Here is a 288358-nt window from a genome sequence, read left to right as displayed (position 1 = left end):
AAATGCAGCTTATTGTGTTGCAGAAGACATGCTGCCAATGAGCACAGTGGAAAATAAGGGGTTCAAGAGGATGCTAAAAGTTATGGAACCAGATACCGATATCGATTGATATAAAAAAAAAAAAAAACTTTTTCCCATATCCAGCCCTATTTTGTGTGTAATTAAAGTGCAACAAAAAGGAGACTAAGGAGACTAGAAAAATCTCAAATCTCATGACTGGTAATGATGGATAACTGATAATAACTTGCAGTATTTTTATTTATTTTTTTATTATTATTTTATTTTATTTTTCCACCAATAAGGCGATAACTTTGCAACGATATTGTCAGGGAGGATGGATGTGAGGCGTAGAAGGACACGGATGCGGACATCAGAAGTAAAAGCAAAACTTGATTTATTTTCAAAAAAAGGTTTCGACAAAAAGCCGGATACCAAAAACTAAATTGTCAAAAACAAAACATGACTATGGCTATGGCTTAGAATAAACAAGAAAGGTACTAAACTTTGGCGTGACGAGTGAGGATCTGGCAAAGAACATTAACAAACCGGGAGACTAAATACTATGGAGGGTGATTGGTGAGTGAGTGCAGCTGAGGGGAAAACACAGGTGAGGGAAGTGAAGCTGATGGCAGGGCAGGAGAAAGACTGAGGAAAAAGGTGGCATAGCATGGCAAAACTAAAAACAAGACCTGAACCTAAAACTTAACTAGACTAAGACATGAGAAAACTAAAACATGGCAAAACTAAGAACTTAAACAGAAACTAAAAACGTGGCAAAAAACCCACAAACATGACAGATATTGCCAAAATATCAATGTCTCGAATGCTTTTGGCCACAGAATGTGTAACGAAGCCCAGATATCATGGCAGCCCTTCTTGGAAACCTTTTGAAAAAGTTGAACCCCAACAAAGGACTCCAAGAAGAGAGATCTCAGTGTTTGATGTCTGTACTCAGAAGATGACAATTCTGGCTTCACCTCTTAAAACCTACTGTTTTGAGGAGGTGATATTTGTGAAATGCTGACAGTAGCACAGCGGTGTAGGGTGAGCAGCGTGTAGCAAACATGCAGCAACATAAAGTTGCTTTGGAGGGTATGGATTGTATCTTCCCGTAGAGATGAATTGAGAACACTGGCAAGAATGAACCCTCGCCATAAATTATCAAGGCTCAAAGATCCAGAGCAGATTAACCGCTTTAAAGGCCAAAGCAAAGACATATGAACCAGAAGGCAGGTATACAGGTGCACATTTCCCAAGATAAATGAACACACATACCTTATACGATCACGGGTAAAACTAAGCACGCCCTGGGATTCAATAGCTTTTAGGACAACAGCAATAACATGAAGTCACAATTTTCTGGATGATGGCCTCACATCTGACCCTAGAACACTTTGGTATCCAGAGGAGTTCATGGTGGACTCGGTGGCTGCAAGGTGCCCAGGTCCTGTGGCTGCAGAACCAGCCCAGATCATCAGCCCTCCACCACCGTGCTTGACAGCTGGTGTGAGGTGTTTGTGCTGATATGCTGTGTTTGGTTTCCTCCAAACGTGCTGCTGTGCATTATGAGCAAACTTCTCCACTTTGCTCTGGACATTGTTCCAGAAGCCTTGTGGTTAGTTCCCATGCAGCGTAGGAAACCTAAGCCTCCAGATTCTTTAAGGCCTCATAAAACAAAAGAGGGTTTCCCCTCTTCTCCACGTTGCTGGGCCCACACCTTGGCTGAACTAGTCGGTCTGGGATCAGAGGTGGGCCTGCTGAACGGGGACTCTGACGCCCGAGGCTCGGCACCACACCACTAATTAATAACAGATACCAAACTGGTGGTTTCACAGACACAGAAAGTGATGACAAAAAACAAAAAAAGAATGCAGTGAAACCAGACCACTGGTTGGTATAAACAACTGCAGACTCACAGCTGGATAGAATCAGCCTGACGAGTGGTCAGCTGCCCACACACTCCCCGGCTGTGAAACCAAGCAGTCGCACGTCGTCTGTTTTTTTTAACACATCAATGAGCAGGAACTTTGTAGCACATCTTAAATTTACACTTACACAACTATAACATCTTACTCACAGTCCGGTCGAAGCTCAAAAACGACTCCTCCTTGGAATCCCCTTGCAGGTCCTCCAGGTCATTTGAGGACAACAATATATTCTGTGTGGAAAAACAGGCGACAATTTCTAAATATATATATATATATATATATATATATATATAAAAAAAAACATTTAAAGACAATTCAAGGCTAAAATTATGCACAACCACTCACTAAAGTTACCAGACTGAATCAAAACCACAGGAGTCAGAACAGTTTCATTCTGAATTCGCTGACTAATCCTTTCTAATGCTTATATTACAGTATATAACAGGTTCTGCTGCCAGTGCATTAACTGCAGGAGTCTCAGGCTGTGTTCGAAACCGCATACTTCTCCTACTACTCCTACTAACTTTTTGAGTTAGTATGCGAGTTTGAGTAAGCGAGAAGTTCCCGGATGCATACTAGATTCTCTGAAATGTTGGGTATGCATCATGAGGTTACTACTCATACTCAAACTACCCAAGATGCAACGTAACGTGACGTCGCCGATCGTCATTTCCCGTCAAAACGTCAGTTTCAAGCTAGCTACAATGAGGGTAGGTTCACTTCCTGTTTTCAAAACAAAAGCACCGATTGTATCGTAATGGCTTTCCCTATGATAAAAGGCAACGGGTATTTTATTTTGTGAAAATAACCGGAAGTGCGTTGCTCACTGCGGCTAGCTTTAGTAGCGCCGAATTCGTGGGAACAAAATTGTAAATAGCCGGTATTTTGTCAGGTTTTCAACACGTTGGGGATCTAAACGACTACTTTCTCGCCTGAAAATGTTTCAAATGTTGCTAAAGTTTACAGAGTTTAGAGCTTAAGCGAAATCGGCTCGGGCAGGAGCGAAATGCATTGTGGGTAAACGCTCTGCATACTGTCTGATCGATGAGTATGCAGTTTGTAGTAGTATGTAGTTTCGAACACAGTCTCAGAGTCTCAGAGGGTGAAACATCTGGCTTCACCTTAAACCCCTCAGTCACATGTCACAGACCTGCGACTGCCCAGTTAACATAACTCATACTGTTTTTGGGTTTTCCACTCATTGTTCCTAACCTCCAGGGCATTGTTGGTGCGAGGGGAGCGAGGAGGCTTAGGGGCAGACTCGCTGCAGCGGGGTGGGTGGTGGCTACACTGCTGCTGGGCGCCATCCGGGTCATCTAACAGGAAGACCAGCTGTCGAAGATGACCCTGCAGAGACATTAAACAGACTGAGTGCTAAAGAATGTGGGGGGAATACACAACATCACTAAAAACTGAGAACATAGCCTTAGTGTCCTGTTTGTAAATGCACCTCAGATTACTTTATCTACTTCAAATTAAGTTTTAGGATATAAAAAAGATGCTTATTCTTAATCTTAAATCAAGTCAAATTTATTTGTGTAGCACATTTCATGTACAAAACAATTCAAAGTGCTTTACATAAAGTAAAAGCATTGCAGCAGGGAGTGGAAGAAGCATTAAAAATACATAAAATAATAAAAAGAATATAAAAAGAAACAAATAAAATAATCTAAATTAATTTAAAACTTTGAATAAGTGGCGTTGGTGGGTCACTGCAGTTCTCAGGGTCCCTTTACGTCACTTTACATCATCAGTACTTCTGACATTAGGCCAAAAAAGACAGAAAACATGAGCAAATCTCCGTCCTCAGGCTGTTTATAAAGGTGTGATGGCGTCTGTGTGTTTGCACGCCGACGCTAGTTTCTTTGTTAAACAGCAATCATACAATGATTAACAATGCATTAACCTTGAATCAACTATACTCATAACAATGAAACTCTTTATGTAAATTTCTCAGGCAGATCCAGGCGTGCAGGCCCACTGTTGGGAAAGTGAAAATGTTAGGAGGCCGTTTGATCTCAGCTCTTTGAAATCAGAACTCCAGACAAAGGGGCAGACATGCTGTATGCAACTTTTAGGGAACCCCATCTGATAACTGTTACTCTTTTTATTTGATGTTGAGGCATGCTGCTATATATAGAAATATGTTTCAGAGACACGTCATGCCCTTCAAACCGTGAGTACCTCTTCCAGAAAGATTCCACGATAAAATAAAAAGAGACAGGGAACAAACTCGCCTGCTGGATACACATATTTTCTGTGACTTATGTTGATTTCATTGGTGTCCGAGCAGCTGATTTATTCTTACAATGTATCCATATGTTAATGTTATTAATTGAAAAAAAATTGTTATAAATACGTGATGAAATGGAAGGCTCAGCCCACCACATTTGCATTGAAAACCTTTTTTTTTTTTTGTGAAATTTGCACAGATTACAACATAAATGAATAATAATTGGAATAAAGTATAAGAAGTCCGGCAACCAATTGCTATTAGAAATGTATCCACTTAACAGAACTGATGTTAAAGCATTTTTCTAACAGAATTACTGCAGATATACGTTGTTCCACGCCTAAATTAATAATTTAGCTTGTTAATGCTGATCATTGTTTGACAACTGCACGGCTATTCAGGATAAAATCTTACACAATAGATGTCTTAATCTAAATAAGCTGGATGACGGGAGGCAGAATGATCTCATCCCGATGACAAAATGTTGGCCTGAATTATTCAAACCACATTTAAACAGAGCCCATTTCGTGCTATTGTTCTTAAAATCTATCAGGATGGGTTTCTTCTGTGCAGGTTGTCAGTAAGTGTTACCCATAAGAGCAGAGTAGGGTTAAATATGGTTTAACTGTGCCTTATTCAAATGATTATCCAGAGCTGTGTCTGTCAGCGCCTCGGAGTGTGGAAGTGATTTGTCCTCAGAGTTCAGTAAAAACCTGTCACCACGGGGAGACTTGGACATGGAGAATCCATTTTATTTGATGTTCTGAACAAATCCAGATGCTGCCTCCACGACATGCCTCCTCACCACTGCTACGGTGCTTGTTGTGGTTCGGAGAAGATGTGCACAAAGCAAAGCTGTAGAGCCTTAGGGGTCAACAAAGTCCTCCTGAACTGGAAGAGTTTCTGCTTTTAGCCGAAAAGTGGTCAGATTTGATTTCACGCAACCAAAGAAGTTTTGATATTATTTCATTATCCACAAGATACACGGAGCGGACAATAAAAAATAAAATAAAAACATGAAGATAATGAAAACTGTCCTACACACACGCACAAAAACCATGGATATCCTGCGACTTTAACACCAGTGCACTGGTGGAAGTAATCAAAGCTGCAGTTACAGGAGGTTATGGGGATTTCTTTCATATTGAATGAAAACAAACACGGTTTCTCAGCATCACAGGCGACAGATTGACGTGTCTGCGATAAAAAGGAAATGGCGTGGGACAGGGCCGCGTGGCTGGAACAACTTCTTCTGTGTGTGTGAGTGTGTGTGTGTGTGCAGGGATGAGCAGGCCTGCGTGACTTTTCAGACTAAACAAAAATGAAACTGGACTTAACACACATGGCTTATTACACTGGAGCCGCTGTTTTATGCATCATCGGCTCTTGCGTAACCATCTGTGAAAGAGAGAAATGAGTGGGCAGCGTGTGACAGGGTGTGGAGCTGATAATTATAGAGGAGGGTGTCGGGGTGTGGTGGCTTTTTGTGCGTTTGTCTTTATTTTATGATCAGTGGGAAAAAATATGGGAGAAAAAAAAAAAAAAAGTTTCAGAGCCACTTACTTCAAACGGAGTCTCGAAGGTCTCGATGATGCCTCCAACCATGAGGAGCCCGTCGGTGCTGATCCCCATTCCATGGTTCACCCAGTCCACACTTTCCAGCAGAGAGCAGTCCACATACAGCGCCAGGCGCTTTGACGACACACTGACGGCCACCCGATGCCACTTTCCATCACTCAGACCGTTGACTGGAAACCTAACACAACAGCCAGCATGCGTCTTAGTTTTGCGTCTTACGTCACAAGAGTTGTGCAGCTGCAGTGTTAATACACTCAAGACATCCAATCACCGAGACCACAAGTGGTGCATGATACCAATAGCTATATTCTGTTTAAGAATCTAACTCATTGCTTGAGTTTCCCCAATGAATTTCTTAAAATCATGCAAGTACTGTAAGTGGGTAAATCTGAGTCCAAACCCACAGAATGAATCATTCACATTTTTTTCAGGGACAGTGATCACACCAGCACCAAAGCACCGTGCAAACCTTGCGGTGTGTGACATGTCTCTGCAGCGCATCTCAGATGTAAATTGGCAGGCAGCAATTACGTTGGTACACTCTTCCTCAATATGTATCCGACATTGGTTGCTACAATTTAAGGTTCTACACAGGTTACATTTATCTGCAAGTAGACTAGCCAAACTCTACCCAGGTTTAGACCCAACTTGCATCAGATGCAGGCAGGACCCAGCTAGCCTCAGTCACATGTTTTGGCTTTGCCCGAAAGTGTCTCTATTTTGGACGTGTATATTCGATACATTTTCATATATGTTTAATAAAGACATCAGTCCCAACCCATTGACTGCATTGTTTGGGGTTGTCCCTCAGGAGACGCCAATATCTAGGCACCAGGCTGAGGCTATAGCATTCTCTACTCTTTTGGCTCGACGTCTAATACTCCTTAGTTGGAAGAAGGCTACGCTCCCCTCTCACAGGCGTTGGGTGGAGGAGGTGATGTCCCATCTCAAACTTGAACAACTTAAATATACTGCCAGGAGCACTACCCATAGATATCATAAAGTCTGGCAACCATTCCTATCATAATTTGAGGATGAACTCCCTTCCCCTAATATAGTGTAGCCTAAGTTATTTGACTAATAATATCTCTGCAACATAGGGGTGCAGTGTTTCAGATTAGACCACACATGCAGATCACGCGTGTACTTAGTGACTTTTAACAGTGAGCAGAGAGGTTTGCAGTGTTTCTGGCTTTTCAATGCGTAGACAGATTCAGATTGAATACGGCACCATTTAAAAGCCTAAGTTTGAGTGTCTTAAATCAGCATAGGTCCACACACAGAGCTCTACAACATCACAAATGAGTCCTGACATGTTAGTTGTCAGAAAATCCATTAAAAAATAATAAAAAATAATTAATATAAATGTTGTTGTTGTTTTGTTTATTTTGTTAAACGGTGTCATACACCAAAAAGGCGCCCAGCCCACATGGGCTTACAAGACACACCATAAGTAATAAAAAGCAATAGTCCAAAGAACATCTCCATAATTGCTAATCCAACATATACAGTCCTCAGTAGACAACAACCCCACTCAAACATAAAGCGCGCCCCTGCGCTGTTGGTAAGCTTCCAACACATATTGGGCTAAATAAAACACTTTTTCGCTAAACAAATATGTTAGTCTGCACTCATCGGACATAGAAAACAAATCATGACATTCCAAGGTCAATTTAAGGAAGAGCTTAAGTCTAAATACATGGTAAAAAGGACAGTAAAACACAAAATGCATCTCATTTTCCACCTCATTTAAGTCACACAGGTGACACTTTCTGTTCTCCTCTGGGATTGCATGAAAACGTCCAGTTTCAACCGCCAGAGGCAAGATGCCACTTCTCAATTGGGCCCAAACAGACCTCTGTGCTCTGGTAAGGTTCAGGGTGACATAATGCTCTGGTTGGTAGACATAACAATAAACAATACATTCTCAGTTTAGGTTTGTACAGAATTTCTTCTGCCCAATTTTGTTTATAATTTTCAAATAATGTTATCTTAATTTGTTTAACACTACAGGATCATTTATTTCTATATATGTATTGGATAAATAATAATAACATAAATAATAAATAATAAATCTATTGTTGTTACTGATGACACAGGTCTAATGACCAAGCAGAAGAAATTCCTGCTACTGTAGGATTCAGCAGCCTTTTACCTCCTGTTTGTTGCCCACAGTGTGCAATCAAGTCGTTTTCGTGACAACTCTGCATCCCCACTGGCCTGTAAAGGGTTTATCTCAAGACTTATAGTCTGAAGTCTTAAGTTTAAGCTGGGCAAACAACCAAATGTAAAAAGAAGACGCTGCCAATAAATAATAAAATGATTCCTGTGCAAGCAATGCAAGTACAGTATATATATCCGTCTATCTTTCGGCCCATTTCTGTGTGGTGTTTATCAGTGAAGCATTGTGCAAGCATTGTGGTTCCTGAAGAGGAGAAAACCTGCCAAAAGACGCCTAATAAATCATCTCACCAAACAGAGAGCCAAATGGTGTCATCTTCAAACAATAATAAGTCTGCAAGCCCTTTGTCTGTCTCACAGACACATTTGCATACAATTCAGAGGAGGAACAGGAACGGGCACGAATGCTGTTGTGATACCTGAGATGGACGCTGTGAACATTTCAACACCTGGATTTTTTGGAAATGCGTAATGCATCAAAAGTCAGAAGCAGACACTTGTTTTGAGCTGCTTCGCTGTCTCATTTTTGGAAACATCACTATTTAATCCAAACAAAATACACGTTTAATCTGCTGTAGCTTTACCCAGTAGATGAATTAGTTACTTTAGAGGTTTCGTCCCAATTTTTACAAGTTTTATTTTAAAATAATCGATTTTTAGATGTTTGTACAACAGTGCACAGGCAAAAATAATCACATCCCTAATCATATTAGCTTCTAATGTTTCCAGGTGGTCCAAATTTGCAAAAATGAGTATGAGGGAGAGGATCTGCATCGTCTTTGCTAACCGATACATGCCGATACACTCTAGAGGCAGAAAGGTAAAGGGGAAAACGCTCATGAAGTAGACTCACTCGTAGTGTCGCTGCTGTGTTCCGATGAAGATGACAGCATGGGCGCTGATCCGCAGCTGAAGCATGAGGTGGTTGTCAGCGCTGAGCATGGTGAACACACTGTATTCTTCTCTCTGAGGACTCCGGAGCTGCACCAGTAAACTGAACTCGTCTGCAAACCTGTACACAAACACAGCATTAAGACATCCTGTATGGCCTGGAACTCACAACAGAAACTATACCCCGAGCTTCTCTTGATTAAGCTGTAAAAGAGCAAAGGTCTGAGGTACAGTTAGGGTTACGGGTACCTGTCGGGGAAGAGCTGTTGCAGAGGGAGTGCCAGGGTGGAGTACTGTCCCACCTGCAGGACTGGACACCTGCCATCATCCACAGTCATTGAGGCATTGCTGCTGTCTGACAGCTGGTGGGAAAGCTCCAGCAGAATATTCACCGCCTCTGTGGGGAAATATTTAGGGAAAAAAGGACCAAAACTACTTAATCTCAGAGCAAACCCCAATCAGCTCCATTTTGCAACCAATTCTGTAGCTTTAACTATATTGTTTAGCCCGTACTCTACTAAAGTGTAGAAAAAAATGACTACTGCTGTTAAATTTTACTACCGAGGCAAATCTGATGACTGCCATACAACTTCTGGAGAAAATACAGGTGCTATTATTCTGATTTCTTGGCAGTTTCTGGGTTGAGGACACTGAAGTCATTAATATTAGCAAAAAACTGGATAAAGACTACAAATGCGCGGAGCCTCTTCCAAGTCTTTTCTTCTTTTTTTTTTATGTAAATTGTGCTCACTGCCTTCATATTTCATAGCCAGTGCTCCAAATGCTCACCATGTGAACATACAAGCCAAACAGCTACAAGGATTAATCAGAACACTGGTATGCACCTAAGCATTTACATGACATGTTCTTGCTTAATGAAAGCCGAATGAGGAAAGTTGGATGTGGAAGAACTTCATCTTCCCAGAGCACTGCACTTAACACTCCTCCAACACTGCTGTCCACATGTAATGAACAATATACACTGAGCAAAAGTCTTCATCCACTTCCAAGTATCCAGACTTTATTGTAATCATTTAAAGCGGTCTTGAGCAACAGTTCTCCAGCTTTCTGACGGTCTGTCAAAGTTTTTCTTCTGACCATTTTCAGAGGAATACGTTTGCTAAGCCACTTAATGCCGACCTTTGAATGAACCAAGCATAAAAAAGTAAACCACTCAGGTAATTAACTCATGTCGCATAGTAGCATAGCAAATAGCATAAAAACTAACAAAGTGAATGGTATCTGTAGGCACTTGCTACTTGCGAAACCACATCATTTGTTTTAATTTCTTTACTTGGATTTAAACCCAAAGATAACAAAGTTTGACAGCAAGGTGGTTCTCAAAGAGTTATCAGCTGGAAACTTGGCATATCAGCATGCCGTGCACTTTTCCTGGAAAAATACAGTAGAAAGAAATGACAGCTGCTTAAGACCCAGGTACAGTTGGGTATATGACGGCGTTTTATTAAGGATTAGGGGACCGAGGCGGCGACCATCTGCAATAACCAAACCGTATCACTCAGACCGCTGGCTCTTAAAAAAACAAAAACTCAAAATGCTGTGATGCCATCACTAAAAAGCCGAGAACCTCTTGCATCACATGTTGCCCACAGGTGTGTTCCTTCATTACCCAGACCATGAATAACTCCTTTCTGAGGATTATGAATGCAGCTCTTTATCATATCTGGAGAAAGTGGGCCACCATTTAAAATAGTATTGCTGTAAGGCAAGGCAAGTTTATTTGTACAGCACAATTCAACTACAAGGCGATTGAAAGTGCTTTACAGATACATTAAAACAGTAGAAATAAAAAGCATGATTTAAATTTTAAACAAAAAAGAAAGAAAGAAGAACAATAGATAAAATCAGGAGTTAAAATGTGATTAATTTTTGAAACTCAAGCTTCAGATTTGGAGCTTTATTCAAACGCAGCTGAAAATAGGTGTGTCTTCAACCTGGACTTAAACACACTGAGTGTTTCAGCTGATCTGAGGCTTTCTGGGAGTTTGTTCCAGACATGTGGAGCATAGAAGCTGAATGCAGCTTCTCCATGTCCGGTTCTGACTCTGGGAACTGATAGAAGACCGGATCCAGATGACCTGAGGGGTCTGGAAGGTTCATACTGGGTCAGGAGGTCACTGATGTATTCTGGTCCTGGACCATTCAGAGCTTTATAGAGCAGCATCAGAACTTTAAAGTCTATCCTCTGATGGACAGGCAGCCAGTGTAAAGATGTATGCTGATCTTACATCAGCCCCAGAACTGACAGACCACTCTAAACCAAAATGCCAATGACGTTATGTAAGAGGTGGATTTAAAGACTAATTATGTTACCACACAGGACTAACTACCGTTGACAGAGTGATCTACATGTGCATCAGGGTGCTTAAAGATTACAATGGCAACACTTACATATAACCCTCTGAGATTTACGCTCAACAGCATGAACATGTTTCAGACTGCCTTTGGGCCTGCTCCAAAGATGTAGGATTAAACCTGACTCCTGTCAAGCATTTTTATAAAAGAATCCGTGTCTGGCAGCCCCTTTAGAGACTCATTTGCTCGGCACACTCGTCCCGACAACAGAGCCAGGAATAAAAATCACTGCTCTGCTGAGTGCTGTGTGGTCACACTCTGCTGCCAGGAGGAATTCCACCAGCGGGAACATAGCTGAAGTTTGCATTAAAAGGTCCAACATATCAACCCCCGAGGAATACCCAAAGGTACACCGAACAGAAACTATGGTTGGCCATACATTTTTAACTACTAATGTTACTCATAAAAGTTACGAAACACTCATCAGCAATGCCGTTGGATTTATCTAGCCAACATCCTATGTGCCAAAAACAAATGGAAGTCAATACTTTGCCACATCTTTTCATTCACAAAACGTTTTTTGGGGGGGATTTCTTTTACTTAAAATATTAAAGAAAGAATTTGTCTTTTCAACAATAGCAACCGTTAAATTTCACGGTCACTGTCCTGTTTGTTTTTAATTGATTCACAGTAGAATTGTAACATAAAATGCTTGACTGGATGATATGGATATTAAGCAAAGCAATGATTTTGCACAGCTGTATCAAAACACACAATGAGATCATCTTATCCTTTAAACAGATGTGCTGATCAAAACCTTCTTTTCCCTAATTTTCTGCAAACAGAAAATGATTCTTGGCTTTCCATTTCTTCCTTTTATCTGTACATGAAAGCAAAATGCAAGCAACAAGTCCTTCAATCAAAACGACCAAATAGATCATTTGTTCATATCCCTCAGTACAAGAGGTGGCAGGACAATATGACTTATGAGTGTTTCTACATTGAAGCAAACATCATTCTCAAATGTTTCCCTTAACAAACCACAAAGTCCTGTGAGGATGGAAGGAGGGGGGCTGATGGCGCATCAGTGCTTTTAACCATGGGACACGGGTTCAACACCCAGACACAACAGTTGTTCACGTCTAGGTTACGTTCAGTCATTGGCACAACCCTTTACCACATTTGTCACTTCCTGGTAGGGTTTGGGAAATAACATCACTTAATAAAGATAAAAAAAACATGGTTAGGACTAAAATACATTCTTTTTATAACACCAACCTCACCTTACTGGATGCCATTTTTGCTGGCTGCCTTACTGACACGCCAACATGACAACATCACTTACTTAGGGTAACAAATCAAAACTACTTAGGTCAGGTTGAAATACCTTCTTTCTACAATATCACCTTAAAGGTAGGGTAGGAGATCCTGGATTTTGAGTCCAGCGAAGCTGCATTTTGAAAATACACAGGTAAAAAGTCCCAACCCTTTTCTTCACTTTTCCCCCGAAGGCACGCCTCTAGAGTACATGAACGCGCACGAGCACGAAGGTGCACGAGCGCTGTTCTGACAGCAAGCATCGATCGTTGCCGTATTTAGTTACCCAGGCTCCGCCCTCGCAGTGACGCAACACCTCGGCTCTGCACTTACTCAGGCAAACTGCTCATTCAGGTGGATTCGAGTTCCCGAAAAAATGGGAACTCCACCCACTTTGTCGGGAAGCAATCAACTTTGAGCAGCGCCAACGGCCCAGGGTAGAGGCGTGTTCAAGGTAGTGACGTGGTTGAACTGCCACTCAACCCATGGATTGTACACGAAAGCGCTTCATTCAATATCAACATGGAGCAGCATCAAGCTTTTGACACTGCTGTAGATGCTGTAATGAAAGTGTTCGACGGGAGATTCAAGTTAAAAATCGAGCAAAGAACAGCCCTTGAATCATTTCTTGACAGGAAAGACGTTTTCGCCTGGCTTGCTCCCTACTGGCTTTGGTAAGAGTTTAATCTACCAGTTAGCCCCGCTGGTAGCTAAATCATACGTCAGAGGAAAGAGTGGTGTGATTGGCTTAAGCTTAGGCACAGCCTTTTCTGGCCACAACCAGTAGCAACCCGAGGGAGGCGGGTTGACCAGGCCATTTCGAATCGTATTCGTTATGGTCTTGGTCAGACCAGAATCTCGAAGAGATTTGAAAGTCTATGTTAATCAGGCTAGTATTTAGTATTTAGTTTATGCTAACTATACGTTTAATAATGCTAGGTGCTAGCCAAGCTGGCTCTAGTTTAGCTTCCTGCCAAGCTTCTGGACGCGTAATTCGTTCACGGAGCAGGGTACGTGCACAGGGGGAAGGGGGGGGAGGGAGGAGCAGATTGCAGGTTGATAGACGGGATCAGTATCCAATCATTGTGAACGGTCCGTTCAGTATGATTGAAAACTGTTTTTCCTAGATTGTACGTTCTAGAGGCCACTAAAACTTTTCATATTTGTGTCAAAACCTTTAATTAATTGGTTGCAATGGGGGTGTGAAGAGTATTTCAAGCAATATGTAAAAAAATGTTCCAGAAAAAGATCCCCTACCCTGCCTTTAATGGACGCCATTTTTACACTTTGCATGCTTTTGCTCTAATGACCACTTGAGGTGAGATGTTCTTTGAACACAATTGGCGATTGTTACTGCCTTCTTTTTGCGAGCAAGACAGTCTCTGAATAAAATGGCAGCATGTGATACGTTTACTCTGTCGCTGAAACATTTGCACTGCAGTATGTATTACATGGTTTAAATAAAAAAGGTTGGAGCAGCTAGTAGCTTTGGCACAAGGGAATCAATGACTTATATATGAGCACTGCAATTTCTTAATTGATGCAGTAAAAAGTGTAATTGCGCATGTTGAAAGATGACCCCAAAGGCTAAAATGTAGCTCTGAACATTTAAAGAGATTCATATTTTTTGTGAACTCCCCACTTAAGATACCACCAATATGATGCCAAGACCATGATATATATACTACAGTAACATTCTGCCATTAAATATGTTTCAAATGTAATGTTCCGTATATTTAGCAAGAAAATCTCTTTTTCATAAATCTTTTTAGCCTCACAATGACTTCAGCTTCAAAGAATTTACAAATGGCATTGATCCCCCGAACAACATCAGTCAAAAAAGCTCAAATCATATTGTCGAGTATGAGGGATTGCTGACGCTTCAATATTTGAATGTGCAGCAATTCGTTGCCAGGGGAAGAGGAAAAAGTTCTCAAACACTTGCTGATCTATTACTCTGCTTGTGGTAATTAAGCCCCACTTGTGTGGGATCTCATGAGAGAAGCCTGTGCCCTTAAGGAAAAGCCAGTAACATACTCATGTGCTTTTATCCCATCAAAACTGTAATCAAAGGATCAAGCCATTATGATAGAGGGAGGGTGAGGTGGGAGGGAGCCGCGCTGCCAATCACGCCTACGCTGGAAAAAGAAAACAGATGTTGGAACCCTGCAAATGTGTGAACGATAAGGACATTAAGAGCTGGCTAATTCTTTGGGAATCTTTGTCATTTGACCTATAAATATCTGTGATCAGCTTATATACAAAAAGTTTTCAAATTTTCTTGAAAATGTCAATGTAATTATAAAATTTGTCCTGAGCTTGTTTTGTTTTAGGTAAGGGTGCTGTAGATACCAAAATGTGTTTTTTTGTTATTTTGGTGCATTGTATCTCTACTTAACTTAATGTTGAGTGCAGATAAACAGTGAATTTCAGGATTACACCAACCTTTGCCACTCTTACGGGTTTGGGATCGTCACAATTTTGCATCTAAATACATTATCAGTGTTGTAGCCTTCATGCATCAAGCAGGGACAGTGCTAACCTCTCACTGGACATATTCCTCCCTAACACCTCATTAGAGACCCAGTATTGGACCTCCAATGCAAGAGGCCTTCCAGGGGAAGTTGTGAACTGAGGCAGTTGTGTCATGGAACTATAACGAACAACTAGAGTTTGTTGGGTGGTCGAACAACACCCCTTTTATGAAGCCAAGCTCCTCACCATGTGTCCATTTAGAGCAACTTTTAACAGCTTTCCACCAAAAAGTCGAGTCAAAAGTGAGACCAATCTGTTTGTCAGATAATCGGCAGAAATTTGATCATGAAACAGTAAAATGATCTCAACCACAGAAGTTAATCAACATCCGAGTGGCTTAAAAAAGAAACCTATAAAGGAATTTGCATTGGTCCAGTCAAAGTCCAGACCTCCACCTGACTGAAATGTTGTGGTGGGACCTTAAAGGAGAAGTATGTAGATGAATACCTCAATAAACTGAAGCAGCAACCAATATTCCTTCACAAAAAGGTGATAATTAAACTCAAATAATTGCTTCTATAGATGGTTCTACAAACTGTGGACTCGTGGGGTGTCATTTCATCACACACTGCCTCTACATTTTGGGTTAGTTTTTGTTAAAGAAATAATGAGAAAGTGTAACACGCCATGTTGTTCATCCATATATTCGTCTGATTTTAAGACCTCGTAAGGACCAGGTGTTTATTTTTATCATCATGTCCTGATAATACCTTAGATATAAAAGAGGGTGTACTTTCTTTTTCACGTGACTATAAAAATACAAGCAAACAGTAATGTTCCCCAGTTCAAGTCAGCACTTTAAGGAAGACTTTATCAGAAGGCGATAGTCATACTGCCACATGTTGCATGCGCAAACAGAGATTCGAACGCCACAAACACAGACAACAGCTGTGTCTGATCATCTTTAAAAGCCTCCTGCCGCTGTAAAGCATTTTGTCTTTCTGGCTGCACGCCATGTGCCGATCCTGTCCATAAATCTCCAAAGTTGCCTTCTGAGGAGGGAAAGTGAGAATTTGCGTGATTCTGTAAACGAGGGCCTTCATGACGAGCCACCATTGTCAAACAAAAGAATACAAAAGCCTCAAGAGACACATGCAGAACAATAGCAGAAACACCCCCTTGTTCTGTATTTACTCTACTTTAATAGCTATAACAATTATATGCAATATACACTTTAATTAACTTAAACTTGTTAGATTTATATGTTGAAGTAACTGCTGACTGGATGTCTGACAATGAACAAAAGCCTGTTTTGGATAACAATGAGTATTAATAACAGCTCTCACTGATGATAGTCCATAAAAGTTAATGACTTTGTCATTCCAAAGATAAACTCTGTAAATCAGAGATTGTTTTGTTTTTACATGACACAGAAATCATTCTCATGGATTCTGCAACACTTAGATGCTCATAGTTAGAGTTTAAGTTGGCATCTTTCAGGCTCAGAGCAGGTCCGTCTTTCAAAGGAATCAACAGGTTGGCGCTTGCTTCACTGGATTAAAAAGGAAAAGGCTGAGCCAAGTTTGTTCCTCAGCTTTATGACGTTTGTACAGGATTTAATCTAGATCAAAATCAAATCAAAATTTATTTGTATAGCACATTTCATGTACAAAACAATTCAAAGTGCTTTACATAAAATAAAAGCGTTGCAGCAGGGAGTGGAAGAAGCATTAAAAATGCATAAAAGAATATAAAGAGAAACAAATAAAATAATTTAAATGAATTTAAAAACAAGCAACAGTCCAGATAAGTTCAAAGATATCGTGCAGATTTCATGCATAGACACATGAGAAAATAACTGTTTTTAACCTGGATTTAAAAATGTCTCCATTTGGTGAAAGTTTAATCTCCACTGGCAGTTTGTTCCACTTGTTTGCAGCATAACAGCTAAATGCTGCTTCTCCATGTTTAGTCTGGACTCTGGACTGGACCAGCTGACCTGAGTCCTTGGATCTAAAAGCTCTGCTAGGTTTATATTCTACACTTACAATGTATGAGGCATGTTACCTGCTGTCACATAACTCGCAATCTACAAATAAGCAAATATATTTTGAGTATAACTAACAGACCATCTTCTACGTAGAATACTAATTTGAACAAAATCTGCATCCGCAACCCCAAAAACAACAATCAAAGTGTAATTTGTCTGACGGTGTCTCTGAATTTCTGTTTGTTTTTGGATGAAATGCCCTTTAAAAAGCTTTTCTATACACACTGTCCACTGCATAGCTGCTGCTTATATACAACATTTCACCATAAATCATCCACACTTCATACCAACTCAATCTGTCTCCAGAAAAGAATACAACCTTACAATGGTGGCACATACATATATATGATTGATTAAAAAAAAACAAAAAAAACACACAAATTGCTTATGGAACGTTGAACAGATGGAGCCATTTAAAATCAGTGACATCCTACGTATGGAGGGGAAAAAAATCTTTGAACATGTTCCTTGTTTGGCAGAGTGAAAAACCTCTAACATTTCCATATTTCTTCCCCAGAGAGATGACACCTCAGCGTGAACATGAACACGGAGCAAGTTTTCTGAGGAAGCGTCGTTAAAACTGTGGAGCAAAATGAAGCCAAAATGATAAATTCCAAGGCGTGGCCACGCCTCTTTTATTCACTTTAATTGGTACTGAAACCCTGGTCTATTATGGGCCAACAACAGATGTCTGATATGAGTCCAGACTAAAGCCCATCTAGAACTCCTCTGTTTTTGTGACTCTGTATAGTTGCAGCATTTATCGAGCTTGGCTGGTGCCCAGCTCTGAGTCCCATCGCATCACATGAAAATAAGCAAAACTGACAAATAACATAGTTTTAGTTTTCAATCTCTATTGCATATGGAACATCTGCCCTGACACTATTTGATCATTTTCCAAATATTTCTATTCAAGATAAATAAATAACATGGAATATACATATATTGATGGTTTCTGCTTAATATTTTTTTTTCTTATTTGACAGAACTGTTCAGTGTTTTACATATAAAACTAATGTCTATATCAAACCTTTTTCTTAATCAATTATCTTGTTATGATATAAAATCACAATATAAGAATAATAACATTAATTATGTTAGATAAAAGCCTGTTTAAGCATTTCTAAGAATAATATTTTATTCAAACATTTGTGAACTCACATAATTCTATTTGGCATAAAAAACCTCAAAGAGTGAACAACAATTGAGAACATTTTAATGCCATATAAAACCATGGCTTAGAATTGGGGGGGAATTTGACTTGGTGAGGAGGCTATTCTTGACACACAATACTGAAGTGAGAGCACTGTGAACGTTATGTTATGAGGACTACATAGGTTTCTAAATACAGTGGCCATAAGAGGACAACATTTAAAAAGTTTATGTTCTTGCATTTGCAGCATTTGATAAAAAGGCCAGTCCGTCTCTGAAAAAGGCTGCGCAACAGCGCCAAACCCTGAGAGTGGCCAAAAAGGGAATTACATACGTACTCGCCATAGAGAATGAACGGGGAGAAATAAGATTGACGGTGTTGAAGGGTGCTGGAGGGTGCTGGAGGGATGAAATACATTATGGACATAATTTGCAGGGCTATAAAAAAATGACGTGGCAGGCCGAATCCAATCTAAATATACTTTTTTAATATCTGTTTTAGTGTTTCTTTTGTTGTTGTTCTCAGCTGTTGGCGATTTAATTGTTTTCTGTTCAATTATCCATCAACCTGGCATGTGGGGGAGCTGAGTGGCCAAATAGTGCACCGTTTTTAGTGCACTGTAACGCTAAGGGACACTGAAAAAACATAGATATGGAGACTGTGCAGCGCTGAGCCACTGTCTTTCACTTAATTTGTCAACAACGAGGAGCTATTAACAAAGAACAATTGTTTTTGTGAGGATTGAGGGGAGACCAACTGCGAAAAGTATCAGATCAGCATTAATCAGCATAAATGACAATGTTGTAAAAATTTGTCCTGGATGTTTATGATCTCATCTTTGCCATCAAGGGAACAATATGTCAGAGTTGTGTCTGCCAGTTTCTTCTCCTCCTTTAAGGTTAAACATTCCTAAATGTAGCTTTCATCATACTGTAATAAGTCCTATTCTTTTTTTATCCCAGGACCCAATGATTAATAGTGACGGCTTACAGTGGGAATAATCACAGAGATATGATACGACACCCCCCTTAAATCTAAATCCAACCCTCTACACCCGCCGCTGCCTTGTGGTCTGGCCGACTTCCAGCCGCTGTAATCAGGGGAAGTGGAGCCGGCTGCTACACAGTCTTGTGCTGGGATCACATTACTCTAATAGGCTGGGATGGACCAACAGATAGGTCAGTGACTGTGCTGGTACAATTACTGGCCTCTGCATTGGTAGAAAGCGCAGCCCGAATGGCCGGAAGATTAAAGACCTCCACCTGTTTTGATGGGGGGGATTATGGTACCAGATAAGCAGGAAATTAGAGACAGAAAGCGGGAGCGAACACAGGAAATGTAAGAGACTCTGTGTCTCTAAACATCCCAATCAGTCAGTCATTAACAAGGCTTTGAGTGATGAGCAAACCTCACTGCCCCACTGAACTTCAACTGGGCTCCAGATAGTCCTCATAGATGCAAAGTCCTAAAGTGTAGTCCATCTACAATCGCTGCTGACTTTATAAGACAATCTGTCGGAGAATAACAGATTGAATGCTGGGATATCATTTCAAAGGTTGTCCCTCACAGAGGATTTACTGAGCTCATGTATGTGAGGGCTGGCTTGTTAAGTGAGCCTGCAGCCCAAAGGAGAAGTGCACTGAATGGCTATAACAGCCATGCTGTTAGCACACAGGGCAGATATGGGCTCGTGTCTTTAACAACTGCTGGAAAAGCAGGAAATGTGTGCACTCTAGAGGAGGGAATTACAGTGCCTCCAGGGGTATGTTTAGGAGTAATGATGTTAAAATGGTACAGCTTGTGGACCCAGAGGAAGCTGCCCGCAGACTCAAACCGGAGCTGTACCTCCATAATACCGTCCTTTTTAAATCAGAATTTCTGGAAAACAATAAAAATCTGTTGAGGCCTTCTTTGACGCTGTTGTAATCCAAATTAAAATATAATCTGATTATATTCCAACATAAATAAACATTGAAACACCTTTGCACCTCACTGGATGGACACTGTGTGTAGAACTGTTTTCCAGAACTATTAATGATGTAGTGCTGGCTTCCTCTTACCGAGTTGCTGGTGTAATCTCTTCAAAGAGGGCTTTAAGGACGCCAGTCTTGAGTGAAGGAAAATAACCATAATAACCAGCCCATGTGACATGAGGGGGATCCCAGCCCATCTTCTGATGGCATGCATCTTTTAACCATAACTTTGTGTTTATAACGCAGAAGCCTCACCATTCTAAAATGAGAGAGAAAGTCTTAAAATGTAGCGCAGGGTGAATCCCAAAGTCCGTGGATCAGTTCTAAATCTGGAAAATCATCAGCAGTATCTAAGGTACAATCAAAGTGGAGTTAAATCAGGTGAGCACACAAACCGAAATCCCTCCCTTGACCATACCACTTAGCCCTATCCCCCGGTTTTGCAGCGATAAAGTGCCTCTTTTCCTTTGGGGATCAAGGAGAAGCAGCCATCAAGCCCAATATCTGGGGCATTAAGGGCCAATCGGATTGCTCGATGACCATTCCTTTGATCCCCAAAAGAAAAGGGGAACCTTATCCCTATCAAACAGAGGGGTAGGGCCAGAGGGAGGATCAGGGCCATAATCCCAACACACAAGTAAGGTGGAACTCTGCAGCCTTGAGGAGCTCCTAGATTTCCTCTGATCAGAGGAGAAAGTGTATCATTTATCTTTACGAGCTGGAATCTATTTGTAAGAAATGAGCTACAGATTTAACCGAATCTTGCTCATTTCCCTCCAAAGTAAATTGGGTCGACTGTAGAACACGGTGGTGAAAATACGGAGAAGGAAGTCCGACACATGTTTCAGCTTTGTCGAGGTGATTGCAAATTAAATGCACGAGTGTGACCAATGCAGCTTCAAGTTAAAGGAGTCTCAGAGACGCGCCATCGCATCAAATTGACCCCAATGAACCCAAAAAAATACTTTTAGATTTTGCAGATTAAGTTATAAAAAAGATCACTAAAGATTTCAATTTTTAAAGAATACAATGAATCCATTACACAGTAATAAGGCAGGATTGACACCGCTTTGAACATCCTCTCATCTTACATCTGTAATAAATTGGCGTGTGTGTGTGATCAATCTTTTTTTCATTGCTAAAAGTTCCAGTCCAGAAGTTCCTAATCCCCCCCAAAAACTCGCCTTAAAATAGCCTTTTACTGAGACAGTCATGGGGTTCTAGGAAAATACTCCTAAAATGTGACCATGTGCACATCTGTCCAGCAGCAGCTGACACTACCTACCCTGTTAACTTGGTCTTCGGCCAATCCTTTGACATGAAGAGCAATTCTAAAGAAGAGGAGGCTAAACTAACAAGGATGCATGCAAGTGGAAGTATGGCTACTATGGCAATGCAACACTTTCTAGCCAGAGCCACAACTCTCAGCAAGTAGTTTGGCCAGCTTAGGCGCCATGGCAGAGCAGATACAGCTGCAAAAAGCTACAGCTACAAGCTGCCATGGAGGCTAATGTCTGCTTGATTACATGACCAGCCTGCGAGCATTGCATTTTTATTTCCGAATATATTTGTTGTCCACCTGTAACCTGTAACAATATGCTCCTGTTATGGGAAGGTAACAAGTGAAATAAAATAAAATAAAAAAAATCAGCTGGAAAACATTTGGAAAGTTAATGTGTAGCAGAGGGAAGTGTGGTAGAAATCTCCAGAGACTGCCATGAATGGATTAGAGTACTGTTTTAGTAGTCTGGCAACAACTAACCTGACAAGTAAACACACCGCTTTGCCAGGTTGCACAAGTGAACTCCATCAGCAGACCAAAATGGACATGAACTCACAGCCACGAGTTCAATAACTGGGGAGCAGGAAATCTCCTTTTCAGAGACATGTCCACGATTGTAACATCTGCTGCTAACAAGCACTGTAACCCCCTCCTCCTTCACTCTGGCTGCAGTTTATGTCGGCCCATAATGGCTTTTAAGCCGAGTAGAGAGGTTTTAAGAGTCATTCCTGTAGCCATATTCCTGTAAAAAAAAAAAATATTGCCTTCCTGATATCCCCATCAGAGTTCCAAGCTCGTCCATTCTATCTGCCAGTGATCTTAGACTTTCCCTGACTATCCAGGGAATAAATGGCATAAATCTATTCCCCCGTTTCTCAGTTGTGTTCCCGCTCTGCATCCCGGACATCTCCCTTTAAACTCATCTGAATCTGGGGTCAAGAGCTACTGCAATAGTCTGCAAATAGTGTGGTGCCATCTACAACATTTTGATTTATCACATTGCAAACACAGTAGCTATAAAATCCTGTTCCTCGGATGTTCTACATGGAACATACAAGCTAACCTTTCTGAGACCGTAGGTGGAGCTCTGCAGATTCAAAGAAGACGCTCTCAGCCATGTCATCGATGGCTTATTTTGCTTGTGCATCGTTGTGTGTGCTGCACAAACTCTGAAGCTGTCAGCACACTAAAGTGCTCCTGAACACAGACAACTGTGGTAATGGAAAACAAGTCCAGTCAACACTTTTCCCGGTCTACATGAAGACCCTCGTGTTGTAAATGTCATCAGAGGACACTAAAGGAAGCGGATGGAGTGAAGAACAAGCTGTTGGAAAGAAAAGCACCAATGATACGGTTCCGGTGCTGCGGATCTCTGGGAGATTTTCTGCATATGGAAACAATGCAGATGTGGATGTGATCAATGGCAAACATTCATCTCAGTTTACATGTTTGACTTCAGATAGATGCCATCAGACTCATGCTGATCGTATCATACACTGCAGTAATTACCCCGATATTTTTTTACCTTTCCAGAATGCCCTGCCTGGTCCTGAACTTGAGATATCAAATGGTCAAATGAAATAACTCCAGAGGCCGAACATTAGCTTCCCGTGTTAAGTGATTGACACTGAAGCAGAGGCCAAGAGAAAGATAATCTGACTGTGGGGAATCTTGCCCATTAATCAGAGATTTGTTCCACTGTTTGACACTTGGCCCCCCTAAGCATCATGACCCCCAGGTCAATGTTAGTGTGACTAAAAGGACATCCGAGGAGAATCACAGATTCAATGTCAGGACCTTGAATGGCATGGAAGGTTGATGTCTATCTAAGATGGATGTTGTCGTCTCAGGTTAAAAGACTTTGAGAAATAATTAGTGTGCTGCGTAAATCAAGGAGGGGTCAAAGTTCAGCCTTTAATGTTAGTTACTTAAGGTTAAAGCACAAAGCCATAGGGGTAGAAAACGGAGTGGGTCCACGGATGAAACTGACCCCTGCAGCTTTACGTAAATTATGTATACCAACTACTCTATCTGCATGTTGAAATATTAGGGGGAGTCAGTCAGATGCATGTTTTCACAGATGTCGGGATGAGAGGTTTCATTTCTGCAGGAACCAAATCCAGCTCCAGGGACAGGTAACATCCGCCGACCGCACCTATGAGGGTGCAGCGCGGATGAAAGAGGTGAAAGGGTCTTAGCAAACAAACATCTGGAGAAACGGACTTTACAGACAGCCAGACTCTTAAGCTGGACTCTGACCAGGCACATAAACAACACCTGCAGTAACCGACTAGCCTGTGTCCTACAAGTAACACAGGAGGCTTTTTCGCCATGTAAAGCCTTGTTTTTACTTCAATTAAAAGCCTCAGCATCGTAACCACGGAAATGCAGGCACAGGATGCGATTACGTACCCATTAATACTATCATTACACCATTGTTTCTTCCTTGCCATGTTCTGACCTACTTTTCCGCAATTCCAAGAACCACACAGCCAGATGAGGAATGTGTCGGCTTAACCTGTGAACACATGCGGTGGGGGGGAGCTTTGTGGTACATGTGCCTTACATACCAGCAAGAAAAATAAAGCCGCAGAGGGCAAGGAGGGCAGCATGGCCTGTAAATTAGCACTTTATGTGAGATGAGGAAAGCAGAGAAGGGGCTTTGGGTGGCTGAGGGAGTTGGTGAGTCAGGTAATGAGCCTCCAGGAACAGCAGTGGATAGATGCATCTCAACTGGAGTGAAACGGAGTGCGAGTTGGATCGTGGACAAAGCAGCAGATCCCACAACCAAAAGATTATCAAGGGAAAACAAAAAATGGCTGACTATAAAAAAAAAAAAACAGGCAACTATTTCCAAAGAAAACAGAAAAATACTCGTGCCAACGCTCTCTCAACAGACTAAAATCTATTTTTATGTTTGTTGTCTTATTTTCATGAATGCTGTTGCTGCCTGTGGATCATGTGTCCATGAACCACGGTGGGAAAACAGTGTTTCCAATGCAGTTACTGCTGTATCTGCTCTGTGTTTCATGTTGTGGTGTAAACATGTTACCATGTGCAGAGAGAGATTTGGAGGATTCCTTTCATAATGAAACACTCATGTTTTTGGACTGATATGTAGGATCCAAGTATGTAAGTGGCAGCAGCTGAGACTTAAGTTAACCTGAGATTAAATAAACTTCTTTAGTCTTTAACTCAAAACAAGAGCAATCACCTGTTCCTGTATCTGAAGAATGAAAAGAATGATTGGTTAGAAAATAACCAATCGATTATCCAGCCCAACCCCAACAGAAAATGACATAATGGATCGATTGATTAGGGGGCCGGCTTGGTCATTCTCAAGGGAACTCCTCATCCTGCTAAACCACAAAATGGATTTTATACAGATCAGAGATTCTATCCTGCGGTTGTTCGTTCATTTTCCTTTCTCATGTGTCTATGCATGAAATCTGCACGGTATCTTTTAATTTATCTTTACTGTTGCTTATTTTTAAATTCATTTAAATTATTTTATTTGTTTCTCTTTATATTCTTTTATGTTTTTTTAATGCTTCTTACACTCCCTGCTGCAATGCTTTTATTTTATGTGAAGCAATTTTTTTTGTACATGAAATGTGCTATACAAATAAATTTGATTTGATTTAATTTGATTTACCGACCTTATCCTTATCAGGATCATCAGGGGGCTGGAGCCCATCTCAGCAGCTATTCTGGGCACCCCCTGAATAGGTTGCCAGTTTGTTATAAGACCTACACAGAGACAAACAGCCGTGCACACTTAGTATGCACAGCTTTGCAAACACAAGTCTGTATGTTGTAGCATGTTGTTGGGCTACTATTGTTTCTGCTGTTGTTGGTCCTTTAGCTTTGCTTTACGCAGAAGAAACAGAAGTCAAAGTGGACAAAGATCTGCTTTGTGGTGGAGTGAAACGTAAGAAAGATCGTCCAGTGCAGCTGTTCTAAATCTGGAAAAGCTTACTCCGGTTTCTTTATTCTTTAAATCGGTTATGATCATCCCTCTTCCAGTTCAAACCAACTTTCAACCAATCAGCATTTGACCTACATGTTGGTTATCTCTTGTTAGCCTTTTAGAAGACTGTGCACAAACCTGTCTGCTTGGTTGAATACCCATAATCCTCAACATCAATTTGTGCTGCAATTCATTGGACATGAATATTTCTAGAGTTACTAGCAGTTCACATTCTGTTGTTTAGGCGTGAGGATGTGTCATTGCGGATTACTAAATTCACAATAAGGTAATAAGTTGCACATTTCATCTTTGTTGCACAACTCTGTTCTGTTTTCTGTTCCCCGCTCCAAGCCCCTACAAGGCTATACTATTAGTAATCTTTCTGACTTGCATTGATTTGTAGCTCTTTTACTTCCAAATAATCTCAGCAGAATGTGTTTGGTTTAAAAGTTGATGAAACATTAACAGCTGTGAGATAAAAGCCGGCACCGGGCTCCTCCTGACCTCCAGCCCTCATCGTCCTATCATGCCTCGTCTTGTTGAGGTCATCACTGCCCTGAAGGCCATGGTGGACGAGGTAAGAAAACACCATAGTTACATTGACAAAGTCATTAAAGAGCTTGTAAAAACCTCTTGTAAAAAGGTCTTTAAGAGATTTGTTCAGTTCTGACAAATGGTCCTGCACTGTATGAATCCTGACCTGAAGGGTCAAGTGCAGATGAACCGGCAGCTCTGAAGCTCTCCAGTAAACCAGTAAAGAGGAGACAGAGAAAATCCACACCCGGACACTTTGTTGACTTTAGAAAATGTAGTTCTCTTGCAGATTATGTCCTCAAACTGCCTTGAACTCATGATTAATGACAACCACCCTCAGACAGCCAGAGCAGGATGCATCCGAGTGGAAGAAGCAGAGTTATCAGTGGTTTTCTCATTATGTCTTTCAGCAACACAGACCTCAGATGATTCTATCACTTCCACCTGAACAGAAGAGATGAGAACACGGCTGGTCACAAGAATGAGGTTATTCTCCTCCATCTTACGAGTGGCAGATTCCAAGAAAACAAGATAAAACACAAAGACAGGGACACATGATGTTTAAATGAATAAAGAAATCAAAAATAAAGAAAAACTGACTGCATGCCTGCAAGAAAATGCCAAAAAATCTTGGAAATTAAGTCCACTGATATCTTTTAGCAGGACTGTAATTCAGAGGATTTGTTTGTTGAAGCCTCTTTTTTTGATGGGTAATGGTGGATTCAATCACTGCATTACACATGCTGTTAAAATGCCAGCGTTTCTCATATAGAGTCACATTCAGATTTCAAACCCCAGGGTATGATTTAATGGCACAATTTCAGAACTCCAGCAATGCTTGTAGTGTATAAAGGCCAGCTTCACTGTTTAACCAACATGTGTTGGCTCTGAAAAAGCCAAAATAAAAACAATACTGCCAGCGTCCAAAGAAAAACATCACAAGAAATGACACCAAGACATACAGTGGACTCATAAGCTTCAGCTACACTGAAAAGATGTTAGCAGAGTCAAACATCTGGATACAGTATGTTCTGGAATGAAAATGGCGACAATGACTCCTAAAGATCCAAAAGCCACAAAGAGCAAAGGTAACTGACAGATACCTAAAAACACATTGATGCACAAAAGTGTGAGTTATGAAATCCTATCATAGAGTCTTGCTTCAGAGAGTTGGGATCTTCTGAATTTGTCTTTTGATCACCAGTTTTAATTAAAGGTACATTTCGCAGCCTTCCCACCCTTCTGCTGCAGAGTAAAAGCAACATATGATGCCCCTCAGTCCAACTTCTTGTCTCGTCAGAGATTGGAGTTCCCTGTGGATCTGCTGAGAAATACAGACTACTAAAGAGTACTTTGATTTAAGTTTATGTGGGACCAATGGACAGCTTTTAACCCAGTGTCCTTATGTTATCAAACCAAAAACTAGTGCTCGATGAGGTACAACAAAGATGCTAAGGCAAGATGGAGCCAGGATTGATAACGGGGGATGCATCATCATTCCCACCATCTGAGAATGGGTACCAAGCCCCATTAACAAGCACTGATAACCTTAACACAAGGGCGGCTGACCTGAGTGGGACATTTGCCAAGTCTAAGAGACAAAGTACCTTCTGAAAGTCAGCTGGACAAGGTATAAGCTCCCTTTTTGGGAAACCTTACCCGAATTAATCACTAGGAAATCTGAGCTTGACTACAAGAAAGCCGAATGACTCAATGCCGTCCGCATGGAAACTGGAATGACTGGAACTCTACATCATCAGCAGGAAGCCAAGAGCCTTGAGGCTAATTTAATGGCAAGAGGACAAGTTACTGTCAAGTGCAACAACCAACAAGGAGATCCTCTGTCCCCGCTTAGGCCTGATCCCCCTCAGCCAGATCCTCCCAAAGTGTTGGTACAGATACCGATTTCACAAGCAGACAAATCACCAACCGCTTCCTCTGCGAGTGTAACATCAAGCTGACATCGAAGCGCTGATCCACCTCACTCGGCTGTACAGCAAGTATATCGAGATGTCATTAAAATTTCAAATAAATGTGGCCAAAGCAAGATCCCAACTGAAAGGTTTGCACGACCTGGAGATGGTGCCAGTGGTAATCAGAGCTCTCAGGGCCGCGACCCTAAAAGGCAAAGGCAAGTTTATCTGTACAGCACAATTCAACAACAAGGTGATTCAAAGTGCTTTACAGAGACATTAAAACAGTAGAAATAAAAAGCATGATTTAAATTTTAAACAAAAAAGAAAGAAATAAGAACAATAGATAAAATCAGTAGTTAAAATGTGATTAAGTTTTGAAACTCAAGCTTCAGATCTGGAGCTTTATCCAAACGCAGCTGAAAATAGGTGTGTCTTCAGCCTGGACTTAAACACACTGAGTGTTTCAGCTGATCTGAGGCTTTCTGGGAGTTTGTTCCAGACATGCGGAGCATAGAAGCTGAATGCAGCTTCTCCATGTCTGGTTCTGACTCTGGGAACTGATAAAAGACCGGATCCAGATGACCTGAGGGGTCTGGAAGGTTCATACTGGGTCAGGAGGTCACCGATGTATTCTGGTCCTGGACCATTCAGAGCTTTATAGAGCAGCATCAGAACTTTAAAGTCTATCCTCTGATGGACAGGCAGCCAAAAACAGGGGAAGTGGCTTGAACAGATCCCAGGAACAACCTAAGGGATCCCTGTCCTATTAGAGCTCAGTCCTAGGAACAGCTCGGCTGCTCTACCGGGTAAAAGCTTTAAGTTATGTGGCCTTTGGTCAGAGAAAAAGGCGGCACTGCCCACAAGGGAAAGAATGATGAGTTTAAAAGGTGATTTTATGGATATTCTGCTTATTGTGCCTTTTAAATTAGATTCTTCTTTTTTTTTTGCCATCATGTATTAAATCTTTTCAGAAGTTTCACCATTTCAGTATTGTTGTTATTACAGCTGTCATCAGGGCTCCTCCATTCACTTAGCCTATTTATAGTCATCTGTTTATTATTATAGTCATTTATTACATTCATGACAGTCATCCACATACTTTCCCAGTCTTTGAGTCTGTACATGTGAGGGGAGGACAACATACATGTAAGATGTCAGAAGTGTGACAGGAAAGCAGCAGCTTGAGCATTTACCTTTAACATGTCAGTCTGCACATGCTCAGTAGGGTGTCTCATAGGAATCACTGCAGGCTCAGCGGGCAAACACACAGTCGCCTTGCACTGTTCTGCACGTCCCAACTGTGGTTTAATTGTCTAATTGTCTTTTTTAAAAAGACAATTAAAAGTTTTCTAGAAAGCAAACGAAATGACCTCTCAAGGTGAAAACCAGAAATTTCAGAAATCTGTTTTTATGAGCAATTATTTTTTCTTGGCAACAACCAGGCCAGCATTTGCTCTTGTTTTCTGCCTTTGCTGACAGTAAATCCCATTCAGCTGTTTTTCTTCTTTGACGAGGTCGATTCAATGCACAGATGCCTTTTTTCTTTGCGTCGCAGAGTAAATTGAAAGAGTCATTTTAAGCTGTCGTTTGATGACACGATTACAGAACTGATTAAATGTTATGCTCTATTTAACATTACGGTTAAAGGATAAGACCGTTTTTTTTTACATTGGGCCCTTGATTTCACATTATAACATGATGTTCTACTCACCCCTGCTTGTTGTTGGTAATTTGGAGCTGTTCCGAAGATATTCGAGAGGCGTCTGGCTGCTCTCTTGAGATATTCGGCCATGAAACGGTTTCCTATGGGCAAGCTTATACAGGCACAAACTATGCTGTTTATAATTTATTAATTACTGTACACTAGCACTGATAACGTGGAGGTGCGTCGCTTACTTAAAAAAATCCGGGTTACTAATTTTGAATTTTAGCCGAATGAATAAATAGGCAGCAGGTCTGTGGGCTGTCTGTGGCAGTAGCACCACGAGGACGTCAGTAACACCCACTTTACGACAAAAAAATCAAAATTACAGTAACCCGGATTTTTTTAAGTAAGCGACGCACCTCCACGTTATCAGTGCTAGTGTACAGTAATTAATAAATTATAAACAGCATAGTTTGTGCCTGTATAACGTTGCCCATAGGAAACCGTTTCATGGCCGAATATCTCAAGAGAGCAGCCAGACGCCTCTCGAATATCTTCGGAACAGCTCCAAATGTTCAACAACAAGCAGGGGTGAGTAGAACATCATGTTATAATGTGAAATCAAGGGCCCGCTGTCAAAAAACCGGTCTTATCCTTTAAATAACTAGGAATAACTACGGTTTAATTAATATGAACTAGAACACATATCCAATCTTCTTTGTTTATTTTGTATGTTGTCATTGGATAACTATATTTTGTATGTTTTTAATATGTCTTCATATTCATAAATTTACTAAATGCAGCATCGCAGCAGGACACAACTCTTTATTTTGTTCTTTATTGCTGAACTAGTAGAAAAAACAAGACCAGTTAACAGGAAGTGTTACAGCCCCACCTTCATCAACGGGGGGGCTTGAATTGAATTGAACTGAAGACATGATGCAGTATCTTGGTTTTCTCAGCTCGAAAGCTTTTCCTTTGAAAGTGGATTCATATGATTTGGACTATAAATTATTTTGGAGTGTTTCTAATTAGATCTGTATGGAACTTTTCCCTTCAAAAATACTTTGACATGACCTGTCATCAGTTTGCGCTACACAATTAGCAATTCAATGGGACTAAATACATCTCTTGCTGTAGCTGTAGTTTTGCTCATCGTTTTGAAAGGCTTGATTATCTTATTTCTTACGTAAAGCCAAAACAGTCAAACATGTGGCCAACAAGCCTGCACCGTGGCAAACGCAGACTGATAAATTGGAAAAAGGGATTACTAATGTCTTTGTTTTGGAGGAGCTGTTTTGATTAAAGTGGCACCATGTGTTGCTGGCTATCATAAAGAGAGAAAGGCAGACTGCGGTCCCCCACATGGAAATCCTTCGGGGCTGATAAACCCCGAGCAGCCTGGACTAAAATGTGAGCAGAAAAGGTGAGAAACTGGACTTCAAAACAAGCCAGTCACAATAGATTAAACAAAAGCTCAACAAGTTGAACAGGTCCTGACACACAGCAGCTGATAGGAGTGGTTCCCCGACAGAAAATTCAACCAAACGGATTTTAAGGCCTTCATTCTGGCAGTACCATGCAGAGCGCTCCAGATCAGCTCGGGTCCTTTAACAGTCCAGTTTATTCCAACCGCTAACGATATGCATCTCCACATGTTCAGACATTTATGAACACGCCAAGAGCTTTTCATTTCGACTCAACCCGACCTCCCATTCATTTAATCCAGCAGGTTTACGACTTCATTACCAGCTCAGGAAATGACAGCCGTGGCCTAGTGGTTAGGGAGGTGGACTTAAGATCAGAGGGTTGCAAGTTCAAATCCCGCCATTACTTCTCCCTACACCTCTATCCATGGCTGAAGTGCCCTTGAGCAAGGCACCTAACCCCACTGTTACTACTACTACATTACTGTAATGTAATGTAATGTAAAAATTCCAGCCATATACACAGTGCAATGAAATAACGTTTCTCAAGAAGTTTTCAGTGCAAACAAAGAACAGCTGGGACAACAAAGACAATATTAAAAATGCTACAAGTAACTGCATGTGTGGTGCAAAAAAAATGCTTGTAAAAGTGTAAAGTGACTGTATTATTATTTACATGAGGTGCAGTAGTGCATCAGACAAGTACAAAAAGTACAAAAAAAGTACAAAAAGTGGCTCAGTATACAACAGAGGTGATCAGATCAGTCCCTGAGCGTTGAGGAGTCGTATGGCCTGGGGGAAGAAGCTGCTTTGTAGTCTGGTGGTGACAGACCGTATGCTGCGGTACCTTCTGCCAGATCGGAGGGGTGAGAAAAGTCTATGTGAGGGGTGGGTGGGGTCTTTAAGAATCCTGGTTGCCTTGCGGATGCAGCGTGTGGTGTAGATGTCTGAGACAGGAGGGGAGATCTTTTCAGCCGTCCTCACCACACGCTGAAGGTTTTTGCGGCCCAGTTGGGTGCAGTTACCGAACCAGGCGGTGATGCAGCTACCCAGGATAAACAATGGATGGAAGCCAAATATACTGGCACATTTCTGTCTGGTTTCGTAAAGCCATGATAGCTAACAAAAACAAACAAAGAAATAACATTCAAATAAAAAAAAAAAACCTTTTTGGAACTCTTAAAAAAAAAAAAAAAAAAAAAAAAAAAAAAAAAAAAGAATCGGGAGAAATATTGCTCAGAAAATGACATTTAAAAAAAAAAAAACTTCATGAATGGTGTGTTCATCACTACTGGGGAGCCAGAAGGACATGTTTATTTTACCATGCAGCACACCTTGCTGATGTGACTCACAGAGAGTTCACTGTGCGTCTGTGACGGGGAGTCAATGTGCGAGCCAAGACATCACAACGACTGGCTATGAAATGCTGCGTGTGGCAGCGACAGAAACTCAGTGTGTGTGAGTGAGCCCGAGTCTCGCTGGTATGAGACAACATTACATCACCTGGCATCTATTCAGTGGAACACAAGCGTATTAACACAGTTACACATGTCACAGCTGCAGCAGTTAAAATTGGCCTCCTGGCTCCATCTTGACTTTCTTTAATGGTTTCTTTAATGATGAATTGCAATAATGTGATAGTTTAACGCGTCCCACGGGGCAAATGGTTGCCAAATAAAGTCCAGTCCTGTCATTAGACGCCAGTCTGCACCAGATTAAGGTATGTTACTGAGCCCTGTGCACAAAACCATTTATCTGACGGAGCAAGACAGTGGAACATGACAAATCAACCAATCACGAGGCCAGAAACAACAATGGGAACATAATCTTCAAAACTAAGGTACTGATAGAAAAACATACATGATGGTGCAGCCATTTTAATCTCACATTTCTAATACCTATAACCAGAGGTGGGTAATAACGAGTTACATTTACTTGAGTTAGTTTTTGAAAAGATTATACTTCTAGGAGTAGTTTTAAATCTCTATACTTTTTACTTTTACTTGAGTAGATGTGTGCAGCAGAAACTGTCCTCTTACTCCGCTACATTAGGCTACAATGAGCTGGTTACTTTTCTTCTTACCTCTTTGGTATTCTACGCCTCATTATTTTTATCCCCCCGCGTACGCCTCATTTTAATGTTTTATTCTGACAGAGAGAGAGACTTCCACCAAAGGCTCTACCACCTGACTGTGTTCCACCAATCAGACGCAGCCGTGCAGTCTGGTCACGTGACCGTACTCAATCTCAGCGGCGGGACGGGTTAGCTTTAGCATTAGCAGTCGTAGCAAACAAACAAAGAAACAGATGAAAAATGTCAGAACCAACGGTGGGAAATGAAGACGCAGACGAGGCCTCATACTGAAAGCATGTTTACCTTACAAAGAGTGAGAAACAGCAGCTACATTATGTGTCTTCTGTGTCAACCAAAACAAACGCACATTTCAGCAGAAACTCAACATCTAACTTGAGGAAACATGTAGCGGTAAGTTTCCTAAACTCGGTTTTCCCCCATGGATAGGTGAATGTTTGTTTTTTAGGTTACATATGGGTTACATATGTTTTAAATATTTCCTAAGTCTATTAGCCTATTTTTTATCGAAGTTATTGAATTTACCTGGATTATTTTAATTTAAGCTATCTTTTAATTAATTAATTAATTTTAATTTATTTTATCAATTGGATGAACTCTAATTTGCCTAAAGATGATTATTTAGTATTTTTGTCTGTCTGATTGAATGCTTGTGTTAACAAATAAATCAGACGTTACTCAACACTTACTCCAACAACTTTTTTACTCAAGTAATTATTTGGATGACTACTTTTTACTTTTACTTGAGTCATATTATTCTGAAGTAACAGTACTTTTACTTGAGTACAATTTTTGGCTACTCTCCCACCTCTGCCTATAACAGCTAAGTAAAAGAAAATATAAGGCGTGACCAATCCCTATTCAGCAAAGTTAGTTAATTGAGTTTTAATTCTCTTATATAAGGATCTTCAGCCATTAATGTTTCCATTAAGTGTTTGTCTTGTGCTGAGCAGGTATTGCGGCACATTACGAGAGCTCTAATAGTGAAACAAAGTATTACAGTTTCAGGTAGGACTGTGTTTTCTCCATCAGTCAGCCCACAGAGATGAGGTGTAGAGACTGGCAGAGTGGTGTGACAACCTGTACCCATAGAAATCCAAGGAAATGCTTGTGGCTTTCTATGCATTTTACATCCATTGAGCCTCACACAGCACGTGGTCAGGATTGCTTCTTCCAATATTGTAAGCAGAGGCTCGAGCTGCCTGACTTTGTCTTTCCAGGTGCTGTAGATTCAAAGCAGAAGTCCTCAGCCACAGCGCTGATAAATGATTCTTAGACATATTAGGGGTGTGGTTGTTGCGTCACACCAAGAGGGTTCCTCGTTCAAATCACAGCATGGGCCTTTCTGTGTGAAGTTTCTCCCTGAATTGAACAAAGTGGGTATGGAAGATGAATAAATGAGCAACTTGAAAGGTTACAGGGTCGGAAACCTGGTTTTTAGCAGATTTCACATGTCGCCTCCTCCATGTTAGAAGCTCTCCTCCTCATTCGTTTGGTGGAAAACCACAGCCAAGCCATGCAGCCTTGACATTAATGTGAGAAGATGCTTAACAAAAGCAGATGGTTAAATGCAAAAAGTTAAACACCATACGTTTAACAGTCTCTTCCATTAAAGTAAAGTAGACGGAGCCGTAAACGGTTAAAACGGTGGAAAGAAGGCGAAGATTGTGATCAAATATGGCGTTCATGTTTGATTTACGCAGCTCTTTTTATGCAGGTGGATGTAAACAACTTGTCATTTTCTCAGTCAGCACACATCGTTGCAATCAGGCCCTGATCAGGTGTAATAAACGTGAAACATCATGCAGCATGCCAGCTGCAGAATTAGATCGAATTATACAAACAAACTCCCTGACTTACATCTGATACCCTGTTGCTCCAGCACTGTAAACACATGCACCATCTCCTGATGAAGCAATCTGACTCACAATCAGTGCTCACATCAGTGGTAAGTCACACGTAAAAGAAATTTGACAAAACTGAATGTGTTTGGGATACTGTGACGGCTGGCTTTGGCACCTTGTCTTCAAAGCTTAGTTCAACCGTCAGAAATCTGGGAGTGACCTTTGAACAATGTCGTCAGGACTAGTTTTTTCCAGTTGCGTCTCCTGGCCAAAGTTAAAATGTTTTTAAGTGGTCATGACCTTGAGAAAGCCATCCATGCCCTAATAAGATGAAGGTCAGACTATTGCAATGCTCTTTATGTGGGCGTCTCCCAGTCTTCTCTCAGCCGCCTTCAGCTGGTGCAGAACGCTGCTGCCCGTCTTTTAACCAACACCAACAGACGTGTGCACATCACTCCTGTTCTTAACTCCCTCCATTGGCTTCCTGTCCTTTATAGAATTGATTTAAAACTTTTAATGTTGGTTTTTAAAGCTCTTAACGGCCTCGCCCCATCGTATCTATTTGAGCTTTTAACAGTTCGCCATCCTGGTAGAGCTCTGAGGTCAACAGATCAGTTTTTGCTGGAACCTACTTATTTAGGATTGCTTTTAATGACGACACTTTTATCTTATTTTATCTTATTTTGTTATATTTTATTACTTTGACTGTTCTTTTATTGTTTTTACTTATTCTTTTTTTTATTTATTACCTGCTGTAAAGCACTTTGGTTACACCGTAAGGATTGTCTGTAAAGGGCTGTATAAATAAAGTACATTTACGTTTGCACGTTGCCTCGACTGTCTTCTGTTGTTGCGTTAACCATCTTTGTACTCAGCTTAACTTGTTACAGAGCACGACAGTGTTACAGAAAACAAAGTGCTTTGCGGTCTCACACAAAAAGCACTAAGTAGCTTATGGACATTCAACAAGTACATGTCAGAATGTAAACCGACACGCACCACAAATAAAACCACATTGCCGCCGGCAGGCTCAGCACATCCAACCTGCCGCACCACACGACCATTAGCTCATTTGATCAGCGCCACATGGCAGGTGGTTCCCATTTACAGGAGAAAGGTACAAGCTCTGTGCAAAGAATGGACACAATCATGTTTTACCACTTAAGTCGAAATGGAACCACAAACAGAACATGGAGACCATAAAAATGCCCTTTCTGCATTAGTCTGTCTTTGTGTCCTTCGGGCTTTGCTGTGTCTGTGATGAGACGCACACTGAGAAATGACGCTACAAAGTCATCACTGAGGTAATGCTGTAAATGCTGAAAAAGAATAAAAAGCCCTTTCTTTTATTCATCCCTAACACCAAACATCTGAGGAACGTTGTCTGGACATTTTCAGCCCTCCTTTTTTCTTGCCATCTGGTTCCAGTTGCCTCCAGAGGACATAACATACAAGCAGAGAGGTTCTGGTCCAACATGTGGTCTCCACCTCTCCCTCTCCATCCGCAGAAAGCGAACCACAAACTCCGCACCCAGAACCAGACGGATGAGCCAGCCTCTGCACGCTGTGGGGAATCTCACCACGCACGCCACCGAGCACGTGAGCCTCAGTCTGGTTTAAGGCCGGCTAATGGGCTGCAGCTCACCGAGGGCCAAGATCACGTTTAATTGGGTGCAGATGCCTGGTCATAGATCTGGCATTATATTGGCAATGACATCATGAGCTCTACCTGCTGGAAGCAGCATAGGTATCTCGCTAACATGGATGGTGTCGTTTTGTAGCTCTTGATGTGGTTCGACTTCAGAGCTTCATGATCTAACATAAATGTCGCAGAGCGTAGCAACATGAACCCGAATGACAATGATCCGCCCACAGAGGGGTTTACAGAAGAATAAAGCAGAACAATGGAGCCTTATGTTACAGGTTTTTGCTCCATATTCCACACCCTCCTCTGGCTGACCTGAACCGACTGACAGAGTCTGAAGGGTTTATCATCTTGGGAGCATGAAAGTGCAAATCCAATGTGGTGTAATCTACTGACAAGATAACACGCATCCTCTGAAGAGCATAAGCGTTGAACAGTGAATAGAAAGGGTTAAATGTTCTGTGAATAAACAGAAACAAAAAGTCCTGAATCACAATTCAATGAGAATTAAATTGGTAGGAGGAGTTCGATCTTATGCAAGACGTGGAATCGATCAAAAATGGCACCAAAATGCACTTTCCATCCAAAATGGCCGCCTTCCTGTGGACGTGGGACCATGGCGGCAAAAGACTTTTTTGTGCGTCTGTGCATGATGAATGAGTGTACCGAATTTCGTCGTCCCACGCGAAACTAACCCCAATGAATGGACCAATTTTAAGCATCGTAGGGGGCGCTACAGAGTCAATGAGCGACTCCCAAAAATATACAGTTTAGATTCTTTCATGTCGTCGACTGGCAGGTGGTGCTTGCAAAATTTCATGAGTTTTCAAGCACCTTTTGCAAATAATAAGAAAGAATAATAATATAGATGAACTCATACAGATACAATAGGGTCCTTGCAGTTTCACTGCTCGGTCCCTAAATATTAACTAAAAGAACAAAAACAAAAAAGGCAACTGCATTATAACTGCAAAGTTTCTGTTTGGCCATCAGTATAGTAATTACAGCTTTGGGTCATCCATGATGAGAGAAAACTAAAAAAAAATGTCCAAAGACCTCCCATCGGTCAGACAGCCGTTGGTGGCTGTGAGGCAGCTGAGTGAGTGCGGGGGTGCGGGGGGTTCGGGGACCTGATGAGTGAGGCTGAGATGTGTGGAGACACTCAGGACCACCTCTTCTAGCATCACAAAACTTTTCCCAACAGCTGTTCTTTATCGCTCCAGCGGTACCTTTCTCACAGGGTCAGAGGTTACACAAAGCTATTCCAGACACATGGGAGTGTCTCGGCTGGATATGCTGATTGGAAGGATAGATAGAGGGATATATGCATGGATGGATTGGAAATGACAGCTATGCCTAAATTCAGGCAGCTATAAAGTTATTGGTATGCGACTGTGCCTAAAATCCTTTTCTTTCTTTTTTTAAATAGTTTTCACTTTACAGTGAACTGTATGAAACTGCATCCAAACAGACACATCTGTCCATATTAAAAACGTGAAAAACTTTATAGACCTTTGGGGCTCCTTATAAGTTCGTTTTTTTTTTGTTGTTTTTTTTTTAACCTGGACCTTATTTCTGGCATAAAATACCTTCATCTACTCACCGGCTGTGTTCGAAACTGCCTACTTCTCCTACTACTCCTACTACTCATACTGACTTTTTTCCCGAATACTAAAATCGCCGAAATGTTGGGTATGCATCATGAGGTTACTACTCATACTCAAACTACCCAAGATTCAACGTAACGTGAAGTCGCCGATCGTCATTTCCTGTCAAAACGGCAGTTTCAAGCTAGCTACAACGAGGGTAGGTTCACTTCCTGTTTCCTGTTTTCAAAACAAAAGCACCAATTGTATGGTAATGCCTTTCCCTATGATAAAAGGCAACGGGTATTTTATTTTTGTGAAAATAACCGGAAGTGTGTTGCTCACTGCGGCTAGCTTTAGTAGCGCCGAATTCGTGGGAACAAAATTGTAAACAGCCGGTATTTTGGCAGATTTTCAACACGTAGGGGATCTAAACAACTACTTTCTCACCTGAAAATGTTTCAAATGTTGCTAAAGTTTACAGAGTTTAGAGCTTAAGAGAAATCAGCTTCAGGCCGGCTGATTTCGGCTCGAGCAGGAGCGAAATGCATTGTGGGTAAAGGCTCTGCATACTGTCTGATCGATGAGTATGCAGTATGGAAGTATGTAGTATGCGGTTTCGAACACAGCCACCGATAACAGTTTGGTGAAAGTCGGCGTCCTTCGGAAGATGTTTAGATCACTGGAGATCGGCGTGACAATACAGCCTCTAAATAAGGCATTATCTGTCTTTATTTCACCAATACTTTGAGACGAATGAATGAATGAACGCGTACTATTGCACTGTTAGCTCAGAGCTGCCGTGTTGTTGTTATTGGGGCCACTAGACACCCGCGTCTAGTGGGATGTCTTCATCGAAGTGCCGCTGCAGCACAGCTCATTTACTCCGGTGAGGACGTCCATCGTACTCAAAGTCGTCGTCCACGTCGTCAAAATCTGATAAATATTCTGCCATGTTGCACAAAACTAGCAGCAGCAAACTCCGTGAGAAGTTCGCCGGCCGTCACAGAGCACGGAGCGAATGAGCTGTGCTGCAGCGGCGCACTTTGATGATGTCATCCCAGTAGATTCGTGTGTAGAAAGCTTCCTATAAGGCCCCCTAAATATCTTCCGAAGTACGCCGACTTTCACCAAACTGTTATCGGTGAGTCGATGAACGTATTTTATGCCAGAAATAAGGTCCAGGTTTGAAAAAGATAAATAAATAAATAAATAAATAAACTTCTCCTTCAAGATAATAGGCCTGGTACAAATCAGAAAAACCAACTTGCATGAAAAGTGCATGTGAAGTGCTGTCCAAGATACAATGAATAAAAAAAAAAAAAAAGACAATCCAATGACAATTTGCTCATGAGATCATGTTTTTTAAGTTGTTCCCGAGTTAAAAACCAGTGAAAAACATTGGCCACTTGAGGTGGTCCATCCTCTGAATGAATAAGCTCAGAGAGCGTTTTGAGCACAAGTGCAACAGGTCAATCATCTGTGGAACATGAACATGCAGTATTACTTTTTGTTTTAATAATGATGCTAAAGTGTTGATACCATCACAAAAACATCCAGATTCTCACTCCACTGTTCAGCATTACGTTGATTTCCATCCACCTCAAATTAGGTTCAAATTTGGGAAACATTTGCATGGATTCTGACTTTTAACGACACATTTTCTCTCAAATAAATGAATTATGCGAGCTACCTTGATAGTGATACGCATGTAAATCAAATAAAACAAGAGGGGATGATCTTTTTTTACTTAAAAATTCATCAAATGTGAGTAAAAATGCTTCATGCACAAGGTTTCAAATATAAAGCTAAGCAACACACAGCAGTGAAAGCTTTTTGGTTTGATCCTCCTGTTCCCTCTTTCATCTGCTCTCCGTCCTTAAAACACAAATGCATGACAATGCATTATTATCATAATATTGGAAGGTGGAGCTCCTTCGGTCATATGGAGTCACTTTTTTTAACCGTTTAATCCTGCAAAGATAAAGAGATAAAACACGCATCTAATCATTCTGCTGCATAAACCAATTAGGATGTTGTGGGTATCTGTAGGCCGCTCGCAGAGGAGCTGACATGTCACCTCCAAAAATCTCAACAATGCAGTCTGTAGCTTTCCTCATCAAAGACTCTGACCGGCCGATCCGATCTGGCCCTTCCTGCGAGGAGGTGAGTGTGAAACAGAACACCAGAACTGATCCAAGTCGATCTCTATCGTGTCCACCGCTGTGACAAGTTCAAAAGAAAACAACCGAGTTAAGCAAACATTTTTGCTCGTGTGTCCGTTTTGGGTCATTCGCATTTCATGCAGCTTCGCCAGATTAAGGATCGTGACACGCAAAGTAATTCTAGCTGAGGGTGCAGGGTTCAGGTGTGGGTCAGCTGTCATTTATAACGTAGTGTCAGAGCTTTCTGAGTGAGCTCAAAACGCCACAATGCTTTTCACAGTCCAATGTTGGACTGGGATAAACATATTCAAGTGCTGCACTGGAAAAAAATCAAAGTCTTACCAAGTATATTTGTCTCATTTCTATAGTCAAAATATCTCATTACACTTAATTAAGACACAACTGCCTAACAAGCACCATTTCAGCCAGATATAGGGACTTGTTTGAAGACAATACATCTGGAATATCTTGTTAAATGAAAAAGTCTTGAAAACAAATTGTTTTGAGTCACATATCATATGAAACAAGCTTTTTTTTTACATTTGAAGAGGTTTTTAAGCTCATTTCAAGATCACTTTTAACTCAAAAGTCCCAAATATTACATTTTATTTCAAGAAATCTGGACAAGCCGATTTTCACTAGTTCCATTGGCAGATTTTTTGCTTATTTCAAGCAAAAGCGTCTTTTATTTGTGGTTGGCATTTTTTCCAGTGTGATTATATTGATAAAATACACCAATTTCCAAATGAGCGGAGTTGCATCTGATGCAGGGCGAGATTTAACGAGGAAACCTGCTAATAATTGAGAATCTAAACAAAGCTTACAAACATAAATGGCTTATTCTGCGCTCTGACTGCCTCTCAGCCATCACTGATGATCGCCATGTCATATTCTGGCACTTGGCAGATTTCCATTTGATCTCCACGGGTCTTTGATGGACTAAACTGCTCCAAAACTCCAAGTAATCCAACGATATGTCCACTGCTGTCACTGTGTCAACAGCACCAGTGAAATAAAGAAGATTCAGACAATACCAGCATCAACAAGTCAGCAGGTTGGGTTCTAAAAAATTACGTTTTAATTAAATAAGTCTGCTTGGCACAATAAAAGCATTCCATGTGATTTACTAACCGTGGCTGACTTTTCTTTCTTCGGATTCCACATGTGTTTCATGCAAACCAGCGAGTCCAAACAGCTCTTTCGGGTCATGTAAAAGACATGAAATGTACCAAGAGAACTCTGTTTTTCTAAGCTTATGGATGCAAAGGCATTAAAGCTTTTCACAGTGTGAACAGCATATTAATAGGAAGAAAAAAAAAATCAGCTTCGGGGGGTGAAGGGTTTTAAATGTATGAGAGGACTTTGAGAATGCAGAAGAAATATCTGCAGGCTTTTTAATTGGAATAACAAATGTGCTCTGAAAGCACTTGATAATTAGTGTTTTCTTCTTTCGAGAAGCCGTGGGAGTAATTTGCTAAACACTATTAAACGTAATTGCCCTGCAGTGAAGCCTTATTGTTTTATTGTGGTCTGAGTTTAGTCTTCACAACCAGCCAAACAAAGTCATTCCATTTCAGTGTTTTCGGTTCGGCTGAACGCCGAAAAGTGATGAGAGGAAGAAAGAGCATCAGAGGTGGAGTGGATGAAGCTGTTGGGTGTTGGAGGAGCAGCTGATGAGAAGTGGACCCAAGCTGCTGGGAGCAAATGACTAATGTGGACCAGCTGATAAATAAGAACTAAACCTAAACACCAAACTGTTGTTGCCGGTTTTAACATTTGTTTAAAAGTGATGCAGCCTTGCATGAGCAGGTGTGGCATGAATGTGAAACCATATGTGAGGTGGATCTGAGTCATAGTTTAGGTCGATATGTATATAATGTGTATAATTGTGTATATATATATATATATATATATATATATACACACATATCGACCTAAACTATGACTCAGAACCACCTCACGTGTAAGGTTTCACACATATATATATGTATATGTATATATAAACATAATCGATATATTATATATATATATATATATATATATATAGATCGATATGTTTACAGGAAGTTTATATTAAACCCATGTCTCCTGTCAGGTTTATGAAAAAGAAAAAAAATCTTTAAGTCACTTCTAACCCTTCAGTGATGTGGAATTTATTCATTTCAACAACAAATTGCACAAATTTGATTACACTCGGAAGTAAATACCTAATCCTAACAAAGTGTTTCCCAACAGGACGCACTGAATAAAGGCTCCACTCTCTTACCTGTTTGCAGCATCCCGGAGCCGGACTCTCCTCCGAAATCCACTTCAGGTGAGGCGGCGCCGGAAGTTAGTGGCCAGAGGAGGCAAACAGTCCATTTCACCAGCCAGGACATCGCTTCTGTTTAGCCGCCTTTACAATACAAAGTCAAACGGACGCAAACTTTAAATGTGCTTTCAAAGTGACATCTGGTCCATTTGAACAACAATCAAAGTGATTAACATCCCTGATCGCCTCTTCTCTGCTGGTGTGTGCACGGCTGACCCAAAGAGGTAACTCTGTCTAACCTCTGCTCCTCCACCAGCTCCTCAGCCGGCTGCAGCTTCTCTCCTCCTGCAGCTGCATCACATCACCCAGGCGCTGCCACTTCCAGCACAAGCCCCGCCCCTTCAATTCTAATGCGGGCCAATCAACGCGCAGAAGGGCCTCCACCCATTCCGCTTTTTAATCCTGTCCTCATCCCATTCACAGATTGTGGAATAAGAAGGAGGTGTTAATGTTACCCCATCATGATTCAGCTGCTGGGTGAGGATGCTCATGGGCTCAGAATACAGAGAGAAAGTAGATCTAAAGCTGATGGATGGATGTTACAGCAAGGTTAAAAAAAAACAAGCAAATCAAATCAAATTTATTTATATAGCACATTTCATGTACAAAACAGTTCAAAGTGCTTTACATAAAATAAAAGCATTGCAGCAGGGAGTGGAAGAAGCATTAAAATATATAAAGGAATATAAAGAGAAACAAATAAAATGATTTAAATGAATTTAAAAACAAGAAACAGTCCAGATAAGTTCAAAGATATCGTGCAGATTTCATGCATAGACGCATGAGAAAATAAATGTCTTTAACCTGGATTTAAAAATGTCTCCATTTGGTGAAAGTTTAATCTCCACTGGCAGTTTGTTCCACTTGTTTGCAGCATAACAGCTAAATGCTGCTTCTCCATGTTTAGTCTGGACTCTGGACTGGACCAGCTGCCCTGAGTCCTTGGATCTAAGAGCTCTGCTGGGAGAGTTTTCTAGCAGACAAACAAGATCAAAGGAGCAGAAAAAGTGAGTACAAGACTCAGGTAGCGAAAAAAAACACTGAATAAAGCAGCATACAAAGTTTTGACAGAACACACAAAGACAGTGAATTGTGGAGTCCTGGAACTGTGTTGCTGCTGAGGTCTGAGCAGTTAGGTGGACGTAGGTGTGCAGAGAGGTGGAGATCAGGTGCCTGGTGAAACTGGGCCAGTGGGAGCAGCCTGGTCTCAAATGACAGAGGAGTTAGAGAGTGAACAGAACAAAAAAAAAGTAGGGCTGGGCGAGTTAACTCGTTAATTATTTAACACCGATAAATATTTTATCGCGCATTAACGCAGTTGTTTTTTATTATTTTTAATTTTTTTATTTTATTTTGTAAAAGTGTGTTGCTCACAGGCTTTTATTTTGTAAAAGTCTGCTGCTGTCTGCTGCGGAACCGGAAAAGAAAGTAATCGGCGGATCCACCAAACATGGAGAAGGGTACGGAACTTTTACTCGGCCATTTTCATTTTAAAGTTCTTCCAGACGGCGGAGTCGACAGAACCAAAGTCATCTGTAAACACTGCCAAGTTGAATTGTCTTCTCAGCGTAGTAGTTCCAGTCTAAAATATCACTTAAAGGCAAAACACACAACTGATAGCAGCAAGTCATTCAAGGAAACAGACAGTGGAGCGAGGCTTCTACATAAAAACTACAGAAAGATGCTGATGTTAAAAGTGTGTTTGCACAACAAATGTTATGGCACTTTCATTCATATGGCAGCACATTTAAAATAAAGCTAAATGCTAAATGCTATACGCTACTTTTGGATTCATTTTTGGATTTTGCGTAAAAATGCGATTAATCGTGATTAATCAGGGAAATCATGTGATTAATTAGATTAAACATTTTAATTGTTGCCCAGCCCTAAAAAAAAAGGTGAGAAGAATGAATGATAAAAAAATACTATGACACATACTGCGGCTTTATGTCCAACATCTGGCCACAAAGCAACTTTTTCTTTGAATCAAATCCGAGCTCGTGACAAACCCCCAAACTTCTGCTGCATGAATGTGCTGCTAAACACCAGACAGTGTGACTGGCGCATGTCTTGTACACAATAAATCATTTTTTACGTGTTCAGTTGGGCCTCTTGCTTATTAAATTCCCAGGCTGTCTCAAAATGTGGGTAAACTGGGTGTAAGGTGGGATATAGTTGGTTAAACTTCCCTCCTGACTCGTTGCTCTCTGTCCACCTCTCTCTGCTGGACCTTCAGCTGGCCTGCGTCCTCTCTGTCTCCCCTTGCTGTTGGTGCCTATTTCCAGATGTCTTGGATGTAGATCTTGGTTCTCTTCCATCTCCTTCCTTCTTGGTGTGTAAACACTTTTTTTCCGAGTTTCTTTTTTCACTCGTGTTGCAGTCAGCACTCTTTCTAGGTTTCGTGGTGAATATGAGGTCATGTGACTCAGCTTGAGGTTACAAGAATAACTTTTTTTTGTTTTTCCTGGACATCTACCGCATGTGTGTCACAAAAAGAAGAGGGAATCCCCACACAGCTCACCATAAGTCTTAAATTGTCTGTTTTCTTATACTCTACTCCATAAAACCCGGTTTCCACGGAAAAGAATACTTTCTGATCTGAAATGAAGATATTGCTTTTTTACCTTTACGCTTTGTATAAACAACTATAGTGCGTTTCTTATAAAATCCAAGAAGTGCTACGGAGAAAATGAAATTTTAATGATGTAATGAACACATTTTGAACTCTTAAAAAAATAATCAGAAGAAGAAAACACGCCGAGTTGAAGGTCTCTTTCTCACAAATTAGGTAAGCCACTCTGGTCAGAGGTAAATGCAAATGAATCTGCCCAGGCATCATAAAATGTTCTATTTTCTTCAGATATTTTTATTTTCTTACTTTTCTCCATACTTTTCCAACCTGGCGTTGAAAGTCTCGATTAATGCACACCGTTTTGGCGGGAATATCCCGGCTTTCAGTGAGTGTGATGCATGTTTTGAGTGACGAAAAATAATGAAAATAATAAAATGTAATTTTATCTTAATATTTCAAGATCACAATAATCTTCCAGTTTAGAACTACAATAAAAAAAACGAACTAACACAAATAAAATACACTTCAATTGGAAACTTAATTTATTTTCCCAAGCCACGCGGAGCCGCAGCATAAGAGCAGCATGCGGCTCCGGAGCCGCGGGTTGCCGACCCCTGATTTAGTTCAACAAGAAATTGCAAAAAGCTGACTGTGCAGCAACACTGCATGGGAAATATGGAGCAGCAGATTACATAGAAAGCTTTCAGCAGAGCAATCTTCAGTCATCTCCATGGTGCAGTGTGATAATCATACATCTTTATTCAATTACTTATATACAAAACCTGCAGGTAGTCAAAATGACTGTGGCAGAGACAGTCAAGTCACAGATCCTCTCTCTGTTTTCCCTCTTCGTGTTTAAATGATCAGAAAATGCAAGCAGGAAATTAATTGTACAATTTATGGATATAATAAAGCCAAATACCTTTTTTTTTCTTTTCTTATGCACATGCACTTTTTCTTTTCAGAACATGCAGACAGGTCGTGTCCAGAAGGGGTCAGCCATATACTGCGAGAGGAAAACTGGGCACCCTGTTCATGTTCATGTTCATTTTTAGGTTTAGTTTTTCAAATCTACTACGAAAATCAGTACAAAAACAAGAACATGATCAGAAGCTGCTCAAATGGATCATTATGGGACAAATGGAAAAGTAAAGATATAAGACCTTTTTTGCAAAAAGCATACGTGTCAATAAAGTTACCAGGAAAACAGAATTCTACAGAATAGAATTCTCTCTCTTTCACTCCCTACATATATATATATATATATATATATATATATATATATATATATATATATATATATATATATATATATATACACACACACACACACACATATATATATATATATATACATACGTGTGTGTGTGTGTGTGTGTATTTTTAAAAGACAAACCTATACCGGGAAACAATGATTTGTTCTCTGTCCAATTAAATCAAACTGAATTTTTCTTAATTTTCCCTTGAACTAATAAACAGGCAAACACGCAGGACCACAATCATTTCCTCCTACGTCAGTTTAAAGCTCGAAGTTTCATTCCGAAAGCTTTAAGCAAATAAGTCACCTCATGTGCAGCGATGTACCGTAAATTTTTTAAGCGAAAAAGGCTGACAATGATCCCCCTTTTTCTTATCCTAAATACAATGAAAAGACCAAAATTACCATCTATATGTCTGTATGATCAACTTCAAACTGCTGACCGACTCATCATCAAGATTTAAAGCTGTATATGCAAAGCTCCAAAGAGGCAGAGTCCTAAAGAGGCAAAGCTCCAAAGACGCAAAGTCATAAAGAAGCAAAGCTCCAAAGAGGCAAAGCTCCAAAGAAACAAAGTCCTAAAGAGGCAAAGCTCCAAAGACGCAGTCATAAAGAAGCAAAGCTCCAAAGAGGCAGTCCAAAGAGGCAAAGCTCCAAAGAGGCAAAGTCCTAAAGAGGCAAAGCTGCAAAGACCCAAAGAGGCAAAGCTCCAAAGAGGCAAAGCTCCAAAGACGCAGTCATAAAGAAGCAAAGCTCCAAAGAGGCAAAGCTCCAAAGAGGCAGTCCAAAGAGGCAAAGTCCTAAAGAGGCAAATCTCCAAAGAGGCAAAGTCCTAAAGAGGCAAAGCTGCAAAGACCCAAAGAGGCAAAGCTCCAAAGAGGCAAAGCTCCAAAGAGGCAAAGTCCTAAAGAGGCAAATCTCCAAAGAGGCAAAGTCCTAAAGAGGCAAAGCTGCAAAGACCCAAAGAGGCAAAGCTGCAAAGAGGCAAAGCTCCAAAGAAGCTGCAGCAAATCAGCGCAGGATCAAACTACAGCACCAACTGCTTTAGGAAATGAGTAAGAGCGATTTAAAATAATTAAAAATGGAAGCAACCATGATGAGTTTTTAAGGTTGTTATTTTTGGTGCCAGAGACAAACCGTGCAGGAACATGTTCCGTCACCAACACGAGCACACGCTGTTGTAGTTTACTCATTAAGGGAAGAGGATGCAGATGATTACTTCCAAACACTTATGGCACCAACAGACCCAGTAATCATCATCTTCGAGCTCAGTTAACTTTTCCCACAGATCATAATGGTCTCATTAGTAGGATTCACTCCATCTGACCAATGTGTTGGTGGTCCTTCTGAAAATAAGACACCAGTCCAAGTTTCTCAAGAAGAAGACCTGGAAGTATCTAAGTAGCAGCCATGATGAGAGCTATTTGTATTCTCTATATGCTCAGGAAAGGAGCTTCAATGCTTCCTTTATTGTCTCCTTTAATAAATCTTGATGATTGAAACTGATTCTTGAGAGTGAGCAGCCAATGATGACAGCTATATCCTTCACTGTTGTGCTTTTTTTTCATCTTTTCTTTTTTAATTACCCTAAACCTCGACGGTACAGTAATATATCATATCATATATCATCATACTGGTACACTGTGTGTAACAGCGTGATAAGATTGCAGATTATTCATTGAACAGCAGTAGTTTCAGAGCTGCTGACACAGAGACAAACCACCCCGAGGTCGACAAGTCTGAGGGGTATTATTTGTTCACCGGGCATTATGAAAAAACATGGTGTGATTATTAGCATCAGCTCCTGGTTCCAGGGCGCAATGCATGATGGTCTATTACAACTAACCTACCTTATGACAAGTTTGTAGTGCACTACATAGTGAATGAAAAGTTTCAGTTCATTTCAAACAGCACAACAAAATGGCTGACCCACTACAAAGTGTTCTATATGACAGAGATGGGAACAAGTCACACATGTGCAAGTCTCAAGTAAGTCCCAAGTAATTTCTTCTTGGGCAAGTCAAGTCAAGTCACCTTATTATTGCAATTTTACCTGCAGAATCTGATCGTAATAAAGTGAAAAGACAAGATATAAGTGACTACCAGTAAACATCATTGGCCAATGTGTCCAACCTGTCCACCCCGTATCATATCAAGCTAACGTTAGCTAACTACCGACTAGGCTAACAGGATAATATTAGCTAATGGAGCGTGCTACACCGAATACAACCACATAAAACCCAAAGATAACCCAAATATAACTGGATATAACCCAAAGATAACTGGATATAACCATAGCTCACTGAACGGAGGATGAGAGTGAGATGTACGACCAAAGGAAGATCAAAGACTAATATTTGACAAGCACTTACTGGTCAGAATGGATCTTCAAATAACGAACAAAGTTCGAAGTTATGCTAGATGCTTAACACTCTAGTCATTTAAGTCATTGTGTCTCAAGTCAAGTCAAGTGCCGAGTCTTTAACTTCCAAGTCCGAGTCGAGTCTCAAGTCTTTTATTTTTTGTCAAGTCACAAGTCATCAAAACAGCGACTCGAGTCCAAGTCACAGTGACTCGAGTCCCCATCTCTGTTATATGATGAACAAATAGCCAAGGCATCGCATCCTTTAGCTCATTCAGCTTCACAGCCGGTGTTTAGTCTCAGTCAGTCTCACGCACTTTTCTGATGCCTCAACAACAAAATAAATGAATATGCTTTAGAGGTTTTTATGCGTGTTCTGAGGATAAAAGCCACAGAAGGTACAGAATGTTCTGTTACAGAGTGTTCTGTAAGCCTTGTACTTTGAGAAGTCATGCTCAGCCCAGTGGGACGAGGCGATCTGCATGCTATGTTTTCCAGCCGGCGAACTGTCGGTAACAGAGAAATACGGCACAAATGTAGCCTTGAGCCTTTGATCTTTCAGTACCGGCTGGCTTCAGATGGCTCAGGGATTTAAGAAGTAACTCAAAACACAACAATAACTGGTTAGTACATCCTTTTCTGAGTGACATCATGCCTCAGACTCAACCACTTTATTAATCTGGAGCACTGGGAGGATTTAAAACCACTGCATTTTTTGTTTTTTTGTTTTTTTTTTAATAAAAAACACAACTTCACCCATATCAGAAGAACACATTTTTATATTTCGGGTGGTTCCGTCAGAGCAGGCACCATGCAGTCGACTGCATTTCATATTCACCATGTGTGCCTTAGTATATGCTGTCAGTGAGTAGTTCATCATAGGATACATTTAAAATTTACAACTCTTTGTACACCAGTGTAAAATTTGGTCACAGTCACAATAAAGCCTGCACCTGCAGAAACCAGAGGGTAAAGCTATGGGGCAGATGAAGTGTCGTCTTGTTGCATAGCCCTACTTTTTTTTAGTCAACAGTCATCCGCAATAACACAACTCTGCATTGGACCCGTGAGTTTACATACAGGCAACTTCACCGGCAGACCTCTGCACAATACTGCCCTCAGATCAAAGATACGAGAAGGAAGGAAACCCAGAAAACGCGGGCTTTTATGGCAAAGATTAAAGATATACTGCATGCTTGAGGAGGCAGGTGTTTCTGAATTTAGGATATTTCTTTTGTGATTATAATGAAAAAGAAAACCCACGGCACTTTTCCCCCCATTCAGGGACCATTTGCTATGGCTGATTGGCAGTATAGTTGAAAGAGAAAGGCAGGTACTTACCACACACTCTTTAGCCAAAGAACAAACACCACGTTTTGACAACCCTATCATGCACTAACGTTGCTTAATTTGGATTAATTGGACTAACTCGGACTTATCTACCACAAGAATTAGAACAAAAAAAAGCTTTTTTTTCTTTGTTTTTTTTTGTTCCGTCCATTTTTTCCCCCCAGCTGAGTAAGTTCTTCACCTTAAAGTCCATCCGACCCACAGTCAGGCTGCATCTGAACACATGGTGGCAAACGAGGCACTTAGTATTCAGCCACTTAATGGCTGTGTGCGCTCAAACAATTTACATCTTGTACAATTTACAGTAACGTGACGGTGAAAACTCGACTGCCGTGATCCACGAGTGATTTTTAATCTGATCAGTTTCTTTGCTCGGTAGGTGTAACGGCAGAATCTGAAGACCTGAAAGAATAAAAAACGTCTCCTTCCATCTGCTCTGCCAAAAACACGGTGAGAATAAAAAAAAAAAAAAGAGAGAAATAAATGCTTGGTAAAAACCTTTACTCACCATTATGACAAACAAACAAAATGAGACATACAATACTGAAACTGTTGCGAGCAGCCATGTTGATATCAGAAACGACACAGTTTAGAGCTTCACTCGGAGAATGAGGACATTTTGGCTTTTGTCTTCTGTTCCACTAAATTTAATAACCAAGGCAAGATAGTTAAGGGTCTTCACATGTGCTATAATTTCAGTGCAAGTAAAAGGGGGGTAGAAAAAGTTATATATATATATATTTATATCTTTTTTTTTTCCTGTAAAGAGTTTGTTATATTAAAAAGAGAGTAATACTACAAAGCTGGAATGATCTCTAATCCCCTTTCACAGCACGTTCAGCTCAACATTTTCCCCTCGGTATCAGTCGACCGGCTTCGTGCTGCACAAGCTCAATAGAGATGATCAACAGCACTTCAAAGCAGTCACATTCTAGCTATCAGCTGACTCTCTCTGAAGTTTTTTCTTTTTGCCACGTTAGCACCAGTCGTCTTCCTCGCGCTCCCTGAGACTTCCCGTCCCTCTGCTCCCGGGCCCAGATGCGGAGCTGACCCCGAGCGTGAAGTGGTACCCGTTGGGCACGCTCCCTGCCCGTCCCTGCAGGGCGGGTGCAGCCGCTCCCTGTGAGGCTGAGGCTGCGGAGGAGGCAGCAGTTCTGGGGGAGCGTCCACCTCCGTGGCTGCTGACAGCGTCCTGGAAGTCCTCCGTCTCTTCGAGGAGGGCCTGCTGGGTAGATTCCATCTGCTGCCGGTTTAAATTAGGGTCCGAACCTAAGCAGGTGACAGGTACCGGGGACTCATTGTTGCCCACGAGTGTGCGGTCGTGCTCTGAAAGGCCACGGCTGAAGCGAGTCTGGTGCCCCGTAGCAGCAGTGCTGGCACCGGACGTGAGCGCTGAGGAATTGATGGTTTTGTAGGCCACAGCGGGACGAGGTGTGAGGGGAGTCTGCGGGAGCTGCCTGCGACCACGGACCGGCGTGTTTGTGCCACAGGGGAGGCCGGGTTTAACCACACCGCTGCCCTGCTGGGAAAACAAACACAACCATGACTCCAAGTCTGTCTCCAAACAATGGTCACATTCAGTTATACGCTAAGACCTGCTGGTTGCTGTCGCAGGTGGTCACGCCATTCTGGCACAGTGTTTTATGGTTGCTACTGTTTCTCCAGGTGGCTTAGCCAATAAAAAGTGTCACATGATGCTTCTCTAACATTTCAAATACAATCTCACATGCTGAAGTTGAAACATTCGAGCCCGTTTTCATATCTAATCTCAGCTTTTTGCTGGCTTAAAACAACGTGAACATATTTCTGCACAACATATCTTCATACAGTGCATCCTGCACCAATGTGGTACTTTACAAATCTAACAAGTAATTTTGATGCACAACAATCTTGTAATGGGTAGTGCATGATATGGCCAACTGATGGACAAACTAATGCTAACTATCACATCCATTTAACAAAGATTTTAACTAGGGCTGGGCAACGATTAAAATTTTTAACCTAATTAATCACATGATTTCCCTGATTAATCACGATTAATCGCATTTGTTCGCAAAATCCAAAAATGAATTCAAAAGTAGTGTATAGCTTTCAGCATTTAGTTTTATTTTAAATGTGCTGCCATATGAATGAAAGTGCCATAACATTTGTTGTGCAAACACACTTTTAACATCAGCATCTTTCTGTAGTTTTTATGTAGAAGCCTCGCTCCACTGTCTGTTTCCTTGAATGACTTGCTGCTATCAGTTGTGTGTTTTGCCTTTAAGTGATATTTTAGACTGGAACTACTACGCTGAGAAGACAATTCAACTTGGCAGTGTTTACAGATGACTTTGGTTCTGTCGACTCCGGCGTCTGGAAGAACTTTAAAATGAAAATGGCCGAGTAAAAGTTCCGTACCCTTCTCCAGGTTTGGTGGATCCGCCGATTACTTTCTTTTCCGGTTCCACAGCAGACAGCAACAGACTTTTACAAAATAAAAGCCTGTGAGCAACAGACTTTTACAATAATAAAATAAATAAAAAAAATAAAAAATTAAAATTAAAAAAAAAACTGCAGTAATGCGCGATAAAATATTTATCGGCGTTAAATAATTAACGCGTTAACGCAATAATAACGAGTTAACTCGCCCAGCCCTAATTCTAACAGAACAGAAAACAGACCTCTATGTACAGGCACCAACTTCAAAGAGACTCGATAGCATAACAAGTTGCTCCTGACCTTTAGCTTCGTAGTAACATCCATGAACAGGTGGACAGAGAGCTCGAAACTGGCTGTTACTGACGGGGTTATTAGGAATAAAAAGGTCAATAATTCCCCCACTGATCAAGGTGTAAGATGAAAGTCAGCCCACAAACCCAAAGTCACTGCAACGTTTAGAGTCCATGCTGGAGAACATAGTGCAGTAAGATCTGGACTACGAGTCTTTAAGCTATCTGAAATCTATCTATCTATCTATAGTGAAAAACAATTACAACTGCAGGGTGATCCAGATGGTCATCACACATTCAGTGTGGCTTCCAACTCACCTGTTTGAAAGGGCCGGAGTCTGTAGCTTCTCCCGGAGATGTGGATCGGCTGGGGCCAGCCGATCGGGCCTGGCACTGCTCCCTGCTGCCGTAACGCTCGCAGGAGTAGTAGCGCTGCTTCTCTCCTGCAGAGGAGTGGTGCCTCCTCTCGTGGGGGCGACCGCGATCCCGCTCCCTCGCTCGTTCCCTCGACAGACCTTCGGCTGAGGGGTCTGTGAACGAACCTGTAAGACGGTACCAGCAGGTTAACTGAGAACGAGCAGGTAAAGAGAGCAGAATAAAGCCAAGCGGTCTCTTCTTACAAATGAATAAATAAAAAAAGAAGCCAAACGGCTGCTCACCAACAGTGCTGGATGGCTCCACTGATGCAGCGTTCTCCAGAGACTTCTGCCTCTTCTCTCTGTCTTTGTCCCTGCGTCGGTGGCAGCGGTGGTGGTGGTGATGGTGGTGGGTTCTGTCTCCCTGGATTTGTCCGGGCCCCATGGAGGAATGAGCGTGCCCAACGCGTTCCAGGTCATACTCTCTCAGCCCAATCTCCTGATGGTAGAGCTGCGGCGTCAGCGAGGACGCAGAGCGCTTTATAGGACTGAGGTCAACAATGGGCTACAAGGGGGAAGATGAACAGGAAAAAGTGTGACGAAAAAGGGAAGCAGACGGCTGCTGGTGATGCTTTCACCCAGATTACTTGTACTTGATCACAGCACACAAATAGCACAACCAGCACCGAGCAACCTTTAGTGTAAAGGCCGACGTTCAGCCCGTTCTTCTCCAGGCACAGATGTTAGAAAATTAGAAGAATGAACACTTACAGCTACAGAGGATCATTTAAAAGCAAATATTCCTTTAAAGCTTGCATTAAAAAAAAACGTTTTCTCCCACTGACAAAAACTTAGAAATACTTTTAGGCCAATGACACTCACCCCACCATATTCTTACCTTACTGAAGCCGCCTGGAACCAAACTCGTGAGATAGGAAACTGGAGCAGCAGCTAACTCACAGAGCCAACCCACCACTAACTGTGTTACAATTAGGAACAATAATGAACATTTGCCTGAATAAGCTAGCTGTGTAACACACCAACACAAAATGCTTCATACAAACAGGTACAAAAAAAGATTCATCTGATTATTGTGGGCTTATTATAAAGATAATGGCTGTGTTCGAAACCGCATACTTCTCCTACTACTCATACTAACTTTTTGAGATAGTATGCCAGTTTGAGTAAGCGAGAAGTTCCCGGATGCATACTAGATTCACCGAAATATTGGGTATGCATCATGAGGTTACTACTCATACTCACACTACCCAAGATGCAACGTAACGTGACGTCGCCGATCGTCATTTCCTGTCAAAACGGCAGTTTCAAGCTAGCTACAACGAGGGTAGGTTCACTTCCTGTTTTCAAAACAAAAGCACCAATTGTATCGTAATGGCTTTCCCTATGATAAAAGGCAACGGGTATTTTTTTTATTTTGAAAATAATCGGAAGTGCGTTGCTCACTGCGGCTAGCTTTAGTAGCGCCGAATTCGTGGGAACAAAATTGTAAATAGCCAGTATTTTGTCAGGTTTTCAACACGTTGGGGATCTAAACGACTACTTTCTCACCTGAAAATGTTTCAAATGTTGCTAAAGTTTACAGAGTTTAGAGCTTAAGCGAAATGAGCTTCAGGCCGACTGATTTCGGCTCGGGCAGGAGCGAAATGCATTGTGGGTAAACGCTTTGCATACTGATCGATGAGTATGCAGTATGCAGAATGGAAGTATGCAGTTTGCAAGTATGTAGTACGTAGTATGTAGTATGTAGTATGTAATATGTAGTATGTAATATGTAGTATGTAGTATGTAGTATGTAATATGTAGTATGTAGTATGTAGTATGTAATATGTAGTATGTAGTATGTAATATGTAGTATGTAGTATGTAATATGTAATATGTAGTATGTAATATGTAGTATGTAGTATGTAGTATGTAGTATGTAATATGTAGTATGTAATATGTAGTATGTAGTATGTAATATGTAGTATGTAGTATGTAATATGTAGTATGTAATATGTAGTATGTAGTATGTAGTATGCGGTTTCGAACACAACGAATGTGTTGATGGATTGCTTTGGTCCCTCACTGATACCTTCATTGGGTTAGGGTGGCTGCACTGTGCTTCTCGTTCCTACCTCACAGTCTGGCCTCTTGTTACAGTCAGAGACATCGATATCACAAGACACTTAGAAATAATCATTTAACCAATTCATTTTATTTAGTATGCAGTCTTAAAATCTTACCTTTGAAACAAGTGCTACAACATGCTGCTATGCTGCGATTCTCCCTATCTCCGCTCACATCACTGACATAAACATCGATGTGAGCAAAATAGTCTTTCCAGCTTTCCTTTCAAGACTGAAAGAGACTTGAAATAAGGAGCAATAATAAATCACTTAGGGAGAGAAACTTGTTTGCTTTGCATTTGCATTCGATGTGAGAAAAATAAGATTTTAAGACTGAGCATCGGAACAAATGACGATCAGGTCGGGCGGGTTTTTAGTCAGAAATTGAAAGAAGATATTGTTCTTAAAGCAGAAAAGCAGCAGTACTGTCGCTACATTGTTTCACGACCACACACACACTCACGAAACTACGTTACACTACAAAGTTACTACATAGCAACAGTCACATACACGCAATCACAATTTGACCAAAGTGTAGTACTGTACTGCTGGAACTACTGGCTAATGAATGTAGCAAACAGTGCTTCAAATACCCTGGATATACAGACTATTTTCCAGGGATGCGTGTGTTTAATGGATTATGCAAAATGTGTATGCTGCAAGTATTATGATCATTAGGATTTTCATGAGATGATCGGTGTGTACTGTGAGGGGGAGGAGGGGTCATTTTGTCCAAGATGGTGAGAAGGTGTGAACTCTGCACTGTGATGAGAAGAGCACATAGAGGCAAACACGGACATGAGAGAAAAGGAAGAAAAAAGGGGAGAGGACGAAAAGGAGGACAGAGAAGAAGAGATAAAAAAAGGTGGCACAACAGGTGGTACATACTGCCAGGTGGGTCCCAGGGGCGTGGCGAGGGTGGCTCCGCTATCAGACAGCACGCACAAGAGGAGGTGGGCAAAATGTTAGCAGTGAGCATCAAAATCAGGAGAAAGGGGGGACAGAAGTGGAGAGCAGAGACTTCAGAAGGGATAAGCTGACGATATTCTGTATATTCTGGCTGTCAAATAGGATTTTCAATGATTACAATGACTTTTGACAAACTGGACTGAATTCTATTCATTTAGTTTCATTGAGCTCTCTGGCACATTTTACAATTTAGTCTGTTTTTTTGTTTGTGCGACCAAACAATTTAAATAGTGCACAAAATCTGTATTAATCTGCCACTGAAAGACTGTTTAAAAGACACTACACCCTGTTTAAATTCTCAGGTTTAACATATCAGGCCTTAACAGAACATCTGGGGCCTCATCAGGCAAATACAACTTTAGATGAACAAAAAGCACAACCTTAATACATCAAAATCGAAGAAATTTAAGGAGAAATACTTCCTTTTTCACATAATTATAGATAATTGTGAATGAGAAATATTTACAAAGGTTTTTGGCTTTAGACTTTGATGTCATTTCTTTGTCAAAAAACTGCAGCCTGGATCCTTTAGAGAGATGGGTAGTAAGGGATCAAAATGCAACAGAAATATCAGGAAAGCACATGTTAAGAGTTGTGGGAGAGGGCAAGGTCACAAAGAGAGACAGACAAAAACAGGGAGACAACGCAACAGCAAAGCTAAACAGACAAGATCTGGCTGGTGGCGCAGTCTGGAAACACAGAAATGATGGAGAGGAAAACCGTCCTAACGAGACGTCTACAAACTGCAGACAGCAGCAGCTGCTTCAACTCACCGAAGCAAAATATCAAAGATGAAAAAGGGAAATTCATTACAATGAAATATCACAACAAGCATGCAAAACTCAGCTGTTCTTATTATCGGTGGAGGTGATGTATAATGAAGAAAATATTTGGATGAAACAAGAAGTTTGACAATAATTGTTTCAATGAGCTAAACCAAATAAATATGAGAGAAACATCTGTGTCCTGTTTTTACTTTATCACATAAAAAACTACAACTAGTGTGTCCTCATATCTGATGAATCATGTTTTAACATGTTAATATTTGGGTAACGGGAGATATTCACGCAAAGGAGTTCAACTTTTTTGGAAAATGTGCCGATTCTACTAGCTAAAGAGCCAGTAACCAATAACACCTTCCTATGGAAATAAAAATAGTATTTATAATAATAATAATAAAAAATAATAATAATAAAAATAATAATTAATAATAATAATAATAAAATAATAATAATACAAATAATAATAAATAATAAGGAAATAAGAAGTATTTTCGCTTTTTTGAATTAGAAATTAACTGAAAGGATTTACATTAATTAACATACACATAGGTTGAATGTAAATATACCCGAGTTAGCCAAAAGGCACCTTTTCAGTGTCTTTCACATTGGCAGGCTCAGTGGAAGGGCATAATAGGACATATATTCAGTGGAGAATGAGTTGTCAACACCACGGCAGAGCTCATCTACCTCAGAAGCAGCGCACCAGTGACACATTTCATAGTAACAACTCAAGATTTTGATCAAAATGTAGATCTGTCTCACACTAGTGACATATTATTAACGGTTTGATATAACAGATAATACGAGTTGTAACACTGTAAAGTATCACATCTTACATTTGTTATGACGAGGATGACACACTGAGTTGTAGGCGGAGCCTAATTCTATACAATCTGGTGCTCCAGTACAGATTTATCTATCAGGCTTTAGAAGCTTGCCCAAAGGCAGGAGCTCCGAACTTAGAGGGATATTATCTTTATTTTCTTTTTTAAGTTGGGATGGTTTGAAGTGGTTTACCTCCAGCAGACAGCGGTCAAAGTGGGGAGAAATCCTGAAAGGCAACAACTTCACAGCAGTTTGACTCACAGTCATGTTGTGGGTTTTTCCACAAAGTCAATTCTGCTTCAGAAACTGTGAAAACACATTTTCTTACTGTGTAATCATGTCCGTGCTGCACACAGACCTCGCTAAGTGGGCTCAGTCGCTGTAACCGGTTACTATCTGATGCAAATCAGATGCAATCCTTTAAAGAAAGGCTATCAGTGTGAAAAACAGAAGCGCTCCTTTAAAACAACTACCATGGAGGTAGAATGACAGCAGTAATTCACATTACTTTTCCACCTCTTAAACACTCTTAACTTAAATTTCCCTCTGGTGGGATCAACAAAGTGTTAAATTCTAAGCATTTTCAGTCCTTTACTAAATTTTGGATCCATTTTTGATCAGACAACGACGTCAGTGATGTAATACCACATGGGTGGCAGCAGAAGATTATGGTTTTATTTCTGACATCGTTAATAATTGGTTATGATCACAGTAAAGACAGCACAAAGTGGCCCACTAGTTTAAAAAATACTCGTATCATATAAATTAGAAAAAAAGAGGACGAATTTGTATTGTGGATGTCTTAATTTCCATGATTGTTCCCTCAATAAAACTGTTTAAAGAGAAAAAATAATCATATCCCTGCCTAACGAGCTTTTCAAATTTTGTATCCCGCCATAAAATACTAACTTCTATTGATCCAATGATTAGCTGTATGCTATCCTGCTAGCTCTGCTCGTCTCTATCCTAAATTTACTCTGCAGTAAAAGACATAAAATTGTCAGAGTGAAGAGGTCAGGGCAGATTGAAGTGATGTGGACTGACAGGGAGCCGCGCTGCCTCTGCTTGCTCATGGGTGGTTTCACTAACAGACTCTCATTCAGCTGCCCGTCAGCCTTTTTCAGCCCTGTCCAACGTCTCCTACCTCAGCCACTTGCTCTATTATTCCACCAGGGAACATTCAAGGTATATCCACAGTGTCTGCATCTTAAAAAAAAAAAGACTGATTCTATCACAAGGATGTAGCAAACAACAAAGAAAACGACCATGCATCCTTTCTTTGAGCGATGAAGCGAGAGGACGGGCACCATGAGCTGTGACGAGCTTACGTAGTACTCGGCGTTTAGTCGGGGCAGAGAGGCTGCTCTGCAGTGGCCCTCCAGGCTGGGATACCCCTCTGTGTCTGAAATGTTCTCCACCTGCTTAAGTTCAACCATTTCCTGGAAGAGAGAAGAAAATTCAACATGAAAGACATCATTGCATATAAAAATGCATTAATCATGTTGTAGCATAGAATTAAATATAGATGTTTCCGTACCTGTAGTCTTGTTGAATATTGCACATCCTCCGACTGACCTCTCTGCAGCTTCCTCCGGGCTTTTGGCCTCTGAGCTGCCTGAGAAACATCTCCAGACTGGGAATGTTTTATGGCACTTCTCTGGGTCAGTCTGTGTAGGAACCGAAAAAGCTTCAACTGTAATTTGGGATGTTGTTGGTGCAGCATCAGGAGCCGGTCTCTAATCTAAGCCAGAAAAATCAAGCTCATCCACATTTCTATTAAAGGGATAGTTCGCTTCTTTTGACATGAAGTTGTATGACATCCCATATTGGCAATATAATTTATTAAATTTGAGCCGGACTACCTTCGTCAACACCAAAACGAGGCTGGAACTCGGCTCACAGGACGCAGCAGGGGGTAAGTCAAATTTAATAAATGATATTGCTAATATGGGATGTCATACAGCTTCATGTCAAAAGAGGCAAACTATCCCTTTAAAGCAGAAAATCTGTGGTTTGTTGATGATATTGTGGAGGAAGGCATTGATCAGATGGAGCAGACCCCTGTATGGGTCCCCAGGCCCCAGGTAAGTCAGGCTAAACAGCCTTTAGGATCAGATGAATTAACGAATCTACTGTACGTAAATCAGATCTAAACCATGTTTATGTTATGCTGATGACAGTCAGCTGTGCTAGCTGTTCCCCCATCTGACTTTCATGAAAAAACTTCTTGAATGGAGTGGATATCATGGTTTTTTTTTTTAGGGGAAATTATGCTTGATGTCTATGAAGATCCCCATTGGCTAAAATAAACTGTTCCACCTTAATAACATGTTCATATGGTGTTTCTTATGCACAGATGGGTAGTAACGAGTTACATTTACTATGTTTTTGAAGAAATTATACTTCTAGGAGTAGTTTTAAATCTCTATACTTTTTACTTTAACTTGAGTAGATGTGTGCAGCAGAAACTGTCCTCTTACTCCGCTACATTAGGCTACAATGAGCTGGTTACTTTTCTTCTTACCTCTTTGGTATTCTACGCCTCATTATTTTTATCCCCCCCGCGTACGCCTCATTTTAATGTTTTATTCTGACAGAGAGAGAGACTTCCGCCAAAGGCTCTACCACCTGACTGTGTTCCACCAATCAGACGCAGCCGTGCAGTCTGGTCACGTGACCATACTCGATCTCAGCGGCGGGGCGGGTTAGCTTTAGCATTAGCAGTCGTAGCAAACAAACAAAGAAACAGATGAAAAATGTCAGAACCAACGGTGGGAAATGAAGACGCAGACGAGGCCTCATACTGAAAGCATGTTTACCTTACAAAGAGTGAGAAACAGCAGCTACATTATGTGTCTTCTGTGTCAACCAAAACAAACGCACATTTCAGCAGAAACTCAACATCTAACTTGAGGAAACATGTAGCGCTAAGTTTCCTAAACTCGTTTTTTCCCCCATGGATAGGTGAATGTTTGTTTTTTAGGTTACATATGGGTTACATATGTTTTAAACATTTCCAAAGTCTCTTTTATTTTTTATTGAAGTACTTGAATTTACCTGGATTATTTTAATTTTGTAATTAATTTTAATTTATTTTATTGATCGGATGAACTCTAATTGGCCTAAAGATGATTATTTAGTATTTTTGTCTGTCTGATTGAATGCTTGTGTTAACAAATAAATCAGATGTTACTCAACAGTTACTCAGTACTTTAGTAGTTTTTTCACCAAGCACTTTTTTACTTTTACTCAAGTAATTATTTGGATGACTACTTTTTACTTTTACTTGAGTTATATTATTCTGAAGTAACAGTACTTTTACTTGAGTACAATTTTTGGCTACTCTCCCACCTCTGTTCTTATGTATAGATTATTTGGAGGAACCAGAGCAAACCGATTCTGACTGCTTAGCTTAAGTCATAGTTCTTTATATAATGTATATGTGACTTACATTGTGTCCCTGCTGATGGGGCTGCCGGTGGTGGTGTTGGTGATGGGGGCGGGTGGGGTCTCTGGCTTTGTTTCTGGCTCAGGCTGGGGTGGGAGAGGTATCTTAGGGCTGGAGATCGGCGGCACCACCTCCTGAATGTGGGTGAAGGACAGCACGGGACGGAACAACGCCCCCAGTTTGCTCTGCAGGACAGAACAACAGCGTTCAGTAGAAAACTGCACAGTTTTGACTGCTTTTTTTTCATGGAAAAAGCCATAATCAAAGGTATCATATCACCTTTTTTGTTGATTATTCAAAAATCAAAAAAATTTCATGTCAAGAAACGTCTGTGGTAGTGTTGCGCGGGCCGATGATTTTTATGGCCCGCCCCAACCCGACCCATCACGCAGCCAACCCAGCCCGCCCGACCCGAAAGATTACACAATGATTTTTAACCCGACCCCACCCGACCCGCTTAAAAAAAAAATTAAATGAATAAGTATTTATTTATGTAGGCCTATTAAACACAAATGAACTGTCTGCGGCCGCGCAAGGGGGTGCGTAATGGCATAGGCTGCCAAAAGCTGCGCGCATTCACCCTTAATTTCCCTTGCATCAATACAGTTGCTACTCTAAAGTCTTGACCGCAGCACATCCATCTGACGATTATGGTTGTAATTCCACTTTTCGTTGCCACATCAGACACCCAAGCTCTGTGCATGTCATATGAATTTAGAGAGAGAGAGCTTCACGTGAGTAGGCTGCCTGTTTGCTTGCATTCTGCGGTCTTCAGCATTGGTGCTGTGCGCAGGGGGAGAGAGAGCAAGTACACAAGTGCAGACGCTGTCGATTGGCATTCTGCTGTCTCGGATGTGCGTAGGTGTGATTTTAACGGTGTAATTATGATAACTGTCTGTGATCTGACCCGACCCGACCGCAACCCGTGGATTCTAAGAAAATAATGGCCCGACCCCACCCGGCCCGCGGGCTAGCCCGAGGGTCCCGCCGGGCTCGGGCCGGCCCGCGCATCACTAGTCTGTGGCTACTTGCTGAATGTGGGAGAGATGCTTTCCCATTCCTTTTAAGCACTTTTTGAATAAAAGTAAAACATATTTAGTAAATAATAATAATGAGTTTGAGCTAAGTCCTGTGACACAACTTAAAGAAGGAACTGAGAAGTCCCTAAATACAATTCTGCTATTCCAATCAAAGCAGATATCCAACCTAAACACCGAGATAAAATGTGTTTCCTCTTTAAAGCACTACTTTTTGCTGTACCTGAGAAGCCCCTGAAGGGTTCTGCTGCTGGAGTTTCTTAGCACGATTCTGCTTGAGGTAGTCAAAGATCATATGAGCTGCATAGACTTTCCCCACAGTCAGCTCATTATCTGAAGGAGGAGAGAGCAGTGTGAGAGACAGTTCCCCCACGTGGGCAGCAGATGGTGCTACAGGAGCAACAAAGGACTCCTCGGAAAGGGAGAAATTAACCGTGTGGCTGGAACAACCGAAAAAAAGCAACATGTAAAGGACCACAATGCTAAAAGATATTAGATTAAATAACTATTGCACTGTTATTACAAAGCCACAAAGTTATTTCAATCATGAACAACAGAAATTCTGTCTCTCGTTTTTCTGTAAGAAAGCAGAAAGAACTTTAAACATGTGTTTGAAGACTGTGACTTGTATACAAGTGGCTCATTTTCCATGTATTTGTTATTCCTGAAAGGAAAGAAAATGAAGTTTACAACATTAAGTTTGAAAAAAACAACAGGTCAGAAGAACCTGTGGCTTACATTTATGTGGCGTCACCAGCAGGTTGATGGTCTTCTGCGACAGGTTGGGCCAAACTCGGTTTATCTCTCTCCTCAGGTCAGCGTCACACAGACTCTGTGCCAGAATGCCTGGGAACAGATCCACCAACATGCCACATCAAATCTGGAATTCACATTTACAGCAAAGCCGTAAGTGCGACCCCCAAGGAATTTCCCGGATTTTGCGGTTTTAGCCTCTCACCAGATGCCAGTTTGATCTCGAGGGCTGTGCGAATCAGGGCCATCAGCGTGGAGGTGAAATGAACAGTGTTGTCGTCCGCGATTGGCATGTTCATCTTCACCAATCGCTGAGAGAAACGGAAGCAAGAGAGGAGGGGCCGTGAACCCCACACACCAAGAGCGCGGACCAAAAAAAGAGGCCAGATTACAGACGATAAAAAAAACTAATTCAAGTGTTGCTCCGTCAGGTGAATAAATCTTTTATTTGACTTTGTGTTCTTCCAGTTGCATAAAAAATATTTCTCACAATCAGATATTATGTTAATTATTATTAAGAAATGGTCATGATGGCTGACATGACAGTTAAAACAGAGAAATGCAGAAAGTCCTCTCATTAGAGAGCATAATCAGAGAGTTATTGATGAATTTTCTGGGCTTAATGGTCAAGGCGGCTACTACTTCTCTCAGGGGGGTGTCTGTGCTTGTCATTCACCCCATTCCCTGCTGTGTTCGTGCCAACTGTCAGATAAAAGGAGAAAAAAAAAAACTAAATCTCACAGAAAAGATTGATCATTTACACAGTAAATTAAAATAAAAGCTTCTGTCATTCTCTCTGTGTTTTACTAAAAGTTATCTGGACTAAAGAGACGACAGGTGATGGCTGCTCGGCACACTTCTCCTAAAAGCTCAGATCTGATAAACTAATTATGCTCAACACCAGCTTGGTTCATGCTGAGTCTCCGGTGCGGTTGGAAACATCCATCATACTCAAAACAAAATAAGGCTCGAGGAGAAAAGAGAGGTCGTCGGTGTGAATGGAGCTCTGGAATCTGTAGAGAATCTGACAAGAAACTATCCATCAAACTCACTATACTTAAGCAGAAACAAAGCACTGGATTCATTTAAATTCCTCTACTGAAGCACGAATAGGTTCTCAGTTGAACTTGTGTATTCATTTTACACTAATGAGGGCAATGATTTGGTTAAAGGGTGTGTTCACACACAAATTAGTTCCTGTACGCTTTGCTGTTTTTCTAAAATATTGAACCAACAAATGTTATAAAAAGACGTATAGATGAGGTCATATCTTAACTGGTCAGCTTCTCTGTAAACTGTTGGTGATAGAACTCACTAGGTTTCAAAGCAACACTGCATCTCAAGATAAACGTGCTTGTTGAGCACCACAGTAGCAGGAGGAACTGTGCAGCAAACAAATGAAGAAAAGCTGCAGGGAGACAATGATTCCTGCACCTCTACCAAACAAAAAAGTGCAGGTTTGGATGCGTCTGGCCTGCGCGGTGTTTGCTGTTCAACTGAACCACACGACAGTTCATTTGAAGCTTTTTCAGATGACCAACACAGGAATCACACCAGTTTGTTTAAACTAACTTGTTGCGTTCACTCCTTCCACTCCAGAAGGAGGCTCTATGTTTTGCTTTGCCAGATTAGCATTAAGCTATTGAAATATGCTAGCAGTTTCTATGGGTTCTGTACCTTAGTGGCTAGTTAGCGCTATGCTAGCACTATGCTAGCACTTGTTTGTTGCACCAAACAGATTGAGGATGATGTGTTATGTTCTCTGATGTGTTCAAAGGGAAATTATATGTGGTTTATAATGCTATGTGAGTTAAAGCCAGCTGAACTTTGGCTGTGATATGCTCATATGTTTTACTGTGAAGCTTTAAAATGTATGGTTTAAAATTTGAGTTTATTCGAATGTTATTAAATATTGTTATTTGTTTACAGTTTAACCGGCTTGACCGTGTAATTCACCAAGCAATAAACAACAACAACAACAACAACAAAGACTAGCTTATGTTATTCGTAACATAATTAAACCTGTCAAGTGTGGACACACCTCACTTCATGTCCAGGTAAGAGAAAATGATAATCAAAACTAAAAAATGATTCCAACGTACATTTAAGGATGTGAACACAATAAATGTTAAATTAGGAAAAAAATCTTTATTTTTTAAATGAGTTTCAACAACCCATTTTTTCAAAACAAAAAACTGTCTTTATCTTAGAATATTTGCTGATATAATAAATCAATAAACTAAGGACACGAAAAACTCAACAACCGTTATAATCCATATTAAAAAGGTATCCATGAATTTATAGAAATATTTGCAGCTCCTAGTCTCTCAAATGTGGGGACTTGTTGCAGCATTTCTCTGTTTTATACACTGAAAATTTATTTTACTTGGAATTTGGATTACTGGACGGACAAAACAAGCTATTTCTAAAGTCACATTGACTCTTTTTTTGTCAATATTTTCGAACATTAGACAACTTCAAAAAAAGTTATCAGCATCCTAACACAGCAGCGTATTGTCTGATTACAACATCTTGTAAATAAAGATACTGATTGGCTGACAATTCATCCGTAAAATGCATAAAGTTGTAAGCATAAATCCATGACATTCAAAGCTTCAATGCAACAATTCCTGCACACATGCATGTTTGAATGAGTACACCACATTCACAGTGAGGTCGTAGGTTGTGGCAGAATCAATGAAAAAATAAAAAAAATAAAGCAGATGAATCTTTCTGGGAGTGTAGCACTACTGAAAATGAGATGGAGCGATGAGATGTAAAGAAAAAACAGAAAAGCAGAGGAGAGTTAGGTTGTGTTCGAAACCGCATACTTCTCCTACTACTCATACTGACTTTTTTTCCCGAATGCATACTAGATTCTCCTAAATGTTGGGTATGCATCATGAGGTTACTACTCATACTCAAACTACCCAAGATGCAACGCAACGTGACATCGCCGATCGTCATTTCCTGTCAAAACGGCAGTTTCAAGCTAGCTACAACGAGGGTAGGTTCACTTCCTGTTTTCAAAACAAAAGCACCAATTGTATGGTAATGGCTTTCCCTGTGATAAAAGGCAACGGGTATTTTATTTTGTGAAAATAACTGGAAGTGCGTTGCTCACTACGGCTAGCTTTAGTAGTGCCGAATTCGTGGGAACAAAATTGTAAACAGCCAGTATTTTGTCAGATTTTCAACACGTTGGGGATCTAAACGACTACTTTCTCACCTGAAAATGTTTCAAATGTTGCTGAAGTTTACAGAGTTTAGAGCTTAAGCGAAATCAGCTTCAGGCCGGCTGATTTTGGCTCGGGCAGGAGCAAAATGCATTGTGGGTAAACGCTCGGCATACTGTCTGATCGATCAGTATGCAGTATGCAAGTATGTAGTATGCGGTTTCGAACACAGTCTCAGTTCCTTGACTTAAGATCATCTACATGTGGAGTCTTGCATTTAATTCCCACATAGGTAAAAAAAAAAGCAAAATGACAGCTGCATAAATTAAACAAAGAAGCTCTCCTTCAAAAAGTACAGAAGCAGAAGACACATGCACAGGAGCACAGTGAAGTCACACAGAAGAGAAAAAAAAAGGTCTTAGGCAGGTTAGCACGGAGTATGATCAATGGCAGTGTAGTAGAGGGAAGGAAGAGAAATGGGAAGGGGGGGAATAAAATGCTAGCCTTGCTCTCAAATGCACTGCTGCTCCCTCTGTGTCTTTGTTTGTGTCTTTCCCTGTCGATTCACAATAACGAGAGTTATATTTGGAGATGTGACCACGTCAGACCCAGGCATTTTTATCTGGGGCGAGGGCAGGGCTGCTTTAAATGTGATTCATTTGGACAGCTGTGCACACTGGAACCACTCACATTAAGTCTGCATGTTAAGAGGTAAGCAGCTGGCACAGGGACTACCTGAGGATTGTTGAGACGTGCACTTGACTCCCATTTCACTACAAGCCTTTCATGCAATCATAGGGTACACGGGCTGGGTCCTCTGTCATTCAAGTCATGAGAACACGGTAAAAATATTCTAAAATGCCTCATTAAAGAAATATTGTGTCTGAATCTGGTGATGTGGAACTGCATCCTTTTCAGATTCCTTACAATCAACTCAATTTAAATCTGTAAAGTTTTTGAGACATCATAGCACAGCAGCTGTAATGAGCTTAAAACAAATGAGTGTACTTACATTTCCCATACCTAATGGAGCAATATTTCATATTAAGCTGTGCCTCTGCTCTACTTTTTAATGCATGATTAAGTCCTTTCACTCTGCGTTTACTCACGCTTTTCTCCAAATGCTTCAGTTTGCTTTCTCAGTTGGTATGTTAGTCCATATTTTGATCAAATATTGCTCCCACAGAAGATACTAAAGAGAAACTAAGGGCGACCGCCATGCTAAGATCAGAATGCTAACATGCTGTTTAAGTATTTTTTTAGTAGAGTGGGTTTACATGTGTGAGAACCTCATAGCCACAGTCTCTAAAACCCACAGATAATCTCAATTTTTCCAGCACGCACTGATGATCCACATCAGGAGGTTGGAGGGGTGGTGGTGGGATGATCCACATCAGGAGGTTGGAGGGGTGGTGGTGGAATTAGCCACGGGTCCCCTGCCCAGGAAACCTTAGCCTATTATTCTTATCTTCCTTTAACTTGGACACACTGATTCTTGCCTCCTGCCAATAATGTTTGAGGCCATAGATTCTTTTTTTGTTCCATTTCAATCTTATTTGCATTTTTATTAACTTTTCATACCAAAACTGGTGACTTGATGACACAAAAAGAAACTGAAGATTCTACATTTTCCTGACAAAATGTAGCTAAATGATGAGGTGTGCACTGGGTTTTTAGATGACATACCTGCGATTTCAAGAAACACAAGTTTAAGAGCGACCATTTGTTTTTGCTAATCATCACTAAGCAGCCTACAAAGCTGGGGCCTAACAGGGTTGTAATTTCTTTGCTATGAGAAATAGTTATTTGTTATAAACCTAAGATAAGCAAAGAGGGGGGGAAATGGTTGCCTGATGACTGTATTAAATGGCAGAAGATCAACAAACATGTTAAATTGATTTCGCTCTATTCAATCATTACAGAGAGACTGAAACACATTGATAGCAGGTCAACTTTAACAAACTGTTTATATTCACTAAGATTCTAATTGAGAATATTTTGTGACCAAATTAAGGAGCAGCTTACAGTTCTGCCCGCAAAAATCCCACAAACTGTAGCAAGAAATATCTGACTCCAGCCGTTAGGCGTTCCTCTTCCTTCACCAGCTCGCTGCTTCTTAATTCAGTGTATGTCTGGTAATGGACTCTGGGCAGATGGCATGAAGAAGATTTATCAGAACAGCTTCATCCTGCTGCTATAATAACAAGCAAAACAAATCCTCTGAGCTTTCTGAAGCTGCACAACATAACAAGTGACCTCTGCCATTTGATCAGAGCATCTTTAGCAACCAAACACGCATCTCAAATGGAAAATATAGCATTCTATTTTCAGTTTTTGTTGCTATCATTTGATCAATTAGCTCACATTTTCCTGTTAATTTCTGTCAAACTCACTTTTAACTGTACAGCAAAACCCTCAGTGAGCAGGACAAGGCCACAGAGTTTCACAGATAGAAACAACATCACAACAGCAGGCCAGAAGATATTGACTGCGGCACACTGACAGAAGCCTGAAGATGTTTGGCGGGGGGAAGCAAGGAGCCAGCAGTGACTGGGGGAAGAAGGAGGGAGAAGCAGAAAGGAGTGATTCTACCTTATAGGCGACTCGGGGCGGACATTTCTTTCCCAAACCTAGTGGAGGGGACATGTCGCGAAGCATCTCGTACATATCACGGTAAACCATGCGGCCGCTACCGGAGAAAAGGAGGTCACGGAAGGAGGGGTGAGGGATGTTACATCATAACAGGAAATGGCAAAATCCAAAAGAGAGAATGGGAAGGGGGAAAGGTAAGAGGAAAACACAGAAATCTTTGTTAATAAGATTTCCAGGATATCGTGGTCTGGAATGCCATTGCAGTTGAATTCACAGATCAAAGAATGGATCCCAGAGGAGAGAGTAAGGAAAAAGGCTCCAGAGCATTCCCTGCATACAGATGTTGGATGGAAGGAACCTGGAGGAAGATATGCATAAGAGTGCATTTGATTTAAAAGAATACTACTACCAAATATCAGTATTTTGAATGACAGTACTACCTGTGTGCTTGAAAGGTGACTCTGAAAGGTTTGCAGATTGGATAGACAGCATACAATGTATTGGATACAATGTATTGCTACTCTTTCATTCTAAAATTGCAGCTTTTTATTCTTTTAAAGTGGTTAGAACAGCAGATTTTGAGCAATACTGACCAAAGGGACCAATAGTGGAGACAGGGATTATGGTGCAGGAGTACTTTGAGACGTTTCTTGGAATTTGGTGATATCTTCTTTCGTTTTATTCTTCTCTTTTAGGTCTATTACTCATTAGATTCCGTTCTTTTCAAACGTTTCAGTTCCACCTTTCAAGCGACTTTGCATTCATTACTCAAAAGCTTGATTTTCAGTGAGAGTATTCCTTTAAGATACCCTCAGTTTCTGCATGCTGAGAGACATCAGCAGTAACCAAAGGCGAAACAAAGCACACAATGCTCTTATCTTCACTAGTCCTCATTCAAACATCATCGACCTCACATCTGACGCCCTTTTTCTTGAGCCTGACTTGCCGCATTGTTCCCTGCGTTAGCTACGGTTACGTGCCAGCTGGTTGGTGGAGGATCGATGAGCGTTTGTATGCATGTGTGCTCAGGGCATTCTCTGCCATCGCAGCGAATGACAGCGAACATTCACAGTCCGAAACCATCACAGTCACTTTGAAAACCAAAGGACTGTGTGGAAGAGCAAACCTTATAAGCCACCCTGTTGGGGCACTTCTTCCCCAGGCCCAGGGGAGGCGAGATAAGACGCAATAATTTGTACATATCCCGATAGCATATCCTCCCACTGAAAAAGATGAGACATGTTAAATAGGTTAGAACATTAGGAAGCCAACTGTGTATCTGTCCAGTCTGACATCACTCAGGCACATTAACTGTTACATTTATCAACCAGCCATAGTATTATGACCACTGAGAGGTGAGAAGTAAAAACATTGGGCCTCATGCAAGAACATTTTCGTATTTTTTTTCTAAATTTCTCTCACTTTTTTTGTACGAACACGCTACGTCAGAACCAACAAACGCTCTTAAAGGTGGGGTAGGGGTTCTTTTTCTGGAGCATTTTTTTTACATATTGCTTGAAATACTCTTCACACCCCCATTGCAACCAATTAATTAAAAGTTTTGACACAAATATGAAAAGTTTTAGTGGCCTCTAGAACGTAAAATCTAGGAAAAACACTATCCAATCATACTGAACGGACCGTTAACAATGATTGGATTCTGATGCCGTCTATCAAACTGCAATCTGCTCCTCCCTCCCCCTCCTTCCCCCTGTGCGCGTACCCTGCACCGTGAACGAATTACGCATCCAGAAGCTTGGCAGGAAGCTAAACTACAGCCAGCTTGGCAAGCACCTAGCATTATTAAACGTATAGTTAGCATAAACTGAATACTAAATACTAAATACTAAATACGGCAACGATCGATGCTTGCTGTCAGAACAGCGCTCGTGCACCTTCGTGCTCGTGCACGTTCATGTACTCTAGAGGCGTGGCTTCGGGGGGAAAGTGAAGAAAAGGGTTGGGACTTTTGACCTGTGTATTTTCAAAATGCAGCTTCGCTGGACTCAAAATCCAGGATCTCCTACCCTACCTTTAACTTTGGAAAAAGTGTGTAAATCACCTGCGTAAATGATTAATCCCACCCGTGCGTATTTAAGGGCACGTGCACGAGGATAGTAGATTTGCATATTCCACGCCCAAAATTATATCATATTAGGAGCTGTGCTTCCTCGCTCTTGTGCCAGGAAGTGTTGAGTGTTGAGTCATGAGAATGGCATCAAGGTGCAAAAAGAACAACTTTAGGGGCTCTGAGATTGAAGTTCTGTTTTCAGAGATCCAAAAAGGAAAATTTGTAAGGGGAGCGCACGACTCACAGAGGACTGGGACACACGCGATCTGTCTCCAATGTTCCTTTGAAAGGTTCCAGTGGCCAAAAATCAAAGGGTGGTGAGGACCTGGACGTGTGTTGGAATTGGGTTTGATTGGCATGTTTCTCTTTGGAGTTGTGGCTCTAGCAAGCTGCATATTTGCAGCAGCACAGTCCTTGGCAATCTTAATCGCGATGTCAGCCATTCGTCTGTCTCCACAAATCTACGCGGTCTCGGAACACACGCTCTCTTCCAAGAGCCTGACACACCAAGGCATCCAAAAGTAGCACGTCAGCCGCTGGTTACACTTCCCATTGACTTTGTTATATACAGAGTTAATTAACCTTTAATTAGTGCATCATTTAAGTCATAAAGAATAATGTCAGCATCATTATGGGGTATAATGTATATATTTATTTATGTTTGCTTCAAAGTAATTAAATATACAATCCATTAGTCAAGCAAACTTAATTGGAATAACAGCGGACTATTTTACAAAACTTGTAAATTCTGTTCGTAGCTGAAATAAAACGTAAAATACGAAAAGATTGGTGAATGCGCCAATTCTCTTAAATCACTCGTACGCACGACTTAAGAACAAATCTGTGCATACGAACGGTTCTTGCATGAGGCCCATTGATTGGTAGCCGACAGTGGGTTGGATCCATTAGGCCAGGGGACAGCCAGGTCACAGCATCTCCACAGCTGTAGTTCCTGTGGAATGTTCCCAGTCTGCAGGACCACACATAAGTCATCCAAGGAGGGAAAAACTGGAGAACCACGGCCGAGGCTGGTTAGTGTCGTCTGATCCAATAACAGAGCTGCTGCAGCTCAAATCGTTGAAAAAAGATCTTAATAGTTCAGATGGGCAGGCACAGAGCACATAGAACCCTGAGGTTTGTTGCATGTGGGTGCACACTAGGGCTGAAAGATATATCGTTATCGTATCAATATCTAGATATGAACATTCAAGATATTAATATCGCAAATTCAACGATATCAACCATATAGATTTCCCCCGCATGTGCAGCTCAGGCAGTTGCAAACATCGTTTTTACGCTCGCCCTTACGCACAGCAGAAGCCAGCCAATGACAAACATCCGAGGGAGGGAGCGAGGGAGACGGAGACGCACTACATTCACAGCGGGGAAATTAAAAAGAGAAACATGATGAACATTCGACGGATTTAGAGTCCTGCCCAACTCCGAATACGGTTTAAGAATAATTTGAGGGAAGCAATAACTAGCTCGAGGTGACCGAAATCCAAGCAAACATCGGTGGGATGTGCAGAGGAAGCGAGTCTGATATGTGGACGTCTCTTTTCATAACTTAGAGGACTTAACAGGTCTGGTACCAGACAGCACGGCACACCTTCAGAGGTCTTGGGCAGTCAACGCCTCGATGGTTCAGGACTGTTTAGTTACAGACAGGTGGTCATAATGTTAAGGCTGAGACAGCAGTATAAAGAAGACAATATACTATTTTCAAGGTTTCCAGGTATAATTTCTGATGTTCTAATTGCAGTCCATACATTTCTTACAGCAGCAGAAGTACTTTAGCTTTAAGCTTTAAAGGCTCTTTGATATGATGATGAGTTAAAACAATTCGAAATGGAATGAATGTTACTGAAGGCATTTTTCGAGAGCAGTTCATTTATATTCAAAGGAATGAATGTTAATTCCTCCCCCGTAATGTCTGTCAGGTGATTGCAATTTCATATTTCACACCTCTCCTGGAGTCCTGACTCACTGACAAGGCTCCCGTGAAGCCTTCGTTAAAACTTTATGAGCCTTACATAATCTGAGACAGATTATGCTTCACACTGTCGCACTCGAAAACACTTTTGTGCTTCGGTAAAGGTAACAGTGTCAGGTGGGTGTAAAGGGCAGGAAAGGTGCTGCCATCAAGCTGTAGTCACATATTTAGAGGGATAGAAATAGTCTCTTTTTGCACCACTGTGACAGACTCGGGAGCTTTGGAGCCCGCCAGCTTATCAGCCCTGCGAGCTGAGTGGCCGTTCAGCGTAACGCTGGATTTACATGCATCAGTCCAGCCAACACGGGGCTTGTCACCAGCCTCGGCTGACACGGAGCTCAGGATTTATGTCATTCACCCATCGCTGCTAAGACAAGATTTTCCCAGTTCCACGTCGAAAGGCATCCTGCCGGAACCCAGATGTCAGTCTGAGTGTTTCTTCTCTCCCGGCCCACCTTTCTTTTAAAAGCAGACCTCTTCTGTAATACCAACACTGTCTAACACAGGGGAATAAAACGCAGCTATTCGAGACAGCCGAGGCAACCTACCAGGCGGCGGGGTCATACTCTGCCCACACACGAATGAATTCATCAAGGTGGTGAGGCCCGAGGATGGAGGCATCCCTGGTCAGGTACTCAAAGTTGTCCATGATGACGGCAACAAAAAGATTCAACATCTAAGGAAGAGAAATCATTCAATGGATAAATGGATAAAATAAATTCATTATCTTCTAATTATCTAACTGCACTATGCAGATTATGTAATCTATCTATGTGGTTCTGCTTAAAGGACCAAATCAGTGTTGTATGACCCAAAAACGGGTATTTATTTCTGATAAAAACAAGACTTTTCATTTGCCTCGCAGTGGCAACACCTGCAACTATTAGTCTTTCGGTCTACAAAGCAGGCAGTGATACGTATTACTCTTTTGAACGCATATTGTTTTGAGAAGCAAAACGCATTATTTTTTAAACCCCAGCCAACTAGCCGGACTACCTTCATCAACGCCAAAACGAGTCTGGAACTCGGCTCATAGGACACAGCAGGGGGTAAGTCAAATTTAATAAATGATATTGCTAATATGGGATGTCATTCAGCTTCATGTCAAAAGAGGCGAACTATCCCTTTAAGTTCACCCAATCAAAAGCTCAGTAAGTATCAGAGCAGATGGGAAGGCCCACTGACTCCCGAAGGAGACACTGACCAGAAAGGAGCAGAGGAAGATGAAGGAGACAAAGTAGAAGTACGCAAAATCACTGCCACATTCCTTCTCTTTGGTGCCCGAGAGTTCGTCACACGGTCGGTTACTGAGGCAAGCGAGCATGATCTCATGCCAGGCCTCGCCTGTTGCGCTCCTGAAAAGCAAACAAAAAAAAAACACAGTAAAGGTATTGTACACTGTACATAACTGTGGTTTGTTTTATCAACAGGTAACTCTCTTAAGGGCCAGAGCTTTCAGGTTATGGAAGCAGGTTACCTGAACAGAAGGGTCAAGGCCTGGAAAAAGGTCTGGAAGTTGTTGTGGTGATTTATGGCCGCGTCCTCATTTAACTCGATGTTTCCAAACACCTGAGGAGAGTCGGAGAGCAGGTTGTGTTACACATTCATAGCCAGTGTTCTCAGTCACCTTTGTACCCGGAGGGATGGTTTCCAACAGTAGAAAAAGTTTGCAGCTCTCCAACATATTTTTGTGCTTGGAGGTTTATAATCTAAAATGTGGATGTGGGCTGTATCTGAAATCCTCTATGCCATGTTGGAGGCAGAAAAGCTCACAATCGACAAATCTAACGCCGCAAGTGCACAAACTGAAAATAGTATCTCTGTATTAGCTCCCTGTCACAGTTTGTATCTACTTTTAAAATCTCATCGCACACCTTAAAGCTTTAAATGGCCTTGCCCTTCAATGCATAGCCGACTTATTGACCTGCAATAAGCTCTACAACCACTGAAACCTGCTGATAGCGCCCTGCTAACTACATAGCTGACGGACCTTTTCCCTTAGAGAACCATTTTCATCAACTCTGCCCACTGAACTCAGACACATTTATTCTCTTGCCATCTTTAAATCCCTCCTTAAAGCTGACCTCTTTCATAAAGCCTCCAGCAATGTCCGATACATCAGCATTTTATAACGTGCCTTACCCCTCATAAAGCACTAAGTGCCATTGTGAAAGGGGACATATTATTTTTATTTTCTGTACTTGAAAGCATATATTTGGGCATTTTGTTTACTAATCTCATCATTAGTTATATCGTTCAATTAACGAATAAATAAATGAGTTAATAATAATTTTATACTTCTAATAGGTGTTCTAGCTGAAACTTAGAAATTCCAATTACCCGTTTGTCTACAAATGCACTATCAGTACAGCATAAGAACATCTGTTTCCGAAACAAACATTGGTGAAATATTGGCAATAAAAGCTTAATTTTAACTGCTAAAATCTTAAACTAAACACTGAAGAATGGAGCAACAGTAAAGTCCAGAGTTTGGAGCTGCTATGTTACAGAGGAATTACAACGTGAGTATACAAAATCATCATTATTATTATTATTATAATCCTCTTTTATCTGGCTTTAGAGTAGAGCCTTAAATGTTCAGCTGATATTTTTTGTATATCCATACGACAGACAGGTATGACATGCTTGCAAGTAAGAGAGAATGACTGAGGGTCCATTGTTTGTTCAGTGCGTGTCCGAACATGAAATGTAAATGATATGTTTCAAAAAGTACAGTTTTATTATAAAAACTGCAAGTAAGCCAAGTTTTTTTTATAGCTTAAAGTTGCAGAGAGGAGCAATAACAAAGATTGTTGGGAAAAAATTGGATCCATTATTGAAAACTACGCTTCATTTAGTATTTAATTGCTTTTTTAAAATTCATTTTTATCTCTTTATTACCTTAGAATGAAACATTAATATCAACCTGCCCTGCGGGTCCTGCTTCACAGTGGGACATCCTTATCATTGCTATTAAAAGCATTTAAAGAATAATGGTGTCCAGAGGGTGATGAAGAAGATAAAAGTTGAGGAATCAGTGGTTTTGTGAGATGTTTAGCATCCACATTGAGAAATGGAGGATCATAACTTGTACCTATAGTAAAGCAAGAACATGCCACTAAAACTACACTAAAATTATTTTTTAATTTACTATATCAGAACTTTGTATGCACTCATTTCATAATACAGATGAAAAACTCCATACCTAAAAACAATTATTTAAAAAAAAATCCTCAGAGAACCCCATATTTCTCCCACCACGCTATCGAGCAACTTCTTCTTTCCCCACTATCTTCCTGTGTGAGTTGGCGTTCTCTGCTCTGGTTCACATGAAGAACAACAGGAGGTCACGGCTCTCTGGTGAACAGGACTTGCGAGTGGCCCTCTGCTCAGTGCCACCGAGGATTAAAGAAGTCTGCGCACCCCGACAGGCACATGTATCTCACTAATTTGTAAATTGGCAAAATATTTACAATAGCACATGTTTCAATGCTGATGGCTGCAATGTTGCATTGATAATTTGTAGTTTAGGACCATGGACAATGCAGCTTCCTTGCATTGACAGTTCTCTGTGCTGATTTTCAGAGTTCTGAGTTTCCTTTGCCTCATTTTTAATTTTGTGACCTGTCTGGTTTTAATGAATGTGTTGCTGCTTTGATGAAGCCTAATTTGATAAAGTTTCAAATTAATTTTGTTAATAAATATTTCATGTGTAATATAATTGTCTTTGTCACATTTTATTTGGCATTAGTAAATAATAATGCTCATTTACAGATATTTTACATGATATGAGTGATAACACAGGTTATAAGGGCTATTTTACACATTAGGTGTGCCTTGAGATTTTTACTTGTCCTTTGGTGTGCCTTGGGCACAAAAAGTTTGGGAACCACTGTTCTAGATGACTAAAATATTTGTAGTGCCTCTAATGGCCTATAAGCTAAACTGCACTGGGAGAAGCAACAAAACTGAAAAATGGAAAACTCATATCGGAGACGATTTAGAGCAGCTGGTTTTCACCACTTACCTGCATCCCAATGATGGCGTAGATGAAAAACAACATGGCAATAAGCAGGCAGACATATGGCAGTGCCTGAAAAGTGGAAGAAAAAAAACAGAAAAATGGCTTAAAGATGCTCAGAACACAAACAGACACCATACGAACACACCGTTTCTGTTTCCACACCAATACACAGAGTACAGAGCGTCTCTTTTCATTTCTGTGCACTAACACACACACACACACACACACACACACACACACACAGAAGTCTGATTCTCCACAGAGGACGAGCATCCTTGTAAGAGTGTTATTAGAACCCGAGTAGTCAACCTGACCGGCAGGGCAGATTCCTTTAACCAGCTATTTATAACGCTGCGAGGAGGAGGCGAACATTTGATGTAATTAAATAGCCACCTTTTCACACTCAGCAGCTACTGTCCATTTTCATTGGGCTTAAAAGCTCTCACCACTGACATTAAACCTGCAATAAATTCCCTAAGCTGTGGCCCTGGCCTCCCACATGTAACTCAACTTGTCCCGGGGGATTTAGAAAGCTCAACTATTGTCTGCTAGGAGCTATTCTGTTGGACTTTGACAGCAACTAAGGGAGTTCTGCACTTTGCCTCATCTTGTTTTTGAGCCTCTTTCTTTCCAGAATGAAATACTTTTTCTTTTTTTTTCCACAACACCATGCGTCATTCTCTTACGGAAGTATATTCGAAGTATATTCGGTATGTTTGTGAGATCAGGTGACTGTAACTTCCTCACCTTGAAGGACTGAACAAAGGTCCACAGAAGGATGCGGATGGTGTAGCCCTGTCGCAACAGCTTGATGAGACGAGCCGCTCTGAACAGCCTCAAGACGCTCAGGTTTATCATCTTGTTCTGAGATCAAAACACATCAAGTCTGTGAGTTACTACACCATATACCATTTACCACTCTTTTATTTAAACATCTGGTTTATTTTGAGGTGTTAAAGGGGAAGTTCGAAGTTGTTGTTTTTAAACCTGGACCTTATTTCTGGTATAAAATCCGTTCATCTACTCAACGATAACAGTTTGGTGAAAGTCGGCGTCCTTCGGAAGATATTTAGATCACTGGAGATCGGCGTATATCCATATAACGGGAGAGAACAGGGCAGAGACGATACAGCCTCTAAATAAGGCATTATCTGTCTTTATTTCACCAATACTTTAAGACCAATGAATGAATGAACGCGTACTATTGAGCTGTTGAGCCTGATTTATGGTCGTCCGGGAAAGGCCGCGGAGGAATTTAGGGGTTAACTCGATTCTATCCGACGTAACTTTCCATTTTGCACACATTTCCATTAGTTTAATAAAATTTAATGGAAACGAATTCAACTCTTGTTTCTTATTACAAATGCACTGTTGTTCAAAATTTGCAAGTAATGAATGTTTATTCAGTAAGACAAAGAGAAATGCTGTGAAAAAGTGCATCAATATACAGAAATTAAAGACCGATCAATAATCGTTATCGAATCGTGAGGCGCCCAAAGATTCCCTCCCCTAATAAGAGATGGTGAAAGTAAAGCCTGATTTATGGTCGTCCAGGAAAGGCTACGGAGACCCTCTCCTATCTATCCATCGAGGCTACGGACACTCTCGGAGACCACAAGGGTTGTGATTGGTCGGCTAACAACATCATTTCCAGTTTAGCTCCTTCCTCTCACAACAACAACACCGCCATTTTTGAAAGGGTTTACTGTGTGCTGGTCAACGTTTGGTCAAAATTATTTGCATTTCAAAATCAACAAGCTCCAACTTTTGGAAAACTTTTGTCTTTCTCTCTCGGTCGCCATCGTTCACTGTGAGGAGTGGAACGGAGCCGGAAGGTGAACAATCAATCAACCACTTTCACCATAGACGTCGCGAGATTGGGTCGTCTAACGTAGCGACGCCTACTGATCGGGAGGTGAACTGCCTTGCGTATCCGACATCCCGACGGAGAACTTCGAAAGGACGGAGAGCTGACGGATAGCGACAGCGACTGAGGCCTTTAAAGTATTGGTGAAGTAAAGACCGACTTTCACCAAACTGTTATCGGTGAGTAGATGAACGGATTTTATGCCAGAAATAAGGTCCAGGTTTAAAAAAAAAAAATTATTCCCCTTTAAGTACTTGTACTTGCGCTGCAAAAGCTTCCTTAAGAAAAAAGGGTGAGAGACAAATCAAGAAGCAACACAAACCAGCCAATCCACATACGTCTGTGAACATTATAGCTAAATATTGCTGCAGTTGACAGAAATGAATTTTTTTTTTAATAATTCAGGGGTTAATAATTCACTCTTTGTGATGTTTTTTTTTTTTCATCTTGATGTTAGATTGTACGTTACTGTAATTACAGAAAACTGTTACAGTTAAAGCACTTATTTCACACATTTTAGCGGCTTTCTAATATCATCTCACACTGAGAAGTGATGGGGGAACAAGGGAACCGAGAAGAGATCAAAAAAATAAATCAGCAGCCAACAAAAGAAGCCACTTACCGTCTAGAGGTGTCAGATGTGACAGAAGAGGCAGAGTGAGGGCACAGGCGCCAGGATAGACACAGCAGAAGATGGAACAGCAAAACAGAAGGAAGACAGAAAAACAAGAAGAGATACAGAAAAGCAGACTAATGATCTAACAAAGAGAAAACACAGCAAACACTGACCAACACTTTGCCACAAAGAAAGCTACAGTAACCTGCCTCAGTCCTCCAGCTCCACAATCACATTGTTTTTAATCCATCATCTGCTTTAAATCAAAATATTCAGGACTGCAACAGCAGCAAGGCTTTTCCTGTTGCCCTGCAGCTGCCTTTGTTTTATACTCCCATTTGAAATTCCTCTCCCTGTTTGCTCGGCTGAGCTTTTGACCTGAGGACTGAGACTATGAGAGTAGAGCAAAGCATGACTACCACAACTGGGACTTTGAAGCTGGAAAACTTGAAAAAAAGACAGATTTAAAATTAAAATGGGTGCATGTAAATTAGTGCTGAGTCATTTAAATCATCAGTTTTTAGTTAATCAAACCTACGGAGCCCCGTAGGGGACACGGGTGAAAAAAAAAAAAAATGAGAAAAGGACGGATTTTTGCGAGATTTCGCAAAGTTTTTAAGACATATTTATGACAAATTTACATCCGAGTCAGTTTGGCCCACGGGAACGAAAAACAAACATGGAGTTGGGGAAATTTAGTTTTTATCTCGCTGTATTTTAGGCCCATTTCAAAAAAAGATTCGATAAATTGTCCTAAATACGAGCTCGCGAGATCTCAATTACTGAAGGAAACTTCACGAGAAAGAACTCGAGAAAGTTTTGTGAGATCTTGCAAAAGTTTCTCGGGAACTCTTCATTTTTTCCCCCGTGTCCCCTAGAGGGCTCCGTAAAAAACAGCATGTCAAGTAAAATGAATAATTTGATGTGCTATCTTGTGCTATCCTTCACTGTATCCTGTATGTGTTTATGTGTTTTTACACATCACTTACAAACTACATTCTAACTTTGGTTTGTCCATCATCACAGTTCCCCCTGATTGGCCTAAATCTACCTCATGTGTCACAGAACGCTTCTTTGTCACAGTGCTCTTGCAGGTGTGAGTGTGCACCGAAGCGAGACACTCAAAAGACGGCCCATGTTGGCCCAAAGCTCTTACATTTATCTCTGTGACCAAGATGTCTGTGATGCTTCCAATCACAGTCACAAAGTCAAACACATTCCAGGGTTCTTTCAGGTAGTTCTGAAACACAAAGAAGGAAGAAAAACTTGTTAAAACTTTGAACTGTTTGGTCCAATTCCAGGTTTTTCCAGGTTCCAAAGACTCATGTCTCATGTACACACACATGCTGATCCAATCTCCTGCATTAATCATGAACTGGTGCCTACACTCGGGCTGTGTTCGAAACCGCATACTACATACTGCATACTCATCGATCAGACAGTACGCAGAGCGTTTACCCACAATGCATTTCGCTCCTACCCGAGCCGAAATCAGCCGGCCTGAAGCTGATTTTGCTTAAGCTCTAAACTCTGTAAACTTTAGCAACATTTGAAACATTTTCAGGTGAGAAAGTAGTCGTTTAGATCCCCAACGTGTTGAAAACCTGACAAAATACCGGCTGTTTACAATTTTGTTCCCACGAATTCGGCGCTACTAAAGCTAGCCGCAGTGAGCAACGCACTTCCGGTTATTTTCACCAAAATAAAATACCCGTTGCCATTTATCATAGGGAAAGCCATTACGATACATTTGGTGCTTTTGTTTTGAAAACAGGAAGTGAACCTACCCTCGTTGTAGCTAGCTTGAAACTGACGTTTTGACAGGAAATGACGATCGGCGACGTCACGTTACGTTGCATCTTGGGTAGTTTGAGTATGAGTAGTAACCTCATGATGCATACCCAACATTTCGGCTAATCTCGCATACCAACTCAAAAAGTTAGTATGAATAGTAGGAGAAGTAGGAGAAGTAGGAGAAGTATGCGGTTTCGAACACAGCCCCAGAGTGCCGTCAGACTGGTCCATCATCCATTTCCTGAGGGCGGAGCCTGCTGCAGCCCTGCAGCTGCATGCTGACGGGCAGCAGCAGCAGCAGAGCGTTTATAAAGGCAGATGTGAGCTTAACTGCTAAACAGGTGGAGGTAAGTGGTGTGTGAGAAAAGCAATTTAATAAATGAGGCTTGTAAATGGGATAGAGCCACAGATGAGATGTCTCGCTGCAGGCCAGACGGCTCCATGTTGGGAGAAGATTTATTCTCCTTGTGCAGTCTTCTGTTCATCCCCTCTGTTGAGTCCTGAATTTGAAATCACTAAAGCTTCTGAGCTTCTTTGACTTATTTTATGCTTTAGGTTTGTTGCAGATCTGGAAAGAGGGGACGTTGCTTTTAGAAGCACCTAGAAGTTAATCACATCTTTGGAAATCATTGAGATTCATAAACCAGCATTTAAATAAAGGGCCAAAGCGAATGATTGAGCAGGATCCATTAGCCAAAATGGAAAATAGCGTGCATGTTTTCTTTAGTTATATCAATCATGGTGCTTTTGTTTGCCTAGGAAGAGCCTCTTATATCTTCATAAAGAGCAGCCATGTCTCCTAGGCTTCTTTAGCTCGCAAACTACAGGAATACTGCTTAATGCCACCAATCTATTGCAATGGTCCTTTAACTTAACCCTTGTGGGTAAACTTAAAGACACTAGAACAGTGGAGGAGTGTTTACAGCAGAGCATATAGCACAACAGCTCACCAGTGGATTGAAGGCAATAATCTTGAGGATGCACTCCAGCGTGAAGAGGCCTGTGAAGACGATGTTTAAGTATTTCAGCATCGCCTCATACAGGTCTGGAGCTCCGTAGAACTGAGGACGGAAGGTGAAACATACTATGAATTCACATATATCTGGTTACAGGTACAGGACATCCTTCATCACAGTCAGTGGGGTCACATGGCACTGAAAGGATCGGATTATTGGCTAAATTACAATAAGAATTAGTTATTAAGTTCATGTGGACACCTTAATCGGACAAGAAGGGGTCAAAAGGAAGTGGCTCTATTAGCAACAGTTGGAATGGGTACAGCGCCACCTATCATATCGGAGTATGACACGCTTTGTGCCTCTGATTCCATTCATTCACCGCCATATATCCAAGGAGAATTACCCTTGCTCAACTCATTCTTATTGTAATTTAGCCAATTATCCGATCCTTTCAGTGCCATGTGACCCCACTGAGTGACTCAGCCACTATGTGTGACAGATGTGAGACTGAGAACTTCCAGAGAAGCAACCAAGCAGCCCTGCAGATCACCTCTGCTGGACCGCACACAGCTCAGCGAGCTGTTTACAACATGAAAACGCCCCCGTCAGTTCCAGCTGACAACTAAATTTTACCTCAGGTGATTATAGCTTAAGAACAATACAACAATACAGAATCTTAGCCTTAATCATACAGAGAATTATTCTTACTGCTCCTTGATTTTAAATGAGACACAAAAAAAGAGACACAACAGATTCCTCGATAAACAAAATGTTTTTTATCTAAAGAACTTTAGTTTCACAGAACACGCCTGGGTGACCCAAACTGGTTGTTTCATTCCTTCAGGGACTTTCTGTTCTGTGCAGATGAGAAAACGCAGTGATGTATAGGTGACTGGAGAAGTCACGCACTCCCATAGCCTGAGGCTCCCCAGCACAGCGAGTCATTAACAGATAGGCTGTCAGCCCAAATCTGGTCCCTGTGCTGTTCACCAAATAGCTTTATCATCATATTATGATGTGAAACACACTGACATATTATAAATGTGCAATGGTAATTATTCTAAATAAATAAACTGAACCTGCTGCAGGGGAACACAAGGTTTTAATTTTTACTAATAAAGAGATTGTAAGTGAGAGCTTTTAACTGTCTGACGTGTAAATAAACGATGAACACATCGTGTGTGACACTTTTCTGTGTCTGAGATGATTAACAGTTAAAGTTAATCAAAAAAAAATTTTTTAAACAAGTACATGGAAGAGGAAGTATGTTAACGGAGGACGATGAGGGATAAATATATGAATAGAATAGGGTTAATTGTTATATTGTAATTTAATTAGTATATGGTATATATAGTATATATTTATTTATGGGGATAGTTATATATATATATATATATATATATATATTCATATTTACATTTATATTTAGAAGGATATGTGTGTAGTATATATTTATTTTTGTGATTATATATTTATTTAGATATTTAGGAAGTGTATATATGGCATATATTTATATAGGTGTATTAGGATATTTACAAACTGAAGAGTAGTTAAAAGGGGTGGGAAACTAAAAAAGTATTGTACTGAGTAAAAAGTAAAAAGTATTCCTTTTTGGAACAATGTGTGGTGTTTTGTTATGTATTAGCACTTTATGTGATTGAATTTTTTATTTATTTTTTTCTTTCTCTTTTTCTTTCTTTTGTATGTACAAATAGTTACATACATTTTCTTTTTTATACATGTTCGAAAATAAAAATCAAAGTTACTGTTGTTGAGCCTCGTGAGTAAATCTGTGCAGCTCTCTGCCTCATAGTTGCTGCTGCTGTTCGTAACACCTTTGAAGCTTCACAAACGAGCAACTATGAGCAACTATGAGCAACATGTGCGACTTCAGCTCCTGCTAATGTTTTGCAAACCTGGATCCAGTCAAGGCAAACAAACACGTGACGACACATGCAAAACGTAGTCGTGTCACAGTCAAACCAGCTAAACTGTTATGTAGGATGACTTCCTGTGTCATATGTTTTGTACAGGGCAGCGTTCACAGGATGCGATGCCAACCTGTAACCATGTTTTAATGATATTTAGGTCGGATCATTTACTTTTACGTCTAACCCTAACGAAATGGGACTGAATGCTGTTATCCACTGTTTTGCAGCCTGTATTAAAGTTCATTCTGCAAAACCACTTTCATTCTTAATCAGAGATTAAATGATCAAATTCATTGTGCACGTTTACCTTGAATCCTTTACGATGCAACCCTTTCCACATTCTACATTTTTCTACATGCAAAAAAGTGGGGACACATTTGAAAATCAAAATATAGCAAAGAAGACCCAGGACTGCTGAGCAGCTGGAATCCTATATCAGATAAGAATGGGACAACAGCAGCTGGTGTTCGGGGATGTTAAAAAGTGGTAAACATGGCCCCATCCCGACTATTTTCAGATATGTTGTTGCCATCAAAGTAAAATGTTTCGTCTTCAACGTTTGATCTGTTTTCTGTGTTCTATTGTGAATAAAACACTGGTTTAGTTCTGTTTTTATTGACATTTTACTCTGCATTTCCGCCTTTTTGTAGTTGGAATTCTACACATCTTCAATTCTTTGGTTATAACAGTGTTAATATTGTGCATTGTGTGAGGGAAAGTGAAGGGTTAACTGAAAGAAGCCAGTTTGTCATCCTATCATGTTTGTCCAGCTCTGTGTTGCTCTGTGATTGGTGGCGCAGAGGGCAGAGTGATGGTAATACAACGAGGGATCGAGCTGAAATGACTAAATGGAGGACAGTGTAGTTACAAAATGTGTTTCAGTCATTTTTAACTGGTGAACAGGTAAAGAAGTCTTAAATCAGGCAGGCATTTGTGAAGTACTTTGACTGCAGCAGCTATGCACGGTACTCCAGGACGACGGGGTCAATTAAAGCACTAAAACGTTACAGCTGGGATTGTTAGCCATTTGTTAGCCTTTTTCCAATTAAAAGTTTCATCCAAATCAGCCCATTACCCCAGTTTCCAAGTAATGTCGTTATTAAATCGTATGTCATGATTTTATAAGCTGCTGTTATGTGGCTGCAGGATCCACTGTTTCATAAACCTGTGTTAAAGTGTGTACTCTTATCTAGAACTTAGAACTTACTGATGGAGTCGACTTGGTTTTATGTGCTCAGCTAATGAGCATTTTGTCCTGCTCCATTGTTGCCATTCAGGACCTGTATATGACATATACATATACATATATATGTATATATATTAGGGCTGGGCAAGTTAACTCGTTATTATCGCGTTAATGCATTAATTATTTAACGCAGGGTTTTTGTTGTTGTTTTTTTAAATGAAAGAAAACAAACATTTTTGGGGGGCTTTTGTGCCTTTAATGGATAGGAAAGTTCAGAGAGACAGGAAGCAGGGGGCAGAGAGAGGGGGAACAACACGCAGCACAGGGCCGTCTGCAGCGAAGACTATAACCTCTTGTACATGGAGCGCCTGCTCAACCCACAACGCCACGGACCACCCCTGTTTTATTATTGTAAAAGTCTGTTGCTCACAGGCTTTTATTTTGTAAAAGTCTGCTGCTGTCTGCTGTGGAACAGGAAAAGAAAGTAATCGGCGGATCCACCAAACATGGAGAAGGGTACGGAACTTTTACTCGGCCATTTTCATTTTAAAGTTCTTCCAGACGGCGGAGTCGACAGAACCAAAGTCATCTGTAAACACTGCCAAGTTGAATTGTCTTCTCAGCGTAGTAGTTCCGGTCTAAAATATCACTTAAAGGCAAAACACACAACTGATAGCAGCAAGTCATTCAAGGAAACAGACAGTGGAGCGAGGCTTCTACATAAAAACTACAGAAAGATGCTGATGTTAAAAGTGTGTTTGCACAACAAATGTTATGGCACTTTCATTCATATGGCAGCACATTTAAAATAAAACTAAATGCTAAAAGCTATACACTACTTTTGGATTCATTTTTGGACTTTGCGTACACATGCGATTAATCGTGATTAATCAGGGAAATCATGTGATTAATTAGATTAAAGATTTTAATCGTTTCCCAGCCCTAATATATATACATATACATATATATATATACATATATCTAATAGCAGGTATGTCTTTACGTGCCTTGCACAGTGTCCATCCAATAAGATGATGTTAGCTTAGATGGCTATGTGACACGTAGATGTCCTTTAGAAATCTACAGTATTTATAAGTAAATCAAAGGTATCGTTATCTTAAAAGCTCAAATATATAGTTGGGCATCTGCATAAGTATCACTGAGCCAATGCAGTACTTTTTCTGGCTGAGAGGAAGTGTTGCTTTGTCTCATTAACAGAGTAAATAACTGACCTTCATCATCAGCACGACCGTGTTGAGGGCAATTAGAGTCATGATGGCATACTCAAAAGGCGACGACACCACAAATTTCCACATCTTGTACTGGAAGGACTGCTTGTTCTCTGGCATGTACCTCGTAAGTGGCTTCGCATTGATGGCAAAGTCAATACAGGCCCTCTGTTTGAAGGAAAGAGAAAACAGAACCAAATGTGAATGCTTTCTGGTGAAGGGACCTAATTAATGTTTAAAAACCAAAGACAGTCCCAGCAGAGAATGCTCTGTGTTTTGTAACATCAAAAGATAAGACGATATCAGATAAGCTATCTGATCTCTCGGCAACGCTCGATTTTTAAAGTTGCCATGAAAGAGAGGGGATGAGTGCATAAAGATGTTTAGTTCTTTATTCTGTGAGTAACGTTAGATTTAAAACGCTTGTAGAGGATCAGCAGGAGCTCGTATTTCTAATAAAGAAAACATCTGTGATGAAAGCTACAAACATGTCCCTGAACTAGCGTCTCTGCAGATGTGTACAGTTGTTGTTGCTGCACGGAGAGAAACCATGACGCTGCATGATTTTCCACTTTCTCACCTCATTCTTCTCCAAGCTACACTCTGACATGGCCTTGTCTCCCTGCTCCTGGAAGGTGATGATGATCAAAGCCACAAATATGTTGACAAAGAAGAAGGGAAACACCACGAAGTAGACCACATAAAAGATGGAGGTCTCCATGCGGAAGCCTGGGCTGGGACCCTGGTCCTCGTATGTGGCATCCACAGAGTGCTTCAGTACCCTGGAGAAATAAAAAAAAAGTTGAACGGACAATGTAGAAATGCACAGCAAGAGGTTAAGCGATTTAATGCCTTTTAACAGCCCTGTTCGCTAACAGGGCTGTTAAAAGGACATTTTCGTGTCCCTCACCCCGCTATAAAAACCTTTCTAAATCACAACTACCTGGTAAGAGCCATCAAATCACAGGTAGCTCTAAAATAAAATAATCTCATATAAAAAGATGACAATGCAATCTGATTTTCAGGGTTTCTAACCATTGTCCCACTGGACATTTAGAGGTAAATAAATCCGACGCCCTGTGCACCTAAATCAGTGTCACACCGCGGGGAGTTCTTGTTTTATTTTGGTGCTTTTGTCTCATCATTTCCTGTTTTATTTTGATAGGTAACTGTCCTCTTGTTTCAGGTCACTTGCCCTTCCTCATGTGTCTCCGGTCTGATTGTCTCCCTGATTCCTAATTGTTTCCACCTGTTCCCTTTCCCCCTGTGTTCATATAGTCTGCGTCTCCCTTTGTCTTGTGCCAGTGTGTCGTCTTTGCAGCCATAGACCTTGGCTGTGTTCGAAACCGCATACTACTCCTACTACTCATACTTTTTTCCCGGATGCATACTAGATTCTCTGAAATGTTGGGTATGCATCATGAGGTTACTACTCATACTCAAACTACCCAAGATGCAACGTAACGTGACGTCGCCGATCGTCATTTCCTGTCAAAACGGCAGTTACAAGCTAGCTACAACGAGGGTAGGTTCACTTCCTGTTTTCAAAACAAAAGCACCAATTGTATGGTAATGGCTTTCCCTGTGATAAAAGGCAACGGGTATTTTATTTTGTGAAAATAACTGGAAGTATGTTGCTCACTACAGCTAGCTTTAGTAGCGCCGAATTCGTGGGAACAAAATTGTAAATAGCCGGTATTTTGTCAGATTTTCAACATGTTGGGATCTAAACGACTACTTTCTCGCCTGAAAATGTTTCAAATGTTGCTAAAGTTTACAGAGTTTAGAGCTTAAGCGAAATCAGCTTCAGGCCGGCTGATTTCGGCTCGGGCAGGAGCGAAATGCATTGTGGGTAAACGCTCTGCATACTGTCTGATCGATCAGTATGCAGTATGGAAGTATGTAGTATGCGGTTTCGAACACAGTCTGTGTCTCGATAATTACCCTGCTTATCTCACGTTTTACAGTTACAGTTCTATAGCCTCATTGCGAGGGATTTTTGGTTTGTAATTTTCATAGTTTAGTTTCTAAATTCAAGTTAGTTTCATAGCCGTTTATGTTGCCTCCCTAGGAGGGATTTTTGTTTGGAATTATAATAAAGTCTGCCCTTCCGCCAACTCTCTGCTTCTGAGTCCCCTCTTATGTCCGAGTCTGACAATCAGAGGATCAGGTGGTGCACTTCTGGGCCCAGCTGCATCATCTACCCTAACGCGCTCGCAGATTACAGGTGTCTCCAGCGAATAAAACAAGGGCTTGCAACATGACACGTAATCTGAAGCATTTGTTACAAAAGCTGATGATGAGAAAATGTCTTCCATGAGTAACAGAACCATCCAGCCGCTGGAGAAACTGTGCAGCCAGAAAAGGCCTAAGGTCATCGTAAATGTTCCTTCAAAACTTCAAATTGGGATACTGCTGTTTGTTTTTCTCTTCCAAATGTAAGTCGACTTTGATATATCACAGGAGAGAAGACTCAGCGCCGGCAGGTGGTGACTGCATGGTTATGTGTTGCTATCTCACTTCATAACGCAGGGAACCTTTGATCTTAGATGGTGGGAGGCACAATAGTTCTCATGAAGTCAACACAACTGCATGATGAAGGGAATCCATAACAGCAAGCAGGGGCAGATTTACCATTCACAGGTATCAAGCTGTTCATTCTTAGTGGGTCCGTTTTCATCTATTCAATTCAACCCTTTCCTCCATCTCCTTACTGCAGTTCAAAGGACTCTATTCCTGCACCCATGTGCAGCCAGAGTATACGGCCTCTGCCATTTGTCTGTTAATAATATCACACAAGACAAACGTCATCAAATTTAGTGGAAAGGTTAAACCTTGACAAATATGGAACCCATTCAATTCTGTTGTGGATCCATATCATAAGGCCACGGTTAAATCTGCGCACTCTACGTTTGCCATGAAATAAATTTACCGAAGCAATTAAATCTAATTCAGTTTTATAGAATTATCTTCACAGGTGACGGTGGGGAGGAAAACTCAATTCTAGCTGGTACAAAACTTGTGCAGAACCATCACAGAAATGGCAGCCATCTGCCTTGGTTGAAGCAGGGAGCAGACCACAGTCCAGAGCCAGCCCATTTACATGTATTATGATCAGTCAGAGAAATTTCTAAGTTCTCTAAGTGATAGACATCCGACAGCTCCGGAGTGGAAACTGCAGCTTCGTCTCTTCGTCTGGAATTACACGAAGCTTGAGCAGGACTGCCAGACGATATATCTGCTGAGGTGCCGACACCGCCAATGAAACGAGACGCTCACACAAACAAAGAGCAACTTTGACTCGGTCCACTGCCGCTGCTCACAGGCAAAGATATAAGTGGGATCATACTCGCATGTTCATGCATCCCCATTCAAAGAATTACAAAAAAAAACACGGATGTAGTCATATAGAAATCATTTCAGGGCCACGAGAGGTTTTTTTTCATGACTAAAACTCCACGATGCACAATTTTAAGGATTAAAACTGCTCGAGTGAAACTTTAACTTGTACGATAGCTTTAGCATCACTGTTGTTACACTGTTATTACAGGTACAATATCTTATGATCTATTCAAAATATTAACTCGAACTGAAAGCCTTCCTGGCTGATGGGATTATAGTCATTTTAAATAAGTCTGCACAGTGCAACAATTTACTTTCCACCAGCTGGTAATCAATACGAACATTATAGGCAAACAGGCATCAAAGGCCCTTAACAAAGATGATGATGAGTCCGTGGTTCTTTAACAGCTTTCTGAAACTGCCTGTCCAATGCGCCTTGATTGCATCTGTTGAGAACACACAGTAATTAAGCCTGGGAGAAATCAGCTTTTATCAGTGCTGCACTTTTTGCCTCCAGGTGTGCTGAGTTTGTTAAAAAGCGCTGCTTATTAACTCAATACTGTGGCCATACTCCTCTCTGAGTCCATCTGATTTAGTTGCTTCATATTCATGGAGCAAACTCCCTCTGTGTCAAGCTAAACAAAGTTTGTTTGTGTGGGTGAAAGGTGCTGTCAAAGTGACAAGATGCGAAGGTTGCGCTGACTTACAATGGCCAGCCCTCTCCGGTGGAGACAGTGAAGAGTGTCAGGAAGGCCCAGAGAACGTTATCGTAGTGAAACTCGTACTTCTTCCACTCTCTGGGCTGAGCTGCCACGTCATCCCTGCCGTAGTCCAGAAACTGACCTCTGCAAGGAGGAGGGGAGGGACGCAATCAGGAGGATAAATGCCATCAAAGAATGGAGAAAAGCTAAATATAAAAGCCTTATCACAAACTTTTTAGTTGATTTGGGGGGAAAAAGACTTTGTTGTGTACCTGCAGTCTTTCTCCAGGCCCTTGGACTCATCTGTGCAGTAGAAGAATTTGCCCTTGAAGAGCTGCACAGCGATAACAGCGAAGATAAACATGAAGAGCATGTAGACGATGAGGATGTTGAGAACATTCTTCAGGGAGTTCACAACACAGTCAAACACGGCCTGGAAAATACAGACATGCATGCACACACTGTAAAGTATTATACCCACATATATGTGTGTGTGTTTGTGTGTGTATGCTGTAATTTACAGCCAATGGCATCGATTCATTCGCTCCATTCTTATTTTCAATTTGTCAGAAAGGACTTGTGAATCATTGCTTATTTATAACCTCAGAGAAATGTGAAAAAGTCAGTCTTTCACCCAATGACAGCTGGGAAAGGATCCAGCTCCCACACGACCCTGAACTGGAGAAAGTGAGTATAGAAAATGAACGGATGGATTGATGGAGCCCTTAACTCTGGTTTTCTTTGCTCCTAATGCTTTCTGCAGGGCGCCCATTCTTCTTTACAATCTGTGCATTAAGTATGAACTTAAAACAAATCAGTGCATACTGGCTACCTAAAAAGGAGCTTGTGTGGGGGGGTGTTTTTGTGTCTTCCTGCCTGCCACTCTCTCTGTTCCGCTGCATCTCTTTCAGCTGGTGCTGCGATCTCTCTGCGGGATGGAGAGCTTTGTTGATCTATCCTGACATGCAATCTAACCACTGAATTTGCTGCTGCATGAGTGATCCCCATCAAGGTTTGCTTCTATTCAACAGTTAGGGCGGAGCATCCCCGTCCACTCCTCCGCCAGCCTATCCATCAAACCCCATCCGTCTGAGTATCCGAAAGGAGCTGTGGATGGGCGTCTGTCTGCCAACGCTGAGCTGCCTCAGTCATTTCTCTGTGATTACTCTAATCAGATCCCCCAGCTTTTGTCAGATGCATTACTTTTGGATGATCGGCCGCCTTCACACACCAGAGGGAGGCTGTCATTTCTGCCTCAGAGGAGACAGCTGAGGGTCTTATCTCCAGAAGAAATAAAATATTAGTTTTTGTTTTGTCTTTACTGTTTTTTTGTTCCACTTTTTGTGTTTCCTTCAATGGAATTAAAGTTCAAGGGTGGGGCTGATAGGAACAAATAAAGGCTACCAAATAAATTACCACTTTTATCAATTTCAATTTTAAGAAATAATCATGGTGTTTTTTTTACAATTTGTTGTACTGGATTCAATTATCATTATCCTAAATTTGTACCATTTGATCGCTTCTGATCGATCCGTCATATTGCTCCATATGGTATGCATGCACACCTTTCAAAACAGAAGATTTTTATTTGATACGGTGTTAAGCGTGTAGAAACGGCTTAATGTCGCAAGAACCTCATTTCAACGTACGTCCGTAATTCCATTTTCTCTTTTCGAAAGTCTGCGAAAAAGCCGACTTCTTTGTGTCGGTGCACCTCCGACTGCATCTCATGCATTCCCTTCCCGTAGACTATACCCCCAATTATTTAAAAAAAAGCAGATGTATTTCCTTACGTTTAAGGACAAGATCCCACTGTGTAATTACCATGACAGACAGACACTAACAACACAAGGGCAGAAACATGTGGGATGGTCCACCTGTGTTCTCAGATTTGTTGAAGAAGTTGTAAAGACATATAAACTGCTATGCTTCCACTCTATTCCTATTCCCATAATTTCAATATTAATCGGCTAAATAGGAAGGTAAAGTCATCACTTGAATGTATTCAAAATATACCCTAAATTAACCCTAAATGAACCCTAAATGTACCCTAAATGAACCCTAAATTAACCCTAAATTAACCCTAAATGTACCCTAAATGTATTTGAGATCTTCTCCCTCTTTAGACTTAGTGGTTAGAGCGGGTCGTCCAATAATCAGAAGGTTGGCGGTTCTATTCCCACTCTTGCCACTCAGAGATTGGTGAAACTGACAGCTGGAGGGGTGGCAGTCCATCTCCTTGCCACGGCCCTTGAGCAAGGCACCTTACCCCCATGCTCCCCGGGCGCTGTGATTGGCTGCCCACCGCTCCGGTGTATATGGCATCTGTCTCTATGAGTGTGTGACCCTGTGCATGTGCATGTGCATGTGCATGAGTGTGTTCAACAGGTGCCGACATGGATGGGGTAAATTTAGTGTCTTTCCCTGCCAATATGACAATAAATCTGATCTGAAACACATCTTACAAACATACAAGTCCATTTATATACATACAAATAAATTAAACTGCAGACATATAAAAAAAACTGCTTTTTAGTGACTTTGTCCTCCTTGATCAGTGGCCAACAGTCAGTTATTTAACTTGCCATTTTTCTCGAGCAGACATCCAGATCTATAGGTTTCCTATCACATCCTATCATAGTGTCTCATGACAGCGTGTGGCTGTGAGCATCTGCTGCACCAGCTGCTCTTTTTTTTCTTGTGTAAAGAATGTAAATTTCTAGAATATTCAGAGAGTGGGCGAGTGGCGGATGGGATGACTGTACCTTCAGCTTGGGCAGCCGTTTAATGGTCTTGAGTGGCCGCAGGACTCGGAGGACCCGAAGGGACTTAATGGTATTGATGTCCTTGCCTTTCGTCCCTCTGTGCAGAGTGAAAATGCAGTTAGTCTGGGTGATGTAGTTTAACTGACATCCATGTTACAAAGCTCATTTCAAGCTCCATTAATGAGGTCTGAGTGGAGCACTAAAGACATATTGTGTAGTGCTGGTGGTAGACATGCATGTGAATGGATCGTATTTTTCTGCAGAAACATGCAACAAAAACGGGATGTTTTCTGATAAATTTCTCTTTCCTTCCATGTTTCCTTTTGTTTGCCTTTCCCTTCTCTCCTTCTCCCTTTTGATTTTTCATTTCTTTCGGGTTTTCTTCCTTCCCTCGGTGCATCTTTCTTTCCTCTTTGCATCCCGTTATTGTTTTTATCATATCTTACCGTCTTCCTTTCATTCCATCTCTCTTTGCAAAATGACTTTCACTGTTGTTTCTTTCAGCTGGTCCCCTTCAATCATTTCTTTCCCTCGGGCACTTTCTTCCCCCTTTTCCTTTCCATAGAATGCACATAATTCATTATAAAAGGTTTGTACATAACAGTGAAACTTATTTCTGCTCTTCTTCAAAACTTGGTACAAACTGAAATATTTTACGGCCTCATTAAAATTCACAATTTGGACGATGACAAGACGTATTTCCAAGATTTGTTTATGCTTCTTTGAACACAAGCAGCTAATAATGTTCCCTTAGAATAAAACACGCATCTCATATTCTTTACAATAAATGCTCAACGGATCCCTCCGACTCAGGCAGCAGTTTCTTTGCAGGAACCACAGCTGTCAATGACACCTGCATGTTTCTGTTTTTGTTGTTTGGGGAGGCGGGTGCGTATCAACAAATCGTATAGGAAGGGTTTGGAGATGGACACAAGCATACTTAAAAAAGAAAAAAGCCATTTTAATTGTCCCTAGAGGCCCTGCTGCTCCCCATACCAGGATGTCTCAAGCCAAGTTACAGTTAAGTAAATGTTTTCATCATAAAGTGCTCCAACGACACTGTAAAAAAAAAAAAAAAAATTAAAAAAAAATAAAGATTAAGATCAAAATTCTAAAACCTGCAGCCATTGAACAAAGATTAAAAGAGACATCCAATAAGTCTGAGTGCACTCTTTCTTGTGGAGCAGCAAAATATGAATGAAGATCATCTGCTCACCATCATACAGATGAGAGTTCAGTGAAATGATGCACTCATTTCCCTGGTCTCTGGACAAACCTGTTCGGTGCCACTTTTTACGCTCAAAACCCAAACCCCAAGTAAGAAGACGGATAGACAACTGCTTCTGTTGCTCGACTTAATTACAAAGCCTGTAAGCCTGGCTCGCTGGCTTTCTGCCAATGGAGGCATCAAAGAGTAATTTCCAAAGTCAGAGGGCACATCTTAATTATGCAGGATTGCACAAACAAGCTTTTCTATTGTCATGTCTTCTAAATGAGTTAATGCATTAGATTGTCTTGTAACTGCTTTCAAACTCTTAAATTTACACCCATTGACACACAAACACTCACAGAGTGCATCCATGTGACGTTAAAAAGACACCTGGTTGTTTGTTGGAGGGTTTTAGGGATTGGGCAACTCGTGAAAAATCCCAAGAAAACCGACCTTCAAGCCTTTACTGAGTAAAAAAGAAACTAAACAAAACATTTCGAATTGTAAAATATGATCATTTCTTAACACATGCTGGTAAACAAAGACGGAGCTCAAACTGGAAGCAACCACGGCTCCATATATCCCGGCTTAGGGCTTTTTTTCTTTTACAACAAAATGGCATGCAGCTCTCATGCTCGGATAACCTGCAAACCCTGACATGCAATCTGCAAAGTCTATTCTAGTCCTGCTATTCAGGAAGACTAAACACATTCAGATGGCAAGAAGAGTCTCCCAATAGCTTTCAGAAGCGCCTCGGGCCAAAAGGACGTAAAGTGTGTGTTCATGGGAGTGGATGCATGTTTGTGTTGCGTTCACATCCCGGTAGCACAAATCAGCTCCGACCAAAACGTGCGCCGCAGCCACGCACGTGTGGCCATTTTCAATCATTCTTTAAGCTGCTGCATCCTGTGAGCAGCGAGCACTTCCTGTTTAGGAACGCACATCTGTCCAGCTGCTGTACATTTCACTTACTTGAGGAATATTCTATTACATATGTACTAGGGCTGGGCGAGTTAACTCGTTATTATCGCGTTAACTCGTTAATTATTTAACGCCGATTCAATATTTTATCGCGCATTAACGCAGGTTTTATTATTTTTAATTTAAACAAAAAAAATTTGGGGGGGCTTTTGTGCCTTTAATGGATAGGAAAGTTCAGAAACAGGAAGCAGGGGGCAGAGAGAGGGGGAACGACACGCAGCACCCCTGTTTTATTATTTATTTTATTATTGTAAAAGTCTGTTGCCGTCTGCTGTGGAACACAAAAGAAAGTAATCGGCGGATCCACCAAACATGGAGAAGGGTACGGAACTTTTACTCGGCCATTTTCATTTTAAAGTTCTTCCAGACGGCGGAGTCGACAGAACCAAATTCATCTGTAAACTCTGCCAAGTTGAATTGTCTTCTCAGCGTAGTAGTTCCAGTCTAAAATATCACTTAAAGGCAAAACACACAACTGATAGCAGCAAGTCATTCAAGGAAACAGACAGTGGAGCGAGGCTTCTACATAAAAACTACAGAAAGATGCTGATGTTAAAAGTGTGTTTGCACAACAAATGTTATGGCACTTTCATTCATATGGCAGCACATTTAAAATAAAACTAAATGCTAAAAGCTATACGCTACTTTTGAATTTTGCGTACAAATGCGATTAATCGTGATTAATCAGGGAAATCATGGGATTAATTATATAAAAGATTTTAATCGTTGCCCAGCCCTAATATAAACACATATATACAGACATATTCTTAGCAAACTGCTCGGGGTCATCTTTATGTTGTACTGGGGAATTTATCAGGGGGAAAAAAAGAGTTAATTTTGATAAAAAAAGAATAATGAAAATCTTCATCACTTCTGTGTGTCATTTGCAACAATAAGCCATACGTATGTATTGTATTTAACAGAAAAGTAGTCAGTATTTTATCATTTTCCACACAGCCTGTGAGGAACACCACTCAAAGGGAATTCAGGTGAGAGGCTGTAATCTTTAATCGACTTTCCTCTAAGCCCGCTGCATTAAGGAGGCGAGATGTAGGCGGAGAAAGGTGGAGGACGCAGAGGTGAGGGTTATAATCCCTCCACAGGCTGACTGGTTAAAGCTGTTTAAGTCGTGACTGAAAGAGTCAGGATCAAAGCAAAACGACGGATAAAGACTTCAGTTTTAACACGACCGATAATTTGAGCGCAGATTTTCATGAGTGAACATCAGCAGCTGTAAGTTGGTCTTCTGAAAGCTATGAGGGGGGAATCCCAATATTGTCCTTTTGGATATGATGTCTCAATATTGGCGCAGGAAGAAAGGCAAGAGAGGAGGGAAACCGCTGTCATGTTGCAGGCATTTCGGGATCAGGAGTGAGAAGGTTTATTGGGAGGCTTAGAAGAGGAATGTTCTGTGCTTTATATGTGGGAAGAAAAAGAGGTTCACAAGGGGGTTAAATAAGCAAAAAGACATATAAGGGCAGTTCCCACCTGGCCACACTTTGTTGCGTTCTGATGAGGAAAAGAAAAGATAAGCATATGCAAGCAGACAACACAGAAAAAGACCAGCATAGAAAAAGGAAAGTGACATAAACACTTAAAGCAGATATCACAGTTAGAAAGAAAGATTAATTAGCCTGTCATACCTAAAGACATCCAAACAACACGATGAAAAGATAAGAGACCACCACTAACTCTTAAAGTAATCTGCAGTTTAAAGAGGAAGGCAATAAACAAGTCGGATGAAATTTAGAATCAAACGGTGCAGTGAGAGTAAATGAAATCTACAGGCAGAGGGTTATTATGGCACCTTAATGAGGCAAAGATGAGACGATAGTGTTAATGAGAACAATAAGGTGTGGGAATGCAATCACACTGCAAGGGAGGCCTGAACTCCCACCGTGCTCCTCTTTCCAAATTCAATGTGTATTCCTTTTAAATGTGAGTGAGCATCTGAGGTCATAGAGGCTCTATTTCAAATGCATATTGTAAAAAAAAATGTCCTGACTCGACTCTGAATGATGTCAGTTATTGAGCCTTTACTGTATGTGATGGAGAAATTCTGATATGATTATTGACTGATCTGTTTCCCCTTTCTGCCTCTGCTCAGGTGAGCTCTCAGGCGATTTACTGTAAGCTGTCTCATATAGTCATAACACGCTTCAAGTGTTGGACATTTGTGGGTTATTAATATTAGGTTAAATATGATTAGGTAATATTAGGTAACATATATTAAAGGCAATAATAATAATAATAATAATAATAATAATAATAATAATAATAATAATAATAATAATAATAATAATAATAATATATTATAGGCAAAATAATTAAAATGATTAAAAGCAAACAAAAATAATAATAAAAAATAATATTAGGTTAAATATTATTAGGTAATATTAGGTAAAATATATTAAAGGCAATAATAATAATAATAATAATAATAATAATAATAATATATTATAGGCAAAATAATTAAAATGATCAAAAGCAAACAAAAATAATAATAAAAATTAATATTAGGTTAAATATTATTAGGTAATATTAGGTAGAAAAAATACATAAAATAATATAAAGAGAAACAAACAAAATAATTAAAAACAAACAAAAATAATAATAAAAATTAATATTTGGTTATTTGTGTTGTTACCCAAAGCTGGACCACAGATCTCAAATAACCCAGTTTGTGGAGGAGAGGGGGGGAAGATGAGTTAAGATTGGCTGCTCTGAAAAGAGCTCCAAAGACATGGCTCATGTTAGAGCTGTTGTACTGCATTACTGTGGTATTTTGACCAAAGTAGGTCATGGATATTTGGTCAAAAATCTTAGTAAATTGGGTCTTGTAAAAACAAAAAAGGGCATAATTTGTATGCTTTAAGATACTCAAATAGGTCTGGTGTGGTGGTCTTCTAGAGTTCTGATTAATTAAGACTTGGCCTGGAAGTGAAGTTGGACTGAACGGAGTCCTGATACAGTTTACATGCGTTTATGTCTACATGCAGGGGTGCACATAAGATTTTTGGTCTTGTTCTCAGGGGAGAATCTAGGGTTGGTCCTCACATTTTAAATGTGCTTTTTCCTTAAAAACCCGCCTCACGGGAAGAACAAAATAGAGGGATCCGTGGAAAATGTGACACATGCTTTAATTTCAATTGAAAATGAAGAGAAGCAGCACAACATTTATTTATTACATTTATTATTATTATTAGTTAGTAGTAGTATTTTTATTAGAATTGGTATTATTATTGGTGTTGTTAATATACAATCATTGTATAAATATTAATAATTTTTTGAGCTACTTGAATAATTTGAATTTCCCCCATTGGGGGATAAATAAAGTATTTCTCTATTCAATTCTAACAAACACCCCAAAATTCATCTGCTTCCAGTTTTTCACTCTAATCTGAATTTATTGTCTGGATGATGCTGCTTCCCTCTTCTCCAGAATGATACGCGTTCCCGACGTTGACTCCTCTTCAGAAGCTGAATATCTCATTTCTCATATGATAAAGGCTAAAAGAAAAACATCCCTCAGTGCTTAATGCTGTTCTTTATTCAGTTTGTGGAGTGGACCACTGGGCCTCTGCTCCTGACTCCGTCTGTTTTCATTATCAGTTGCTTGAACTACTTTCTGCTGCTCTCTGCTATCATTATGCTTATCAAACGCTGGATGACTAAAAAATTTTGTATAAAAGGTGCCGTTTTTGTCCACCAGATTGGGATTTTCCCGCTATATTCTGCACTGCATCTCTGTGCGTTCATTGTTCGTTTGAAGCTGACCTCCTGCAGCCACTCTTCAGAGAACACGCGCTCCTTTTGCGGTTCAGATTCAGTCTGACATTTATCTGGAGGTGGAGGAACACCAAAGTAAGAGGCCTATCCTGCGCTGCAACTATCTATCCATGAATCTTACACTGGAAAAAATCTAAATCTTACCAAGTATATTTGTCTCATTGAGTATCTCATTACACTTAATATAAGACACAACTGCCTAACAAGTACCATTTCAGCCAGATATAGGGACTTGTTTTAATACAATACACCTGGAATATCTTGTTAAGTGAAAAAGTCTTGAAAACAAATTGTTTTGAGTCATATTTCACATGAAACAAGCTTTTTTTTTTCATTTGAAGAGGTTTTTAAGCTAATTTCAAGATCACTTTTATCTCAAAAGTCCTAAATATCACATTTTATTTCAAGAAATAAGACAAGCTGATTTTCACTAGTTCCATTGGCAGATTTTTTTTGCTTATTTCAAGCAAAAACATCATGTATTTGTTGTTTTTTTACTTATGTTTGGAGGGGCATTTTTTCCAGTGTAGGTACGCAAACGAGCGTTAAGTTTCAGCTGGCGCGCATTTTTTGTTTTGATCGCTCATGAGCACCTGCGCTCCACTTATGTGCACCTCTGTATACATGTAAACATCTTAATGGATGCAGGCAAATTCAAGCATAATCTGAAATATTTCAGGATGTCAGAGTAAAAATGAAAAAGTGCTAACTGACAATCATTGTTCAGCCATTTCATTCACCGACTGACGTGAGGCTGGAGACGGCATGCTGCTGCCTGTGTTGCATTCCCATTCTTTGGGCTTTCTATAATTCTTTTGTACATGTAGGGTAGTGATAAGGGTGTTTCTCTGGGGAAAAAAACAAGCCACTCAAACCAGACCTCTCAGCAGGGATTTAGATAGAGGATGTTTTCCTTTGCAGTGGCCAAACAACAGCAACAGAGTAATTGCTGTGCATCAACAAGTGTGAATCAGATTTATGCGAGCTGTAAGTTGACATAAAACCTATAAAATGAGTTTGATTCTTTTTAACTTCGATGCCAAAAATAGGGCCAAATTATCTTGCTGAAGAAAAACACCAACAAATAACCTAATAACGACTTCTGAAACTTCTTCTAGATGTATGTTCTGTTTTGTGATGTTTTACAACCAACAGAGGCTAAAACTATGAAATTAAGATGTGTCTACGGTATATTCACAAAAATCTTTAAGTTTTGTAATGTGAATGCATCCCATGACGCACTTGCATGGTATGAATATGAAGGACTTGATTGGAAGTACCAAATACTGAACAGGAGATTAATGTAGAATGGAGATATAAAGGGGAAATGTGACAACCCCAAAGTTAACTATGTTTAAGACTGCTGAGCAGATCGATTCTATCAGATTTAATCTATGTTCATGTGTTTAAAAATGAAAATAAATCGTGACTATTCACTCTGTTTATGCAATTTTTCTTAGAATATTCTAATTACAGCAGTATCCAGACTTTTCTGGGCTCATTAGAAATATTTATAAAAACTTTTAAATGCTTTTAACAACAGAGTGCGTTGTTCACTGTGCTGCGAACACATTTAATACAGCGTATAATTGTAAAGCAGGTAATTGCACTTATGTAACCTGCATGCAGCTGTAACACACAGTTATGGCCCAAAAACAGAGTAAATGCCAGCATCTTTAATCATGGCTCTGGCTGTGGTGATAAGAAGAGCAAATAACAAAATATGACATTTGCTGGAAACATTTGGCTGGGAGAGTAAGGCTGATGCAGACTATAAACTGAAATGACACCGGCTGACGGACATGAAGCAAAGCAGAGGACACAAACAGGAAGAGATACACGTGGATAGATAGGCAGAAAGAGCTGGCATTACCCCATAAGGCTCCTGAAAGCAATCCAAGCCAAAACACAAAGAAGAAAGAGGACAAAGAGTGGCAAAGACGGTCAGCAACAGATAAAAGACAGAGAGAAGCATCACTCTGCAGCTGGGGAAAGCGTCACCAAGAAAAACACACTTCAGAGTTTCAATACAGACTAAATATGTGAGAATAGAGACAGTTGGGATCAAAACATCTCCACAGATACAGAAAGCAAGTTTATAAATGTTCAAGAGTTAAATCTCACCGATAAAAAATGTGTCTGAACTGGGCCAAAGATGTTCTACAAATAATAAGATTTCACTTAATGTACAAGACACAATGCTCGGTACAGCATGTGATGGATATTAACTAAACCCATTCAAAGTGTGGAATGAGAAACTCCATTCAAAATGACAAAAAATGTTTGTTTATTCATTCCCTTAAAGATTAAACTTTCACCAAATGGAGACATTTTTAAATCCAGGTTAAAAACATTTCTTTTCTCATGTGTCTATGCATGAAATCTGCACGATATCTTTGAATTTATCTGGACTGTTGCTTGTTTTTAAATTCATTTAAATTATTTTAATTGTTTCTCTTTATATTCTTTTATGTATTTTTAATGCTTCTTCCACTCCCTGCTGCAATGCTTTTATTTTATGTAAAGCACTTTGAATTTTTTTGTACATGAGATGTGCTACAAATAAATTTGATTTGATTTGATTTGATACAGACCCTGCAGGCAGCAGGAAGGGAAACAAGACTCACCTAAGGACCAAAAAACCTTCTCAGGTGTTTCCTCTTGGAAGGAAACAGTCCTTTCAGTTCTCTTAAGGAGGAAGTGGATCTTTAAACCATACAACTGGAGTTAAACCCCAAAACTCAAATATATATATGTATAAATACTAAATTTTTGTTACTTCCTGGTTGGGTTTGGGTAATAACATTAGCTGGTCTGAAGGAGAGAATTATTTGTCTCTTCACACGCAGGTGCTCACATGACCACTAGAGGTCACATGTTCCTTGAACCTAATTATAGGCCATTATTGCCTGCATGAAAAAATGATCAATGGGGTTATTTTTGGGAAGGACAACAGTCTCTTCAACCAGATCACGACTAAAAATGTCATTGAAACTCTCCACATGTGATATGCAATTACCAGGTTCACTGTATCAGGGAGTTACTATGATGGAACCTGTCTGTTATAAGAAAATCACCTCCCTCTGCTCCTTCGTGAAGTTTAAACCTACCAGCCAAACTCTGCACTTGCAGGGAGGGGTTGTGGAGACTCTATGTAACAATGAGAATGTCTGACATAGTCATGGTGGCAAGTAACCTTCAGGCAGCACAAAAGCCTTGAATTTCATGGGGAAATAATTGGACGCCAACATCCAAGCCATTAGAGCAAAGCACAGAATCAGAGGCACCGAGTGTCAGTGTGCCTCATGTTGATTCTCTCCAGGTTATGGATAGTGGAAAGGAGGTGACAGCAACAAAAAACTGCTTCATTACAACACAAATAGTGATTTTTGTCTCAAGGGATAATGAAAAAGTGACTTACGAGCAGGCAAAGGCCACCAAGGCTCCACTGACCACAATAAAGTCCAGGATGTTCCAGAGGTCACGGAAATAAGAGCCAGGGTGGAGGAGCAGTCCCAAGTCAATCATCTGGAGTCACGTGATGAACAGTTAGTGCAAAAAATGGAGGAAATGGGACAATAAAGCAGAGTGTGACCAATGGTAACACACAACTGGCACCCAGTTACCCAGAGTGTGTGAGCCTTTACACAAAGCTCAAAATATTCCTCTAAAACTGAGGTAAACTTGGCTTTCAGTGATAAGAGTTCACCACGAAGCAGTGAAATACTTTGGCTGCATGTGTAGCCTAAACATTAAAGGGATAGTTTGCCTCTTTTGACATGAAGCTGTATGACATCCCATATTAGCAACATCATTTATGAACATTTTCTTACCCCCTGCTGCGTCCTGTGAGCCGAGTTCCAGCCTCGTTTTGGTGTTGATGAAGGTAGTCCGGCTAGTTGGCTGGGGCTTAAAAAATAAAGCGTTTTGCTTCTCAAAACAATATGCGTTCAACAGAGTAATACATTTGCATCACAAAATCATTCTCCAGGAAAAAGTCAGACCTCACAATCGCTTGGCACTATTTTCTCTCCCTTCGTATCACTGCCTGCTGCCACCTGCCGACAGCCGCGCCTGTTACGGTGTTTGCTGCTCGGAAGCAGGGGACTGCTCGGTCTGCACGGTCTACACAGCAGGCAGTGATACGAAGGGAGAGAAAATAGTGGCAACACTGGAAAAAATCAAAGTCTTACCAAGTATATTTGTCTCATTTCTAGTCAAAATATCTCATTACACTTAATATAAGACACAACTGCCTAACAAGTACTATTTCAGCCAGATATAGGGACTTGTTTAAAGACAATACATCTGGAATATCTTGTTAAGTGAAAAAGTCTTGATTCACATATCATATGAAACAAGCTTTTTTTGTCATTTGAAGAGGTTTTTAAGCTAATTTCAAGATCACTTTTATCTCAAAAGTTCTAAATATCACATCTTATTTCAAGAAATCTTGACAAACCGATTTTCACTAGTTCCATTGGCAAATTTTTTGCTTATTTCAAGCAAAAACGTCTTGTATTTGTTGTTTTTTAACTTATTTTTGGAGGGACATTTTTTCCAGTGAAGCGATTGTGAGGTCTGACTTTTTCCTGGAGAACGATTTTGTGATGCAAATGTATTACTCTTTTGAACGCATATTGTTTTGAGAAGCAAACGCTTTATTTTAGTGGCCCCAGCCAACTAGCCGGACTACCTTCGTCAACACCAAAACGAGGCTGGAACTCTGCTCACAGGACGCAGCAGGGGGTAAGAAAATGTTCATAAATGATGTTGCTGATATGGGATGTCACACAGCTTCATGTCAAAAGAGGCGAACTATCCCTTTAAAAAGCTTGAGTTTCATTTAGACCAAGCTGGAACAATTCGGAGCAGCTTTCTCAGGACCCAAGTCTTCCTCCAGCCTTCTCACCTTGATCACCATCTCAAAAGTGAAGACTCCAGTGAACACATAGTCCAGATATTTGAGAACCTGTAAACAAGAAGAAAAATCCTTTGAGATGACTTATCAGCTGAAACTGTCACAGACGTTTTCAGTTTAAGAAGTGTGCGTAAACAGGGCGGGTATGCACGGCACGTTCCTCCACCCTGTCAGAGGTCTCCGGCTCTGTTAGCTTTGTACACTTCTGCACATATACACACCACATGAACATCCACTCATACACACAGGCTGACATATGTACACACCATCACCTCAGCTCCCCTCTGTGCCCCTGACTGGAATACTAATTAGCTGTGCTTGTCTGTCAAAATGAAAAGGAAAATGCACGTATTTCATTCCTGTTCTCAACATGAGCTGACATGACACGCATTGATATTATGAACCAACTTCAGAATGAGCTATTAGTCCAAAAAATAGACTTAAAAGCTTGTTTTCGTGCTTCCCTCTGCTTCTTTAACATGAGTTAACTGTCAAGCTCTGTTAGAAAGTTCTTCTCAATCAGTCCAAATGAATCAGCCAGTTAGCCCAAATGAGACGTATCTGTGTTAGCCTCCCTCCGCTCGTGTGAGCATGCACATTTTCACGCAAACACTTGTCTGTGTCTGTTTATCTGTGGAAGAGTGAGTGTGTCTGTTGTGTTCCTCCAGATGTTTATTTATGAGGGCCAGACGTCAGCTTGACTCACGTTGTTCCGTGGTGCGTTGGCTTGGACGGGGTCCTCAGCTGCCAGGGTGATGCTGCTCATGGTAATGACCATCAGGATGCACATTTCAAAGTAACGAAGGTTCACTATGTAGTGGCATAGCCGCCGCACCCTGCAACATCACATACATATAATCAAGCCCACACACACCCAAACTGAGCACAGCATGCAGTGACAGCTCACGGGGTAAACTGAGGTGACGCACCCCCGAAACGGCCACGGACAGACGCACATCTCCTCTGTCCGAGTGATAAACAAACGTGAACAGGTGTCAGCTTCCGGCATGCTGCGTCATTAAAGGGCAAGTTTTTTTTTTTTTAAACCCGGACCTTATTTCTGGCATAAAACACGTTCATCTACTCAGCGATAACAGTTTGGTGAAAGTCGGCGTCCTTCGGAAGATATTCAGATCACTGGAGATCGGCGTATATCCATATAACGGGAGAGAACAGGCCAGAGACAATACAGCCTCTAAATAAGGCATTATCTGTCTTTATTTCACCAATACTTTAAGACCAATGAATGAATGAATGCGTACTATTGCACTGTTAGCTCAGAGCTGCCGTGTTGTTGTTATTGGGGGCTTTCTACACACTGATCTACTGGGATGACATCATCGATGTCATAAGCTCTATCCGTAGTCAACAGAAGTTAGCTTCATCAAGCTGTTTTTCATGCAGACATGATGAAAATCATCTCAAATGTTTTTCAGTTATATGACGAACGGTTGACTGTGACATGAGTATTTATGTTATCTCTATGAAAGTGGTAAACGGAGTTGAGTTTTCTGACACCTTAATGTCAGTTCAACTGACTAAAAGGGGAGCCAAAAGTGGAGTAGGAAGTTCAGCTTGCACATCACCCAGTTTCTTGCTCAACATTAAGCAAAACTGTTAAAGGTTAAAACTAGAACTATGCGATAAAACGCTAACGATAGCTAGCAATGAATAACTTTTCCTCGATAGAGATATGAAACATGGTCGATATACTTTTCCATAGATTCCATTCGTCCATCTTTAGACAGACAACACGAACAGCCAATGAGAACGAGAGTTGTGCCGCGCTGAACCAATCACGTGGCTGGAATAGGGCCATGCTAGCAGCTAGCCGGCTGGACAATTAGCGCTACGCGCTTGTAAAGCTCATTTTGCGTAAAAAATAATTAAAAAAAGGGTGTCTCACAATGAAACAAATTAACCCGGAAGCTGCATCTACCCAAAATTTTATTTAATCCGGGGTTTTTTTTAGCAGAAATGTAATTTTTCGAGCGAGCGGAAATGTAATTTTTCCGTTCCGCCACTAATTATTATTTTTTTACATTTTTTATTAAATCATGTACAAAATACATGGCTTACGTCATCTTATATACAATTTAAAGGAGAAGGTGCATATGAAGAATGCAGAACAGAAAACATGAAAATAAAATCTTCGTAAAATAAATAAAGACAAAATAATGTTTGCTATGGCATTTGTCGCAAATCGTATTTTTCAAACAAACTAAAAAGTTTCATAGCATTTTACTTTTTGTAATATTAAGGGCTTTGGTAAAGGAAAGAAAATCTTTATGAAATACAAAAAAATCTGGGTTTTACATTCATATATTAACACTTATGTATGAAATATTTTCCGAATAATAATATGTTATTGACCAGAAAGTCCCATTCACTGTAGCCGTGGCGTGTTCGTTTTTGCTGTAGAAGCCGTATAACAGAGTAGCGTGCACTGCTAGTGATGTCGAGCACATGTTTCCGACAAAGACGTGGAATACCGCTAATCTGTTTCATCACCTGAAGCAGCGCCACCCGTTTGAGCACAGAAAATGCAAACTTTTACAAACACAGGTGGAACAGGTGCTAATCTTCCCCGATAACAACGCCTGTGCAGCAGCAGCAACAGACCACAGAGTCTGCTTTATCCAGCGCCGTGTGACACAAAATCTAAGAGACACCATGATATTACAAATGCAGCTTATTGAAGTACAAGTTATGGACCCGATATATATCGATATCGACTGATATATAAAAAAATATATCATGATATGACTTTTTCCCATATCGCCCAGCCCTCTGAAACATAGATCAGTTGGCTGTTTGTACTCACTTTAGTAAGAATGATGAAACAAACCAAACACAGGTTCATTTTAACTGCCACAGGAGAAGCAAAAGACAAGAAGGCAAGAAACTCTAAACCGCCTTAAAAAGCATATAATTAAGGACATTAAAACATTAAGAAAATGATCCCATCTAATGCAGTTTGAGGGGTTCCGTTGTTGGGGGGCATGTGGTTGTGGATAGATGAGACATGACTTGACATTTCCTTAAGAATTTACTTAATTAAGTATGAGATATTTGTGTAATGGTGAGTATATATCAACATCAAACAAACAAACGTTGATTAAATTATTAAATGGAGAGATTTTCATACTCGGTGTTCTGTTTATGCTTATTCTGCTTCAGCCCTTTGAGGCGCCTTCCAGTTGTGACTTACGGGTTCGTCTGTCCAAAGATGAACATTGAGCTGTAGGGAAGAATCTGCCGAGGCCCATTAGCTGCCTCCTCCTCTTCCAGATCCTTCTTCTCCTCGCTGAGTTGGAAGTTGTCACAGTCGATTTTATTCACTAGTGCAAACAAAACATAAACGTTAAATTCATGATAGATTGTGTTATTTAGCTGTTTAATGACTAATAATGAAAATATACCAAAGTCAAGGCTAAGCAAGGCAGTGTTAGTTGATCGTAAACTTTTTTCACCTATTTTACATTCCCCAAGCAAAATATAAAGAAGTGAAAAGTAGTGAAAGGTAGTTTAAGACTGGATTCTGAGGAAATTGGTCATTTTTATTGCATATGACAAGTTTATTCATCATTTTCTTTGCTGAGATGATGGCATGTGGTGACTCTGCTAATTACCCTTAATTACCCTTAATGACTTCGTAGCAAATTGATGACTGGTGGAAATATCACAACACAATCTATATAAAGAAATAAGACTCACTGGGTATGATGGTAGTTTCACCGGGTGGGGCAGTGATGGTGACGGGAATGTGGATGGCGTTGCTGTTGATGCCAGCCTGGCTGGCTCTGGTGGAGTTCTTCTGATTGTCGGCATCCTCTTGCTTTTCACTTAAAGTCAAGCTGCTCCGCTTCGGCTGTGAAGGACTGCATGCAAATCTATCCTCCTCAGCGTCTGACTGCCTCTCCCTTGGGGAGAAATTGTGCATTGTATTACAAGTGTTACACACAACCTGAAAAAGATCAACACGGATGCTACGTTTTGGACCTGTTGAGTGCCGGCGGTCCTTACCTGTAACTTTTGGATCCATTATTGTTCCTCTTGGTGTCGTCTCCACCCAGAGTAGACTGAGCTCTGGTCATGCGAGAGCAGCGTCCCTTCCTTTCTTCGTTGCCATCCCCTCCACCTCCCCCCCTTCCTCTGGACTCTCCCTGGGCACCGTTTGCCAACAGACCATTTCCTTCTTTGGGTGTCCGATGGGAGTGGTGGCGGCGGTGACCTCTTTCCTCCCCTTCTCCGCCTCCCCGAGCATCGCCGGCCTCCTCCTCAGGGGAGCTGGCCTTGTGGTGGTGCCGGTGTCCCTGCCCACCGTCACGGCTCTGGCTCCTCTCCTCTCCCCTCTCCTTAGTTTGGGGACCATCTGCATTGTGTTCCCGGCTCCTGCTGTGATGCGTGTGATGCCTTCCTCCCCGGCCGTCACCTCCATCATCGTTCCTGTCGCGGTGGCGGTGATGCCTCCTGGAGTGCGTGTGGAAGCTGTCTCCTACCCTGTCCTGCCACGAATCCGCTGCCTCCTCCGGACCCCCTTCGGGTTGCCTGCAAGGTTTGTCGCCATTCTTGCCCTCCACCACGAGGGGCCGGTCCATGTGAGTCTTCATGTCGGGGTGCAGGTGGAGGGCGGTGGACATTCGGAGGCGTTCTTCGGGATCGAGCTCGCTGAACAGGGCCTCGCTGCTGGCCCTTATGTTGTGTCTCCTCAGCTGGCAGGTCCTCTGCTCCCACACGGACTTGGCCTTTGCAGACCGCTGCTGCTCTCTGCTGCAAACATCGAACCAAATTCAACAAGAAGCAACATTGCGCAAGAGGAAAACTTTTTCAATCTGTATTCAGGGAGTTAAATGTTTCGATGAGATTTAGGTGAACATTGCAACCCAGTTTCATCCATAGCCAACATTCCTTTCAATGACATTCAACAAGCCTCGGACAGTGTTGAGTAAGAGAGACAGAAACAGGGCCATGGATGCGTCAGCACAAATGTTCACCATGGTAAAGTTTTCCACTTACCATGCGGAAGTATTACATGGAGAAGGACTACAGAGCCCGCACCTAAGATGGTCAAATGTGTCCGATGCTGATGTGTGGTATAAATTCCTGGGATGATATGTTCTGATTTCAGGTGACACTGACTGAAGAGCAATTTAATTGTGTTCCACGGATTAAATAGTGTGAAATTAAATGCAGATGGTATCTAAGAGGTAAAGAAACTGTGTAAAATGTTACAAGAAGAGAAGAGTTATTGGTTTCTGTTATTATTCCTCATACCTGTGTGAGCTGTACAGACTGTGCAAACTTTACCGATGTTCTATGCAAAGAACACAGACTACTAAAGGGATAGTTCGCCTCTTTTGACATGAAGCTGTATGACATCCCATATTAGCAATATAATTTATGAACATTTTCTTACCCCCTGCTGTGTCCTGTGAGCAGAGTTCCAGCCTCGTTTTGGTGTTGACGAAGGTAGTCCGGCTAGTTGGCTGGGGCTTAAAATATAAAGCATCTTGCTTCTCAAAACAATATGCGTTCAAAAGAGTAATACATTCGCATCACAAAATCGTTCTCCAGGAGTCTGACCTCACAATCGCTTGGCGCTATTTTCTCTCCCTTTCGTATCACTGCCTGCTGTGCAGACCGTGCAGACCGAAGTGCAGACCGAGCTGTAAACACCGTAACAGGTGCGGCTGTCGGCAGCGCAGTGATACGAAGGGAGAGAAAATAGAGCCAAGCGATTGTGAGGTCTGACTTTTTTGGATGAACGATTTTGTGATGCCAATGTATTACTCTTTTGAACGCATATTGTTTGGAGAAGCAAAATGCTTTATTTTTTAAACCCCAGCCAACTAGCCGGACTACTTTCGTCAACGCCAAAACGAGGCTGGAACTCGGCTCACAGGACGCAGCAGGGGGTAAGAAAATGTTCATAAATGATATTGCTAATATGGGATGTCATACAGCTTCATGTCAAAAGAGGTGAACTATCCCTTTAAAGTTTTCAAAGTTAGTGTGAATCAGCTAATGTGTTAATGCACCAAGCAGAAAGAACATGCTATGAGTTCTGGCCTTTCCCCTCAATTTGTCTTTGAGCACGTCAATAGGCGTAAATCTTTCTTTCATGAAGGCGCTGCATACTGTTCCTCTTTGTAAACAGTATGGTTTGTTTACTTGGTCATTTACAGGATTGTTAAGTTAGCTCCACTTGGTCACCTGCAGCTCAAGATACGTCGGGTAGGGGAGCAGTAGACAGTAAAACTCCTAAAAGACACAGACAGAAAACACACACAGGACACAGGACTGATACCCACAGACAGGTGAAGGACACACGCACAGGTAGCATTTGCATGGTTGCAGAAGAGAACACGAAAGATGTTACACTGACAGGAAAGAAGTGTTATTTTGTGATTTATATCCACAAAGCACATGCGCACTAAAAGGAAAAAAGAAAGAAAAAACTTTGGGCTTTGTTTAGACTTGACTCACATTGTTTCAAGTGATTTCCTGAGGTCTAAAATAATAAAGAGGACTGGAAATTTAAATATCTATGGAAAAATTAATGCCGTCAGAGAGCACATTGTTCAATGCAAATAAGCTGAAAAAGCAAAGTATACAATGGTTGGATAAAGGTTGGAAGTCACTGTTTAACGTAAGAGTGGAGCTAATTCACAGATTTGCGTGGAAACATGTCACATGTGTTGCTTAAAACGTGATAAAGACTAAAAACTACACGATGGAGCTGAAATCAGGGGTGCATGAAGCAATAAATCCCTGTTTTAAGGCGTGCCAAAGCAAACTTTAATGTTACATTCTAAATAGGCTGACTGCGATACATTAGCATCTAGCTGTGTGTCTGACAACGAGCTGTCCTGCCTTCATCACATGGACCCATCTCTCCTGAAACCGATGAGTAGTCGTGAGAAAAAGAAGCACAGAATTAATTCTGGGGCATGAAAAGCTTGAAATGCCGGACTGCAGATGTTGGAGTAGCTACACCCACTTCAGCACAATCAGATTTATGCTTCATGGACTGAAGTGTCAAGCTAACAAACTTGAACTGCAGTTGTTACAGGACTATGTGCACGCACTTATCGTAGTATCAAACACCGTGAAGAGCCATAAGCACGCCGCGGTGGTCAGAGGGCTGCGTTCCTACTCCCAGAACTAACAGAACTACCATCAGCGGATGCTTGGTGGATCGATTCGTGCAGAGCCGGTGATTGAGGATTACCAACAACACTTTGTAGAGAGCTGGGATTTGACATAATGTTGACAACTTAGGAGCAAAATTACCCCACATTTGCAAAGTGTACTTGTGATTTTACATCAAATTAAAGTAGGGCTGGGCGCGTTAAGTCGTTATTATCGCGTTAATTATTTAACGCCGATAAATATTTTATCGCGCATTAATGCAGGTTTTATTATTGTAAAAGTCTGTTAAATGCATCACATTCACACAGTTACAGCAAACACCACGAAGCATGGAGTAATAAACTAAAAATAAACTAGCAGGTAACATCACCGCTACAGGTGCTCCTCGGTCTCTGTGTGAAGCTCACGGAGCTAACCGGTGCTACTTCCTGTTTTACTTGTTTCAACATAAAAGCACGTATTTCAAATTTTTATTTTTTTTTTAAACTCCTGCCTTTACAGCCAAGTTGAATTGTCTTCTCACCGTAGTAGTTCCAGTCTAAAATATCACTTACTAAATGCTAAAAGCTATACACCACTTTTGAATTCATTTTTGGATTTTGCGTACAAATGCGATTAATCGGGATTAATCAGGGAAATCATGCGATTAATTAGATTAAACATTTTAATCGTTGCCCAGCCCTAAATTAAAGCCTATAATGTGGTTTATCTGAGGACACAACTCACTATATTTATTTACTTGTTGATTCATGTTTGATCTGACCAACTTTATTTCTGCCAACATTTTACAACTTGTTATGCGATCTATGTATAATTGCAATTCGATTTTTTTTTTGTGCTCTGTGGGTCATCTTGTGAATACTCTCCACTTCACCAGCAACTGAAAGACTGGCTACAATTTCAGTTTCTGGAGGTACACAGTTGAGGAGAGGAAAAGAGGAGAGGAGAAGTAACGAGGTAGAGGAGGAGATGACGAGACAAGTAACAGAAGTGGAGAGGAAAAGTGAGGAATCACAAAACCGACAGGAGAGAGAAGGGGAAAAAGGAGAGGAGGAGCAGAATATTGTAACAGAGAGAGATAACTCACGGTGACTGAATGCTGTTGATGGACGACCTGCGAGAGAGTGCATCTCGATTTTGCTTTACAAAACTGTACATGCAGAACAAAAACAAAAAGAAAAAATGAGACACAAATGTGAAGGGAACAGGTGGACTGTCTGTCAGACTGTCCACCTGTTCCCCCCATTTCACAGTGTAGAGCTAATCTGTGCAACTGCTTCAACACAACAGTGACTTTCTCACAAAAAAACAATATTCAGGGCTTCATTCCAGCAAGGTAAATTAAGTTTAAATAGTAATACTTTGGTTTTAGATTTATTTGCAGTATTTTTTTCTGCTTTAAATTAAACACCATTGTCCTTTTGGAATGAAACCCCGAGTTTCTCTGTACAGTACACAGAAAGCAAATAAAAAACAGTTAATTTCAAATAAAACCAATAGTCTGTAACCACACTGTTCAACGGCCAAATCAAATAACGCATAAAATCACATAATAATGAGCGTAATACCAGCGAAAAGTGGAAATATTGGGAAGTTAGCTAACCAGTGATTTACGGCAATGATCGGCTGATAGGGTTTAAATGACCTCATTCATCGTGAGAAGGTCGGCAATTAAGGAGCAAGTGAGAGCTGAAGATGATCACTTTATCTGCTCATCACATGGAGTGCTGCGCAGAAGTATTCGGACAGACAGTGGCAATGATTCTGTTCTATGGGAACAGAACATATTTTAAAACTGAATAAAACAGCAGCTTTATAGCAACAAGTTAGTGAGAAGTTTGAAATTGGTTCCAGTCTCACACCAGCTCTGTTCTGCCAGACAGTTTAACATGAGACCCATCTGAGAGTCCCAGCTAGTGTTGGTGAGAGGGTTGTTAGACAATTTTAGTCCTCAATCAGTACCTTTTCATTCATGCCTTTCCAGCTGGGACTGATGCACCTTTGCTGCACATCGGTGTCATGTTTGAAAGTGCCACGGTGGCTTGGGGGGTGGGGATCAGAGATTATCCGCCGCTAATATGCCTCTGAAAGGAGGCCGTAACAGAGGTAAAACAGGCCCATATTGCTGTGTTTACACATATCAAGCCAACATTACCCAACACCAACAGATGTGTGCACATCACTCCTGTTCTTAACTCCCTCCGTTGGCTTCCTGTCCTTTATAGAACTGATTTTAAACTTTTAATGTTTGTTTTTAAAGCTCTTAACGGCCTCGCCCCATCATATTTATCTGAGCTTTTAACAGTTCACAGTCCTGGTAGAGCTCTGAGGTCAACAGATCAGTTTCTGCTGGAAGTGCCCAGGTCAGAATACAAACCCTGGGGTGAGCGAGCCTTTTCTGTCGCTGCCCCCAGGCTCTGGAATAAGCCCCCCGTCCAGCTGCGTCTTATTTCTGACCTGGGCCTCTTCAAATCTAGGCTAAAAACCTACTTATTTAGGATGGCTTTAATACCCAGTAGTATGATGACACTTTTATCTTATTTGATCTTATTCAATTTTGTTGTATTTCATTGCTTTCACTGTTCTTTTATTGTTTTTACTTATTCTTCTCTTTATTTATAACCTGCTGTAAAGCACTTTGGTACACCGTAAGGATTGTCTGTAAAGGGCTGTATAAATAAAGTACATTTACATTTACATCATTGCAAAACCGGACACTTTAACCAGCAACAGTGTTGTCACGCGGCCAATTCCTGGACCCCGTCTTGATGTGTGAAAAGGGCTAATAATCGTTAGCTTGTGACTCTTTTGTCTGTTTCCTCTTTCCTTTTTGGAAAATCAACGCTGGGAAATAAAACAATGGAGATGACTGCTTTCTTAGGAGGCAACTATACTGAAGAAGGTGTACAGAGTAAGTCTATGAACAGTTACTCACAAAAGTATGCTATCCTTGATGCCTCAAACTGTGTTCAGCACATTTCTTTCCTTGTGAAATGTTTGCAAAGCTGACATTTCATCTCAGTTTTGGCCAACCCCCGATACGCTAATTATCTGCTGTTTTCTTTATCCTTTCCTCTAAATGATCATGTTTGGCGTTGATAAGCAGATAAAGTTGAGAGCTATTTATTACAGGTCACATTTTAAAGCTGGATTTTTTTCAGACAGGAACCAATTGCTTTGAAAATTAAATGCCATATTGGCAGCATGTGGCAAGGCTCAGGGCCAAAAACAAGACTTTAAGAATAAATAAAGTGAAAAATACTGGTGGAAAAAGTCATGTGTTGTAGACTCAAGCTTCCTTAATTGCCTACAGTACTGAAGAAGGTCAACAGTGGGTTGTAATAAACGAGGCAACACAACTAGAGCACTCTCATAATGGGAGTAGATGAAGAAAAAAATCCAGGACAGACTTGGATCAACACGGCACATAAACACATTTTTCAGATTGAGAGGGACGAACATTTATAGGGACAGCACACTAAAAGACAAGGAGACGTTTGTTTCCAGGGTGGGACCGGACGGCGCCGCTGGCCGAGAGTGCGAGATGCTTGGAAACTTACGCAGCGATAGAAATGTTGGCAGCTGACATCGGGCTGACTTCTTTCACTTCCAGTGCCTTCTGCAGTGCGAGTTTCTTATTGGCTGCCTCCTCCTGTTCTTCCTCATCCTTTACCCAATCAGAGCAGGAACATACTTTTTTAGAGACATACACTTTTCTCAAAAACTCCTTCGTATTTACACAGGTAAAAAAAACATACAGGTTTTTTCACGTTTGGTGCAATATAATGTCACCTTTTTTTTGTTGTAAGTTATTGTAATACATAGAATAGAATAGAATAGAATAGAAAAATACTTTATTCATTTCCCAATGGGGGAAATTCAAATTAGTCAAGTAGCTCAAACAATTATTAATATTTACAATGATTGTATATTAACAACAACAATAATAATACCAAATCTAATAAAAAGTATACTACTAACTAATAATAATAAATGATTATATAAATAAATAAATAAATAAATAATTTTAAAAAAATACGGTGGAAAATTATTATTATATATATAATAAGAATATAATACATGCATATACATGTATTATAAATTATAAATGCAGCTGAGAAACAACACTGATCAGGTCTGATCTACTTACTTTAGTCAGCTCCTGAGCATTTGCAAGGTTATCAACGGCAATAGCCAAGAAGACATTCAGAAGGGTGTCTGAACAGGGTCAGTATTCAGGATAAAATACAAACAGACTATGTTATGTTATAAAACGTGCAGTTTATTTCCTCCCTCCTCAACCGGAAGAGGTCACAATAGTGATGTTTTTGTATCTTCCAGATTCAGGCCACTCCTACTTTAGCCGGTACTTTGAGAAGCTGCGAAGTGTTCAGAAAGAGACATGAAAGACAAACTAAAGCCTTTGGACAAAGACCATATTCAAAGAGTCTGAAAAATGAATGCGCAAGATGTAAAAGGAGACTGAAAAACCTGGGGCCAGTCTTACAACAACAAGAAAAAAAGCAGGGTTGCATCATGAGTATATTCTACAACTTGTACAGCTCTTCGGTTCGGCAGGTATGGAGCTGAATCATGCATCTATTATAGGTCCTAGTCACACTGGGCTAAAGACCAGACCTCCAGCAACCCTAAAACCTCACGACCCTGTGCAAGTCTTCATTTACAAGGTACGACTTGTACAACCACTCCCTGAATAGTGGGTGAGGGACCGGCAGCCTGGCAGGGAGCGTCTGTGGGGGTTTGGAGAGTGGTCTGCAACAGATTGGGTTCAGTTGTCACCAGTCATCAACAAGCTACTGATGGCACAACCACTCACAGATCCGCCAGGGACCTCACACCAACTGATGTGAAAATACTTAGTCGAATTCCACAACAGTGGGATAAACAGCAGGCTACCGAGACAATCCATTGTTCATTACCTCGCAGGAGAGTTCCCAACAGTCTGTCAGTGGGGTTACATGGCACTGAAAGGATCGGATAATTGGCTAAATTACAATAAGAATGAGTTGAGCAAGGGTAATTATCCTTGGATATATGGCGGTGAATGAATGGAATCAAACTCAGGCATTCGAGAAAATGGAGAGCAAGATGAAGCTTAGTCCCTCTACATTTCGTCTGTGATGAGCTGCTTGTTGCACAAACGGAGCGTTCTCCATCGCGTTGTTTGTTTCTTTCTGACGGCGACAACATCAGTAATATCGTCTCCTTTGACTTCCGGTTGACAACCACGGGAAAAAAATCTCGAGCATGCGCAGAACGCAAAGTCTAATTCACCACGTGCTTCACTGTCTGCAAACACGTTTAATTTGACTTTCAACCCAGTTATCTCGGGCTCTTAATCCGATCCGATCCAATTTCTTGTCAGATTAAGGTGTCTACATGCACTTAATAACTCAGTCTTATTGTAATTTAGCCAATAAGCCGATCCTTTCAGTGCCATGTGACCCCACTGAGTGTTGTCTCTACGGTCAACAAAGACAACGCTAGTCACTCTGTTAATGCTGCACGATCAACAAGAAGAGGAGCACCAGGCTGCATTGGCAGAGACACAGAAAAGGTTGGCAACTGGTCTACTGGCAGGTCTACTTAACAGACCTGTTTAAGAAATGATGCAATTCTGCTAAAGTTGACAGAGCAGTTTAGTAGCTGACGAGAGTTTGTGGACAAAGTTGGTGGCTTGCTTGCACACTATGGGCCATTGTTCAATTTCACTCAGTCGACGCCCATTTTTAGCTTCCAGGATGTCAGTCACCCATTTCCAACCCCCTGTGGGCCTAAGATAATATAGATTCTCGTGGGAGCATCAACATGCTCCAGTGAGAAGAAGTCCTGATTCTAATGATCCAATGATGTTCCACTTTCCGCCATGACTGAAAATCTAAACTATTACAATGTTGTTAAGTAGTTGGACAGCTGACTCGCTGCCCATCTTTCGCCGCAGGCTGAAAACCCATCTCTTCAGGAAACACTACCCTGATCCGCCCTCTTAGGACATCACCTGCTTCGTCCCAGCTCCTTACGCACTTATTTGTTTCCTAAATTGTCTTTGTTTCCTAAATTGTCTTCCCATCTGTCTCGGTACCTAACTTACCGCACTTACTCTAGCACTAGTTATGCTCTTAGCTGTTTGGTTTTGGAAGGAAATGCACTTATGATTTCTTGTGACCTGAAGCTCTTTTGCTTACCGATGTGGAACACACTTATTGTAAGTCGCTTTGGATAAAAGCGTCTGCAAAATGACCGTAATGGAATGTAATGTAGTTGAGTCTTGGGGGTAACCCAAGTGGGTACAGCAGGCGCCCCATGTACAAGAGGCTATAGTCCTCGCTGCTGCTGGCCCCGGTTCGAGTCCCACATCAGACGGCCCTTTGCTGCATGTTGTTCCCCCTCTCTCTGCCCCCTGCTTCCTGTCTCTCTACACTGTCCTATCTAATAAAGGCATAAAAAGTAGTTGAGTGTGGTTGATCACGTCATGAAGCTAAAGAGGATACAGTTTCCAAAGAGTGTGAGGACAATGAAGTAGATGGAGGAGAACATGCCACGGCGGACGCCTCCTTGAGACTCGATGCCGTGGTACATCACAGCATTCCAGTCCTCACCGGTCAGAATCTGAGCGAGACAGCAGAGGCAGAATGAGGCTGGGGACACTGAGCAAATCTCACAGACTGGAGAATCAAATTACTTCACAGAGCCAAGGGTGATGAGCACAGACTAATTGAAGGATTATTATTTTTGAGCGCATTAGGGTACAGCGGGCGCACAGACCACTCATTCCCTCTAATTAAAATCAAAGATAAAGCAGATATTCTCCCTTTTCCTCAGAAAGTCAGTGTGTTTATGAGGCAGTTTTCTTACCTGAAACACAGTGAGGATGGCTGCTGGGAAGGTGTCAAAATTTGTTGTTGGTGTTTCATCTTCAAAGTTAAACCTTTAAGAGTCAGAATCACAACATCACAAAACGAGAAAAAACAACAGATACGTAATTCCAATCAGGTGTTAATAAAATCTACCTGCAGGTAAAAAAAAAGAAAAAAAGAAGCAGATTAATAATGTTAATAGCAAAATGGTGAGTTGCTGTATCAGGTCACTGAAAGCACATGTTTCCGCTCGTGGGAAACATGATCAAAAAACACATTCACACCTGGAGTTACACCTGCACAGTTCTTCTTCTTCTACTTCTCGTCTGTAAAACACTTCCCGTCCCTTACGTCACAAACACACACATACAGGGTTATACCTCTATTCTTGTGAGGACCCTCTACACTCCCTGACCTTTGCTGTCACAGCATGGAACTTGTTTTTCCTCTGTCATCTATTACCAAGGACTCAGGTCAGCTGGTCCAGTCCAGAGTCCAGACTAAACATGGAGAAGCAGCATTTAGCTGTTATGCTGCAAACAAGTGGAACAAACTGCCAGTGGAGATTAAACTTTCACCAAATGGAGACGTTTTTAAATCCAGGTTAAAAACATTTCTGTTCTCATGTGTCTATGCATGAAATCTGCACGATATCTTTGAACTTATCCGGACTGTTGCTTGTTTTTAAATTCATTTAAATTATTTTATTTGTTTCTCTTTATATTCTTTTATGTATTTTTAATGCTTCTTACACTCCCTGCTGCAATGCTTTTATTTTATGTGAAGCACTTTGAATTGTTTTGTACATGAAATGTGCTTTACAAATAAATTTGATTTTGATTTATTATATTATCTATAAGTTCTCTCTAGCTGTTAATATATCTGATATCTGTAGCCAAGGTTAGAAGAAATAACACCAGATCACAGGATAGATTAGCTTTAAATATTCCCATCACACCCGTATGGGAGCGAGTTAGAGAAAAACATTCATTAGAACGTTGTTCTACATTATTTTCTAAAAAAAAGTCTGTAATATTGATTGCTTGTTTCTAACTCAAGTATTGCACCACAGGGTAAGATTTAAGTCCCATTTTGAGATTAGAGCAGAAGCAAAACAGCAGCTGCAGCAGAGAAAAAGCTGTTGCTGCATCGATGGCCTCCATGCTCAACATTTACTGAGCTGACCTTCAGTACTCTGCTGACACTTGATAAGAGGTGTAACATAACCTGCATAGCATCCAGACTTTTTTTAATGCATTCAAGTTGAAGGAACAAGCAGCAGGCTTGTACCCTTGCCCTTTATTCATGACCTATTGTCCTACTGTCTGCATTCAAATGCAAATCAAAGAAAGTGGAAGAATCCCTTTGTTTTGCTTTTGTTTGTTTGTTTTTCTCTTTACATTTTCTCTCCAGTCCAATCTTTTTCTGATTTGGGTCTGCATGTGCATCATTTTCTAAGTGAAATCTGTACACCAGCTCATGCTCAAACTTATACTTAAACCCATGGGCGTCGCACCTGTGGGGGATGGGGGTGTTTCGACACCCCCATTTTTACAGCAAGATGATTTCACCTTTTTGAATTTTCAATGACCAAATAAAGTTTTAACAAATCATACAATGTGTTTTAATGAATCTATAGCCTCTTTAGAATAATTCTATCCAGATTTGAGCAGTATAACTATTGTAGTTTCCATACAGGATCTAGTTTAGTGTGATCAAAATGCAGTAAAATGGCCCTGTTCTGCATTTTCACAAATCAGAAAAAGGTTTCACAAATCCCCAACAAGGTTTTAATGAATCTATAGCCTCTTTAGAATAATTCCATCCAGATTTGAGCAGTGTAACTATTGTAGTTTCCATACAGGACCTAGTTTAGGGCGATCAAAATGCAAAAAAATGCAGTAAAATGGCACTGTTCTGCATTTTCACAAATCAGAAAAAGGTTTCACAAATCCCAAACAAGGTTTTAATGAATGTACAGCCTCTTTATAATAATTCTATCCAGATTTGAGCAGTGTAACTATTGTAGTTTCCATACAGGACCTAGTTTAGGGCGATCAAAATGCAAAAAAATGCAGTAAAATGGCCCTTTATGCCCATCCATTTAATTTGCGAATCGGATGCCAACTTCAGCGTCGTGTCTATGGGCTTGATGTGGCGCTCATGTGCCCCCCCTGGAACACCCCCACATTTAAAATCACTGGTCCACCCCTGCTTAAACCAAATCACCACCTTTACCAAACTCCCCAAGTTTTAGCCCCCCAAAGCTGACCTGAAGCTCTCACACGTCCTCACAAAGATAGAGGTACAATGTAAAGGAGGTGGGCGTTTCTTTTTACTTCTTCACAGCTCCAGGTTGAGGCTACGCTACATGAAGGGGATTATTTTGTATGACAATGGATGGAACAGAAGGACATGGAGAAAAACAAGAGTCACCACCGCTTGCAGGGGCAAAACTCCAAGCTTCACGCCCAAAACACACTGCCTCTGCAGCTCAGGGCTGCATCACAGCACGCTTACATACACATAAGCACCGTGATGCAGCACATCAGCACATGCCATATCAGCCATCTAACACTGGAAGTAAAAATGGTATCATGTCTTTTGTCTTCCTTCCTTCTTTAAAAACTGAGTCATATGAGACAGGAAAATCCAATTAGCCTGTTTATGTCAAGCAGGAAAGAACCTCGGGAACAATGCTGCTTCATCGCTGTGTGATGCAGGTTTGTGTGATGGCCAGCTGGACATGTATCCTTCAGAGCCAGTCTGTCTTGGTCTCAACACACGGCACTTATGAATGGAAAGTTTGACATGGGACAAAGGCAGTGACAGATAACACAAACCATATAAGATGCAGTGAATGGATGAAGAATGAAGGCAATTTTAGTCCTTACAACTACCCTTTGTTTAGAAATGTGGAGACTATTTTGTTGCTGTATTAGAAGGTACAGAAAGACAAAACTTAGTGAGTCTGTATCTATTAAATGGTATTTAAAGTAGCTTCAGCCATTTTAAACCAGCACTACTGGGTTTATGCAAAGCTGAAACGCTCTAGGTGTTGAGCTCACTAAAGTTACATCAGAAACATGTGTATCTACAGGTTTAGTTGGTGTTAACTTGTGAATATTCATGAGAAGTTAACAGTAGGGTCTCGTTTACAATAGGACTACTTCTATCACACATGCAAACTTTCTACACAAAGAGTCCAGATCTTTGCAGAAAGCCCCCAAATGACCCAACAAACCTGCCAAAACCTGTATCCGTGGTCTTGAAACTAAAGAAGACAATGAGAGAATGACACAGATAGGCATAAGGAGAGGTTTGGTCTTTCAGCTGATAATAACCTGCACTGCTGTTCAGTCAGTTCTCAGGAAAAAAAAGGGCAGGTGCAAAAAATACTCCGGTTCCAATAGACAAGGGAAGCAAAACTCAGGAGAGGATGAAGTGTATGCACATTCTTACACATTATATATATATATATATAATGTGTAAAAAAAAACTGACAAATTCACTTCAAATTCAAAACAATATAAATGTTCTATAATTATGTTCTGAACCCAACAGCTGACGTTGGTATTTCCTAATTTATCACTCTGAGCAGGTTCTGATAAATCAAACTTTTGTGCCGTCTAATAGCTGGTACATTTTTAAATCCAGGTTAAAAACATTTCTTTTCTCATGTGTCTATGCATGAATGCACGGTATCTTTTAAGTTATCTGGACTGTTGCTTGTTTTTAAATTCATTTAAATGATTTTATTTGTTTCTCTTTACATTCTTTTATGTATTTTTAATGCTTCTTACACTCCCTGCTGCAATGCTTTCATTTTATGTGAAGCACTTTGAACTGTTTGTACATGAAATGTGCTATATAAATAAATCTGATTGAGATTGAGATTTTTTTATTTTTTATTTTGGGGCCAAAAATGCATTTATTTTTACATATATTTACATGTGCACTGCCCATCCAAAATAAACAGTCAACACCTGGATTTCACTAAGCACATAGGTACGAGCCTCCCATTGGATAAATACTGCACGGATGATTATGTTTCAGCTGGCATCAAGTAATTTAACCCTAACCGATGCGGTGGCTAGCTTCTCATTACAGAAGAAGTGTGTAAAAAAACCTAAGTGCATCCTTATTGCTCCCATAGGAGTTAAGAGAGCCAGATGCTGCTCAAATCCATACAATTAACGGATCATCATCAGGTGTGACAACCTCTATAAAAACAGAAGTTTTGGCAGTTGGTGTGTGGTAACACGACGCCAAGGAGGAAAGACATCAGCAGTGATCTTAAAGGAGCAATTGTGCAATTGCCAATCAATTTGGGAAGGGTTATAAGATCATTTTAAAACATTCTATAAAGAGAAAGATTCTTTTTTTTAAATCATATCCTGATAAGTAATGCTTTGGAATTCAAAAGGAGGGGATCTTTCTTTTTCACATGACTGTAAATGCATTTGTCTTCTCACTGAGTTAATGCTCACTTACAGAAAAACAGCTTGACAGTAAACTCCCATTCAAACTTAGTACTCGACATTTCATCCTAAATTCTATGTTAGCTGTTATTATGTTGATGCATTTGGCATTTATGATGCATTTATGACGCTTTGATCCAAAGCAGCTTACTGGTAGGGTAAGGGGGTCTTCGCCTAAGGACCCCCACTGGAGGTGCATTCATGCATAGTCCCAGTTATTAAAAACGTTTTGTTTGTAACTAACAATGACGTCATAACGTGAAATCAAACTGGGCACATGTCATTTTGGCAGATAAATCTAGCATATTACAGTGTTTTATCGTTTACAGCTCTGCTCCTTTGTGACTTAAGTGAATCCATTTTTGTCTTTCTTGTCGTGGTAAAGGTTTCCGTCGGATAGTTTTTTGTATTTGCAGACTAAGAGCACAAAATTATCTATATAATATATATACGGTAACTAGTCCACTGACAAGTTTACAAACCAAATATGAACGAGTATCTTTTAAAATAAAGGCGCTTCATGACGGAATAAAACAAACATCTGCATGCCACTCAAGCAAGATTCATGCAAGAGCTCGAGAATTATATGGCAATAATTCCTCCGACTGTTTCCACAAAGCATTCTTTCAAAGAATAGTTTAAAAAAAAAAGCACTTTTCCATGTTCTTTATTGAAACGTCAGTATTTTCTGAAAAAACTAAAAGCCTTTTAGAATCAGCCACCATATAATTCCAAGCACGTTGATCTGCCATGGGAAGAACCTGAGAATTAAAGGGGGAAAAAATGTGTTGGAGAACAAAAATGACATTAAGGAAGAGCGGACAAAGGAAGGCGAAGGGTCTGCAAAAACAAGGACAGGATGTGCAGCACACTGTTACCACAGCGACGGCCTGCACCAATGACAGCTGGCCTCTCCTTTGCCGCACAGATCCAGCTAATGTATACGTGTACAGTTACATGCAGGCATTTGTGTGCATGTTTACAACACTGTGTATGTTATGATATTTATTAAAGTATGTCAAATGAATAACTTCTGTACAATATCAATAAAAACTGAAGATAGCAGAATTCTGTTGGATTGTTTTAGTCTCATCTGCAACACTTGATATGCATTCTGTGTTCTATTGTGAATTAACTGTTGATTTATGAGATTTTTAAATCATTGCAATCGGTTTCTACTGTATTTACAATTTATTCACCATCTACATTTTTGGGGATTTATATCAATACGACACAAACTAAACTCAAAAGAGTCAAAACTAGATATAAACAGGTGAATTTTAAACGGAGCAGAAAATATTGTTTGATGTTTCTAATGAAAATGAGCATTTTATGACACATTTCTAAATTCTGAGCTACACTGGAAAAAAATCAAAGTCTTACCAAGTATATTTGTCTCATTTCTAGTCAAAATATCTCATTACACTTAATATAAGACACAACTGCCTAACAAGTACCATTTCAGCCAGATATAGGGACTTGTTTTTAATACAATACATCTGGAATATCTTGTTAAATGAAAAAGTCTTGAAAACAAATTGTTTTGAGTCACATATCATATGAAACAAGCTTTTTTTTTTTACATTTGAAGAGGTTTTTAAGCTAATTTCAAGATCACTTTTATCTCAAAAGTCCTAAATATCACATCTTATTCCAAGAAATCTTGACAAGCCGATTTTCACTAGTTCCATTGGCAGATTTTTTGCTTATTCCAAGCAAAAACGTCTTGTATTTGTTGTTTTTTTACTTATTTTTGGAGGGGCATTTTTTCCAGTGTACAGATTTGGACACTTTCCTGTTTTTAGATGACAATAACCCCCGTGCTGGAATTGAGGCCCATTGATTAGCATCAGCGCTGCACCTAATAAACGACATTTCTCTGAGGAAATGTCGCTGATTTGAGCTTGCATTCATTGGTCGGGCTGTAATCCACACCTGTGTGGGGGTGAGGGATGACAGAAGAGAGGACGACAGGAGAAGGAGCAACTGCCTCAAGTAGCCTTTCGACTCCTTTTCGTTTAGCTTTGCCCTCCTCTGTCTCTTCATTGCATCCTCCGTCACCCACCTTTCTGTCCACCTGTCCTTCAACCACTCTCTCCATTTCACCTCACTTCACTTCACCTCATCTCAGTCTTTCCCTCCTTTTCTTCATTTCCCGCCTGGGTCCCATATTTGCTTTTTTTTTCCTCCCACACCTCTCACTTTTCCTCCCTTCCTTCTTCAGGGATTAGTGAACGCAGTGCGGTGAGCGGCAGCGGCAATTTGCAGCTGTGCCTGTGTGTGCGGACCTCTGTTTGCTCTGATAATAGGGATTGGGAGCGTGCTGCTTGGCTTTCGCGAGTCTTCCGCAGAGACTTCACTAACTCAATCCTGGAAGGAGGAGTTATGTAAGGCCAAACTCCCCACAAGCTCGTGGCCCCGCTCCCTTCCATCTAATCCTGATGACAATAGCAGCAGGTTTACATTAAATAGATAAAGACAAAACACATTTCTCCATGAACACGTGTGGATTCCAGATAACCGCTGATATTGGAAGAATCAGACCTAAAACACTATTCTGCAGCCTCTATGACGAGCAATTTTGTGACATAAACTTTAAACCTTTTGTAATTGAGGGTTTAAACGATTGTTGTTGACGATTACCGTAAAGCTGAATTTACTTAACCCTCCTGTTGTCTTGTGGGTACAAAGTGATCCACTACCATGTTTAGCTGTAGAAAAAATACCTTAAACTATCTTTTTCCAACTTGAAATTTTATGACTTTTCCTAAAGGGACCCCATCATTAGAAAAAGTCATACTTTATTTTTGTTTATGTTTCCATGTGGGCTGTACACCACTAGGGTACAAAGATTGTCTTATGGGTCATTTTTGACCCGTGAATTATAAAAACATTTAAACACCAGAAAAAAGTTCACTGTTTTTTTCCCTTTTCAATATAATTAATTCAGAAGTAATTACTTCACATTTATATAATAGCATTAATAAACCTTTATTATGTAAAAGAAAACTGAGAAAACAAGAAAACTGTTGGTCCAACTGACAGTTGGTTTGTGGTTAAAATAAAAAGTGTAATCCTGAAAACTGGTGATTGTCTTTTTGTATTGTGTAACAAAAAATACATAAAAAATGTATTGAATTGATTTGAATATATAAATAACAGGTGGTTTCATCAGAAACACTAGATTTTGGATTTAAAATTCAATTAAGTTGCTTTATTTTGGGGCTTTGGTAGGGCGAGTCATTTTTTACCCATAGGACAAGGGGAGTAAAAAGCTATTACACAGAAATGCTAACATTTGGGAACATTAGCCACTTCAGAAAACATTTCAGAGCCCAGCGGGTCCCACTTTCCAAGTAAGAAATATGGGGCATACAGGTTTTTAAGAGGCTTGAGTTCCTTGGCTTTGGCTTGGTAAGTGGTTCAGAATTAGAGGTCTCTGTTAACAGGAGGCAGTGAGGTTGAAATTGTGTATTTTGAATGAAAGTCAAATCTTTAAAATGTCAACCTGGCAATAATTTGCTTGAGATTCAGAGTAAACAACTGCGTTTGATGCGTTTATCCCAAAAAGCTGTCCAATCGAATGCTGTGCGAGCGCACCGAGGCTTCTTTAATTCAACAAACACAGCATGTTCTACAAAAACCGAAAAGCTTTAAGTAAATCAAGCCCAGTTCGTTTGAACTTTAAAAAAGAGTCTGCTTTCCAAACATCGCTATGTCCTGTGCGTCTCAGCAGGAAGACGGCGTCCTGCTGCGAGCTCTCAGTGTTTTGAGAGGAGGGACGTTATCACAGTTTCCTCAAAAGGACATCAAAATTTAACAATTACATTAAACTGAGACTGAAAAAAGTGCTGTTTTCTTTACATAATTGACTGAAGACAGTCTATTTTTAGGTTAATCACTAAGCGTCGGTACACTTTATGCTTATTAAGGTAAAATAAAAATAAGAAAATATGAAATATACCAGGAGAGAACAGTGGGTTCACTGGAAAAAATGCCCCTCCAAAAATAATTAAAAAAACAACAAATAAAATACGTTTTTGCTTGAAATAAGCAAAAAAAAATCTGCCAAAGGAACTAGTGAAAATCGGCTTGTTAAGATTTCTTGAAATAAGATGTGATATTTAGAACTTTTGAGATAAAAGTGATCTTGAAATTAGCTTAAAAACCTCTTCAAATGTAAAAAAAAAAGAAGCTTGTTTCATATGATATGTGACTCAAAACAATTTGTTTTCAAGACTTTTTCATTTAACAAGATATTCCAGATGTATTGTCTTCAAACAAGTCCCTATATCTGGCTGAAATGGTGCTTGTTAGGCAGTTGTGTCTTATATTAAGTGTAATGAGATATTTTGACTAGAAATGAGACAAATATACTTGGTAAGACTTTGATTTTTTTCCAGTGTTCTCCCTGATTTGCTTAACTTTAAAGCACCATGTGGATGTCAGGCTCATCTCACACATGTCCATCACCAGAGACTGATGTAATGTTAATGATGCCACAGACTGATGGGATTTTTGGCGCCATGGCAACAGCCTGCTGCTCAGAGACCTCCAGTTTTTATGAGTCCGTCTGAAGTGACATGAGACATTTTATATGAGCGTACCTGCCAGAGTGCTTTAATCATCTGAGGTCAATGCGTTCAGTAAATATTTACTATGAATGACTGACGATAACGACCAACCCACAACATACCAATTCTACCCTTTTAAACACTACAGATGTGCACAGTTTGTATACATAAGGGGCCACATCACATCTTAGGCATTATAAGCTATGGGGAGCTGAAAAGGAAAAGTCAAAAACTAATATTTTGGGGGCGTACATAGAGCCTGAAGAAGAAAGCTTGTGCTAACAAAGAAAGATGATAACCCTCGTCATGAAGCCGATTATCTCTGACTGGAGATGGAGGTTTTATTGAGCCCGTTAAAGCAAACAAGCCTGGCTCTGTCAGACTTCTTTGTCGTGCACTCATCGGGGAATCACAAGAGCACATGTTGGTATGTGTTTTTGTGATTCCTACCACACGTACTGTGTTTTTCTAGCGACAGAAAAATACTTAAAACTGGTCTGGACTGCTTGTTTTTGTCTCCTGTTGAACTGTTATGAGTAATGTCGCTGCGCCCTCAGATCACACACTGGAAAAAATCAAAGTCTTACCAAGTATATTTGTCTCATTTCTAGTCAAAATATCTCATTACACTTAATATAAGACACAACTGCCTAACAAGTACTATTTCAGCCAGATATAGGGACTTGTTTGAAGACAATACATCTGGAATATCTTGTTAAATGAAAAAGTCTTGAAAACAAATTGTTTTGAGTCACATATCATATGATAGGTGTTTATAATGTTTTATACATTCCAACACTGGAAAAAATGCCCCTCCAAAAATAAGTAAAAAAACAACAAATAAAAGACGTTTTTGCTTGAAATAAGCAAAAAAAATCTGCCAATGGAACTAGTAAAAATCGGCTTGTCAAGATTTCTTGAAATAAAATGTGATATTTAGGAGTTTTGAGATAAAAGAGATCTTGAAATTAGCTTAAAAACCTCTTCAAATGAAAAAAAAAAGATTGTTTCATGTGATATGTGACTCAAAATAATTTGTTTTCAAGACTTTTTCATTTAACAAGATATTCCAGATGTATTGTATTAAAACAAGTCCCTATATCTGGCTGAAATAGCACTTGTTAGGCAGTTGTGTCTTATATTAAGTGTAAAGAGATACTCAATGAGACAAATATACTTGGTAAGATTTAGATTTTTTCCAGAGAAGTTTCGACCTCAAAGCTAAATTAGGCTCAATTAGAAAGCCTTCAACCAAGTGTTTATGATAACTAATGATTTTAAAAACGTGTGACCACTGCAGTGATATATGCTTGAAAGCGAAAGGTTTGTGTGTAAACCGGCTGAATGCCAGGCCTTTGATTCACCACACCCAGCTTGGGATCATGAGGTGTTCCTGTCATTAAAAGACATGGAGCTCCTGCTGGGAGGGATATCAAAAGGCCACAGTTGGTGCTGCTGTTCTGCCAGCTTCCTGCTGCGGCAACATGTCTGTCACCACCGCCACGGTGGGCCAGGGATCACACACCGGGAGGAGGTGGGGCGGAGGAGAAGTGTGGAGGAGAGAAGGAGAATAATCTGTGTGTGTGTGGTGAACTGAGGGAGAGGGGAGGAAAAAGAGCAAGAAAATGTACTCACTGTCCTCCGAAGAGCTGCATGCCCAGCAAAGCAAAGACCACAATGAAGAGGAAGAGGAGGAAGAGCAAGCTGATGATGGACTTCATGGAGTTGAGGAGGGACACGACGAGGTTCCTCAACGAATTCCAATATCTGACAGAATTGGAGAGGGAAAAGGGTTAAAGGCAGATAAAATACAAAAAAACAACAAAGAAATGATCTACCTTAAATAGTTTTTTCAGTTTAAAGGGATAGTTCGCCTCTTTTGACATGAAGCTGTATGACATCCCATACTAGCAACATCATTTATGAACATTTTCTTACCCCCTGCTGCGTCCTGTGAGCAGAGTTCCAGCCTCGTTTTGGTGTTGACGAAGGTAGTCCGGCTAGTTGGTGGAGGCCACAAAAATAAAGCTATTTGCTTCTCAAAACAATATGCGTTCAAAAGAGTAATACATTTGCATCACAAAATCGTTCTCCAGAAAAAGTCAGACCTCACAATCGCTTGGCCCTATTTTCTCTCTACCTTCGTATCACTGCCTGCTGCCGCCTGCCGACAGCCGCGCCTGTTACGGTGTTTGCTGCTCGGTCTGCACTTCGGTCTGCACAGTCTACACAGCAGGCAGTGATACGAAGGTAGAGAGAAAATAGGGCCAAGCGATTGTGAGGTCTGACTTTTTCTGGAGGGACGATTTTGTGATGCAAATGTATTACTCTTTTGAAAGCATATTGTTTTGAGAAGCAAAACGCTTTATTTTTGCGACCCCAGCAAACTAGCCGGACTACCTTCATCAACGCCAAAACGAGGCTGGAACTCTGCTCACAGGACGCAGCAGGGGGTAAGAAGATGTTAATAAATGATGTTGCTAATATGGGATGTCATACAGCTTCATGTCAAGAGGCGAACTATCTCTTTAAGTATAGGTTTGGGTCTCCCATCTGATCTCCATGCATAATGTTTACTGAAATACTTGTTTATTTATAATATTTACAAGACCATGGCATGCTGTAAGTGTTCTGCATGTTTGTCTGAGGCCTGATTTCATCAAAAAGGAGAGATTCTTAGAAATGTGGGTAGATGATGAAGATGATGATGAGAATGATACACTCTATGACAGAACAAGTGTTTCTCCATACATCCAAAGGTTTGTACCAATGCAGAGAAATTCTAAAGGAGATTAAATCATACTGAGGCTCAGGTAGGTTTATGTTGGCGTGCCTTCATTTTTCTGAAGCGTTTACGGAGAATAAAGGATACAGTCGGCCAAGTGTTTTCCTTATTCTTTCAGTAATTGTCTAACTGCGCTGTCCATGGTCCTGAAGCATGAAACATGTCATTGATATCATTAAGCTGTAGATTGAAGGTTTACTACACAAAATCAAACAGTGTGTGTGTTGTTAGTAAATTTTGAGGACCATATCATTGGCAGCTCTGCTAGTTTGTAAAATAACGTGAATTTGTACTAGTCCTGTTTATAGATCTATGAGGATAACTGCTTCACAGATCAGCCACAGAAGTGGCCATGCCCATTGGTGCCAAACCGGACTGTTTACCTTAAAGCTTCATTTAAATTAGCCAGTTTAGATACAGAATTGTACTCAGATGTTACTGTTGGTGAAGGTGACTTTGCAGCCTCTCTGCTTTAATTCGTATTATTCTTGTTTTGAGTTGCAGATGACCTTCTGATAACCACATAAGCTATTATTTTCTTCTGAGGCTTCTCATAACTCTGACTGGAATAATATAAGGTAAACAAGACAAAAACATTTTACCTAAGCGCTGCTTATTGTCACGTTATCAGCTGTCATGCTGTCCGAGTGGTTAACCATATATTCATTTTTATATTGTATTAAAAATAGCAGGTGTATTTCTTTCATTAGTTTTAAGAGGACTTGTTGTAAATGACGGTTAATTCCAGAAGTATGAACAGTATATGAGGTGTTTTTATGATGCTGTTTGACATATTTATGAGAAAGAACTACAACTTTTTTTATGAGAACTACAGGAAGAGCTGAATTTTACTAACAGTTTCATTAATGGAGAGGCACATTGTTTATATAAATCTTATGGATTAACAGCTACAGAGTGCAAAAGAAGCTCAATATGCTTCTGATTCTCTGTCCTTACATCATATGATTCGAGGTAAACTCACTTGGTGACTTTGAAAATCCTGAGGAGTCTCAAGGCCCTCAACACACTGATACCAAAGGATGCCCCTGGTTTAATCATGTCCCAGATCACCTCGAAAATACTTCCAACAATCACCTGCGGACCAAAGAACAAACAGATAGGGTGGTTTCGCCATAAGTCTCATGTTGAACCAAACAGAAGAGGCCTGCAGTGACTTACCCCAAAATCAAAGCAATTAAAGGATGAGTGAAAGTAATTTCTTGCTCCCAGGCCATACATCTTCAGCGTCATCTCAGTCAGAAACAAACCCAGAAACACAAACTCGGCTGTGTCTGTGAGATGGACAAAATAAGTAAACAAACTTCATACAAAGGCTGTCAACATGGATTAGCTGGATTGTGGGCGTGTATTAGCATAAGTGACTTACAGAGGGCTCTCGTCAGCCACTCCGGTTGGTCGTAGTGCACGATGGCCACACACAGAGTGTTGAGGCCCACCAGGCACAGAACAATCCAGTAGAAACTTTGAGCTTTGACCATGCGGCGGATGAAGAAGCGAATCCGTTTCTCTTTGCGGCGGAAGTAAGACGAGCTGTCCATCTTCCCGCTCTTCACACTTGCCCGACCAAACGGAGAGCCGGGAGGAGCTGGATATGATGCACAGAGGGAAGGCAGAAAACGTGTGAGCGGGCTGTGGTGTCGGTCTCATTTTTATACTGTGAGTCATTGTGTGGTTTCCAAGGATTCTCCTTTCTACTGTGACAAACTCAATTTCTCTCCATCGAGACGAAACGTATAATTCATATGAAGATGGTTATGATGCTTTATGTCTAAACAGTTGCCTAGAATACCTTTTATTGATGTCAAAGGTACAAATACGTCTATTTGACAGAGATTATGCCCGTTTCTTAAATCTGTTCCAAAACTAGGGATGCACCGATACCACATTTTTTTAAAGTGTACTTGTTCCTTTTAGTACTAATCAAGGCCATTACAGTTCTTACAATTAAACACATTTTATTTTCTTTAGGCATATTCAACCCAAATATAACTGCACTTTGTGCATTTTAGTCAAACTGTCATGAACATGGGATTTTGCGCCATGTTTTTAGGTTTTGTGTTTTATCATGTTTTAGTTTCTCATGCCTTGGTGTTCAGTCTCAAGTTTTCTAGCTCATGTTTAGTTTTAGTTTTGCCGTTGTTTTTCCCTCACTCCCTATGTTCAGGTCATTAGTTTCACTCTTTATTTTGTCTTAGTCATGTTTTGTTTTCATAGTTCTAGTCCCGTCATCCGGCTCAGCCGTGTTTTGCTTTAACCTTGTTTTTGATTAATAAATCAAGTCTTGTTTTTTGAAGTCCGCATTTGTGTCCTTACGTCTCGCAACCATCATATCAAATGACTCTTAGTGCTACATATTGTTTTAACATTTTAACTTTCACAAACACATTGCAGAAAAATTAAGATCCTGTCACACTGCACACTGGAAAAAATCAAAGTCTTACCAAGTATATTTGTCTCATTTCTAGTCAAAATATCTCATTACACTTAATATAAGACACAACTGCCTAACAAGTACTATTTCAGCCAGATATAGGGACTTGTTTGAAGACAATACATCTGGAATATCTTGTTAAATGAAAAAGTCTTGAAAACAAATTATTTTGAGTCATATTTCATATGAAACAAGCTTTTTTTGACATTTGAAGAGGTTTTTAAGCTAATTTCAAGATCACTTTTATCTCAAAAGTCCCAAATATCACATCTTATTTCAAGAAATCTTGACAAGCCGATTTTCACTAGTTCCATTGGCAGATTTTTTTGCTTGTTTCAAGCAAAAACGTCTCGTATTTGTTGTTTTTCTTACTTATTTTTGGAGGGGCATTTTTTCCAGTGTAAATCAAGTCTCGTCTTGATTGACGCCTCGCAACCATGGCATCATAACACAAATTACTCTAAGTGCAACATATTGTTTTAACATTTTAACTTTCACAAACACATTGAGGGAAAATTAAGCTCCTGTCACACTGGTTTCGGTTCTGTGGAACACTTTAATGAATACTGAGTACGAGTACACGCACATGGTATCGGTATCGATACCGTATATCGTATTGGTATCGGTGCATCCTTATCAAAAACTAATGTAGTCCATTCAAGCAACCCGGCTTGTCAAACAGTTTGGACCCAGTTATAAGAGACAGAGGAAATATGTTTCTGGCGAGATAAACTGATAAAACAAGCTTTGGACATAAATACAAGCATGAAATCCCCTAAACACTGTTTGTAATTTACCTGCAGCTGCTCATTAAAATTCTGCAACTAATCCCAACCAACTCTGAAAGCACCGGGTGAGAAACAAGTGAGATGAAAGACAGAGTCTGACATGTATTCCCTGAGCACTTCATTTTATGGAAAACAGCCATTAGATGAGATTGTAAACTGAAAGCAACAAAGTGGTTTCAATTACCACACTAATGCTCGTTTCCAACCCACAGACAAGCGATTATGTTGTCTCTGTGTGGGACCGTAAAGCCCATTAATATCAAAAAGTAAAACTCTGACATGCTGCAGGTGATTCTCCTGCTATTTTAGTTTAACGGTCCAATTAGAAAAGTTAATTATGTACCTCCTGCTTCACAGAAGGAACGGCTTTACGTCTCTGGATGCAGGAGCCGAATGTGCTTCTATAATGTAACTTATTAAGATCTTTGGCTTCACGGTTTATAGTGTTGGGGGGACATCAGGCGACATGACCCGCTAATCTGATGAAAGGAGGCCAGAGCGCCGGGAGGTGCGAGCATTGTCGCGGACGGGCTTTTATTGTAAATCTTGTCTGGGAACAGGTGGTCAGAGGTCACCGGCTGGTGGTTGCAGATAAAAAAAGATGTAAGATTTACCAACGGAGGACATGTCAGCGAAAGGATCCTCTCCTTCCTCAGCACCTATTAGGTCGTTTTTACCCTTCTTGATTTTGCCTCGCTTCAGAACTGTAAAGAGAACAGCCCAGACATGAGGGATGATAGCTCAATATGACATAGAAGCAGTAGACAGACAGACAGACAGATGTCAAATTTGAAAAAAAAACAACTCTTAAGATTTACTTAAAAAACCCTTTGTACGTATTTGCACTCAAATCATTTAAGTAATATTTAATGCTGCAATATCAAGTAACACTCACTTTTAAATTTTACTTACCATAAAACATAACAGTTTTGAAGACATTAAGTAACATTTACTTAATTACATCTAAGTTTTAAGTTATATTTATTTAAACAAATTAATTAAAGTCTAGTTGTCTTTCATAGGCAGGAACATCATTTTACTCAAAATTTTAAGTAAATTTTATATATCTGTAGTATTTGCTGTTATGAAGTAACTTAGTAGATTTTAACGATACACTTTCAGAGTAAAGTTTATGTAGTATTTCTAGGTTTATGTACATACAACTATCAAACATTTAAATTGTATGAGGAAACCTAAGTAAAACTTACTCTTCCCCCATAATTCATGTATTAATTTTACTTAAGAAGCTCTAGTTCTTACTGAATCTTAAAAATACAAGGTAGAAATTATGACATTTACTCTAATAGAGTCGTATAGATCTGTGTGTGTGAGGCACGAGCTAATTAGCAACAACAAATAGGAGTCGTTAATCACATTTCTCCTGTGGAGATTGAAGTCGGCCTTGGACTGAAAAACTGCCAGCATGACATGAATGTGATGGTCACGTGACCGCCTCTGAGCTGCCTGAGTGGTGGGCTGGTTAATGAGATCTTCCTCTCTGCTCCAGCAGGCTGCTAACTGGCAGAGCCAGGCTGCAAATACAAACACAGCTTTGAAACTTAGCTTTTTTCTCTCCCTTCCGTCTGGGACCGACCAAGCTCTTAACAAAATGCCCTTTTTTTTGTTTCTCTAATAAAAATCTGTTTAATAAATGGACAGTTTGGAGTCGCTGTACCTCTCCATGTGACCAGGCAGCACCATTAAATGTTAAATATCAAGAAGCTTAATCTTAGCTCATTTTTCAACATTTGAAGCTATTGATTTATTTTCTTATTTCCTTTTTTTTTTCAAGATTTCTAACATCACAGTTAATAACAAAAGACTAAAAGAACATTTCCTCACTTTGTTATCGTGAAACTATTTCAGAATAAATCATTTTAAGCTCGTCTCTGCTTTTATTCACACTTTGCTCCTTTTATTCCTTCGTCACGTTTTCTGCTCTAATGACATCAGAGTGTTTTTTTTTCTACAGCTGTATACTCAGATGTTTTAAGGCCTCCGTTTGTTACTAATTGAGAACACAAGGCCGCTGGCTTGTGTCACTTTGCTGGAATCATCAACATGGATGTGTGCTCACTGCGTGCCCGTTTCCTGGCAGAGGCATAAGAGTGTGTGTGTGTGTGTGTGTGTGTGTGTGTGTCGGGGAGGGCGGTACAGTGGATTTAGTTTAACAAATCCAATCAGAGTGTAGCCGTAAATCTTGCTAATTAACCCCTGCCTTCACACCAGGCCTTGAGGACTGACATCATGGCCAAAGACAGACAGAGACAAAGAACTGAATTACGATGCGCTCCTCCTGAAGTGATGAGCATACTTAGCCTCAGCTAATTTATGACTGGACTGTCTGCCAAACAACCGACTTTGATTTTGTGTCATAAGACTTAACTTAAAGGTGAAGGAATGTATATTTTTTAAACTTGATATCAAATTTCAATGTAAAATGTAAAATTTTGTGAAATTTTACAGTCACAAAACAGGTTTTAGTTGGTTTGGAAAATGTATTCAAAATAAATGACAGAAGGAACACTTTTGGAGAACTATTTCAGTCCAGTTTCACACATAAGCAAATTTCTTCTGTCAGGCAATGTTCAAGTGACATGAAAGGAATCTCGACCTTTGAAGTTTAAAATGTCTTAACCGAGCGGATTTTTGTAACATATTTTCTGACGTCTAAATCAAACCACGAACAGCCGTTCTAACCATGTACTACTAACGCTCACAAGCTGCTTGTGACAAAGGTGACAAAGAGCTGTGAAAAATATTGAAACATCTATATATCAGCACCTTCCCCCATCCCCTCTTTTCCCCTTAATCAGCATCTACAGCCAAAAGAACGCTAACACAACATGGAAATATGCTGACACAATTAAACTTCAGCCTAATCTGCGTAGTGACGACAGAAAATGCCATCATTTTTACAGTTTTTGCACATGTCTATATAAAGTCTCACAGTTTTTGATGTACATAAGAGTGCCAAAACCAAATAATGAGGTCGGTAGAATAATGGCAGCATCTTTCTGTGAGGCTGTTTCTCTGTGACACGGCTGGGGGATTAGTAGAGACAGATTTAAGTAGTCCTTGTGCAAATCTCCAGAGTTCTCGGGATCACGGGCTGAAGCAAAGGTTTGCAGATCTTGAAAAGTCTGTGAAAACCCTGGAGTGATCAGGCCAGAGTCTTGACCTGAAAGCAGCAGAGCATCTCAACAGAATCCTAAAAAAAAAACTGTTTGAGCTTGAATGATTCTGTCAAGAGAACATGACAACGTTTCTAAAAGGAAAACTATCTGAATACTTGAGTAAATGGGATATTTCACTCAGATTTTTCAGTATTAACTCTAATAGATGTCCGTCCCTGTAATGTGAGTAGACTGATGAGTCCTGTGAAGGCTGCCAGTCATGTTGGTGTTTTAATCTATGATACTCGTCTCCATCTGAAGTAGGGATGGGAATTGATAAGATTTTTACAATTCCAATTCCATTTTAGATTCTGCTTAACGATTCGGTTCTTTATCGGTTCCCTTATCAATTCTCATTTGGGGAAAAAGGACAACAAACCGGTCGATTAGCATCAACTTTGTTTAGTTTAGAAGTAACAGGAGTCATGACCTTACAAACCCAACAACGGTGAGGTCCACATTGGTCTATCCTGGCCTGGGTAATTTAACTCTTCCCTGCTCTGGTGAAAGGAGAAGCTGGAGGTAGACGTGAACTGGGGGTAGTACCACCAGCCTCTGGCTCTGAGCCAGTCAGGCTCTGTCTCTCATGATTTCATCTAAATGTAATGCCTGAGAAGGCATTCATTTAACCTTAACCGTTACTAACAGCAAGTTTTACAATGAGGCAAATGGCGCTAACATGATAGGCAGTGTTTGTTAGTTAGTTAGTTAGTTACCTGCAGTGTTAGCCGAGGACATGCTAACGTTGCTAACGTTGCTGGGTTCAGATTCACCGCCGTTAATCATTCATTCATAGTTATTGCATGTTGGTAGTATTTCCTCCCTTTGGTGAAATATTCACTTTGCAAGTTGCCCCGTTGTCGTCTATTTTAGGGATGTGTAACCAAACTTTCGAGCGTTTGTACCGCTTAGGCGCCATGTTTACTGTTGACTGCTGGCTGCGCTGGACTCGCCACGCAACGTTGCGTGGTGACGTCATTCGCGCCCACTGGAATCAATAAGGGAATCGTTTGCAAAATCGCCAAACGATTCCAAGGAATTGAAACACAGGGAACCGGTTCTCGATTCCCATCCCTACTGATGAGTCCTGTAAAGGCTGCCAGTCATGTTGGTGTTTTAATCTAAGTCAACTTTCTCCATGATACTCGTCTCCATCTGAAGTCAGAGCAGCATGTTCAGAGGGGAAACAGAGAGCCGGACCACATTCATGATGGGTGACTTTCAGTCAGGATTTCTGTCCATGGAATGATGAACGGACCCTCTCTGTGCCTGGTTTACCATCAGCCTCCTGTGATTACTGACTACAGTAAAGCTGGCAACAGATGCTCAGCCCTGCTTTCACCTGAAAGGTTTTGCTTCCTCTTGTACCACGCGCCATCCAGCGGGGACTTCTCCTCAGCGATTTCATCTTCCTCCTCCAGCAAAACCTCCTCTGCAGCAGGAAAGGGAGAGAAAAGTGAAGACTTTCTATGCATTTGTCATACTTTTTGACACAGCAACACACCCACTCTTGCGTTGTTTCCAACAAGAGCCAAACCTGCTTTGCAGATCCATTCCAAGTATCCTGTAAGCTCTCTCTCAATCTGCTGCTGTCTGCGGAGCTTAAGAAACTCCTGCCTCTTCTCCACACGCTCTCGCTCCTTAGCAAATTCCCTGTTGAGACGAGCATTTTTTCATCCATAGACAGAATAAGTTGCATTAACCTTTTATCACGGGAGGTAGTTTAGATTTAGGGACTTTGCAAAGCTCAATTACAGGAAAAGTCTGAATTTTCAAGACAGAAATAAGTGGACGGGGAAGGAAAACACATACACTGGAAAAAATGCCCCTCCAAAAATAAGTATGTAAAACAACAAATACGAGACGTTTTTGCTTGAAATAAGCATCTTATTTCAAGATTTCTTGAAATAAGATGTGATTTTTAGGACTTTTGAGATAAAAGTGATCTTGAAATTAGCTTAAAAACCTCTTCAAATGTCAAAAAAAGCTTGTTTCATATGAAATCTGACTCAAAACAATTTGTTTTCAAGACTTTTTCATTTGAAAAAATATTCCAGATGTATTGTCTTCAAACAAGTCCCTATATCTGGCTGAAATGGTACTTGTTAGGCAGTTGTGTCTTATATTAAGTTGATTTTTTTCCAGTGTACATGTATCCCATTTGGCACTCTTACATATATACAGTGTTTAAGAGGCAAAAAAATTGCATCTTTCAGAGTTTTTCCCTTTTTTTCCCCTCTCAATTTAGACTGTTACACTTTTTATACACAAACTTTCATTTTACATGCATCACGTCACGAGAGTTTGTACATTTCTCAAGTGAGAAAACTTACCCCGATAGGACGCCGAGCACCAGATTGAGCATGAAAAAGGAGCCAATGATGATGAGTGGGACAAAGTAGAGCCAGTTCCACGTGTTTCCAACAACATCGTTGGTCTGAACACACATACAACACAGAGGGAAAACATTACCAGCACAAATACGGCAAATAATTGTGAGACAAACAATCTACACATTCTTTTTTAATTAGATTGTGGAGTATAAATGAAGCCATAAAGACATTTCCAAAGTTTTCATCAACAGATTAAATTAAATACATCCATAATGTCTCAACTCAGTTTACATCTGTAGTTTGTCTAGTTTCCAGATGCTTTCTTTTTCTCATTTGACATTTAATTTCCTCCTGGGTGCTGCCGAGTAAAAGAAAAAACGAGAAGGCTTATTCAGGGAATTCAAAAAGGTCACCAACACAAACAATTGTTTGTTAAACTTTTTTTACTATAATTACCCTTTAAAATAACTTGTATAAACATGTCAGCAGAGTATAAACTACATGCTTAAGTTAGAGAGATTCATTCATAAAAATAACTGAAAAAAGAAGTTTGTTTTTTTATGGACCAGCTTGAGCCGAGTGAATGATTATTCCATCCAACTCTCGCGACTGCCGTCAATAGAAAACAGTTTATTCTTAGCACAGAAAAACCTTTGCCAAGTTTTCTCATTTTAAAAAGACTAAAAGATCATTTGAAAAGCACAAACAATTAAACTGTCATCTCAGTCCGGTTCATACACAAGACAAAAATCCACAAACTCAGTCCTCTATCGCTGCAAAACAGAAACTTTTAGTCCGAACAAAGACTATTATTGTGCACAATCTGGTGCACAATATGGCAAAAGCAGCCTCTAATTTTCAGCTTTCAGATTGAGATTTCTTAACAATTGATCAATTGTTTTATGTTTTTTCTGCAGATGCTATGAAAGTCCATTTCTAAGTCAAAGTAAGAGCAAAAACCTTTTTTTTTTTTGCCCCACGACCACGAGGCTGCACCCCCAGAGACTTTCTGCTCCAACACGATGAGGTCAGAGTTAATTACAGCAACTATTGTCCCATTTATTGAAAAAAGAATCACAATCTCACAGTGTTGTTGACAGCGACAGCTTGGGAGACATAACGCAGACCTCAGAGCTGTGGTTAAAAAGACCAACTGGGGTCCTTCACTGGAAGAGTTTGTTTATAGTGTTTCAATGTCTTTCTGTCAATGGGGCTGTTTCCACTGCTAGTTTAGTGTTTACTGTTTGGTACAGTTCGCAGAAAATGATCATGGAGTGGCCAAAAACACATCTCCCACTCAATGACAACGTTGCTTTATGTAAATAAACAGTTTCCATGTCGACTTTCCAAGGTGACAATGCACAATGTCTGTTTGTTTTTGCAGCAGCTTCTCCGAGAGGCCAAAGAAATTAGCTTTGAGTCTCCACAAATGAAATGATTGATTCTGATTTTCACCTGTATTGACTTAAAATAAAGACGTTTCATTTTCAGATGCAGTGATTGAAGCCTTTACCATTTATGCCTCTGTGAGCCTCTGTGTGCACTGGAAAAAATCAAAGTCTTACCAAGTACATTTGTCTAATTTCTAGTCAAAATATCTCATTACACTTAATATCAGACACAACTGCCAAATACACTGGAAAAAATGCCCCTCCAAAAATAAGTAAGCAAAACAACAAATACAAGACGTTTTTGCTTGAAATACGCAAAAAAATCTGCCAGTGGAACGAGTGAAAATCGGCTTGTCAAGACTTCTTGAAATAAAATGTGATATTTAGGACTTTTGAGTTAAAAGTGATCCTAAAATTAGCTTAAAAACCTCTTCAAATGAAAAAAAAAAAGCTTGTTTCATGTGAAAAATGACTCAAAACAAGATGTTTTCAAGACTTTTTCACTTAACAAGATATTCCAGATGTATTGTCTTCAAACAAGTCCCTATATCTGGCTGAAATAGTACTTGTTAGGCAGTTGTGTCTTTTATCAAGTGTAATGAGATATTCAATGAGACAAATATACTTGGTAAGATTTAGATTTTTTCCAGTGCAAGTACTATTTCAGCCAGATATAGGGACTTGTTTGAAGACAATACATCTGGAATATCTTGTTAAATGAAAAAGTCTTGAAAACAAATTGTTTTGAGTCACATATCTTATGAAACAAGCTTATTTTTACATTTGAAGAGGTTTTTAAGCTAATTTCAAGATCACTTTTATCTCAAAAGTCCTAAATATCACATCTTATTTCAAGAAATCTTGACAAGCCGATTTTCACTAGTTCCATTGGCAGATTTTTGTTGCTTATTTCAAGCAAAAACGTCTCGTATTTGTTGTATTTTTACTTATTTTTGGAGGGGCATTTTTTCCAGTGACTGTGTGACTCTTTGTGCCTGAGAATGCTGCCACGCAGCAGCCTGCTGGCAGGAGGACGGACCTGCAGACTGACGGGCCGTGTGAAGCAGAGTGACATTTTGCAGACGCCAGTGTCGTAGCACCGCCACAAGCTGGCTGTAATTGTGATGGGAGGTCCGGGGCGGCCCGAATCAGTGGGCTGGAGATGTATATCCTGAGATGAGCACGTAAAAATGTGCAGTAGCACACCCTCTGCCTCTGCTGTCAAAGAGGATTTGTTGGCGTGAGCTTTGTTTCTACATTTCAAGCATTTCATCACCGTCTCATCTCATCATTCTACCTTCTCGTGTCTCTCCCTTTTGTCACATTCTCTTAGCATGTTGCATGTTCAGTTTTCATCTTGTCCCTCCTTCTCAGTTCAGCTAAGTTTAAAACAATTATTAGACAGTTTAATAACAAGACGTGACTTATAAGTGCATTCTGTCTAACGGCCAGTCTGTGGTTGCAAAAATAAGTTATTTTACAAAAGAAAATCTAAAGGAAAATGACTTCCCCGATGATTTATGATGTCATGAACCACTGTGTTAATGCATCTGTGGTCTTAGCTGCTAGCCTCATGTCTTATGTAATTTACAATAAGCTAGTTTAACTTATCTTTGTGACTAACAGTTAAGGCTGTAGCTTCAGTGGTTCTGAGGCAGTTAGATCCTAACAGTTTGGTTTTTACTGCAGCTGCTTCTCTCTCCTGACTCATCATAAACTGATGCTCTGTCAGAGGCCTGTTGCCCGAGTTTTCAGTGAGAAAGGTAACTCTAAAGTATCATTTTTGGGTGCAGGAAGGTCCTCCAAGCTGGTAATTAAACAGTCTTGGAACATGTCATGGCAATGTGGTAAAGGTTGGCAAAGCTTTCTGCAATAAAATGCATTTCATTGTATATTTAAATTCCTAAATATATTGTGTTTCTAACCTGAAAACCTTTAAACGCCCAGCAAAATTGTAGTGGACCAAGTAAGTCAATATAAAGACGAAATGAATAAACCAGGAGGGGTGAAAAACAGTCTTTTCCAGGTTAGTCTGGAGCATGAGTTCAAAGCTTTCGAGTCGGATTACTACGTCCCACCTCTAATCTCACCTCAATATGTGGCCCAAGACGGAAGGTGAACAATCAATCAACGACTTTCATGATAGACGTAGCGAGATTGGGTCGTTTAACGTAGCGACGCATACTGATCGGGAGGTGAATCGCCTTGCGTATCCGACATCCCGACGGAGAACTTCGTAAGGTTTAGTGACCACGGAGTCGGATTGACGGATAGCGACAGAGAAGCATACTGAGGCCTTTATTTGAGCAAGGGTAATTCTCCTTGGATATATGGCGCTGAATGAATGGGATCAGAGGCACAAAGCGTGTCATACCCCGGTATGATAGGTGGCGCTGTACCCATTCCAGCTGTTGCTAATAGAGCCACTTCCTGTTGACCTCTTCACCACCAACAACAACAACAAACTCAGGCATTGGAGAAAGATGGAGAACGCAGAGCAAGATGAAACTACGTCCCTCTACATTTGGTCTGTGATGAGCTGCTCGTTGCACAAACTCGATGCCCAACGGAGCATTCTCCATCGCGTTGTTTGTTTCTTTCTGACGGCGACAACAACAGGAATATCGTCTCCTTTGACTTCCGGTTCACGACCCCGGGAAAACATCTGGAGCATGCGCAGAACGCAAAGTCTGATTCACCGTCTACAGGCAGGTTTAATTTAACTTTCAGTTATCTCGGGGTCTTAATCCGATCGCGGGTAATCCGATCCAAACCAATTTCTTGTCAGATTAAGGTGTCTACATGCACTTAATAACTCAATCTTATTGTAATTTAGCCAATAATCCGATCCTTTCAGTTCCATGTAACCCCACTGAGTTACAGGAAGATAACTGCCTATAGATAACTGACTGTAAAGGGTACCCTATGCATTACAAAAAACAACTTAAAGGTTTCATGACAAAGCAGCAGTAAGCCTCATTTTGGGAGCTCACCAATCTGACCACCTGCTCAGTTTCAGAGCAAGCTCTGGTATTGAACTGTTTGCTATGTATCTCCCATTAAAGGCAGTGTTTTGCTTGGGGCTTGAACACCCCCAGCTGGGCGAAGTTTGTGAGATGTTGAAAGAGCCGAAACACCCAGTAACCCCAGGCAACGTCACTGATGACGTGTCCAGACGCATCGAGAGGATGAAGCAGATGAACAGTTTACCTTTTCTCTCCATTGCCAGATGTTGTCCTGGGCCGCTGTTGTTGCTCAGAAGACATTTTTCAGAAGCCGGTCAAAGTGTCGTGAACAGTAACTGATGTCAGAGCTTTATCATTTGGTTGATTTCTAAAAAAATACTTCCTTACACTTTGGACGGTGAGCTTGTTGCCACCGGTAACATCTCTACAGGACTTTTACCTTTCATGCCATGAGCTCTGAGGATGTTGTGGTGTGCCATCTAATCCAGGAAAGAGAAAAAACAAAATAAAAAGCCCTATATGGCCTCTGGGCATCACAGAAGGACATCCATCACTTAAATTTATCTTATGTCACTTCCAGATGGAGGGTGTGATCCACTATGGTATGTAACAAGCTGCCTCTGGCACCACGAGCCAAACACATCTGCGGTGCCATCTACATCTAATTTACAGATGTAGGGCAACATTTTATTTAATATATATTTCTTAATATTCAAGCTGAAATATCATCTCTGGGGTGTGTGAAGCTATATCGAGAAGTAAAAAGGAAGATTTTTTTTTTTATCATGCTAGAATGACTTTTTGCAAATAAAGTATGAGAGCGTTGTTTCAAAACCAAAGCGCCTGCAGAGTCTGAGCTGCAGCTCGTGGTTTTTCTGCAGTTTCTCTGAACATTGCACGGTCTGACCTTGGGGTGAACTTGCTGGGACTCTTGGGAAGTTTTGCAACTGTCCTGATGGTTTTTTGCATATGAATAATCTTTCTCACCGTAGAACAATGGACTCCAAATTGTTTGGAAATAACCTAATAGCCCTTTCAGATTGAGGGGCAGCAACAATTGCTTCTCCAAGATAATGCTGATGTCTTTCCTCATTGACATTGTTCCATTTGAGTTTGCATTCACCACGTTTTTTAGACCAGGTGAGGACCAGATGAGTCAATATTATGTCCTGATTTGTGGAACTATACAGCTAGAATATTGTGTGCTAGTTTATGAAACAACTGGAACGATCACTTTCTAAAGCATTAATTAGGTCTGGTTTCTTCAAATATATTATCAATTTAATATCTAATACTTTTTTTCCCCCTAAGGAGACCAATACGAGTCCAAATGTTCATAATTTTAAGAGTAGGTGGGCTTAATGTGTAAATAACTGTCAGTCCACCTCTTTGCAACGGCCGGGGGCTGTGATTGGCTGCCACTCCATTGCATGACATCTGTCTCTGTGTTCGAAAACAGCATACTTCTTCTACTACTCATACTAACTTTTTAAGCGAGAAGTTCCCGGATGCATACTAGATTCCCCTAAATGTTGGGTATGCATCATGAGGTTACTACTCATACTCAAACTACCCAAGATGCAACGTAACGTGACGTCGCCGATCGTCACTTCCTGTCAAAACGGCAGTTACAAGCTAGCTACAACGAGGGTAGGTTCACTTCCTGTTTTCAAAACAAAAGCACCAATTGTATGGTAATGGCTTTCCCTATGATAAAAGGCAACGGGTATTTTTTTATTTTGTGAAAATAACCAGAAGTGCGTTGCTCACTGCGGCTAGCTTTAGTAGCGCCAAATTCGTGGGAACAAAATTGTAAATAGCCGGTATTTTGGCAGATTTTCAACACGTTGGGGATCTAAACGACTACTTTCTCGCCTGAAAATGTTTCAAATGTTGCTAAAGTTTACAGAGTTTAGAGCTTAAGAGAAATCAGCTTCAAGCATTTCGGCACGGGCAGGAGCGAAATGCATTGTGGGTAAACGCTCTGCATACTGTCTGATCGATCAGTATGTAGTATGCAGTATGTAGTATGCGGTTTCAAACACAGCCTATGAGTGTGTGACCCTGTGCATGAGCATGGGTGTGTCCACAGGTGCCAACCTGGATGGGTTAAAAGCGGAGGACAAATTATGTGTGAATGCATGACAAATAAATCTGATCTTATGATCTTATCTCATTCATCAAGAAAAAAGGAAAAAACGAGTACAAAAGACTAAAAGATGAAGCCTCTCTGAAATGCCACGCAGACCTGATTTAATCACACCATGTGTGTCCCTTGGCGCTGCTCTATTTTTTGCGAGACTGTGACAAGCGCCGTGACTGACCTGACAGCCAAAGACGCCTCCCTGACAAGGTCAAGGTGCACCTGATTCTGTGACTCACACAGCTCTAATGAAGTGGGAGGAAGAGTTCCCTGTGACCCCTTTGCATCTCACACACACATTAAATCACTCAGACCTCAATAACCGGATGCTGCAAAGCGAGGCTGTAGAGTCAGTGTGGTAAATCAAAGCATGTAGGAATACTGGTGAGTCTCTCTGGAGGTACAAAACAAAAATGTCCGACTCTAAGGGTTGTTTAAGTCTGATCGGTGCCAAATTATACGTGATATCAGCCCTTTTAGCTAGTTAAGAGAGCACAGACAAAATAACCCACAATGTTTTAATGATGAAATATAATTGGCTATTTGTGTGTGTGCGTGAAGTTTGAACACGACGCAGCAGAGGAAGCATCGCTTCTCATTTGAAAGCAGCCATTAGACGGCCAGGGGAGGCAGAGGAAAAGTAATAAAATCACGAGCCATGAAATAAAGATTACCATATTATCAACCCTGTGAAACCACCCACAGATCCTGCTGCTGCTACATCGATGTCACTTCCCCGCTGACTGGCTCGGAGCACTCACAGTGCAGCATTCACAGTGTGAATCAACGCGGCGCTTTGATATCTTTTTGTACATCCCTGCCTGGCATTGCTGCCAAAAGAGAGAACCAATGGTGGGTATCATGTCAAGAATTTGAATATGAATGATATGAATTACCAAGACAGAAAATACAACTTTATTTTCAGGAGGGAGCGCAGAAGATGAAGTTGATCATTAACAGCCTGAGAGCAGAAACTGCTCTGAGGTCTGGTGGTACAGCAGACTTTAGTTTTCTTTGCCAGATGGCAGCAGAGTGAGCAGGTTGGTAGCTTTGATGGCTTATCTCTTTTACCATCCGTTGGGCTCACACACTTCACCTCCTTTACAGATGCTTGGTAGATAAGTTCTGATGATGATGGATTGAACAGTTTTTTATCACCATCCACAGAGCCTGACAACAGAAGTAATCTTACAGTCCTCCTTCCAATAAAATACAGCTCTCTGTTCATCTCCCTTCAAGGGTAGAAACAGCCTCACGTGACCCACAATAAATAAAAAAAACATCAACAGGGATGCCGGAAACTTTTACACAAGAGACTACTGCAGAGATGGGACCAAGTCACACATGTGCAAGTCTCAAGTAAGTCTCAAGTAATTTTTTCTTGGACAAGTCAAGTCAAGTCAAGTCAAGTCAAGTCCTGTAATAGGTCAAGTCACCCTATTATTGCAATTTTACCTGCAGAATCTGATCTTAATAAAGTGAAAAGACAAGATATAAGTAACTGTCAGTAAACATCATTGGCCAACGTGTCCAACCTGTCCACCCCGTATCATATCAAGCTAACGTTAGCTAACTACCGACTAGGCTAACAGGATAATATTAGCTAATTCGACAAGCACTTACTGGTCAGAATGGATCTTCAAATGACGAACAAAGTTCGAAGTTATGCTAGATGCTTAACACTCAAGTCATTCAAGTTATCGTGTCTCAAGTCAAGTCAAGTGCCGAGTCTTTAACTTCCAAGTCCGAGTCGAGTCTCAAGTCTTTTATTTTATGTCAATTCAAGTCACAAGTCATCAAAACAGCGACTCGAGTCGACTTGAGTCCAAGTCACAGTGACTTGAGTCCCTATCTCTGGACTACTGCCAGTTTCCTGCCAACACAGAGCTTCCTTTTTCCATTAACATGATCTTGCTCCAATCTAACGAAGACCACCATCAATTTATCTGTATGTATCTTTGCCAAATATCCTTTTAAATCCAAACTAAAGCCAACCTGTCCTGCAGGGCTCTTAGAAAACTACAATGGGAGAATGATGTCAGAATTAAGAAGGCAGACCTGATAGTAAACATGGAAATGTATTGTAACTGCGCACATATAAAACCCAATGGAAAATTACATATCTACAGACAAAGGGTAATTTTGCCTTTAGCGATCGTCCCTGAAAGATGCAGTTTTCACTTAAAACTCACTATTAGTGTCAGAACAAGAGAACTTCAGCCGATATACAATGGAGAGATGAAATCTGAATGAAAGCCCAGCAAATTACAGCATTCTTTTTTAGAAATAATCTTTATTACGCGTTTCTGAACAGTTTTTTCTGTTTTTATCCACCGTTCTACACTTCAGGAACAAGCTCTGTGTGGTTTGCCAGTACAAATGACACTGATTGGACTGTATTTTTCAAAGGCTCTGCAGCAGTTGGGGATTAGCATAAGAATCATTAGCATAAGCTGAAATCTAATATGCCTTCTATAATATGCCTTCCCCTTTCCTCCTCCTGGTTAATATTTAGAATATCAAAAGGGAGCATTGATTATTTTCGAGGAAATTCTCTTTTCATCCCTGGTTCTCTTGTTGGATGAACTAAGTTCACTGAAGGAACATTTTAACATGTATCAGAATCTTTATTATTTACAATAAAATCATTTTATATGAGACGTACTGCAGATGCTACTGAGCATCTTAAACAAGCCTTCCAAAGTGGAACATCTGATTTTTATTTGATTTCTACAACTGGTTACATTTAGTGTGCAACCAAAGAAAAAAACATTGTAGCCTGTCCAGTTGATTCTATAATCATATGTCCATTATGAGGTCTACCTGATGAGATTAATTGGATTATAGCTATAGTTGGGTTATGCTCCTTATTTGAGCAAAGGGCAATTATCCAAGTATATAGGGGGTTAATAAATGGAATCATTGGCACAAAGCGTGTCATACCCCGGTATGATAGGTGGCGCTGTACCCATTCCAACTGTTGCTAATAGAGCCACTTCCTGTTGACCTCTTCACCACCAACAACAACAACAAACTCAGGCGTTGGAGAAAGATGGAGAACGAAGAGCAAGATGAAGCTACGTCCCTCTACATTTGGTCTGAGATGAGCTGCTCGTTGCACAAACTCGATGCCCAACGGAGCATTCTCCATCGCGTTGTTTGTTTCTTTCTGACGGCGACAACAACAGGAACATCGTCTCCTTTGACTTCCGGTTCACGACCCCGGGAAAACATCTGGAGCATGCGCAGAACGCAAAGTCTGATTCACCGTCTACAAGTGAATTGTTGTTGCTGACATAATAACCTCAGATGAGATGTTTGGTAGTGTGACCTTTAAAAAACTTGGTGCTGTTTAGGCCCTAAATGATGCTCCGTGCAGTGTAGATCTAAGATTTGCTACAAATTAGCATATTTGATTTTCTCAGTTTCGTTCTTGCCCTGTTTTGCTCTTTACTACATCTTTAATTTGGTCATATGCTGTCATAAACCCAGTGATCCAGATCACTGAATCTCTGCACTTCACCAAGTTAACCGATTTTATGTGGAAATATGTAACATAAGAAATTAAAGGTGCAATAAACACTCTACGAATGAATTATTTAACCGGATTAACCTGAAGTTGTCCAGCTGTTATCAAGTGGTTTTAATGGAGTGTGTGCTGCCATCGGGATATTTTAAATGAGCATTTTTCAGCATGAACAGGCCGCAGTGTTTTGTACTTTGCTCCGCTCAACCTCTAAAAGGCCAGCAGGTATATGACATGGCTTTGTATCCTTATCAAATAAAATGCCATTGAATTTAGATATGTATGTTGATCTCTTGGGACTGGTTGGCGGGGGGAGACCAATGCCTTATCCCAATGGGAATCAGATAGAGAGTTATTAAGTAAAATGAGATATTTTGACTAGAAATGAGACAAATATACTTGGTAAGACTTAGATTTTTTCCAGTGTAGAAGTCTGAAGACATCTGATGGGTGGATGAGGAGTCACATGGGTTAAGAGTGAAATGCTGAACTTGAATAGGCTTCAAGTAGACCAAGATAATGTGAAATAGCAGAAAAGGAGCATGGGTGAATTTGAATGAATGCAATGGAGAGTGCATGCTTGTCCGTTGCCAACTGATATCCTTAATTTACAATTGTAGATGCACTCAAACACTGTAGAAGCAGGGGGGAAGAGAAAGTCTATGACAGCATGAAATCAGAATAGCATTCAGGCGGGGGCTGTGCTCTGTAGATTGTTCTTTCCCGTAACCCGGTGTTAACCCCGCAGATTGATGACTGCGCTGCCTCTGCCTGGAGGGGGATCACTCAGACCTTCTTTCTTTAATGGTGCAAAAGAAAATGCAGAGTGCCTCTCACCATCATTACCATCTTGCTCCTTCCACTCCATCTTTCCTCATCACTTCCTCCCTGCCTTCCGCCCACTCCTCCCTATTTCCTTCACAAATTCAACTCCCGTGGCGAGGCCACATTGAAAGAGTCCGTGGTCTTCCAGCAGCTGATGTACACTGGAAAAAATCAAAGTCTTACCAATTATATTTGTCTCATTTCTAGTCAAAATATCTCATTACACTTAATATAAGACACAACTGCCTAACAAGTACTATTTCAGCCAGATATAGGGACTTGTTTTAATACAATACATCTTGAATATCTTGTTAAATGAAAAAGTCTTGAAAACAAATTGTTTTGAGTCACATATCATATAAAACAAGCTTTTTTTGACATTTGAAGAGTTTTTTAAGCTAATTTCAAGATCACTTTTATCTCAAAAGTCCCAAATATCACATCTTATTTCAAGAAATCTGGACAAGCTGATTTTCACTAGTTCCATTGGCAGATATTTTTGATTATTTCAAGCAAAAACGTCTTGTATTTGCTGTTTTTCTTACTTATTTTTGGAGGGGCATTTTTTCCAGAGCAACATCACCTGCAGGAAACAAACTGAGCTTAATCCCTGCAGTTCCAAAATTTTATGAATCCAGAAACAAATCTCAGCCCTTCAGGTGTTTCTGTGTCAGCTCAATTAAGCATGCAGCCTAAGGAAATTCACATCTTAAATCTCAATCTACCTGAAGACCATCTGGATTAATCCAACCACATAACCTGGATAAAGCTATGCGAAGGTTGAGCCTTCTGCTCTGTTTAAGTACTCACAGCAGTTCACTTTGTGTGGGCCGACACTGATGCCAGCAGATACCTCAGTTAAAAAAAAACCTCTGGTTCCGTCTGTCCCACCAAATAAATGGTGGATCAAAAGGAATAACAGAGCAGGAGAAGAAAATGGCCAAAAAACACCAAAAAAAGAAGTTCTGTCTGCGAGAAAAGACGTTTTTTATATCACAGCAATGTGAGGCTGCAGTGTTTAGGGTAAAGAAGAAGAAAGGGAGGTTGTTCATATGAGGAAGAGTAAGTAAAAGAAAAATCAGGATGGATCTGTGAGTGGCTCACAATCCTGGAGCAGTTAGAGACCTTCTTCTGGGATCAGATAGCAGCAGGAAGCTGTAAAACGACACAAAGAGAAGGCAACGTACTCATGGAGTAAAAATCAAAGGTAAACAGAAGAAGAAGTGGAATCAGATGAATGCGTCAAACAAAAAAAGAGAATAAATGAACGCGGGAAGAGTTTATCATTCTCTACATGTAGCACAGAATTTACGATGGATGCAAATGTTTTCTCATCTGCAGATGCATTTCACTGCGTTTGGACCCGACTGTGCGCCTCTCTCCTCCTTCAGAGGCGGATTGCACATTCCCGCTGATTCACTGATGATTTTGCCGTTTGTTGCAGTTTTGCAAAGATTCTGAAATGAATGACACGGGGAGGACTTAAAGGGATAGTTCGCCTCTTTTGACATGAAGCTGTGTGACATCCCATATTAGCAACATCATTTATGAACATCTTCTTACCCCCTGCTGCGTCCTGTGAGCAGAGTTCCAGCCTCGTTTTGGTGTTGATGAAGGTAGTCCGGCTAGTTGGCTGGGGTCCCGAAAATAAAGCGTCTTGCTTCTCAAAACAATATGCGTTCAAAAGAGTAATACATAGGGATGGGAATCGAAAACCGGTTCTTGTTGAGAACCAGTTCCCAGTGTTTCAATTCCTTGGAATCGTTTGCCGATTTTGCTAACAATTCCCTTATCGATTCCAGTGGGCGCGAATGACGTCACCACGCAACGTTGCGTGGCGAGTCCAGCGCAGCCAGCAGTCATCAGTAAACATGACGCCCAAGCGGTACAAACGCTCGAAAGTTTGGTTACACATCCCTAAAAAATATGACAACAGGGAAACTTGCAAAGTGAATATTTCACCAAAGGGAGGAAATACTATCAACATGCAATAACTATGAATGAATGATTAACGTCTGTGAATCTGAACCCAGCAACGTTAGCAACGTTAGCATGTCCTCGGCTAACACTGCAGGTAACTATCTAACTAACAAACACTGCCTATCATGTTAGCGCCATTTGCCTCATTGTAAAACCTGCTGTTAGTAACGGTTAAGGTTAAATGAATGCCTTCTCAGGCATTACATTTAGATGAAATCATGAGAGACAGAGCCTGAGTGGCTCAGAGCCAGAGGCTGGTGGTACTACCCCCAGTTCACCTCTACCTCCAGCTTCTCCTTTCACCAGAGCAGGGAAGAGTTAAATTACCCAGGCCAGGATAGACCAATGTGGACCTCACCGTTGTTGGGTTTGTAAGGTCATGACTCGTGTTACTTCTAAACTAAACAAAGTTGATGCTAATCAACGGCTTTCTTGTCCTTTTTCTCCAAATGAGAATCGATAAGGGAACCGATAAAGAACCGAATCGTTAAGCAGAATCTAAAATGGAATTGGAATCGTAAAAATCTTATAAATTCCCATCCCTAGTAATACATTTGCATCACAAAATCGTCCCTCGTCAGACCTCACAATCAATGCGTACAGCCACCTAGCGATAGCCGCACCTGTTACGGTGTTTATTGCTCGGAAGCAGGGGACTGCTCGGTCTGCACAGTTTACACAGCCCGTAGTGATATGAAGGGAGAGAAATAGCGCCAAGCGATTGTGAGGTCTAACTTTTTCTGGATGAACGATTTTGTGATGCAAATGTATTACTCTTTTGAACGCATATTGTTTTGAGAAGCAAAGTGCTTTATTTTTGGGACCCTAGGAAACTAGCCGGACTACCTTCGTCAACGCCAAAACGAGGCTGGAACTCTGCTCACAGGACGCAGCAGGGGGTAAGAAGATGTTCATAAATGATGTTGCTAATATGGGATGTCATACAGCTTCATGTCAAAAGAGGCGAATTATCCCTTTAAAAGAGCAAGAAGGCAGATTACATTCGGAAGGGAAATGTGGGTGAATTTCAGGCTGGAGCGAAGTAAAATGATAATTAGATTTTTAACAATCAAATAAGACGGCTGTTGGTGTTCAACCTGTAAATTGAACAACCTTTCTTCATTTGGAGACATTGTGGTGTGTATCCATCTGCATTTATCTCTTTAAACACCTCATTAACACCATCTCCTCCTCCACCTGCTCCCCACTCCTCCTTCTGGTTGCAGAACAATGTGTGCCTGTGTGTGTTTTTCTGCATCTGGATTTCTCTCATAATCATTAACTGTTTTTGCTCTCTTATGTATCAACTCAGTAATAACACTGGAAAAAATGCCTCTCCAAAAATAAGTAAAAAAAACTGCAAATACAAGACGTTTTTGCTTAAAATAAGCAAAAAAAATCTGCCAATGGAACTAGTGAAAATCGGCTTGTCAAGATTTCTTGAAATAAGATGTGATATTTAGGACTTTTGAGATAAAAGTGATCTTGAAATTAGCTTAAAAACCTCTTCAAATGTCAAAAAAAGCTTGTTTCATATGATATGTGACTCAAAACCAGGGGTGGAAAGTAACGAATTACATTTACTCACGTTACTGTAATTGAGTAGTTTTTATGAGTAATTTGTAATTTTCTGAGTAGTTTTTGAAATGTGTAATTTTTACTTTTACTCGAGTACATTTTGACCCAAGTACTTTTACTTCGCTACATTTGAAACCCCTCACGTTACTGAGTAAAACAAATATTTATGGTGAAAAATTAAATGCGGGCGGAAATTTAAACAGCTGTCCCGGAACTGAAAGTCAATAGCTGGGTTTCATTTGACGTCACTTCTGTATTTTCTAAGCGCGCGAACCTGGTGGTGGGCAACTGGAGCTGGGTCCCATTGAAAACACTGTGTTTTGTCTGCCACTTTTTTTGCCCAAAATGCCTCAGTTTTGTGCCGTTTTTGGATGTTGCAATCGGTCTAACCGAGAGAAGGGAAAGGGTTACTATCGAGTACCTAAGGTAATCGCCCATAGAGGTGAGAAATGGAAAAAACTCACAGAACAACGCCGTAAAAAGTGGATAGCTAACCTACGTTTACAGACTGGAGGAGCTGAATCTGCAAAAGCTCGTGTCTGCGGTGACCACTTCGTCAAAGGTATGCGCGAAATCTAACTGTTTTGTAGTAGTGCAGTAAAGTATTATGTTGTTAAATGCCAATCAACAGTAATGTAATACGGGCTACATTTGGGCTTTGTTTTGAAGGCTGCCCCAGCACGTTGTTGGCTACCGAGTCAGTGGACTGGGCTCCGACGTCAGTATTTGGATATTTGGATCTCGGCATTTTATCAAAACATAAACATTTTTTATTGTTATTCCACAATGAAGTCCCGCAGGTCAGAGGGTTCTGGGGAATTGGAGGGGTACCTTGCCTGTGTGTCGGAGAGCATGGACCTGCTGAACTCCTTCCCAAACATTAAGAAGCTGTCTCTGAAACTCAACACAGGCCTTCCAGCCTCAGCTGCCTGTGAGAGGCTTTTTAGTTCAGCCGGGTTGCTCTTCACAGCAAAGAGAGCAAGACTTACAGCAAAAAACTTCGAAAATCAGCTGCTGCTGAAATTGAACAAGAGCTTTTCCGGTCTAAAGTTGTAGATTATTGGCAGATTTGTGGGATCCTGTGGGCACTGTATTTTGTATAGTGGGATCCTGTGAGTATTTTGTTTTATTTTGAGATGTGGGATCCTGTAGCATTTTATTGTGAATAGTGGGATCCTGTGGCATTTTAGTTTGATTTGTGGTATCCTGTGGGCACTTAATTTTGTGTGCATTTTGTTTTTTTAATACTTTGATTGTAGTTTAAATTTCTTTATTCTTATCATAGTGTTGTCCATTGGACAATAGGACTGAAAATGGTTTGCACTTTATTCAATTCAATTAAATTCAAAAATACTTTATTTATCCCAGAGGGAAATTAAATGTTGATGTAACTCAATTAAATCAAGGAGTTATTATAGATGCTGATGGCTGTGGGCAGGAAAGATTTCCTGTAGCGGTCCGTTTTGCATCCAAACTGAAGAAGCCTTTGACTGAAGAGACTCTGTTTTCCGATAACAGTCTCATGGAGAGGATGTTCAGGGTTGTCCATAATTATGGTACAAGTTGTGACTGTCCTTGTGAGGAAGTATGTTCCTGAGCCCAGTTGATCTTTTGCAAGTGTGGATGTGCACTTTAATACACCTCGAAATAGATTAAAACAACTTGTACTGAATTTGATTCATGACTCATCCTTTTTTGCATTAAGAAACTGAAAGTAATTAAGTAACTTTTACTCAAATTACATTTTAAATTAAGTAATTTTGTACTTTTACTCAAGTAAATTTTGAGATGGGTAATTTTACTTTTACTCTGAGTAGAATTTAGGCAAAGTAAAGATACTTTTACTTAATTACAATTTTTCAGTACTCTTTCCACCTCTGCTCAAAACAATTTGTTTTCTAGACTTTTTCATTTAACAAGATATTCCAGATGTATTGTATTAAAACAAGTCCCTATATCTGGCTGAAATGGTACTTGTTAGGCAGTTGTGTCTTATATTAAGTGTAATGAGATATTTTGACTAGAAATGAGACAAATATACTTGGTAAGACTTTGATTTTTTCCAGTGAATAGTAGTGGTGATATAATTGATAGAGGATTATTATATATTTTCACCCGCAATACGATGCTGTACAACTTTTAACTCGGTAAAAATAATAAAACAGATACAGATCTGGGTCAAAGAGTCACTGTGGGACTGGCACAAACACTTCTGCTTGGCTTAGCAGCCCTCATCCCCGAGGGAACTGGGTTTTTCATGTTCAAGAATAGTGTTTTTATAAGGCACAGCGATGCTTTTGTCTGCCCTGAAAAAAACTGAAGGGAGCTGGTATTCAGATAACAAATCTGTCTGGTGACGGAGCAGAAGAAAGTACAAAAAGCATTTAAGGCTGGAGCGGTGAACCCAGTGAAACAGCAGTGGAAGACGAATCATGGACTTTCAGTCCACTTATTGACTATTTTTGGACATTTAGTCCCCATCTGTTCCCCAACTTCCTCTCATCAATAATTTGTGCTGTTAAAATGCAAAGATCAACCACATTCTAACCACAACTAATACAAAATTGATAGCAATCATTGCCCTGAGTAAATTAACAGATAGACAAGAGCAACGAGGAGAGGATCCCTTTTCCATCCATCCATTTTTTAATGCTCATCTTAGGCCGTGCAACAGCGGCAGCAGACTGAGCAGAGGTTTCTGGACCTCCTTCTTACTGCCGATCTCCTCCAGCTCCCCTGATGGAACACCAAGGCATTCCCCAGCCTTATGAGAAATATAAACCACTTGATGTATGCTGATGACTTAGTGGTTTTTAGTCCAAGTTCAGCTGGTCTTCAGAAGTTGCGTGCGATGTGTGTTTGGTATTTGGTGAACTTCATGATGTTAAATTCAGCCCATCAAAAAGTGCCATTCTGATACGTTGCACTAAAGAAGACAAATATAGGGTTTTCCCTCATTTTAAGCTGTCTGGGATCTTATTGAACATCTCTAATGAAGTAAAATATCTCGGTCATGTGCTGACAGATGATGAGGACATTTACCGTCAGGTTCCAATGTTATATGCTCAAGCTAATGTTCTAGTTTGGAAATCTGGATATTTTTGTATTTGTTTAGATCATATTGTACCTCACTGTATACGGCACACTTACGGTGCGATTATAAAAAAGCCAGCCTTCAGAGATTGGAGGTGGCTTATAATGATGCATTAAGACTTTTGTTAAAGAAGCCCAGATGGAGCAGTGCCGGTGAACTGATTGTGTCTGCGAATGTCAGCTCTTTGATGGCTGTTTTAAGGAAGCTTATGTATACATTTATTTGCCGGCTAAATGAGTCTAATAATAGAATTATCCTACTGTTGACTAACATTAAATATAGTGCAGTAAGATATACTTCTGTATATTGGAAATATTGGTATGGTTATTAGTATTATTATTATTTTTTATTATTATTATTATGAATGTTCTTTTTTATGTACTTTTATTATTGATTGTTTTTGTATGTGATTTGGACTACGAGTCTTTAATAAATCTATCTATCTATATAGTTCTCCAACAAGTCTTTAATCTGCCCCCAAGTCTCCTCCGAGTGGAGCATATCTGAAACACCTCCAGAGGTAATCCTGAACAAATGGTCAGACCACCTGAACCAGCTCATCCCTTATGATTGTGCTCCTAATCCTCCAGTAAGATGAACCCAGCTCATTTCAGCAGCTTGGATTCACAATCTTATTCTTCTGTTCACCACACCTGGCTTTGGGGGGAGCTGGAACATAGAATGACTGGTATATTTGCAGCTTTCAGCTCAGCTCTCCGTGCACCACGACATACCAATGCACTGTATCTCTACAGAGTAGACTCTGTCCATCTCCTGCTCTGTCCTCGCCCAACTCTTCGGCAAAACCCAAAGATATTTAACTCCATCACTAGAGGCAGCGACTCACTCCTGACCCATGATGGGAAATCCACCCTTTTCTGACTGAGGACTATGACCTGAGACTTTGAGTTTCCCCATAAAGGTTATAAAAAGAATCTGTAACAAAAGCCAGCATCTTGTTTCAGGTGTGCAGGGACGTAAAAGAGCCTCCCAAAGCACCTCCTGTAGCACATCCCCAGAGACTCAGTCAAAAGTCTCCTCCAAAGCACACGAAGACTCGTTAGGCAAACTCCCACTTACCCTCGAGCATCCTTGTGTGGGTAAACATCTTGTCAAGTATTTCCCGATCAGCATCTTACTCTGAGAGTTCTACAACAACCTGGATCCCTTTTCTCTGAAAGCCCAGCCTGATTGGGCAAACACGCACACAAAATGACCGGCACCCAAAGTTTTGTTGCCAATCCTTTGCAGAACAATCACTCACACGTTTACCTTTCATGAGAAAACTAATGGCCACCTTGGGTGCGCGTGCCTCTGAGGTGTCATGTTGAATGCTTACGACGGCCTGAAACGGGTATTTGTCTTTACTGTTACAAGGCTGCTGAAGTTTGAAGTGGTCTCAGCTAATGGAGGTCCTTAATTCAAAACTTTCCGTGTGCATTCTGCTGAAATTTCTATGATGCTGAATCAGATTGAGGATCAGCATCTTTATCATCACAGGTGAGGTAATGTTCACCGCTCATGATTTCAGTATTGATTACATCCTGTAGCATGTTAGTACGCTGAATGTGTGTAAAGACACGTGCACACCAGTGTTCTATCTGCAGGAAAAGTTGCGGCTCACTGTGAGTTGCACTGCATGAAGTTTGTCTCGGGACGTTGCACCTATTTCTTCATCTTGTAGAGAGTGAATGTGTCAAAAACCCACATTATTCAGTTGTTTGTTCAGAGCAGTGCATGTACTCCGGTCCACATGGTGATAATACACTTCCATGTGTAACAGCAGTGTTTGATGCACTTCATCTCATCCTCACACAGACTTTCTAATCCTGTTTTTATGATTTTTAGTTGTACAATTCCCACTTGAACTGATTTATTCATGTTTTTTAACAACAAGTTTCACAAGCACCGAAAGCCTTCAGCTTCAAACTGACCGAAAAGAGACTTGAGTTCCTTTTTTTTCATGTACTTTCTGTCCTCACTAACAACATGCATACTTCCTCATTTTCTCTGCATACATACAGAGACAATAAGACTGAGCAGGTGCTCTGCATCCACTGTGCAGTTGCTGCTACATTATCATCCGTGCAGAACCCAGCCTCACATCTGACACACTGAAGTGTTTACATGTGCACCAGTTCTGCTTCAGGGCACTTGCTTACAGAACACACACACACAGGTATGATTTTACATTAGATAGGTTTAATGATTTACGAGTGGTGGGTATAATGTTGGAAACTACGAGCCTGTATGCTAATTCTGAAACAGACAAATTACTCTCCACTTCAGCCCCTGCTCCATTCAAAGTACTCTGGTTTTAGCTGCCCCTGGGTGGCAATAAAGTATGTCTATGTGAACGTTATGCACTTACGGGTAGCCATGAAAAATAATGTATGGTTAAATAACTCTATTCCTGAATAAAGTATTGCTTTCTCTAATTCATTTCAAGTTTTATTAATGTCTCCCAGAAGCAGAAATATTCAATAAATCTGAAATACAGAACTCAGAAAATGGCTAAATGCTGCTAACGCAGTAAAGATTGTCCTGACTGTGACCAAAGACTAATATGGAGAGGAGAAATAGATAGACCAAAGAAATTAAGCTTATTCAGAGTTTCTGGTGTGAATAGACTCACGCTGTAGAGGATGTCCACCCAGCCCTCCATGGTGATGCACTGGAACACAGTGAGGACTGCAAATAGGATGTTATCGAAGTTGGTGATACCAAAGTTGGGTCCGGTCCAGTACTCTCTGCAAACGGTCCTGTTGGGACACATCCTGGCTGGTGGATCAAATCCACAAGGCCAATCAGCTGCTCTCTCACCTGATCAAAGGAAAATAAATGGAGAAAAAAAAAAATCAATTTTCATTTTTACTAGGGCTGGGCGAGTTAACTCGTTATTATCGCGTTATTAACTCGTTAATCATTTAACGCCGATAAATATCGATAAATTGTATCGCGCATTAACGCAGGTTTTATTATTTAATTTATTATTGTAAAAGTCTTTTGCTCACAGGCTTTTATTTTGTAAAAGTCTGCTGCTGTCTGCTGCGGAACCGGAAAAGAAAGTAATCGGCGGATCCACCAAACATGCAGAAGGGTACGGAACTTTTACTCGGCCATTTTCATTTTAAAGTTCTTCCAGACGGCGGAGTCGACAGAACCAAAGTCATCTGTAAACACTGCCAAGTTGAATTGTCTTCTCAGCGTAGTAGTTCCAGTCTAAAATATCACTTAAAGGCAAAACACACAACTGATAGCAGCAAGTCATTCAAGGAAACAGACAGTGGAGCGAGGCTTCTACATAAAAACTACAGAAAGATGCTGATGTTAAAAGTGTGTTTGCACAACAAATGTTACGGCACTTTCATTCATATGGCAGCACATTTAAAATAAAACTACTTTAGATTCATTTTAGGATTTTGTGTACAAATCAGTGTTAATTTCGTCAGCTTTTTTAAATTTAGTCTTAGTCTTAGTCACAATGTCGAAAATCAATTTTAGTCTTCGTCAAATTTTAGTCATTTTAGTCATTTTAGTCAACACTGTACAGAATAAAACTTCTCCACACACTGCTTCTCTTTTTCTCTATTTTATTTATATAACACTGTGCAGAATAGAACTTCTCATCTTGGCCACCACCAGCATCGGCAGCATGATGAATCATTATCATGCATGCAGGTTGTTTTGTTGTCCTTCGCGTTGTAAACAAAATGGTTCCATACATCCAGGCGTTGTTTTCGCCCAGCTCCAACAAACCGTATACCGGTATCCGAGCCCGACGCCATGACTGGACTGCAAAGTTGAACTAGCTATGGTTAAGTTATAGCTTGCTATCGGCTACGTTACTTGACTGATTGAGCCGCGCGAGGCACTGTGGGACAGGCGCCGTGCAGGGACAAACAGGGCAACAGCGCGTAATCTTCGGAAGTTCAAGAAACATTTATATTAACAATTACAAATTAATTATAAAGAATTACATTTTTTAATGTCCATTCGTCCATGGCTTGTAAATTTTGTCTTGTCTTAGTCTCGTTAACGAAAATCATTTTTTATTCTCGTCATATTTTTATTTTCTGGAAGCAATTTTGTGCGTCATCGTCTCGTCATCGTCACGGGAAAAAGAGGCGTTAACGAAATATTTTCGTCATCGTCCTGGTTGACGAAATTAACACTGGTACAAATGCGATTAATTGTGATTAATCAGGGAAATCATGTGATTGATTAGATTAAAAATTTTAATCGTTGCCCAGCCCTAATTTTTTACTTTAAATACGCTTCTTCAAGCTAAAATATAAATCTTCAGATTTCCAGATCTTTGGACTTATATGATTAAATCATCAGAGTCACTTCAACGGTTATATGCTGAAATCTGCCTGTTCTTAGTTTATTTTTACTAAACTGTAGCTGGGATAACAGTGGCCAAAATGTAATTTTTCCCCCGAAGCTTAGTCCAGCTGCTTAATGTGTCTCATGATATCAGAGAACAGTCCTGACCCTTGCATGTGCCCAGCTCAGTTTAACTCGTTCCTCCAAATCAGGACCACTGAGCGCAGTCAGCCTGCATGGTGTGAATTTTAGGGGGTCACTCCATCCCTACACACCTGACCCTCACTCGTTATGTCCCAAAGCCCTTCTCCAAACACCTTTTCGGATAAAAGGCGTTAGAAGTTTAGACCTTGGGGTTAAATTTGTTCATTTTTGGAATTCTTGTGAAAGCCAGTGACGCCGATGCTTTCTTAAACCCAGAATTAGAATATGGTGTAGCATCAAACATTAACCCTAACCCAGCAGGTCTGGTGTTTGGTCAGCTTGCACACAGGCACTGTTGGTGGAAAAAACCTTCATGGACAGTATGGAAACACAAGTCTCCATTTGTATCAAGGAATCAAGGGTTAGCAGACCTACAATACAACATTCAGGGCCAACCGAACCTTATATATAGGAAATAATTGTAAGATGTCAATTATAGACAGTCTGATATTTAGGGCTGTAGCGATACACTAATCTCACGATACGATACACGATATTCAGCCAACGTTGCGATTCGACACGATTCGATACACTTACATAACTTTCTGGGGGGAAAAAAGGGACAGTGTGATTTGACATGAATCCTCGCTGATTGAAGAACCTTTGAACCGGAAGGACAACACAGCCAGACAAACAGAAACAAACGAACAGTTTATGCACTTTATACAACATTTTTATGAACTAATTTATACTGTGTATAATGTGACCCCCTAGTATTACATTAATGTTCTGTGTTTTCACTAATTGTAACGTCTGACTTTTCAATAAAGTTTGCTTTAAAAAAAAAAAAAAATGTTAAGCAAAAAAAAAAATCGATACTTTATCGGGAAATGAAATATTGATATATATCGCAGTATCAAAAAATTGCTCAGCCCTACTGATATTGTGTAAAAAAAATATATGTACAGTATATATAGATGTATATAGGCCAAAACATAAATTATATTAAAGAGAATTTGCTTTCATTTAAAGAATCTTGTGTCTAACCCTCTAAAGTTTTCAGGAGTAACGACTGTACTATGATTCGCAGAGTACGTGAAAAGCTTGTTTAAGGCTGTGCCGGCACACATATCAGCAGATGGGGATCAGTATAAAGAATAAATATGCTGAGTACAGCAGATGCCTTGTACACTCGGGGTTTCAGTCTGCGCCAGGTTTTAACGATGATTTGCAGAGTCCAAACTGCACAGCCAACATCCCTCTGGTGTCACTCCAGTAAACTGTGTGCGTTCCTTCCCACTGACAGGTGCTGTGGAAGCTGGACTCAGTGCATGTGGGTGACATGGAACTCCTCCAAGTCTCCATTTTCTAATAAGATATCATCAAATTTCAGTTGCTGGTACGAATCAATAAATTAGTAGTTGTAGGAATATTCATTTTACTTTCTGTTGGAGAGCACTGGCACAGAAGATAAACGCTCTCTCCTCTAATGCAGTAAATCTGAACCGAACTGAAAGCTCTCGTCATTAAAATGCTCGTAATTTGCACAGGTGCCACAAAAGACCTAAAATCGTTCTGACTTTTCACAGTTTAGAAACTTATTACTGAATTTACCCTGCTCAATCCTCCCGCGTATTCATTATGTGCTCATAAAAATACGTATTTATCTAAAGTCTAACGTCTCGCCAGGTATGACTAAGGAGAATAAATCAGGGCTCCATCATGTAAACGATAACCCAGGAGCAGTGACACCCAGTGAGTGCCGACACATTTAAACACACTCAGCTTAATGTAAGACAGGTGCATCAAGCTTTATTCCTCATTATAAAACACACAAAGGCTTGCATAACTACCCTTCTAAGAGCACTGCACTCTTAAAATACACTTTGACATGTTGAAGTGAGAAAGATGGCAATAAACCAGAAACATTTAGATAGAAAGACAACTACTCTACCTTATAAAACAAAACATTAAAGCCAAATACTCAGACATGTGAGGAAAAAGAGCCTTTTCTGGCATCATCTCAACTTCAAAACAAATTGTTCTTCTCACCGGTGTCGATCTTGAAGCAGGTGGTGTGGAATTTGCCCATGTAAAATTCCACTCCAATGATGGCAAACATGACGATGGCGAAGAAGAGCAGCAAGCCAATCTGAAGCAGCGGAACCATGGCTTTCATTATGGATTTCAACACCACCTGGAGACCTGCCAGACAGAGAGAGGGGAGACGGAGCGTGATCACAGATTTACATCTAACTAACAAGCAGAGGTGGGTAGTAACGAGTTACATTTACTTATGTAAGTTTTTGAAAAGATTATACTTCTAGGAGTAGTTTTAAATCTCTATACTTTTTACTTTTACTTGAGTAGATTTGTGCAGCAGAAACTGTCCTCTTACTCCGCTACATTAGGCTACAATGAGCTGGTTACTTTTCTTCTTACCTCTTTGGTATTCTGCGCCTCATTATTTTTATCCCCCCGCGTACGCCTCATTTTAATGTTTTATTCTGACAGAGAGAGAGACTTCCGCCACCTGACTGTGTTCCACCAATCAGACGTAGCCGTGCAGTCTGGTCACGTGACCATACTCAATCTCAGCGGCGGGACGGGTTAGCTTTAGCATTAGCAGTCGTAGCAAACAAACAAAGAAACAGATGAAAAATGTCAGAACCAACGGTGGGAAATGAAGACGCAGACGAGGCCTCATACTGAAAGCATGTTTACCTTACAAAGAGTGAGAAACAGCAGCTACATTATGTGTCTTCTGTGTCAACCAAAACAAACGCACATTTCAGCAGAAACTCAACATCTAACTTGAGGAAACATGTAGCGCTAAGTTTCCTAAACTCGTTTTTCCCCCCATGGATAGGTGAATGTTTGTTTTTTAGGTTACATATGGGTTACATATGTTTTAAACATTTCCTAAGTCTCTTTTATTTTTTTAATTTACCTGGATTATTTTAATTTAAGCTATTTTGTAATTAATTAATTAATTTTAATTTATTTCATCAATTGGATGAACTCTAATTTGCCTAAAGATGATTATTTAGTATTTTTGTCTGTCTGATTGAATGCTTGTGTTAACAAATAAATCAGACGTTACTCAACAGTTACTCAGTACTTGAGTAGTTTTTTCACCGAGCACTTTTTTACTCTTACTCAAGTAATTATTTGGATGACTACTTTTTACTTTTACTTGAGTCATATTATTCTGAAGTAACAGTACTTTTACATGAGTACAATTTTTGGCTACTCTACCCACCTCTGCTAACAAGAGCATAAATGCTCAGTAAGGAGAGGGATCAATCTGCTTTTATATTGTCTCTTTTTAACTTTTTAAAGCAAGTGTACAAACTGATTGTTAAGAAATTGATTCATACGGTAGGAAAGAAATAACAGATTACAGTCATGTAAAGAATAGAGAATGATGGCGTGTCAAAGTTTAATCTATTAAACACATATCAAAGCAGACAATAAAAGATTTTAAATGATGGGTAATGCCTTAATATAGCATATCATCTGCGTAGATGCTGTCGGAGGGACTTACTGGGGATTCCTGACACGAGTTTCAGCGGTCTCAGCACTCTCACAGCTCGCAGTGTTCTCAGGTCAAAGTCGGAACCCACCGTGGCCAAGATTCTGAGTAGACAAAGACATGTGAGGAGCTCATTAAAAAGAAAAAAAAAACATATTGCGCTATCATACTGAAAAATACAAAAATCTGTCTGCTTCTTTTCATCATTCAGTTCCTGAAGGAATGAACTGATCAGTGAAATTTCATGAAAGGTTAATCACAATTAATACGATTAATCACTGCAGCACCAACTGAACCAGCAACACAAGCACTTTTTTCTCTTAAGTGGTTTCTTGAAAATGAACATGTGCCATCAATAGGGATGGAAATTTTTACGAATTTAGCAATTCCGGTTGTCAGCTTTGTGATCACAGCTCTGCACATGTTGCAGCTGGCCCTTGTTTTGAAATATAACCAAACTTTGGAGCGCTTCCGCCATGTTGGAAACATTATTACTCTTTTGAACGGATATTGTTTTGAGAAGCAAAACGCTTTATTTTTTAAGCCCCAGCCAACTAGCCGGACTACCTTCGTCAACGCCAAAACTCGGCTGGAACTCAGCTCACAGGACGCAGCAGGGGGTAAGAAAATGTTCATAAATGATGTTGCTAATATGGGATGTCATACAGCTTCATGTCAAAAAGGCGAACTATCCCTTTAACACTGCATGGGTTGAAACAACCACCTGAGCTAACAACTATGTTCATAGACTTTGATAAATCCATTCCTTTCTTTTGTCAGTATCAAACCCAAAGGTTGGTGGTCACATACGTGGCTCATTACATCATATGCTGCTTATAGCTGCTTTTACCTACAAGTGGAGACGTGCCGTGGCAAGTTGTGTGTGTGTGTGTAGCTTCTGTGGCACAGCTGGCAGCCCTCATTACAGGCTGTACACAGAGGGGGAGACTTAAGTGCTTCACTGAGACACACACATAAAAAACACATGCTTTAGGCTAAGAGGAGAGAGACCAAGATAGGAGCAGAAAAATGAAAATGAGTCGATGTAAGGAGATAGGGGATAAGTGAACATGGACAGGGAACTGTATTCATTTGACCTGGAATATAGCACAGAAAAATTCCTGTGTTTTCTGCTTTTTTCTACATTCTTTTTTCTACTTTCCAGGAAATGAAATCAGATTTTTATATAGTTTCTTGCTAAAGTAATGTCAGTTTCCACTGAAAGGATTTCTCATCTAAAAATCAAGTTTTCTCCTCACAAATTATCTGAAAGGAGCTGTGGATAGTGCTTCAAATCCGGATTGCACCACAGAAGAAACTAAAGTCAGGCTCTCAGTGAAATGTAGAGGTGGTTTATTACACAGAACAGGTTTTAGCGTAGAGGGTTTTAGGGTTTTAAAAAAAAGAAGAATATTTTATTCATATTCATGAACATTAATAGAAAAAAAAGCAACAAAACCTCACTCCACAATGTGTTATAGGAATGTTGGTCCAGAGTACACACTGTAAAAGGCTTGGATACTGTAAAGTGAGAACAGTTTCAAGGCACCAAAATTATAACAAATATATTTGCCTCTAAAAATTGTGACATAACCACATTTTATCATATACAATACGGCCTCAAAATTGATCTTAGACATTCGTGTGATAGCCTTAACATTGAGCCCAGCATTTACTAATGTTCTTTCACTTTTTCTACTTTCATGTCTAAAAATGGAGGACACAAACTGTCAGGTTGTGCAGAAACAGTCTCAAACACAGGCTCATGAATCAGGTGAAGAAACTAGATTTAAGTAACTCGTAGCACTGTAGAAACAGGGAGTCCAGAAAGCAACATCTGAAATACAAAACTGACTGTGGAAGCACCAAAAACTTGTCTTAATATGAGGAGGAAACCAAAAAACATGTAACAAGGAAATGATCAGCCACCAAACAGCGACCCACATGGGTTGAAATAGACCATCATGCACTGCACCCTAAAGGGAATAAAGGGTGCTAATGCAGGCTACTGCTAGCTGCTAGCTGAAAAGAAGAAATTAGTTGTAGGCCTACTATTTCAAGGATGAATGATAAATGAGCTGGTGATGGATAATCTCCTCATGCACCCATAGAACTAGACTGTATCAGTAACTGCTCATTTTGTTTTCATTGCTCATGCACAGCAGGATCTTGCAGTGCATGATTTGCATGCAGAAAGAAACTTTGGGCTCGATGTGACATATGCTCAGGGGTCTGCGGGAGTCTTTAAAGATCGGGCAGATGATGGCTTCTGCTGCTACAGGCACCAACAGTGCTGCGTGCACATTGGAAACACAGAGTATCCTTCCAGTCATAAACCAACAACTGATATTCATCTGAATTAAAAAATACTGGGAAAGTATCTGTCTCTCTACACTCTGGCTGTGTTCGAAACCGCATACTACATACTCATCGATCAGACAGTATGCAGAGCGTTTACCCACAATGCATTTCGCTCCTGCCCGAGCCGAAATCAGCCGGCCTGAAGCTGATTTCCCTTAAGCCCTAAACTCTGTAAACTTTAGCAACATTTGAAACATTTTCAGGTGAGAAAGTAGTCGTTTAGATCCCCAACGTGTTGAAAACCTGACAAAATATCGGCTGTTTACAATTTTGTTCCCACGAATTCGGCGCTATTAAAGCTAGCCGTAGTGAGCAACGCACTTCCGGTTATTTTCACAAAATAAAATACCCGTTGCCTTTTATCATAGGGAAAGCCATTACGATACAATTGGTGCTTATGTTTTGACAACAGGAAGTGAACCTACCCTCGTTGTAGCTAGCTTGAAACTGCCGTTTTGACAGGAAATGACGATCGGCGACGTCACGTTACGTTGCATCTTGGGTAGTTTGAGTATGAGTAGTAACCTCATGATGCATACCCAACATTTCGGAGAATCTAGTATGCATCCGGGAACTTCAAAAAAGTTAAAGTTAGTAGGAGTAGTGGGAGTAGTAGGAGAAGTAGGCGGTTTCGAACACAGCCTCTATCAAAATGTGAGAAAGCTTTTCTAATTGTGAGCTGTTTAGGGTACAATTATACCAAAGCCATAACCGTTCTACTATTGATGAGATTAATACTGTATTGTATACAAATAACGTTAAAACAGCTGCATTTTTGTTCATTTCTGGTAAACATTTCTCACTCTATTCGGTGCACGCTGCCCAGTCTCTTAAGTCCAACACTGATTTTGAAAAAGTTAGTGTTTGGTATTTTTCATTTAAAAGCCGCTGTGGTTTGAAGAAGCAGACTGAAAAGCAAATAAATAAGAAAGCATATTTGCAACAATCAATGACCTCCTCTGTTCTGCTTAGTAGTCACGTCTGCGGTGTGTGTGTGTCTCTGACAACTGTGTAGACAGTCAGTCGAAGAACAAGCCATGACTTTTAATATCCCCTTATCATCACCACAATATATCCATGTGGGTGACAGACACTGGCACAGGAAATATAGAGGGTGATGTTATCGTCTGTCACTACCTCGCGCACACAGACACACACATTCCTCTGTTTTGTCACAAACAAGTGCAACCAACAGAAATTGATCCAGTCTGACCATTAAAAAATTCATTCATGAAGGCCTACACCTAAATCCAGAGTCCTCGTAGAGATATAGATTCACTGCCAAGAACAATGAGCACCCATTCCTGAAGAGATAATCAAACATACATCTAGAAGCTGTGATTGGGCTTTTTAAATCAGTGCATTATTCACAGAACCTGAACAACTTTAACTCTGAAAAATAACTGCAGAGGCAGATGAAGAGGTGACAGTCACTTGAGTTGCCCATTAAAATCTTTTTTTTTTTGCTTTTTAATAGGGCTGGGCAACGATTAAAATGTTTAATCTAATTAATCACATGATTTCCCTGATTAATCACGATGAATCGCATTTTTACGCAAAATCTAAAAATTAATTCAAAAGTAGTGTATGGCTTTTAGCATTTAGTTTTATTTTAAATGTGCTGCCATATAAATGAAAGTGCCATAACATTTGTTGTGCAAACACACTTTTAACATCAGCATTTGTATGTAGTTTTTATGTAGAAAAACTACATAATTTACAAAAACTACATACATTTATGTTTCCTTGAATGACTTGCTGGTATCAATTGTGTGTTTTGCCTTGAAGTGATATACAGTTTTTTTTTAAATTTATTTTGAAATACGTGCTTTTATGTTGAAACAAGTAAAACAGGAAGTAGCGCCGGTTAGCTCCTGTAGCGGTGATGTTACCTGCTAGTTTATCTTTATTTTATTCCTCCATGCTTCGTGGTGTTTGCTGTAACTGTGTGAATGTGATGCATTCAACAGACTTTTACAATAATAAAACCTGCGTTAATGCGCGAGGAAATATTTATCAGCGTTAAATAATTAACAAGTTAACGCGATAATAACGAGTTAACTCGCCCAGCCCTACTTTTTAATACTTTCATTGAAGGTTTTGGCTCATCTCCGTTATTTTCTTTGGTTTTACCCGGTGCTGCATAGCTATAAAATATTTTAATTGAAACCGACAGCACAACTGTGCAGTTAATCAAGATTAATCCGGATTGTGTGATTGTAGAGAAAAAGCGCTGCATGCTGTATATAAGGCGCATGACGCCGTGTCAGTGCAAAGGATTTGCCATTTACCGTGTAACCTGGTTGTGATGCAATTATTGTGATAAGTGGCACACAGCCGAGCACAGCCTTTCTCATAATCAGCCATTATCTGTCAAGATAGGCCCAGGATCCACGATAACTGTCACAGACATGTTGCTCGCCATGTTCACTGTCAGAGATGCAGAGCCCATTGGTCCAAACAGTGAAGGCGAGCTATCAGCCACATGTCAGGCATTTCTCATTTGTAAAAAAAAAAAAAAAGAGTTCTCAGGCAGCTGGAATGGACTGTGGATCAGAAAACTACTTACACGTCCGATTGTGTTAACAGCACGAAAGAGTGAGAAGGTGAGATCGCAGTTATTCATACTTTTAACACATTTCATCACAGTTGCAGCAGCAGTCGTGCATGAATGTTGGCAACTATGTGGTTCACAAAGTATTAGAGTGAATGATGTGACAATTTCTTTTCATTTTTCTTTCAATCTGCAAAAGATAAAGGCCTCAAAATTGATCTTAGACATTCGTGTGACAGCCTTAACATTGAGCCCAACATTTACTAAAGTCCTGTCACTTTCCTACTTTTCTGTCTCTTGTGATTGGTCAGGTTTAGGTTTGAAAACATACATTGATGTCAATATGTCTATGGAATGATAGGAGTGCCACAGAAAATAATAATAAAACAAGAAAATCAATGAGGAAATATAAAGAGGCATTAATGATAAAACAAATGTGGGAATGAATAAAAGAATAAGTAAACATGGGAATATATTAACTGTTAACCATTACTGTCATTTTATTCTTCCATACTACCATTGCTTGTTGTGTTTCTTGTTACTTTTACTTTTCCTGAATTTTATTTACCGTTGATATTCCCCCACCGCACCATGACCCCCCCACCAGAGGTGGAAAGAGTTCTGAAAATTTGTACTCAAGTACAAGTACTGTTACATTGCTTAAATTGTTCTCAATTACAAATAAAAGTACTAGTGTTAAAAAAAATACTTAAGTAAAAGTAATCTTATCGTAGTACTTCACTGGAAAAAATCAAAGTCTTACCAAGTATATTTGTCTCATTTCTAGTCAAAATATCTCATTACACTTAATATAAGACATAACTGCCTAACAAGCACTATTTCAGCCAGATATAGGGACTTGTTTGAAGACAATACATCTGGAATATCTTGTTAAATGAAAAAGTCTTGAAAACAAATTGTTTTGAGTCGGATTTCATATTAAACAAGCTTTTTTTGACATTTGAAGAGGTTTTTAAGCTAATTTCAAGATCACTTTTATCTCAAAAGTCCCAAATATCACATATTATTTCAAGAAATCTTGACAAGCCACTTTTCACTAGTTCCATTGGCAGATTTTTTTGCTTATTTCAAGCAAAAACGTCTTGTATTTGTTGTTTTTCTTACTTATTTTTGGAGGGGCATTTTTTTCCAGTGTAGACTACAATTCACACATGCTCACCAGAACTGGACAATAGAAGATTGGAAAAACGTTCCAATCAATGTGTTGCCTGGTGATACAATACTGAATAAAAAATATTAATGCAATAAATGAGACCAAAACAGCAAGAATATCTGACGGCCAATAAAGATTTGCATAGGAAAAAAAAAAAAAATCTCACATGCATGTGCTTCAAGGGTGAAGCTACAGCCAGTAAAGCCAGTTATAGCGTCTGCATCTCCTTAATCAACCACGTTTCTTTGATATGTTAAAGTGCCGACGACATACAGAATAAAGAAACACACAGGTGGTAAAAGAAAGCAATCTGGAGGAGCTTTTGGTTTTTCTTATGCAGTTTAATTACTGCGGCCCCGCTCAGCTGGGGGCCGGGGGGCTCTGATTGAGTTTTTCACACGTCTCTGTAAGAGGAGAAGGACGATCTCTGAGGACAGACATGAGAACATGGTGCTGACAACCTGACTGAGTATCTGCTCTCTGTCTGTGTGATCATTACCAGCTGGTCGCAGACTGTCTGCCTCGCATCTGAACAGAGCCGACCGCTGAATCGCTTAATGCAACACCTGCCAGTCAGCCGGTGTCTGTTGTAGTGCTCTCAAAATAGTCTACAACTAGTGTAGGTAAATACTTGTAGTATATATATCGACGTACGGCCTTTATGCGGCACGCTGCTAAGGCGGTTTATGGTTAGATTTCAAGGTTTTACACATAAAAAAAACTTACTTTCTTTAGAAGTTAAAGGCTATGAAATTTGATTTCTAGGGACAACACTGGAAAAAATGCCCCTCCAAAAACAAGTAAAAAAAAACAACAAATAGAAGACGTTTTTGCTTGAAATAAGCAAAAAAAATCTGCCAATGGAACTAGTGAAAATTGGCTTGTCAAGATTTCTTGAAATAAGATGTGATATTTAGGACTTTTGAGATAAAAGTGATCTTGAAATTAGCTTAAAAACTTCTTCAAATTAAAAAAAAAGCTTGTTTCATGTGAAATATGACTCAAAACAAGATGTTTTCAAAACTTTTTCACTTAACAAGATATTCAAGATGTATAGTATCAAAACAAGTCCCTATATCTGGCTGAAATGGTACTTGTTAGGCAGTTGTGTCTCATATCAAGTGCAATGAGATACTCAATGAGGAAATATACTTGGTAAGATTCACATTTTTTTCCAGTGAAGGGGGAAACCTGAGAATGACAAAGTGTGGCTATCTTCTCTTCAAATACTGCTCTGCACTGGAAAAAATCTAAATCTTACCAAATATATTTGTTTTTAAGCTAATTTCAAGATCACTTTTATCTCAAAAGTCCTAAATATCACATTTTATTTCAAGAAATCTTGACAAGCTGATTTTCACTAGTTCCATTGGCAGATTTTTTTGCTTATTTCAAGCAAAAAGGTCTTTTATTTGTTGTTTTTCTTACTTATTTATGGAGGGGCATTTTGTCCAGTGTGTAGGCAGCTTTGAAATGAGGTGAGGGTATAAATGCTGCTTGGAGGAGAATGCTCACAGCAGACCTTTCCGTTTCTCTCTGTGTCCTGTAAGCAGGAGGCTGCAGAGATGCTCCAACACAACTCCTCAGCACAGTAGAGCAGGGACACAGGTGCATCCAGCCGCCTGATCCCTCTCATCACTGGAGGGGAGGCACAGGTGGGCTGCTGGGATTCCTGCGGAGGCACAGCGGTCGTCTTATTTCTCGTGGTCAGTGCTCATATCGTGGTCGTTCACGAGATAAGTGCATGATATGAGGATTCAGCCATTTTGTAGTGCTGCTCGCAACTTCTCTCTCACTATGTGGTGCACTACATCTCCATCATGTGGTTCCCAAGAAGTAGTGTATGGAAGATGTGCACTACATGAGATGAAACCGACCATCATTGTGCCCTGAAGCTAAAGCTAAAAGTCAACAGTGTGCTATCGCTTGCTACCACGAGCTGGGGCAAACACTCGCAGCTCAGTGTATTCTGGTTGCACTTTAATTTGATGTAAACTTTGAATAATTGGGGTGCTTGTTTTGAAATGTCTGTAAGTGTAGTGTGTTGTTTCTGTGCTGCTGCTGCCAGGACACTGAGCCATCTTAGTGAGACTTATTCCTGGTTAAACAAAGGATGTGTTAATGACAACAACAATAATAATAATAGAAGAAGAAGAAGAATTTATCACCACAGCTGCCGTCAGCGCTTGTGTAGGTTGACAACGTATGATTAAAAAGATTACAAGTGCGCAGCTAATTGGTGTCGTACAGATTTTATGTCAGCGTTATATAAAGTGATGTTGCAATATGTTCTGGAAAAAAAACAGCACATTGTGATGTCTGTTAGTTCAGATTTGGACAGTATGTTTTCAGCCGCCATTTGTTTATGCAACACATAACTGTGAATAAACAGAGCGTGATTACAAAGCGCCGCCGCATTCCAGCGGTGTCTGAAGCTCTGGGCTGGCAGATATTAGTTTGATCTGATAGAGACTGCACTGTCGTATCAGTACCGTATTCGTTTCCCTCAATATTTGGTCCCTGAACTGCACACACGCACCAAGTTTGAATATGTAGTTTGCCAACGGGAGCCAAAATTTGCCTTCAAGTTTAATATCTCCTCGTAAAAATACCAATCAAACTTGTATTCTCTTGTGGGTATCATCTAAAGTGATTTACACACTTTTTAATGTTGCTTTTGAGGACTGCTGTACAAATAAACTGTATTGTGATATTGATTGCTTTGAAGTAAGCAGATAGATAAGTCAGATCCTCTTTGGGGACTTTACTAAATATCGTTCTGGGCAATGAGACAAGCAGCACTCAAGGCAGCTATTCGCTGTTCCTGTTGCTCATTTAGCAATGAATCTCCATCAGGACAGTGTCCCTAACCCTCACAAAACCTTTACTTGTTACTGATTGGTTACCAAAAGACACGAAACAGTCAGCCAACGCTGTTGTCCTTGGATCTTAAAGGGATAGTTCGCCTCTTTTGACATGAAGCTGTATGACATCCCATACTAGCAATATGAACATCTTCTTACCCCCTGCTGCGTCCTGTGAGCAGAGTTCCAGCCTCGTTTTGGTGTTGACAAAGGTAGTCCGGCTAGTTGGCTGGGGCTTAAAAAATAAAGCGTCTTGCTTCTCAAAACAATATGCGTTCAAAAGAGTAATACATTTGCATCACAAAACCGTTCTCCAGGAAAAAGTCAGACCTCACAATCGCTTGGCCCTATTTTCTCTCCCTTCATATCAATGCGTTAAGTCACCTAGCGATAGCCGCGCCTGTTACGGTGTTTGCTGCTCGGTCTGCACTTCGGTCTGCACAGCAGGCAGTGATACGAAGGGAGAGAAAATAGTGCCAAACGATTGTGAGGTCTGACTTTTTCTGGATGAACGATTTTGTGATGCAAATGTATTACTCTTTTGAACGCATATTGTTTTGAGAAGCAAAACGCTTTATTTTCGGGACCCTAGCAAACTAGCCGGACTACCTTCGTCAACGCCAAAACGAGGCTGGAACTCGGCTCACAGGACGCAGCAGGGGGTAAGTCAAATTTAATAAATGATGTTGCTAATATGGGATGTCATACAGCTTCATGTCAAAAGAGGCGAACTATCCCTTTAAAGCTTAAAATGCTTCAGCCACAGATGCCACAGATATGACATTTATATTTCCAAGGATACAATTCCTGATAAGTTTTCCTGATAAGTCTGGTAACAATGTGAAGTTACACGTTCATCTTTTACCAATTTCAACCTTCAACCTTGTCAGCCTTTTCACGCCACTGTTGGTTCTTAACAAACCAATCAGCCAACCAATAATCAAACAGAGTTCATCATGTCACATCTTATCCGTTAACAAAAATGGAGTGTGTGTGTGTGAGTGTGTCTGTGTGTGTGTGTGTGTGTGTGTGAGTGTGTCTGCGTGTGTGTGTGTGTGTGTATGTGTGTGTGTGTGCCGCCGTGGCATTATACGATGTGAGTGGACAGCTGTGACAGCCAGGAGAGCAAGCCTTTCCCACAGTGCACATGTGGACAGAAGGGGGTACTCATGAACTCAACGAGCCTGCCAGAGCAACTTGCCATCAAACACGGTTTGCTGTGGTTCGAAATTAACGCTGGATGCATGCACATAAAGGTTTCCCCTTTATTAGACTCGTGAATTAGTTTAGAGAAAAAGAAAACTGCCAGGCGAGGATGTTGCACCACACCTGAGCACAGATCTCAGGTTCGGTGCTCCTGTTAAAGAATTCAAACTAAATTTCTAAAAGTTCGAGTAGAACAACTTCTAAAGATAAATTCTTCTTAAAGGGATAGTTTGCCTCTTTTGACATGAAGCTGTATGACATCCCATATTAGCAACATCATTTATGAACATCTTCTTACCCCCTGCTGCGTCCTGTGAGCAGAGTTCCAGCCTCGTTTTGGCGTCGACGAAGGTAGTCCGGCTAGTTGGCTGGGGCTTAAAAAATAAAGCGTTTTGCTTCTCAAAACAATATGCGTTCAAAAGAGTAATACATTTGCATCACAAAATGGTTCTCCAGGAAAAGTCAGACCTCACAATCGCTTGGCCCTATTTTCTCTCCCTTCATATTTTTTTAACCCCAGCCAACTAGCCGGACTACCTTCGTCGACGCCAAAACGAGGCTGGAACTCGGCTCACAGGACGCAGCAGGGGGTAAGAAGATGTTCATAAATGATGTTGCTAGTATGGGATGTCATACAGCTTCATGTCAAAAGAGGCGAACTAACCCTTTAATATTACCATTTGGCTTAACAGGAGCAGTTCTGTTTAACACATGGGAGAGAGTTGAGGCCTTTTTTTTTTATACCCTCATGGAGGTATCTGTCTGTGCCACTCTCAGTTTTCAATGCAGACAGTCAGACAAAAAAGCTAATAATGCATCAGCTCCCAAGATGAAGCTGAGCATTGATCGAATGGCTGAAAGTTAGCTGGACCCAGGAGGAGCTGACAATATCTGACATAACAACAAAGAGAACAAAGCAGCAAAAACTATAAAAAGCAAAGAAGGTCACCAGCTGCTCCAAACAATCTTCGCCATTGAACACTTTAGTATTATCCCATCACAAAGCAGACCTTTGTCCACTTTGACCACCGTCTTTTCCACAGCAGAGCACAGATAAAAGAACACCGACAGCACCAACGCAACCAGGAACAGCCTTCAGCTCGGACTGTACCACATGTTTATGAGATGATTTGATTTACTGGTGATAAGCTCGCTAACAGTATGAGTTGAACCGAGCCTGTCACTGCCCTGTCTCAATACACAAACAATTAGGCAAAAGAGGGGCCGTTAGCCCTTAAACCTTCCCTCTCTATCTGTTCCTCCATTTACTATTCCCATTCCTTCATTAAAGTTTCAATCCACCTCGAACAATATTGCGACCAAACATAATACCGCTTAGTGTCGGGCTCGATGTTTTTATGAGAAATCAGAACTGCAGTCATATACTTCTGGGCAGGAGCTAGGGCCAGTAACACTGGAAAAAATCAAAGTCTTACCAAGTATATTTGTCTCATTTCTACTCAAAATATCTCATTACACTTAATATAAGACACAACTGCCTAACAAGTACCATTTCAGCCAGATATAGGGACTTGTTTGAAGACAATACATCTTGAATATCTTGTTAAGTGAAAAAGTCTTGAAAACAAATTGTTTTGAGTCACATATCACATGAAACAAGCTTTTTTTTTTCATTTGAAGAGGTTTTTAAGCTAATTTCAAGATCACTTTTAACTCAAAAGTCCTAAATATCACATCTTATTTCAAGAAATCTTGATAAGCCGATTTTCACTAGTTCCATTGGCAGATTTTTTTTGCTTATTTCAAGCAAAAACGTCTTTTATTTGTTGTTTTTTTACTTATTTTTGGAGGGGCATTTTTTCCAGTGTAAGTTTTTGGTTTGGATCAGGATTCTTTTCTGTAAAACTGCAATTCAACTGGGGAAAAAAATAGCTTTTCCATGTGCCAGAAAGCCACATCATTAATATATGTACTGAACCAGCACAAGGATAGTCACAGTCAAAACATTGTGCATTTTAAGCTTTTGTATTATGGAAGAATTCTGCATCATGAAGAGTTTGAAAACCCTAAAAAAAAAAGCAGAACTATCACAAAATAAAACCCTTTAACATGTCGAGAATAAACTGTTTTTTTCAGAGACACAACCCAGACGGCAACCTTTGTAAGTCAGATCGAAGGATGAGAAGATACACTTCAAGATCCAGTGCACCCAAACAGAGCCAAGTGGAGAGAAAACACAACACTGGCAGCAGTGTGATACATCAGCAGATAATGAGCAGCTGTGGTGAAAGAGAAAGAGAGCAGCAGCAGCAGTAGATGTCGTCTCTACGGCTTTCCCAGTTAATACTCTTTTGGTGCCAAAACAAAAGAAAGAAAATGCTCATATTATTGTGTGCATTCACACACAGAAGCTAGAAATGCTGCGATGCAATAAGACGCTTCCCCACCCAGCTGGACTGAATATACTTTGGATCACACCCAACTCAGGTCACCAAACAAGTTAGCCTACGTAGACTTCATTAAAAAGCCGTCTGATAGGACGAGTTCTCATTACCATCTTCTATTCACTGCCTGTCACATAGGCTACAGACTAACTGTCACCGTCTAAAAGATAATTAAATACATTTAATCAAGTATATGTCGTTAATGCAGCGCAAATTCCTTCAAACTCGACCTGAGAATTTCCATCTTATGTCGATTTGTACTTTAACTGCACTGATACTCTTAGGGAGAGATTGCTCTGCTTGACAACTTTTGTTATTTGTTCCATGTTATCATGAAAAAATGCGTCCAATGGGTGAATAACAAGCTTTAAAATACAATACAGTGCACTGGTTTTCAGTCGTTTCTGATTTCTGACAAAGCACTGTGTAGTTGTAATTGAATTTCAGATGACAGAGTCGTTGACATCTCCTTTAAATAATGTTTTTTTTCCCCTTTGCCATATGGTGTCATTTCAATAAATGGTTCAAATGATCCCATATATTTTATAAGAGCACAGAGAATGAGCCTAAACCATAAACAACAAGCCTTCAGCGAGCATTGTTAATAACTGCCAATGCTTTATTTTGCAGTTTTACAGAAAAGAATCCTGATCCAAACCAAAAACTTACACTGGAAAAAATGCCCCTCCAAAAATAAGTTTAAAAAAAAAACAACAAGTACAAGAAGTTTTTGCTTGAAATAAGCTAAATAAATCTGCCAATGGAACTAGTGAAAATCGGCTTGTCAAGATTTCTTGAAATAAAATGTGATATTTAGGACTTTTGAGATAAAAGTGATCTTGAAATTAGCTTAAAAACCTCTTCAAATGTCAAAAAAAGCTTGTTTCATATGATATGTGACTCAAAACACTTTGTTTTCAAGACTTTTTCATTTAACAAGATATTCAAGATGTATTGTCCTCAAACAAGTCCCTATATCTGGCTGAAATAGTAGTTGTTAGGCAGTTGTGTCTTATATTAAGTGTAATGAGATATTTTGACGAGAAATGAGACAAATATACTTGGTAAGACTTTGATTTTTTCCAGTGTAGTTATTTCTTTACAGAACTTCTGAGCAGAAACTCACGAGCTCTGTTACATCGATTTTAATTCCAGATTCAGGTGATAGCTCTAGTTGCTGGTTGCCTGGATAACACATAAAAAAACAAAACAAATTACTGTGAAAATTTGGCCCTTCCTGGTTGGGATTCAGGAATAACATCCCATGTTTTAGGGCTAAAACCCACACTGGAAAAAATCTAAATCTTACCAAGTATATTTGTCTCATTGAGTATCTCATTACACTTCATATAAGACACAACTGCCTAACAAGTACCATTTCAGCCAGATATAGGGACTTGTTTTAATACAATACATCTGGAATATCTTGTTAAGTGAAAAAGTCTTGAAGACAAATTGTTTTGAGTCATATTTCATATGAAACAAGCCTTTTTTTTCATTTGAAGAGGTTTTTAAGCTAATTTCAAGATCACTTTTATCTCCCAAAGTCCTAAATATCACATCTTATTTCAAGAAATCTTGACAAGCCGATTTTCACTAGTTCCATTGGCAGATTTTTTTTGCTTATTTCAAGCAAAAACGTCTCGTATTTGTTGTTTTTTTACTTATTTTTGGAGGGGCATTTTTTTCCAGTGCATGAATTGTACAATGCACTGGTTCAAGCTGTTTTTGGCACTTAAAGGTCACTTATTATTTGAATTAATGGCAGCTGTATTCCAATGTCTCACTTTAATGTCGGTCGATAAAGGATCAGAGTGCGTTTGGAAAGCCTCAAAATACTGTCCAGGTGTTCCGATAAAAGCACAGCAGATCTGAACCCATCATGTCATGTGAATCCAGACAGGAAGAAGATGCACAACACACAGCCAGCAGGAGGTTCGGCTATTCGTGAGATATGTCAGGGGAGGGCGTGTTGTACAGCTTTTGATAACTGCATTCAGACACAAGTGAGGTAGAGGCTTTATGGTCTAATTAAAATAAAGCGATGCAAAATGGCTGACAAGCTGTGCCGTCTGTTTCAGTGTGAACATTTTAATGCATTTTTGATTTATAATCCCACGGTAAAGCTATGGTTATAGCAATAGGAGTATATATATTATAGGGGAATAATGTGCACATAATCTACCATCTGAGTGAAACCAAAATCAATATTTATTCTTCCCCGAGGAGACATCCTGACAAGATGTGCTGGGATATATGTTTGAGAATGCAATCAGCCTTAGCAGTCTCAGCTGAACCATTGCTGGAAAGCTGCATGACATGACTATGGCATGCAGCCACTGCACAGCTCGACAGACGCCGTGTAGATCTTGACTTGAATTACATCACTGGGATAGTTGCCTCGGGGGATTGATGAAACAGGACTTCCATATAAAATTCTCCGTCTGTCTGTCTTGTCCTTCGTTTGTACAGTATATAAGTACAGAGCGTCTTAAACAGGGTTATGGCTTTATCTCTTTATGTTGTTTTTCAAGAGCAGAGTGCTTACGCAGAAGCTAATAAAGAATGACAGCAAGAAGGGAACACAAAGACGGAAAAACAACTATAATAAAGAAAGATTAATATAAAGCCAGACAGTAAAGATATTGCTTGGAATATCAGATGGGATTTTGTTTATCACAGCCAGGAGGAAGCCTGTAAGAGGGGATATATGATATACTATGTATGTAAACACTGTCGCACAAAGACTGGAAAAATTATTTCATTCAAAAAGTCTCTTAAAAAAGTCTCATTTTAAAAACTGAAACAATGTCTTTCTTTAAATACACATTTCTTTTAAAAAGTACTCCTTTAAGTTCTACAATTTGTTTAGATTACATCGATTTGGGTCTTGGCAGATTAGCATTGAGCTATTGAAATATGCTAGCAGTTTCTATGGGTTCTTTACATTAGCGGCTAGTTAGTGCTATGCTAGCACTATGCTAGCACTTGTTTATTGCACCAAACAGATTGAGGATGATGTGTTATGTATTCTGATGTGTTCAAAGGGAAATTATATGTGGCTTATGCGAGTTAAAGCCAGCTAAACGTTGGCTGTGATATGCTAATATGTTTTACTGTGAAGGTTTAAAATGTATGGTTTAAAATTTGTGTTTATTTGAATGTTAGAAAATACAAAAATATTGTAAATTGTATTTGTTTACAGTTCACAGGGCAACAAACAACAACAAAGACTAGTTTATGTTATTCATAACATATGACATAATTTACTAGAATATGTGTATTTTTTTTATACTGCCTCCGTTCCATCTAATTTAAACAGGCTGTGTGTTCTACATGTGTTTACAAGTAAGATTTCAGAATTTAGTTTAAATCTGAGTCCTCTTCTTCATGATTAAATTATGTTTCATAATGTCCACGCTTCAATTAAAAATAATAAGAGAAAAAATCCTTCATATTTCAGTCATGTCGACAAATTATGTTTCTTATAATCAAACTGTAACTCAAAACAATTTGTAGTTGTGCGTTAGCTTAATACCATAAAATAAGAAAAAGACCAATTTTAGGGGTAACACACTAAAAACAACAATCATTAAATCACCAATATTTCCTTCCATGATGAAGAATTTATTGCGTACATTTCCAGCTCAGTCTCCCAAGAATCATGCTTGCTTAGATGGTTATTTCTACTTAATATTGCTATTATCGGGGATATATTAATGACACATATTAGTTAGCTATGCTTGGAGAGCATATTTCAGTATCTGAAGTCACTACCAACACAAAAACACAACCCTGTCCCTTTGTTTGGGACCCTGTAATCTGATATCAAATACATCGGTCAGTGACAATTTAGATTTGTGGTGGAAAAGAATGTCAAGCTTTCAGCTTTTCATCATCATGTCCTCCCAACTTCAAGTTAAAATCATGCTTTTTGCTTAACTATTAACAGCAAGTTCTCTACAGCAGTGATAAAGTACATGTATGTTTATTTAAAAAAAGAAATAAGCTAATAATTTATGTGAAGGCAAGTATTTTCAAACCAGTTATGCATGTGGGTTTGCAAACTCGGTTTGTTGTTTGTGTTACTTTTAGCTCTCAGTTATTCCATGCTCTCCCATATTGTAATTACATGCTTGAGTGCAATTTGTGTCCACTTTACCTTTGCAAGGTAGCTTGATGCTGGAAGACAGATGTCAATTAAGATACATCCCACAGAAGTAAGTGAAAAGTAAGTGACATTTTTTCATATTGCACCTTTTTTAGACAGCAGTCACAAAGTGCTTCACAGGAAGGGCATCAGTCAGTACAATGTGGACATTTGAAAATACATTACAGCAACATACAGTCAATATGAGGGGGACTACCAATGGAAACTAGCCTTTTGGCTATAATTTGTTTGAAATAAGCAAAATAAATCTGCCAATGGAACTAGTGAAAATCGGCTTGTCAAGATTTCTTGAAATAAAATGTGATATTTAGGACTTTTGAGATAAAAGTGATCTTGAAATTAGCTTAAAAACCTCTTCAAATAAAAAAAAAAGCTTGTTTCATGTGAAATATGACTCAAAACAAGATGTTTTCAAGACTTTTTCACTTAACAAGATATTCAAGATGTATTGTCTTCAAATAAGTCCCTATATCTGGCTGAAATAGTACTTGTTAGGCAATTGTGTCTTATATCAAGTGTAATGAGATACTCAATGAGACAAATATACTTGGTAAGATTTAGATTTTTTCCAGTGCATCGATAGATGTTGCTCAGAGGATCTCAAGCTGCGAGCTGAAGCATAAGGCTGGATCAAATCACAAATGTAGGCAGGAGCCTGTCCATGCAACCCTCTGAGTGTCAAAGCCAAAATTGTTCAGTTTATGCTGTAAAATACAGGGAGCCAGTGGAGAGATTTTAAGACCAGGGTAATGTGGGCTCTTCTGTCAGTGCGCGTCAGGATCCTCGCAGCAGAATTTTGTACAAGCTGTAAACGAGTCGAATCCTTCTTGCTAAGACAGGTGAGCAGGCTGTTACAGTACTCCAGACGTGATGAAATAAACGCATGCATCAGCATCTCAAGATTAGTTTTAGAGACGATAGGTCTTAGTTTGGAGACGTTACGCGGCTGGAAGAAGCAGGTCTTCAGTAACTGTTTTGTTGTGACGTCCCTCTGTGGTATTTTGACCAAAGCATGTCTCGTGTTTCATTAAGCTCTCATGGAAGTGTCTCAACTGGTGAGAAAAGAGCAAAATACGTGTAATCTAAATACCCAAACTCTCAATCACAAACCGACAAACCAATTTAAATGTACAAATCTGTGTAATAGTGAGGAGAGTCATTTGTGCAGCAGCCCGGTGAGTAGGAGTAGCTGGCGTCTGTTTGAATTACGGTTATTTGCTGTTATTTGCAAACTGATGGCGATAAATGTTCATTTACATGCAAAAGATGTCAATTAAACAGTTACTTAAAACTACTATGAAATAATTTAATACGCTTTTTAAAAATCCACCATAATTCTTTATAGTGTTCTTCATAATGTGCAAGTATATTTATGCCCACGAGCCTCGGATCCAACCAGGCTGAGCATGGTGACAGAAATGTCCCCGTCTGTCTTCCACCGATGTTTGATATGAATCTGAGAGCTCTGAGAGCTCTGAGAGCTTGTGTCCTGCTGGGCAGAGAGCAGAGAGTCGTGTTCACTGTTTCAGTAACTGGTTGTTCGGTGGACATCTGCTGTATTAAGCATATTCCATCACTCACCAACTGCCCCTTGCATACTAACAACCTAGTTAGTCTTTTCACAGCATTGAATAAGAGGCTGAATGAATGAAAGGCACAGCTCTGCGTCACTGAAAATAACCATTTATCACTACTAAGTCGAGCCCTGGTAGCGAATGCGGTCCGAACACTGGAAAAAATGCCCCTCCAAAAATAAGTAAAAAAACAGCAAATAAAAGACGTTTTTGCTTGAAATAAGCAAAATAAATCTGCCAATGGAACTAGTGAAAATCGGCTTGTCAAGATTTCTTGAAATAAGATGTGATATTTAGGACTTTTGAGTTAAAAGTGATCTTGAAATTAGCTTAAAAACCTCTTCAAATGTGAAAAAAAAAGCTTGTTTCATGTGAAATATGACTCAAAAAAAGATGTTTTCAAGACTTTTTCATTTAACAAGATATTCCAGATGTATTGTATTAAAACAAGTCCCTATATCTGGCTGAAATGGTGCTTGTTAGGCAGTTGTGTCTTATATTAAGTGTAATGAGATATTTTGACTAGAAATGAGACAAATATACTTGGTAAGACTTTGATTTTTTTCCAGTGTAACGTGCCTCCTAAGCAGCCGGTTAGTGAAAACAGGGCTCTCAGCGCATCTTCCAGCTGATTCAGAAGGACATTTATTCCTCAGAAGCATTTATGTTGTGTTAGTAAGACAATAAACAAGAAGAAGTGAAACATTTGCTGACAATTAATGCCCACATTGGAAAGTCAAACTATTAACTCCCACCAAGAGCGTTGGTGATGTGAGATGTTTGAAAGTAGAAGTGATTAACTTACAGTTTTCAGATTTATGTCAAGCTTGTTTCATTCTTTCATATTTTTTTGACATTTTCTATCTAATCTATTTATCTATTCATTCATTTATTCATCTTACTGAGCCTTGGGGGAGACAGGAGGTGGAGTAAACTGATTAGGATTATGTATATGGAAGAAACGTTAGATTAAGCAGATTAAATAACTGATTAAATAACTGATTTACAATATAAAACTTGCAACAGATTATTAATTCTTGTTTTCCCAATTTGAATAATGACTTAAATGTATCCGGTCTTGTTTTTTTTTCCCAGCTTGATTTGTTCGTCTACTTAATTTGTTTTTCATCCCTCTCTGGCCCCTGCGGTTACAGAGGCCGCCTTGAAAGCAGATTCATCATTAAAGCAATCATCATCAGTTCAAGCATAACACCCCTCACTAAAACAACCTTCCCCTGATAAAGGAATCAGCCAAAATGCTCCCAAAAAGTTTGATCTGTTTTAAACGCCGCCTCGGTCTGAACAAGCTACCTGCTGATGATAAGGGAAACTCTAAGAAGTTGGAGTCTTATGGAGTTTATGGAGTTTTTACATTTAAATCTGTGTCCATACTTGCTGAATACAAGGTTTTCTGATTCTTATCTTCATGCCGTGCTACATATTTTCAGTACACTGGAAAAAATCTAAATCTTACCAAGTATATTTGTCTCATTTTAGCCAGATATAGGGACTTGTTTGAAGACAATACATCTGGAATATCTTGTTAAATGAAAAAGTCTTGAAAACAAATTGTTTTGAGTCATATTTCACATGAAACAAGCTTTTTTTTCCATTTGAAGCGGTTTTTAAGCTAATTTCAAGATCACTTTTAACTCAAAAGTCCTAAATATCACATCTTATTTCAAGAAATCTTGACAAGCCGATTTTCACTAGTTCCATTGGCAGATTTGTTTTGCTTATTTCAAGAAAAAACGTCTTGTATTTGTTGTTTTTTTTACTTATTTTTGGAGGGGCATTTTTTCCAGTGTAGGAGACGGATCAGGACCGAGGCCAGGCACAGATACTCTGGAGGCCACAGTGTTGCAGGTGGTGCAGAATAGGGGCCGGCATTCTCCCGCTGAAATAACCATGAATTTCCCAGGAAAAAGCAGTAAAGTCCAGTGTGATGTGTTACCGATCGTAGCGCTTTGCTGGTTTCTTCTGCACTGATGCCTGCAGGTCACAGACACGCCACAGTGGGTTCCATCCTTGGCATTCACACACTGACATTTCCCCAGACTCCTTGAATCTTCTCACAATAATAAGCACCGTCAACGTAGAAAGACCAAGGTTCTTTACAACCTTGAATTGAGAAATATATTCTTGGAAATTCTAAAGTATTCACTTGAAAGCCAAGGGCAGAACATAAGGACAACAAAAAAGGACAAATCCATGCCAACCTTAAAAGAGATCTTCGACAAGCTCAGCTTTCCTTTCTCATTCATCTCTCAAGTATTATCCTGGAGACAACAAAAGTTCATCTTAGCTTAGTGTGTGGAAACAAAGAAAGAGGAAAATCAGCAGCAGTATTTCCTCAGGCGAGCTGTTTGCCTCTGAATCTGAACGGCAGCTATAGCAGAACTATTGATCATCTCAATCCAACTCTGAGCAAGAAATGGGATGCATTCATCTCCCAACATACGGTAATGCTTTTTAAATCTTGCAGTTTTAGTTGCATACATTTAAATTCTGTAAATGCATCACAACATTACTTTATGAACATCTAAACAGTACAACTGGAACATCACACTTAGTCAGAAACTAACATCTGAAATGGACATTTCTTTTACACCCCAGAAATTTCTGTTCCCATCGTAATGGAGCATTGATTAACATAATTTTGGTTTGACCCAACGCAAACATGGTAAAGGATGCTGGTTGTAACGCCATCCATCCATTATCCTCCGGGGATTGGGTCGCGGGGGCAGCAGCTTGAGCAGAAAAGCCCAGATGTCCCTGTTCCCGGCCACTTCAGGGGGGACCCCGAGGCGTTCCCAGGTCAGCCGAGAGACATAGGCTGTGTTCGAAACCGTATACTACATACTGCATACTTCCATACTGCATACTGATCGATCAGACAGTATGCAGAGCGTTTACCCACAATGCATTTCGCTCCTGCCCGAGCCGAAATCAGCCGGCCTGAAGCTGATTTCGCTTAAGCTCTAAACTCTGTAAACTTTAGCAACATTTGAAACATTTTCATGCGAGAAAGTAGTCGTTTAGATCCCCAACGTGTTGAAAACCTGACAAAATACCGTCTGGTTTCGAAAATGGGGTTTCAAACACAGCCCATGTAAAGCATTTTTTTAAATGCAAAATATAGTCCATATTTCTTGTTTACAAAGGTTAATATGAAATTATCATCGAGAAGATGGATAATCTGCAAAAATCAGATGGTCATTGCAATTAAAATGAGAAGCCAAAGGGGCTTTTTCTTTCCCTCCTTTTTACATTCACAGTCCAATAGACTAGGTTACAGTCATTATCAAAGAGCATTTTTAAAAGACTCTAATTATAATCTCTTTTTCTCTATAGGCTAACTGTCCATAAGAGCTTTTCCATGATAAATCCTCACCAAATTAACTTGATGCCACTGATGTCAGAGTGAGTTTCCAAGGCTGAATCCAAGTCGACATTTTCATTAAAGTTCAATTTTAAGGTAATTCCCTGCAAATGCTCCTCTGCAATTAGAGGAGTGACCTTACGTTTACAGTAAGCACATATGGGATCTCAATTTTCAAGCATAAGCACCTCAGAGGTTCAATTTGTTTATGTCGTCACCAGAAAGCCTCAGAAATTCATGTTTCCTGGTAACCAGCGATTAGATGGACTCCGTCTCAGTGGGATCTGACTGAAAAAAAGGAAATAAAGTGGAGTGAAGCCAAATTAAATCAGCTGTGCTGCGAGCATCCAGGGTTTTTGTGGGTGACATAAGTCTAGTTTATGCTGATCAGTTCGCACTCTGTTAACAAACCCTGTTTTTTTTAGCAAAAGCAAGGCCAAATACAGCAAATCAACAGCAGCAGTACATAGATGTTTCACCAAGACCGTTGTACTTTATATTTAACAAAAGTATATTATATTGCTGTATGTCAGGGCTTCAAACGCCCTTTTCTGTCAAACCCTCATTAAGAAGCAAAAACAACCTCAGACATTTTCACTTAGCACTACAAGAAAAGCCCAGGAATAGTTGGCACGTAGGCAGTAGAATACCAGCTAAAATAGACACATAAACAGTACAGTAAGCTGTAACACCCATGCTGACAAACTCAGGACCAGTCTGCTCATGCATGCAACTCTCCCTTCCTGCACTTCACCAGCATTCACCAAATCAATCAGACCTTAACTGCATAACTCACCTACACTGAACTAACAGTGAGTAATGTTTTTTAGGCCACATACACCCAACTAATCCCATCAGGTTCCTCTTCTACCCATCTCTAATCTGTTTACAGAATATGACATTTCATGTGCAGCCACCATCAGAATGTTTACACACACGAGCATCTATCTATCTATCTATCTATCTATCTATCTATCTATCTACCGCCAGAAGGCAGGGACCAAATATTAAATGAAGAGCACTCTTTTTTGGTTGGTTTTTCCACAGTCTCGGGCAGAAAATGGTTTCAGATCAGTAATAGCGTTTATGAGGACTTGTTAATTTATTAGGGCTGGGCGAGTTAACTCGTTAATATCGCGTTAACGCATTAATTATTTTTAAAAATATGTATATTATATATATGTACATATATACAATATGTATATATGTATATAATATTATATAAAAATGTTTTATTAACGAATGTTTTTTTTTATTAATAATAATAATAATAATAACAAAATTTGGGGGGCTTTTGTGCCTTTAATGAATAGGAAAGTTCAGAGAGACAGGAAGCAGGAAGCAGAGAGAGGGGGAACGACACGCAGCGCGGGGCCGTCCAATGCGGGACTCGAACTAGGGCCAGCTGCAGCGAGGACTGTAGCCTCTGTACATGGGGCGCCTGCTCAACCCACTACGCCACGGACCACCTGTTTTATTATTTATTTTATTATTGTAAAAGTCTGTTGCTCACAGGCTTTTATTTTGTAAAAGTCTGTTGCTCACAGGCTTTGATTTTGTAAAAGTCTGCTGCTGTCTGCTGTGGAACAGGAAAAGAAAGTAATCGGCGGATCCACCAAACATGGAGAAGGGTACGGAACTTTTACTCGGCCATTTTCATTTTAAAGTTCTTCCAGACGGCGGAGTCGACAGAACCAAAGTCATCTGTTAACACTGCCAAGTTGAATTGTCTTCTCAGCGTAGTAGTTCCAGTCTAAAATATCACTTAAAGGCAAAACACACAACTGATAGCAGCGAGTCATTCAAGGAAACAGACAGTGGAGCGAGGCTTCTACATAAAAACTACAGAAAGATGCTGATGTTAAAAGTGTGTTTGCACAACAAATGTTATGGCACTTTCATTCATATGGCAGCACATTTAAAATAAAACTAAATGCTAAAAGCTATACACTACTTTTGAATTCATTTTTGGATTTTGCGTACAAATGCGATTAATCGTGATTAATCAGGGAAATCATGTGATTAATTAGATTAAAAAATTTTAATCGTTGCCCAGCCCTATCATTTATATAGCATTAATGATCAGCTTCTGTTGCAGCACATGTGCAGTCAGTTAGGCATTTGTTACACGATAATGGGAGATTTAAAATCACTGAATTATCGACTTCACGAGGGGAAGGCTCTCTGTCCTGTTTCTGGTGTTCATCACTCATTATCAGTCCCATCTGGATGATGGTAATTATTTTCTCCATGCAGGGCTGGATCGGAGATGTAAGATTGTGCAGGGAAAGACGTGCACCAAAGGTGAGTGCAGGTACTATATGTGTCAGTGGGGTTTTAATCACAGCCTCTGTTTGCAAACACAGAGAGCAAAATAACTTATCAAATTAGGCAACAGCTAATCAATGTTGAAAATGAACCCGTGTGACCAGTTCTGTTCCGAACACCATCTCCCATAAATCACCTTGTCTATAATACGAGGCCATAACAGAGAGCTATTAACAACACAGTAATCAGCCGTCAACTCATTAGCAACGAGAAGATAAATCAGCAGAGTGGCTGTTACTTCATGGCAAACATATCTAAGGAATTCCAGTCAGAGATGGAGGTTGCACTGCAGTGCACATTAAAAGTAACGCACCGCTGATTTTTGCTCGTTTAAGTGTGGCCTAATTATTGCTCGTGACATCTGTGGTGGAAAATAAGCCCTTCGAATCGTGCTCTTCAGACGAGATTAATAAAGTGAGACTGGGAAACATCTTTTGTGGGTTTTATTGAAGACGGGTAGCGTCCTGACATCTTCAAGACTTGACACCGAGGGACAAAAAAAACTAAATAAGAAGAAAAGTGTCAGTCTGAGACGAGTCAAAATGAACAAAGTGACGCTGGGCTCCCCGGCCTCACAGATACGACACATCCATGTTCAAAGACTGAACGGTAACAAGGTGCTTATTTTCCAGAGAAGTGTTGATTTTTTTATACAAACATGTAGCTGATTATTGAACCGATGCCACTAAAATGTGCAAACTCAAGCTTATGAGTGAAAAAGAGCTTCAGAACGTGTTTGACGTTTAACATTTGATGTTAAATAATCTATTTAAGCTGCTCAAGGCATCTGTTGTGGCCATTTATGTTTTGTAAGTCATGGGTTCTATCGGTTTAGTTTTCTGTGGGCAGTTGGAATATACTTTGGTTGATTTGGAGTCAAGATCTGGGTTTCATTTTTTGTATTTGAGATTGTTTAGATTATTTTTTGGTGACTTTTAGACCCTCCCATTAATCAGACAGATTAAGAACACACCGGGGGCTTTTTTTGTTTGGCAAATGTCCGGTGTGAAGACGGGAGGTGGTGGTTAAATGATTTTTTGACCACTTTTAGATCTTGTTAAATCAGATTAAGTTAACTTTCGTTTTTCATCCAAATTATAAGAAATTTTTTGTTATTGTTTTGTTCATATTTTTTTGTTGTCAAAAATAAACTACATATATGTTTTAACAATCAACTGAAGTGCGTGCAAGAACAAAACCACCTGCTGCCACCCACGGCCTTTGTTGGAAAATATCATTTGGAAACTTAAAAGGCTGCTTTTAAATTAAATGCCTATTAACTCATTGTTAGCACAATAAAATTTAACTTATAAAGACAATAAAAAAAATTTCTTTAGAGCCAAACATGATCACCTGATGTGTCATGTGACGTGTTTGATTCATTGGAAAACCTGTGGCTGTGAGGCGATGATTCAATGAAGAACAATGAGGGGACTAATAATGAATAATAAATCTAATAAATCAATCCGTTTGCCTCTAAACGAGCATCAGTCATGAGGAGGAAAACAGAAAATACGGAAAGCTTCCCCAGAAATCCAAGGCGAGGCAATTTTATTTGTAGAGCACAATTCGTACACAAGGTAATTCAAAGTGCTTTACAGCTACATAAAATCACAAGGCAATAAAATCATTAAAAATTTAATAAATAAATAAAAATAAATAAATAAAAATATAAATAAATAAATAAATAAAATAAAAATAATCATTAATTAATTAATTTAAAAGTGAAGAGTGCAGATAAAATACTTTCAGGTGTCATATGCACAGCTAAACAGAACTGTTTTCAGCCTGGATTTAAACATTGTCAGAGTTGAGGCCTGTCTCACATCTTCTGGAAGGCTGTTCCAGATGTGAGGAGCATAAAACTGAAACGCAGCCTCACCTTGTTTAGTCCACAGTTGCTTCACGTTTGCACTGAACTTACAGGTGGTGCCAAACCAGGGGCAAGACAAGCCACAGCAGCATGCACACAAACATGCGCAGTGGCCCCTGTTTGTGTCACAATCTGTTCCGTATACACCGGCCACAGACCTTTCATGATTAATCACATTCAATATCTTTGTTTACACATCAGCTGCAGCGCCATAGCAATACATTATCCATCTCCAACATAGCTGTGAGCGCTTTGTGTCATAAGGACAAGAAGGGAGGGGTCACACGAGACGACATGTACGCATGATCGTGAGCACATAAGAACATTAACCACACGTGCACAAAAACAACTTGTCAGTGACTGCATTCTGTCTCCTTTTGCCAAACCCTCCCTGCTTCCCCTTCTTACACATTTGATGTCTCGCTATTATGTTGGTGAACTGGAGCTGAAGAGAAAGCGGAAAGCAGAGCTGAGCTCCTAATGCAGAGCTGCTACACTAACACATCATCAGAGTCTAAAGGACAGTGGGGGATAGACGGCACTGACACTGCGTTCGGAAAATACTCCCAATCCCCCGAGACATCCTAGAAATAAGACCAGAGTGGAGCGCAAATACAAACACAACACAATTAACCTCACTGACAGTTTAAAAAGTGTAGAATCTAAATGGCAGTTAGTCACTAATCACATGGCTTTAGACCTTTTTAATCAAGTCGAGGCAGAAAACTAAAGGGTGAGTTAATATTGAACCTCTCAGAATGATGAGTGCAACAGTCACAAATCAATTTTCATTTTGATCGGATTCCTTATGCAATACTGTATGAGAACAGACAGAAAGGAGAGAGACAAAGGGCCTGGTGAAACTGTTCACTCACGTCCGTCGCCCATGGTCCTGAACACTGAAAAACACTAAGAAATATGAATATGGAAGGCTTATAAAGGCTGTGTGGAAATAGGGGTTTATTTAAGGAATTAGGCTGATAACCCTTTAGATGTTTTGTTTTTTTTAATCACAGCCAAACAGCTGAAATGTTTATATATTATAATTAGGGCTGGGCAACGATTAAAATGTTTAATCTAATTAATCACATTATTTTCCTGATTAATCACGATTAATCGCATTTTTACGCAAAATCCAAAAATGAATTCAAAAGTAGTGTATAGCTTTTAGCATTTAGCTTTATTTTAAATGTGCTGCCATATGAATGAAAGTGCCATAACATTTGTTGTGCAAACACACTTTTAACATCAGCATCTTTCTGTAGTTTTTATGTAGAAGCCTCGCTCCACTGTCTGTTTCCTTGAATGACTTGCTGCTATCAGTTGTGTGTTTTGCCTTTAAGTGATATTTTAGACTGGAACTACTACGCTGAGAAGACAATTCAACATGGCTGTAAATGCAGGAGTTTTTTTATTTATTTATTTTGAAATACGTGCTTTTATGTTGAAACAAGCAAAACAGGAAGTAGCGCCGGTTAGCTCCGTTAGCTTCACACAGAGACCGAGGAGCTAGTTTATTTTTTGTTGATTTCTGTTGATGCATTCAACAGACTTTTACAATAATAAAACCTGCGTTAATGTGCGATAAAATCTTTATCGGCGTTAAATAATAAACAAGTTAACGCCATAATAACGAGTTAACTCGCCCAGCCCTAATTATAATAAAAAAACTGAACAGGTAAGATGGCTCTTTGTTCTGCTTCTTGCCTGTTAAGTTATTCAGCCACACCTGAGTCATTTGTGAATTACCTGCGCCAGAACAGCTCTGCTCGTCTGCGACCTCACAATTATTCGTGCTCGTCTTTGTCAATTGCTTTGATCATAACTGAAATGAGAAAATTGCGCCTGTGGTCATAAATCATGCACATCACCTGCTGAGCTTTTCTGGATTGGGACCTCAGAAAATCTGATCCAAAGAGCCATTTCACATTTAAACGGTGGACAAATATGCATAACGAATAAGAAGTCATCTCCAAGGCATTTATCTCCGGTTTCTAAATGAAACTCTGATTTCAGTGCACGGTTGGGGAGACGAGGAGAGGACTAGAACAACCTTACAGTTAAATCAGAGATCCGGTGTTGCAATGTTTGAAAGCTAGTCCAACAGAATCCTGTTATTCTTTCTTCACTAAATGTTGAAGCCAAGTGTTGTCGCCCATTTCCAGATCTGTTTGTAAGCCGTCCGTTACACAGCCCTGACAGAACAGACACCGTCTACACAAGATGAGTAAATTTTGAATGTTGCCCAAAAGTAGGCTTCAAGCTCATGATGCAGAGATGTTTGTCAGAGCTACTTTTGCCCAAAACGGGCAAAATAAATTTTTAAAAAAGGAAACAAAGAGGGAAAAAGGCTTGAAGTCATAACCTTCATGAAAGAAAGCAAAATTCAGGATTAGTTTGCAGCTTTACTCTGTTCTGTTGCTCTCCTTTGGTTTGTGGCCACTTGTTTTTACCGCTTTAAATAAGCGCTTCACCGGTGGGTCATATCGATTCACTTTGAAGAGCAATCAGACACCATCATTTTTCTTTAAATCCAAAATGTACAGTGTGCAGCTCAGTTCAAGGAGCCTGAAACTCTATTTGGGCAAATTATTCCAAGTAGCATATTTCATTTTGCCTCAGTTAGGCTGGACCTACACTTTATAAAAAGTTATATCGCACAAGTTTACACTGAAGTGAATATCCACAAACCAACTGTAAGCAGAGGAGACGGTCAAGGGCAAAGCTGAGGGGGAAAACAATGGTTTTAAACAGAGAAAGGAACAGATCTGATACGAGTTACCGAGAATGAATCAAATTACTAAGCTGGACCTGTTTACCAACTGCCTCTGTGGCTGGCAGCCAATGTGAGTGAGTGCTTGTTTCTCTGTGTTTTCAAGGCTCTGTGTCATGCACAAATATAGATTATTGTCATTATCACTAATTCAGCAAAATGACTAAACAACACAAGGGGCACTTGTATTTCCAGCAGGGATAACTGATTATGAAAAGTCAGATCTCAAAATCCACATGGACACGAAGCCTCTGTTGTTCCAGTAAATTTTTTTAAAAGAATAGTTGCATAAAGCAGGTGTGGAAAACATTCATCACGTATTACAAGAACTACAGAAGTACGCGCCTACATCTGGAGGTAAAGCGCTCTGTTACCTCTCAGTAAGATAACCTTAAGGTTTCATGGCATTGCTGTGCTGATTACAGCTCTAAAATGTGTTATTTTTAAACATCTGGACGTAAAAACTATTGATTTCTTTCCACCGAATACAATCTGTATTAGTTTTAAGCAATATAAGAAATATTTGGAACATCTACATGAATCTTGTTAGTTAAATTAGTTGAAACCTGCTGCTCACTTTCTACACATTTCTCTTTCAGTCCAAGTTATGATTTGATATTGGTTCTGTTATTTTAGTGTTGATGCTCACAAACACACAAGTTAGAAAGAGTGTGTGTGTCGACTCGTGTCTTAGCTTTAAACACACACACACACACACACACGGCAGCCCTTTGAACACAAACCAAAAAGAAACTGCTCTGCACCCTAACGACCCAACTCATTTAGATAACGAGCCTCTAATTTAGCAACTGGATAAGCCTTAATGATGAAAAATTTCATCCCAAGCAGAAACAGCATTTCCTTTTTCTATTTACCTTCACATCCCATTTACCCTAAACCTAAGGTCACAGGACCATAGCCTTAACCATAAGCCCCGCCCCCTTCCATGCCACGATTTGAAAAATTAATTTTAATCATTTTAACAATTCCTCCCAAAAACTTGTTTACCCTAAATTAGACCACCATACTTTTCTTCTTCTTTATACCTTCCACTTACCCTAAACCTAAGGTCACAGCACCAGAGCCCTAACCCTAAGCCCCCCACCCCTCCCCAGATTACCCTTTTAAAAATGAATTTTAATAATTTTATTGAAAAAACATTTTTTAACCCAAATAAAAACTGCCCATTTTCTCTTTATATACACCTTTCCCTGCAACCTGCCTAAACCTAAGGTCACAGGACCAGAGCCCTAACCCTAAATCCACCTTCCCCATACCAATGACGGCTCTACCTTGCATGCAGACCTTTTTTGGGACTGTTACTGCCTCCCTTTACTGGGAGGTGCATCATTGGCAAATCAACTTCAGCCCCCCCTTTCTGCCTCTGTGTGGACACCAATGACACCAATGTGAAACGAAGGCGCTTCAGTCACCATAAGGCCTTCAAAGCTGTGCTGTCTCTCTGTAAAACAAATAGAAACCTGAGCAAAGACACCTGAGAGCCACCAGGCTTTGAACAGCTGTACAGAAAGACAGAAGAATTCAAAGTTTAAAAGTGACACCAGCTAGATTTATTTATAGAACTAAAGTCAAAGCATTAGCTCTGCTCTGTATAGTAATGTTTGGTCATCCTCATGTTAGTTAGATAGCCAGGTTAGCTCCTTTAGTTGCAAGCCCATTTATTTCACCAATGCTGGGAAACAAAAAAACAAACAACATTAAACTTTAAATTTGGGCAGAGTGATGGGTAGTCTGCCACAGATATTAAATCTTATTTGAAGTTTTGCCCCCTCTGGCAGCCATAAGCCTTACATGTTGGATTAGCTTTCTCCTCCACACCACAGCAGTCTGTTTTTCTGTACCCGGAAAATTCTTTGTGTTTCTCAAAGAAAAACAGTTTGGTGTTTTTCTCTTTCTGCCATCATAGACAGCTGACCAGGGTCACTCTACACTGCACACCACCCGATGGGTTCCTGCACGTTCTCCTTAGACGAGTGATGAACAAAAACACCTCATACAGAGCAGACAGTCTGAGAGAAAAATTTAAGTGGTTTTGAAATTGTGACTTTCTAAAAGCCTCTTAAAACCAGCCCATGCCCACACTACAAAGTGCATTAGGATTTCCTTCAATACAGTGATGTTCTGATCCAAAACAATAACAATGTGAGTCTTCAGGCTAGTGTACGCTGAAAGCAAAGGGCAGTGTGTGGCAAGAAAGGTGTCTCAGTCTTTCAGAGATCCTTCTTCATGTTTGCAAATGAGAGCCTCAGCTTCTTAGGGATGCTCCTCACTCCCAGTCATGTCTCTGACGAGGGCTGTAGCGATACACTAATCTCACGATACGATTCGATTCGATACGATACGATTTGATTCGATACGATTCGATACGATTTGATTCGATACTATACGATTCGATACGATTCGATACGATTTGATTCGATACTATACGATTCAATACGATACGATACGATACACAATATTCAGCCAACGATACGATTTGATTCAATACTATACGATTCAATACATTTCGATACGATTCAATATGATACGATTCAATACGATACGATTCAATATGATTCGATACACTTACATAATTTTCTGGGGGAAAAAATGGACAGTGTGATTTGACATGAATCGTCACTGATTGAACCGGTGGTCCGACCTTTGAACCGGAAGGACAACACAGCCAGACAAACAGAAACAAACGAACATGTCACAAACGTGAGAGCTGTGCACTTTATACAACATTTTTATGAACTAATTTATCACTGTTTTATATAATGTGACCCCCTGGCATTGTATTGTATTACCTTAATGTTCTGTGTTTTCACTAATTGTAACGTCTGACTTTTCAATAAAGTTTGATTTAAAAAAATAATAATTTTAATTAAATTTTTAAAAAAATTTAATTTAATCGATACTCATGGCTGAAAAATCGATACTTTATTAGGAAACAAAATATCGATATATATCCTAGCATCGATAAAATTGCTCAGCCCTATCTCTGATGCTGCCAATCTGCTTCATGCATATGAGCTTTTCTGGAAATAGGGCTCTGCTGTAAAACACTTATTACCTCCGCCAAGGAGGTAATGTGATATTTACCATATTTTATCTCTTCTGCTTAAGCACACCTTTACTCAACAGTTGTTGTATTTGCTGTTTATTTAAGTTTAATTTATCGTGGTGTGTGTTCTGTCAGAGGTTTTTCCAGATGTGTGCGTTTTCATGTTTGATTATGGCATATTAACATGTTCCTATGTGCCGATGCCAATCATGGCCACTCACAGCTGCCCGAGGTTCAGGACCAGCTGGCCCTGTGACAGCTTAACATGCTCCAGAGTCATTTCACAGCTTCCTCTCTTGGAAGGAGAGCAGGTGTGTGTTTGGCTGATACCTCCAGCTAAAAAGGCGCCTGCTTTGACGTGAAGTGTTATGGGCTGGACAGACCCTTAAGACAAAGGAGAGGCTTTCTGTGACTATAAAAATTCTGGTGCTATTGTCTTTTATCTGAAGCAACCGAATTAAACTCTAAGCGACAGCTTATTTTGGCATTAAACATTGAGAATAACACAAAAGAAACCAAATTAAACCAAACACAGATGGGGAGTCAACAGCAGCCAGTCCAGAGGAAACTAATTTCGACTTCTGCCAAACTGCTCCTGTGGCTCGACAAGAGAATGAGGCGTAAGAGCCATTTATGACAACCGAAACTTGCAATCGGGGGATTGTCATCTTGCCAACCTGCACTTGAAAAAAAAAACAGGGGCTGGTGTAGTCAGTCTAAAGTACTTATCAGATGATCAGAAAGTTTCTGAAAGCTTTTCCAACCCCAGAAGGAGGGCACTACATCCCATCATTGTGTTTCTCTTTGAAATCAAAGGTCTGACATTCACCAGCAGTGTGGAGGTGAGAAAAAGAGTCGGGATCTTTTTTTCTCACTTTGTCTGCTTTGTCTGACATTTTTTTCTTGTGTAAAACCAAAGTTATCTATCAATGTCTTACCACATAGACTGTCTATACAATATAGACAGAAAATATAAAACGTACCCAGTTTTTTTAAAAACTTCACAATCTATAGTCATAAGAAAAATAAATTAAACTCTTTAATAATTCAATTTTATCTAGTCTTCATCACGTTTTAAATTTAGATAAATACAGTCCTAGGTTATAAACTTCTTATGGTTCAAAACAATGTGGAGTCCATCATTCTACAGTGAAAGATTAATTACAAGCAGAAAACATTCAAAAACAGTTGTGAATCTTCTCAGGAGTGGACGTGCCAGCGCATTCATCCCAGGGTCAGACTGTGCAACCCGTAGGGAAGTTAAAAGCAGACTGAATAAGTATAATAGACTCTTTCTAAGAACAACATGGCAGCACAGCTTAGGTTTTCAAAGCTGCATCTGAACAAACCACAAGACTTCTGGAACAATGTCCTTTGGACAGACCAGACCAAAGTGGAGATGTTTGCTCATAATGCACAGCAGCACGTTTGGAGGAAACCAAACACTGCATATCAGCACAGACACCTCACACCAGCTGTCAAGCACGGTGGTGGAGGGCTGATGATCTGGGCTTGTTCTGCAGCCACAGGACCTGGGCACCTCAAAGCCATTAGCCCCGTTTCCACCATGCAGTCCGGTACGGGTCGGTTCAGAATGGTTCGCTTATTTTAGTGTTTCCATTACCACGAAAGCGTACCGGTGCCATGATACCCGTTACCATTTTTGTAACCCTTCTGCTTGGGGTACCTAGCACACAGGACCGGTTCCCTTGGGGAGGAGCCAAAGCACACTTGGGAATTATCGTTGCCTTTCAGGATGCAACAATAATAATAATAGATTGGTTTTATTTAGCGCTTTTCATAATTCTCAAAGCCACTTCCAGTGAATGAAACAACAGCAAATTCCCTAAAGTTCTGCCAATCTCCATCAACGAGTTCTGGGAGTTGACGCGGTCATGATGTGAATGTGAATGTGTTGTTTCAGTGCAGTGTCGTACAGGTCCCTGTACCGCACTTCTTCACTGAGTCTGGATTCGAATTGGTCCATCCTGTTTGTTGTACTCAATTTTGACTGGTGCACGACTACGCGGCAACAAAAAAAATCAGACGGGGGGGAAAAGTTCAGGAGGCTCGCCTCCTTCAGCCATCATTCAGCCTGTAGAGCTACCTGCTCGTCACTCACAGCAGGCGGAGGTGCGGGGGGGGGGGGACCTACACTTTCTCTGTGACGAGACACCACAAAAAAAAAATTATAAAAAACGCTCAGGGACGGTATGACAGAAAATTTTAGTGGTTTTGAAACCTTGACTTTTTAATACCGTGGTATACCTTGAAACCGGTAACCGGCCCATAACTAGTCTGGAGTGCTGAGGAGGTGCAGGCTTCGGCACGCACTCCGCCCACCCCTGAGGGTCCCCTTCGTACAGTGGGAACGCAAAGCTGACCCCAAAGAGACCGGACCCGTACCGTACTGACAGTGGAAACGAGGCATTTGAGTGCACCATGAACTCTTCTGGATACAAAAGTGTTCTAGAGTCAGATGTGAGGCCGTCTGTCCGGCAGCTAAAGCTGGGCTGAAACTGGCTCATCAACTGGACAAAGATCCTAAACACAGCAGCAGATCTACAGCAGAATGTGTGAAGAAGAAAAGAATCGAGGTGTTGCAATGGTCCAGTCAAAGTCCAGACCTCAGCCTGACTGGACTGAGATGCTGTGTCGGGATGTTAAAGGGATAGTTCGCCTCTTTTGACATGAAGCTGTGTGACATCCCATATCAGCAACATCATTTATGAACATCTTCTTACCCCCTGCTGCGTCCTGTGAGCAGAGTTCCAGCCTCGTTTTGGTGTTGATGAAGGTAGTCCGGCTAGTTGGCTGGGGTTTAAAAAATAAAGCGTTTTGCTTCTCAAAACAATATGCGTTCAAAAGAGTAATACATTTGCATCACAAAATCGTTCTCCAGGAAAAAGTCAGACTTCACAATCGCTTGGGCCTATTTTCTCTCCCTTCGTATCACTGCCTGCTGTGTAAACTGTGGAGACCGAAGTGCAGTCCCCTGCTTCCGAGCAGTAAACACCGTAACAGGTGCGGCTATCGCTAGGTGGCTGAACGCATTGATATGAAGGGAGGCAAAAATAGCGCCAAGCAATTGTGAGGTCTGACTTTTTATGGAGGGACGATTTTGTGATGCAAATGTATTACTCTTTTGAACGCATATTGTTTTGAGAAGCAAGACGCTTTATTTTCGGGACCCTAGCAAACTAGGCGGACTACCTTTGTCAACACCAAAACGAGGCTGGAACTCGGCTCACAGGACGCAGCAGGGGGTAAGAAAATGTTCATAAATGATGTTGCTGATATGGGATGTCATACAGCTTCATGTCAAAAGAGGCGAACTATCCCTTTAAGACAGCTGTGCACAAATGAAAGTCCACAAACGTCAATGAATATAAGCAAAATGATAAAGAAGAGTGGGCCAAAATTCCTCCAAAATGAGTAACATACAGAAAATGATTATTATCCATCTTAAAGGAGGTTCAACAAGCTGTTGGATCGTGAGGTGTTCTCAGTTTTCACACACCGCTTTTGCATTTTGGCTTTGAGCCTCACGGTGTTTCCAGTTAAAATGAGCTATTCAACAAAACACAAACATATCAGATGCAAAATACTTGTCATTTTACTTTGTATATAATCACTTACATTGTAAATCTTAACATTAGTCATATTCTAACTGATGAAGCGAATTAGAATGTGACTAATTGAGTTTGTGTGTGTGTGTCAGAGTGAAACAGCACATAAACCTAATGAATCAGACTCTAATTTAAGAGAAAGTGGACATACTTAAAAGTCACTGGGGCAAGTGAGCAGGGCTGAAGCGAGAGACTCACTGGCGGCACATCGCACCTCATCACCATAGAAACAGGAGGACGACAAGACAATGGCTCTATTGGGTTCATGGAAGATATACAGCGGCGGTGGGGAAGGAGTATTAGAGTCAGATTTAGAGGGAGATGTGGGTGAGCAGGAGAGAAAAAAAGCCAGGTGGAGGGGGGGGAGTCGGAAGAATGAATCACATCCCTCTGTTTGTTTTGTTAATTCAACTGTGTGCTGTGGAGCTTGATGAATACATTTAATGATCATGATACGATACAACTAAACCAAATTATGCTCACAGGCTCTGTTTACATTTAGGCAGCCTTTGTCCAAATGTTGATTATGAAATAAACAGATTCTGCCATCAATTATTCCATATGTCACCTACAATCTCCATAAAGAGATTCGTAATAAGACAGAAAATCATGAAAACACACACACAGACTTCAGAATTCATGAACTGAAAAACCATTTTCCTGATTGCAATCGCAAAGAAATCAGACTGAAAACATCGTTTTTTATAGTTGAAGTTCGTGTTCTCAACTGAGTGGCTTAATTCCAGCCTTCTTTTCTCAGATCTGATGTTATTCACACACATGAACTCCATTTCTTTCTGTTTTTCTGTTGGAGCGGTGACGCTGCCATGCTTTTTGGTGAGGGAATTAAAAAAAAAGAAAACAGAAAAGGTTCTGCTGAAAGAGCAGAAAATGAACAAGATGTACACTGGAAAAAATGCCCCTCCAAAAATAAGTAAAAAAAACAACAAATAAAAGACGTTTTTGCTTGAAATGAGCAAAAATTTCTTCCAAAGAACTAGTAAAAATCGGCTTGTCAAGATTGCTTTGAATAAAATGTGATATTTGGGACTTTTGAGTTAAAAGTGATCTTGAAATTAGCTTAAAAACATCTTCAAATGAAAAAAAAAAGCTTGTTTCATGCGAAATGTGACTCAAAACAAGATGTTTTCAAGACTTTTTCACTTAACAAGATAATCCAGATGTATTGTCTTCAAATAAGTCCCTATATCTGGCTGAAATAGTACTTGTTAGGCAGTTGTGTCTTATATCAAGTGTAATGAGATACTCAATGAGACAAATATACTTGGTAAAATTTAGATTTTTTCCAGTGTGGAACACAGAGACACACGTATGTCAGCCTGAATCACAGCAGCCTTACATCCTCAGTTAGTTTTCAGTCATTTTCTGCTTTCAAAGGGATCTTTACTTTATGTCTTTCAAATGGGAAACAAGGATATCTAAGAGGATGATTTTATTACGACTGTTCAGGTTGGTGGAAGATGCTAATGTATCTGTGTTTAAAGTTTAGAATCTGGGAACAGTATATTAGGGCGATAAAACGATAATTTTCCTCCATAAGGATATGAAACATGGTCGATATACTTTTCTATAGATTACATTCGTCCATCTGTTGACAAACAATACGAACAGCCAATGACAACGAGAGTTGGGCCGCGCTGAACCAATCACGTGGCTGGAATAGAGCCATGCCAGCAGCATAATGTCTTCCTAAAGCCAAGCAGCACATGGTTAGGACAGGAACCCTAAAAATTAATTAAAAGTACATGACAATACACCACATCATAAAAAAACTTGGATGTAAAGAGTCTTAATTCCATGGGCCTCGTGTTCAATGTGTAAAACCTGAAAGCTCTGAAACATGCTTGTATCCTAAATTACATCAAAGAGTTAAATCATCAATAATGAACACGGACCCCACAAGTATCATCAAAGCAATCACTGAACATGAACTTAACAGGATCCAACAGCCACTCCACTTTAAGCTAAACTGTCACCATGCAAACAAACTCACTTTGACATTCACGACAGTCGGTACGGTTCGGTGCATTGTAGGTGGCGCCATGTGACCGATGCTATCTGATCAAGGTTTAAATAAGCATCTCAGTGATTAGTTTTGTGAAATGTGGCGGCTTTGTGTGTGAACACAGTCTCTCCAGTCAATCTGAGATTCTGAGACAAAAGCTTCAGTTGTAAAGAGCAATAATCACTTATTCCCCACAGGTGCTATTCTGACATCATGTGTTGGGATTTATGTCTGAAAATGTAATCAAGTCACGCCAACATCCTCAGGGCGGGCGTTTCTGCAAGGCCAAATGGATACAGCACACATTTATCTACGAGAGGGCAACCTCTGTGGAGATTGTAGCCTGGCCTAATATGTTCATCACATAAAGTTACTTTAATTAAAGTAGAAGTTCCCGGCTGTTAATCAGAATCTAACAGTAGCTGTAAAAATGTAGATAAAATACCTTTAAATACCCCAAAAAGATACAGAATTTCTATGGTCTAAACGTTTTGACTCTCACAAAGTTATGGTTTTCCAAAGGTAACGGTTTTTAAATCAGAATAAAAATAATGCATGTGAACGTTTTGTATGTTCTCGTGTTTCATTTGCTAATGGTTGGTCGTGGCCTGCGGCGTCCGTGAGAGACGGCGAACATGATACGTGTGAACAGAGGGAGGGGGAAGGCAGACAGACTTCCATCAGTTCACATAAAACACTTCCTTTCTTATAAATTCGACTTTGTGGCAGCTAAATCTAAACATCTTCTTCTACTATCATGTAATTTGACACAGATTAAACAGAGACAAGTCATTTCTTGGTTTAAATCTTTGGGTAAAGGTGACGATGCAGCTCTGAAAAAAGGAAAAACATCTCCCGTGACTGCTGTACCACACCGATAAATTAGCATTATACACGCTTGGCTGAAGCTGTTTCTGTGTTTAAACCAAAGCAGTTATTTTCAGGACTTATTCAGCTGCCGATTACGTTTTACAACAGATCCATGAATGTTCATTTGTAACGGAAACGTGTTATCTTCTTAATGATACTGTCACATCGAGATTGAACTCGATATTAGGAGAGCACAAAATGATTAGAATAAAAAACAATCATTAACTCCCATTGAACACATGAAAGCAATATAAGCCAGCCTCTCTGAAAAGTCAGTGGAAAACAGGGATTTGTAGCAAATGTAGCCAGAAAAAGTACTCAAATAAAGAAAAAATACCTCATACACAGCAAAAAGGGAAATCTAAGTAAGAAGAAATATCTCAGATCTGGGGGATATATGCTTATTTTTTGTCTGATAAGATAGTTCTTCTTAGTAAGCAGTTTTTATTTTTTATGCTGCATGCACACTACTTTGTGTGTGTGTGTGTGTGTGTGTGTGTGTGTGTGTGTGTGTGTGTGTGTGTGTGTGTGTGTGTGTGTGAGTATATTATAAGTGGAACAAGTCTCACTTTCGCTTTTTAACATTGAGGCTGCCATGTTTTGTTGTACTCATGTGCATGTTAAAAATAATAAAGAAGCATTTCATTTAACCAAGTCTGTGTCACTTCCTCTTTTAGGACTGTCAGGATCACTGATTATTAAGCATTACGATGATTCCACAGCTTTTTACTTATTTAAAAAAAATTAAGAAAAATATTCTACATACAGAGGAAAATATTCTTAGCTATATCAAGAAAAGTACACTAGTTTTTAGTATGACTTTGGTTTAAAGAAATATAAGGCCTACTGCATACCACTATGTCAAGATAATGGCTCTAGCATTTACTTAATTCAAGAATATTTTTCAATATATTGAGAAAATAGGCCACGTGTATTTAATTAGAATCAAGAAAAATGTACTTGTTCTTAGTTAAAATACACTAATTCTAAGGTATCTGTGGGTTAATTGAGATTAGATCATTTTACTTGCTTTGAAAAGTCTTGACAAGCCACATTTTCTTGTTCCATTGGCAGATAATTTAGCTATTTTTAATCAAAATACACCTAATATTTGTATTTTTTTTTTCTTGTTTTTGAAAGCTGGCTTTTTGCAGTGTAATTCTACGTGCATATTGCAGCATATACTATATAACATATAGTATCTGCACTTGGGTACTTCCAACGTTTGCTGACTGCATCAATGGCATCGACAGCGTGGCTTCCAGTACATAAACAGCTTCATTTGATCTCATTTTAACATAAATCTCCATCTGACAACACAGTCACACCCATCTCCAGATCATTCGCCACCATTCTCCTCCCATCTGTTAGCTGATCCTTTACATCAGTGAAAATGATGCTCTTTTGCTCCCCTCATACACCGTCTGCTCTTTCTGCCTTGATCTTACTCTTTAAATCTCTTTCATGACCGCCTCCCCCGTCTCCAATCTGTCTTAACTGCCTCTCCAAAGTGGCCCAGACCCTCGGCAGTAAATCTGTCATTGTGGTAACTAAAAGGCTCGTCAACAATCTCACGTTATTTCTAAATATTTTATGTTCATTCTCACCAGTACAGGCAGATTTTGTGGTGACGGGGTGGGAAGTAAGTGGAAATGTGAGGAAGCAGAGAGAGATATTGATCAAAGGGCTCTCAAGGTGTGGTCAGCAGCATTCTGTGTGAAATCTTTTGCCTTCCAGGAAGGACAAAGATTTCAAAACGTATTGCTGGGGAGGTATATGAATTATATCCACACCTGCTATGATAGAATGGAAGGAAATAATGCAAATCCTCATAATATTCACTTGCCTGTGATATAATGTGTGTTTTGGTGACCGTTTTGGGGATTTGAGGGTGTTGCGCAATTCATTTTTTGCCGAATGAAACAGTAAGAGCGTGGAAAAATAACATTTGCATTGACACACTGCTGTGCTGCCTCATAAATCTTTCTTTTTTTCTTAATGTATGCAAAGCTTGAGTAAACCTGACATATTATAATCAGCGTGTCTACTGTAGATGTTAATATCTGATCCTAATGTGCACAAAAGCACGGAGCTGGAATAAGCACCTTACACACTGGAAAAAATCAAAGTCTTACCAAGTATATTTGTCTCATTTCTAGTCAAAATATCCCATTACACTTAATATAAGACACAACTGCCTAACAAGTACCATTTCAGCCAGATATAGGGACTTGTTAGAAGACAATACATTTAGAATATCTTGTTAAATGAAAAAGTCTTAAAAAACAAATTGTTTTGAGTCACATATCATATGAAACAAGCTTTTTTTTACATTTGAAGAGGTTTTTAAGCTAATTTCAAGATCACTTTTATCTTAAAAGTCCTAAATATCACATCTTATTTCAAGAAATCTTGACAAGCCGATTTTCATTAGTTCCATTGGCAGATTTTTTTGCTTAATTCAAGCAAAAACGTCTTTTATTTGTTGTTCTTTTTACTTATTTTTGGAGGGGCATTTTTTCCAGTGCAACTGCTCTTTTAATTAATATTTTCTGCTGTTGATGGATATTTGAGCGACGTTCCTTATCATCTTTACAAATACACAATCAGAATCTTCATCTTCTGTCCCCGTAGAAAGAAACATGGAGCACATCATTTCCAGCTGTCTTTTAAATCAGGACCAAACTTTGGAAATGTTTTATGTTGTGCATACTCCTGAGGATATCCCGGCATGAAGAGAAAACATCAATGAATATGTGTTTCCTTTGATGACAAACCAGGCTAAAACAGAGGCCTAAAAGGAGACAGGAGGTTGGAAGAAAACGTTGTTTTTCTACTGATCAAGTAAAGCGGATTTAAATGGGATAGACTGTAAAATTTGTGATGTTTGAAGCGGTGAATGATCATGACAAACATCCAGTTTTGTCTTTGTCAGCTGAGGTTTTGGCGGCTTCCCTTCCCATTTACACTCCAGAAATGGCCGGGGAATCACACAATACAGAGCTCAGCTGCTTCTCTCAGTCCCAGAACACATACACCACTGGCAGCTGGTTCTTTTTCTTATTATTCTCCAATGTTCTGTCTTTTGGAGAGAGGTTCCATGGGTCATGGGTGGTGGGAACTGGGACAGGAAATGTGTTGGGATGAAGATAATAGCAGTTTTCATAGACTTGAACTAAAAAATACTTTATTAATTCCATAAAAGAGGAAATATTTAGTGGGATTTCAGTGTAAATCCTCATTTTTGCCAATGCTTATAATACAACTGGTCTTCATTTAGCAATCTCAATCTGCTCAAAAAGAAATAAAAACTCCAGATTCTTCGAAGACCCTTTGTTTTTAAGTTCAATGAGGTACTGAACCAAATAATTCCAGCTGCAGAACACTGTGTTGGTATAAAAATACTTACTTCAAGTAAAAAGGTTACAGAGGTATTTTCATGCTTCAAGCTAGCTAACTCTGACAAAAATAAAACTGCATAAATGTCAACAGGCATGACCTTCATGACCTTTCCAGACTTGCTGGAAAGCAGCAGCAAATTCAGTCTTTCAGGCGTGTAAACTGTCACAAAACACAGTTTGTGGCGCCCAACTGATGGTTCCTCTACACACTGTCATCAAATGAGACATTTCCACTATGAGCTCTCATGTCCCCAGAAGCTAATTCAAAGGACTCAATTATCTCGACCCAAAAGCACCATGTAACCTTTGGTTTGGGATCAGAATCTAAAAAGTATCCAAATCTTCTTCCTGCAACAGATCCAAAGTGATTTAGATTCTCGTGTGCACCTCCATCCATTGCTTTGATGGGCAAACATGGTCCGGGACCCAATTAATCCTCAGCATCACCATTCTTAGTGTGTTAATAGGCTTGTTCTGTAGTCCAAAGTGCTGAGTGGACATTTTGTCTGAGGGCCTGGATGATCACAAGGACCAATAAAAAGAAGGAGACACGCCGCTGGCATATTACTCAAGCACCAGCAGTATAGATTTACTATAAATCAGCCGAAAATCCAACTGTGTTCATACTAGAGTAGAAAATATATTAAAAAAAATAGGTTAAAAAGCATTTTACCTGTTACAAGAAATCGAAAACCAAAGAGATTCAGGTTATTTGAGCCATTAAAACACAACTGGAAATGACTTAAACACTGGATAATAAGTCTGTCCCACTTCTGTAAACTGGGCATGGCTGGAGGGGGTGCTGCTGTTTTCTGAGTCGGATTAAGTTTGTTGTTACAGATGAGACAGACAAACCGTGAGCTTTGCTTTCATGACTCACACTGAAAAAACTTCCTCGCTAAAGAAATGTTTGCATGCTTGCTGATGCTCGCCGGTCAGGCTGAAAATTCCGGTCACCAGCCATGCAGTTGATGTATCTCCTATCCCTCTCCATTACTTTACATGCCAATGTTGCTCACGTTGCCCGATCATCCTCAGAGCTCGCCATTAAAGCACGGTTCAAGTGGATGCTAAAGAAGAAGCACAAGCTGACAAATCAGCTGATTTAAGAACATAATAAGAAAGAAGTCTCCAACTTTATAGATGCGCCCAAAGGAGTTTACACTGGAAAAAATCAAAGTCTTACCAAGTATATTTGTCTCATTTCTAGTCAAAATATCTCATTACACTTAATATAAGACACAACTGCCTAACATGTACCATTTCAGCCAGATATAGGGACTTGTTTTAATACAATACACCTTGAATATCTTGCTAAGTGAAAAAGTCTTGAAAACATCTTGTTTCACATGAAACAAGCTTTTTTTTTTTTATTTGAAGAGGTTTTTAAGCTAATTTCAAGATCACTTTTAACTCAAAAGTCCTAAATATCACATTTTATGTGATATGTGTTGGTAAACCCCTGAATTGGAGCATAGAAAAGGGATGTATGAAAAGATGGAACTTTGCTCAATGTTTTATAAAATAAAGAAACATTTGAAGCTCCATATGTGCAAAGCAGAAACCAGGGTTGACAATCCTTTCCCATGAGACTTACTGGGAAATCTGACTGCTGATGGCATTTTCTTTTTCTAATCTGTCTGAAATTCTGAGTTCCCAGTTAAGACTGAATGCAGCTTAATCTCCAGCAAAGTCAAAGCGGAGCAGGAAGGCTCGGAGGAAAAAACTTTTTGGGGGAGGAAGAAGCCAGAGAAAAGCTCTGTGTGTGCGAGTCATCAATCAGATTAAGCTTTGTTACATATGAAGAGGAGTATGAATGGAATATTCTATGTGCAGCTCATGTAGACACAACAATCAGATGTCTTATTCAAATAAGGCAAGTAGTTGGAATATCGATGTCCATGCAGCCAATGATGTCCTACAATCATCAGGTATTTAACACGGATAAGTATTTTATTGCGCATTAACGCAGGTTTTATTTTTTTTATATATAATTTTTTGGGGCTTTTGTGCCTTTGATGGATAGGAAAGTTCAGAGAGACAGGAAGCAGGGGGCAGAGAGAGGGGGAACGACATGCAGCACAGGGCCGTCCGATGCGGGACTCGAACAGCTGCCGCGAGGACTATAGCCTCTTGTACATGGGGCGCCCGCTCAACCCACTACGCCACGGACCACCCGTTTTATTATTTATTTTATTGTTGTAAAAGTCTGTTGCTCACAGGCTTTTATTTTGTAAAAGTCTGTTGCTGTCTGCTGTGGAACCGGAAAAGAAAGTAATCGGCGGATCCACCAAACATGGAGAAGGCTACGGAACTTTTACTCGGCCATTTTCATTTTAAAGTTCTTCCAGACGGCGGAGTCGACAGAACCAAAGTCATCTGTAAACACTGCCAAGTTGAATTGTCTTCTCAGCGTAGTAGTTCCAGTCTAAAATATCACTTAAAGGCAAAACACACAACTGATAGCAGCAAGTCATTCAAGGAAACAGACAGTGGAGCGAGGCTTCTACATAAAAACTACAGAAAGATGCTGATGTTAAAAGTGTGTTTGCACAACAAATGTTATGGCACTTTCATTCATATGGCAGCACATTTAAAATAAAGCTAAATGCTAAAAGCTATACACTACTTTTGTATTCATTTTTGGATTTTGCGTAAAAATGCGATTAATCACGATTAATCAGGGAAATCATGTGATTAATAAGATTAAACATTTTAATCGTTGCCCAGCCCTTGCTACAATACAGCAAAATAGACAGTAGACTAGTCACACAGGCTACAAGTTAGACTGTAGCGAGATTATACTGCAAGATTCAAATGTGAAATGCACACCAACACGTAATAAATTCAGCAAAGATCGAAGTACACCAGGTTATGTTTTCTGTTGATTGTTATAGCTAATCCTTCAGCACTTATCTCGCTCATTTTCCCTCCTCTCCGTTGTGCCCTACACGTCTCTGTGTGTGACTCCTTCAGTTATTCCACAGTGAGAGAGCTTACACGGGGGCCGGGAAGGCTGAACAAATAGAGCACCTCTCCACTGAGGCGAGACAGAGAAACGACGAGGTGGAAAGGAGGAGGAGGCAGCGGCGAGCATTTCAGCAGTGGCAGCATGCTCCTGGTATATCTAATGAGACAGAAGGGAAGAAAACTGGAGGAGGAATGTTGTTTTTCTCCATGCGGCACAAACAAAACTCTGCGTGGCCTCTGCTGGGCCCACAGCTGGAGGCAGGAGGCCGGGAACCAGACACTGTGTGCGCCACTAATCACTCCATTACGCAGATGTTCGAGAACAAGAGAGGACGCCGCAAAAAAGCCACTTCACAGCCCTTTTAGTAGCTGGCAATACAGCTCGGGAAAAAATAAAAACAAGGTGAGCCAATTCATCCATTACACTGGTGGTATGACCATTCTGTGGGTAGCCGCTTCGCTCGCAGGTGAGCCTGGAAGAGAGGGATGCTGGGGACGGTGTTGGATACTTCACACCTATTTTCAGCTGCGTTTGAATAAAGCTCCAAATCTGAAGCTTCAGTTTCGAAACTTAATCACATTTTAACTTCTGATTCTATCTATTGTTCTTATTTCTTTCTTTTTTGTTTAAAATTTAAATCATGTTTTTTATTTCTACTGTTTTAATGTATCTGTAAAGCACTTTGAATCGCCTTGTAGTTGAATTGTGCTGTACAGATAAACTTGCCTTGCCTTCAATATGAAGGTTGCTTTACTTTACATTTGGACTTGAAGTTATTGGGGAGGTGCGACTCTATAAAGGAATGCAGATTTTCCCTGACATCGTAAATTAGATCTCGGCACGGCTCACTCCCAGAAGTTGGTATTTAATTTGCCTCTACAGGTATTATTAAGACCTCTATAGTTGGGTTAGATGCTGCATCGATCGTATCCTTTGGTCTTAGCTTAAGTCGAGTGCTCACCACAGAGTTTAATTCAGTTTTACGTTGTTTGGCTTACGTCCAAAGTTGTAGAATATACCCGAAGGGAATCAGCGTCTCAGATTCATCACAACACCAGATCTGAGAGAAATAGCTGAAAAGCTTATCTCATCCTGCAAGAGAGAGGTGTGTTCTGCAGATATGGACCGGGCAGAACCAAGGCAGAACCAAGGCAGAAACAAGGTAGAACAAAGGCAGAACCAAGGAAGAACCAAGGCAGAAACAAGGAAGAACCAAGGCAGAACCAAGGAAGAACCAAGGCAGAACCAAGGCAGAAACAAGGCAGAAACAAGGCAGAACCAAGGCAGAAACAAGGCAGAACCAAGGAAGAACCAAGGCAGAACCAAGGAAGAACCAAGGCAGAACCAAGGCAGAACCAAGGCAGAACCAAGGCAGAACCAAGGAAGAACCAAGGCAGAAACAAGGCAGAACCAAGGAAGAACCAAGGCAGAACCAAGGTAGAACCAAGGCAGAAACATGGCAGAACCAAGGCAGAAACATGGCAGAACCAAGGTAGAACCAAGGCAGAACCAAGGTAGAACCAAGGCAGAACCAAAGCAGAACCATGCCATTTTCAGTTGAGAACCACCTCAGCCCAGAGGATGGGAAAAGTCTCCTCAAGTTGATATTATCTATACGGTGTTGATTATAATTGGAGTCGATGTGACAGTTTAGTAATCGTTTGATTTTATGTTGTATTTCTAAAGTTTAATCGGTTACAAAGTATTTTCTCTTAATGAGACCTCGTAAATTCTAAGTTTATGTCCTCAAGTGACTGAATATTATCATCATTTTCACGTTGCAGTAATCCAAGTTCACTGAGACATGTGATCAATTAAAAGACTTCCCCCTCATAAAGTAATCAAGTTTTCATTGCTACTATAATAGTGTACACAATAACTCTATTATAATGTATAAAGAAATTGTAATTACCTCTTTACACAGCTAATTATCTCTAAACGTCATGCTCATTTGCAGCTCTGCAGTGCCTGCATATAATCTGTGGGAAGAGTTTGATTTTGTCCTTCAAATAAATATTCATCAGGAATATATGACAGTAAAGTATTTTTTTATGTGTGGGACAAACGCCAAGAGTCAAATTCCTGATCAGAGGAAATGGAGGAAATGAAGCGGCAGAACAGAAAACTGGAGGACACCGTTGCACGATAACAGTAAACTTGGATGTTTTGTGTGTTTATGGTGCAACATCAGATCCTATAAACAATCTGCTCCGTGAACCCTGATTGTAATCTTCATACAGCTTAAAATATTTGCACTTTTAGCATCTATTATCTGTTTTGAAAGCAGGTGCTTCTGCAGACATTAACATATCTTTAATTCGTGAAATTTTAGTGTGTGTCTTGTTGTGCATACATAAAGATCATCCTATTAGAAAAATATTGACCAGATATTGTCAGACTAAAAACTGCTTTTAACATTTTTCACCATTCTATAATAAATATAACAAGATTAAGATCGGATTTATTGTCATGCAGATACAGGAAATACACGAAATTACTCCTCCGAATTTAACCCATCCAGGTTGGCGACTGTTGAACTCCAGAGATGGGGACTCGAGTCACTGTGACTTGGACTCGAGTCGACTCGAGTTGCTGTTTTGATGACTTGTGACTTGACTTGACAAAAAATAAAAGACTTGAGACTCGACTCGGCACTTGACCGGACTTGAGACACTAGCCGGACTACCTTCGTCAACACCAAAACGAGGCTGGAACTCGGCTCACAGGACGCAGCAGGGGGTAAGAAAATGTTCATAAATGATATTGCTAATATGGGATGTCATACAGCTTCATGTCAAAAGAGGCGAACTATCCCTTTAATGGCAACACAATCACTGTAATCAGTTTAAGAATGTTTGCATTTTCGAAGACGGGGGGGTAAAGAAAGGGCAACAGAGCAGGCCAAGCAGAGTCAGGATGGATGCGGTTGATATTTGTCTCACGTTTTAAAGCAGAACTCTCCACACTTTTCTCCACACTAAGTTTAATCTTCCTGAACCTGTGAGACGGCGTTCAGTGGATGCAAAATTATCTCCAGTGAGTGATACTGCACATGAAGGAATATTCAAGATAGTAAACCAAGTTGCGTGCAGGCTTGTGCCAGGGGTGACAGAACGTTAACATCCTTCAGAGCGACGAGTCGTTCATGCCAACACTCGTCGACGTGATGAAAGCGGACATCCTCTTTAGTGCTGCTGACTACAGCCTGGAACATCCAAAGCTGGCTATTTACTGCGAGCTGTGCCAGCCTCGCTAAACCTGGGCTCAGGTCGAAGGCCACAAACCGTCAACATCAGAATCAGCACGTGTGGCAGTTTGTGCACTGAAAAAAGTGACTTTTTGGTGAAGTAAACTCTATTACACTGGAAAAAAAATCAAAGTCTTACCAAGTATATTTGTCTCATTTCTAGTCAAAATATCTCATTACACTTAATATAAGACACAACTGCCTAACAAGTACCATTTCAGCCAGATATAGGGACTTGTTTGAAGACAATACATCTGGAATATCTTGTTAAATGAAAAAGTATTGAAAACAAATTGTTTTGAGTCACATATCATATGAAACAAGCTTTTTTTTTAACATTTGAAGAGGTTTTTAAGCTAATTTCAAGATCACTTTTATCTGAAAAGTCCTAAATATCACATCTTATTTCAAGAAATCTTGACAAGACGAATTTCACTAGTTCCATTGCCAGATTTTTTCACTCGATACTGGCAAGTGAGTGTTATTTGATATTGCAGCATTAAACATAACTTAAATCATTTGAGTGCAAATACTTACAAAGGGTTTTTTAAGTAAATGTTATGAGTTGTTTTTTTCAGTGTGCATCTCATTTTTCTCCCTCTCTTTATTTTGGATCGTGTCGAATTCAGTGATCTTAGCTTCTGGGTCCTGAGTAAATGTATCTGGCACACTGCTGTAGAAGAAAACACCCACATGCATTTAGAACACACATGGCTGCTCTCTTTTCTCCTCACAAAATCAGCTGGGGAACCTGTGCAGTCACTGACGCCAGACAACACTTTGTTTGTAATTAGCTGTGGATTGAGTCATGTGTGAAGAGGGAAACCTGCCAGTCTGCCGCATCAGCTGTGGTGTAGTGCACTTCCTCTGCCCACAGGAAATGACACGCATCACTTTCAGCTTCGCTCGACTGGAACAGTGGCTGTGAGGCCAACAGAGACACAAAGTTTTCTTATATGTGTGTGTATAAGAAAGCAAGAGAGAAGCTACTCGTGGTTATTTATGCGAGCTTCCGTGTGTCTTGACTTACACACTGGAAAAAATTAGTCAAAAATAAGTTAAAAAAAACAACAAATACGAGACGTTTTTGCTTGAAATAAGCAAAAAAATCTGCCAATGGAACTAGTGAAAATCGGCTTGTCAAGATTTCTTGAAATAAGATGTGATATTTGAGACTTTTGAGATAAAAGTGATCTTGAAATTAGCTTAAAAACCTCTTCAAATGTAAAAAAAAAAGCTTGTTTCATATGATATGTGACTCAAAACAATTTGTTTTCAAGACTTTTTCCATTTAACAAGATATTCAAGATGTATTGTCTTAAAACAAGTCCCTATATCTGGCTGAAATAGTACTTGTTAGGCAGTTGTGTCTTATATTAAGTGTAATGAGATATTTTGACTAGAAATGAGACAAATATACTTGGTAAGACTTTGATTTTTTTTCCAGTGCACGTGTTGTGGACAACAAATCTGTGATTAATGTGTGTTTTAATGCTTGGCAACTTCTTACTAATCAAAAAAAAAGTCACGTTTTTCCTTCAAAACCATCTGTATGATGCACAGATGCTGCAGAAAGTGAACGTCTGGCCAAGAACCTGCCAGATATGTCATCGTGATAACATATGACTGCATGTAAAGCCATTTTAATCAGTCACAAATAGGAATGATGACAAAGAGAAAGACCAAAACAGTTATTCTGAGTCACCTTGAGCTTAATATATCCCTGTTCTCATGAATATTAATGAGGTGGGGCTCGTCTGAGCTTACTCAGCTGTGATTTCCAAAGCAGCAAGTGTTACTCACATGAAAGTATAGCCTGAGATTGTCCACAACTTCCCATTTTGTTGCTTAATACTCCACATGTTCGTCTGAGACCTCACTGTCATCGTTTTTTAAAAATTTTTTATAATAAATCAAAAAATGTTGCCCTAAGATCATTTGTCAAGCTGTATATACACATGCCTTATATTCATCTATTCACAGCAAACTATCACACAGGTTTGTAAATGGTGAATAATGTACACTTGAATAGCACTTTCTACCTTTTCAACACAGTACCACTCAGTGTGTTTGAGTGTCTCTCATCTCTTACTCACATAGTGGCAGAGCTGCAATGCAGTGAGCTCTGCTGTATTCTTTGGGCGTAAAGATCAATCGATACAAGTCAGAGCCTAAAACTGAAGTCAATTCCATCAGCACATGGCACCAGTTTTTATTCCATGAAGTGACAAAAATACTCGCCACCTGGTCTTTTGTATGTATAATTACTGAAAGCTAGATAACCAACACCACATTTGTAAGAATGGCTTGTTTTCTGATGTGAAAAATAAACATCTATGTTAAATGTCAACTCAAACTCAGACTGTGTAGAATCAAACTGAATCATCCATCCGTCCACTTTCTGTACCCGCTTGACCCAATTTAGGGTTGCGGGGGTGCTGGAGTCTATCCAGACTGGGCGAGTCAGTCCAGTCCATCACAGAGGCCAAGACAGACAGACAGAGCTGTAGCAAAACACTAATCTCACGATACGATACGATTCGATACGATTCGATATGATACGATACGATTCAATACGATACGATACGATTCGATTCGATACAATACGATTCAATACGATTCGATACGATACGATTCGATACGATTCAATACACTTACATCGTTTTTTGGGGGAAAAAAAAATGGACAGTGTGATTTGACATGAGTTGTCGCTGATTGGACTGGTGCTCCGACCTTTGAACCGGAAGGACAACACCGCCAGACAAACAGAAACAAACGAACACGTCACAAACGTGAGAGCTGTGCACTTTATACAACATTTATATGAACTAATTTATCACTGTTTTGTACAATGTGACCGCCTGGCATTGTATTGTATTACCCTAATGTTCTGTGTTTTCACTAATTGTAATGTCTGACTTTTCAATAAAGTTTGCTTTAAAAAATTTAAATTTAAAAAAAAAATTTAAAAAAAAAATTTAAAAAAAAAACTTAATCGATACTCGCGGCTGAAAAATCGATACTTTATCTGGAAACGAAATATCGATATATATCGCAGTGTCGATAAAACTGCTCAGCCCTAGACAGACAACCCGCTCACACTCACTCCTTGGGACAATTTAGAGTCACCAATAAACCTAACATGCATGTTTTTGGATGGTAGGAAGAAGCCAGAGAACCCACTCATACACGGGGAAAACATGCAAACTCCACACAGAAAGAACCAGCTGGGAATCGAACCTGGAACCCTCCTGCTGTTAGGCGACGGTGCCCACCACCACACCACTGTACAACTTTCACCATTAAGTATTCAGATGCATATTAAATAGTCTTATGAAGGAGAGATACACACCCCTAGTTTAGCATCATGAAAAGGGAATAAAGCTGCCAAGCCTGTAATTAATTACAACCCGCTCTACCAACTAAACTACATTCAACCAAGAGGCTGAAGAGCAACTTAGAGCAGAGACATTTAAACCTTTGGAGACGAAGAGGTGGGGATCAAACCACCAGCCCTGTCACCAGCAGACAAATGATCCGACTTAAGACAAACACAATATGATATTTTTTGTTGAGCATGAGTGGAGCATGAGCCACGTGTACACTATTTAATCTGGACAATGTTTTGGTCATCAACAGCTTTCTCTCTCTCTGAAGCTACAACCAAGCTAATCAGAGCTTGTCAGGAGCAATTAAGACAGACCTTTTCATAAAGCGCTCAAAAGTGGCAGCTCACAAAACACCGAGGAGGACTGAAAGAGGTGGGGGCAACAACACGAGTCGTTTGTCATCAACTTATCAAGCTAACAACTCTTAAACGGATGTTTATATTGGATCCACATGAACTTTAAATTTTTTTTTATTTATTTAGTCATTTATTATTATTATTATTATTATTATTATTATTGTTGTTGTTGTTGTTGTTGTTGTTGTTGTTATTTAGTAGTAGTATTTTATTAGAATTTGTATTATTATTGTTGTTGTTGAAATAAAATCATTGTAAATAATCATTTTTTGAGGTACTTGACTAATTTCAATTTCTCCCATTGGGGGATGAATAAAGTATTTTTCTATTCTATTCTACAGTTTCTGTGCAGACTGGAAATCATGTCGATTCGACAAATATATCACTCCATACTGACTGATGAGGGTAAAATATTCCAGTCTGAGAAAACAACAGCATGATTATAAACAAAAATGTTCAGCTGAATGTGAAATAGCAGGTATGTTCACTGCGAACAGAGTCAAGTTGTAACGGTTCTTCCCTTTGTATTCCCGGCCGGGTAGGTGTGAGCGCTCGGTTCCCAGCTGCTGCTCTGAGCTCTGCTGTGGCCACTGAAGGACTGCAGAAGTGGAAGCAAACTGCCACAGCACGATATCAGCAGAACTTGGCTGGCTTTGACAGCCCACCGTGTCCAGCAGCGCGCTCACTGAGGAGACCACCAACTGGCTGGAAGGCACTGAGAAGAGCTGACAGCAGCGAGCAAACACAAACCAGCACAGAGCCGGAGCTGCCGGGTCAGCGACCACGTCTGTCGGTGTTCGCAGAAACTGAGAACAGAATCAGTAACTGCAGCTCAGGGATCACACTCAAACACTTCTGAGAAAACAACCACACCTGGATTAGAAAAGGGACTCGAGAATAATTCAACGTTGGGTGTCAGTTAACGTGTGGTTAAAGGGATAGTTCGCCTCTTTTGACATGAAGTTGTATGATGTCCCATATCAGCAACATCATTTATGAACATTTTCTTACCCCCTGCTGCGTCCTGTGAGCCGAGTTCCAGCCTCGTTTTGGCGTTGATGAAGGTAGTCCGGCTAGTTGGCTGGGGTTTAAAAAATAAAGCTTTTTGCTTCTCAAAACAATATGCGTTCAAAAGAGTAATACATTTGCATCACAAAATTGTTCTCCAGCAAAAAGTCAGACCTCACAATCGCTTGGCCCTATTTTCTCTCCCTTCGTATCACTGCCTGCTGTGCAGACCGAGCAGCAAACACTGTAACAGGCGCGGCTGTCGGCAGGCGGCAGCAGGCAGTGATACGAAGGGAGAGAAAATAGGGCCAAGAGATTGTGAGGTCTGACTTTTTCCTGGAGAACCATTTTGTGATGCAAATGTATTACTCTTTTGAACGCATATTGTTCTGAGAAGCAAAACGCTGGAACTCGGCTCACAGGATGCAGCAGGGGGTAAGAAGATGTTCATAAATGATATTGCTAGTATGGGATGTCATACAGCTTCATGTCAAAAGAGGCGAACTATCCCTTTAATGTGAGTGAAAGCAGTACCTAATCTTCACAAGGTAAAGATGGACATATAGAAAGTGAATTTGTCGATCCTTTGCTGCTTCCACACACACAGACTCTCAGCAGCTGAGAGAACACAGACTTTTCTCCTCATTTACTTGGTTCTTCCTCAGCTGGTCAGAACGCCCGCAAGAAATAGTGCTAAGAACAGAAAGCCGTGCTCTAGTCTTAGCAACTGTCTTCAGACTGTAAAGCAGCAAATGTTACCAAGAGAATTTATGGTAAACACAAGAAACTATGGACCAGACTCAGAGAATAATTCCCTATAATATAGATCAGTGAGCAGTGCTAATCAACATGTCATTGGGGTCATCAGGTGGGAACCTCCTTTCATCAGTGTTTTTTCCACAACCAGAAGCTACCCCAGCCTCTCACCAACTGCCTACCAGTCACAGCGGGGTGGGGATTCAAACCCTGGTTCAGGTAGGGGGTAATGAAAGTGTAGAGGGTGCCAGAGGTGGAGGCAGGACAAGACACATGAGCAGATTCAGCAGACAAACTCACCTAAACAGTCCTATAATCACTAAAAATGCCAGCAAAAACAAAGCCATGCAGGCCAACTCACCTAAAATGGCCGCCTGGTTTCAAAAGGCTCACACAGGCCACACCCTCCACTTAAATATCCTGAATTTCTTCTTTGCTTCTTCCAAGAGTCTGAAACTTTTATCAAAACTGCAAAACAGGCTCTCCAGACATTGTAAAACACGTAATTTCCCAAACCAGTCTTAAAAACTGTGAGAGGACGCTTTGGTTTATTTCGTCTAAGCCAGCATCAGCTCACATGACAGGAACAACAACTAATGAGTATTAAACTGTGTTCATGGTTTCTAACCCTAACAATGTACGTTTAACTCCTATTTTTTATTTATTTTTTTATTTTAGTATTATTATTGTTTTAAATTATATAGCTGTTGTATGTCTTTTAATTTATTGTTGTATTTTATTCTTTTTATTTTTTGTTTTTATTGTTCTGTACAGCACTTTGGTCAACTGAGGTTGTTGTAAAGTGCTTTATAAATAAAATTGGATTGGATTGGATTGGATGCATAACCATTTCCAAACTGTACATATATGTATATTTGTATAAGGAACTGTGGAACAGCATGTGTAGACTCCTCACATCTACCCTTTTATCGTCTTTGTGAAGAGTCAGAACTGTTGACATTGCTGTGTTGTGCTCATCAATGCAGCCGAGGGGCAAAAAAATGGAAAATTACCTCGTAAAATATAAAGCACAAAAGGATAATCATGACACCAGATATCATGGTCGTCATAGTGACGAACAAAAGCAATTTGTTGACTTTGTAAAAAGCAATTTTCTTACTCTACGATGACAACAAATGTGTGGAGTCATCTGCAGGCTGGTTTCCAAAATGGGGAGGCGGAGCCAACACACACACAGGTACGTCTCCATGGTAACAGTCAGCCACAGCAGGGTTATCAACAAAAAAAAAGGAGAAAAAATGTCTTTGTTTCCAAACAAGACAACTATGCAAAGATATGCGGCTCATCGATGCTGTCAATGAATAATTAAATAAATATTAATTTATTTATAAATAATAATAATAATCCAACTCCGTCAGTCATTCTAATCAATATTTATCTGAAATTTGATGCCAATATATCCAGCAGATGTTCGGATGTTTTGGACCGCCTGAAAAATGTACCTGCCTACAGCCTTCCATGCTAACCCTAAACATTCAGAAACACATCTGATGAAGAGATTTAAAAAAATGTTTGGAGCAAAAACTAAAGTCAAGTCTGATAAAATAGCTTTTAACCCCGAGCTCGACCTCAGCCCACAGATGTGTAAACAAAAGACCACAGGAAACACGCAAGAAACTTCAGCAGGCCGTCATGATCAGACAGCAGCATTCTGGCAAATGTTCAAAGGCAACATTTATTCATGTCGCAGGGCACGAGCTAAAATGACCCACTCTGTAGTCTTTGCAACTGTACTTTGAAGCCTCCTATTGTATTAACCCATCGCCTGAGAGACACATGAAAGGGTATGACAACTTTGAAGTTGCCACAAGCACCGACTCTCGCCCTGACCACTTATATCCAGGACTTACAAATCAAAAAAAAGTACAGATTAATAAATAACAACTGGGCTGTCTTTGTTTCCCTGGAGATGACAGAGGGATTATTGTTCTCTGGAGCCTAAGATTTGGGTTTTCATTGTATTTGCACGAGTAGTAAAATATTACGAGAGGTTTGGTTATAACTGGATATCAAAAGCCAAAAGGTTAAAGGTTAAAGGGGGTTAATGGGAGGACCAGCCGTGAGCATTCAGATGTTACTGAAATACATAAAGAATAAATATACGCATGGAAAACATGCACATTTGCCACAGATGCATTAATGCTGAATTTATTTTTCATCCATTTGTTTATTGAATTGTTTGACTATAAATTCAAAACCTTGCTAAATAAATTATCAAACCTGATGGAGCTTTTTCTCATCTATCAGTGTTTTCTGCACATTTCCTGTTTTATTTATGTCTGTAATGAGAGTAAAAAGAGCCTTTTTTGGGCATGGAGTACTACATTATGTAACATTAACTCTTAATGCAACATGAGTGTCTTTCACTGTGTTTCAGTCACATGTGGATGGCAGGGACAGCGAGGATTTTCATTTGTTTGTGCAAGCATTAAGAGTAGGCGTGCACCGACTGCAGTTTTCTGGCCGATCTTTAAAAAGCCCAACCTGCTGATTCCGATTTTAGCCGATTTTTTATTTTTATTTATAACTGACAGTGTCAGGTGTCATAAGGTCAGTCTGACAGCACACACCTTCTATGTCCCAATCTTAATTTATTGAAAAACACCGAACAATACCTGGGTTGTCTTTAAACATTAAAGGGATAGTTCGCCTCTTTTGACATGAAGCTGTATGACATCCCATACTAGCAACATCATTTATTAAATTTTCTTACCCCCTGCTGCGTCCTGTGAGCAGAGTTCCAGCCTCGTTTTGGCGTTGATGAAAGTAGTTCCGGCTAGTTGGCTGGGGTTTAAAAAATAAAGCGTTTTGCTTTTCAAAACAATATGTGCTCAAAAGAGTAATACATTTGCGTCACAAAATGGTTCTCCAGGAAAAAGTCAGACCTCACAATCTCTTGGCCCTATTTTCTCTCCCTTCGTATCACTGCCTGCTGCCGCCTGCCGACAGCCGCACCTTCTACCAGCCGCATTATTTATTATTAGCTTTATTTTTTAAACCCCAGCCAACTAGCCGGACTACCTTCATCAACGCCAAAACGAGGCTGGAACTCTGCTCACAGGACGCAGCAGGGGGTAAGAAAATGTTCATAAATGATGTTGCTGATATGGGATGTCATACAGCTTCATGTCAAAAGAGGCGAACTATCCCTTTAACATTAGAAGTTAAGATAAAAGATTAGAAGTTAAGATAAAAAGGTATAAAGGTTTGTGTTTCTTAGATTTAAAAGCAGTGTCAGAGTGGGCGCTCTGTAGCTTTATTTTCAGCTGTGTTGTTTTTTCCATCGCTAACTCAGACAGATGAAGCAAACGGTTCTCTCATTTATCTCTGAAGGGATTCCTACGCTTTTGCCTTGGAAAATATTCATCTGTAAGTAACCATGTACAATTATTGAATGCTTTTTTTTTTTTGTAAAGTATTATTTGATAGAGGTTTATAGGACATGTGTTCTGCCAGCTTAGGGTGGTTTTCAGACCATTGTGGAGGTCGATAAGATCGGTTTTACATGCAAGTATCGGCAGATCACCCAAAATGAAGGAAATCGGTGCACCCCCAATTAAAAGTATTCTGCTAACTTAACAATATATCCATTATAGTTAGTACGAGCACTTTCAGGTTACTACCTTATGTTTAAGCTCCAAACAGCTGCCGGTCGAGCTGTTACCACAATTTGAAAACTTATTTTAAAAATAAAAACTCTGGCTTATGAGAATATGTGAGAAGGTAAGTGGTGTACATCTGCTGTAGCTCATCTGAAAATACCACACAGGCTGCAGCAGCCTGCAGGATGGAGCACTCTAAAAATTTTGGTTGAAATGTCATCTTTCTTGGCTTTCAAAATAATGGCTGTGTTGTTGAACAAATGGCAGAAAAAAAAACCTTTTTATCCACTTTCTATGCCTAAAATGCTCCCTAAACTGTTTCTCTGTGTATCCTCTTGAAAATAAGGAAAACCTGCAATCAGTTCCATTACTTCTCGATTAGATTTTTTATTCCTTGATTTAGGCTTTGATAACTTCCACTTACAGATGCTGAGTACGTCTTCTCACCTTTTCTGCTCATATCGTGCTGAGAGTGTGACAGGCTGTGTCTGGCTGCCCATCACTGCTTAGTATTTCTAAGGTAGAAAGCTCAGCGTTCTATTGATTACGCCTTTGGAAACCCAGGCAGATTTATTCTCTTATTAGAGGCTCCTAATGCCTGATCAGTGCAGATTAAAGGTCTGCCTCTGCCTCCGGCTACACTATCATTTAGACCCTTTCATTAGGATTGGATGGCTGTACCAACATAATTAGCCCAGAGATGGAGCACTGGAATTGCACGACTGGTGGAGAACCAACACCGAATCTGTGCAAAGATGAAGCACTAAGTGTTGCGTTATTGATTTATGCATTATAAGATGATTAATAGAGCATAAGAGAATGTTACAGCAAGCAATTATTTGTTTCTCTTCTCTTGTGGCAGAGCCGTGATTACATCATCCCGTACCGTATGCTAAATTAGATTTCCGACCAGTGAGATCGATAAAAAACTCTGACCGCAACTTTTGATTGATCGCTGAGCATTTCTTTTTCAGATATTTTTAATCAATCATTAAAGTAATGATTTACAACCAGATTTGTAGGACTTTCAATCCTCTTAATTGTTTTATATATATATATATTTTTCCCTCTTCTTTGATTGCTTTTAACTGTGTGTTTTAATTTTTATTCTATTTTTTTTATTCTCTTTAAATTGCTTGTTTTTATGCTGCTTTATGATGTTCTTTTAAATGCCTTGTCTTTATGTAAAACACATTTAGTTGCCTGTGGTATGAAATGCGCTATATAAATAAAGATGCCTTACCTTGTGGACTACCTATTGATTTCTTTAACCTCTCTTATAGCTTGTGTACTGCTCTTAACTGCAATTATGATCACAAAGTCTCGCCTGCAGTCTGCTTATTATCTCTCTGGACAGCACCTCGAATCACCTCCCAACACCCAGGTGTGTAGAAACATCCCCGTAATCCTCTTAAATTCACGAAGAGCGGCCGAACATCTGAGGACGAGTCTTTTATCGTTTGTCATCGGCACCGTTCCTTCCTGGATCAGACTTAACGACCAGCTGATCCATGTCCGGAGGTGATCTCAGTGATTTCAGATCGACGTGGGCACATGCACTGGAAAAAATGCCCCTCCAAAAATAAGTAAGAAAAACAACAAATAGAAGACGTTTTTGCTTGAAATAAGCAAAAAATTTGCCAATGGAACTAGTGAAAATCGGCTTGTCAAGATTTCTTGAAATAAGATGTGATATTTAGGACTTTTGAGATAAAAGTGATCTTGAAATTAGCTTAAAAACCTCTTCAAATGTAAAAAAAAAAGCTTGTTTCATGTGAAATATGACTCAAAACAATTTGTTTTCAAGACTTTTTCACTTAACAAGATATTCCAGATGTATTGTATTAAAACAAGTCCCTATATCTGGCTGAAATAGTACTTGTTAGGCAGTTGTGTCTCATATTAAGTGTAATGAGATACTCAATGAGACAAACATACTTGGTAAGATTTAGATTTTTTCCAGTGTGCCAGACACCTCCGGGCCCACCCTGATCCCGCAAGAGTGTGTCGAGCAAGCTGTGTCGCACACATTTACAACAAAAAAGACACACACTCGCAAAAAAAACACTTCTTACATTGAGGCACATCATCTACTGTGGTTGCCTAGCAACCAAATGGAGACACACACACACTCACACACACACACAACATAATGGTTAATTTGTATCCAGCTGTGTCAGCAATGGGTAGCCAAAACTGGAGAGCTATTCCTCCTGCTTTGGTTTCTGGAGGGAGGAAAAATACGAACATAAAAAGCTGATCCCCGATTCACTGTAAACAAAAATAACAGTTTTTCTCCCGTTATCTCCGATAATCGCATGTCATTGGTTTTTAAAACATCAATACTGATTTGTCATCCCAGCTTCTGAAGCCACCAAAGCACAAAGGAAAGCATTCAGCATCCCAGCTGTTTTGCAACTGATGCCATCGAACCCACGGCAGTGATGGGGGGGGGGCGATAAAGAATGCAGATTCAATACAATATGTAAAAAGTAACATTTCACATTTATCCACGGAGGATTCTTGTATTCTTTCCGCATATCTTTTTTTTTTAATGTGTAATCACAACAAAAAACCTCACGGTGGCTGCCTCTGTAATTTGAGCTCTTTTCAGCTTGATTCATTTGTTTGTTGATGTTTTGAAAAGCCTGTTATTACATTATTACAGCACAAGTCCAAAGTGAGGCTCTGTCATCACACAGTAAAGTGTGCAAAGTCTCCCCTCATTCAACACGGCAGAACAGGCATTTATCAGCACATTTGGAATTCCCAAAATCCCAATTTCACAAGATGACTTATTGACTCATTTTACATTGTACTGCTCCTTTAACTAATATTCATTTTCTTAATAAAGTCTTTTATGGTCAGTAGGATTTGCTAAGGTCCCCTTTCCTTACGGGTGCAGTGTTCTCAGAAAAGTTTGGGCTGTCCTTTAGTAGGAAAATTTAAAAGCTAAGATTTTTTTCATTACCCAGTTTTACTATGATCCACTTTTGGATTAATTAAATGTAAACACGCTCCATTTAGACTCTGATAAAAGGGCGCCAACAGACTAAACAATTTGTGCCATTCTGTGCATTTCACTTGAAAATATTTCTCTGGTTCAGAAAGTCAGAAAATAAAGATTAAAGCAAAGTTAAATGCTGACAGGGATCACTTTGCTGCTGAGGTTGAAATTCCAGCTGACCACTGAATTTTTGTCGTAAAGTGGGTGTTACTGACGTCATCGTCGTGCTACTACCACAGACAGCCCACAGACCTGCTGCCTATTTATTCATTCGGCTAAAATTAAAGTAACCCGGATTTTTTGAAGTAAGCGACGCACCTCCACGTTATCAGTGCTAGTGTACAGTAATTAATAAATTATAAAAAGCATAGTTTGTGCCTGTATAACGTTGCCCATAGGAAACCGTTTCATGGCCGAATATCTCAAGAGAGCAGCCAGACGCCTCTCGAATATCTTCGGAACAGCTCCAAATTACCAACAACAAGCAGGGGTGAGTAGAACATCATGTTATAATGTGAAATCAAGGGCCCAATGTCAAAAAAACGGTCTTGTCCTTTAATTTAGCTCTACTAACATGTGCTTATTTCTGCAATTAATATAACTAATATGAAACATATTCTGAGTGGGACTGGGTAATCTGGGACTGTCGTTACAGTCTGTAACAGCAACATCGGCATCAACCCCCATGCTGTGGGTTATGTGGCCAAAAGCATGTGGACACATCAACATTCCCACAATGCATCACAGGTCTACACTGGAAAGTCAAGAATCCTCTACAGCAGAGAAAGTCATTGTGCGGCTCCTCAAGCTCTAATTGGCGGCTCGCACTCGCATAGTAGCTTATAACAATATGGTAACAATAACAATACTTTTTCTCAAATAACACACAGCGAATACTGCACAGTATTAAGTATTTGTATTAAGCATTAATTAAGGCTTAATGGTGTTTCCTAAAGGGGGCTCTGTTAAACCTGGCAACGCAGCCCGCTTAAACCACCTCACACTTGACCGCAGTGCACGCTAGCTCCTTTAGCCAGCGCGAGATGCAGGCACAATGGATCGGTTTTTAATTCAAAAAGGTCAAAAACCATGCTCATCCTGAATGTCTCACTATGATTACAACAACAAACTACAAATACAACATGAAGAAAGTCGAGGACATGCACGCCAGCTTCAGCTCAGCCCAGTATTAAAGTAAATATGGTCTGAACTGAAAATGTATTGGCTGTGTTGTTTCTTTTTTTGTGGGATGTTTTATATGTAGAAATGCATATTTGCAAAAGGGGACTTTAGTATGTTGTCGTAAAAGTGGCTCTTCCCTTGATTTTACTCTGTTAATGTGGCTCTTGTGAAATAAATAGTGAGTATCACTGCTCTATATCATTCTGGGAATACCACTTCCCCTCAAACTGTTGCCACTAATGTACCTGAACAGGGTGTCTTTCCAATATTGTGTGGTAAAGAAACTAAAGAAATTATCAAATCCTTTTTACATCCGACTCAAACTTTGGTTACCTTTTGGATATTCTGAATGCTTGAAGGCAGATGTTGTATAATAAGAGGTGATTACGCTACACTTCTGTCTCAGGGTGCTCACAGACACACACAAAAGCAACCACTCTTTCTCATAGGACCTCCATCTGGAGCTGGCACCCAGTGGGGGAGGGACTCACCCAGTGAGGACGACCACGAAGTCCATTACATTCCAGCCGTTGCGGAGGTAGGAGCCTTTGTGAAACGCAAAGCCCAGGGCAATGATCTTAATGGCGGCCTCGAAACAGAATATTCCAATAAAGTAGGGCTCTGTGTCGTCCTACAGAAAGACAGAAAGAATCAGAGAGGGCATGAGATTGACAGGGGAAGATGTAAGAGAGTGTTTAATGGAGCATTAGGGGTGAAAGAGATGAGAGATGGGATAAAAATGCCTTCTATGTTTGGTACGCATTTGACCAAAAACCCTTCATTGTGACTGCTTCCAAATAATATTCAAATGTCAAAACGTCGAAAATCATGGTGTCGTTTAGCTATGACAACAGGGTGCAGGATAACTTTACGCCACTGGAAATCTCCCATCTTGTCTACTTTTAAGGAGTGGATAGAGGTTCTAAGCTCAATGGCAAGCTATGAGCGTGTCACCTATAGAGTGGCTGGGAGGGAAGATCTATTTAATGAAGTATGGGACCCATTCCTATAGCCCAACTGCTGGATATGTAAGGATGGCACTACCTACCTCTGCATATATATATATATATATATATATATATATATATATATATATATATATATATATATTATTATTTTTTTTTTTATATTTTTCAGGTACAGGATATGTATGCTATGTAGACTTCCTAGAGTGTTGTGTTTTTGTTTTTTTGTTTTGTTGATCTAGGTTTTGTGTTATTAGTCTGGCTTGATGTGTATGTTGTTGCTGGACTATTTTTTTTTGCTTGTTTGTTTTATTTATCTGTTTATTTGTAAGGGAAAAAAAGACTGGGCAGATGCTGAAAAAGAATATATTGTTTGCTATTCTTACCATGTAACTGTAATAATGTAACAGTTAGTTAGTTTTTTGCATCTGTCTGAAAAAAACATCAATAAAAATAAATGAATAAATAAATAAAAAATAAAAACAAAAATAAATTAAAATTAAAATTAAAATTAAAAAAATAATTAAAAAAATAATTAAAAAATAAATTAATTCATAAATTAATAAATAAAATAAAAAAATATATAAATAAAAAAATGTCTTCTTTCAATTTCTGCACAAGAATGAGCTGAAGTAAAGTACGTGGAGCCCTGTTAGAATAAAAACTAATCATCACAAACACAGCATGATCCAAGGAGGTCAGGTAAATCAATGGTACTCCAAGCAGGCACATTTTCATTAACTCAAACAAATACAACATCCTGCTGAATTTCAACTGAGAGCCCCGCAGCACTAAATCAGGGGGGAGGGGGGTCACTGGCCTAATCAAAGGGGCAAAAATGAAGACCGTTGGCTTTACTAAAAAGCTATGGTCAGAAAAAAGGGATACTTGTGCTGACATTTGGACCAAGTGGGAGGGCTGTTGTGCCATTCAAGCATCCCACTGATGTGACATAAAAGAAAAATGAGGCATGGAGTAATAGAACCGGGAGGGGGGGCACATGGAGTGCTGCTCAAAGGGCCCCTCGACTGTGCCGGTCGTCCAAATGGAATGAACACCACCGTCCCAATTGGACAGAGAAACACCTCTTTGAAATGGCACTTTCAGAACACACCTGACTGAACATGATTTATTTGGGCGCCGCACTGTTCCCTGAAAGCGTGGCACAATTCCACGGGGGGTCACAGTTCCATCATGATTTGCACTGTTTGGCTGGACTGACCCTGGGCCTGGCTGTAAATAAGAGAGCCGGGTGAGGTGGGTATGACACGACACTTCTTCCTGTGCCTCCATTAATATTTGCAAGATCCTAAAACAACCCAATGGGCATCAACAGAGGATATCTAACCTAACTAACCTCTATCCCCCCCCCTCAATTTTTTCTATCCTGCTCCCAGCACACTACAACACTGACACCCGGCAACCATCATAGAAAATCACATAAAAGCAGAGTTACAGGAATAAAACACTCACTAGCTGTGTGTTAGTATCTATCATTCTGGTGTCTCATAACATTAAAGGGATAGTTCGCCTCTTTTGGTATGAAGCTGTATGACGTCCCATATCAGCAACATCATTTATGAACATCTTCTTACCCCCTGCTGCGTCCTGTGAGCCGAGTTCCAGCCTCGTTTTGGCGTTGATGACGGTAGGTACGGCTAGTTGGCTGGGGTTTAAAAAATAAAGCGTTTTGCTTCTCAAAACAATATGCGTTCAAAAGAGTAAAACATTTGCACAAAATCATTCTCCAGGAAAAAGTCAGACCTCACAATCGCTTGGCCCTATTTTTTTATGAAATTATTCATTATTTATTTATTATTCAATCATTTTTTTAGTAAATAATATTACATTATTATTATTTTATAAAATATATTTTATACATGGCGCTTGCTGGACTAGCCGGAGAGAAAATAGTGCCAAGCGATTGTGAGGTCTGACTTTTTCCTGGAGAACGATTTTGTGATGCAAATGTATTACTCTGTTGAACGCATGTTGTTTTGAGAAGCAAACCGCTTTATTTTTTAAACCCCAGCCAACTAGCCGGAACTACTTTCATCAACACCAAAACGAGGCTGGAACTCTGCTCACAGGACGCAGCAGGGGGTAAGAAGATGTTCATAAATGATGTTGCTGATATGGGATGTCATACAGCTTCATGTCAAAACAGGCGAACTATCCCTTTAATGCATTGCATTGCTTTGTCGATGAATATAAAATAATGTTCTTGGATCTTTGCTAAGTTTGCATGGCTCTTATTGGTCAGAGGTTCTTATATTGATCAGGCCAACATCTAAAAATAATAAATGTGCTTTTCTCCACAGATCATGGCACAACAGACCTCCAATGGCTGTGAAGTACTCTTAGCCAGTAGGTTCCACTTAGAGCCCGCCTCCTGCTCTGTTGACAGAGCTTCACAAATAATAGCTGATCCCTGATTCTAATTAAAAGCCATCTTGTCATATTACATTCTCAAGGTGGATGAGGCAGAGAGAGGATGCTTGTTTTCTCTCTTTGTTTAAAGCACACTCATCTCCTTTTTTTCATGCGCTGCATGCTGCCTTTTTTCATTTTCCCAAGCTGTAATATCTGCAACTGCTGAATCTGCATCCCAGCCATTAAGTCCAAACAAGAGCAGGTGGCTGAGTATGAAAGCGAATCATTGACTTTTTCCACATCAAGCTGTTGAGGAGCCGAAGAGTGTCGCAAACTCCCCTGAGCTACAACACCCTCAGAACGAGAAGTTACTGAACCAATTTTACTGTTATTTTACAGTGCAACTACTGTTATTTATCAAACAGTATAATACTGTTTTTTGGATTACAGTACATGACGGTAGGCTAACTGTGTTTTAGTAATTTTACAGCGCATCTACCGTAATCTATTTAACAGTATAATAACATATTTTGGATTTGGACATCAATTCATTACAAATACTGTTTTATGCTGTTAAATTACAGTTATCTACTGGTATTGTTAAATGACTGATTTAACTGTTAATTCACATGTGAGGGATGAATATTCAACAGTATTTTACAATTATTTGTAAAATACAGTCGGATACTGTTGTAAATCCACCGTAAATATACAGCAAGTCGTTACAGTGAGCTACATGCAGATTTTTTTGCCCTGCATCTGTAACTTGACGTCCCTTTTGCAATGTTTGCCTTAGTTACGTGACTGCGAGAGTTTAAATGTGAGTTTAAGCTTTAAGCGCATGTGTGAGGAGCTGGAACGTCAGGGGGGGGGGGGGGGGGGAGGGAATCAAAGCATCTCATAGACTATCTGCTAACTTACAAGATAGGAGCTGGAATATGGCGTTTTTTCTGTGCCACCAGAGTTTAAATATGAATTTCTAATATTAAATTTTTACAGCATCAAAATCAGACTTTGAATTTGAAAAACCAAGTGTAAAAAAAATTCAACATCTAAAAAAAAAAAAATCAGTTGAAACAAATTCAACTTAAAAAAATTCAGTGGAAAAAAAAAAATTCTAAAAACAAAAATCTGACAAAAATTTAGTTTGAATTTTGTGAAGTTGAATTTTTTTAAATTGAATTTTTTTCCACTGATTTTTTTTTTAAGTTGAATTTTTTTTAATTGAATTTTTTTCCAGATTTTTTTTAAGTTGAATTTTTTTAAGTTGAATTTTTTTAAATTGAATTTTTTTAAATTGAATTTTTTTAAGTAGAATTTTTTTTCACTTAATTTTTTTAAGTTACATTTTTTTCCACTGAATTTTTGTTTTGAGAAATTGATTCTTTTTTTTCCACTGTTGGTTTTTCAAATTCAAAGTCTGATTTTGATGCTGTAAAAATTCAATATTAGAAATTCATATTCAAACTCTCGATGGCACAGAAAAACTTCCATACTGGAACAAAAAACAGATAAATGCACTTGATCTACTGCCGTAATTAAGCTTGCTCAGATCAGTTATTCATAACTCAAGGACGGTGGACTTACCAGGCGCTCTGACATGGGCGTCTTGTCACTCGCAGGTAGATGTTGCTCCAAGGCCAAGACGATGCAGTTGGCGATAATCGTTGCCAGGATCATGTACTCAAATGGAGTGTGAGGGTTAAGGAGAGGTTCAAAAAGAAGTTTCACATATTTCACAAAATATATCACAACAATATTGCGTATGAAGACCTAATTTTGATATGCATAAATTACTAGGCATGTCATGAATAACCAGTAGCTTTTGGTAATAGATTCCTTCAAATGAAACAAGAATGAAATGAATGCCAATAAACTTACACTTGGATGCATTCTGTCCACTAAAGCATCGTGTTCTAGTTAAAGGCTTTTTTTAAAAGAACGCATCCTTCACATGTGCTTATGATCCTTCCAGATGGTTGACCATTCCCAACTATTTTCAGTGGTTGGTTCATTCTGCAATCTTTTTTCACTGGGTCGCTGCCTGTTGAGGGTCCATGAATCACAAAGGGATACAAAGCTTATGACTGTTAAAGCAAAGATATGCAGTTATCATCTGTAAAGACACCCAAATGACCAGATTACGCCACCACAAAACTGTTTTTGGTTATGAATTTATAAAGGAAATGGCAGTTTCACTGCTTAGTGTCTCCTTTTTTGAGGATCATAATCATTATTTTGGTAGGAAGTAGAGTAGGAAGTTGAATTTGATTCAACTCATGAGGGTACAGATAAATTGATAACCACTGTTATTTGATTACAGCTAATGTTGTTCTCACAGTCGCCCACAGAGCAGATCCAGCTGTCTGCTCATGTTTGTCACACAAGCTCTGGCTTCCCAGCCTTCGCCATCTCACTGCAAGAAGATCTTTGCTTTAATGAGCCATGTAATCTACAGATGAGTTTCCTCAAAAACAGTGTGAAAATTCATAACGGCTTAAAAGGAAATGATTGTTTAGGCCAAATGGGACGTTTCCAGACTACAATTATGGCACTTATCTTTACATCTATCACTAAAACGTTAACTTTGCATTGTATCTGGGGGACATAATGGTTGTAAAATTGGTGAAAAAACCCCTTTTGTGTTCATCAACAGGACTTTAAATCACTTTATGCATATACTTGCACCTATATAACATTTCTCTTTCGGTGTGCTCGTGGTTGAGTTCCTTTAGATAATTTTAAAGCATAATGATATAAATCCTCTTAATTGTTTTATGTTTTTCTTGTTTCCCCCTCTTCTTTGATTGCTTTTAAGATTTTTTTTTATTCTCTTTAAATTGCTTGTTTTTATGCTGCCTTATGCTGTTCTTTTAAATGCCCTGTCTTTATGTAAAGCACATTGAGTTGCCTGTGATGCACTATATAAATAAAGATGCCTTGCCTATCTAAGAATGTAAATACTCCTCTGGAATTTACACATTTGATCTTTTTTTTTTTTTTGCATTACAGTCTAATAATGGCACCCTCTGGTGAGATTTCTCATCAATTTCCAGAGAAGGAACAACACGCACTGAGGGGGGGACCACGACCTCTTAAAGAGGACATTTTTTTGCAGCGTTGAACGAGTGGCGTGGGGAGCGTGGGCGAGTTCAGCACCATGGAGAGGGCTCCAAACTAAGACAACGAGGCGGTGCTGATGTGGACACAACATCCCTTCTTTCTCTTTTTAGGAGGCAAGAAATGCGCTTTTTTAAAATCACACAACTTGACAAGAGTACACGGGGGTGAACGACGTTCAGATAAAGCAGCTTCGACTCGCCATCGCCTTTACGCGCGCAGCTTTCTGTTGAGTTAGAGCTGCATAAATCACTAGCGATGTTTGATCATTATAAACTGCCAGGCACGGATTGTAGTCCGTGCCTGGCAGACAGCTGACAGCTGACATTTTGACCAAAAAAAAAAAGACGTGGACGCTGAAACACTCAGAATAGAGTTGGGAACAAAGGAGGCGCCACAATGGGCGTTTTAGGAAGTCTTTTCACTGGCCGCGCGTGCAGGGGAAACACCTTTGTGTGTCGTGTTGAACGGTGATAAGAAGCGGAGCGACAGGTGCACCGTGGCTCACTCCAGCTGTTAATGCAACAGCGCGGACTGGCAGTCTAAAACTAAAACATCCATAAGAATAAGAGAATATCAGCAACTAAAGTTAATGAAAATAAGAGGGCGGGCGGTGTGTTTCTGGATTTCAACCACTGGTGGATGGTTGCCAAACGAGGAGAAACAGATGCACCTGCTGTGTGAGTGGTGGGAAGGATATGGCCACTCTGTTATTCGCTTTGCATACTTCCTGATGAGATTGTCCTCGCGGAAGATGAAGAGGGAGCGGTTGACGGTTAGGCAGTTTTGCTTGACGGGATTCGGGTTGTAAATGGCCATTGTCCGGGCTCTCTGGGCCATCGACTGTTTGTACATCCTCTGCCCGCCCGGAGCGCCACCACCCCGGGCGCCCCCTCTGCCAGCGCCCGGTCCACCTCTCCCTCCGACGCCTGCGCTTCCTCCATAGCGGCTGGGTAGATCATCTGCGAAGCGAGCCATCCTGGAAACGCACAGATCCAAAAGGGAAAATCCAAAGTGGTGTCAGTGGAAATGAAGGGGAGACGCATCACAACAAACACGCGTCATCCAAACCACTGCCTGGCGTTAGACCGGAGAGAGTCTGAGATTTGGAAAAACGGCAGAATAAGGTGGCCTCACTGATAACCACGTTCTCTGGAGCCTTTCCACTTATTCATCTTCGGAGAAATCTTAAAGTTTCGAGCGACGGAGCACTTCAGACGTCGCTAAAAAGGCTGTTGCGTCCGCATCGCGCGGGCTCAAAGTGGAGGAAAAATCACCCTGGAATTAAATCTGATCACTCCGTCTCAGCCCAGACCCCCTAACAGCATCGTGTCAGTATCCAGACACCAGTTGAAATGTTCAGCTTGAGGAAAAAATAAATAAATAAATTGAAGGCAGAGGGAGCAGGAGCGTCACAGACCACTGAAATCTGCCGTTTCTCCTTTCCAGCCCAAAGCAGCCATAAAGCAGGCAATCCAGCGCGAACAGTTGCCCTGTGATTTCTCTTTGATCGCTCGCTGCATGGGGGCTATAGGCTATAAAAGCAAGTCCTCAGAGGAATAAGGAAGAGCGCACGTGACCAACGCGGGCCTATCGGTGGCCGGAGCGCACAGACGCGCTCGCCGCCTGTTAGCTGGTTATTAGAACCTGTAACCCTAATGAAGTTGGGAAAAGCCCTGCGGGTCACAGCATAAACCTCAGTCAGCTTTCCCTTTTAAATCGATGAGGTGAAAATGAGGTTTATACAAATGAGTGCCTCTAACGCACTGTCCACCCCCCCCCCCCCCCCAACGTTTCACAATCTCACTCCAGTGTCCATTCATTACGTCACCACCTGTAATTGCATATTTGATTAGGGAGGCATTGTTTCAAAAATGCACAGAACGGTGACAGGACAGCATCACGCTCTACTATTGACATCCTGTATAGAAAAGGTCTTTTGTCAGTTCCTGAGGGCTCAATCCTAATTTGTTTTCCACATGATTCCATCGCTAATTTCTTCATATATTGTCAGGGAAATGAATAATAGAGGCAGTGATATATGGAAACATCAATTTAAATAAGGTATATAAAAGGCAAAAACAATTTTAGGAACCTTAAAAGTAAATATTTGGCATGATTTTGAAGTTGTCGGTTACATTCAGAGAAGAACGCTGGTTCATCCCTTTAGTTGGATGCATGTTCCTCAGAAAAAATAATCAGGTGAAAGAACTGGACTCAAAATGAGTGAAAAAAGCAGCCAATATCCAAATAAAATGTTTGAAAGGCCTTCAAATACCCTGAAGGAATATTGCTCGACAATTTAAAAATAACAAGAAAGTATAAATATAAAGAAATGAGGGGTGGATCCAGACTTTTACACAGAGCCGAACAGTACATGCTGATATTTTTGCTTCTGAGCTACTCGACCACAGTTAACATTTTCTTAGGAGGAAAATAAAGAAGCTGTGTTTCTGGGACATTGATTCACAGACCCTGGTCAGGTGTACGTAAAAACGCCTCTGTATGCGTGTGTGGCGTTTCCCAAAAACGATGGTTGTGCTAAAAATCTATCAAATCTTACGACCGTACTCTCCAAAATGAGGCTATATTTTCAGCTTCTTCAAGCTCAAAGTCCCATTAATTAATAATATCTTCACGTGTCTGTGTTCTACCACCGAAGACATAAAAACATTCATATTACACGAGGCAAACAAAAGTACCCAAAAGATGGATTTAAGGTCTGATCATAAACTTTAATGTTGGACGACCAACTGTTATGAAAGGGAGCCTTTTCAGACTGGATAGTTCTCACTGTTTGTTCTACGCACCTACAATTTCTGACCACGCTCTGAGTTTCAGACTTTGCTTCCTTTTTCAATAGTCAGCATCCAGTTTAATCTAATTAGCATACCATACAGCATGTCAAACCACCTGTTAGCCTCTCCAGACCTGTTCTGTGAAGTCTGGGAGTAAGTCCACACAGTGTCTAGATAAGACTGAGGAGACATCTGGTGGTTCAGCTGATTTACTGCAACGAGAATCCAAATGTTTTTTTGTTTTTTTTAAAAGCTTAGGTTACTTTTCTGATATCAGATCAGCAGAGGAGCAAGTGTTGTTCATGCAGTCTTGAACGTATACAGCCAGAAAAGCTACCAAGGAGTTGGTTGTGGGATTTTCTTGTTAACAGCTTCAACCATTCGAAAGCGAAAGCTGCTGTGAAAGCAGCTTAAAAGGTTTTCATTTAAGAGGCTGATGCTGGCGGAGCCGACTGTGTGCAGCAGACCTCCTCCCAAAGCTGTTTTCACAGCGGGTTAATAAATGCTATCTGCTCCAGGAACAGCTAAGAGACTGCGTATCTTATCTACGTTCGAGTCAGTACCCAACCGCCTTGTTTTCGTTTTATTACCTCAGAATGAACCATTTTTATCTATTTGCACAAACGGCCCTTCAACATGGAAGAATGATCATATTACTGGCACATATGGTAGATTAGGAGTGTTGTTCGGAGGATCATAAAGAAAAAGAAAGTGGAAATTAAATAGGTAGCTGTGGATGCTGTTCAGTAAGGAGAAACCAGAGGATCATACTTATTACATAATGTGAAACATGCACAGGTAAACCTATCAAAAACATGAACGGATCAACTGAATTTAAGATGGATGAGGGCAGAAAACAGAAAATAAAAGGGTGGTGTGACTTTTTTCTGATTGTAAATAAGGTCTTTGGAGTGATGGAGAAGTTTCTTGTTTGTTTCTTCTACGGGTAATTCAGCCAACAGATAAATGTTTATGCAATCTGTTGCTGCAACAGATAGTGGGTGGCATTAATGTGGTTGCAATCCCCAACTTGGCCACTAGAGATCAGTAAATGTTACATAGGGCAACCTTAAAGGGATAGTTCGCCTCTTCTGACATGAAGCTGTATGACATCCCATATTAGCAACATCATTTATGAACATCTTCTTACCCCCTGCTGCGTCCTGTGAGCCGAGTTCCAGCCTCGTTTTGGGGTTGATGAAGGTAGGTCCGGCTAGTTGGCTGGGGCTTAAAAAATAAAGCGTTTTGCTTCTCAAAACAATATGCGTTCAAAAGAGTAATACATTTGCATCACAAAATTGTTCATCCAGAAAAAGTCAGACCTCACAATCGCTTGGCCCTATTTTCTCTCCCGTCGAGCAGGGGACTGCTCGGTCTGCACTTCGGTCTGCACGGTCTACACAGCACGCAGTGATATGAATCTAATTTATTATTTAATAAATTATTCATTATTTAATACATTTTTATAATTTGATAAATAATATTAAATTATTATTTAATAATAGCAAAATAATAATAATTATTATTTAATAATATATTAAAATAATATAATGTTTTTATAAAATATATTTTATACATGGCGCTAGCTGGACTAGCCGGAGAGAAAATAGGGCCAAGCGATTGTGAGGTCTGACTTTTTCCTGCACAATGATTTTGTGATGCAAATGTTTTACTCTGTTGAACGCATATTGTTTTGAGAAGCAAAACGCTTTATTTTTTAAGCCCCAGCCAACTAGCCGGACTACCTTCGTCAACGCCAAAACGAGGCTGGAACTCGGCTCACAGGACGCAGCAGGGGGTAAGAAAATGTTCATAAATGATGTTGCTGATATGGGATGTCATACAGCTTCATGTCAAAAGAGGCGAACTGTCCCTTTAATGCTTGGTGATGTGCGTCGCACCTGCGGGACAGTGGGTTGCTGTTCAGGGTGTCGTGTTTCCAGACGGCCTGACGAACACCGTCTCTCGCTGCCGATCTTCTTCCGCCATCTAGATGCATAACTGTGTCATATTTCTGCTGAATATTCTCCTGGACCGCTTTCCACGAGGGGTCCTCCGGCTCTCCAACGGAGGCGCGTGTCTCCTGGTCCGGCCCGGCATCCTGCCCAGCCCGTTTGGAGGGACCGCGCCTCTGATCGGGTGACGGGGCCCAGGTGTCCTCGTACTCTGACCCCAGGGTGAGCATCCGCCAGGAGCCGAAGGTGGCTGAGCGCACCGCTGGTGGATTCATGTGTGGGAAAACTTTATTTTAACAGTATTTAAAAAGCAACATGATCATTTGACTGACATTAAATATAATAGAGGAGGAAACCGGCCTTGCTGCTACAGGGCGCCAGAGCAGAGACTCCGTTTGTGGTCGAAAAAACCCATAAAAATGCCAAAAGAAACGTCTTAAAACAATTCTACAGCTAATTTTATTCTGTCACATATCCCACTCTTCCTTCCAGTAGGCCATGGTTTGCGTTGCTCCCTCAGGTTCCTGACTGAAAAACGAGAAACAGTAACAAGCTGCCAGCCACAAATTAAAGTAGTATTTTAGGTTATATTAGGACCAACATAAAAAGTTAGGGGTGAACATCCAGAACTGCTCGAGTTCTGACTAGAACCAGAAAATACGACCATATTAGTCCAGTGCTCAGGTCTCTGCTCAGAGAATGGACTTTAATTTATGTTCAGAGAATATAAAGCCAGCAGAGCTCTTAGATCCAAGGACTCAGGTCAGCTGGTCCAGTCCAGAGTCCAGACTAAACATGGAGAAGCAGCATTTAGCTGTTATGCTCCAAACAAGTGGAACAAACTGCCAGTGGAGATTAAACTTTCACCAAATGGAGACATTTTTAAATCCAGGTTAAAAACATTTCTGTTCTCATGTGTCTATGCATGAAATCTGCACGATATCTTTGAATTTATCTACTTGTTTTTAATCATTTTAAGTATTTTATTTGTTTCTCTTTATATTCTTTTATGTATTTTTAATGCTTCTTACACTCCCTGCTGCATAGCTTTTATTTTGTGTGAAGCACTTTGAACTGTTCTGTACATGAAATGTGCAAAAGTTTGATGCTCCTCACATCTGGAACAGCCTTCCAGAAGATGTGAGACAGGCCTCAGCTCTGACAAAGTTTAAATCCAGGCTGAAAACAGTTCTGTTTAGCTGTGCATGTGACACCTGAAAGTGTTTTATCTGCACTCTTTGCTTTTAATCTAATTGATTAATGATTATTTTTTATGTTTTATGGAATGATTTTATTTGCCTTCTTGTGATTTTATGTAGCTGTAAAGCATTTTGAATCGTGCTCTACAGATAAACCTGCCTTGCCTACTTGGTTAGAATCTCCCTCCTGTGCAGGTCACTTCAAAGCATCCAGTGGTCAACACTGCAACACCTGGATATCTGTTTATCCCTTTAAATTTGAGCTCTTTATGTCGTTGTATGGTTTCTTTTTGTTTTGGTCCTTGTCTGTACTTAATATTAATCTGTTTTGAATAGACTTTTTCAGGTTTTCTTGTTTTTTTTTACTTTTGTTCTTTTCTTTCACTGTGTGGGTTTTTGCTGTTGTATGGTTGTTTGTTTGCTTGTTAATCCCGTTCTGTGTATTATAAGGCGCTTTCATGCTTCTGTGCAAAGATTTTCGTGTATAATTTGAAAAAGCAATGTTTAAAAAAAAAAAAAGCATCCAGTGGTCAATTGTATTCTATGTATCGGGAGGCTGTTGTCCAAAAAAACGTTCCCATGGGTCATGTGTTCAAGTCAGGTTTAAGAGTAAGAACGGGCAACCTATTTGGAAATAAGAAAAGAAGCATTGAAGCTTCTTAGCATTCGGAGAATTTAAAGGGATAGTTCGCCTCTTTTGACATGAAGCTGTATAACATCCCATATCAGCAACATCATTTATGAACATCTTCTTACCCCCTGCTGCGTCCTGTGAGCAGAGTTCCAGCCTCGTTTTGGTGTTGATGAAGGTAGTCCAGCTAGTTGGCTGGGGTCACAAAAATAAAGCGTTTTGCTTCTCAAAACAAGAAGAAGAAGAAGAAGAACTTTTATTTATATAGCACCCTTCACAGATAAAAATCACAAAGTGCTTTACACAAAACAATATGCGTTCAAAAGAGTAATACATTTGCATCACAAAATCGTTCTCCAGGGAAAAGTCAGACCTCACAATCGCTTGGCCCTATTTTCTCTCCCTTCGTATCACTGCCTGCTGTGTAAACTGTGCAGACCGTGCAGTAAACACTGTAACAGGTGCAGCTATCGGCAGGTGGCTGAACACATTGATACGAAGGGAGAGAAAATAGTGCCAAGCGATTGTGAAGTCTGACTTTTTTTTGCTGAACGATTTTGTGATGCAAATGTATTACTCTTTTGAACGCATATTGTTTTGAGAAGCAAAACGCTTTATTTTTTTAACCCCAGCCAACTAGCCGGACTACCTTCATCAACACCAAAACGAGGCTGGAACTCTGCTCACAGGACGCAGCAGGGGGTAAGAACATGTTCATAAATGATATTGCTGATATGGGATGTCATTCAGCTTCATGTCAAAAGAGGCGAACTATCCCTTTAACGCGCTCTTATCAAGTCTTAGATGATTCCATGTCATTTCACTCAGTGTGGAACCTTCCTAAGCAGAACAGACCATTCAGCAGCAGCTTTAGTGTTGGGCTGCTGCTTCACGGTTTAGGTGCACCTAAAAAGGACAAAGCTCCAGTGAAAGTCAGCGGGAACACCTGTTCTTTTCCATGCCCGAGTGAAAGTTTAACAGATTATCTTAAATCTGGGAGGGGGGGCATCTTAAAATGCTTTAGACTAAGATTGAATTTTTCTTTTTACTCATTACTCCCTTAAAAAAATCAGTGACTGAATTGTAAACAAACTAAAGAACCGGACCGAACGTACCATAAACCAAGGTTGATCGTCTCTCTGCCCATCTGGAGTTGTGAGGAACTTCTTTCTTCATAGCTGCTCTCCAGCTGAGCGGCGGGGTAAACCCTCACTGCTGGCAGGATGGAGCTGTATGGCACCAGGGAAGGGGCACCAAAGACCACAAAAAGAAAGAAAGAGGTTGGGGGGGGGGGCATGTTTTCCCACCTTGGAATGCGGAAAGCCTGCTTCCTGTCCTGCCAGTTAAGAACCTCGTTATCAGAGCAGCCATCTTCGATGCTCAGGGAGAAATTTCTCTGATTCAGTTAGCGACTCTGTTCGCTGGTAATCAGGAAGGGAGCAATCATCGGCGGGTTTATGAGCCCTAAAAGGCCTGCAGATGCACACTCGCTGGCTTCCTGACGTTTTTCTCCTCCCTGCTGTTACAGGGACTATATTTTGGTGTTTTTTTTAATGTCGACAGCTGTGTGAATCGTAACCTTTGCTACTTTAGTCAGAGGTGACTCAGAACTGTACTGGTTTCACTGCTGTAGTCACATTAGATGAATGAATTGGTTTATTTTATAAATAATTATGATTACAATGAATTGAATTCCAATTGGCTTGAATTGGACTTCATTATTTAAGTGCCTTGAGATGACATTTGTTGTATTTGGCGCTATATAAATAAAAATGAATTTAATTGAATTTTTAATCCTAATTTACTGCATGCGTTTGGTTTAGGCTTCACAAAGTAGCTGCTTCTCTCTTGATTAATATAAAAAAATACTGTGTTGACTCTAGTAAGATTTTTTTAAAGAGACCGAGGTACTTAATCTTAGTACCATTTCTTCCAGTAAGTGCCAATACGTACACTTTTATTGGCACATAAGATTGTAAATAGATTATGTTGCTTCCCAACCAGGAGCCACCTCTCATTTCTTTATGTGCTGTCGGAGAAATGGAAAATTCTTTTGGATTCATCCCTCCATCAGACCTGCTGCCACTGATTTTCAGCCCACTTCTTGTGTCCTTTGGCACAGCTCAGCCTTTTCTCCCTGTTTCCCTTCCTTAAGAACGGCTTCCTGACAGCCACCCTTCCATGGAGCCCATTTCTGATGAGGCTTGGGCCAACAGCAGATGGATCAGCTGAAGGTCCAGATGCATCTCTCAGCTCCTGTGTCAGGTCTTTGCTGGAGTTTTTCCTCTTTCTTAAGGACATCACTTTCAGATCCTGTTCATCTGCTGGAGATAGTTTTTTTTTGGGCCAGACTCTTCTAATCTCGTCTTCCAGGCGTCCATTTTTCTGAATTTTCTTTAAGGACACACTGCACACCATGCTGAGATATGCCACATTTTCAGCTGATAGCGCTCTGGGAATCACACGGTTTTGTGTCAAATTCCAATTTTATGTCCGTCAAACGTTTATTTTTGGCATTTCTTTTGTAAATGGAATCGCCACATTTGGGATGATGTTCATTCAGCTTTTTTAAATGCGTCAACAACAAAAAAAGCGCCTTTTTTTTACGCTCAGGGGATTCTTTGGTCGTAGTTGAGTGGCTTACACAAACAAACAAACAAAAAAACATTCTCTTTAAAAATTAAATAGCCAGGGACAAGGACTGGACTGAAAATGAGAAAGTCCATCGGAAAGGTTGGAGAACTCTTGCTCAGGACCATTTTTAAAAGATTACAGGACAAGTCTGGCTCATTGCAAACAAAACGTAAAGAAATGAGGGGTGGATCAAGACTCTTTTACAGTGCTTTTTCATTCTTCGTGTTCCTATAGCCTCGTTCCCACTATGCAGTCCGGTACGGGTTGCTTAGAACGGCTCGCTTATTTCAGTGTTTCCACTACCACCAAAGCGTACTGGTCCCATGGAACCCGTTACCATGGAACCCGTTACCATGTCTGTAACCCTTCTGCTTGGGGTACCGAGCACACAGGACCGGTTCCAGGCTCTGCTCTCCGTTGTTGGTGAGGAGGCTGTGCCAAACCAAAAAGTTTTCCAGCTGATTGCCGCAAAAATGGCAGAGAGTGGTTTCAACCGGACCGCGAGCCAGTGTCGCATTAAAGGGATAGTTCGCCTCTTTTGACATGAAGCTGTATGACATCCCATATCAGCAACATCATTTATGAACATCTTCTTACCCCCTGCTGCGTCCTGTGAGCAGAGTTCCAGCCTCGTTTTGGCGTTGACGAAGGTAGTTCCGGCTAGTTGGCTGGGGTTTAAAAAATAAAGCGTTTTGCTTTTTAAAACAATATGCGTTCAAAAGAGTAATACATTTGCATCACAAAATTGTTCTCCAGGAAAAAGTCAGACCTCACAATCGCTTGGCCCTATTTTCTCTCCCTTTGTATCACTGCCTGCTGCCGCCTGCCGACAGCCGCGCCTGTTACGGTGTTTGCTGCTCGGTCTACACAGCAGGCAGTGATACGAAGGGAGAGAAAATAGGGCCAAGCGATTGTGAGGTCTGACTTTTTCTGGGGGGACGATTTTGTGATGCAAATGTATTACTCTTTTGAACACATATTGTTTTGAGAAGCTAGACGCTTTATTTTTGTGACCCCAACCGACTAGCCAGACTACCTTTATCAACACCAAAACGAGGCTGGAACTCGGCTCACAGGACGCAGCAGGGGGTAAGAAGATGTTCATAAATGATGTTGCTAATATGGGATGTCATACAGCTTCATGTCAAAAGAGGCGAACTATCCCTTTAAGCTGAAGAAGCTTGGAGGTGGTTCCAAATTATGGCTGTTATTTGCTATTTACGCTTCAGCACACACTCTGCCCACCCCTGAGGGTCCCCTTTGTACAGTGGGAACGCAAAGCTGACCCCAAAGCGACCCGACTCGAACCGTACTGACAGTGGAAACGAGGCTTTTGTGGGGCTGCACAGTGGTGTGGGGGTTAGCACCGTCACCTCACAGCGAGAGGGTTCCAGGTTCAACTCCCAGCTGGGGCCTTTCTGTGTGGAGTTTGCATGTTCTCCCTGTGTATGCGTGGCTTCCTCCCACTGTCCAAAAAACATGCCTGTTAGGTTAATTGGTGTTTCTAAAAATTGTCACCAGGAGTGATTGTTAGCGTGTGTGGTTGTCTCATGGCAGCCCTGTGATGGACTGCACTGGAAAAAATCTAAATCTTACCAAGTATATTTGTCTCATTGAGTATCTCATTACACTTAATATAAGACACAATTGCCTAACAAGTACTATTTCAGCCAGATATAGGGACTTGTTTGAAGACAATACATCTGGAATATCTTGTTAAATGAAAAAGTCTTGAAAACAAATTGTTTTGAGTCACATATCATATGAAACAAGCTTTTTTTTTTACATTTGAAGATGTTTTTAAGCTAATTTCAAGATCACTTTTAACTCAAAAGTCCTAAATATCACATTTTATTTCAAGAAATCTTGACAAGCCGATTTTCACTAGTTCCATTGGCAGATTTTTTTGCTTATTTCAAGCAAAAATGTCTTTTATTTGTTGTTTTTTTTACTTATTTTTGGAGGGGCATTTTTTCCAGGGTGTCTCCCGATGACCACTGGTATAGGCTCCAGCCCCCCCCCCCCCCTCCGACCCAAGCAACGGATTAAGCAGGTATAGAAAATGGATGGATGGATGTTCCTTTGTGAGTGGGACAGTAAAGTCCTAATGTAACAGATTTGGGGAATAATGTAACACAAACACTGTAAACCATCTGCTGGATTAATCTACACGTGAAGCCGTTTTTGGATCATCATTATTTTATAGCCAGCAGCTGCTCGGAGGACGCTGCAGCCTTTGCAACCCTGTTGTGCGCTCCTGACCCCAAACGTGTTGGCAGCACGTCAGTCGACGCTTCAAAGCATAGAGACGAAGCCTTTGAGGTCAGTTTAACACAGTAGCTGCTGCCTTCACATAGCTCGCAGCCATTTTGCCCGTCACCCCCGCTCAAAGTTTGCCAACACTCAATCTGTCTGGAGTCGGAAGGGAAGCACAAATCACATCCCTGGATCTGAGGACTTCCTGCAAAATGAAAGACACCTTCAGCTTCACCTTCAGGCAGGCTGCAATGAGGAAAGTGCCTCAGGATAAATGCATTATAGTATTAAATTTATTGAAAAAGATACAACCAATCAGATGGATGGTTCACGGTCCAGAAATATGTAACAGAACTTAATGCATTTTGAATCAGCCTCTTTTTTTCCATCGACACCCTTCAAGACTTTGCACAACAGTCACTGCTTTCCTAACTGTTCGAGTGACGGTTTGGCTTGTGTCAGCGAGAATCGTGAAAGGAAAATTAAAAGCTAACTACGGTAACTACGATTAGAAAACTGGAGATAAAATTAAACATAAAAAAGAAACATAAAAACATCCTCTTATTTTACAAACTATGTTCACTTGGGTAATAAAAATTAAAACAAAAACGTAAAAACCGTTATCAGCACCATTTTTTTTCTCTTTTTTTTTTTTCTTAAATCATTTTCAATTTAATCGCTTCACAAATGTGGCAAAAAAAACTCCCGACACTTTCAATCCCCTTAAACAACTTTGATTTAAAAAGGTCGGACAATTTTATTTGGACCAGAAACGCCTCATTTCTGAGGGGATGGTTCAGCGTCTTTTTCCTCCAGACAAGCCGAACTTCCCCCTTTGAGTTGGACAATTTTTTTTTAAAAAAAAGGAGCCCACTTTTGCCTTTTACATAATTGGTGTATATCCAACAACAGGTCTTCAGCTGTGTTGGTTAAAGAGGGACGAACATGTTCTTTTCAAACACTAGGAGGAAGATGAAATGACACGGAAAGGTGGCATCGCGCTCCATAGTGATCAGCTCATTTTGCTGGAATGGTTCATGGTCAATGACGGCCAAGGGTCAAAACAGTAACACCCAGTTGTGCGTTTTAGGTCGTCTTAAGAATTTGGGCAGTTCCCCAAAATTCCACAATCACGACAATGTGAATTAAGTATCTTCAGGGGGAAAAAAAAGAAAAGAAAAAAGGAAAAGAAGACAAAATACACAGTTCTCCATCCCAGTAAAGGTATGTACGAAGCATATGACTGTTTTTTGTTTTTTTTATTGTCTCTGTGGTGTTTGCTGTTCATAATGTAACGTTGCTCCAAACGGTAACATCTCTGGGATTCGACTGTGCGTCTGGTTTGGTGTGATAAAGTTTTACAGGTTGCCATGGAGAGGGGTGGTCCTTGCTTTGAAAGAAAAGTGGAGATACAGTACAAGTTCACGGATAACGGTTCAAGGAGGGGCAGGAAAGGGAACCCCGTCTGTCTTATGTGTAGGTGTGTGTGTGTGTGGGGGGGTTTTAGGAAGGGCTGGAGGGGCTGTTGGAAGAGCTGGTGTCAGGCGATGCGGTGGGCTGCTGCTGGTCCTCCGGTGTGCTGTCAGCCTGCAGGGACGTCATGGCCACCGACGAGTACCTGCACTTGGAGGAGCCACATTCGCAGCTGAACAGCTTGCTTTTGACTTCCCAGAAGTGGTCACCATAGTTGAATCTGATGGGGTAAAAAAAGCAAAATAATAATAAAGATTTATCTCTGAAATGGTGATGAAACAAGTGTCTAAAGTCTAAATCGGAAATGTTTGCCAACGCTGAGAAAAACGATATTCATGCCTAACCTGCAGCGTTTTTAATATTAAAATATTATAATATTATTAACATTAAAAATCCCTGGTCCCATATGCTGAATGTCTGCACAGAATTTCAAAGCAGTCGTAATCAGATTTTCCTGGCTGGGAAAACGATTGATCCGTAATAATTCGACCCCAGAACCAACATTTACTGAGAGTCACTGTGACCTTTACAGCGGTTCAAGTTAAAGTCTGGTTACTTCCCAGTAAAGCTTATGGAAGTAGTGATAAATTTACAGTATAAAGCGATTCATCATTAAAAGTCTCTTTGATGCTCTTTGAAACACAGAGAATAAATAAAAAACTGCTATTCTTTTATTCTTTGACAAACAAACGTGATAGTTCGTAAAACTATATTATCACTGTCTGCTGTGCAGACCGAAGTGCAGACCGAGCAGCAAACACCGTAACAGGCGCGGCTATCGGCAGGCGGCAGCAGGCAGTGATACGAAGGGAAAGAAAATAGTGCCAAGCGATTGTGAGGTCTGACTTTTTCTCGATGAACGATTTTGTGATGCAAATGTATTACTCTTTTGAACGCATATTGTTTTGAGAAGCAAAACGCATTACTTTTTAAACCCCAGCCAACTAGCCGGAACTACTTTCGTCAACACCAAAACGAGGCTGGAACTCTGCTCACAGGACGCAGCAGGGGGTAAGAAGATGTTCATAAAAGATGTTGCTAGTATGGGATGTCATACAGCTTCATGCCAAAAAAGGCGAACTATCCCTTTAATTTGATAATTTCGCTTTAAATGTTATTAAATGCTGCTTGGATGCGGATGCTAATACTTCACGTCAGCATGGAGAAATGTCCACATCTGTACATTCCAAAGTTTCTCTGAAACTTACTTTCTCCACAGAAGATTACCAACTGGGTAGTTTTGGGAAATGAATGACAGAAAAAGGCTCATTGTCCTTGAGGTGTTGCTCTGGTGTAGCACCGTTACCCAAAGTATCAAATGTTTGATGAACATCGATATTCAACATGAGACTTGATATCTAAGCGGCACTGATAAAAAAAAAAAAGAAATAATAACCCAAATTTACCCAAGCTCTTCTCCAGCCTTGATGTTTTCACTCGCAAAGAAGGCAATGTGTGGGAAACGGAGGTCCTGGTGTGTTGTGAACACTCGACAAGCAAACAAGTTAGGCTCACACATGTGGTTTAAGAAGCGGCTGATGTTTCCATAGAAACGAGCATCGACGCAGTAGAGATCTTGAGGCTGGAAGGGAAAGACGTGAAAAGCTTGAACTAAAAGGAAGGGAAAAAAAATGCCAGCGAACAGCTGGAAGGACAATTCTAAATGGGAGGGGGAAATATCAACAAGAAAATGACCACAGAGGAAGTCTTTAATTATCTTTACCTTATCGTCCAGACTGAACAGGTAGGCGTCGTTTTGCCTCATCTCTGCCTCCGCTTCAGAGATGATCTCACCCACATACCTGTTCAACAGCAGACGGCCTTGTCAGCAGCTGGCTCAGATCGAGCTTTATTTCAGAAGGAAATACTAAACTTCAGATTCACCTGCTCCCTGTGACGCATTATCAAGTCCAGAGTGTTTAATATTAAGCAAATAATGTATTTCAAATAAAATAAATCGCACTAAATTAAAGGGTTATCAAAATCTGCTCAATTGATGGACTTTGCCTGCCAACACATTCAAGTTAAAGGAGAAGTTCGGCTTTTTTTTTTTAAACCTGGACCTTATTTCTGGCAAAAAACACGTTCATCTACTCATCGATAACAGTTAGCCGTTAACTCCGTGTGAAGTTAGCCGACTGTAACAACACGGCAGCTCTGAGCTAACAGTGCAATAGTACGCGTTCATTCATCTTAAAGTATTGGTGAAATAAAGACAGATAATGCCTTATTTAGAGGCTGTATTGTCTCTGCCCTGTTCTCTGCCGTTATATGGATATACGCCGATCTCCAGTGATCTAAATATGGTCCGAAGGACGCCGACTTTCACCAAACTGAACGTATTTTATGATAGAAAAAAGGTCCAGGTTTAAAAAATAAATAAATAACTTGCCCTTTAAGATAAAGTATTGAGTCTGGAGACGATGCGTGATGTTGAGATCGGAAACTTGTACATTAAACCGACTAAATGTCAAAGGGCTTTCATGTCAACCAACATGTTTTATTTATTTATTTATTTATTTATTTACTACCGTTTTTAAATGGCACACAGAATCTTAATGCAAGCATTTTTTTTCATATTTGTTTTTTGTAACCATCATAAAATATTAACAGGATGGTAACTGGCGTAACGGCCCTTCGGGGCATAATAAAGCAGGAACTGTAATCACGCCGCGCTCACAGGCTGAGCTGCCACCATCTGGCAGCAGATACAGCAGCTGCATGTGTAAGAGTAGCAGCTTTTTCAATCGGGTGTGAATGTGTCACAGCACACTTTATTACCTGCCTTTTACACTCTTTTTTCTTTCTTTTCTTCCTCATTTAAAAGCCATAAATTATGGAAGGAAAACACAGGACTGATTCCGAGGGGAAAATGAAACAAAAGGCAACCAATAAAAAGCCACAAATGCTTTTAACTCACTCGCAGACAAAGGTCCCCTGCGGTATGTCCTGCAGAGCCCGGACTCCCCAGCCTTTTTTACCGGTCCTGAAAAGCTGAAGTCGGATCCTGGAAGATGCACAACATCTTTAATTCAATTCAATTCATTTTTATTTATATAGCGCCAAATACAACAAATGTCATCTCAAGGCACTTCAATAATAAAGTCCAATTCAAGCCAATTGGAATTCAATTCATTGTAATCATAATTATAATTATTTAAAGCAACGCTAACACCAAAACAGGCGTTTAGGATGCACATCAAATCAATCAAATAACGTCCCCATGCAGCGTTACTGCTCGGGATTCCACACCAGTTCTCCCACCAGAGAAGTTAAGAATATAACATTTTCTAACATCATCTCAGACCCGTCTGTCCTGACCAATCACATTTCTCAGTTCTGGCTACAGACGAACAAAAAGACTGACTTCTTTTTACTTGTTTACACACTGGAAAAAATGCCCCTCCAAAAAATAAGTTAAAAAAACAACAAATACAAGACGTTTTTGCTTGAAATAAGCAAAAAAATCTGCCAATGGAACTAGTGAAAATCGGCTTGTCAAGATTTCTTGAAATAAGATGTGATATTTGGGACTTTTGAGTTAAAAGTGATCTTGAAATTAGCTTAAAAACCTCTTCAAATGGAAAAAAAAAAGCTTGTTTCATATGATATGTGACTCAAAACAATTTGTTTTCAAGACTTTTTCATTTAGCAAGATATTCAAAATGTATTGTATTAAAACAAGTCCCTATATCTGGCTGAAATGGTGCTTGTTAGGCAGTTGTGTCTCATATTAAGTGTAATGAGATACTCAATGAGACAAATATACTTGGTAAGATTAAGATTTTTTCCGGTGCAAGTTGAGCTGCCCTTCAAATACCTGAGTCCATTTTGCACGACGCGATTCTTGCAGGTCCTCCAACAGGAGCATGCATGGTTGCACTCAAATATGAGAGGAGGCTCCTCGCGACAGAACTCAGGAAGCAGGCAGCCGCTCTACACGCGATCCACAAACAGCATAATGTGAAAATGTAGAACGCACACAGTGCGAGGACTCTGTCTCTGCAGACATTCGGCCTTACCTTGTCATACCAGCAGCGCAGACTGAGCTGTCCACACATGCAGATACTTGAAGAACAGTCTTCCTTGCAAACGCAGTACTATCAACCAGAGATGGAGGAAAGAAAAAGAAGAAATGTTGGTCACTACACGCTGCCAAATCCAACCTTTTTCTTTATAAAAGCTGAAAAATCTCACCTGTAAGTGTGTTATGTTCCGGTCAATGTTCATGGGGGACGTGACACAGTTTTCAGAAATGTACTTGTAGCCTTCGGGGTAAGGTTCACTGTCGACGGAGTTGACACAGGGAATGGGAACCCGCTCCAGCCCTAAAGATAAGTCACTGCAGAGAGACACACAAAGTCAGGAAATCCTAACGCAGAAGTTCCAGTGAATGGGTGGCCTCGCATCGTATCTGCTGCCACTCATGTTTCTCTCCACCAGTCATGCTTAAATTCCCAACCTGTGAAGAACCTTTTCTTCTGCTTGACGGAGTCTGGAGTTCTTGGCGTCCCTCTCCCTCCTGTTGGCCTGCAGGGCGGCCCAGGCCCTGGAGTTGTGGCTGCAGCAGTCCGGAGGAGTTTCCCCCTCGCGGTTTTTCAGAAACACGTTTGCTCCTCGAGACAAGAAAAGCCTGAGGAAACATGACGAGAAAAGTCAAGCATCGGTACGTTTTATTTGGAGTTTTTTTGTCCTGGAGGTCATAACAATAAGATTACTGTAACGCTCTTTTAACTGGACTTCCCAAAAAGAGCATTAAACATCTGCAGCTCATCCAGAACGCTGCTGCTGGAGTTTTAACCCGCACTGGAAAAAAATCAAAGTCTTACCAAGTATATTTGTCTCATTTCTAGTGAAAATATCTCATTACACTTAATATAAGACACAACTGCCTAACAACTACTATTTCAGCCAGATATAGGGACTTGTTTGAAGACAATACATCTGGAATATCTTGTTAAATGAAAAAGTCTTGAAAACAAATTGTTTTGAGTCAGATTTCATATGAAAGAAGCTTTTTTTGACAAGAGGTTTTTAAGCTAATTTCAAGATCACTTTTATCTCAAAAGTCCCAAATATCACATCTTATTTCAAGAAATCTTGACAAGCCAATTTTCACTAGTTCCATTGGCAGATTTTTTTTGCTTATTTCAAGCAAAAAGGTCTTTTATTTGTTGTTTTTCTTACTTATTTTTGGAGGGGCATTTTTTTTCCAGTGCGGACTAAGAGATCTGAACACATCCCAGCAGCTTTAAAATCTTTACTCTGGCTTCCAGTCAGTCACAGAATAGATTTTAAAAGCCTGCTGATGGTTTACAATCTGTGATGTGTTCAGAGAATATAAACCCAGCAGAGCTCTTAGATCCAAGGACTCAGGTCAGCTGGTCCAGTCCAGAGTCCAGACTAAACATGGAGAAGCAGCATTTAGCTGTTATGCTGCTAACAAGTGGAACAAACTGCCAGTGGAGATTAAACTTTCACCAGATGGAGACATTTTTAAATCCAGGTTAAAGACATTTCTGTTCTCATGTGTCCATGCATGAAATCTGCACGATATAATTTAAATTAATTTATCTTGTTTTTAAATTAATTTAAATTATTTTATTTGTTTCTCTTTATATTCTTTTATGTATTTTTAATGCTTCTTCCACTCCCTGCTGCAATGCTTTTATTTTATGTGAAGCACTTTGAATTGTTCTGTACATGAAATGTGCTATATAAATAAATTTGATTTGATTTGATTTGATTTGATTTGATTTGATAACTCACGTGACGCAGTCCAGGCGATTCTCCCGAGCAGCGATGTGCAGAGGAGAGTCTCCGTGGATGTTGACAACCTTCAGATTGCAGTGGGCATTCAGCAGCAGCTCAGCAATCTCCACGCTGCCGGAGAAAGCCGCCCAGTGAAGGCAAATGTTTTCCTCCTGCAAAAATCAACAATATGCTGTTCACTGCAAAATCGTAAATTAATCAAGACTTGTTTTCATTTTTAAACAAATAAAAGATTTTCAGAGCAAGAAAACCTTTAAAGAAGGTTTCTCTGTAGCCAACATAATGCATAAAGCATGTGGGGTGTGAATACTTGTTAGCCGACCTTATCCCTGATGCTGATGTCAGCTCCTTTGGAAAGAAGCAGCTTCACCTGGTCCACGTGTTTATACTCTGTGGCCCAGATCATGGCCGTCCAGCCTCCGTCATCCTGGGAGAAACAAGTTAACAGAAGTTAACATTAAACCGACTCAAAGTGCAAATGGCTGTAATTCTTTAGCAATTAGAACTGCAGCAATCGTGTTCCACGTTAGAACAAACTGCAAAAAGTGAGTGCATCTGTTTAAGTGCCGGTCAAATGTGCTCACAGTCACATTTACAGTAACATCAACAACATTTTTTCATTCGTAGGTCGCTTTGATAAAAACATAAACATAAACATCATGAGCCACAGCCTGAAACTTCACAGCGACTTTAAACACAGAGATCACTTCTTATTCCAACCATCTGATCCCCAAGTCATCAAACTGCACTACATTCTTATCGTTCTCATCTTTTACCTTGCTGAGATTCAGGTGAGAAGAGTCTCTGTCTGTACAATTAAACACTGAGCAATACTTTATGCATTAATAGGAATTATATTTGTAAAACAAAAGAACATCCTTCACTTCAACGGAGGATACATGAACACATCATCAGCAGGTGTTGCTTTATAGTGTTGATCACACTGAATACGCACTGACTTTTTCCTGTAAAGTGAACCTTAACACTCCGGGGAAAAGAAAAGCCATCTTCCATCAAAAAAATATCAATTGTTTTGAAAGAAAAACATGAAAATCGCACTGACCTGGCAGTTTATGTCGATCAGCCCGGTGGACAAAAGGTACTCCACGATCTTGTAATGGCCAGACTTTGCAGCTAGGTGGAGACACGTGAACCCTTCAACATCCTGAGAGCAACAGAGAATCCTTTTATTCATCATTTCATGTGATTAAATCATCTGTCACTCCTTCAGGAAGCAACCCAAAAACTGACAGATCTTTTAAACTCTCCGGACGGAGGCCGCTCATATCCGGGATGAGCTGGGTGCAGGGTTACCTTGTGCTTGGCGCTGGCTCCGGCTCTCAGCAGGTACAGAACCACCTCCATGTGATTGTTCTCGCAGGCCTCCATCAGCGGAGTCCGCTGATCCTCATCACACATGTCCAGGTTCGCTCCAGCCTGAAGCGGCACACAGCGGACAGCAAACGTTAACTGCTGCCATTAACCCTCCTGTTGTCAAAAGTGAGCCACTACCATGTTTAGCTGTAGAAAAAACACCTTAAACTATCTTTTTCCAACATGAAATGTTATGACTTTTACTAAAGGGACCCCATCATTAGAAAAAGTAATACTTTATTTTTGTTTATTATTCCACCACTAGGGTACAAAGATTGTCTTATGGATCATTTTTGACCCGTGAATTATAAAAACATTTAAACACCGGAAAAAAGTTCACTCTTTTTTTCCCCATTCAATATAATTAATTCAGAAGTAATTACTTCACATTTATATAATAGCAATAATAAACCTTTATTATGTAAAAGAAAACTGAGAAAACAAGAAAACTGTTGGTTTGTGGTAAAAAAAAAAAAAAAAAAGTGTAATCCTGAAAACTGGTGATTATCTTTTTGTATTGTGTAACAAAAAATACATGATAAAAAAATGTATTGAATTGAGTTAAATAGATAAATAACAGGTGGTTTCATCATACAAAATAGATTTTGGATTTAAAATTCAATTAAGTTGCTTTATTTTGGGGCTTTGGTAGGGCGAGTCATTTTTGACCCATAGGACAAGGGGAGTAAACAGAATGTTAAGACCGAACAAAGGGTTAAAGTATGAAGTTTGAACTGGTGAAACCCAGGATCGGCTCTGAAATGGAGTCTTACTTGTACAAGCATGTGGCAGATGTCTTTGTGTCCCCCCTCAGCTGCTGCGTGTAGCGGCGTGCGCTTGTTCTGAGACTCCATCTTAAAGTTTGGGTCAATACCGTCCACTGAGATAAAGGAAGGAAAACATTTCACCTCAAACAACTGAAGTAAAACGCACATCTAAAAATGATCTAGTGCAGAAACCTGATGTGTTTGTGAAACGCTTGAATGGGCTGTACATACCCAACATGAGCAGGACCTTCTTTAGCTCCCCCTGCTTGGCAGAGAGGTAAAGTTGCTTGGGGTGAAAACGCAGCTTTTTGGGCCTGATAAAAGAACACGCAGTTAAAAATAAAAAAAAGGGCTGTCTCGGAAAGCTGTGGGCTTTTTAGTCATTTGGATAAATACGGTGACCCTCCAGCAGCCCCACTTACTTCTCCATGTCAAGCGCGACCAGGATGCTATCTAGAGTTTCTTTAGGTGTTCCCGGGGGGAGAGCGGGCGGGGCGGGTGGTGTTCCCATCCCGGTGAGCAGAGAGACATTCCTGGGAAACCCAGGAACGGCCGAGGCGTCGAGTCCGTGAGCGGAGCGAATGGAGAGCGAGCTGTCGGCTCTGCCGCTGGCCTCAGCACCCAAGGCCAAACAAGAAGAGCTGAAAAACACATCAAATTTGTCGGTTTACGCTGGAAAAAATAGGCCCCGATTTCTTTTTTTTTTCCATTCTTTTAAAGGAGACGCCACTAGCAGGGTGCTCACTCTTTTTCCAAATTAAAATTCCAGACTTTTTCCAGACTTTTTTTAAAACTGATACTTTTTTTCCCCAAGACCTTAACTTTATGTACTTGTAACTTGTGTGCCTGCTGCCTACTTCATTGGTTGAGATTGTACCAACTGTGTTTATTAGAAATGTTCATTTTTATAGGCTAGTATTCAATGAACAAGTAAATGATGCTTTTACTGATGAAAACGTTTCAAAACATGAAAATCACAAGTACATGAATTTCACATCAAACAAGTGTCACAAAAACTATCTATAAAAAAAATGAATGGATGGATGAATGTGTGTAGAATTCAGTCTCTTCACTCACATCTCATCCCATTTATTTTCCATACTTTATTAAGACTTTCACACAAAATTCCATACTTTTCAAGGTCTGGAAAACAGTGCTTCAAAATTCCATACTTATTAAGACTTTCAAGACTTGCGCAAGCACCGTGCACTAGAGTTTGCAGTTCACCTGCCAGTGGTGGTGTCGGCTCGGCCCTCGGGGGCTCCAGGTGTGGCCGGCCCGTGTGCGAGAGCTGGGGGGACGGTGGAGGTGGTGTCGGCCTTGGCAATGGTGACTTCTTTGGCCTTGCTGGCCTCCTCTCCACAGTGGGGGCAGAAGCTCTGACCTTTCAGCACGGAGGCACACTCCTGATGGAAACGGTGAGAGATGCTGACATCTGGCTGACACTCCATGAAGGTCCCCTGCTCAGAGGGAAACAAAGCGTCAGTCAGCGGACTTTTGGAAAAACACCACAGCCTTCACCTGAAATGAGCCCCGATTTTACAGTTCGTCACAGCATAATAAAATATCCTGCGTTGGTGACAGGAAAAAGCAGCAGGAAAGCACTGGAAAAAATCTAAATCTTACCAAGTAAATTTGTCTCATTGAGTATCTCATTACACTTGATATAAGACACAACTGCCTAACAAGTACCATTTCAGCCAGATATAGGGACTTGTTTGAGGACAATACATCTTGAATATCTTGTTAAGTGAAAAAGTCTTGAAAACATCTTGTTTTGAGTCACATTTCACATGAAACAAGCTTTTTTTTTTCATTTGAAGAGGTTTTTAAGCTAATTTCAAGATCACTTTTAACTCAAAAGTCCTAAATATCACATTTTATTTCAAGAAATCTTGACAAGCCGATTTTCACTAGTTCCATTGGCAGATTTCTTTGCTTATTTCAAGCAAAAACGTCTTGTATTTGTTGTTTTTTTCACTTATTTTTGGAGGGGCATTTTTTCCAGTGTGTAAACAAGTAAAAAGAAGTCAGTCTTTTTGTTCGTCTGTAGCCAGAACTGAGAAATGTGATTGGTCAGGACAGACGGGTCTGAGATGACCTCAGAAAATGTTATATTCTTAACTTCTCTGGTGGTAGAACTGGTGTGGAATCCCGAGCAGTAACGCTGCATGGGGACGTTATTTGATTGATTTGATGTGCATCCTAAACGCCTGTTTTGGTGTTAGCGTTTTATTAGCCGATTTATTTTGCTTATTTCAAGCAAAAACGTCTCGTATTTGTTGTTTTTTTACTTATTTTTGGAGGGGCATTTTTTTTCCAGTCCGTGGAGAAAATCCGCTTCCTCCAAAGGTGTTTGAGCTCCGCTTTACCAGTTCTGATTTCAACTTGGGACATTAAAATCCCATCTTATGATCACACCAGATAAAGTTAAATACTTAATGAAGCATTTTCCTCCCCCTGTTAAATACTATTTCCTTGATCTGTGTTAGTAAAGCTGCGCTTGCCTCACATACGACGGCACCTAAAACAGCTACAGAGTTGTGCCCAAAAATCTGTTTGTCATAAACTGACCACTGACCAAGACCGAGTGTTGATAGACTCAGATCTGACTTTCAGCAGCCACAGCCAAGGCAGCTTTTTACCATCTCAGAAACATCAACAGAATTAAAGGTTTCCTCTCCCAAACAGACCAGGAGAAACTTATCCATGCATTCATCTCCAGTAGACTCTATCACTGTAACGCTCTTTTAACTGGACTTCCCAGAAAGAGCATTAAACATCTGCAGCTCATCCAGAACGCTGCTGCTGGAGTTTTAACCCGGAATAAGAGATCTGAACACATCACAGCAGCTTTAAAATCTTTACTCTGGCTTCCAGTCAGTCACAGAATAGATTTTAAAAGCCTGCTGATGGTTTACAATCTGTGATATGTTCAGAGAATATAAAGCCAGCAGAGCTCTTAGATCCAAGGACTCAGGTCAGCTGGTCCAGTCCAGAGTCCAGACTAAACATGGAGAAGCAGCATTTAGCTGTTATGCTGCAAACAAGTGGAACAAACTGCCAGTGGAGATTAAACTTTCACCAAATGGAGACATTTTTAAATCCAGGTTAAAGACATTTCTGTTCTCATGTGTCTATGCATGAAATCTGCACGATATCTTTGAATTTATCTTGTTTTTAAATTAATTTGAATTATTTTATTTGTTTCTCTTTATATTCTTTTATGTATTTTTAATGCTTCTTCCACTCCCTGCTGCAATGCTTTTATTTTATGTAAAGCACTTTGAATTGTTTTGTACATGAAATGTGCTACAAATAAAGTTGATTTGATTTGATTTGATAAAAGTTTAACCCTGAAACTCACCGCGCTGCAGAAGAACCCGCAGCCGGGGCAACACTGGTGCTTCACCATGCCGTTGCGGTGGTCCTCACACAAAACCAGCAGCTGAACGGAGTTTGAAGGACGCATCATTTCGTGTTTGAGCACGGCGCTCTGGCAGCGAGTCAACTGCCCGTCAACGCTCTCCGTGGCCATGCACTTCCTGTCCGCCAGGATGAGAATCTCTCGACTCTTGGGGGTCTCCATGCGGCAGCTGCACAGTGGAAGCTCCTGAGCTTCCTCCACCGTTGACCCTGAAGAGTCTGAAAAGAAACATAATTAACCCTCTGGAGCTAAGCCCGATCAAGATAAGGAACTCTTTAATCACAGATTAAGCTTTTAACCAAACACAATCAGAAATTCTCCACGTTGGGATTTTGACACAGTTATTTGTCACGATTCCAAACACTCACAGACGCCACTCTATCCATAAATACAAAGGCAATTTGTGTCCCGTCTGTGTCTCTGGAATAATAAGCTCATATCCCGCCCGCGCGCTACTAAAGTATAGAAGAGCCGTGTTGAGACATACCGTACCACGCAGTGGGACAAAACGGCAAGAGACTAAAGTTGAGGGAGGTGAGAGGAGCGTTCGGCATGCAACAAAGCCTGATTTATGGTCGTCCGGGAAAGGCTACGGAGCTTTCTGCCGACAGAGACTCGCAGAGAACGCAAGGGTTGTGATTGGTCGGCTAACAACATCATTTCCGGAATCACTTTTCCGGTTTAGCTCCTTCCTCTCAGAACAACAACACCGCCATTTTTGAAAGAGTTTACTGTGTGCCGGTCAACATTTGGTCAAAATCATTTGCATTTCAATATCAATAAGCTCCAACTCCAACAAGTCTTTGGCTGAGTTCGAAACCGCATACTTCTCCTACTACTCCCACTACTCATACTAACTTTGTGAGTTAGTATGCGAGTTTGAGTAAGCAAGAAGTTCCCGGATGCATACTAGATTTTCCGAAATGTTGGGTATGCATCATGAGGTTACTACTCATACTCAAACTACCCAAGATGCAACGTAACGTGACATCGCCGATCTTCATTTCCTGTCAAAACGGCAGTTTCAAGCTAGCTACAACGAGGGTAGCTTCACTTCCTGTTTTCAAAACAAAAGCACCACTTGTATCATAATGGCTTTCCCTATGATAAAAGGCAACGGGTATTTTATTTTGTGAAAATAACCGGAAGTGCGTTGCTCACTGCGGCTAGCTTTAGTAGCGCCGAATTCGTGGGAACAAAATTGTAAGTAGCCGGTATTTTGTCAGGTTCAACACGTTGGGGATCTAAACGACTACTTTCTCGCCTGAAAATGTTTCAAATGTTGCTAAAGTTTACAGAGTTTAGAGCTTAATCGTAATAAGCTTCAGGCCGGCTGATTTCAGCTCGGGTAGGAGCGAAATGCATTGTGGGTAAACGCTCTGCATACTGTCTGATTTATGAGTATGCAAGTATGTAGTATGTAGTATGTAGTATGTAGTATGCGGTTTCGAACACAGTCTTTCTCTCTCGGTCGCCATCGTTCACTGTGAGGAGTGGAAGGGAGCCGGAAGGTAAACAATCAATCAACGACTTTCACGATTGACGTCGCGAGATTGGGTCGTCTAGCGTAGCAACGCCTACTGATCGCGAGGTGAACTGCTTTGCTTATCCGACATCCCGATGGAGAACTTCGAAAGGTTTAATAGCCTCTGCGTGACCACGGAGTCGGATTGACGGACAGCGACGGAGAAGCATACCGACGCCTTAAGTCATCAGTATGAAAGTATGACTTTGGCTCTCCCCGTGACAGAAACATAAATATAGTAAAAGAAAGCGTTCATGCTTTCAGAGCCAGAACTTTATTTGCTCTGAACACAACAATGTAAACCTGCCTGATGTGCAAAAGGTTGCTTCAAGCTCCCTTGACACCCAGCTTTGGACTCAAATCCGTGGTCCAAATGAATTACGTGAGGTGTGCAGACATGGGAGTTTGCTTTGAAGAGGCACGGTGAGTTAGGCGCCATGTGGATAAACCCCTCACCTTTGTTGTGTGATGTCTTGCTGAGGCTGACAGCCTCGGATGGGAGAATGCGTGTGTATTCCTTGTCATCGCGCACATGGGAATGAGCTGAAGCCTGGGGCTGGACCACTGCCTCCAGTTCTGAGCAAAAAAAATAAAATAAACGGTTCATTTGACAATACACACCAGTCTTTACAGACCTATTCAGGAGCTTCTGCTTGGCACCCTCACAATTACGAGACTCAATTTCCTTCTGAGGATGAGTCTAATGCCAGGTACGATATTTTTTAATTTATCTGGACTGTTGCTTGTTTTTTAATTCATTTAAATGATTTTATTTGTTTCTCTTTATATTCTTTTATGTATTTTTAATGCTTCAATGCTTTTATTTTATGTGAAGCACTTCGAATTGTTTTGTACATGAAATGTGCTGTACAAATAAATTTGATTTGATTTGAGGTTATATATCTTATTCAAATAAAATAATGTTGCTTTACTCCTGATCTCATTCAACATGAGGACTACAGGCGAGCAGCTGAATGACATCCACATGTGTGTGAGATCACCTTTGGTCTTCATCCTCCTTTTCCTCTTCCTGGAAGGCCGCAGCCAGGCACTGTCTGCTTTCGTTTTCTTTTTCATCTTCTTCTTCAAGCCGGACTCGGTGCTCTGAGGCAGACAGATGGGAGTCCGTTCAGAGATCATTCCGGCGACCGTCAGAAAGTAACAACAATCACGAGATATTCAACTACACTCACGTCTGCTCAGGCCACAGTCACTAGAGGTGGAATGAGATGAGATCTAATACTCTGATGAAGTTAGGTAGATTAATGATGCTGAGAGAGTCTTACCAAGTCAGACTCTGTGCCCTCCTCCTCTCCCTCCTCTTCTCCCGATTCTTCGGACTCTTGCTCATCTTTCATCTCCACCACAAAAGGTAAACAAAGTCCATCAGCAGCATTTAACTTGAATTACAAAGCACAGGATGAGAATTTAACTGAACCGCTTGCAGGAGCTTTGCACAGAAAACGTTGTTCCTGTCTGCAGCATTGACGCAATTTACTTCCTGCACGTATATATCGTCAGAATATGTTGCGCAACAGTTCAACTAAAGTTCCATGAGGGGTTCACTTTACATAGAATACAAATGAACACACGCGGTAATAAGAAAAGAGGAAAGTGACTTGTAATCTCCCACCTGATCAGAGGGTTGGACCGCTTCCTGGAGAGCAGCGACCGGTTCCTCTGCTGGCTGCCGCTGTTCCTCTTCCTCAGACTCCAGATCTTCCGACTCTTCCTCCTCAGATGCATTACCCACCTTCTCCCCATTTATGGTGGCAACTTCTTTTGTCTGAGCAAATCAAATCAAAACAAAAGCAGTTAAGTAATCAAACATTCGCCTTATCACATAGGTGTTTGGTTTAAACGGCTGATTGTGTTTGTTTTAGAGCATCCAGAAGGAGAAGTGAAGAGTTGCAACGATTAGCTTCAAAAGCTAATGTCCCCAAATGCTCGATATGCTGGAAGACATCTGAGCATTTCCTCGAATGCACTGCAGATAGATGTGACAGAGCTAATAATAGGGAGTTCAAGCCATTTAAAGGGATAGTTTGCCTCTTTTGACATGAAGCTGTATGACATCCCATACTAGCCATACTATTTATGAAGCAGGGGGTAAGAAAATGTTCATAAATAATATTGCTAATATGGGATGTCATACAGCTTCATGTCAAAAGAGGCGAACTATCCCTTTAAGGCGTGAATAGATGGCGTTTATGTGGGAAAAAACACCTCTTAATATGTTGAAGAAAATGTGCTCGTCTTGAATTTGATGGTAGCAACACGCCTAGTAAGTGGGACTAAAAGGATGGAGAGACATATTGCAACTAATGTGGTTAATTGGCAACAGGTTAGTAATAAGATTGAGAATAAAAAGAGCACCTTGGAGAGGCAGAGTCTCCCGGAAGTAAATATGGTGGAACGATTTCAGAACAATGTTCTTTAAGCTAAAACATGCGAAGACATTAAATATTCCATCATCTACAGTACATAAATTCATATCAAAAGATTCAAAGAATCTGGCGACACCTCTGTATGAGGAAGCTGTGATAAAGAATTCCATATTGGATGCTGCATGGGCTCAGGAGGCATCCACAAATGCAGCTTAAAGCTCCGTCACGCAAACAAAACAACGTATGTGAATGAGAACCAGCATCACCATCATCAGCGCTCAGTTCAAAGCCCGCATCTCTGATGGTACGGGGGTGCAACCTGCATATCTGGAAAAGCACCATCAATGCTGAAATGCATATTTCAGAGCCTTCAGAGCAACATATACTTCCATTCCGACGGCGTCTTTTTCATAGAAGGCCTTGCATATTTCAGCAAGACAATGCTAAGCTACATACTGCATCTATTACACCAGGATGGCTTCCGAATAGAAGAGTCCAGGTGCTGGACTCACCTGTCGGCACATCGGACCTTTCTTGCGTTCTGTTGTAATCTGTTTTAAATTTTTCACTGCGTTAAAAACCTTTTGGAATTGGACGTACAGTTTGAATATACAAATCAGTTGTTGTTTTTTTCTTACTACCCAATCAACAATGTATTAATCCCCTAAAAACTCATCCGTGTTCCACAAAATTGTAAATTTTCGAACTGGGCCTCTGATCAGGCCGCTCCCCTTCAGTTAAATAAATTAATCAGGCCCCTCCCCTTCAGTTAAATAAATTAATCTGGCTCCGCCCATGTCTTCGCCCGCCACGAGACGACACTGTTCACCATGTCTCCACGACGCAAATAGAAGTATCGAACTGGTAAGTATTCACCTTCTATCCCTTTCTAACTACAGCTTTATTAGAACAACTCGCCGTTTGATTGGCTGAGAAGTGCAGTTCCTCGCTTTGTTGGACATACGCACTCGTACTCGCAGCGTTGCCTGAATAAACGGCCAGAATAGCGTCCAACTTTATAATTAGTACAGTGGAAAAACCCAGCTATTTTTGGGTTGAACGGCAAAGCTGCCGTCCGAAAAGTGAAGACTGCAGACCCGTGTCCGCTGTCTGAAATAACTCAACATTATCGAAGGTTTACAGGAGTTAAAATTGCACTATTACAGCCATAAGTATAAGTATAAGTATTCCATCTTCACGAGTACGCCACAAGTTCACTAAGTAGTTTCTCTTCCTCGTTTCTGCCGTCTTCTCCTTTTAGTTTTACCATCTTCTTCTCAATTAAATCGGTTTCGCCCAATCTGTACAAGTAAGTCGTGGTCTGAGGATTCAAAGCAGAAAAGCCAAGCTACGGCACTTATGGCTGATTTTCCTTATCATATACTTTATAACACACAAAGAAAAAACATCTTATGAACTTTAAAGGTTAATAAATTATTGACACAAAAAGTGAGGAGCCAACACCTGTGGGCTCTTGGCAGACTGCTGTATTTCCTTAAACATTTCCAGCACACTTCTCTGCTTAAGCACTTTGGGTTTCTTCTTGGGAACCAGGCTGTACGTTCCCATCCTCCTCTTCTTCTTACGGGACGAAAAGCCCGCCGAGTATGACCCTACGGCACAAGTGAACAACACACACAGTCACGGCAAAACCCACCCGGATTATTTTTCTCAGAATACCAAGAACAAAGTCGTTTTTTTGTGTGTTTCACCTAGTTGGAGCTTGGCAGGAGCTGCAGGAGCTGCAGGCTCTGTGGGAGCTGCTGGTGAAGCTGTTGAAGCAGTCTGCGTTGATGCTGGCGTATCTGGCGGACTCTGAGGTAGATGGTTCTGAGCAGACGACTGCCGAGAAGATTTCTGCACATCAGACGCAACCTGAGTCTCCATTTTGGCACTTTTTGCTTCTCTTAATTCCCTGTTAAGAAGCTGCAGATGACAAAAAGCAAAAGCTTTTAGGATCACTGTACTCCAGTCGAGTCTTGCTCAGATTGGAAGTCTTCTCCGTCTACAATCATGACACATGACTTTGCTATGGTATGTGGATACCTGCTGACAAAAGAGAATCTCTTTAAAAGTAAAAAGGACGCTTATGTTCATGAAGTCAGTCCTGCTCATAATTAGTCAAATCACTAATTTAAACATTTTAGAAAAACATTTTTGATGATATATTAGTCAAATTATGTCAAAGCACCAGTTTATCTATCCAACCATAAAGCCATCTCTAGGTTTGCCAGCCAATAACTGTAGACGTACATCACGAAACCATCCCGAAACCAGGCCCGTCACCAGACACTTTTTACCGGAGCCCCTGTAAACATGCGTTGTGCCCCTGTAAAAAAATTCCCAAATACATCCTTCAGACTACGCTAAGACTGATGTGCCAAGGAAGAATAACAGACCCGATTTTCCCGATTTCAACCACGTAACCTACTTTATCCTGCATAGGTCTACCAAAGAGTAGATATTGGGTGCGTATGTTCATGTTCAGCGAATGGACCATGTGTGACGCGTAGCGCGCAAAATCAGAGTTGGAAGTTAAAATCCTGCGGCCCACACGTCATGTTTATCAGCGGATAGTAGTCCACACATTTGACCAATCAAAGTGTATTAACCACGACACATTGATGGAATGCTGTCATCATGGTCATGGACATGAGGAAATCCTTACAGAGGAGAGTCAGAAGCAACAAGGAGAACTGAGAATGAAGTGGAGGGAGGTGAAAGATTTGTTTTCTCTGTTGTGTCGACGCCCACTTCTACCTATAGGCCTCTGTAATTTCTTACGCCAAATACACAACGTTTGCATTTAGGCTTAAACAGTGTCTGGTTCCATGGCAGATCAAAAACGGGAGACAATATCCTATTATAGCTTTACTAAACTACCTTGGGCATTATAAATGGGTAAAATGTAGGTAGGCTAGTTTAAAAGGTTACTCAATCAGGGGAATAACTTATCAGACCATATCAGGTACCCTTAATTTAAGATTTTGACTTTTTATTTTGCAATATCCCCCTCTTATAGAAGTATTTATTGACTGTGCTACAGTAAGATTAAAAAATGTTCAGTACCTGGACTGAAATATTGTTCATTATTTTGTATCTGTTGACAGTTGTAATACTGGGCATACTGTTGTTTCGTAATATTGCCGAAGGAGGAATGGAAAAGCTAAATGACTGAACTCAAAAGTGTTTTTTATTTGCTTAGATAGCCTGTAGCTCCATTAAACCTGTTGAGGTTCATGCAAATTTGAATAAATGTTCTTATACATCCAGTACAGGCTCATTTTCTGTATACAGTACGGCAGTGTTGGTGGTGGTGTTTACCTTTTGTGCTGGGCTGACAGCAGGTCTGGACATGGTCTTGCGTGCTCTGTGTATGGTGACCGTTGCTGAAGTTGAGCCAGGACATGAAACTGTGCCGTTTTTAGTGTCTGATGTCCCCTGTACCGACATAGTCCCTGTACTGGGGGCAGTCCTTAAAGCACCTGAGCTCTGTGCACACCCTGCTGCTGAGGCAGGGAGGGGTTTGGCTGCGTGTCCCCCTGTCGGCGAGCCCGAAGGTAACCAGTTAGTCCTATGAGGGGAAACTCCCAAACCTGGCGTCGCCGCAGCGCTGCTGTCCTGCTGCTGATTGACCAGAATGAATCCATTGCTTCCGGTAACAGAACCGTGTGGCGGCTCCATGTCTGATGTGCCATTTTCATTTACCAACAATACAGTCTTATTGTTGCCAGTTGGCAGGTTCTTGTGCCTCGTGTCGTCACATTCGGTCCCGTTGAGCATCGCCTCTGGTGCAGGGGAGGAGGCCAGTCTGGCTGCTACCTCTTTGTCTCCATCTGTGCAGCAAAACCAAAAGAAATAATGCTAATTATAGTGTGAGCCAATGATACGCATAAAGACGGCACTTTCGACTTTCTCTGAAGTGATACCTGACTTCTCCTCTCCATTGCTTGATGGATCGAGTCCGTCTCTCTTTGTGGATGCAGTCTTATCCACGGCTGTACCAGTGGGCTGATTTAAAAAAAAAAAAAAGACAGGGGAAAGGGAAAGTTAAGTTAAGAGCTACAACTGAAAGTATTTACTTGTGTTTATCTATGGAAACTGTATTAAATTAATTGCTCAGTTAGTAAAATGTCTCTACTGAGTTCCCAAAGCTCAAGGACGAGATTTGCACCAAAAGATGCTCAATTTACAAATTCAGTACTAAAGCAATTTCTCAATTCATTGATGTTTTTCTCCAAAAACAATGTTGTCGGTCCCACACACACACATTTAACTTGTTAAACAATAGGGTTTGTTGCTTTTCTCTTCCAGCAAAAAGGGGAAATATCAATGGAGAAACCTTATTCTGTAAAAAAAGAAATAAATGACTACATTTCTTTGGGCTTTTTCAGTTATTTCCTTATGAGAAAGACTGCAGAACCAAGCCAAGAAAAGGGTCAACCTCTGTGCACTGTCACCGTCTGTCAACTTTCTTTCGAAGCCACTCAGCACAGCGGTAGAAGCCACAGCTTAAAAAAAGAAACCCCAACCACCCATCAATCACCTTTAGGGCAAAACAAGGAAACGCTAAACTGCTTCCTCCTCCTGAGCACACCGTCAGCCTTCTGGGAAAACAACTCCAAAGGATAAAAAAAAAAAAAAAGAAAGAGGCCTTGGAGACATCATCAATCCACACCAGCAATCCTTTTTGCAACAAACCCTTCAATCTTAGGGAGCTTTTCAGCTGAAATATCCATATGAAAGCAGATCTATATTAGTTTATCCTTGAAAACCATCATAAGAAGCACTCGGGAAAAACATACACACTCAACCCTCGGAATAGGCTCATTGCAGACAGAATAAAGGTCTGTATGCAGACACGTGTGCTGACTGGGGCAAATAAAAAGCCGGTACTGAGTCTGATTTTCTCAAGAAAGGAGATAAAACTGTTCTTTTTCCTCAAACTAGCGCAATCAAAGGACCTAAAAAAGACAGACCACTGAAAGCTCCACTTTAACAAACTTATTGAGCAAGTGACTCTTCAATGGCTCCTCAGATTTACCAGACGCCCCAACTTAAAGAACCATCAGGACAGATTTCCCCAAATCATTCGTCAAGCATGTGCTCCTGAGTCTCTATGCCAAATACAAAGAAGCACCTTCTCAAACAGCAACAAGGTTCACCCAACAACTTCTCTTTTTGGTCTTTGGGGGGGAAACTGAGGGTGTTTCCCAAAGATCATCTACTCTGGGACAGTCTTTGAACCTGCAAGAAGGAACACGTGTGGGCGAGGAGAGGAAGAACCCCTCAGTTTCCTCTTTTCACGGATAAGAAGTCAGTTGGAAAAACACAAAACACTGGCCTCTTCTCTCCCCCTAGTGGTGGAAAGTGGAACATACACACTGAAGACAGAAAGGAGAGGGGGGGGAAGGGAGACAGAGAAGGTTGTCTGCAGATCTCCGCCATTTCGCAACCAGAGTGTTTACTGACATGACGCGGCCATTGCAGCAGTTTTCCACTAGATGGGGACTGGAGGGGTCTGGAAGCTTGTGGATAGGGACATGGAGGCTGCTGAACAAAGCTCCAAATCTGAACCCAAAGCTATGAGAGCTGATCGGGGGTCTTAAATGGCTCCTTAAACATGAAAAGATGTTAAATTAGGCCAGAGCTTCAGCCATGGCTGTAAACACTGAGGCCCAAAATGGTTCAGAATAAAAATCCAGATTGGAGCCATTTTGTTAAAAATGCTAACATGCTTCCTGCAGTTTTCTGCTCCTAAATGCTCTAAAGGACATTAGTGGTTCAGACTTTCACCGTCTCTAGGTATGTGAAGGCCTGGGCGTTCATACTGATGTGACCTATCTTTAGATCTGTTCCAAGAGACCTGAAAACAAGACGGAGTTACCTAAGCACAAAGCATACACACATCACACAATCAGCTTTTGTGCTGCCAGGGACAAGCAACCAGGAGCCAACACCCCAACGACATTCAATCATAAAACCCTTTTTTAGTTTTTAAAGCTAATAGAAATACAGAGGAAATCATCTCCTTGCTCTCCATAGAAATGCAACACATGGATATTCATTTTGTCTAACAGATCACCCCTGAAACTGATCCTGCAACTCTTTTCTCTGCCACAACATCATCGTTGGGGCAAACGTTCGAAGGAAACATTAGACTCCAGTCTGTCGTGTCATCGTCCCTCCCCCCCTTGATTTCATAGTACCTTTAATCCATTAACCTAGTTACAAACTTCTAGTAGAAAACAATGTGGAAATAGGAATGCAAATAAGTTTTGATAGATTCAACCCACTTGTTAGGAGTGTGAAATGATTTGAATGAATATGCCAAAACAATCAAGGTAAACTCAAGTATTGAGGATTAGTCAAATCCATTACATTACAGGATAATATTCCTCCTACGAATTGATAAACAAGGAAAGCAGCCTCATCTTCACATAGATTCCTGATCATGGAGCCTGGGCTGCACATACATCACCTGCCCAGGGGAGCTCGTTACATACAGGCCACTGAGAGAGCAAAGAAAGATGACATTAAAGAAAAAGGCATAACAGACACCAGGCTGCAATTGAATTGAATTAGAAAAAGATATAAAAATCAGGATTGCTTCAAGAGATCCCCGTCTTCCTGAATCGGGTTAAAGACATGCAGCAAATACTATAAAATTCAGGCAAATCATGAGAATCCCTCTCCAAAAACAGGATCCAATATACCATACTGCTACCACACAAACATTAGCCCTTCCATTTCAAGAACCAAGAGCATTCAGTTGCTGAGAAGTGCATTTCACAAACTGGGAAACCATCTCAAAGAGAGCAGAGCAAGAACTCAAACCAACTGATAGTACTGCTGAGAAAAAAAAGAGGCTAAAACGAGCAGGGAAGCAAGATTCTACATCTGCTCAGACCATTAAAAGCCAATTATTGGTGAAGAGCATGAAGTTAACGTGTCTTTTTGCCTTGTGTGCCTCAGGGAAGCATCATACCTGCTTTCTTCTCATGGCCTCCATTGAGAAGAAGAAGGCGTCAGAGAGGGAGTGACTGAGAGAGGGAGCGCGAGAGAGGGAAAGGGAAGGGGGAGGACAGCGAGAATGTGCCGAACAGATTGCTCCTCTATTCCTTTTCTTTCCCCGTATGCACATTCACTTCGCTGGTCATGTGACCTGATGGCTCCCTCTGTCGGTCCTCTTCTTCAGAGGGTCTCCACAGAGCATGCTCAGTTAGTTCAAACGGTAACAACCCTCCATTTCGTTCCACTGAAGGTATCCACTGGAACCAAGTCACCATGCGAATGCTTATACTCAACAAGGAGGGAGAAATGTTGGTAAAAATCTGGCATCTTCTTTGGAAAAGGTGTGTTTTTATCTCACATTAATAATATTCATATCAGACAGGTTCATTTTATGCATTTTATGCATTTTTAGCATCACGTTTTTTCAGGAAAATGGGGCCTAACAGTCGCTGCGGATGCACAACTAGTTCAGGAGCATCGTGTGAGAAAGAAAAAGGTAGAAGAAGAAAAGAAAAAGGCCCCAGACCAACCAGGTTTCCAAGGCAGACATCAATCTGATATCTAAACTTCCCAACAGGAGTCTTTTGTATTCTTTACCTAAGCCTCGGGCAAAAGAGAAAACCAAACAAAGAATATGAAACCACCAAAATAAGAGCCACACTTGCCATTAAAGAAAAACACAGAAAATACATCCAAGAATGACTACAGAAAAAGAGCAGAAGAGAGAGTGCAGTGTGAGGGTTAACTTCATGAAGCATCAGTGTAAGGGGTTAAATCATTTCTTTCTTATTGTAATAATCAGTGGATCTGTTTTCATTCCTAAGGCCTGAAAAAGCAGGACTCTGTAAGAGAAAAAGGAGAACTGTATTTCTGTTCAAGTCATCGTTGAGTCCTTCTAAACCTCAATTAGCACTCTAAAAAAAATGGGCTGTGTATCACGATATCACATCTAAACGTGCACGACAAAAGAGATGAATCAGACATTTGAAGTCACGGACAAAGCAAAACAAACGGAAAAGCATTCCAAGACTTTGCACACATCCGGGCAAACAGACCTGGCGTTTTGCAGAGCGAATGCCTTTAAAACAACGACGTTCGTGTTTTTCTGCAACTTTTGGTCCAGCCTGAAATCTCAAGTATCTGATCGGGTTCAGAGCTAAGGCTCTGTCGCTGAACAATGCCGAAGTTGGTTTCTGATTCACGGCAGTAGACTGTTATTTCAATCCCAACAGCAACAAATTCGAAGCCAACTTTAGCCTCAAGACAAGCTAAAGGGGGAAAAAAAAGCAACGTTTTACAGAGATAGTGATGCCAGCATGGGCTGTATCGTACAGATTTAACTGGTTGTGTCACAGATCGGTATAGCGGTATCAAGGGTAATCCCAATATAAATTTAGTCAATGCAGTTTATATTGATGCTGTGTGAAGTTGGGTTAGATAACCGGTGTCTTGGTGTAAAACTACAGCACGCACTGGAGTCCTGAGATGTTCTAGATATTTTCCAGAGCAGTGGCGTGTGAAAACATTCGCTCCAGACTTCTTGCTGAGATTTTCCACCCCAGCCAAGTAAGATCTCCAAATCATCACCTGGTGAAACAGTGCAGGAACATGTCAGCAAAAATCCTGGAGCATTTGCTGCTGCTGTGCAAGCGTGCATGTGCCACTATTGTGGATACATACAGATACATGTGGTACTCAAATGTAATACAGAGCCTCATCTGCTACTTTCAACGTGTCATAGCAATAAATACAATTTCCACTGTGAAATTTCTGCACCATATGCTGCCTCCTGCATGCACTAGACCAGCGGTCTCCAACCCCCGGGCCCCATATATAAAGAATATATAACTTACATTATTTCCGTTTTATTTATTATACGAGTCTGAACAATGTTTTATTTTGAAAAATGACCGAATTCTCTCCATTACATCCGTCTATGACTCACTCTTGACACGTGTCAAAATGCTTGTCTCGGTCACATGATACATTAACGCTAATATTAAACCCACAAGCTAGCAAAATGAGTACAAAGCAGACATCTTTGGAAAGTTTATTTGCAAAGGGAAAAAGGCCCAGCAGTGAGGAGACAGAAGAAGAGCCTATGACCACCAAGAAAAAGAAAGCTGCATTTAATAAACAACACCAGGAGGCCTACTTAAAATATGGATTTATCGTGACATGTGATTCCCACGCATCAAGCCCGCTCTGCTTCATATGTGGCGACCGGCTCTCGCCTTAAAGTCCGGTCCATGAAAATATTGTCTGACATTAAACTGGTCCGTGGCGCAAAAACGGTTGGGGACCGCTCCACTGGACAACTGTTCCAATGCACCCCATTCTGCGCATTTCCAGCTGGGGAGAGCACATCTCCAGCAGAAACCCCCCCTGCTATGATATGCCTGTGTGAACAGAAACTTCAGAAAAAGACCATCTCTGGTTCTCCTGTGTGAAAACAGCTAAAAACCCTCCTTTGAATCCCTCCTCTCCGTCACTCCACAGACACGTGGCCATTCTCCCTGGGTGTCAGGAAGCAAACCTTTTCATAACTTCTCTTTCATGCTTCCAAGTTAGCGACTTTATCGCTCTTCTATTTCAACTATTTGAGCAAGCTGTGGCTAATTTCAGTCACCACAACAATGTGCTGGCAAGTGAACCAACTTTCTATCTGAAGATCAATTCATGGTTTCCACATGGGCCAACAGGCTGGGGCTTCACAGACCTGCAAGCAGTTCAATTATTACAACAATCTGAGCTGAGGTTAAGCTTTCCTTGTGTGCACATTAATCAATCAAGTCTGATGACTAGCAATAACATGCTAGCAAGATGCTTTGCCAATGATCTATTCAAATTTTTTTCTTTTCTTTTAAAAGGTAGGAAAATGTGCATTGACATGATTTATCACCAGAGAATTAACAGATCTGTGTCCTTGTATACTTTCAATGAGGAATCGGTTTAGCCTCTCTCCTAAAACAAGCATCCCTGATGTTGTTGTTGTTATTGTTGTTCTTCTTCTCATAATTTCCTTTATCTGATGTTTTTGTCCCAAACTTTTAAAAGTGAGGTTGATCTAGGCACATGGCTCATGTATACTCATGCATATGGCCTTGCAGGGGGCCCCATGGACTGTCAAAGACCAGTGGAGATGAAGATATTTCATCAGTTTAAGAAGATGTGGACAGGTGATTTTAAGCCATCACCTTGCAGAGACCGATGCCTTTTTCCCCCAACTGAGGAATCATCATTATTAACCCCTTCCTTAGGAGTGACGCTATTGTGAGGCTCGCGACATGACTGCAACCTTTTTGTAGAATCTTTTCTAATTCAGGATGGAGATGGCTAACGTATAGCAATGTAGGCTACATTGCTCGTAGCCCATAGTGCTAACGCATAGTAGAAGAGGTAGTTGTCCCAATCAGGAATAAACATCCAGGGATAAAAAAGTAACAAATACAGTGTTGGACATGTGGCAAAAATCACTTCAAGCAGGTAAATTTTTTCAACTTTTACCTTGCAACAGCAAGCAATGGAGATTATGAGAGCATGTTTGTTTTGTTTTTTACAAAAAACAAAAATGGGACAAACAAAGGGAACATCAAATTACGCCAGGATACATGTCCTGATAGAAAAGAAATGTTGTCTGCTTCTGAAAGTTGACTGGCTGGGGTTGCCTACTCTTTGAGTCCCAGAGTTTTTTGAGGGGGTTTATTTCTGGACTGATGGTAAGCCAAGTAAAAAGCTCAATATTGTTTACTGCAACATATTTTCACCAAATATAGCCATCTATGGTTGGGTATTATCATGGTGGAACGTGGCACTTTCTTCAATGTGCTGGATGAAGAGTCACACTCTTTCGCAATGCAATGCTATTATCAGTATTGTAAAAAACATGTCATACATAGTCCTTCTTGGCACAAACTGTTTCATTCAGTACAAAATGAGGGGTTGATTAGGGATACAAGTTTGTCTGGGTAAGAACGAAGCCAGGCCTTGGAATTTTTAACTGCCACTCTTTTCTCGCATAAGCAACAGTTGGTCCAATCCAACCATAGCCTCCATCAAAGAAAGTCCCCTCAATTTGGGAAGCCTTCAAGGAAGCAACTGAGGGCAGCAGAGGATGGTCAGCCAATCTAAATCCCAACCCACACAAAAGAGGAGTAAACAACTTTACAGTAAAGCTTCTACTTCGTACAGACAAATCCTGTTGTCTTATGTTGTGCTTGAGGCTAACTACAACAAAATTGGTTTCCATTCTATGATACATAAAAACTGAAACCTTATTCCAAGGAGTTGAGGATGTTTTCGTTGCCTTTATATTTCCCCAATTTGCTGGATACAAAAGGATACCTTTTGCTGACGTAATAAAGATCGCAACACCTTCATGCAAAGGTGTCCCATTTTGGCAGAAAAATTATTCAAAAATATTTCAACCACTTCGGCTTGTAATACGTTTCAGTGGGCAAAGGGAAACTGCAAATCAAGAGGCAGGGGTAACAGATCAAATGGGATTGAGCACAAGTCTCTTTTTGTCATCTTAGCTAAAAAGTTCGATTTAGAACACAAGAATAAAAACCATAAAGACCATCACTGCAAAACCCAATGTAAAAAAATTATCTTTTGAACTCAATTATCTATTTTTTTAATTAACATTGAAAGCCAAAAAAGGTACATTGAAAATAAATGTAATGCCAAGCTGGGGCTATCCCAACAACAGCTAATGTGTAACGCCATGGTTTTGGCAGACCAACCACTGGCGAATGCCAAAGAAATGCAAAGACCAAACTGTTATTTCTCTGACCTTCTTTGCTGGACTATAGATGGTCAAAAGAATTATATAGTGCCAAAAGTATTCACTCACGCATCCAATAATTCCAGGTGTTCCAGTCACTTCCATAGCCACAGGCGTATAAATCCAAGCACCTAGTCATGCTTCTAGAAAATTCTTCTACAAACATTTGTGAAAGAATTGGTCACTCTCAGGAGCTCAGTGAATTCCTGGCAATCTGATGGACAAGTCTGGGTGTGGCGGTTGCCAGGGGAACGGTACTTGTCTGACTGCATTGTACCAAGTGTAAAGTTTGGTGGAGGGGGGATCATGGTGTGGGGTTGTTTTTCAGGAGCTGCGCTTGACCCCTTAGTTCCAGTGAAAGGACCTCTGAATCCTTCAGCATCCCAAGAGATTTTGGACGATTTCATGCTGCCAACTTTGTGGAAACAGTTTGAGGATGGTATCTTCCTGTTCCAACAGGACTGCGCACCAGTGCACGAAGCAAGATCCATAAAGACATGGATGAGCGAGTCTGGTGTGGAAGAACCTGACTGGCCGGCACAGAGTCCTGACCTCAACCCGATAGAACACCTTTGGGATGAATTAAGAGCGGAGACTGCGAGTAAGGCCTTCTCATCCAACATCAGTGTCGTTATCATCCATAAGGCCTTCAAAAGCTCAGTTGAATGTTATACACTTTAACCAATCAGATTTTAAATTGTGATTAGGTTTAATTTTTGCCACGGTGGCGCTTTCCAGCTCGCCTTGGCGCTTGACTTAGACGTGTGTAGCGCTTTAACAAATCAGCTGAGCAAAGCAGCTAGCATGTCACACAGTGTATTAGCTAGCTCCGTAGATTTTGGCTTTCATTTTTAGTAGGCCTAGTTTTGTTTTGTTTTTTCTATAAACTCGTAGGAAGAGGAGAGGAAGTGGATTTTATAGCAGATTTATCACAGCGAGCACCTGACGGCCCAGCCTCGGCCCAATAATGCCACAGGATGCCAACTCCCCGTGGGCTCACCACCTGCAGGGAGAAACATCAAGGTTGGGTGCAGTGTGAGGTCTTGAACATGCCAATCTCTGGTGTCACAAACTGACTCATGGGACATTAAACGTCAGCTTGATGGCGGGGAAGGAGTCTGAGTTGGTGTGTGAGGTGGAGCAGTACCACCTAGATGTAGTACGGCTCACCTCCAACTGGCCTCTGGAACCAAACTCCTGGCAAGCAGTTGGACTCTATCATACTTTGAAGTTGCCCTGGGAGAAAGCGAACAGGTGGGTGTTGGTAGACTCGTATCTGCCAAAGTACCTCTTCACCTTGGCCTTTGTGTTGGAGTTTCCCCTGGTGAGCAACAGGGTTGTGAGTTGCAGGAGGAAAGGCTCAGACTGTGGCATGAGCTTATGCACCAATCAGCAGTGCTGATTACCCAACTTTCTTAGAGTCCCTGGGTGGTGTCCTGGAGGAGGTGCCAACTGGGATTTCAATTGTTCTCTTGGGTGACTTCAATGCTCAAGTGGGTAGTGACAGAGTCACCTGGAGGAGCATGACTGGAAAAAAACAGCCTCTCTGATCTGAACCTAAATGTTGTTTTGTTATTTTAGTTCTGTGCGAGGAATGGATTGTCCGTAACAAACACCATGTGTCAGCATAAGGTGGTTCATAGGTACCTGGCCACCTAAGGCCAAAGGTTGCTGGTTGATTTCATAGTTGTATCATCAGACCTGTGGCCATATATAGCTTAAACACTTTGGTGAAGAGAGAGGCAGGGCTGTGAGGAGTTGGATCCAATGGCAAAAAAGACTGCCGGACAGACCTGATAAACCCAAACAAATTGAGAGGGTGAACTAGGAACTTCTGGTGGAAGCCTTTGTCCTGTAGATCTTCAACCTGCACCTCAGAGCACAAAGGGAGGTCAGGGACAAGAGCTATAGTCAGAGGGCCATCTGTGCCTGTCGTGGCAGCAAACAGATGATCAACTGTTAGACACTAGGGATGTAAGAAGCCACAGTGGTGGAAGAAGGGTTTCTGGTTTGGGTACCTCGTTGTTACATCTCTGCTCTTTGCGGATGATGAGGTTCTGTTGGCTTCTTCAAGCCATGACCTTCAGTGTGCACTGGAGCAGTTTGAAACCAAGTGTGCAGTGGCTGGGATAAAAGTTGGCCCCTCCAAGACTGAGTAGGCCATGGTTCTCAACCGGAAAAGTGTGGAGTGCTCCTCCCTTCGGGTTGAAGATGGGTCCCTGCCTGAAGCAGAGGAGTTTCTGCTGTCTCGTGATCTAATTCACAAGTAATGGCAAGTTGGAGTGGGACATGTACAGATGGGTTGGGGCTTTGTGAGTGGTGACGAGGGTGCTGCATCGGTCCATTGCAGTAATGAGGGAGCTGAGCCAAAAGGCGAAGCTTTCCATTTGGTCCATCTCCGTTCCAAACATAACCTATGGGCACGAGGTTTGGATAGTGACTGAAAGAATGAATCAAGAATAAAAGCAGCTAAGATGAGTTCTTTCAGGGAATATCTGGGCACAGCCTTAGAGATAAGGGTTAAGAGCTTGTGGGTCCGGAGGGAGGAGAGGTTAATGGACATATAATCACCATTTCTTGGTTTGGATCTTTGCTAGAGCTATGACTGAAATTCAGTTAGCTGGTTGTTGTGGAATGTGTGTTTAAGCCCAGCAAGCTGGCTGGACTTTCCAAGGGGGCCTTTACCAGAAATGTCTCGAGGACATCTTTTTTCCTTTTGTTTTTAAAACTGTGTTCACTCTGGGGATAATCCTGCCAGGTGAGTCTGCGGTGGCGTGCGACTCCCCAGAGCTTCAGTGCAGGTCCACCTGGGTCTCTTCCCTTTTCCCTCATCTGCTACAGAAGGCCACTGCACGTGTGATGGTTGCCATAGCGAGACAGGCTCTCACAGTTAAGCCACACTTCCGGACTCCCAGCGGCCTGCACCAAGGGCATAATGTTGTTTTTTTTCCTCTAACAGCTATATCCAAGGATGTCAGGCATTTTAGGAACATTAATAAATTGTGTAAAATTGCAGAGAAATATGTCCATAATCCTATATATAAAAAATGAAAAAGAAAAAGGCTTTCACCACTTGGTTCACTGTGGTGGTTTTGTAAAAGCAAGCAACAAAAGCAGGATTCATAGGAGCATAATGTAGCTATCTGCATTCATCTCACCCCACACAGAGCGAAGGAAAACCGACCAAAGCAGTCAAGCTTTCATATTCCCCCAAAAAGCTACGCTCTAACAAGATAGTAGACTAAAAGCGTGTTAACAATCCAATAGATTGATTGCCATCATCACAAACTGACATTAAAGCCCACCAAAACAGTGACCTGCTCAAACTACAGGCTGGAAAACACACAAGACAGGAAGGGCTGGAGACAGTAAGTCAGCAGCAATCTCTAAAATAAAATGCTCATTTACAGCGTCTCAAAAACAAACAACAGCAATGAAACTAACACTAAGCAAAAGGATGATTTGAGAAATCATTTCTAAACGGAATACGACAAAGGGAGAAAATAATATCGGCGAGTGGACCAGCATCCTGAAAGAAGCAGCAGAGAAATATGAGCACAACAGAAAATCAGAGCAAACACTGCATGCAGTCGTTGGTGAGTTGGGCCAGAATATGACATCAGCCGGGTGTTGTCGGTCATAGGACCAATAATGGCAATTTCCTCTCAACAATATATAGTAATTGGACTGCAGGAAGCCAAAGATATTCTCAATATTCAACCGAGGCGGTTTTCCTGCTGTGCTTCCTGTCTGAATGCACACTCTAAAAAAAACATACATTCTGTACATTCAATAAGCAGAAAATGAGAAACACCTCAACACTATAAGGCCAAGCCAAGAAAAAAAGGCCTACTTGTCTGCTGGAGGTGCCATCTATCTGGAAAATGCAGCTGATGCTCATTTAAAACCAAGACTGCTGTTCCAGTTTTAAATACTCTTCCAGTTACGTCTGTACTGGTGTTTTTCGTTTGTTTTCCAGCCAACCGAATACCAAACCAGCTGGTGAAATCGCAGCAGCATACTCCACCAACAAACCAGAGCTGCCGCACAGGAAGTGGTACGTTTTGCATGTTCTTTTTAACAATGAAATCAACACCAGGGCCTCTGTAGCTGTAGGATATTTCAAAATTCACAACATCAGCCTCAGACAATGTGTGGGGTTCAACGAGATCTTTGAAATCAGACACATAAAAGGTGTGTTTGCCAGAAAGAGATGGCTGTAAAACTAAATGCCCTGCGTAAAGATGTACTGGTGTGCATGCCTGGATCTATGTGAGAAGACACACAGATCTATATTTCACTTAAAAAAAACAATTTACCTTTTATTCCTTAACTTGTTGATTGATTTCTCAATCTTACAACTTAAATAGGGCTGCAACTTCATTCTTTTTTCCCCCATTATTGGCTAATCACCCAATTGCCTTCTCCACTCATTGGACATTTGTTCTGGCTGTCGAGCCAAGATGTGAAAAACTGCCCTCATAATTTCAGAGTGGGGCTTTCTGTTGCTGTTGTTTGTCAGATTTCCCCCCTACATGTCTATCACTGCAAAGAGAAGCAATGTTAATAAACTCTACAAAATACTGAGAAGAAAACAATGTTGTCAGTCAAGTTCATCTTTAATTTTTTTTTTTATAGCGTGTATCGTATTTCACCGGCAAAGGAATTTAACTGAACTACGGGTGTAGGGAGGGGGAAGCGGGGCAACAAGCACAACTATACAAAAAGCAATGCTTTTTATTTGTACTGTTTTAATGTCTCTGTAAAGCACTTTGAATCGCCTTGCAGTTGAATTGTGCTATACAAATAAACATGCCTTGCCTAGAACTGAACCACTGATTGTGTCTAACACAACTTACAGCTTATTTTCAATGCTAGCAGACTACATTATCTTCACATTTTGTAAGCCGACACATATAAATGCTTTATTTCTGCTCATAAACTCATCTGACTTATTAAAATCATTCCTCATTCATTCTCTGCCAAATAATTACTCAATTAAGCGAGCACAGGTATGAATCCATAATGTGGAATAAATCGCTTTTATTTATATTGGAGCTGATTTTGGGTATAATTATACCCTGGTCTGATTATTGCATCAAATATAACACAGAATAAAGTTATGAGGAAGAAGCGGAAGTGACTGCAAAGCTCTCTGACCCGCACCTTTCTTTACAAATGCCTCCAAAAAACTCCGAGCCAGTAAGCAAATATCATCAAGACGCGCTTTGAGCGACCTCTACCGAACATGACCGTATATCATCTCCTAAATCTACTAAAACAAATTAAACAAATTAAACAGACCGAGGCTCCCCACACTAACACACAGTAACACTTCAGTCACCCCCTTTTAAATGACAAATACCCCTTTGCAATAAAAAAATAGAGAGAGAGAATAAAAAGAAACAGCCTGAAATAGCTAACTCGAGGCAGGCTTACACCGGCTAAAATAACTGACAATAATGGCAGATAGCTCGCAAAGACGAGGTGTAACAAGTGAAATAACATCGTTCAAAATTGGAGAATTCAAAATGAAAGCTGGCGCCGAAAACCTGCTGTACTAGTACTGTATGTAGATGGAGGCTGTAGCAGCACTGTTGCCTTAATTTGCCTGCATCAGTTACTGCAGAGCACACTGAGGATAACATTCTTACCCAACACATGTAGCCGTATTGCTCAAAATATCTCAAAGACTAACTTGGGTTGTTTAAAGCAAATAAACCTAGAAAAAAAAATCAAATGAAAACCAGTCTGTGGGTGAATTTGAGAAAGTGAGCACTCTGCTAACTAGCATTACTGCTAGCTAGCTAGCTGATCATCAACGTTTACATTTAGCCACCGGTCTGCCGGTAACGGACGACACGGACCAAACTGTGAATAATACCGGGAGAAAATGCACTCAGAAAAAAGGTGAAGTTTATTTTGAACCGCTAAAGCTTTACACAGCAAAGGATAGTGACATGAGCCCGGGACCATGTATGAACGTGTCCAACCGAGTAGCCCACAACGCGGCAGCCTTCGATCATACACGTTCCGGGGCGCAGCATCTTCCTGCACATTCAGTTGCCCTCCGGTCCAGCACAAAAGCACAAGACTCCAGGCTGGTAGCGGGCAATTTACGACAAAACGACACTTCGACAGCGACAATTCGCCTGTTTACAGGGAGGCTCTCTGGCGGCCGGGACGAAACACATTTTCCAGGGCGCAAAAAAAAAACAGCCTGCGAGCAAAAACAAGCTAGGCGTAGATAAAGCTCAAATACTCACCTCGGTTCCTACCGAAGCCATGGTGCCTGGACGTTAACTCCGCCCACACAGGATTACGTCACATTTATTGATTTGCTATCAGTGTCACCACACCTCAAGAGTTTGTCAGGGATATTGTAAATAATGACGCTAATATCCATCACATATTGTGGTAACTGAGAAGCCGATCGTTTAATCAATCGTTTAATTACATTTTCATTTTAATATAATAGACGCCTTATTTTATTTATGTGCTAAATATTTCATTTCATTTCATTTTTTATTTAATTTAATTTAATTTTGTTTTTATTTTTCATTATTTATTTTTGATTTTTTTGTCACCCCCTTCCGTGTTTTATTTTCTTTATGATTCCATTTTCTTGTTCTTCTTTTAATGGACCGCTCGTCGCCCTTCTAATTGCCCTTCGGGGATAAATAAAGTTTTTTCTGATTCTGATTCTGATTAAATTAGAGTACATGGTTAAGTCAGACTGTAACCTGCACCATATATAGTGCAATGAATAGCTTAACAGCATAATTCAAACCACAGACTCTTCCTTTTGAGTACAGGTAATACAGTTGTATTTCACAAATATTACCCAAGTAAGTAGCTGTGTGTATTTACACAGTACTGTGCAATGTGACATTTTATTTGGAAAACCAATTATTGCACCATTTTTCCTTTAGAAAGAGAAACCGGTTGCATTACTCGCCTATTATCAGGGACAAAGTATATTTTGACACAGGCTCACAGTGTCTGTCCCACTTCTATGGAAGTTTTTCTGTGCCCTTCAGAGTTTGAATACGAATTTCTAATATTGAATTTTTACAGCGTCAAAATCAGACTTTGAATTTGAAAAACCAACAGTGTAAAAAAAAAAATCAATTTCTAAAAACAAATCAGTGGAAAAAAATTCAATATCTAAAAAAAAATTCAACTTCAAAAAATTCAGTGAAAAAAAATTCAACTTCACAAAATTCAACTTCAAACAATTCAGTGAAAAAAAAATTCAACTTCAAAAAATTCAACTTCATAAAAATTCAGTGAAAAAATTCAACATCTAAAAAAATTTCAACTTCACAAAATTCAGTGAAAAAAAATTCAACTTAAAAAAAAATCAGTGGGAATTTTTTTTGTAAGATGTTGAATTTTTTTCCACTGATTTTTGTTTTTAGAAATTGATTTTTTTTTTACACTGTTGGTTTTTCAAATTCAAAGTCTGATTCTGATGCTGTAAAAATTCAATATTAGAAATTTGTATGGCACAGGAAAAGTTCCACTTCATGTTAAAGGTGTTGGTTGGTCTGGGCTTTGTGGAGGCCCGTCAGTGTTCTCCACACTGAACTTTAAAAACTTCTCTCTTTATGAACCTGCACATCTTTGCTCACAAAGAGGTGAGACTCCTCCCTAAAACGTTGCCCCAAAATGGAACCATGTGTTTTTTTTTACCAAAACATTGCTGCATCCTGTTAAAGACCGACTCCAGACCAAAAATATGATGACATAGATTCATCATAGGTGCGTTGAAGAAGAGGACGGAGAGTGTTTCTTTAGGCATATGTAAAAAGCCAATCTCAACAAGGGCAGAATAGGATAACTCAAGGTGAAACCGCCAGCTGCCTTGTACGGGGCAATGGTCTCCTCTTATTAACATGCACAAAAAGAAGCAGTCACTGCAAAAAGGGACAGAAATATGTGGAATTTTACCAGCTTATGGAGGAATATGCACGGCCATGTGACATACAACTGTGTCAGCAACACCAACACATAAAAAACCCACATTTTTAAACCACTTTTAAAAACTCCAGTTTTAAAAGTGCTGTGGGCTACAAGGAAATAGAACCAGAGTCAATGTGCGCCTGCTTGACCCCTGCCTGGACACTGTCTATTTTAGGTGGAGTGGTGGCCTGTGAAGAGAAGCCCAGCTGTGCCAGGAACCATCACAATGCCTTCTCCACCCACTAATGTCGCTGCATTACAGACAGGCTAAACCAATCTAAATCCTTGGCCAAATTCTGAGATGATTAGGTCAACTCGTAACGAACCGGCAGACTCAAAGGACTCTCACACTGTTGATCTTGTTTCTTTTACTGGAGCTGCATTTAGACTCTTTCTCCCTTGGACATTTTTCTGAGTTAACTTTAACAGCTGCTTATCCTGAGCCATCAACATGTCTGTTACACCTCATCCCAACGTGGCAGTTCAAGGATGTTTTTTCACTTATCAATGAATCCATATCAGGCCTGATCAGTCTAACATATTTAATCACTGTGGCATTAACATTGGCTGTTTAATTGTAGCATTAAAATCACTCATGATCCCTATACCTTTATGCCCTAAGGTGTGCATTTTAGGCATTTATCCAGATGACTGTTCCTCTTGTAAGGAAAGAAAAATGGCTGACCTTTGTTTACTGCAGGCCAAACGCTGTATTGCATTATGCTGGAAGAATGCAGGTTCTTTTACCCGCTGGTTAAATAACTTAACATTGAGTTTGGCTCTTGAGAAACTGACCTATATTGTTAGAAAGAGGGCTTCTGAATTTTATGATATTTGGAGGATATTTCTGGAACTGTTGAGGGAGGGAGAATGAGATAATGAAAATTATTTAATTTGTTGTTGGGAGTGCAAGCTGTAACCTACATTTTTAATCATTTTTTTTAAATTTATTATTATTATTATTATTATTATTATTTTATTTCTATATGTGTTTATTTGCTTATTTATTTTAATTATTTTAATTATTTCATATTCATTGCACAGTCATTTGCTGTCTAATTACTGCGGTTTATTGTATCTTTTTTAATAATTTAATTATTATTTTCTTTACTGCCATATGTTTTGGATGTTTAAATTGTTGGATGTTGCTATATTAACATGAAAAACCAATAAATATATGTTTAAAAAAAAAAAAAAGCACTCATGACGTGTTCCCAGAAGAAGAAAAAAAATAGAAAAGAGATTCTTTGAGTTCTTTTTTTCTTTTTAATCCTGAACATAAAGACGCTCAAAGTCTCAAAGTCTTTTGAAATTGCCACTGAGATTTCATCCAGCTCTAAAATAAATCTCAGGCTTCACCAACTCGTGGACCTCTTTTTGATCTCGGACAGAAATCCCAAACCTTTACACCGGCTGCCTGTCCATCAGAGGACAGACTTTAAAGTTCTGATGCTGCTCTATAAAGCTCTGAATGGTCCAGGACCAGAATGCATCAGTGACCTGAGATTAAACTTTCACCAAATGGAGACATTTTTAAATCCAGGTTAAAGACATTTCTGTTCTCATGTGTCTATGCATGAAATATCTTTTAACTTATCTGGACTGTTGCTTGTTTTTAAATTCATTTAAATGATTTTATTTGTTTCTCTTTATATTCTTTTATGTATTTTTAATGCTTCTTCCACTCCCTGCTACAATGCTTTTATTTGATGTAAAGCACTTTGAATTGTTTGTACATGAAATGTGCTATATGAATAAATTTGATTTGATTTTATTCTTTTTTTGTTTAAAATTTAAATCATGCTTTTTATTTCTACTGTTTTAATGTCTCTGTAAAGCACTTTGAATCACCCTATAGTTAAATTGTGCTGTACAAATAAACTTGCCTTGCCTATATGAATTATTTTACATTGTAAAATAAGACTGGATTTGATTTCAAAGTGACTGGAGTGCGATAAAAGTTCTGACTTTGTGCGTAAGTGGGGAAGACAACACCGGGAACCTTACTCCAAATGAAATGGGCAAAAGACACTGTGCAGCAGTAGCTTTCCAATGCAAACAGAGCAGAAGACAGTTTGGAATTTGCTAGGTGTTTATGATAGGAGTTCTATTTTACTAACCATGTTTACATTCCCTCGTTGGAGTAAGACTGTAGACACAGTTTGAAGATAAGTACTTTTAAATGATAGTTGTGTGACAAACTGATGCATTTGACTGTGTGCCCAGCTCATAGGTGAGTTTCAGCCCCCCCCCACCCTGTCAGACAGGCAGTTGGGAGCAATACCACTGGATTATTGGTTGGTTAATAAAGCAATGATAAAGTCAACCCTATGACAAACAAGTTGGCGTTACAGCAATTCCAAAATAGGATGAGTGGAGGAGCGAAAAGTAGACTCACCGGAGACAGGTAGAACCACAACAATCCTTTACTGGATTGTACATTTCAAAAGGATCAGACAGGAAACAAAAGAAACCAGTTTGCACATACAGTGAACAGAGGAGTGACTGACAAAACACAGCTGTGCTATTATCAATAAGCTGAAACCAGGCGTGAACAACGAGCAGAGCAAGCAAAACCAACAGATGAAATTTGATAAAAGGTGTCATCTGCTGCTCTCTTACTTGCCAAACCTTGGGTCAATTTTCCAATTTTAGGTTTGAATCTTTTAAGGACACGCGCTGTAATTGAACTCCACAATTCGTTGCTGTGCCATGTTCAGAGCTTGATTGGTAAATTATTGAACATTTGCCTAAAGCCTATCAGAGAGTGGTGAATCTCTCTTCCTTATCTTTTAGAAAACGCTCTCAGCAGTCATGTTACTGACTTAGATGGGTTTTAGTCCAAACTTCTTCTTTTTTAAACAAATGTGTTGATGAGATCAAATTAGAAAAAAAACAAAAATGATGCAACTTCTCAGTTTCAGCTGTTTTAATGTTGACTTTGTGCTATTTTCAATTAAACTGATGTGACTTGACAATTTCCCCATTACTGCATTCTGTTTCTCTTTACATTTCACACTTACCACACCTTTTATTTCTTCTTTTGTTTTTTTTATTCAACCACAACAGTTTCCATAGAAGAGCAACGATCAGTCAATGTGATGCACAGTTACACAGTTAAACTGCACCATGATAGGGAAGAGAAGTTAAAAAAAGCTCCACATTAACCAACTATTATAGGGGGGAAAGCAGTTATTAAAATAGAAGTATGGTCAGAAACAGTTACACAAATAGGGAAGGAATTGGAGAGTATAATTGTCAGTGTGGTATTTTACACTGGTGCAGGCACATTGGATCTGTACGGTCTCTCCTTCCATCACTAACAAAACCTCTCAGGTAATCTGATGGGACTTTTTTATGCTATAACTTTGCAGTTGCCTCTAAAAGGGTTCATTTCAATATAAACTAGTCTGTTCTAATAAAATGAACTCTTCCTGGTTTATGACACTTGGCTGTAAGACTCCTCACATAGACGAAACAGAACAATTGGGAATACAATGCTCCTATACAGTAATTAGAAGATATTTTAAGTCTGCCACAAGGGGGCGCAAGTCGCACATTTTAGACGTCAAGAACTTTGAGTTGAGCAGCAGAAGAAGAAGCTAGCTGAACTTCCGGTTCAGTTGTCAGGGAAACCCGCCATGTACGAGCAGTTCTGTTGAAACGTTTCGAGGAGGCGGTCAAGTTTGGAGCCACTTGTCAGGCCCGCTTTGCTCAGAGAGACCGATGGGAAGCTAGCCCGCACAGTCACGGCTGAACACGGACAAGGCGAACGGTACGTTAGCTAAAAGCCGATATGACGCAACAAGCCGCCGCTCTGCAGACCTACAACAACGAACTTGTCAAGTGTAAGTGACTCGTTTTTGCTTTTTTAGCTCGCTAATTTAAACTCTTTATGTGTCCCCGATAAAACTGTGGTGAAGATGAGTAACTGGTGGCGGGTTTTTTGTTTCAAATTGAATGTTTAGAGCGAAGAGGCTTCACCGTCTGGACAGGAAATAGCTCGTTTTCTCCTGTAGTTTGTTTTTATTTTTTATTCAAACATGTCACATAGAAAAAACAATGACGTACTCAGAAGTAAACATTTATTTTTATTTTTTTAACTTTACATATTCAAACCTCCACATATAGAAAAAAAATTGAAGGATCTTAAATGCACAAGATAAAAAAAAGGGATAATAAATAATAATGATAAAAATAAATTAATAAAAAAAAATAATAATAAAAACTTCTAAACAGTTACAAGAGGTTAGGACAGGTTAAGATTTTTTATGAGTGTGTATAATTTATTTGCATGGGGATTATTTATATGTTTCAGACATTTTTGTAACGATGATTTTATGTTCACAGATGTTTTATTTGGGGTGGGGTTGTCAGTCTATTTATTTTATTGTGTTTTATGTATTTATTTTATTGTACAGCACATTGGAAACCTTTGTGTTTATTTAAACTGTGCTTTATAAATAAAGTGGATTGGATATATTATTTTTTAATGCAAGCCATGAAGGTGGGGATTTGGCATATATTGTGATGTGATATATATATATTTATATATATTTATATATATATATTTATATATATATATTTATATATATTTATATATATATATTTATATATATATTTATATATATATTTATATATATATTTATATATATATTTATATATATATATATATATATATTTATATATATATATATATATATATAAATATATATATATATATATATAAAAATATATATATATATATATATATATAAAAATATATATATATATATATATAAAAATATATATATATAAAAATATATATTAAGAACTCGGTTTGTTTTTTATCTTTGAGGATTACGCCTACTTGGATGTTTTGAAAAGACCAAAAATCCGTGTTTATGGAACTGGATGATAATAAGTCATGTAGAGATTTCCACAAATTTTGGACAGTCTCGCATTCATAAAATAGGTGTTCTGTTGTTTCCAAATTTGTTTTGCAATTATAACAGTTTTCTACAACAAACTTAAATCTTCTTTTTAAAAATTCATTTGGGGGATAGATGTTGTTTATATTTTTGAAATGAACTTCTTTACATTTTGGGGGAACTGGGAATTTTAAGTATTTTGTCCGCGTTTTCTCCTGTAGTCTTTGGCCGTATGTTTCCAAAGCGAAATTAACTCAACTCAACTTTATTTATAAAGCCCTTTAAAAACAGCCGTGGCTGAAACAAAGTGCTGTACATGAATAACAACAGGAAATATAAGGCATAAAACACAAGAACAATGTAAAAACAATAATAAACAATAACAATATTAAAACAATAACAGAAACGGAGTCTCATGCTGGGTTAAAAGCCAGTTTTATTTATATATTTTTACATCAAATTAATTTGATTTCTAATTCCTGTTTATTTATTAAACCTCACATTTAAATATATATATTAAATTTAGCCCCAAATGTCCCCCCCCTGCTATTTAAGTGTCAGTGGTTGGCATGTGATGGAGCACTTTTCTGTCCTTTCTTACCTCCCGGCTCCTTTGAGCACCAGGCAGGATGCTCCTGTACAATCTGATTAACCTGCACAGATTAAGCCATCACCTGGAAATCAGCGTTTAACTCTCCGCACAACAACCACAGACATTATGAGTTGGAGCTGGCTGCTAACACGTATCACACCTTAAAACTTGTTGCTTCGGCAAATCAGTTTCTAATTTTTTTTACAGAATGGCAGCTTTAAAAATAAATAATAGCTTTAGCGCTTGTCACCAGTCACGTGTTGTTTAATCTGTCCCTGCTCTTACAGCCTCTAAGGTTACCTGACCTCATTTCACCTTCTGATGAGTTTAAACAAAGTAACTACGGTTTTGTAACTGTACTGACAAAATGTACACGTGTGGGTTTTGTTGGTGCCTTCATATCTCTGGCAAGTTGCAGAATCCAGAGAAACCGTGTTGTTTTAAACCTCCGTGTCTCCCTCAGGTATTGAGGACCTGTGCTCAAAGCGGGATGAGCTGAACCGTCAGATCAAGCAGGAGGAGGAGGAGAAAGAACGGCTGCAGCACGACATCCGCCTCCTCTCGGAGAAGCTGAGCAGGGTCAATGAGAGCCTGGCTCAAAGGCTGGCCGCCCGCGCCACCTTCGACCGCACCATCGCAGAGACGGAGGCTGCATACACCAAGGTGTGCCCCCTCTGCCCTAAAAGTTATTTCAGCTCTGTGACTTTAGACTTTTTCCAAATAGCCTTATCTGTAACCCGGACTAGCGTTGCCATCATTCTGTATAATTAAATCAGGCTGCATCTTGCGTTGGTCGTTGCTAGGCGCTGAACTCCTGCGCATCTTTGTAGCTGCCGCCTTATTTTTGATATTCCAAAAACGTCCTTTCAACTACTGATAGCTTTTTTTAACAGAAGAGACACAGACCGTCTCTGTCTGTTAGTCCTGTATTCATGATTTATCTTCTTTTTTTGTCAAACGGCAGCATCTGTGAAAGCAGACCATGAACTCTATGCACCGTTTCTCATCCATTACAAAGTTCAAACTGAAAGAATGGCCTCTAAACTATAAAACCAGGTTAATTCAGTGCCTGAATCGTTTCTCCGGTGAGCAGTCGGAGCGCAGACGTTATTAAATGGACATCCATCCTGGGAGGATGTCGGGATGCGGTCAGAGGAACCGCTAAAGCAACATGCAGGTTAACGACCCCCGGTGACCTCTGTGTGGGAAGGTGTAGCACGAACTGGGTTTATGGTTAGAAACGTCTGCACGACGGTAAGACTAAGAGCAGTTTTAGCAGTGAGCTGGTGAGCAACAACGTTAGCCAACGGTTGCTGAGGCTGCTTTCGCAGCTCCGTTAAAGGGATAGTTTGCCTCTTTTGACATGAAGCTGTATGACATCCCATATCAGAAACATCATTTATGAACATCTTCTTACCCCCTGCTGCGTCCTGTGAGCAGAGTTCCAGCCTCGTTTTGGCGTTGATGAAGGTAGTCCGGCTAGTTGGCTGGGGTTTAAAAAATAAAGCGTTTTGCTTCTCAAAACAATATGCGTTCAAAAGAGTAATACATTTGCATCACAAAATCGTTCATCCAGAAAAAATCAGACCTTACAATTGCTTGGCCCTATTTTCTCTCCCTTCGTATCACTGCCTGCTGCCGCCTGCCGCGCCTGTTACGGTGTTTACTGCTCGGTCTGCACGGTTTACACAGCAGGCAGTGATACGAAGGGAGAGAAAATAGGGCCAAGCGATTGTGAGGTCTGACTTTTTCCTGGAGAACGATTTTGTGATACAATTGTATTACTCTTTTGAACGCATATTGTTATGAGAAGCAAAACGCTTTATTTTAGTGGCCCCAGCCAACTAGCCGGACTACCTTCATCAACACCAAAACGAGGCTGGAACTCGGCTCACAGGACGCAGCAGGGGGTAAGAAGATGTTCATAAATAATATTGCTAATATGGGATGTCATACAGCTTCATGTCAAAAGAGGCGAACTATCCCTTTAAGAGGTGGTTGAATTTTTAAACGGGACACAACTTAACCCAATGTCTAAGGATCAATAAAAAGCTAATAAGAGTCTTTACAGCCCCCAACTGGTGCCGCTCATCATGCATCATGCACAGCATGTGGCTTTCTGGCTTAGATGTTGCCAGATGTTGGCAGATGTTAGTCCCACAGTGCTTGACTGAGCTCATCTCGAGTTGTTATGATGTAACTCGGCCTGTAGATGAGATCTGAGCAGGCTGGTGGCACATCCTACATGCTGATGCTGAACTCCCTGCGTGCTCACACTAATCACTGCAAACAAACACTCCCAAACTGCTCTTATGTGGAAAAACAAGCGCTTATTGCACAGTCTACACCTCACCATCACTTCTTGTGTTCTTGGCCCGTTTCTCAGCGTGCGTTTCTTTTCTCCCCGTAGATCCTGGAGAGTTCGCAGTCTCTTCTAAGCGTCCTGAAGCAGGAGGCGGGAAACCTCAGTAAAGCCACAGAGCCTCGGAGAAAGGAGCACTGACGGCGAGGAGCGGCCACCCAACCCTCTGCGTGACCACAACACACCGATCTGAAACTTTTAAAGGCAGTTTATAGCCGTCTTTGGACTATTTGTAATATATTTGTTTTATTCTAAGCTCTTTAATTCAATAAATGTTTCTCATCATTCGTCTGCAACTCTTTCAGAGGTGAATGACTCATTCAAAGCACTTTATTTGTTCAAGTCTTCTATTTATTGAGCTTCAATTTGTACAAGTATGACATTTTTTTTTTCCATTTTTAACTCTTTTTTTTTGTAATTACTCGCCCAAATCATTGACAGTATGTTTACAGTAAGCACAGCTGCTGCGATGTAGATTTACAGACGAGGGGGGAAAGTAAAGGATGAACGAGATGGAGCTTCTACCACAGAGGCG

At 40.3% G+C, this 288358-nt stretch overlaps 3 protein-coding genes across 8 annotated transcripts; 1 reads left to right on the top strand and 2 right to left on the bottom strand.

Annotated features, from left to right (window-relative positions):
- Positions 1-50538: 50538 nt before the first annotated feature.
- cacna1bb (calcium channel, voltage-dependent, N type, alpha 1B subunit, b) lies at positions 50539-239808 on the bottom strand. Of its 5 annotated transcripts, none has more exons than XM_075455633.1 (50): positions 239695-239808; positions 236696-237011; positions 232698-232975; positions 230464-230570; positions 226030-226169; positions 164354-164445; positions 162859-163011; positions 158969-159156; positions 138831-138934; positions 138035-138150; positions 137840-137929; positions 133936-134025; positions 131469-131687; positions 131261-131373; positions 131064-131176; positions 128932-129063; positions 118240-118312; positions 117876-117993; positions 115514-115581; positions 114924-115030; positions 112451-112513; positions 108235-108981; positions 107926-108131; positions 107420-107549; positions 104915-105044; positions 104200-104259; positions 102709-102815; positions 93308-93404; positions 90815-90975; positions 90549-90686; positions 87080-87281; positions 86503-86667; positions 82145-82255; positions 80557-80640; positions 77665-77781; positions 76921-76986; positions 74371-74462; positions 74098-74248; positions 73442-73569; positions 69956-70052; positions 63267-63372; positions 63047-63154; positions 62532-62641; positions 61275-61456; positions 59361-59490; positions 59152-59262; positions 56136-56174; positions 53425-53686; positions 53084-53307; positions 50539-51576 (listed from the first exon to the last, which is right to left on the bottom strand). In XM_075455633.1, the coding sequence occupies exons 1-50, from the start codon at positions 239753-239755 to the stop codon at positions 51031-51033; spliced, it is 7548 nt and encodes a 2515-aa protein (XP_075311748.1). In that variant the 5' UTR covers positions 239756-239808; the 3' UTR covers positions 50539-51030. The 5 variants fall into 5 exon arrangements, with proteins under 5 accessions (XP_075311748.1, XP_075311747.1, XP_075311750.1 ...); XM_075455632.1 differs by lacking the exon at positions 69956-70052 and adding an exon at positions 68830-68926; XM_075455635.1 differs by lacking the exon at positions 69956-70052 and adding an exon at positions 68830-68926 and having other exon boundaries at positions 50539-51573.
- A 4982-nt stretch (positions 239809-244790) lies between these two features.
- Positions 244791-278314, bottom strand: ehmt1b (euchromatic histone-lysine N-methyltransferase 1b). Of its 2 annotated transcripts, none has more exons than XM_075455340.1 (26): positions 278261-278314; positions 264124-264205; positions 263519-264030; positions 261907-262120; positions 261659-261807; positions 259441-259593; positions 259094-259207; positions 258809-258911; positions 258264-258383; positions 256223-256500; positions 254083-254315; positions 253278-253496; positions 253087-253169; positions 252862-252968; positions 252029-252151; positions 251778-251879; positions 251037-251141; positions 250712-250866; positions 249405-249575; positions 249140-249284; positions 248965-249042; positions 248763-248878; positions 247863-247949; positions 246666-246744; positions 246349-246524; positions 244791-245162 (listed from the first exon to the last, which is right to left on the bottom strand). In XM_075455340.1, the coding sequence occupies exons 1-26, from the start codon at positions 278279-278281 to the stop codon at positions 244973-244975; spliced, it is 3915 nt and encodes a 1304-aa protein (XP_075311455.1). In that variant the 5' UTR covers positions 278282-278314; the 3' UTR covers positions 244791-244972. The 2 variants fall into 2 exon arrangements, with proteins under 2 accessions (XP_075311455.1, XP_075311456.1); XM_075455341.1 differs by having other exon boundaries at positions 259094-259165.
- A 5246-nt stretch (positions 278315-283560) lies between these two features.
- On the top strand, positions 283561-288135 carry ssna1 (Sjogren syndrome nuclear autoantigen 1). The gene is made up of 3 exons (XM_075456114.1): positions 283561-283807; positions 285925-286124; positions 287872-288135. Exons 1-3 carry the CDS (start codon positions 283756-283758, stop codon positions 287962-287964), a joined length of 345 nt encoding a protein of 114 aa, XP_075312229.1. The 5' UTR covers positions 283561-283755; the 3' UTR covers positions 287965-288135.
- Positions 288136-288358: the final 223 nt, after the last annotated feature.

The sequence above is a fragment of the Odontesthes bonariensis genome, chromosome 22 (genome assembly GCF_027942865.1).
Source record: "Odontesthes bonariensis isolate fOdoBon6 chromosome 22, fOdoBon6.hap1, whole genome shotgun sequence".
NCBI lineage: Eukaryota > Metazoa > Chordata > Actinopteri > Atheriniformes > Atherinopsidae > Odontesthes > Odontesthes bonariensis.
This window is presented reverse-complemented; position numbering and strand designations above follow the sequence as displayed.

Excerpts from the sequence above, each read along its gene's own strand:
- ssna1 (XM_075456114.1), top strand. The coding sequence starts at position 283,756 with ATGACGCAACAAGCCGCCGCTCTGCAGACCTACAACAACGAACTTGTC. Across the intron at positions 283,808-285,924 it reads CAACAACGAACTTGTCAAGT|GTATTGAGGACCTGTGCTCA; the intron begins GTAAGTGACTCG and ends TGTCTCCCTCAG. Across the intron at positions 286,125-287,871 it reads CGGAGGCTGCATACACCAAG|ATCCTGGAGAGTTCGCAGTC; the intron begins GTGTGCCCCCTC and ends TTCTCCCCGTAG.
- cacna1bb (XM_075455633.1), bottom strand. The coding sequence starts at position 239,755 with ATGAAGAAAGAAGTTCCTCACAACTCCAGATGGGCAGAGAGACGATCA. Across the intron at positions 112,514-114,923 it reads GCCAACATTTCTATCGCTGC|TTTTGTAAAGCAAAATCGAG; the intron begins GTAAGTTTCCAA and ends CTGCATGTACAG. Across the intron at positions 63,155-63,266 it reads CGAGATCAAACTGGCATCTG|GCATTCTGGCACAGAGTCTG; the intron begins GTGAGAGGCTAA and ends ATCTGTTCCCAG.
- ehmt1b (XM_075455340.1), bottom strand. The coding sequence starts at position 278,281 with ATGGCTTCGGTAGGAACCGAG. Across the intron at positions 258,912-259,093 it reads AGGGCACAGAGTCTGACTTG|AGCACCGAGTCCGGCTTGAA; the intron begins GTAAGACTCTCT and ends TGTCTGCCTCAG. Across the intron at positions 249,576-250,711 it reads AATCGCCTGGACTGCGTCAC|GCTTTTCTTGTCTCGAGGAG; the intron begins GTGAGTTATCAA and ends ATGTTTCCTCAG.